The sequence below is a fragment of the Gopherus evgoodei genome, chromosome 12, assembly GCF_007399415.2.
Source record: "Gopherus evgoodei ecotype Sinaloan lineage chromosome 12, rGopEvg1_v1.p, whole genome shotgun sequence".
Lineage (NCBI taxonomy): Eukaryota > Metazoa > Chordata > Testudines > Testudinidae > Gopherus > Gopherus evgoodei.
In genome coordinates this window covers 2,478,255-2,758,385 of record NC_044333.1, presented here as the reverse complement: position 1 = coordinate 2,758,385, position 280,131 = coordinate 2,478,255, and the positions used below count along the sequence as shown (strand labels likewise).

The window sequence follows — 280,131 nt, the reverse complement described above, 5'->3', positions numbered from 1 at the left end:
GAGAACAAGAAGACAGAGAGGCAGCCTACAAAAGAGAGCAAGCAGCCAAAGATGCAGACCACCAAAGACAGCTGGAACTCCAGAGGGAGACCTACCAGCAGGCCCTGGAATTAGAAAAGGCTAAGCAACAGAACCCAGCCAATCCTAACAACCCGTCTCAAGTTGTTGTTCCACATCCCAAAAAATTTCCCACCTACAAGGCAGGTGATGACACTGAGGCCGCCTTAGAAAATTTTGAAAGAGCCTGCCTTGGGTACAGCATCTCTGAAGACCAGTATATGGTAGAACTGAGGCCACAGCTCAGTGGACCCTTAGCAGAGGTGGCGGCTGAAATGCCTAAGGAGAAAATGAATGATTATAAACTTTTTCAAACCAAGGCCAGATACCGAATGGGGATAACACCTGAACATGCCCGTCGGTGGCTCAGAGCCCTAAAATGGAAACCAGATGTGTCATTCCCCCGACTCGCCTACCACACTGCAAAGAATTATGAAGCCTGGATATCAAGAACAAAGGTTAACAATCTGGACGAGCTGCACCTCCTGATCCAAAGGGAGCAGTTCTTAGATGGTGTTCCTGAGGAAATAGAGAGGTACATCCTAGATGGAAAGCCCAAAACGGCAATTGAGGCGGGGGAGATTGGAGCCAAATGGATGGAAGTGGCAGAAAAGAAAAAAGCTATTGTCAAGGGGAGCGAATACCCCAGTGTGCACACCAACAATAAACCCTATAACCAAGGGCAGCACAAGACCCCACCAACAACCCAAGGAAAGCCACAGACGTCCTATTCTTCCACCTCATCAGTCTCCAGTAACCCACCTCGACCCAGTGACCAGTCAGCTGGAAGATGCTTTAAGTGTAATGAACTGGGACGTATAAAGGCCAACTGCCCAAAGAACCCCAACCGAGTGCAGTTCATTACACCACCATCACACCAAAGATTCCCAGGCCCAGATGCCTCTCAAATACCCTTGAAGCGAAGGGGAATCTGAGAGTGGGCGGAAAGAAGGTTACTGCGTGCAGAGACATGGGGGCACAAATGTCAGCTATCCACCAATCCTTCATTGACCTCAAATTCATCAACCCAAAGGCCCAAGTGACAATTTACCCCTTCATGTCACAAGCTGTAGACTTGCCTACAGCTGAACTGCCTGTCCAGTACAAAGGCTGGTCAGGAATGTGGACTTTTGCAGTCTATGACAATTATTCCATCCCCATGCTACTGGGGGAAGACTTGGCCAACCAGGTGAAATTGGCCAAGAGAGTGGGAATGGTTACACGTAGCCAAACCAGGCAAGCTTCCAGACCCATTTCTATTCCTGAGCCGTCCACAGAGGCCCCGTCTGTGTTACAAGAGACCCAGACAGAGGTAGTGGACCCGGATCCCCTGCCAACAACTGAAACAGCCACAGCACCTCCAGTCCCAGACCAGGAATTAGAAAAACAGCCAGCACCAGAACCGTTGCCAACACTGACGACAGTGCTTGCAAATCCATCTTCAACCCCAACGCCAGAGGGTGCCAGCGAGCCAGAACTGGCAGAAGCAGCAGACAACCACACCCAAGAGGCTCAGCCAGAGCCTGAAATACCACCTGGTGCACCAGCGGAGAGCGGTTCACCAGCCACGAAAACAACCCCATCACCTACATCGCTTCCAGAGGGACCAAGCCCAAGTCCACAGTCTAAGGAAGAACTGGTGTCTCCAGCTTCAAGGGAACAGTTCCAGACTGAGCAGGAAGCAGATGACAGCCTTCAGAAAGCTTGGGCGGTGGCACAGAGCACCCCACCGCCTCTCAGCTCTTCTAATCAATCCCGGTTTGTTGTAGGACAAGGACTTTTATACAAGGAGATTCTTTCTAGTGGACACCAGGAAGACTGGCATCCACAAAAACAGTTGGTGGTTCCAACTAAGTACAGGGAAAAGCTCTTAAGCTTAGCCCATGATCATCCCAGTGGCCATGCTGGGGTGAACAGAACCAAAGACCGGTTGGAGAAGTCCTTCCACTGGGAGGGGATGGGCAAGGACGTTGCCAAGTATGTCCGGTCTTCTGGGGTGTGCCAAAGAGTGGGAAAACCCCAAGACCAGGTCAACGCCCCTCTCCAGACACTCCCCATAATTGAGGTCCCATTTCAGCGAGTAGCTGTGCATATTCTGGATCCTTTCCCAAAAAAGACACCCAGAGGAAAGCAGTACATACTGACTTTCGTGGACTTTGCTACCCGATGTCCGGAAGCAGTAGCTCTAGGCAACACCAGGGCTAACGCTGTGTGCCAGGCCCTAACAGACATTTTTGCCAGGGTAGGTTGGCCCTCCGACATCCTTACAGATTCAGGATCTAATTTCCTGGAAGGGACCATGAAAAAACTGTGGGAAACTCATGGGGTGAACCACTTGGTTGCCACCCCATACCACCATCAAACCAATTGCCTGGTGGAAAGGATTAATGAAACTTTGGGGGCCATGATACGTAAATTTGTCAATGAACACTCCAATGACTGGGACCTAGTGTTGCAGCAGTTGCTTTTTGCCTACAGGGCTGTACCACATCCCAGTTTAGGGTTTTCACCGTTGGAACTTGTGTATGGTCACGAGGTTAAGGGGCCATTACAGTTGGTGAAGCAGCAATGGGAGAGGTTTACGCCTTCTCCAGGGACTAATATTCTGGACTTTGTAAGCAACCTACAAAACACCCTCCGACATTCTTTAGCCCTTGCTAAAGAAAACCTAAAGGATGCTCAGGAAGAGCAAAAGGCCTGGTATGACAGACATACCAGAGAGCGTTCCTTTAAGGTAGGAGACCAGGTTATGGTCCTGAAGGCGCAACAGGCCCATAAAATGGAAGCATCATGGGAAGGGCCATTCATGGTCCAAGAGCGCCTGGGATTTGTTAACTACCTCATAGCCTTTTCCAATTCCTCCCTAAAGCCCAGAGTGTACCATGTTAATTCTCTCAAGCCCTTTTATTCCAGAGATTTACAGGTTTGTCAGTTTACAGTCCAGGGAGGAGATGATGCTGAGTGGCCTGACGGTGTCTACTACGAAGGGAAAAAAGACGGTGGTATGGAGGAGGTGAACCTCTCAACCACCCTGGAACCTCTGCAGCGGCAACAAATCAAGGAGCTGTGCACTAGCTTTGCCCCATTGTTCTCAGCCACCCCAGGATGGACTGAACGGGCATACCACTCCATTGACACAGGTAATGCTCACCCCATTAGAACCCCATCCTACCGAGTATCTCCTCATGCCCAAGCAGCTATAGAACGGGAGATCCAGAACATGCTACAGATGGGTGTAATCCGCTCATCTACCAGTGCATGGGCATCTCCAGTAGTTCTGGTACCCAAACCAGATGGGGAAATACGCTTTTGCGTGGACTACTGTAAGCTAAATGAAGTAACTCGTCCAGACAACTATCCAATGCCATGCACCGATGAGCTATTGGAGAAGTTGGGACTTGCCCAATTCATATCTACAATAGACTTAACCAAGGGGTACTGGCAAGTACCGCTAGATGAACCTGCCAAGGAAAGGTCAGCATTCATCACCCATGCAGGGGTGTATAAATTTAATATGCTTCCTTTCGGGCTGCAAAATGCACCCGCCACCTTCCAGAGGCTGGTAGATGGTCTACTAGCAGGACTGAGCGAATATGCAGTTGCCTACCTCAATGATGTGGCCGTTTTTTCTGACTCCTGGCCCGAACACCTAGAACACCTGGAAAAAGTCTTTGAGCGCATCAGGCAGGCCGGACTAACTGTTAAGGCCAAAAAGTGTCAAATAGGCCAAAACAGAATGACTTACCTGGGACACCAGGTGGGTCAAGGAACCATAAACCCCCTACAGGCCAAGGTGGATGCTATCCAAAAGTGGCCTGTCCCAAAGTCCAAGAAACTGGTCCAATCCTTCTTAGGGTTGGCCGGGTACTACAGGCAATTTGTACCACACTACAGCCAAATCGCTGCCCCACTGACCGACCTGACCAAAAAGACCAAGCCGAATGTAGTCAAGTGGACTAATGAGTGTCAAAAGGCCTTTACCCAGCTTAAGGCAACGCTCATGTCGGACCCTGTGCTAAGGGCCCTGGACTTTGACAAGCCATTCCTAGTAACCACAGATGCATCTGAGCGTGGTATAGGAGCAGTTCTCATGCAGGAAGGACTGGATCACAACTTCCATCCTGTCGTGTTTCTCAGCAAGAAACTGTCTGAGCAGGAAAGTCACTGATCAGTCAGTGAAAAGGAATGCTACGCCATTGTGTGCGCCCTGGAAAAGCTACGCCCATACGTTTGGGGACGGCAGTTCCAGCTACAAACCAATCATGCTGCTCTAAAGTGGCTTCATACTGCCAAGAGGAACAACACAAAACTGTTTCGATGAAGTTTAGCTCTCCAAGATTTTAATTTTGAAATTCAACACATTTCAGGAGCTTCTAACAAAGTAGCTGATGCACTCTCTCGTGAAGGTTTCCCAGAATCCACTGGTTGAAATTTCTCCTTGAAATGTAAAAACCGTCATAGTTTGTATACTTAGTAGTATACGTAAAGGTACATGTGTTGTATTAATCTGTTTGTTCTAAAGTTCTAGGAAGAAATCACCGCCAGTGAGGTTCCCCACTGTCTGCGATTTGGGGGATGTGTCATAAACAGATAGCTATGGGTTAATGTCTCTTTCACCTGTAAAGGGTTAACAAACAGTGACCTGTAACACCTGACCAGAGGACCAATCAGGAGACAACATATTTTAAAATATCGTGGGAGGGAAGCCTTTGTTTGTGGGTTTGGGGTTTGGCTTTGTTCTCTCTGGGTCCTGGACGGGACCAGAGGTGAAACCAGGTTTCTGCCAATCTTCCTGCTACAATTTCTTATCTATTCAGAATTGTAAGTAAGAAAAGGTGGTCCTAGTCTTTTAATTTGTTTTTTTTCATTTACATACGTGTACTTGCTGGAAGTAGCTTAAATTGTGTTTCTGCTGGAGAAAGTTTCTTTCTATTGTTCATAAGTTGAAAGACCCTGTAACTGTTTTACCATCTAAAGTGCAGAGATAAACCTTTTACTTTTTTCTTTCTTTTTTTTTATTAAAAGTTTTGCTTTTAAGACCTGTTGATTTTTCTCTCCTAATAAAGGCTCAAAGAAATTGAGTCTGTACATACCAGGGAATTGGTGCGGGGAAGGGAAGGATAAATTTCCTCTTTGTGTTAGAGTCACACAGCTTGAATCTGTTTTGCCTCTGGGAGAAGGGGAGATAGAAACTTAATCTCTCTGTGTTGTGTTTCAAGAAATTGACTCACGGTATCTCCTAGTGTACCCAGACTGGAAAGATCTGGGAGGAGGTAAAGAGGTGGGAGGAAATGGTTTATTTCCCTTTGTTGTGAGATTCAAGGAATCTGGGCCTTGGGGACCCCTAGGAAGGTTTGGGGGGGACCAGAGGATATCAGGCCCTAAAAATTCCTGATTGGTGGCAGCGCTACAGAATCTAAGCTGCTAATTATGCTTAGAGAACTTTATGCTAATACCCATATTCTGGACACTAAGGTCCAGATTTGGGAATTATACTATGATAGACCTCCTAAAGTCCCTTCCAACCCTAATAATCTATGATTTGTGGGCCTAGCGCCAGGCCCATCTGGGTGGGCCAGCACTCTGGGGGCCTGGGCTGGGCAGGTGGTTTCTGGGCCTGGCCTAACTGTGTTGGCCAGACTGGTCCTTTGCAGCCATCTCGGCTGCAGCCACTAGGGGAAATATTTAGAGGGTGAGTGGGAAGGAATGAGGAGAGGTTTCCTGAGCACATGCCTCATTCATGGGCATAGACATGCTATGCTTCTACTCGCCCTAAGTCAGTGGGGGCAGTTGGGCACTACCTCACTACCCTACGGAGAACGCCACCAACGGCTCCCTAGCAGAGACCACAACCTAGTGTTCTGGGTGAGGCTATAGCATAGAAGGGGCCCCTCAAAGCGAGCTACGTTGCAGGCTGATTCCCCAAGTGCAGAAGGTGGGGGCCTGCAAGGATTCTAAAAATTAATACTGGCCACTCCAGGCTTGTACTAAACTCCCAAGGGTACAGCTTCTCTCTGACCTTGGCTTGGTAAATGCTGCCACCACCCAAATACAAAAAAAAACCCTTTCACCCAGGAAGGAGCACTTGGGAATTCCTCCCTGTGAGGTACCCTCAAGCCCTTTCACCCCCACTCCAGGGAAGAGCTGAGAAGAAAACAAAGGAAATTAGCTGTTGTCACCAACTAATCAAACAGCATAGGCACAAACCACTTAGAACACAACAATCCAAATCCTGTTCTTTGAAAGGGTAAATTTTATTAAAAATGAAAAAGAAAGAAAATACATCTGGAACTTAGGCTTCTGCTAGATTTTAAAAGAGCAATTCCAAAATTAAGCACCCAGAATAGCTTTCTTGGGGGTTCAGCTTAAAGGTTACAAGCAAACAAAAGCATCTGAGGTTAGCACAGAGGAGATCCACGAGACAAAATAAAGAAATAAACCTGATCGCGTTTATCTAAACATTCCCTGTCCCAGTGATTCCTTCCAGGTATGGAAGATAAGTTTTCATACCTGGTTCAAACCTTACACAGCATTCCTGCTTAGAGCATTGCTGCTCCATGTCCCTGCAGCCCAGAGAGAACAAGAGACAAAGGAAAAGTTTCTTTCCCAATTTTAAAAAGCTCTACCAAAAGCTCTACCGTCCCATTGGCTCTTTTGGTCAGGTGCCCACTTTTTTTTCTTACCTGGGGACTTTTTAACACTTTACAGGTAAAGCAAGTAGAGAACAGCCACCAAGAGGGATTTTACAGCTAACTGGCTGGCTGGGTGTCCATCAAAGGGAGCTTCCCCTGTCCCCTGCCTTATTTATCACACAGGCGTGATCATCTCCTTGGCGGTGGGTGGCACTTAGCCGATTTCAGCTCTGCTTCCGTTGCTTCCGTCAGTACCAAGGGAGTGCGATCGACTAGGATTGCAGGTCTGGAATGAGCGTGACCCTCAATAGCCATGTTCTGTTCGCACCTGTGTGCAGTATGGCAGAGAGGGGTGCTCCCTGAACTCCAAGCCGACAATCCCCCAGCCACAAATGGAAGGTAGCCCCACCCCAGCAACTCCTACGGCGGCTAATCCAAAGCCAGCCCCTGCAGAGCTGCCCAGAGGGGTACGCGTGGCAGGTCTGCACTTGAAACCCAGCCGCTGTGGCATTCAGCGAGGACATTGCTGCACCGTGGTTAGAGCGTCTCCCGTCAGCGTGGTTACACCACCTCCGCAAGAGGCCTGAGCTGTGTGCGTGGAGACACTCTCCCGCCCACATAGCACTGTCCATCCCAGAGGCTAGGCTGGGAGGAGCAATTAGAAAACTCAGTTCCCCTTGTGGGGTTCAGGAATCGCTCGGCCCAAGGTGCTGGAGAAATCCTCTCTATTCAGCCAGGCAGCTCCAACTCCCTCTGACTCACAGGAGGAGGCTCCGGCACCCCCTCCCCAGCTGCTGGCCTGGGAGGCTAACCCAACCCACTGACAGGTACAGGTCCCCACCGCACCTGATAGCTAAACTCAACTGCACGGGCAAACTGGAGCAACCCCCTGCCCTGGCTGGAGACATGAGCCCCTCGTTGTGACACCACCTGCCAGAGCGCCCAGCAGCAGGGGAGGGTCCCAGCTTCCTATCAGCCCAAACTGAGCAGCAGAACAATGTCCTGATCAGCTGCTGGGAGCCAGTGACTCGTTCGCTTGGGCACTGGCATCCCCACGCTCTCAGCTGGCCCCGGAATCAGAGTAAAACAGGTCCTACAGAGCAGCTCATTTGAACCTCCTGTGCAGAGAGCCCTGCCAGCATGAGCCCTCTCGCCCTGCAGCTTTCTCCTGTCAGCCCTGGCCCGGCGCATGGCGCTTCCTCCCTCCCGTGTGCGTACATGGGTAATGCATAGCTCCATACGTGGCTCCAGCGTGGCTGCTGTTCCGTACGACCACGGCTGTGCTGGCAGCTTTGTATTGTTCCAAGTCAGGCCCCTGGCACGTGCAGCCCCTTGTCTTTGGAGATTGGCTAACGGCTACTGGAGCTTCACCTCCACCTCACTAATCACGTGGAAGAAACTGCATGTGGTGCAGGAACCCGACCTGGTCCAGCCCGGCCTTGTGCCCTTTGTGTGTGTGGCTGAGAGAGGGCAGGGGAGAGTTTGTCGTGTTCTTTGGAGAACAATGCTAGCGTCTAGTTCCCAGCCCAGAAGCCAGAGGGGCTGCACCAAGGTGGGGAGGTCGAGGAGCTGCCTGGCATGGACACCCCAACTGGTGTCGGGGCGAGGCGCTAGGCAGAGACATTACAGGGGAGAGGTGCTCGATTATTGGCCCGATGTCCTTGGCAGCCAGCTGTAGCCAGGCAGAGAACAGCTCTAACCCCACGGACTGCCAGGCAGGAGCCGAGCTGCACTGGACACAGAATGGTTCTCCCCAGCCTTGCCAGCCCATCCTTCATCAGCAGGTCTCCAGAAAGCCAGAGCAGCCTTGCCCATAGCTCCCGCTCTCGCCCCAGCCCCGTGGCTTTGTCGTAGTACTGAGCCTGGGCTCTGGTCTCCATATGCTTAGTGCTGCCCCGGTTCCCCTGCAGAAGCTGCCATCTCAGTTTGCTCTCTAGAGGCGTTTCTAGGCCCTCACCTGCCATTCACTGGCTCCCTGCAGCCCGCTTTGTCTCGCAGACTCTTTCAGCAGGATGTTTGAAACCAGTTTCCTGACCACCTGGCTCTGCTGCCCTCTGGGTGCTGAGCTGCCCTGATATCACTCGCCATGGCCCTGGCACTGGCACAGCCCCAGCTTTGGGAGTCCAGCCTTTCCGCTCTGCTGGGCATAGGGGGGTTAGCACTTGCCCAGCTTTCAGGCTGGCTAAATGGTACAAATCCAACCAATGGCAGGGCTGTTGCATTAGAACGTGGGTTTATTGAGGGCACAGGAACGGCTGACGGCGCGGTCACTGGAATGACCTGACCCAGGGCTCCTCTCACGTGGCCAGGGGGCGTCTCACCAGGGAAGAACTTTCCCTTCCCAGTTCACAAAGGCCCCGTTGTCCTTCTTGGAGAGCGTTGGAAGCACGTTCAGGATCCCTTGGACACTCACGTCCACCGTCAGTGGAGCCTGCAGGGGGCAAAGGAGAGTGAGGGGGAGAAGCCTGCCCTGGGGCTGGCCCAGGACACCAGGGGCCGGGCTAGGATCTGGAAAAGGATCTCAGTAATCCCATTCTGCCTTCGCTGGCAGTGAACGGGGGAGGCAGGTCCCAGGCCAGTGTTTACAATAGAAAATAGGTGAAAAGGGCTGCATCCCTAAGAGACAACCAAAGCCTCAATGGAAACAGACGACCAGCTCCTGCCCCCTCCAGCTCCCCAAGGCAGCAGCTCTGCAGGGTTTCTTGTGCAATGCTGAGCGCTGAAGGAACCATGGGACCGGCAGCTCTGGGAAGCAACGCCCAGGACACAGCACTGAATCCCCAGGGAGCTGGGTCCTGACGACCGCCTTGCTGTGATGGGAGCCTCTGAGAGGTGTCATCAATATGGGGTGGGGGTGATAAGGGAACAGGCGCCAGTGTAACCATTCCCCCTACTATGAACTTCTGCCCTTGACATGTGGCTACGACTGGCCTCTCCCACTCGGCACCTACCTGGTGGGAACCTGTGCTTCCCATGTCAGTCTGCACCCAGCCAGGATGGACAGCGATGCTCAGGATCCCATCTCCTTCATACCCCAAGGATTGGCACTTGGTGAGCATGTTCAGAGCAGCCTGTGGGCGAGACACCATGAGCAGAGACAGCAGCATGTGAGGAGAGCAGGGACCCACCCCCGGGAGAAAGGTGAGCAAGGGGGACAGCTGATGCAAGCTGCAATGTGTGATTCTCAACTGGGGATGATCAGCATGTTACTGAGTCGCCACCTCTCACTGCAATGGGCCCACGTGCAGGACCCAGAGTCCTGTTCCAAGGCTTGGGCTCTGGGGTCAGGTGACCAAGCATCATGTGACCCGGAGGCCGTGCTTCCCACAAGAGGCAGCAGGTGAGATTGGCCTGAATGCTGGCCTGGCAGGTGAAATCTGGGGGATAAACCACGGGGCAAGAATAGGGTGACTAGACAGCAAATGTGAAAAATCGGGATGGGGCTAGGGGATAATAGGAGCCTATATAAGAAAAAGATCCAGAAATCGGGACTGTCCCTATAAAGTCGGGACATCTGGTCACCTAGGCAAGAAACACTTTTCTTTCCCCTTTGTTATAGCGGAATACGGACCAAGCGTGAATTGGTGCCCCACTGGGCACACCCCCTACCTTGCTGCACCGATAAGAGACAGCGTGCCCCAACTCCCAGGCAAAGGGATTCGTGATGGAGCCACCCTCACTGGACATGTTGACAATGGCCGCCTTGCTGCAGCTCAGCCCTGGTTGGGGGCTCCCCTGGGCAGCTTTCTTCAGTAAGGGCAGGAACGCCTGGGCAATGGGGAGAGAAGAGCACCCCCTGGTCAGCTTAGGAGAAAGGACCCACATTCCTCTCTTCACCAGCGGACTCTGATTTGAATTGAAGTGGGTCCAGCTGTTGCCCAGAGGTGTCACAGGCTGGCCCCCTGGGCCTGCTGCTCCTGGCCCATGCTCTCCCTCTGCCCTCCAACTTGTTCCGCCTCAGTCCTGTTTTAAAGGCTGATTTCTAGGAGTTGGGTAATCCCATTCTGCCCTCGCTGGCAGTGAACGGGAGAGCCCGGTACCAGGCCAGTGTTTACAATAGAAAGTGGGTGAAAAGGGCTGCACCCCTGAGAGACAACCTAAGCCCCAGTGGAGACAGCGCGAGGTCAATGGAAGAATCTTCTGTTGCCTTAGCTACCACCTGTCGGAGCAGTGGATTTATTACAGCAACAGAAGAACTCTTTTGGCACGGCTGTTGTGTTTCTAGTATAGATTACAGCCAATCATATGCTGTTTCCCTACCTTAGAGCCCTGCACAGAGTATCTTGCGGGATTGTACACACCCTCTAGATCCGGGGTTCTCAAATTGGGGGTCAGGACCCCCGAGGGGGTCATGAGGTTACTACATGGGGGGTCGTGGGCCTCCACCCCAAACCCCACTTTACATCAAGCATTTATAATGGTGTTAAATATATAAAAAGGGTTTTTAATGTACAAGGGGGGGTCACACCCAGAGACTGGCAGTGTGAAGGGGACACCAGTACAAACGTTTGAGAGCCCCTGCTCTAGATCTGTGCTGGACAGAGGCCTCAACTCACTGACATGGATGTATTTCCTCTCTAATACGCTGAGCTGTACTTACAGCACACTGCAGAAATCGGGTGGGATAGTCAAATACCAGCAGCTTTGGCCTAACTCACGAGGGCAGCTCTAGGTATTTTGCCGCCCAAAGCACAGCACGGAGGTCCCGGGTCCCATGGATTTGGCAGCCCGCCTGCGGGAGGTCCGCCGAAGCCGCGGGTCTAGCAGACCCTCTACAGGCCTGCCACCGAAGAGCAGTGCGCCTCCGTGGCTTGCCACCCCAGGCACACGCTTGGCGTGCTGGTGCCTGGAGCCGCCCCTGCTAACTCAGCTTCCATCCGAGTCAATGGGACTTTTAACATGGAGGTATTAAGAGCCCGGTTAGGTCAATACAATTGGCTTCTTCAAATCCTACACTCAGTATAAGAATAGCAGCAAAACCTTGTGGGCGTACTCAGTATAAAACAGAGCACCTATGATCAGAGCTAAGACAGCCTCATCAGTAACTGCCTTGTCCAATACCTGTCCCTGCAGAAGGCTGGGCTGCTGGGGGAGAGGAAAGTACCTCGTACCTAGATGCAAACACACACTTCAGCGACAACTTATCACAGCATAAGGTTGGGATTTAGGTGCCCAACTCTCATTCACTGTCAACGTGATTTGTGTGCCCAACTCCTTTAACCACCTTTGAAAAACCCAGCGCTGGTGCACAGAGATAGAGCAGGCCAGTCCAGCAATGGCACAGCTTTCCCCATCCAGCCCTCTGTGATGCAGTAGGTACTGTCTGTGTGGGGAGTGGGAGAGCAGGGGAGGACTTTAGGGGATGGACGATGCCAGGGCCTGTAACCTGAGCTAGCTAAGGGAGGAGAAAGGTCAACACCTTTGCCCGGGAAGGGGAACAAAGGAAGGGAGTGGCAGGAGGGAAGCAGTTTGAGTTTGGGCTTGGGCCTGTGTGGGCGGAATTCAGGGTATCCTAGCTAGGATCCAAGCACCCTGAAAGCCCAGAAGGACTCGAGGGAGGGGTCCTGACTGTGCCTGCAAGCTCTGCTGTAACCGGTGTTCCTGTTGTCCAATAAACCTTCTGTTTTACTGGCTGGCTAAGAGTCACTGTGGGTCCCAGGAAGAGGGGTGCAGGGCCGGACTCCCCCACATTCCGTGACAACTGGTGGCAGGGTTGAAATATACTGCACCCCGTGCACGGCGCTTCCTGCAGTAAGTGACTGGGGAGCAGTAAAACGAAGGGGTGATTAACCCTTGGGAGTGTGTGCACAGTGAGAAGGACTTTGCAGGAACAGGGTCCCCCGGGGGATTGCAGCGAGCGGTGCCAGGGGCGGAGGAGTCTACAGCTCGACCCTGGCAGAGAGGTGGTGACCTCAAGAAGGGCTGGTGCACTAGGGGTCCCCCTGGAAACCGTGGGGAGCGGCGAGCACCCCGGCCTGTGAGTGGTCAGCAGGAAGATGTATGCCAAGCGGCGCAAGTGTGACCTGGTGGAGCTGTGCAAGTAGAGGGGGCTGCACCCAGGGAGGCTCAGCAAGGACCAGCTGATTGCCCAGCTGGAGCAGGGAGACTGCATGAACGGAGCCCTGTCTCTGAGGGAAGCAGCCGGGCAGATGCAGCGCAGGCACCAGTGTCTGTCCCCGCTGGGAGTGGTCAGCCGGCGGACGAGGGCTTCCCAAGACCCCCCCTTCCTAGGCCTAGGGGAAGGGCGGGGAGGAGCCCAGTGTATACCGAGGGCACCGTGACACCCCTGGCCAGCAGGGGATCCTCCCGGTGAAGCCCACCCCCCAGCAGGGGATCCTCCCGGCAACGCTCGGCATCCGTGGAGCGGATGTGGCTGGAATATGAAAGGGAGAAGCTCGAGTTAAAGAGGCAAAAGCTGGAGGAGAAGGCGAAACAGCATGAACATGAGGAGAACCGGCGTAAACATGAGCGGGAGGAGAAGGAGAAACAGCGTAAACATGAGCTGGAGCTGGCCTGGCTGGCGAGCAGTGGGGCCCCGGCTGCGGTGAGTGAGGGGGGACCCAAGCCTACAAAGAGCTTTAATAAGCACTTGCTGCCCCGGCGTAAGGAGGGTGAGGACATAGATACCTTCCTGATGGCCTTTGAGAATGCCTGCAAGCTGCACAGGGTTGACCCTGCAGACAGGATCGCAGTTCTCACCCCCTTACTGGACTCCACAGCCGTGGAGGTGTACAGCCGACTGAAAGGGGTGGAGGCAGGGGACTACGAACTGTTCAAACAGGCCCTGCTCCGCGAGTTTGGGCTGACTCCTGAGATGTACCGGAAAAAGTTCCAGAGCCAGCGTAAAACCTGTGAGGTCACATACCTACAACTGGTCAACCGGGCGCAGGGGTATGCCCGCAAGTGGACAGCTGGGGCCCAAACTAAAGAGGACCTGCTTGACCTATTCATACTGGAGCACCTGTACGAGCAGTGCCCGTCCGACTTGAGGCTGTGGTTGATGGACCAGAAGCCGGAGAACCCACAGCACGCAGGCCAGCTGGCCGACCAATTTGTGGACAGTCGGGCAGGGGATGGCAGGGAGGAGTCTCGAAGGAACAAGCCTGCCTCAATGCAGAGAGAGAGTCATCATGGGACCTCCCAGCGGGGGCCTATGGAGAACCCCCCCAAAAGGGGAATATCCAGCGGCAGGTCCCTCCGACCCACTCAAGGGAACCCACGAGACATGGGCTGCTATCGCTGTGGCCAACGAGGTCACATACGGGCCCAGTGCCCCAAGCTCAGGGACAGACCAAGCAGACCCAACCCGCAGAGGGTGGACTGGGTAAAAACCCAATTGGAGGAGGGGCTACATTCCCAGGAAAGTGGGGCTGGCAACATACCACCTGTGGATGCTCCAGGCTCCGGGTTTTTAGTTTACCGGGTGGGCGCGGGGCTGCCCCTCCAGAAAGAGTGCATAGTTTCCCTGGAGGTAGATGGGAGGAAGGTCACTGGGTACTGGGACACGGGCGCAGAGGTGACGCTGGCCCAGCCCGAGGTAGTGGCCTCAGATCGGATGGTGCCCGACACCTACCTGACCCTGATGGGCGTGGGCGGGACCCCATTCAAGGTGCCCATGGCAAGGGTACACCTGAAATGGGGGGCCAAGGAGGGCCCCAAGGATGTGGGGGTACACCGATATTTGCCCATTGACGTGTTAATGGGAGGGGACCTCGAGGACTGGCCTAGTAACACCCAGAGTGCCCTGGTCGTGACTCGTAGTCAGAGTCGGCAAAGGGCACTGCACCCCGACAACGGGGAAGGTACTCGACCCGAGGTGCAGGACCCTAACCCAGGGAGCGGGGAACGCCCAGAGGCACGCTTCAGAGAGGCTGCGGCCTCAGACCCAGCCAGCAAGAGAGAGCCGGTCCCCATCCCTGTCCCAGCTGCTGAGTTCCAGGCCGAGTTGCAGAAAGATCCCTCCTTGCGGAAGCACCGGGACCGGACTGACCTTAGTGCAGTACAGACCATGAGGAGAGGTTGCAAGGAGAGGTTTATGTGGGAGAAGGGGTTCCTGTACCGAGAATGGGCTCCCCCAGGGGAAGTAGAGTCATGGGGGATCAGGAGGCAGCTGATGACCCCTTAGTAGATCTATTCCCTGGGACAAAAGCTGGTTCCCCCCTGGAGGCGATTCCCCTCTCTGATCAGCTGACCCTGGGCCAGCACGCTGAGATCAGAGGGGTGCTGCATCTATACCGACAGCTGTTTTCCAACCAGCCTGGACGCACTAATTTGACTGTCCACCGGGTGGAGACCGGGTCACATCCCCCTATAAGATGCTCCCCTTTTCGGGTCACTGGTAAAACTGCCCAGGATCTTGAAAGAGAGGTCAGGGACATGCTGGCTTTGGGGGTGATCCAGCCGTCTTCCAGCCCTTGGGCCTCGCCAGTGGTGCTGGTTCCCAAGAAGGACAGGTCAATCCAGTTCTGTGTGGACTATCGAAAGCTCAATGCCATCACCGTATCTGATGCCTACCCTATGCCCAGGTCTGACGAGCTCCTAGACAAGCTGGGAGGTGCTCGGTACCTCACCACTATGGATCTTACCAAAGGCTACTGGCAAGTGCCGCTGGACGCAGATGCCAGGCTGAAATCGGCCTTTATCACCCCTCTGGGGCTCTATGAGTTTCTGACCCTGCCCTTCGGCCTCAAGGGAGCACCGGCCACCTTCCAGCGCCTGGTGGATCAGCTACTGAGGGGAATGGAGAGTTTTGCCGTGGCGTATATTGACGACATCTGCGTCTTCAACCAGACCTGGGAGGACCACATGTCCCAGGTTAAACGAGTGCTGGACCGACTCCGGGAGGCTGCGTTAACCGTAAAGGCTGAGAAGTGCAAGGTGGGGATGGCTGAAGTATCTTACCTGGGCCATCGGGTGGGGAGCGGCTGCCTGAAGCCGGAACCAGCCACGGTGGAGGTGATCAGAGACTGGGCTGCTCCCCAAACCAAAAAGCAGGTCCAGGCCTTTATTGGGATGGCGGGGTACTATCAAAGGTTCGTGCCCCACTTTAGTGCCATAGCCGGCCCCATCACTGAACTGTGCAAAAAGGGGAAGCCAGACAAGGTGACCTGGACTGAGCAGTGCCAGGAGGCTTTCCAGGCACTGAAGGAGGCTCTGGTTAGTGGCCCAGTTCTGGCAAACCCAGATTTTGACAAACCCTTTATGGTGTTCACCGATGCCTCAGACACGGGACTGGGGGTGGTGTTAATGCAGGAGGATGAAAAGGGGGAGAGACACCCCATCGTGTACCTGAGTAAGAAGCTGCTACCCCGGGAACAAAGCTACGCGGCCATCGAGAAGGAATGCCTGGCCATGGTGTGGGCCCTTAAGAAGCTAGAGCTATATCTCTTTGGGCGACACTTCACCGTGTACACCGACAACTCTCCCCTGACCTGGCTGCACCAGATGAAAGGAGCCAATGCCAAGCTCCTGAGGTGGAGCCTGCTCCTACAGGACTATGACATGGACATGGTCCATGTGAAGGGAAGTGCCAACCTGACAGCGGATGCGTTGTCCCGGAGAGGGGGCCCTGAACTTCCCCAGGTCACTGGGCAGAGTGACCCCGCTCAGTTCAGTCTCGACCTCGCTCAGTTCAGTCTGTTTTACTGGCTGGCTAAGAGTCACTGTGGGTCCCAGGAAGAGGGGTGCAGGGCCGGACTCCCCCACACTCCGTGACACCCTCCATAAAGTTTCGCAACCCCGATGTGGCCCTCGGGCCAAAAAGGTTTGCCCATCCCGGCTCTCAGGAGATGGTCTCTACTGCAGGAGCTGGACTCTTGGCTCATAATGCACCTGACATGTACACTGTGATGAATGCCACACCCCAGACCCCAAACACACACACACACACACACACACACACCAGGTTGGCTCACTGATCCAGGAACCAGAGCCCTGGGGGGAAGAGAGAAGTTCTGGCCTATGCAAAGTCAAACCCCACTGCAGCTGGCGACCTGCCCTCTGTCAGGGCCCTTACCTGGCTCACCAGCAGGGGCCCTGTCACGTTGGTTGCGTACACCAGGGACATGTCCTCCGGTGTCTCAGACTCTAGTGTGCTCGGCGTCGCTATTCCAGCATTGCTTATCAACAGATTCAGCCCCGAGCTTTTCAGATGCTCCTCAACTCTGGTTGCTGCCGCCTTGATGCTGGCTGGATCAGTAGCTTCTATAGAGACAGAGCAGGAGGTTCAGAGTAGAGTGAGCAGACAGCAAATGTGTAAAATCAGGACAGGGGGTGGGGGGTAATACGAGCCCATATAAGAAAAAGACCCAAAATACGGGACTGTCCCGATAAAATCAGGACATCTGGTCACCCTAGTTCAGAGGAGTGGTTCCTCCACCCTGTCGCTAAACTCTCTCCCGGAGACCCGAAGCCCAGGCTGCTCTACAGAGCCAAGCTAACGACTCGGGAGCTCATAAACACAGCTAGCCAGAACTGGGTCGTGCCATGGCAAGGGCAGGACGGATAGCATCAAAGCCAGAAAGTGAAATCGGGGGGACCAGGAATTAGCTGGGCGAGTGGAAAGCAGTGTGGCAGTGAGAGTAGTAATGGGGCGGGGGGAAGGGCGTGTTGGACCAACAGGATCTTCCCAGGGGTGAGCAGGGTTGGAAATCTGCCATCAGAGCTCTGGCAGGCTCACCCTCACCCAGCTTTCATCGTCCCATGAGAACACCCTTCAGGGGAGAGCGCCCCGATGGCACAGTTGTTTGGCAGCATTTCAAACATGCCGATTTTTCCTATTAAAAAGTGTTTGCAGCATTTTTTTAAATCAGAACCATCAGCAGCATTTTCGGGTTACTGAAAAAGCTGGTTCAACAAAAGAGCTTGATAGTCATTTGGACACATCACTGAAAACATCGGACAAGCCAGGAGGGGCTCAGGACGGAGCGGACGGGCGGGTCTCAGCAGCATGTGGGCTGCAGGAAAGGGGGGATGAGTCTGGGGGCGATAGGCTGGATCCCTGTGGGGGTGTCACTGTAGGCAGGGGGTCACATGGGGGGTGACAGGCTGGGCCCCCACAGGGCCGTCAGTGAGGGGCGGGACCCCGGCATCATGTGAGGGGCAGGGATCACATGAGGGCTGACAGGGTGCGTTCTAGGGGGAGGAGGGTCGTTGAGCGGTGGGGATTAGGCGAGGGGTCTGAGAGTGGGTGTCACTGGGGGGCTGGGCAGAGGGGGTCACATGAGGGGTGATAGGCTGAGCCCCATCAAGGGAGGGTTGCCAAGTTTGGTGTGAGGTATTCCTGGAGGTTTCATCACATGACAATCATTAATTAAACATAAATTTTTAATTCCTGGAGAATCCAGGACAGTCCTGAAGGGTTGTTAACTCTACTTCAGGGGGCTTATCACTGAAGGAGGGGATGGATAGCTCAGTGGTTTGAGCATTGGCCTACTAAACCCAGGGTTTTGAGCTCAAGCCTTGAGGGAGCCATTTGGGGGGTTGGTCCTGCTTTGAGCAGCAGGTTGGACTAGATGATCTCCTGAGGTCTCTTCCAGCACTAATAATCTATGATGTTCACCCTGAGCACTGGTGTGACCCTATGCGTGAAGTCACTGTGCCACTTACTCAGATTGGGCCCTGCTCCCCCCAGCCTCAGTCATGTGAGCAGCACTCCAAGCATCAGCCGGATAAGCAGCTGGTCCCAGCAGATCAAAGGCATGACCAGACCAGCCACTTTATGGCTACTGCCTGAGCCAGGGGTGCTCCCCCATGAATTTGGGCCCTGGCCATTGGCCTAGTTTGTTAATCTGGCCCTAGCAGGATCCCTAGGCTGGGATTGGTTCCCTGTTTATGAAACTGATTCCTTGATTCCAAAGCTTCAATTACCTGAAGGAGGGTTCCAAAGAAGATAGATCTAAACTGTTCTCAGTGGTGGCCGATGACAGAACAAGGAGCAATGGTCTCAAGTTGCAGTGAGAGAGGTTTAGATAGGATACTAGGCAACACTATTTCGCTAGGAGGTGGTGAAGCACTGGAATGGGTTACCTAGAGAGGTGGTGGAATCTCCTTCCTTAGAGGTTTTCAAGACCCAGCTTGACAAAGCCCTGGCTGGGATGATTTAGTTAGGAACTGGTCCTGCTTTGAGCAGGGGATTGGACTAGATGTCATCCTGAGGCCTCTTCCAACCCTGATATTTTTTGATTCTACGAGTGTATGAAAAGAAATCTGCCTCCAATAGAGCGAGGCCTGTTCAGGCCCAAACCAGCCAGGCTCATACATGGCACTGGCAGCCCCTGTCTCAATCAAAATCATCCCTTCCCTGCCAGTCTGGCACGCAGGACAATCTGCAAATACAAGGAACTTCCTGGGCCTCTTCCTTACCAAGCCCAGAGAGCCTGAGTGGGACATAGGAGACCTGGGAGTTGCTCTGTTGAGACAGGTGGCTGCTAGGCACCCTCCCCTTCACTAACACCTAGGCAGGAATAGCACTAACAGTGGCTCCCAACCAGGCAAGGAACAGGAACACGGAGACAGGGGGATGGGAACAGGGAACAAAGGGACCCAGAGCAAGTGAGCCTCAGCTCTGGGCCCAGGGCAGGGCACCCACCTAGCGCAACGATTGCCAGGTTTGGATGCCTGGAAGCCAAGTTCTTCAATTGCTGGAAGAGAATAAAGTCCACGATTATTGACGGAGCCACCAGCCTGCAGGGATGGTCAGGACGGGCAGAGTCCAGCTCCCTGCTGCTACCCCAGACCAAGTCAATATCTGCTTGTAAAGTTCCCATGTGCAGGGTCCAGCCCTGGCTTTCGGGGTCTGCAGCAGGGTGTCTAAACCAGCATCATCTAGCTCAGTGCAGTCAAGCCAGGGATATGTTTCCCTGTTCCCTTTAGGAGACAGGCACCTGTGCTCCCCGCCCTCTCCCTCAATGCGCTGTGCTAGCTTTGCATGTGTCCCGTGCAGAACTCGTCCCCAGCCTTATGCGCCAGGGAGCATCAGCCTGGAGCAGGGGCTGAAATCCCCTCCTGCTCGGGCCTGTTGCTTTTGGCTCCAAGTGCTGGAGGCCCCTCACTTAGATTCCCCCACCACCAGGTACAGCTAACTCCCTCTCACCTCGCCCCGTTCTCACCTGCGCTCGCTCTCCCTCCGGGTCCCGGCAGGTCGCAAAGACCCACTCGGGTGGGTTTGATTTCTCCAGAAACTGCTTGACGAGCTCCAGGCCGATTCCCCGATTGGCCCCAGTCACCAGAAGGCTGCGGACATTAAAGCCAGCCATGGTCCTCGCCTGCCTGTGCCCCAGCTGGCAGGGTCTGTGCTCAGCGAGAGCTGGGCTAGTTCTGGCCCCAACTTCCCCTGCACCTGGGGTTACACAGGGTCTGACTCCTGGGTGCCAGCTCCCTGATTCCACACCAAGGCCTGGAGCCTGCCCCGCGCAGAGTAAAATCGCTGGAAGCTGAGCAGAGGCTTCCCCAGCAGGGGTGTGGGAGTCACCATGGATTGGAGGAGCTCCCCAGAAGGGAGGAGCTATGAAGGGCAGAAAAGGAGATGGCGGGGGTGGGGGAGAGGCTGATCGGAAGCTTTAGGGATCGGATGGATTCGTGCATTTTCACGGGGTGACCTTTACACTGAGCAGGGTTTGCAATCTGTCACAGAAGTGATAAGAGTTTGGGCAAGTTAATATTCAACATGGTGAAACTCATTCTCCACTCCCCTGAGTTGGTTGAGCCGCATGGCACCTACTAATGGCTTTCAAGGGCTGTGGGACGTAGTTTTACAGAGAAATGATCTGTCATAAGGTACTGCAGGGCAAGACCCCTACATTTTATTGTCCTATGAAGATTGAGGGGAAAGCCCAGGCTGTGCAGCACACTCCACATAGGTTAGGGTCTCAATTTTACATTGTCCACAGTTAATGCATCAACGTTATGAAACTTGAACTACGCCCATGCGCATGGTACCGGGCTTCTGATTTTAGGCTTTAACCTGTGAGCATCCCAACACAAAAGAATTGAAATTGGTGATTAGCCAGTAAACACTGGAAAACACTGGAAGTGGTTCCTTGTATCTAAGGACTCCTTATGTAAGCAGAGTCAGGATGGGCGCTAACCTGACATCTAGTGGGGAATTGTAGGGAATGTGGAAAGAATTCCAAAAATTTCAAAGAGTGAGGAAAGATTTGCATTGGCATCCACCCCCCACTTAGCATAAGCCCGCAGCAGACTGGGATGGTTATTTTAACAGCTCTGGGATCCCCAATTTCTTTGTTATTGGGGCAGGAGGAAAAAAAAGTTTGTCACCCTGATTGTGTGAATGAGGAGCTGTGGGACTGCTTTGTGACAGAGATGACTCAACCTCAGTTGGGTGGTACTTGCTAAACATGGGACATGGGTTCCAAAACCCCCTGAAAAGAAAGAGGTTGGGGGAATGGGGTGTGTGTGTGTGTGTGTGTGTGTGTGTGTGTGTGTGTGTGTGTGTGTGTGTGTGTGTGTGTGTGTGTGTGTGTGTGTGTGTGTGTGTGTGTGTGTGTGTGTGTGTGTGTCACACCAACTGCACATTCTCTTTTCTCTGCTGTTAAAGAGTAGAACTAATTTTGATTCTGTTAGGAGTCCATCTAAAGACTGCTGAGTTGAATTCATGTTGGGCCAATGGTGCACCAGAGCTCCCATACTAAGAGCTGAAATCACTGGAGAGGCTGAGATGAGATCACTGAGTGCTGTGTTAACCTGTGAGGGAGCCTGAAGACCTATTGTTAAGTGGTTGGCAGAGCAGAGTGGTTTGCAGTGTGTTGGAGCAGCCATGGAGCAGAGTGAAGTGGTTTGCACAGACAGCTGGAGGAGCGGCACAGCTGGTGTGGTGGAGCAGGTCATGGTGAAGGCTACAGCAGAACTTCACGGAGAGGTGGAGCAGTTGGCCCTGGCCCACGTGAGGTGCCCCTTAACACCCTGTGTGGACTCCTCCCCCATTTCCATCCAGGCTGGGGAGGTAAAATTCAGCAGATAAACTCTTGAATTCTGGGGTGGCACTGACCAGAGACTTTTGGGTTGTTGGACTTTGGGGTAATTGGACTTAAGACCCTAAAGGGGAAAGGACATTGCCAAATGTACTTGGAGGTGGGTTTTGTTTATGGTTTGTGTTATAATCCTGTTTGTGAATGCGTAAACCAGGGCTAAGTGTGCCTTTAGCCAGAATCCATCGTGACTGGAATGGTGCTAAACATGGAGTTAATGCCAGATTCACTTCTGAGATATCAGACACTCAGCAATTTCTCCTGCATATGCACTACTTCTTTCACACATAAACTGCCATCTTCCTCTGACAAACATCCGGTGAAACACTCCAGAGGCAAGTCCTTATCCCTATAGACACAGGTTTCAGGTTTTTTTTTTTCTGTGACTGATTTATGACATCAGCCTGACTGAACAAAGCTTCAATATCATCCCCAATCAAAAGATCCTTAGGGAATAGCTTCCTTACACCAGCTATAACTCCATGTTTAGCACCATTCCAGTCACGATGGATTCTGGCTAAAGGCACACTTAGCCCTGGTTTACGCTACGGGCTTAGGTCGAATTTAGCCCCGTTAGGTCGATTTAAAAATGACAATCACAAAACCAACCCCATTCCGTCGACCTAAAGGGCTGTTAAAATCGACTTCTTTGCTTCTCCCCGACAATCCTCCTCTTTGAGAAGATCCGCTTTAACAAGAGTGACATTAGCAGCTGTAATTTGCCCTAAACAGCTTTTCCCATTGATTTTTACATTCTCTGCACATTCTCAGCTTAAGTCTGTCGACTTTTGTCTTAACTTCTAGCTCCTGCCATTGAATATATGCCATTCTCTTTCCATATCAGTGATGTTTTGCTTTTCCAGCCATTCTTTGTTCAAACTGCTTCCTTATCACTGGCAATTTATCTTGGAAATTGGCCCAGAGTAGCACTTTGAGAGTGATGGGGGAAGCGGGGCAAGAGCTTCTTGAACTGAGCTGCTCCTGTTTGCTCATGCACACAAGTAGCTGAGCTTTGCACGCACAAGTTCTCCAGGTACCCAGCACTCCGTAAGGACTTTGGGCCAGTTTGCCAAGAAAAAAACAGCTTCCCTCTCTCCAATATCAGCAGCTGAAGGCTCCATTTTGTTCTCACCCAATGCAATATTTGCACTGAGTGTAGAGTTTGGGCTGCTCATGGGGATGCTGAGAACCACACATCTCTCTTTCGTAGGTATACAGAGCAGGCGTGAGTTTGCGGTACTCTCACTGAGGCCTTCTCAGACTGGCTGGACTATGAAAGCAGTTATCAATGGACTGATACTAGGCACCAAGAATATCAGGGGACGGCCCTTTTGTGGGCCCAGGCCTGGTGGACTGACCTTTGTGAGGGGAGGGATAGCTCAGTGGTTTGAGCATTGGCCTGCTAAACCCAGGGTTGTGAGTTCAATCCTTGAGGGGGCTATTTGGGGATTTAGTTGGGGATGGGTCCTGCTTTGAGCAGGGGCGTTGGACTAGATGACCTCCTAAAGTCCCTTTCAACCCTAATAATCTAGGATTTGTGGGCCTAGTGCCAGACCCTATCTGGGTGGGCCAGCACTCTGGGGGCCTGGCCTGGGCAGGTGGTTTCTGGGCCTGGCCAGACTGGTCTGCTGCAACCACTAGGGGAAATATTCAGAGGGTGAGTGGAAGGGAATGAGGGGAGTTGTCCTGAGCACATGCCTCATTGACGGGAATAGAAATGCTATGCTTCTACTTGCCGTGAGGCAGTACCTCACTACCCTACGGAGAACGCCACCAACGGCTCCCTAGCAGAGACCACACTAGAAGGGGCCACTCAAAGCAAGCTATGTTGCAGGCTGATTCCCCACTCTGGCACTCCAAGTGCAGAAAGTGGGTGGGGGGCCTGCAAGGATTCTAAAAATTAATACTGGCCACTCCAGGCTTGTATTAAACTCCCAAGCTCACAGCTTCTCTCTGACCTTGGCTTGGTAAATGCTGCCACCACCCAAATGCAAAAAAATACCCTTTCACCCAGGAAGGAGCACTTGGGAATTCCTGCCTGTGGGGTACCCTCAAGCCCTTTCACCCCCACTCCAGGGAAAAACTGAGAAGAAAACAAAGGAAATTAGCTGTTGTTACCAACTAATCAAACAGCATAGGCACAAACCTCTCAGAACACAACAATCCAAAACCTGTTCTTTCAAAAGGTAAATTTTATTAAAAATGAAAAAGAAAGAAAATACATCTGGAACTTAGGCTTTTGCTAGATTTTAAAGAGCAATTCCAAAAATTAAGCACCAGAACAGCTTTCTTGGGGGTTCAGCTTAAAGGATACAAGCAAACAAAAGCATCCGGGGTTAGCACAGAGGAGATCCACGAGACAAAATAAAGAAATAAACCTGATTGCGTTTATCTAAACATTCCCTGTCCCAGTGATTCCTTCCAGGTATGGAAGGTAAGTTTTCATACCTGGGTCAAGCCTTACACAGCATTCCTGCTTAGAGCATTGCTGCTCCCTGTCCCAGCAGCCCAGAGAGAACAACAGACAAAAAGACTGTTACTCACCTTTGTAACTGTTGTTCTTCGAGATGTGTTGCTCATATGCATTCCAGTTAGGTGTGTGCGTGCTGCGTGCACGTTCGTCGGAGAAACTTTTACCCTAGCAACACTCGGCGGGTCGGCTGGGCGCCCCCTGGAGTGGCGCTGCCATGGCGCTGGATATATACCCCAGCCGACCTGGCCACCCTTCAGTACCTTCTTGCCGGCTACCTCCGACAGTGGGGAAGGAGGGTGGGTTTGGAATGGATATGAGGAAAACATCTCGAAGTACAACAGTTACAAAGGTGAGTAACCGTCTTTTCTTCTTTGAGTGAGTGCTCATATGCATTCCAGTTAGGTGATTCCCAAGCCTTACCTAGGTGAAGGGGTCGGAGTGAGATGTGGCAGTATGCAGAACCGCTGCGCCAAAGGCTGCATCATCACTAGATTGCTGGACCATCGCGTAATGAGAGTTGAAGGTGTGGACCGATGACCAGGTCGCTGCACGGCATATCTCCTGGATAGGCACGCGCGCCAGGAAGGCAGCTGATGATGCTTGAGCTCTGGTAGCGTGCGCTGTGAGGTGACCCGAAGGGACATGAGCTAGGTCATAGCATGTGTGGATGCATGCAGTCACCCAGGAGGAAATCCGCTGGGAGGAGACTGGCAGGCCTTTCATCCGTTCCGCGACCACCACAAACAGTTGGGGGGACTTTAAGAACGGCTTTGTTCGCTCAATATAGAAGGCGAGAGCCCTGTGTACATCTAAGGAGTGTAGCTGCTCCTCCCGCTGAGAAGAGTGAGCTTCGGAAAGAAGACCGGGAGGAAGATGTCCTGGTTGGTATGGAAGGCAGACACAACCTTAGGGAGGAACACCGGGTGGGGTCGCAGGCGTACCTTGTCTTTATGAAAAACAGTGTATGGCGGGTCCACCGTGAGAGCTGTCAGCTCGGAGACCCGCCTGGCCGATGTAACGGCCACCAGGAAGACTGTTTTCCATGATAGGTACAGGAGCGAGCAAGTAGCTAGCGGCTCAAATGGTGGGAGCATAAGTCTGGTTAGGACCAAATTAGGATCCCAGGTAGGGGCAGGGCGACGTATGGGGGGATAGAGACACTCTAGGTCCTTAATGAACCGAGAGACCAAGGGGTGGGAGAGCACGGAGTGGCCACCCTCACCTGGCTGGAAAGTGGATATGACCACTAAGTGCACCTTAAGAGAGGATGTCGCGAGGCCCTGTTGCTTAAGGTACCAGAGGTAGTCTAGGACCGTGGGATTTGAGGCCTCCGAGGGAGTAATGCCCTGAGTTGTGCACCAGCAAGAGAAGTGTTTCCACTTTGCCAAGTACGTGAAGCAGGTGGAAGGCTTCCTGCTGCTGAGGAGAATATGCTGAACTGGAGCAGAACAGCTCAACTCTGCCGTGTTTAGCCATGCAGGAGCCACGCCGTGAGGTGGAGGGCTCGCAGGTCTGGATGATGAAGCCTGCTGTGGTCTTGCGTGATCAGGTCTGGGAGGAGAGGGAGGGGAACTGGGGTGTCCATGGACAGATCTAGCAGGGTGGTGAACCAGTGCTGTCTGGGACACGCAGGTGCAATCAGGATCAGATGCGCTTTGTCCCTGTGAAGCTTCAACAGGACCTTGTACACCAGGGGAAACGGAGGGAAGGAATACAACAGGTGGTGCCTCCACGAGAGGAGGAATGCGTCCGTGATCGACCCTGGAGAGAGACCCTGAAAGGAGCAAAACTCCTGGCACTTCCTGTTCGAGCAGGAGGCGAACAGGTCTACGCGGGGAAATCCCCACCTCCGGAAGAGTGAATGGATGACGTCCTGTCTTATTGACCACTCGTTACATAGAAAGGACCGGTTGAGCCGATCCGCCAGAGCGTTCCGGACCCCCGGAAGAAAGGACGCCACTAGGTCTATCGACTGGGCTATACAGAAGTCCCAGAGTTGAATGGCCTCCTGACACAGGGGAGACGAGAGGGTCCCTCCTTGTTTGTTGATGTAGTACATGGCCGTTGTGTTGTCCGTGAACACCGAAACACAACGACCGTGAAGATGTTGTTGGAAGGCCTGGCACGCAAGGCGGACTGCTCTCAACTCCCGGACGTTTATATGGAGTGTCAGCTTCTGGGACGACCAAAGGCCCTGGGTGCGCAGGTGACCTAGATGGGCCCTCCAACCGAGGGATGACGCATCTGTCGTCAAGGTCATCGAAGGCGGCTGTGGATGGAACGGCATCCCTGCGCATACCAGGGATGGAGTTAGCCACCAATCGAGGGAGCCGAGGGGGCTGGGGAGAACTGTCACCAGGATGTCTATAGGGTCCCTGCCCAAGCAGAAGACTGAATTTAGCCACGTTTGGAAGGGTCTCTTGCGGAGTCTGGCATACTTGGTCACATAAGTACATACGGCCATATGCCCCAGGAGTCCGAGGCAGGTGCGAGCTGAGGTGATTGGGGAGGCCTGTAAGCTTCTTATGATTTATACGATCGCTTGGAAGCGGGGCTGAGGCAAGTAGGCCCTGGCTTGAGTGGAGTCCAGCGTTGCCCCTATGAAGTCCAACCTCTGTGTGAGGACCAGGGTGGATTTTTCGGTGTTGAGGAGTAGGCCCAACTGGGAGAATAGGTCCGTAACTATATTGACATACTGCCGTACCTGAGACTGAGAGGTCCCCTTGAGGAGCCAGTCGTCCAGATACGGGAACACATGTATCTGTTGCCGGCGGAGGTGGGCGGCCACGACGGCCATGCACTTCATGAACACCCTTGGGGCCGTGGAGAGGCCGCAGGGGAGGACTGTGAATTGGAAGTGCTGGTGGTTGGCCATAAAGTGAAGGTACTTGCTGTGTGGTGGAAAGATGGCAATGTGGAAGTACGCGTCCTTCATGTTGAGGGCGGCATACCAGTCTCCAGGATCCAGGGATGGGATAATCGTTCCCAGGGAGACCATGCGGAACTTCAGCTTGAGCATCCATTTGTTGAGTCCGTGCAGGTCTAGGATAGGCCTGAGGCCTCCCTTGGACTTGGGGATCAGAAAATAACGGGAATAAAACCCCTTTCCTCTCTCGTCTAAAGGTACCTCCTCTATAGCTCCCGCAGCGAGGAGAGATCGGACGTCCCATAGGAGGGCTTGCTCGTGAGAGGGGTCCCTGAAGAGGGACTGGGATGGGGGGGCGGGAGGGCAGTGATGAAGCAAATTGGAGGTGGTATCCTTGCTTCACTGTGCGCAGAACCCAAAGATCCCATGTCAATTGGGACCACGCCGGGAGGAAATGGGAGAGACAGTTGGAGAAGGGAGGGGAAGGATCCTGTCCTGAGACTGGTATGCCTTCCCCGGGCGCACCTTCAAAAGTTGGACTTGGGACCCGGTGGTGCCTTAGAGGGCCAGTGGTTTTGGCCCCCTTGGGGACCGGGTTGGCGTCTGCGGCCCCCCCCGCCCGTGCCTTCTACTGAGGTCCTCGCTCTGCCAAGGTGCAAAGTACGGGCGGTGTGCTTGGGGCCTGAAGGGTCTACGCTGGGTTACGGGGGTATGCATCCCCAACGAGCGCATGATGACTCTATTATCCTTAAGGCTCTGCAGCCTGGGATCGGTCTTTTCCGAGAACAAACCCTTGCCATCAAAGGGTAAGTCCTGGATGGTGTACTGCAGTTCCGGAGGTAGGTTAGAGACCTGGAGCCAGGAGATGTGCCTCATGGTAATTCCCGAGGCCAAGGTTCTGGCCGCTGAGTCGGCCATGTCTAGGGAGGCCTGGAGAGAGCTCCTGGCCACTTTCTTTCCCTCCTCCAGGAACGCGTTGAACTCCTGGTGTGAGTCTGGGGGTAGCAGCTCGGAGAACCTACCCACTTCTGCCCAAGTGTTGTAATTGTATCGGCTCAGTAGAGCCTGTTGGTTGGCCACTCGGAGCTGTAGGGCCCCCGCTGAGTACACCTTACGACCCAGGAGATCCATCCATCTGGCCTCTTTGGATTTTTGGGACCGGCGCCTGCTGGCCATGTTGTTCCCTTTCATTGACTGACTGGACAACTAAGGAGGAGGGAGGAGGATGAACTTACAAGTACTCATACCCCCGAAAGGGTACCATGTACTTTCTCTCAACTCCCTTTGCAGTCGGTGGAATGGAGGCTGGAGACTGCCAGAGGGTGTCGGCAGTGGCCTGGATGATTTTAATGAATGGCAGCGCGACCCGTGTGGGAGCATCAGCAGTGAGGATGCTCACTACAGGGTCTTCGACTTCTGGGACTTCCTCCACTGGGAGGTTGATGTTGAGGGCCACTCTGCGCAGGACGTCCTGACGGGCCCTCAGGTCTATCGGCGGGGGCCCTGATGATGAGGTCCCTGCCACAGCCTCATCCGGTGAGGAGGAGGAGGATACTCTGGGAATGAGGGGGTCCTGGACGGCATCCTGCTCCTGGGACTGTTCCTGCTCCAGCTGTCCCGGGGAGTCCGGAGGATGTGTCGCGTGCTCTTCCGACTCAACCGCAGGGGGGCGGGAAATGGTGGCCTCTGGTGCGCGATGTTCTGAGGCAGCAGAGCAGGTCTGGACCAGGGGGGCACCCTGGGCTTGGTGGTACGCCCAGGGTGTCCAGAAGGACCACTGCTGAGGTCCTATGTCCTGCGGCCGAGAGTCTTGGAAACCCCCCGTAGGCACCTCTGTATCCCGGTCCCGGTCGTAATAGCTGTCCACCTGGGAGGATACGGACATGTGTCTGGACGGCCGTGATGGAGGAGAAAGGCCTGGAGCTGAAGTCCCGACTGATCTCGCACCCCTCGATTGTGGGGACCGGTGCCGGTAGGCAGAGCGGTAGCGAGAGCGAGACCGGGACCTGCGACCGGCCCGGTGCCGGGAGGTTGACCGGGATCTCGAGTCTCTACGCCCTGACCTGCTCCGGGAGGTATGGTTCCTGGGACGGTGCCAGGAGCTGGAGCGGTACCGCGAGTAGCGGGTTGGGGAGTGAGAGACTGACCGGTGCCGAGAGTCCGACCGGTACCGAGAGACCGACCGGTGCCGAGAGTCCGAGTGGTGCCGTGGCGAGAACCGGTGCCGGGACCGAGAGCGACGTCAAGAGCAGGAGCGATGTCTCAACTCAGAGCGCCTGTGGGACCGTGATCTTGATTGGTGCCGGTCCGCTACGCTGACAGTCGGTGGTCTGGTCAGGGTCGGCTTGCCCATGGACTGCAATACCCGCACCGGCGGTGCCGGGGGTAGGGGCGGTGCCGCCTAGGTGATGGCGATCAAGTCCCTCGCCGTGGAAAAAGTCTCCAGGGTAGATGGCAGAGTGAGTTCTACCACGGCCAGTGCCAGGGAGCTGTCAGGTGCCGGACTCAACGGCCCTCGTGGGGCTGGAGTCGATGGTACCGGTTTTGGCTGTGCCGCAGCAGGTATTGGTGCCGGGTGGTCAGCCTTAGGTGCAGTCTCTGGCTGCAATGCTGGTGTTGCCTTCTGACCCTTCGCCGTCTTCGACCTCGGGGAGAGGGAGCTGCGCGGAGTAGATTTCGGTGCCGGCAGTGGCCGGTGCCGGGAATCCTTAGGCATACCGGCGACGCCTGGCACCGTAGGGGTGCCTCTGCCCACCGACTGGCTCATGCTCGGTGACGAGGGCGACGGTGTCAGGGCCGCTTCCATTAGGAGCTGCTTCAATCTAATGTCCTGCTCCTTTTTAGTTCTTGGCTTAAAAGCCTTGCAAATTGGGCGCTTAACCGATAAGTGCGATTCCCCTAGGCACTTCAAACAGGAGTCGTGGGGATCTCCTGTTGGCATCGGCCTATGACAGGCCAAGCACTGCTTGAAACCCGGTGAGCCAGGCATGAGCTCCAGCAGCGGGTGCGGGGATGGGGCTACTCCTCGTACCCCGCAACACTTACTAATTAACTATAACTATGAACTATAACTAACTCTAATGAACTTTATCTAAATATATATATATACAATAACAGTTAACTATACTTTGACTATAACTAGAAGAGACTACGAGTAGCTAGGGAAGGTGGAGGTCAGCTAAGCCGCACTCCACTGTTCCAACGACAATACGGGCGGTAAGAAGGAACTAAAAGGTGACCGGGTCGGCTGGGGTATATATTCGGCGCCATGGCGGTGGCACTCCAGGGGGCGCCCAGCTGACCCGGCGAGTGTTGCTAGGGTAAGAGTTTCTCCGATGAACGTGCACGCGGCGCGCGCACACCTGACTGGAAGGCATATGAGCAATCACTCGGAGAAGAAGGAAAAGTTTCTTTCCCAATTTTAAAAAGCTCTGCCTTCCCATTGGCTCTTTTGGTCAGGTGCCCACTTTTTTTTCTTACCTGGGGGACATTTTAACCCATTACAGGTAAAGCAAGTAGAGAACAGCCACCAAGAGGGATTTTACAGCTAACTGGCTGGCTGGGTGTCCATCAAAGGGAGCTCCCCCTGCCCCCTGCCTTATTTATCACACAGGCGTGAGCATCTCCCTGGCGGTGGGTGGCACTTAGCCGATTTCAGCTCTGCTTCCATTGCTTCCGTCAGTACCAAGGGAGTGCGATAGACTTAGATTGCTGGTCTGGAATGAGCATGACCATCAATAGCCATGTTCTGTTCACACCTGTGTGCAGTATGGCAGAGAGGGGCGCTCCCCGAACTCCAAGCCGACAATCCCCCAGCCACACATGGCAGGTTGCCCCACCCCAGTAACTCCCACGACTGCTAGTCCAGAGCCAGCCCCTGCAGAGCTGCCCAAAGGGGTACGCAGGGCAGGTCTGCACTTGAAACCCAGCCACTGTGGCATTCAGCGAGGACATTGCTGCACCACGGGCAGAGCGTCTCCCGTCAGCATGGTTACACCACCTCCGCGAGTGGCCTGAGCTGTGTGCGTGGAGACACCCTCCTGCCCACATAGCGCTGTCCACCCCAGAGGCTAGGCTGGGAGGACCAGTTAGAAAACTCAGTTTGTCATAAACAGATCGTTAAGGGTTAATGTCTTTTTAAACCTGTAAAGGGTTAACAAACAGGGAACCAAACACCTGACCAGGGGACCAATCAGGAGACAAGATACTTTGAAATCTCCATGGAGGGAAGCCTTTGTTTGTGTTTTTTGGGTTTGGCTTTGTTCTCTCTGGGTTCTGAGAGTAACCACATGTACCTACAGGCTCTCTAATTTTCTGTTCAAATTTAGTAAGTACAAAGGTAGAAAGGCGGTTTAGTCTTTTTAATCATTTTTCTTTATTTGCAAATGTGTATCTGGCTGGTAGAAATTAAATGTGTACCTGGCTGGTAGAGTTTTAATGTGTATTTGGCTGAAAGTATTTTAAATTGTATTTCTGTTGGAGGAGGCTTTTTCTCCAGTTTCTATAAGCTGACAGACCCTGTAACTTTTACCATCTAAAGGACAGAGACACCTTTTCCTTCTTTCTTTTTTTTTTTAAAGTTTTGCTTTTAAGACCTGTCTGATTTTTCCCCCTTGTTGAGGCTCAAGGGAATTGAATCTGTACTTAACAGGGAAGGAGAAGGGAGGGAAAGGGTGGAATCCCTTTGGTTTAGATTCACAGAGCTTGAATCTGTCTATCTCTCCAGGAGACCTAATTTCTCTGTGTTGTGATTCAAGGAGTTTGAATCCCAGTAATTTTCCAGGGTAACCCAGGGAGGGGAAGGCTGGGAAAGGCAATGGTGAGGAAAGGGGTTTACTTTCCTTGTGTTAAGATCCAGTGGGTCTGGGTCTTGGGGGTCCCCAGGGAAGGTTTTGGGGGAACCAGAGTGTATCAGGCACTCGAATTCCTGATTGGTGGTAGCTTATCAGATCTAAGCTGGTAATTAAGCTTAGAGGAATTCATGCTGGTACCCCAACTTTTGGACTCTAAGGTTCAGATTGGGGAAATATACTATGACATGGTGGCAATGGTGGGATAAGAATCCAAAAGCCAGTAAGATTATTATTTTTCTTTTTTCTCTGCTACCTGCTTATAAGCAGAGAAAAGGGGGTTTTTTAAATCAAGTCTGCAGGGTTTTTTTTTCTTTCTCTCTTCCTTCTGAGTACACTGAAGGCAGAGAGATTAAGGTTTAACAAGGGTCTTTTGTTAAACAAAGCAGGCTTAAGTGGTCAGCAACAGACACCAGCAGAACACATTTGCATATCAAAGGGTTTTCTTTTGTTTTAATTTAAACGTGAAAGATTAGGTAGAAGAAGTTAAAAAAGGCACTGTTGCCAGGCAACCCCAAGCGGGCAGCAGAGGAACAGCAATTCAGACAGTAAACTAGCAGAGGGCGCCCCAACACAAAAAAGCAGTAAACATGCCTTCCAGGGCAAAACTGCTGGCAGAGAAACAAATCAAAGACGCAGACCACAAGCGACAAATGGAAAAAAGAGAAAAAGAGGTGGAGCTGAAAGAATAAGAAGAAAAAATCAAACTGGCAGCCCACTAAAGAGAACAAGAAGCAAAAGATGCGGCCCACCAACGAGATATGGAAAAGCAACAAAAACAAAGTGAAGAGAGGGAAAAAGAGAGAAAGCATGAACTTGAATTAGCACAGACTAGGCAGCGTGCTCCAGCCAATCCTAACAACTCTTCGCCAATTATGGTTCCACATCCCAAGAAATTTCCCACCTACAAGGCAGATGATGACACTGAGGCCTTCTTAGAAAATTTTGAAAGAGCCTGCCCTGGGTACAGCATCTCTGAAGACCAGTACATGGTAGAGCTGAGGCCACAGCTCAGTGGACCCTTAGCAGAGGTGGCGGCTGAAATGCCAAAGGAGAACATGAACGATTATAAACTTTTTTAAACCAAGGCCAGATACAGAATGGGGATAACACCTGAACATGCCCGTTGGCGGTTCAGACCCCTAAAATGGAACCCAGATGTGTCATTCCCCCGACACACCTACCACATTGCAAAGAATTATGAAGCCTGGATATCAGGAACAAAGGTTAACAATCTGGACGAGCTGCACCTCCTGATCCAAATGGAGCAGTTCTTAGATGGTGTTCCTGAAGAAATAGAGAGGTACATCCTAGATGGGAAACCCAAAATGGTAACCGAGGCGGGGGAAATTGGAGCGAAATGGATGGAAGTGGCAGAAAAGAAAAAAGCTACTGTCAAGAGGAGCGAAAACCCATTGGGCACACTGACAATAAACCCTATAACCGAGGGCAGCACAAGACCCCACCAACAACCCAAGGAAAGCCCCAGACTCCCTAATCTCTCACCTCACCAATCTCCAGTAACCAACCTCAACCCAGTGACCAGTCAGCTGGAAGATGCTTTAAGTGTAATGAACTGGGACATTTAAAGGCCAACTGCCCAAAGAACCCCAACCGAGTGCAGTTCATTACACCACCATCACACCAAAGATCCCCAGGCCCAGATGCCTCTCAAATACCTTTGGAGTGAAGGGAAACTTTGAGAGTGGGCGGAAAGAAGGTTACCGCGTGGAGAGACACGGGGGCTCAAGTGTCAGCTATCCACCAATGCTTCGTGGACCCCAAATTCATCAACCCAAAGGCCCAAGTGACAATTTACCCCTTCATGTCACAAGCTGTAGACTTGCCTACAGCTAAACTGCCTGTCCAGTAGAAAGGCTGGTCAGGAATGTGGACTTTTGCAGTCTATGACAATTATCCCATAACCATGCTGCTGGGGGAAGACTTGGCCAACCAGGTGAAGAGGGCCAAGAGAGTGGGAATGGTTACATGCAGCTAAACTAGGCAAGCTTCCAGACTCATTCCTGTTCCTGAGCCGTCCATAGAGGCCCCATCTGTGTTACCAGAGACTCAGACAGAGGTAGTGGACCCGGATTCCATGCCAACAACTGAAACAGCCACAGTGACTCCAGTCCCAGACCAGGAACTGGAAAAGCAGTCAGCACCAGAACTGTTGCCAGCGCTGACGCCAGCACTTGCAAACCCATCTTCAACCGCAACCCCAGAGGGCGCCAGCGAGCCTGAGCTGGCAGAAGCAGCAGACAACCACACCCAAGAGGCTCAGCCAGAGCCTGAAACACGACCAGGTGCAGCAGCGGAGAGCAGTTCACCAGCCACGAAACAACCCCATTACCTACATCGCTTCCAGAGGGACCAAGCCCAAGTCCACAGCCTAAGGAAGAACTGGTGTCTCCAGCTTCAAGGGAACAGTTCCAGACTGAGCAGGAAGCAGATGACAGCCTTCACGAAGCTTGGGCGACGGCACGGACCACCCCACCGCCTCTCAGCTCTTCTAATCGATCCCGGTTTGTTGTAAAACAAGGACTTTTATACAAGGAGACTCTTTCTGGTGGACACCAGGAAGACTGGCATTCACAAAAACAGTTGGTGGTTTCAACTAAGTACCGAGGGAAGCTCTTAAGCTTAGCACATGATCATCCCAGTGGCCATGCTGGGGTGAACAGAACCAAAGACCGGTTGGGGAAGTCCTTCCACTGGGAGGGGATGGGCAAGGACATTGCCAAGTATGTCCGGTCTTGTGAGGTGTTCCAAAGAGGGGAAAAACCCCAAGACCAGATCAAGGCCCCTCTCCAGACACTCCCCATAATTGAGGTCCCATTTCAGTGAGTAGCTGTGGATATTTTGGGTCCTTTCCCAAAAAAGACACCCAGAGGAAAGCAGTACTTACTGACTTTCGTGGCCTTTGCTACCCGATGTCCGGAAGCAGTAGCTCTAGGCAACACCAGGGCTAAAGCTGGGTGCCAGGCCCTAACAGACATTTTTGCCAGGGTAGGTTGGCCCTCCGACATCCTTACAGATTCAGGACCTAATTTCCTGGCAGGAACCAGGAAAAAACTGTGGGAAACTCATGGGGTGAATCACTTCGTTGCCACCCCTTAGCACCATCAAACCAATGGCCTGGTGGAAAGGTTTAATGGAACTTTGGGGACCATGATACGTAAATTCATCAATGAACACTCCAATGACTGGGACCTAGTGTTGCAGCAGTTGCTTTTTGCCTACAGGGCTGTACCACATCCCAGTTTAGGGTTTTCACCATTTGAGCTTGTGTATGGCAACGAGGTTAAGGGGCCATTACAGCTGGTGAAACAGCAATTGGAGGTGTTTATGCTTTCTCCACGAATTAACATTCTAGACTTTGTAAGCAACCTACAAAATACCCTCTGACACTCTTTAGCCCTTGCTAAAGAAAACCTAAAGGATACTCTGCAAGAGCAAAAGGTCTGGTATGATAACCATACCAGGGAGCGTTCCTTCAAGGTAGGAGACAAGGTTATGGTCTTGAAGGCGCAACAGGCCCATAAGATGGAAGCATCATGGGAAGGGCCATTCACGGTCCAAGAGCGCCTGGGAGCTGTTAACTAGCTCATAGCCTTTCCCAATTCCTCCCTAAAGCCCAGAGTTTACCACGTTAATTCTCTCAAGCCCTTTTATTCCAGAGACTTACAGGTTTGTCAGTTTACCAGGGAGGAGATGATACTGAGTGGCCTGAAGGTGTCTACTATGAAGGAAAAACTGACGGTGGCATGGAAGAGGTGAACCTCTCCACCACCCTGGAACGTCTGCAGCGGCAACAAATCAAGGAGCTGTGCACTAGCTTCTCCCCATTGTTCTCAGCCACCCCAGGATGGACTGAACGGGCATACCACTCCATTGAAACAGGTAATGCTCACCCAATTAGAACCTCACCCTACCGAGTGTCTCCTCACGCCCAAGCTGCTGTAGAACGGGAGATCCAGAACATGCTACAGATGGGTATAATACGCTCATCTACCAGCGCATGGGCATCTCCAGTGGTTCTGGTACCCAAACCAGATGGGGAAATACGCTTTTGCGTGGACTACCGTAAGCTAAAAGTGGTAACTCGTCCAGACGACTATCCAATGCCACGCACCGATGAGCTATTGGAGAAGTTGGGATGTGCCCAATTCATATCTACAATAGACTTAACCAAGGGGTACTGGCAAGTACCGCTAGACGAACCTGCCAAGGAAAGGTCAGCATTCATCACCTATGCAGGGATGTATGAATTTAATGTGCTTCCTTTCAGGCTGCAAAGTGCACCCGCCACCTTCCAAAGACTGGCAGATGGTCTACTAGCAGGACTGGGCGAATATGCAGTTGCCTACCTCGATGATGTGGCCATTTTTTCTGACTCCTGGCCCGAACACTTAGAACACCTGGAAAAAGCCTTGAGTGCATCAGGCAGGCCGGACTAACTGTTAAGGCCAAAAAGTGTGAAATAGGCCAAAACAGAGTGACTTACCTGGGACACCAGGTTGGTTGAGGAACCATAAACCCCCTACAGGCCAAGGTGGATGCTATCCAAAAGTGGCCTGTCCCAAAGTCCAAGAAACAGGTCCAATCCTTCTTAGGCTTGGCCGGGTATTACAAGCGATTTGTACCACACTACAGCCAAATCGCTGCCCCACTGACCGACCTAACCAAAAAGACCCAGCCAAATGCAGTTAAGTGGACTAATGAGTGTCAGAAGGCCTTTACCCAGCTTAAGGCGACGCTCATGTCAGACCCTGTGCTAAGGGCCCCGGACTATGACAAACCATTCCTAGTAACCACAGATGCATCTGAGCGTGGTATAGGAGAAGTTCTCATGCAGGAAGGACCGGATCACAACTTCCATCCTGGTGTGTTTCTCAGCAAGAAACTGTCTGAGAGGGAAAGTCACTGATCAGTCAGTGAGAAGGAATGCTATGCCATTGTGTACACCCTGTAAAAGCTACACCCATACGTTTGGGGACGGCGGTTCCAGCTACAAACCAATCATGCTGCGCTAAAGTGGCTTCATACTGCCAAGGGGAACAACAAAAAACTGCTTCGATGAAGTTTAGCTCTCCAAGATTTTGATTTTGAAATTCAACACATTTCAGGAGCTTCTAACAAAGTAGCTGATGCACTCTCTCGTGAAAGTTTCCCAGAATCCAGTGGTTAAAATTTGTCCTTGAAATGTAAAAACCCTCATAGTTTGCATACTTAGTAGTATATGTAAAGGTGCATGTGTTGTATTAATCTGTTTATTTTAAAGTTCTAGGAAGAAATCACCGCCAGTGAGGTTCCCCACTGTCTGCGATTTGGGGGGGGGGTCATAAACAGATCGTTAAGGGTTAATGTCTCTTTTACCTGTAAAGGGTTAACAAATAGGGAACCAAACACTTGACCAGGGGACCAATCAGGAGACAAGATACTTTGAAATCTCGGTGAAGGGAAGCCTTTGTTTGTGTTTTTTGGGTTTGGCTTTGTTCTCTCTGGGTTCTGAGAGTAACCACACGTACCTACAGGCTCTCTAATCTTCTGTTCAAATTTAGTAAGTACAAAGGTAGAAAGGCGGTTTAGTCTTTTTAATCATTTTTCTTTATTTGCAAATGTGTATCTGGCTGGTAGAAATTAAATGTGTACCTGGCTGGTAGAGTTTTAATGTGTATTTGGCTGAAAGTATTTTAAATTGTATTTCTGTTGGAGGAGACTTTTTCTTCAGTTTCTATAAGCTGACAGACCCTGTAACTTTTACCATCTAAAGGACAGAGACACCTTTTCCTTCTTTCTTTCTTTTTTTTTAAAGTTTTGCTTTTAAGACCTGTCTGATTTTTCCCCCTGGTTGAGGCTCAAGGGAATTGCGTCTGTACTTAACAGGGAAGGAGAAGGGAGGGGAAGGGTGGAATCCCTTTGTTTTAGATTCACGGAGCTTGAATCTGTCTATCTCTCCAGCAAACCTAATTTCTCTGTGTTGTGATTCAAGGAGTTTGAATCTCAGTAATTTTCCAGGGTAACCCAGGGAGGGGAAAGCTGGGAAAGGCAACGGTGAGGAAAGGCGCTTACTTTCCTTGTGTTAAGATCCAGGGGGTCTGGGTCTTGGGGGTCCCCAAGGAAAGTTTGGGGGGGGACCAGAGTGTGTCAGGCTCTGGAATTCCTGATTGGTGGCAGCTTATCAGATCTAAGCTGGTAATTAAGCTTAGAGGAATTCATGCTGGTACCCCAACTTTTGGACTCTAACGTTCAGGTTGGGGAAATATACCTTGACATAGTTCCTGGTGTGGGGTTCAGGAATCGCTCGGCCCAAGGTGCTGGAGAAATCCTCTGTATTCAGCCAGGCAGCTCCAACTCCCTCTGCCTCACAGGAGGAAGCTCTGGCACCCCCTCCCCAGCCTGCTGGCCTGAGAGGCTAACCCAACCCACTGACACGTACAGGTCCCCACCGCACCTGATAGCTAAACTCAACTGCACGGGCAAACTGGAGCAACCCCCGGGCCTGGCTGGGGACACGAGCCCCTCGCTGTGACACCACCTGCCAGAGCGCCCAGCAGGAGGGGAGGGTCCCAGCTTCCTATCAGCCCAAACTGAGCAACAGAACATTGTCCTGATCAGCTGCTGGGAGCCAGTGACTCGTTCGCTTGGGCACTGGCATCCCCACGCTCTCAGCTGGCCCCGGAATCAGAGTAAAACAGGTCCTGCAGAGCAGCTCATTTGAACCTCCTGTGCAGAGAGCCCTGCCAGCATGAGCCCTCTCGCCCTGCAGCTCTCTCCTGTCAGCCCTGGCCCGGCCCATGGAGCTTCCTCCCTCCTGTGTGCGTACATGGGTAATGCATAGCTCCATATATGGCTCCAGCATGGCTGCTGTCAATGGCTGTGCTGTTCCGTACGACCACGGCTGTGCTGGCAGCTTTGTATTGTTCCAAGTCAGGCCCCTGGCACGTGCAGCACCTTGTCTTTGGAGATTGGCTAACGGCTACTGGAGCTTCACCCCCACCTCACTAATCATGTGGACGAAGCTGCATGTGGTGCAGGAAGCTGGCCTGGTCCAGCCCGGCCCTGTGTCCTTTGTGTGTGTGGCTGAGAGAGGGCAGGTAAGAGTTTGCCGTGTTCTTTGGAGAACAGTGCTAGTTTATAGTTCCCAGCCCAGAAGCCAGAGGGGCTGCACCAAGGTGGGGAGGTCGAGGAGCTGCCTGGCATAGATGCTCCACCTGGTGTCAGGGGAGAGGCGCTAGGCAGAGACGTTACAGGGGAGAGGTGCTCGATTATTGCTCCTATGTCTTGGGCAGCCAGCTGTAGCCAGGCAGAGAACGGCTCTAACCCCACAGACTGCCGGTCAGGAGCCGAGCTGCACTGGACAGAGAATGGGTCTCCCAGCCTTGCCAGCCCCTCCTTCATCGGCAGGTCTCCAGAGAGCCAGACCAGCCTTGCCCGTAGCTCCCGCTCTCACTCCAGCCTCCTGGCTCTGCTCTAGTACTGAGCCCGGGCTCTGCTCTCCATATGCTTAGGGCTGCCCCGGTTCCCCTGCAGCAGCTGCCATCTCAGTTTGCTCTCTGGAGGCATTTCTAGGCCCTCACCAGCCATTCACTGGCTCCCTGCAGCCCACTTTGTCTCGCAGACTCTTTCAGCAGGAAGTTTGAAACCAGCTTCCTAACCAAAGGGCTCTGCTGCCCTCTGGGTGCTCAGCTGCCCTGATCTCACTCGCCATGGCCCTGGCCCTGGCATAGCCCCGGGGTTGGGAGTCCAGCCTTACCGCTCTGTTGGGCATAGGGGGGTAGCGCTTGCCCAGCTTTCAGGCTGGCTAAATGGTACAAATCCAACCAATGGCAGGGCTGTTGCATTAGAACAGTGGGTTTATTGAGGACACAGGAACGGCTGACGGCACGGTCACTGGAATGACCTGACCCAGGGCTTCTGTCACGTGGCCAGGGGACGTCTCACCAGGGAAGAACTTTCCCTTCCCAGTTCACAAAGGTCCCGTTGTCCTTCTTGGAGAGCGTTGGAAGCACGTTCAGGATCCCTTGGACACTCACGTCCACCGTCAGTGGAGCCTGCAGGAGGCAAAGGAGAGTGAGGGGGAGAAGCCTGCCCTGGGGCTGGCCCAGGACACCAGGGGCCGGGCCAGGATCTGGGAAAGGATCTCAGTAATCCCATTCTGCCTTCGCTGGCAGTGAATGGGGGAAGCAGGTCCCAGGCCAATGTTTACAATAGAAAATGTGTGAAAAGGGCTGCACCCCTGAGAGACAACCTAAGCCCCAATGGAGACAGATGACCAGCTCCTGCCCCTCCAGCTCCCCAAGGCAGCTCGGCAGGGTTTGTTGTGCAATGCTGAGCTATGAAGGAACCATGGGACCAGCAGCCCTGGGAAGCAACACCCAGGACACAGCACTGAATCCTCAGGGAGCTGGGTCGTGACGACCGCCTTGCTGGGATGTGAGCCCCTGAGAGGTGTCATCAATATGGGGCGGGGGTGATAAGGGAACAGGCTCCAGTGTAACCATTCCCCCTACGATGAACTTCTGCCCCTGACATGTGGCTACGACTGGCCTCTCCCACTCAGCACCTACCTGGTGGGAACCTGTGCTTCCCATGTCAGTCTGCACCCAGCCAGGATGGACAGCGATGCTCAGGATCCCGTCTCCTTCATACCCCAAGGATTGGCACTTGGTGAGCATGTTCAGAGCAGCCTGTGGGCGAGACACCATGAGCAGAGACAGCAGCATGTGAGGAGAGCAGGGACCCACCCCCGGGAGAAAGGTGAGCAAGGGGGACAGCTGATGCAAGCTGCAGTGTGTGATTCTCAGCTGGGGATGATCAGCATGTTACTGAGTCACCACCTCTCACTGCAATGGGCCCACGTGCAGGACCCAGAGTCCTGTTCCAAGGCTTGGGCTCTGGGGTCAGGTGACCAAGCATCATGTGACCTGGAGGCCGTGCTTCCCACAAGAGGCAGCAGAGTGAGATTGGCCTGAATGCTGGCCTGGCAGGTCAAATCTGGGGGATAAACCACGGGGCAAGAATAGGGCGACCAGACAGCAAATGTGAAAAAGACCCAAAAATCGGGACTGTCCCTATAAAATTGGGACATCTGGTCATCCTAGGCAAGAAAGATTTTTCTTTTCCCTTTGCTGTAGCGGAACACGGACTGAGCGTGAATTGGTGCCCCACGGGGCACACCCCCTACCTTGCTGCACCGATAAGAGACAACCTGCACCAACTCCAAGGCAATGAGATTTGCGATGGAGCCGCACTCACTGGACATGTTGACAATGGCCGCCTTGCTGCAGCTCAGCCCTGGTTGGGGGCTCCCCTGGGCAGCCTTCTTCAGCAAGGGCAGGAACGCCTGGGCAATGGGGAGAAAAGAGCACCCCCGGGTCAGCTTAGGAGAAAGGACCCACATTCCTCTCTTCACCAGCGGACTCTGATTTGAATTGAAGTGGGTCAAGCTGTTGCCCAGAGGTGTCACAGGCTGGCCCCCTGGGCCTGCTGCTCTTGGCCCATGCTCTCCCCCTGCCCTCCAACTTGTTCAGGCTCAGTCCTGTTTTAAAGGCTGATTTCTAGGAGTTGGGTAATCCCATTCTGCCCTCGCTGGCAATGAACGGGACAGCCCGGTACCAGGCCAGTGTTTACAATAGAAAGTGGGTGAAAAGGACTGCACCCCTGAGAGACATCCTAAGCCCGAGTGGAAACACCCTGAGGTCAATGGAAAAATCCTGCAGTTGCCCTAGCAAGAACCTGTCGGAGCAGTAGATTTATTACAGCAACAGAAGAACTCTTTTGCCACTGCTGTCATGTTTCTAGTGTAGATACAGCCGATCATATGTTGTTTCCCCACCTTAGAGCCCTGCACAGAGTATCTTGTGGGATTGTACACACCCTCTAGATCCGGGGTTCTCAAATTCGGGGTCAGGACACTCAAAGGGGTCATGAGGTTACTACATGGGGTTTCGTGGGCCTCCACCCGAAACCCCACTTTACATCCAGCATCTATAATGGTGTTCAATATATAAAAAGTGTTTTTAATGTACAAGGGGGGGGTCACACCCAGAGACTTGCTGTGTGAAGGGGTCACCAGTAGAAACGTTTGAGAGCCCATGCTCTAGATCTGTGCTGGACAGAGGCCTCAACTCACTGACATGGAAGTATTTCCTCTCTAATACGCTGAGCTGTACTTACAGCACACTGCAGAAATCGGGTGGGATAGTCAAATACCAGCAGCTTTGGCCTAACTCGCGGGGGCAACTCTAGGTATTTTGCCACCCTAAGCACAGCAGAGAGGTTCTGGGTCCCGTGGATTTGGCGGCACGCCTGCGGGAGGTCAGTCGAAGCCGTGGGACCAGCGGACTCTCTACAGGCATGCTGCCGAAGAGCAGAGTGCCTCCGTGATTTGCCACCCCAGGCGTGCGCTTGGTGTGCTGGTGCCTGGAGCCACCCCTGCTAACTCGTCTTCCATCCGAGTCAATGGGAGTTTTAGCGCGGAGGTATTAAGAGCCCGGTTAGATCAATACAATTGGCTTCTTCAAATCCTACACCCAGTATAAGAGTAGCAGCAAAAACTTGTGGACGTATTCAGTATAAAACAGAGCACCTATGATCAGAGCTAAGACAGCCTCATCAGTAACTGCCTTGTCCAATACCTGTCCCTGCAGAAGGCTGGGCTGCTGGGGGAGAGGAAAGTACCTCGTACCTAGATGCAATCACACACTTCAGCAACAACTTATCACAGCGTAAGGTTGGGATTTAGGTGCCCAACTCTCATTCACTGTCAACGTGATTTGTGTGCCCAACTCCTCTAACCACCTTTGAAAAACCGAGCCCTGGTGCACAGAGATAGAGCAGGCCAGGCCAGCAATGGCACAGCTTTCCCCACCCGACCCTCCATAAACTTTCGCAACCCCGATGTGTCCCTCGGGCCAAAAAGGTTTGCCCATCCCCGCTCTCAGGAGATGGCCTCTCCTGCAGGAGCTGAACTCTTGGCTCAGACCCCACCGGGGCAGCGTTAGGGCCTCTGAGTCCATTTCTCTGGTGATTACAGTTTCATAATGCACCTGACACGTACACTGTGATGAACGCCGCACCCCAGCCCCCAAACACACACACACACACACACCAGGTTGGCTCATTGATCCAGGAAGCAGAGCCCTGGGGGAAGGGAGAAGTTCTGGCCTATGCAAAGTCAAACCCCACTGCAGCCGGCGACCTGCCCTTTGTCAGGGCCCTTACCTGGCTCACCAGCAGGGGCCCTGTCACGTTGGTTGCGTACACCAGGGACATGTCCTCCGGTGTTTCAGACTCTAGTGTGCTCAGCCTCACTATCCCAGCATTGTTTATCAACAGATTCAGCCCCGAGCTTTTCAGATGCTCCTCAACTCTGGTTGCTGCTGCCTTGATGCTGGCTGGGTCAGTAGCTTCTATAGAGACAGAGCAGGGGGTTCAGAGTAGGGTGAGCAGACAGCAAATGTAAAAATCAGGACAGGGGGCGGGGGATAATAGGAGACCATATAAGAAAAAGACCCATAAATCGGGACTGTCCCTATAAAATCGGGACATCTGGTCACCTTAGTTCAGAGGTGTGGTTCCTCCACCCTGTCGCTAACCCCTCTCCCGGAGACCCGAAGCCCCGGCTACTCTACAGAGCCATGCTAACGACTCGGGAGCTCATAAACACAGCTAGCCAGAACTGGGTCGTGCCATGGCAAGGGCAGGACGGATGGCATCAAAGCCAGAGAGTGAAATCGGGGGGACCAGGAGTTAGCTGGGCGAGTGGAAAGCAGTGTGGCAGAGAGAGTGGTCATGGGGTGGGGGGAGGGCGTGTTGGACCAACAGGATCTTCCCAGGGGTGAGCAGGGTTGGAAATCTGCCATCAGAGCTCTGGCAGGCTCACCCTCACCCAGCTTTCATCATCCTATGAGAACACCCTTCAGGGGAGAGCGCCCTGATGGCACAGTTGTGTGGCAGCATTTGAAACATGCCGATTTTTCCTATTAAAAAGTGTTTGCAGCATTTTTTTAAATCAGAACCATCAGCAGCATTTTCGGGTTACTGAAAAAGCTGGTTCAACAAAAGAGCTTGATAGTCATTTTGATACGTCACCGAAAACATTGGACAACCCAGGAGGGGCTCGGGACGAAGCGGACGGGCGGGTCTCAGCGGCATGTGTGCTGCGGGAAAGGGGGGATGAGCCTGGGGGCAATAGGCTGGTTCCCCGTGGGACTGTCACTGCAGGTAGGGGTTCACATGGGAGGCTGGGCCCCCGCGGGGATGTCAGTGAGAGGTGGGACCCTGGCATCACGTGAGGGGCACATGAGGGCTGACAGGGTGGATCCTGGGGGAGGAGGGTCGTTGAAAGGTGGGGATTAGGTGAGGGGTCTGAGAGTGGGTGTCACTGGGGGGCTGGGCAGAGGGGGTCACATGAGGGGTGATAGGCTGGGCCCCTTCAAGGGAGGGTTGCCAAGTTTGGTGTGAGGTATTCCTGGAGATTTCATCACATGACAATCATTAATTAAACATACATTTTTAATTCCTGGAGAATCCAGGACAGTCCTGAAGGGTTGTTAACCCTAATTCAGGGGGTCTATTACTGAAGGAGGGGAGGGATAGCTCAGTGGTTTGAGCATTGGCCTACTAAATCCAGGATTGTGAGCTCAAGCCTTGAAGGAGCGATTTGGGGATCGGTCCTGCTTTGAGCAGCAGGTAGGATTATATGATCTCCTGAGGTCCCTTCCAACACTAATAATCTATGATGTTCACCCTGAGCACTGGTGTGACCCTATGTGTGAAGTCACTGTGCCACTCACTCAGATTTGGCCCTGCTCCCCCTATCCTCCGTCATGTGAGCAGCACTCCAAACATCAGCAGGATAAGCAGCTGGTCCCAGCAGATCAAAGGCATGACCAGACCAGTCACTTTATGGCTACTACCTGAGCTAGGGCTGCTCCCCCATGAATTTGGTCCCTGGCCATTGGCCTAGTTTGTTAATCTGGCCCTAGCAGGATCCCTAGGCTGGGATTGGTTCCCTGTTCATGAAACTGACTCCTTAATTCCAAAGCTTCAACTACCTGAAGGGGGGTTCCAGAGAGGATGGATCTAGACTGTTCTCAGTGGTAGCCGATGACAGAACAAGGAGCAATGGTCTCAAGTTGCAGTGAGGGAGGTTTAGGTTGGATACTAGGCAATACTATTTCTCTAGGAGGGGGGTGAAGCACTGGAATGGGTTACCTAGGGAGGTGGTGAGATCTTCTTCCTTAGAGGTTTTTAAGACCCAGCTTGAGAAAGCCCTGGCTGGGATGATTTTGTTAGGAACTGGTCTGCTTTGAGCAAGGGGTTGGACTAGATGACCTCCTGAGGCCTCTTCCAACCCTGATATTCTTTGATTCTATGAGTTTATGAAAGCAAATTTGTCTCGAAGAGAGCGAGGCCTGTTCACACCCAAACAGCCAGGCTCATACATGGCATAGGCAGCCCCTGTCTCAATCAAAATCATCCCTTCCCTGCCAGTCTGGCACGCAGGACAATCTGCAAATACCAGGAACATCCTGGGCCTCCTCTTGACCAAGCCCAGAGAGCCTGAGTGGGACGTAGGAGACCTGGGAGATGCTCTGCTGAGAAGGGTGACTGCTAGGCACCCTCTCCTTCACTAACACCTAGGCAGGAATAACTCTAACAGTGGCTCCCAACCAGGCAAGGAACAGGAACACGGAGACGGGGAACAGGGAACAAAGGGACCCAGAGCAAGGGAGCCTCAGCTCCGGGCCCAGGGCAGGGCACCCACCTAGCGCAACGATGGCCAAGTTTGGATGCCTGGACGCCAAGTTCTTCAATTGCTGGAAGAGAATAAAGTCAACAATTATTGACAGAGCCTCCAGCCTGCAGGGAAGGTCAGGATGGGCAGAGTCCAGCTCCCTGCTGCTACCCCGGACCAAGTCAATATCTGCCTGCAAAGCTCCCATGCGCAGGGTTCAGCCCTGGCTTTCGGGGTCTGCAGCAGAATGTCTAAACCGGCATCATTTAGCTCAGTGCGGTCAAGCCAGGGACACGTTTCCCTATTCCCTTTAGGAGACAGGCACCTGTGCTCCCCGCCCTCTCCCTCAATGCGCTGTGCTATCTTTGCATGTGTCCCGTGCAGAACTCGTTCCCAGCTTTATGCGCCAGGGGGGCGTCAGCCTGGAGCAGGGGCTGAAATCCCCTCCTGCTCGGGCCTGTTGCTTTTGGCTCCAAGTACTGGAGGCCCCTCACTTAGATTCCTCCACCACCAGGTACAGCTAACTCCCTCTCACCTCGCCCCGTTCTCACCTGCGCTCGCTCTCCCTCCGGGTCCCGGCAGGTCGCAAAGACCCACTCGGGTGGGTTTGATTTCTCCAGAAACTGCTTGACAAGCTCCAGGCCGAGTCCCCGATTGGCCCCAGTCACCAGAACGCTGCGGACATTAAAGCCAGCCATGGTCCTCGCCTGCCTGTGCCCCAGCTGGCAGGGCCTGTGCTCAGCGAGAGCTGGGCTAGTTCTGGCCCCCACGTCCCCTGCACCTGGGGTTACACAGCGTCTGACTCCTGGGTGCCAGCTCCCTGATTCCACACAAAGGCCTGGAACCTGCCCCGCGCAGAGTAAAATCGCTGGAAGCTGAGCAGAGGCTCCTCCTGCAGAGGTGTGGGAGTCACCATGGATTGGAGGAGCTCCCCAGAAGGGAGGAGCTGTGAAGTGCAGAAAAGGAGATGGCGAGGGTGGGGGAGAGGCTGATCGGAAGCTTTAGGGATCGGATGGACTCGTGCATTTTCACGGGGTGACCTTTACACTGAGCAGGGTTTGCAATGTCTCACAGAAGTAATAAGAGCTTGGGCAGGTTAATATTCAACATGGTGAAACTCATTCTGCATTCCCCTGACTTGGTTGAGCCGCATGGCACCTACTAATGGCTTTCAGGGGCTGTGGGACGTAGTTTTACAGAGTAATGATCTGTTATAAGGCGCTGCAGGGCAAGACCCCTACATTTTATTGTCCTATGAAGACTGGGGGAAAAGCCTAGGCTGTGCAGCACACTCCACATAGGTTAGGTTCTCAATTTTACATTGTCCACAGTTAGTGCATCAACATTATGAAACTTTAACTATACCCATGCGCATGGTACCAGACTTCTGATTTTAGGCTTTAACCTGTGAGCACCTCAACACAAAATAATTGAAATTGGTGATTAGCCAGTAAACACTGGAAAACACTGGAAGTGGTTCCTTGTATCTAAGGACTCCTTGTATCTAAGAACCTTGTATCTAAGGTTCCTTGTATCTAAGGACTCTGCAGCTGTGCCGCCCGGCTGGAGCCAGCGACGTCACCGTACTGCACAGAGCACCAGGTCAGGCCGCGGCTCTGTTGCTGCGCCACCCGGCTGGAGCCAGCCATGCTACCACTCTGCACAGAGAACCGGGTCAAGCTGCGGCTCAGCTGCTGCTCTGCCTGGCAAGAGCTCGCAATCCCGCCACCCAGGGTATTGCAGCGCTGGTGCAGTGATCTGAGGCCGTGGGGGAAGGGGCACAGTGGGGAGGGGCTAGGGGCAGCCTCCTGGGCCAGGAGCTCAGAGGCCAGGCAGGAGGGTCCCGCAGGCCAGCTGCGGCCTGCGGACTGTAGTTTGCCACCTCTGGTATAAGTAATATAACAGGCAAGTTTCCACTCCCAACAAATAAACTGCTATTCTCCACATTATACTGAGCTTCTTTAAGCAAATCACTTTTCCATTGGTTAAGCATATTTTCCCAAGCTTTACTAGCCAACAATCCAACACTCACCAAGACTGTCCCCTTCCTCCCTCAGTCAGGGCTTTAACCTGATCACCAACTTTAATTTGCTCTAGAGAAACATTTCCCCGAGACTTATCTAATGCCAGATTCACTTCTGAGATATCAGACACTCAGCAATTTCTCCCGCATATGCACTGTTTCTTTGCACACATAAAAAGCCATCTTCCTGTGACAAACATTTGGTGAAACGCTCCAGAGGCAAGTTCTTTCCCCTGTAGACACAGGTTTAGGGTTATTTTTTTTCTGTGACTGATTTATGACATCAGCCTGACTGAACAAAGCTTCAATATCATCCCCAATCAAAAGATCCTTAGGCAATAGCTTCCTTACACCAGCTATAACTCCATGTTTAGCACCATTCCAGTCACGATGGATTCTGCCTAAAGGCACACTTAGCCCTGATTTACGCAACGGGCTTAGGTCGAATTTAGCCCCGTTAGGTCAATTTAAAAATGACAACCACACAACCAACCCCATTCCGTCAACCTAAAGGGCTCTTAAAATCGACTTCTGTGCCTCTCCCCGACAAGGGGAGTAGCACTAAAATCGACCTTCTTGGGTTGAATTTGGGGTAGTGCAGATGCAAATCAATGGTATTGGCCTCCGGGAGCTATCCCACAGTGCTCCGTTGTGACCACTCTGGACAGCACTTTGAACTCCGATGCACTAGTCAGGTACACAGGAAAAGCCCCAGCAACTTTTTAATTTCATTTCCAATTTGGTCAGCGTGGTGAGCTCAGCAGCACTCAGTTGCAGAGGTGACCATGCAATCCCCCCAGAATCATAGTGTGTAGAATGTTTCTACGCTCCCCCTATCATCTCCGTCCCTGAGGTTATCACAGATTAGAAGGCAAAAAAAATGCTCTCGCAATGCAGGGCCGCCCAGGAAGGGGGCAAGTGGGGCAATTTTCCCCAGGCCTCGGGCCCCGCAGGAGCCCCCATGAGAGTTTTGTGGGGTCCCTGGAGCGGGGTCCTTCACTCGCTCCGGAGTCTCTGGAAAACTCTCGTGCGGCCCGGGCCCCCGGAGCTTCTTCCACTCCGGGTCTTCGGCAGTGGGGGGGTCCTTCTGCCCCAGGGTGGAAGAACTCTCCGACACAGAATTACCACCGAAGCAGGACCCGCAGCTGAAGTGCTGGGTCGTGAGCGGTAATTCGGCAGCAGGGGTCCCCACCACAGGTCTTCAGGGCACTTAGGCGGCTGGTCCCGGAGTGGATGGACCCCCCGCCGTAGAATTACCACCGAAGTGGGGGCCCCCTGCCTCCAAAGACCCCAGGCCTCCTGTCACGGAGTGACCGGGCTATGATCTGGAACTGCTCCCCACCAAGCAAGGCAGGACTTTGGGGAGCCTCCTCTCGCTTGGAGAAGACTTGTTCAGGGCAAGAAGCTCACACGGCTTCACCTCCTGGGTCTCTCCTTGGAGCATTCAGCATGCTCTGCCCCTCCATGCGCTTCCCACAGCGAGCCCGCCCCAGCGAGGTCCTGGGGAAGCCACAGGGTCCTGCACCCCCACTTCTCAATCAGCCATGACTCTCAGCCAGCCAGTAAAACAGAGGTTTATTCGATGACAGGATCAGTGTCTAAAATAGAGCTTGTAGATACAGCGAACCTGAGCCCTAGGCCGGGTCAATTCTGGGGGGCAGTGAGCCAGACTCCCAGGTCTGCACTTCACTCCTCGTCCCCAGCCAGCTCCAGACTAACAATCCCCTTCAGTCCCTCCTCCTCTGCTCAGTTCCTTTCCTGGGCCAGGAGGTCACCTGATCCCTTTGTCTCCAACACCTTCAGCTGGCACCTTTACATAGGAGGGGCCCAGGCCATCAGTTGCTAGGAGACAGAGTGCCAGGCATTTAGGTGCACTGGCCCTTTGCTCTGCCAGATACTTAAGAACTGCCATGGGGACACTGAGGCACCAACACAGTATTCAGAGAAAACATTAAGAACATTCCTAGTTCGTCACACCTCCTGAATCCTCTGGGCGGCCCTGTCACAATGACATGTTTTCCGAGCTCACGCAGTCCTCCTGCACTTATAGGGCACAGCTTAATGCATGGAGGCATTGAGTGGCAGAGGCCAGGAAAGAATTAAGTGAGAGTGAAGAGCGGAAGCAGGACGCGATGCTCAGGCTAATGGGGGAGCAAATGGACATGATGAAGCGTCTGTTGGAGCTGCAGGAAAGCCAACAAGAGCATAGATTGCCACTGCATCCACTGTATAACCGCCTACCCTCCTCCCTATTTTCCATAGCCGCCTCGCCCAGATGCCCAAGAACACTGGGCGGGAAGCTCCGGGCACCAATCACTCCACTCTAGAGGCTGGCCAAGCAACAGAAGGCTGTCATTCAAACAGTTTGATTTTTTAGTTTGGCTAAAATAAGCAATGTGGTCTTGTCCTTCCCTTCTCCCCCACCCCACCCAAGCTACCTTGCCCGTTATCTCATATTTTTTTTAATTAATAAAGAAAGAATGCATGGTATCAAAACAATAGTTACTTTATTTCGAAGGGGTGAGGGTGGTTGGCTTACAGGGAATTATAATGAACAAAGGGGCAGGTTTGCATCAAGGAGAAACACAGGCAACTGTCACACTGAAACCTGGCCAGTCATGAAACTGGTTTTCAAAGCCTCTCTGATGCACAGCACACCTTGATGTATTCTTCTAATTGCCTTGGTGTCTGGCAGCTCAAAATCAGATGCCAGGGGCTTTGCCTCAACCTCTCACCCTGCCATAAACGTCTCACCCTTACTCTCACAGAAATTATGGAGCTCACAGCAAGCAGCAATAACAATGGGAATGTTGGTTGCGCTGAGGTCTGCCCAACACCGCCTTCGAGCTCTTAAACATCCAAAGGCACATTCTACCACCATGCTGCACTTGCTCAGCCTACAGTTGTACTTCTCCTTACTTCTGTCAAGGCTTCATGAGCCATGGGTGCAAGGGACAGGCTGGGGTAGGTGCAACCATGCGGTTCTGCTCTCCGGAAGAGCAGCCTGAGCCAGAAGCCTCCAGCGTGCAACAGCAGCAGTGACGGTGCATTGAGTGGTCTCTGTGCTTGTCGTACTACGGTGTCTGCATGGGTAACCCAGGAAAAAAGGCGTGAAACGATTGTCTGCCATTGCTTTCACAGAGGGAGGGGTGACTGACGACATGTACCCGAAACCACTCACTACAGTTTTTGCCCCATCAGACATTGGGAGCATAACTCTGAATTTCAAAGGGCAGCAGAGACTGCAGGAACTGTGGGACAGCTACTCACAGTGCACCGCTCAGCAGGTTGATACTAGCCGCGGTAGTGAGGACGCACTCCACCAACTTAATGCGCTTAGTGTGGACGTATGCAATCGACTGTATAAAATCAATTTCTAAAAATCAACTTCTATAAAATCAACCTAATTTCGTAGTGTAGAATACCCGTACAGTAAACTCATAGAGGATTACAATATTCACTCTTATCTGGTGAACAATCCTCCTCTTTGACAAGATCCGCTTTAACAAGTGTGATGTTAGCAGCTGTAATTTGCCCTAAACAGCTTTTCCCATTGATTTTTACATTCTCTGCACAAGTTATGGGGTGACCTTCACCCGAGCTCACAGTAGAAGCATTTACATAAAAGGTGGCAGTGATGAGGTAAATTTGGTCACACACACAACTGCTTAAAGTCAAACAACAAACCAACACTGTTCCAAACTGGACAGATTCTAGCCCCATCTTTGTCATTGAGAGGAGCTGGCTTTTCAGGATGATACGGTTCCTGTTGTTCCTTTATTCTTTTGAGCTCGAGCTTAAGTCTGTCCACTTTTACCTTAACTTCTAGCTCCTGCAATTGAATATATGCCATTCTCTTTCCATATCAGTGATATTTTGCTTTTCCAGCCATTCTTTGATCAAACTGCTTCCTTATCACTGGCAATTTGTCTTGGAAACTGGCCCAGAGTGGCAATTTGTGAGTGATGGGGGAAGCGGGGCAAGGGTTTCTTGAACGGAGCTGCTCCTGTTTGCTCATGCACACAAGTAGCTGAGCTTTGCACGCACAAGTTCTCCAAGTAGCCAGCACTCCATGAGGACTTTGGGCCAATTTGCCAAGAAAAAACAGCTTCCCTCTCTCCAATATCAGCAGCTGGAGGCTCCCTTTTGTTCTCACCCAATGCAATATTTGCACTGAGTGTAGAGTTTGGGCTTCTTATGGGGATGTTGAGAACCACACATCTCTCTTTGGTAGGTATACAGAGCAGGCGTGGGTTTGCGGTACTCTCACTGAGGCCATCTCAGATTGGCTGGACTATGAAAGCAGTAATCAATGGACTGATACTAGGCACCAAGAATATCAGGGAACAGCCCTTTTGTGGGCCCAGGCCTGGGGGAGTGACTTTTGTGAGGGGAGGGATAGCTCAGTGGTTTGAGCATTGGCTTGCTAAACCTGGGGCTTTGAGTTCAATCCTTGAGGAGGCTAGTTGGGGATTGGTCCTGCTTTGAGCAGGGGGGTTGGACTAGATGACCTTGTCCTAAACAGATAACTAAGGGTTAATATTTCTTTCACCTGTAAAGGGTTAACAAAGAGTGACCTCTAACACCTGACCAGAGGACCAATCAGGAGACAAGGTATTTTAAAATCTTGTGGGAGGGAATCCTTTGTTTGTGGGTTTGGGGTTTGGCTTTGTTCTCTCTGGGTCCTGGACGGGACTAGAGGTAAAACCAGGTTTCTGCCAATCTCCCTGCTACAGTCTCTTATCTATTCAGAATTGTAAGTAAGAAAAGGCAGCCATAGTCTTTTAATTTGTTTTTTTTCATTTACATATGTGTACTTGCTGGAAGTAGCTTAAATTGTGTTTCTGCTGGAGAAAGTTTCTTTCTATTGTTTATAAGTTGAAAGACCCTGTAACTGTTTTACCATCTAAAGTGCAGAGATAAACCTTTTACTTTTTTCTTTCTTTTTTTTTTATTAAAAGTTTTGCTTTTAAGACCTGTTGATTTTTCTCTCCTAATTAAGGCTCAAAGAAATTGAGTCTGTACATACCAGGGAATTAGTGGGGGGAAGGGAAGGATAAATATCCTCTTTGTGTTAGAGTCACGCAGCTTGAATCTGTTTTGCCTCTGGGAGAAGGGGAGATAGAAACTTAATCTCTCTGTGTTGTGTTTCAAGGAATTGACTCACGGTATCTCCTAGTGTACCCAGGCTGGAAAGATCTGGGAGGAGGTAAAGAGGTGAGAGGGAATGGTTTATTTCCCTTTGTTGTGAGACTCAAGGAATCTGGGTCTTGGGGTCCCCTGGGAAGATTTTGGGGGGACCAGAGAGTATCAGGCCCTAAAAATTCCTGATTGGTGGCGGCGCTACAGAATCTAAGCTGGTAATTAAGCTTAGAGAACTTTATACTAGTACCCATATTCTGGACGCTAAGGTCCAGATTTGGGAATTATACTATGACATGGTGAGCAGCTAAGCGGGATAAATAAGAATCCAAAAGCCAGTAAGATTATTAATTTGCTTCTCTGCTAGCTGGTTATAAGCAGAGGGAAGGGGTTTATTTTTTTAAACTGCAACCACAGAATTTTTTTTCCTTGCTTCAGTCTGGCTGTGCATAGATATGGCCTCAGGCAAGGGCCATTAAGTTTAACAGGGGTCTTTTGTTAGACAATAGAACTCCAGCTGTGAGTCAACTACACCAGCAGAACACACATGCAAATGAAAGGTTTCCTTTTGTTCTAGTTTTATTCAGGAAGACTTGTTAGAAAGACTCTGTTGCTTAGCAACACAGCAGGCAGCAGAGGAGCAGTAATTCAGACAGTAAAGCAGCAGAGGGCGCCCCAACACAAAAAAAATAAAAATAAAATTAAAAGCAGGAAACATGACTTCCAGGGCAAAAGTAGAGGCATAGCACAAGCGAGATATGGAAAAAAAATACAAGAACTTGAAATAAAACAAAAAGAGATGGAGCTAAGAGAAAGAGAAAGAGAGGCGGCCCACAGAAGAGAACAAGAAGACAAAGAGGCAGCCTACAAAAGAGAGCAAGCAGCCAAAGATGCAGACCACCAAAGACAGCTGGAACTCCAGAGGGAGACCTACCAGCAGGCCCTGGAATTAGAAAAGGCTAAGCAACAGAACCCAGCCAATCCTAACAACCCGTCTCAAGTTGTTGTTCCACATTCCAAAAAATTTCCCACCTACAAGGCAGGTGATGACACTGAGGCCGCCTTAGAAAATTTTGAAAGGGCCTGCCTTGGGTACAGCATCTCTGAAGACCAGTACATGATAGAGCTGAGGCCACAGCTCAGTGGACCCTTAGCAGAGGTGGCGGCTGAAATGCCTAAGGAGAAAATGAACGATTATAAACTTTTTCAAACCAAGGCCAGATACCGAATGGGGATAACACCTGAACATGCCCGTCGGTGGCTCAGAGCCCTAAAATGGAAACCAGATGTGTTGTTCCCCCGACTCGCCTACCACACTGCAAAGAATTATGAAGCCTGGATATCAGGAACCAAGGTTAACAATCTGGACGAGCTGCACCTCCTGATCCAAATGGAGCAGTTCTTAGATGGTGTTCCTGAGGAAATAAAGAGGTACATCCTAGATGGAAAGCCCAAAACGGTAATTGAGGCGGGGGAGATTGGAGCCAAATGGATGGAAGTGGCAGAAAAGAAAAAAAGCTATTGTCAAGGGGAGCAAATACCCCAGTGTGCACACCAACAATAAACCCTATAACCGAGGGCAGCACAAGACCCCACCAACAACCCAAGGAAAGCCACAGACGTCCTATTCTTCCACCTCATCAGTCTCCAGTAACCCACCTCGACCCAGTGACCAGTCAGCTGGAAGATGCTTTAAGTGTAATGAACTGGGACCTATAAAGGCCAACTGCCCAAAGAACCCCAACCGAGTGCAGTTCATTACACCACCATCACACCAAAGATTCCCAGGCCCAGATGCCTCTCAAATACCCTTGAAGCGAAGGGGAATTTTGAGAGTGGGCGGAAAGAAGGTTACTGCGTGCAGAGACATGGGGGCACAAGTGTCAGCTATCCACCAATCCTTCATTGACCTCAAATTCATCAACCCAAAGGCCCAAGTGACAATTTACCCCTTCATGTCACAAGCTGTAGACTTGCCTACAGCTGAACTGCCTGTCCAGTACAAAGGCTGGTCAGGAATGTGGACTTTTGCAGTCTATGACAATTATTCCATCCCCATGCTACAGGGGGAAGACTTGGCCAACCAGGTGAAGTTGGCCAAGAGAGTGGGAATGGTTACACGTAGCCAAACCAGGCAAGCTTCCAGACCCATTTCTATTCCTGAGCCGTCCACAGAGGCCCCGTCTGTGTTACAAGAGACCCAGACAGAGGTAGTGGACCCGGATCCCCTGCCAATAACTGAAACAGCCACAGCACCTCCAGTCCCAGACCAGGAATTGGAAAAACAGCCAGCACCAGAACCGTTGCCAGCACTGACAACAGTGCTTGCAAATCCATCTTCAACCCCAACGCCAGAGGGTGCCAGCGAGCCGGAACTGGCAGAAGCAGCAGACAACCACACCCAAGAGGCTCAGCCAGAGCCTGAAATACCACCTGGTGCACCAGCGGAGAGCGGTTCACCAGCCACGAAAACAACCCCATCACCTACATCGCTTCCAGAGGGACCAAGCCCAAGTCCACAGTCTAAGGAAGAACTGGTGTCTCCAGCTTCAAGGGAACAGTTCCAGACTGAGCAGGAAGCAGATGACAGCCTTCAGAAAGCTTGGGCGGTGGCACAGAGCACCTCACCGCCTCTCAGCTCTTCTAATCAATCCCGGTTTGTTGTAGGACAAGGACTTTTATACAAGGAGATTCTTTCTAGTGGACACCAGGAAGACTGGCATCCACAAAAACAGTTGGTGGTTCCAACTAAGTACAGGGAAAAGCTCTTAAGCTTAGCCCATGATCATCCCAGTGGCCATGCTGGGGTGAACAGAACCAAAGACCGGTTGGGGAAGTCCTTCCACTGGGAGGGGATGGGCAAGGACGTTGCCAAGTATGTCTGGTCTTCTGGGGTGTGCCAAAGAGTGGGAAAACCCCAACACCAGGTCAAGGCCCCTCTCCAGACACTCCCCATAATTGAGGTCCCATTTCAGCAAGTAGCTGTGCATATTCTGGATCCTTTCCCAAAAAAGACACCCAGAGGAAAGCAGTACATACTGACTTTCGTGAACTTTGCTACCCGATGTCCGGAAGCAGTAGCTCTAGGCAACACCAGAGCTAACGCTGTGTGCCAGGCCTTAACAGACATTTTTGCCAGGGTAGGTTGGCCCTCCGACATCCTTACAGATTCAGGATCTAATTTCCTGGCAGGGACCATGAAAAAACTGTGGGAAACTCATGGGGTGAACCACTTGGTTGCCACCCCATACCACCATCAAACCAATTGCCTGGTGGAAAGGATTAATGAAACTTTGGGGGCCATGATACGTAAATTTGTCAATGAACACTCCAATGACTGGGACCTAGTGTTGCAGCAGTTGCTTTTTGCCTACAGGGCTGTACCACATCCCAGTTTAGGGTTTTCACCATTGGAACTTGTGTATGGTCATGAGGTTAAGGGGCCATTACAGTTGGTGAAGCAGCAATGGGAGAGGTTTACGCCTTCTCCAGGGACTAATATTCTGGACTTTGTAAGCAACCTACAAAACACCCTCCGACATTCTTTAGCCCTTGCTAAAGAAAACCTAAAGGATGCTCAGGAAGAGCAAAAGGCCTGGTATGACAGACATACCAGAGAGCGTTCCTTCAAGGTAGGAGACCAGCTTGTGGTCCTGAAGGCGCAACAGGCCCATAAAATGGAAGCATCATGGGAAGGGCCATTCACGGTCCAAGAGCGCCTGGGAGTTGTTAACTACCTCATAGCCTTTCCCAATGCCTTCCTAAAGCCCAGAGTGTACCATGTTAATTCTCTCAAGCCCTTTTATTCCAGAGATTTACAGGTTTGTCAGTTTACAGTCCAGGGAGGAGATGATGCTGAGTGGCCTGACGGTGTCTACTACGAAGGGAAAAAAGACGGTGGTGTGGAAGAGGTGAACCTCTCAACCACCCTGGAACCTCTGCAGCGGCAACAAATCAAGGAGCTGTGCACTAGCTTTGCCCCATTGTTCTCAGCCACCCCAGGATGGACTGAACGGGCATAACACTCCATTGACACAGGTAATGCTCACCCCATTAGAACCCCACCCTACCGAGTGTCTCCTCATGCCCAAGCTGCTATAGAACGGGAGATCCAGAACATGCTACAGATGGGTATAATCCGCTCATCTACCAGTGCATGGGCATCTCCAGTAGTTCTGGTACCCAAACCAGATGGGGAAATACGCTTTTGCGTGGACTACCGTAAGCTAAATGAAGTAACTCGTCCAGACAACTATCCAATGCCACGCACCGATGAGCTATTGGAGAAGTTGGGACTTGCCCAATTCATATCTACAATAGACTTAACCAAGGGGTACTGGCAAGTACCGCTAGATGAACCTGCCAAGGAAAGGTCAGCATTCATCACCCATGCAGGGGTGTATGAATTTAATGTGCTTCCTTTCAGGCTGCAAAATGCACCCGCCACCTTCCAGAGGCTGGTAGATGGTCTACTAGCAGGACTGAGCGAATATGCAGTTGCCTACCTCAATGATGTGGCCATTTTTTCTGACTCCTGGCCCGAACACCTAGAACACCTGGAAAAAGTCTTTGAGCGCATCAGGCCTGCCGGACTAACTGTTAAGGCCAAAAAGCGTCAAATAGGCCAAAACAGAATGACTTACCTGGGACACCAGGTGGGTCGAGGAGCCATAAACCCCCTACAGGCCAAGGTGGATGCTATCCAAAAGTGGCCTGTCCCAGAGTCCAAGAAACAGGTCCAATCCTTCTTAGGCTTGGCCGGGTACTACAGGCAATTTGTACCACACTACAGCCAAATCGCTGCCCCACTGACCAACCTGACCAAAAAGACCAAGCCGAATGTAGTCAAGTGGACTAATGAGTGTCAAAAGGCCTTTACCCAGCTTAAGGCGACGCTCATGTCGGATCCTGTGCTCAGGGCCCTGGATTTTGACAAGCCATTCCTAGTAACCACAGATGCATCTGAGCGTGGTATAGGAGCAGTTCTCATGCAGGAAGGACCGGATCACAACTTCCATCCTGTCGTGTTTCTCAGCAAGAAACTGTCTGAGCAGGAAAGTCACTGATCAGTCAGTGAAAAGGAATGCTACGCCATTGTGTGCGCCCTGGAAAAGCTACGCCCATACGTTTGGGGACGGCAGTTCCAGCTATAAACCAATCATGCTGCACTAAAGTGGCTTAATACTCCAAGAGGAACAACAAAAAACTGTTTCGATGAAGTTTAGCTCTCCAAAATTTTAATTTTGAAATTCAACACATTTCAGGAGCCTCTAACAAAGTAGCTGATGCACTCTCTCGTGAAGGTTTCCCAGAATCCACTGGTTGAAATTTCTCCTTGAAATGTAAAAACCGTCATAGTTTGCATACTTAGTAGTATATGTAAAGGTACATGTGTTGTATTAATCTGTTTGTTCTAAAGTTCTAGGAAGAAATCACCACCAGTGAGGTTCCCCACTGTCTGCGATTTGGGGGATGTGTCATAAACAGATAGCTATGGGTTAATGTCTCTTTCACCTGTAAAGGGTTATCAAAGAGTGACCTGTAACACCTGACCAGAGGACCAATCAGGAGACAAGATATTTTAAAATCTCATGGGAGGGAAGCCTTTGTTTGTGGGTTTGGGGTTTGGCTTTGTTCTCTCTGGGTCCTGGACGGGACTAGAGGTGAAACCAGGTTTCTGCCAATCTCCCTGCTACAGTCTCTTATCTATTCAGAATTGTAAGTAAGAAAAGGTGGTCCTAGTCTTTTAATTTGTTTTTTTTTCATTTACATATGTGTACTTGCTGGAAGTAGCTTAAATTGTGTTTCTCCTGGAGAAAGTTTCTTTCTATTGTTCATAAGTTGAAAGACCCTGTAACTGTTTTACCATCTAAAGTGCAGAGATAAACCCTCCCGCCCACACAGCACTGTCCACCGCAGAGGCTGGGCTGCGAGGAGCAATTAGAAAACTCAGTTCCTGGTGTGGGGTTCAGGAATCGTTCGGCCCAAGGTGCTGGAGAAATCCTCTGTATTCAGCCAGGCAGCTCCAACTCCCTCTGCCTCACAGGAGGAGGCTCCGGCACCCCCTCCCCAGCTGCTGGCCTGGGAGGCTAACCCAACCCACTGACAGGTACAGGTCCCCACCGCACCTGAGAGCTAAACTCAACTGCACGGGCAAACTGGAGCGACCCCCGGGCCTGGCTGGGGACACGAGCCCCTCGCTCGGACACCACCTGCCAGAGCGCCCAGCAGCAGGGGAGGGTCCCAGCTTCCTATCAGCCCAAACTGAGCAGCAGAACATTGTCCTGATCAGCTGCTGGGAGCCAGTGACTCGTTCGCTTGGGCACTGGCATCCCCACGCTCTCAGCTGGCCCCGGAATCAGAGTAAAACAGGTCCTGCAGAGCAGCTCATTTGAACCTCCTGTGCAGGGAGCCCTGCCAGCATGAGCCCTCTCGCCCTGCAGCTCTCTCCTGTCAGCCCTGGCCCGGCGCATGGCGCTTCCTCCCTCCCGTGTGCGTACATGGGTAATGCATAGCTCCATACGTGGCTCCAGCGTGGCTGCTGTCAAGGGCTGTGCCGTTCCGTACGACCACGGCTGTGCTGGCAGCTTTGTATTGTTCCAAGTCAGGCCCCTGGCACGTGCAGCACCTTGTCTTTGGAGATTGGCTAACGGCTACTGGAGCTTCACCCCCACCTCACTAATCACGTGGAGGAAGCTGCATGTGGTGCAGGAAGCTGGCCTGGTCCAGCCCGGCCCTGTGTCCTTTGTGTGTGTGGCTGAGAGAGGGCAGGGGAGAGTTTGCCATGTTCTTTGGAGAACAGTGTCAGTGTGTAGTTCCCAGCCCAGAACTCAGAGGGGCTGCACCAAAGTGGGGAGGTCGAGGAGCTGCCTGGCACGGACACCTCACCTGGTGTCAGGGGCAAGGCGCAAGGCAGAGACATTACAGGGGAGAGGTGCTCGATTATTGGCCCGATGTCCTTGGCAGCCAGCTGTAGCCAGGCAGAGAGCGGCTGTAACCCCACAGACTGCCGGTCAGGAGCCGAGCTGCACTGGACAGAGAATGGTTCTCCCCAGCCTTGCCAGCCCATCCTTCATTGGCAGGTCTCCAGGGAGCCAGAGCAGCCTTGCCCATAGCTCCCGCTCTCGCTCCAGCCCCCTGGCTCTGCTGTAGTACTGAGCCTGGGCTCTGGTCTCCATACGCTTAGGGCTGCCCCGGTTCCCCTGCAGCAGCTGCCATCTCAGTTGGCTCTCTGCAGGTGTTTCTAGGCCCTCACCTGCCATTCGCTGGCTCTCTGCAGCCCGCTTTGTCTCGCAGACTCTTTCAGCAGGAAGTTTGAAACCAGCTTCCTGACCACCTGGCTCTGCTGCCCTCTGAGTGCTGAGCTGCCCTGATCTCACCCGCCACGGCCCTGGCCCTGGCACACCCCGGCGTTGGGAGTCCAGCCTTTCCGCTCTGCTGGATATAGGGGGGTAGCGCTTGCCCAGCTTTCAGGCTGGCTAAATGGTACAAATCCAATCAACGGCAGGGCTGTTGCATTAGAACAGTGGGTTTATTGAGGGCACAGGAACGGCTGACGGCACAATCACTGGAATGACCTGACCCAGGGCTCCTGTCGCGTGGCCAGGGGGCGTCTCACCAGGGAAGAACTTTCCCTTCCCAGTTCACAAAGGCCCCGTTGTCCTTATTGGAGAGCGTTGGAAGCACGTTCAGGATCCCTTGGACACTCACGTCCACCGTCAGTGGAGCCTGCAGGGGGCAAAGGAGAGTGAGGGGGAGAAGCCTGCCCTGGGGCTGGCCCAGGACACCAGGGGCCGGGCCAGGATCTGGGAAAGGATCTCAGTAATCCCATTCTGCCTTCGCTGGCAGTGAACGGGGGAGGCAGGTCCCAGGCCAGTGTTTACAATAGAAAATAGGTGAAAAGGGCTGCACCCCTGAGAGACAACCTAAGCCCCAATGGAAACAGACGACCAGCTCCTGCCCCCTCCAACTCCCCAAGGCAGCAGCTCTGCAGGGTTTCTTGTGCAATGCTGAGCGCTGAAGGAACCATGGGACCGGCAGCCCTGGGAAGCAACGCCCAGGACGCAGCACTGAATCCCCAGGGAGCTGGGTCCTGACAACCGCCTTGCTGGGATGGGAGCCCCTGAGAGGTGTCATCAATAAGGGGCAGGGGTGATAAGGGAACAGGCTCCAGTGTAACCATTCCCCCTACGATGAATTTCTGCCCTTGACATGTGGCTACGACTGGCCTCTCCCACTCAGCACCTACCTGGTCGGGGGTTGAGCTCCCCATGTCAGTCTGCACCCAGCCAGGATGGACAGCGATGCTCAGGATCCCGTCTCCTTCATACCCCAAGGATTGGCACTTGGTGAGCATGTTCAGAGCAGCCTGTGGGCGAGACACCATGAGCAGAGACAGCAGCATGTGAGGAGAGCAGGGACCCACCTCCAGGAGAAAGGTGAGTAAGGGGGACAGCTGATGCAAGCTGCAGTGTGTGATTCTCAACTGGGGATGATCAGCATATTACTGAGTCGCCACCTCTCACTACAATGGGCCCACGTGCAGGACCCAGAGTCCTGTTCCAAGGCTTGGGCTCTGGGGTCAGGTGACCAAGCATCATGTGACCCGGAGGCCGTGCTTCCCACAAGAGGCAGCAGAGTGAGATTGGCCTGAATGCTGGCCTGGCAGGTCAAATCTGGGGGATAAACCACGGGGCAAGAATAGGGTGACCAGACAGCAAATGTGAAAAAGACCCAAAAATCGGGACTGTCCCTATAAAATCGGGACATCTGGTCACGTAGGCAAGAAACACTTTTCTTTCCCCTTTGCTGTAGCGGAACACGGACCGAGCGTGAATTGGTGCCCCAGGGGGCACACCCCCTACCTTGCTGCACCGATAAGAGACAACTTGCCCCATCTGCCAGCCAAAGAGATTCATGATGGAGCCGCTGTCACTGGACATGTTGACAATGGCCGCCTTGCTGCAGCTCAGCCCTGGTTGGGGGCTCCCCTGGGCAGCCTTCTTCAGCAAGGGCAGGAACGCCTGGGCAATGGGGAGAAAAGAGCACCCCCGGGTCAGCTTAGGAGAAAGGACCCACATTCCTCTCTTCACCAGCGGACTCTGATTTGAATTGAAGTGGGTCCAGCTGTTGCCCAGAGGTGTCACAGGCTGACCCCCTGGGCCTGCTGCTCCTGGCCCATGCTCTCCCCCTGCCCTCCAACTTGTTCAGCCTCAGTCCTGTTTTAAAGGCTGATTTCTAGGAGTTGGGTAATCCCATTCTGCCCTTGCTGGCAGTGAACGGGAGAGCCCGGTACCAGGCCAGTGTTTACAACAGAAAGTGAGTGAAAAGGGCTGCACCTCTGAGAGATAACCTAAGCCCCAGTGGAGACAGCGCGAGGTCAATGGAAGAATTCTACCGTTGCCCTAGCTACCACCTGTCGGAGCAGTGGATTTATTACAGCAACAGAAGAACTCTTTTGGCACCGCTGTCATGTTTCTAGTGTAGATACAGCCGATCATATGCTGTTTCCCCACCTTAGAACCCTGTACAGAGTATCTTGTGGGATTGTACACACCCTCTAGATCCGGGGTTCTCAAATTGGGGGTCAGGACCAGCAAAGAGGTCACGGGGTTACTACAAGGGGGGTCGTGGACCTCCACCCCAAACCCCACTTTACATTCAGCATTTATAATGGTGTTAAATATATAAAAAGTGTTTTTAATGTACAAGCGGGGGTCACACCCAGAGACTTGCTGAGTGAAGGGGTCACCAGTACAAACGTTTGCAAGCCTCTGCTCTAGATCTGTGCTAGACAGAGGCCTCAACTCACTGACATGGAAGTATTTCCTCTCTAATACGCTGAGCTGTACTTACAGCACACTGCAGAAATCGGGTGGGATAGTCAAATACCAGCAGCTTTGGCCTAACTCGCAGGGGCAGCTCCAGGTATTTTGCCACCCCAAACACAGCAGGGAGGTCCCGGGTCCCGTGGATTTGGCGGCACGCCTGCGGGAGGTCCGCCGAAGCCGCAGGACCAGCAGACCCTCTACAGGCATGCTGCCGAAGAGCAGAATGCCTCCGTGGCTTGCCACCCCAGGCATACACTTGGCGTGCTGGTGCCTGGAGCTGCCCCTGCTAGCTCGGCTTCCATCCGAGTCAATGGGAGTTTTAACACGGAGGTATTAAGAGCCCGGTTAGGTCAATACAATTGGCTTCTTCAAATCCTACACTCAATATAAGAGGAGCAGCAAAAACTTGTGGGCGTATTCAGTATAAAACAGAGCACCTATGATCAGAGCTAAGATAGCCTCATCAGTAACTGCCTTGTCCAATACCTGTCCCTGCAGAAGGCTGGGCTGCTGAGGAAGAGGAAAGAACCTCACACGTAGATGCAAACACACACTTCAGCGACAACTTATCACAGTGTAAGGTTGGGATTTAGGTGCCCAACTTTCATTCACTGTCAACGCGATTTGTGTTCCCAGCTCCTTCAACCACCTTTGAAAAATCCAGCCCTGGTGCACAGAGATAGAGCAGGCCAGTCCAGCAGTGGCACAGCTTTCCCTACCGGGCCCTCCATAAAGTTTTGCAACCCCGATGTGGCCCTCGGGCCAAAAATATTTGCCCATCACTGCTCTCAGGACATGGCCTCTACTGCAGGAGCTGGACACTTGGCTCAGACCCCACCAGGGCAGTGTTAGGGCCTCTGGGTCCATTTCTCGGTGGTTACAGTCTCATAATTCACCTGACACGTACACTGTGATGAACACCACACCCCAGCCCCCCCCCCCCCCACACACACACACACACACACACCAGGTTGGCTCACTGATCCAGGAACCAGAGCCCTGAGGGGAAGGGAGAAGTTCTGGCCTATGCAAAGTCAAACCCCAGTGCAGCCGGCGACTTGCCCTCTGTCAAGGCCCTTACCTGGCTCACCAGAAGGGGCCCTGTCACGTTGGTTGCGTACACCAGGGACATATCCTCCGGTGTCTCAGACTCTAGTGTGCTCAGCCTCACTATCCCAGCATTGTTTATCAACAGATTCAGTCCCGAGCTTTTCAGATGCTCCTCAACTCTGGTAGCTGCTGCCCTGATGCTGGCTGGGTCAGTAGCTTCTATAGAGACAGAGCAGGGGGTTCAGAGTAGGGTGAGCAGACAGCAAATGTGAAAAATCAGGACAGGGGGTGGGGGGTAATAGGAGCCCATATAAGAAAATGACCCAAAAATCGGGACTGTCCCTATGAAATCGGGACATCTGGTCACCCTAGTTCAGAGGTGTGGTTCCTCCACCCTGTCGCTAAACCCTCTCCCGGAGACCCGAAGCCCAAGCTGCTTTACAGAGCCATGCTAACGACTCGGGAGCTCATTAACACAGCTAGCCAGAACTGGGGAGTGCCATGGCAAGTGCAGGACAGATAGCATCAAAGCCAGAGAGTGAAATCGGGGGGACCAGGAGTCAATGGGGCAAGTGCAAAGCAGTGAGGCAGTGAGAGTGGTAATGGGGCGGGGGGAAGGGCGTGTTGGACCAACAGGATCTTCCCAGGGGTGAGCAGGGTTGGAAATCTGCCATCAGAGTTCTGGCAGGCTCACCCTCACTCAGCTTTCATCATCCCATGAGAACACCCTTCAGGGGAGAGCGCCCCGATGGCACAGTTGTTTGGCAGCATTTGAAACATGCCGTTTTTTCCTGTTAAAAAGTGTTTGCAGCATTTTTTTAAAACGGAACCATCAGCAGCATTTTCGGGTTACTGAACAAGCTGGATCAACAAAAGAGCTTTATAGTCATTTTGGTACGTCACCGAAAACATTGGACAAACCAGGAGGGGCTCGGGACGGAGCAGATGGGCGGGTCTCAGTGGCATGTGGGCTGCGGGAAAGGGGGGATGAGTCTGGGGGCGATAGGCTGGGTCTCCCCAGGGGTGTCACTGCAGGCAGGGGATCACAAGGGGGGTGACAGGATGGGTCCCCATGGGGACGTCAGTGAGAGGCGGACCCTGGCATCACGTGAGGGCTGACAGGGTGAGTTCTAGGGGGAGGAAGGTCGTTGAGCGGTGGGGATTAGGCGAGCGGTCTCAGAGTGGGTGCCACTGAGGGGCTGGGCAGAGGGTGTCACATGAGGGGTGATAGGCTGGGCCCCTTCAAGGGAGGGTAGCCAAGTTTGGTGTGAGGTATTCCTGGAGGTTTCATCACATGACAATCATTAATTAAACGTAAATTTTTAATTCCCGGAGAATCCAGGACAGTCCTGAAAGGTTGTTAACCCTACTTCAAGCGGTCTATTACTGAAGGAGGGGAGGGATAGCTCAGTGGTTTGAGCATTGGCCTGCTAAACCTAAAGTTGTGAACTTAATCCTTGAGGGTGCCATTTGGGGGTTGGGCCAACTTTGAGCAGGAGGTTGGACTAGATGATCTCCTGAGGTCTTTTCCAAAACTAATAATCTGTGATTTTCACCCTGAGCACTGGTGTGACCCTATGTGTGAAGTCTTTGTGCCACTCACTCAGATTTGGCCCTGCTCCCCCCAGCCTCAGTCATGTGAGCAGCACTCCAAACATCAGCAAGATAAGCAGCTGGTCCCAGCAGATCAAAGGCACGACCAGACCAGCCACTTTATGGCTACTGCCTGAGCCAGGGGTGCTCCCCCATGAATTTGGGCCCTGGCCATTGGCCTAGTTTGTTAATCTGACCCTAGCAGGATCCCTAGGCTGGGATTGGTTCCCTGTTCATGAAACTGACTCCTTGATTCCAAAGCTTCAACTACCTGAAGGAGGGTTCCAAAGAGGATGGATCTAGACTGTTCTCAGTGGTGGCTGATGACAGAACAAGGAGCAATGATCTCAAGTTTCAGTGAGGAATGTTTAAGTTGGATACTAGGCAACATTATTTCACTAGGAGGGGGGTGAAGCACTGGAATGGGTTACCTAGGGAGGTGGTGGAATCTCCTTCCTTAGAGGTTTTCAAGACCCAGCTTAACAAAGCCCTGGCTGGGATGATTTAGTTAGGAACTGGTCCTGTTTTGAGCAGAGGATTGGACTAGATGACCTCCTGAGGCCTCTTCCAACCCTGATATTCTTTGAATCTATGAGTCTATGAAAGCAAATCTGTCTCCAAGAGAGCGAGGCCTGTTCAGACCCAAACCAGCCAGGCTCATACAAGGCACAGGCAGCCCCTGTCTCAATCAAAATCATCCCTTCCCTGCCTGTCTGGCACGCAGGACAATCTGCAAATACCAGGAACTTCCTGGGCCTCCTCCTGACCAAGCCCAGAGAGCCTGAGTGGGATGTAGGAGACGTGGGAGTTGCTCTCTTGAGATAGGTGGCTGCTAGGCACCCTCCCCTTCACTAACACCTAGGCAGGATTAACACTAACAGTGGCTCCCAACCAGGCAAGGAACAGCAACATGGGGACAGGGGGATGGGGAACAGGGAACAAAGGGACCCAGAGCAAGGGAGCCTCAGCTCTGGGCCCAGGGCAGGGCACCTACCTAGCGCAACAATCGCCAGGTTTGGATGCCTGGACGCCAAGTTCTTCAATTGCTGGAAGAAAATAAAGTCAATGATTATTGACAGAGCCATCAGCCTGCAGGGACGGTCAGGCCAGGCAGAGTCCAGCTCCCTGCTGCTATCCCGGATCAAGTCAATATCTGCCTGCAAAGTTCCCATGTGCAGGGTCCAGCCCTGACTTTCGGGGTCTGCAGCAGGGTGTCTAAACCGGCATCATCTAGCTCAGTGCAGTCAAGCCAGGGACACGTTTCCCTGTTCCCTTTAGAAGACAGGCACCTGTGCTCCCCGCCCTCTCCCTCAATGCGCTGTGCTAGCTTTGCATGTGTCCCGTGCAGAACTCGTCCCCAGCCTTATGCACCAGGGAGCATCAGCCTGGAGCAGGGGCTGAAATCCCCTCCTGCTCGGGCCTGTTGCTTTTGGCTCCAAGTGCTGGAGGCCCCTCACTTAGATTCCCCCACCCCAGATACAGCTAACTCCCTCTCACCTCTCCCTGTTCTCACCTGCGCTCGCTCTCCCTCCGGTTCCCGGCAGGTCGCAAAGACCCACTCGGGTGGGTTTGATTTCTCCAGAAACTGCTTGACGACCTCCAGGCCGATTCCCCGATTGGCCCCAGTCACCAGAACGCTGCGGACATTAAAGCCAGCCATGGTCCTCGCCTGCCTGTGCCTCAGCTGGCAGGGCCTGTGCTCAGCGAGAGCTGGGATAATTGTGGCCCCTACGTCCCCTGCACCTGGGGTTACACAGCGTCTGACTCCTGGGTGCCAGCTCCCTGATTCCAAACCAAGGCCTGGCGCCTGCTCCACGCAGAGTAAAATCGCTGGAAGCTGAGCAGAGGCTTCCCCTGCTGGGCTGTGGGAGTCACCATGGATTGGAGGAGCTCCCCAGAAGGGAGGAACTGTGACGTGCAGAAAAGGAGATGGCGGGGGTTGGGGAGAGGCTGATCGGAAGCTTTAGGGATTGGATGGATTCGTGCATTTTCACGGGGTGACCTTTACACTGGGCAGGGTTTGCAATCTCTCACAGAAGTGATAAAGGTTTGGGCAAGTTAATATTCAACATGGTGAAACTCATTCTCCACTCCCCTGACTTGTTTGAGCCGCATGGCACCTACTAATGGCTTTCAGAGGCTGTGGGATGTAGTTTTACAGAGAAATGATCTGTTATAAGGTACTGCAGGGCAAGACCCCTACATTTTATTGTCCTATGAAGACTGGGGGAAAAGCCCAGGCTGTACAGCACACTCCACATAGGTTAGGGTCTCAATTTTACATTGTCCACTGTTAGTGCATCAACGTTATGAAACTTTAACTACACCCATGCGCATGGTACCAGGCTTCTGATTTTAGGCTTTAATCTACCACTCCGCACAGAACACCGGGTCAGACTGTGGCTCTGCAGCTGTGCTGCCAGGCAAGGGCTCGCAGTCCAGCCGCCCAGATCATTGCGTCGGCGATGCAGTGAGCTGAGGCTGTGGGGGAGGTGCACAGTGGGGGAGGCGTGGGGGGCAGCCTCCTGGGCCAGGAGCTCAGAGGCCGGGCAGAAGGGTCCCGCGGGCCAGCTGTGGCCTGCGGACCATAGTTTGCCACCTCTGGTATAAGTAATATAACAGGCAAGTTGCCACTCCCAACAGATAAACTGCTATTCTCCACATTATACTGAGCTTCTTTAAGCAAATCACTTTTCCATTGGTTAAGCATATTTTCCCAAGCTTTACTAGCCAACAATCCAACACTCACCAAACTGTCCCCTTCCTCCCTCAGTCAGGGCTCTAACCTGATCACCAACTTTAATTTGCTCTAGAGAAACATTTTCCTGAGACTTATCTAATGCCAGATTCACTTCTGAGATATCAGACACTGAGCAATTTCTCCCGCATATGCACTGTTTCTTTGCACACATAAATAGCCATCGTCCGCTGACAAACATTCGGTGAAACACTCCAGAGGTAAGTCCTTGCCCCTGTAGACACAGGTTTAGGGTTATTTTTTTTCTGTGACTGATTTATGACATCAGCCTGACTGAACAAAGCTTTAATATTATCCCCAATCAAAAGATCCTAAGGGAATAGCTTCCTTACACTAAACTCCATGTTTAGCACCATTCCAGTCACGATGGATTTTGGCTAAAGGCACACTTAGCCCTGGTTTACACTACGGGCTTAGGCTGAATTTAGCCCCGTTAGGTCGATTTAAAAATGACAACCACACAACCAACCCCGTTTCGTCCACCTAAAAGGCTGCTAAAATCGACTTCTGTGCCTCTCCCCGACAAGGGGAGTAGCACTAAAATCGACCTTGTTGGGTTGAATTTGGGGTAGTGTAGATGGTAATGGCCTCCGGGAGCTATCCCAGAGTGCTCCATTGTGACCGCTTTGGACAGCACTTTGAACTCTGATGCACTAGTCAGGTACACAGGAAAAGCCCTAGGAACTTCTGAATTTCATTTCCCGTTTGGTCAGCGTGGTGAGCTCAGCAACACGTAGTTGCAGAGGTGACCATGCAGTCCCCCCAGAATCGTAGAGTGTAGAATGTTTCTACGCTCCCCCATCATCTCCGTCCCTGAGGTTATCACATATTAGAAGGCAAAAAAAATGCACTCGCAATGCAGGGCCGCCCAGAGTGGGGGGGAAGTGCGGCAGTTTGCCCCAGGCCTCGGGCCTCGCAGGAGCCCCCATGAGAGTTTTGTGGGATCCCTGGAGCAGGGTCTTTCACTCGCTCTGGGGGCTCCAGAAAACTATGGTGGGGCCCGGGCCCCCGGAGCTTCTTCCGCTCCGAGTCTTCAGCAGTGGGGGGGGCCTTCTGCCCCAAGGTGAAAGGACTCTCCGACACCGAATTACCGCTGAAGTGGGACCCGCCGCTGAAGTGCCGGGTCGTGAGCGGTAATTCGGCAGCAGGGGTCCCCGCCGCAGGTCTTCAGGGCACTTTGGCGGCAGGTACCGGAGTGGAAGGATCCCCCGCCGTCGAATTACCACCAAAGTGGGGGCCCCCCGCCTCCAAAGACTCCAGGCCTCCTGTCATGGAGTAACCAGGCGATGCTCTGGAACTGCTCCCCACCAAGCCAGGCAAGACTTTGGGGAGCCTCCTCTCACTTGGAGCAGACTTGTTCAGGGCAAGAAGCTCACATGGCTTCACCTCCTAGGTCTCTCCTTGGAGCATTCAGCATCCTCTGCCCCTCCGTGTGCTTCCCACAGCAAGCCCACCCCAGCGCGGTCCTGGGGAAGAGACAGGGTCCTGCACCCCCAGTTCTCAGTCAGACGTGACTCTCGGCCAGCCAGTAAAACAGAGGTTTATTCGACGACAGGAACAGGGTCTAAAACAGAGCTTGTAGGTACAGCGTACCGGACCCCTCGGCCAGGTCCATTCTGGGGGGCAGTGAGCCAGGACCCCAGGTCTACACTTCACTCCTCGTCCCCAGCCAGCTCCAGACTAACAACCCCCTCCAGCCCCTCCTCCTCTGCTCAGTTCCTTTCCTGGGCCAGGAGGTCACCTGATCTCTTTGTCTCCAACACCTTTAGCTGGCACTTTTGCAGAGGAGGGGCCCAGGCCATCAGATGCTAGGAGACAGAGTGCCAGGCATTTAGGTGCACTGGCCCTTTGCTCTGCCAGATACTTAAGAACTGCCATGGGGACACAGAGGCACCAACACAGTATTCAGAGAAAACATTAAGAACATTCCTAGTTTATCACACCTCCTGAATCCTCTGGGCGGCCATGTCACAATGACATGTTTTCCGAACTCATGCAGTCCTCCTGCACTCATAGGGCACAGCTTAATGCAGGGTGGCATTGAGTGGCAGAGGCCAGGAAAGAATTAAGTGAGAGTGAAGAGCAGAGGCAGGACGCGATGCTGAGGCTAATGGGGGAGCAAATGGAGATGATGAAGCGTCTGTTGGAGCTGCAGGAAAGCCAACAAGAGCATAGATTGCCGCTGCATCCACTGTATAACCGCCTACCCTCCTCCCTATGTTCCATAGCCGCCTTGCCCAGATGCCCAAGAACGCTGTGCGGGAGGCTCCGGGCACCAATCACTCCACTCTAGAGGCTGGCCAAGCAACAGAAGGCTGTCATTCAAACAGTTTGATTTTTAGTGTGGCTACAATAAGCAATGTGGCCTTGTCCTTCCCTTCTCCTCCACCCCATCCAAGCTACCTTGTCCGTTAGCTCATATTTTTTTTTAATTAATAAAGAAAGAATGCATGGTTTCAAAACAAAACTTACTTTATTTCGAAGGGGGGAGGGTGGTTGGCTTACAGGGAATTAAAATTAACAAAGGGGCAGGTTTGCATCAAGGAGAAACACAGGCAACTGTCACACTGAAACCTGGCCAGTCAAGAAACTGGTTTTCAAAGCCTCTCTGATGCACAGCACACCTTGCTGTGTTCTTCTAATTGCCTTGGTGTCTGGCGGCTCAAAATCAGATGCCAGGGGCTTTGTCTCAACCTCTCACCCTGCCATAAACGTCTCCCCCTTACTCTCACAGAAATTATGGAGCACACAGCAAGCAGCAATAACAATGGGAATGTTGGTTGCGCTGCGGACCGACCAACACCGCGATCGAGCTTTTAAACATCCAAAGGCACATTCTACCACCATGCTGCACTTGCTCAGCCTATAGTTGAACTGCTCCTTACTTCTGTCCAGGCTTCATGAGCCATGGGAGCAAGGTGTAGGCTGGGGTAGGTGCAACCACGCAGTGCTTCCGTCTGGAAGAGCAGCCTCAGGCAGAAGCCTCCAGTCTGCAACAGCAGCAGTGACGGTGAGCTGAGCGGGCTCCAAGCTTGCCGTGCAACGGCGTCTGCATGGGTAACCCAGGAAAAAAGACGTGAAACGATTGTCTGCCATTGCTTTCACAGAGGGAGGGGTGACTGACGACATGTACCCGAAACCACTCGCGACACTTTTTGCCCCATCAGACATTGGGAGCTTAACTCAGAATTTCAATGGGAAGCAGAGACTGCAGGAACTGTGGGACAGCTACCCACAGTGCACCTCTCTGTAAGTCGACACTAGCCGCGGCAGTGAGGACGCACTCCACCAACTTAATGCGCTTAGTGTGGACGTATGCAATCGACTGTATAAAATCAATTTCTAAAAATCAACTTCTATAAAATCAACCTAATTTCGTAGTGTAGAATACCCGTACAGTAAACTCATAGAGGATTACAGTATTCACTCTTATCTGGTGAACAATCCTCCTCTTTGACAAGATCCGCTTAAACAAGAGTGATGTTAGCAGCTGTAATTTGCCCTAAACAGCTTTCCCCATTGATTTTTACATTCTCTGCACAAGTTATCGGGTGACCTTCACCTGAGCTCACAGTAAAAGCATTTACATAAAAGATGTCAGCGATGAGGTAAATTTGGTTACACACAGACAACTGCTTAGAGTCAAACAACAAACCAACACTGTTCCAAACTGGACAGATTCTAACCCCATCTTTGTCATTGAGAGGAGCTGGCTTTTCAGGATGATCCGGTTCCTGTTGTTCCTTTATTCTTTTGAGCTCGAGCTTAAGTCTGTCGACTTTTGCCTTAACTTCTAGATCCTGCAATTGAATATATGCCATTCTCTTTCCATATCAGAGATGTTTTGCTTTTCCAGCAACTGTAGAGATGCCATTCTTTGTTCAAACTGCTTCCTTATCACCGGCAATTTATCTTGGAATCTGGCCCAGAGTGGCACTCTGTGAGTGATGGAAGAAGCGGGGCAAGGGCTTCTTGAATTGAGCTTCTCCTGTTTGCTCATGCACACAAGTAGCTGAGCTTTGCACGCACAAGTTCTCCGGGTAGCCAGCACTCCGTGAGAACTTTGGGCCAGTTTGCCAAGAAAAAAACAGCTTCCCTCTCTCCAACATCAGCAGCTGAAGGCTCCCTTTTGTTCTCACCCAATGCAATATTTGTACTGAGTGTAGAGTTTGGGCTGCTCATGGGGGTGTTGAGAACCACACATCTCTCTCTGGTAGGTATACAGAGCAGGTGTGGGTTTGAGATACTCTCACTGAGGCCTTCTCAGATTGGCTGGACTATGAAAGCAGTTATCAATGGACTGATATTAGGCATCAAGAATATCGGGGGACGGCCCTTTTGTGAGCCCAGGCTTGGTGGACTGACCTTTGTGAGGGGAGGGATAGCTCAGTGGTTTGAGCATTGGCCTGCTAAACCTAGGGTTGTGAGCTCAATCCTTGAGAGGGTCATTTGGGGATTTAGTTGGGTATTGGTCCTGCTTTCAGCAGGGGGGTTGGACTAGATGACCTTGTTTGAAACAGATAACTAAGGGTTAATGTCTCTTTCACCTGTAAAGGGTTAAGAAACAGTGACTTGTAACACCTGACCAAAGGACCAATCAGGAGACAACATATTTTAAAATCTCGTGGGAGGGAAGCCTTTGTTTGTGGGTTTTGGGTTTGGCTTTGTTCTCTCTAGGTCCTGGATGGGACTAGAGGTGAAACCAGGTTTCTGCCAATCTCCCTGCTACAGTCTCTTATCTATTCAGAATTGTAAGAAAGAAAAGGCGGTCATAGTCTTTTAATTTGTTTTTTTTTCATTTACATAGGTGTACTTGCTGGAAGTAGCTTAAATTGTGTTTCTCCTGGAGAAAGTTTCTTTCTATTGTTTATAAATTGAAAGACCCTGTAACTGTTTTACCATCTAAAGTGAAGAGATAAACCTTTTACTTTTTTCTTTCTTTTTTTTTTATTAAAAGTTTTGCTTTTAAGACCTGTTGATTTTTCTCTCCTAATTAAGGCTCAAAGAAATTGAGTCTGTACATACCAGGGAATTAGTGGGGGGAAGGGAAGGATAAATTTCCTCTTTGTGTTAGAGTCACACAGCTTGAATCTGTTTTGCCTCTGGGAGAAGGGGAGATAGAAACTTAATCTCTCTGTGTTGTGTTTCAAGGAATTGACTCACGGTATCTCCTAGTGTACCCAGGCTGGAAAGATCTGGGAGCAGGTAAAGAGGTGGGAGGAAATGGTTTATTTCCCTTTGTTGTGAGACTCAAGGAATCTGGGTCTTGGGGTCCCCTGGGAAGGTTTTGGGGGGACCAGAGGGTATCAGGTGCTAAAAATTCCTGATTGGTGGCGGCGCTACAGAATCTAAGCTGGTAATTAAGCTTAGAGAACTTTATGCTAGTACCCATATTCTGGATGCTAAGGTCCAGATTTGGGTATTATACTATGACAGACCTCCTTAGGTCCCTTCTAACCCTAATAATCTGTGATTTGTGGGCCTAGCGCCAGACCCATCTGGGTGGGCCAGCACTCTGGGGGCCTGGGCTGGGAAGATGGTTTCTGGGCCTGGCCTAACTGGGTGGGCCAGACTGGTCCTTTGCAGCCATCTTGGCTGCAGCCACTAGGGGAAATATTCAGAGGGTGAGTGGGAAGGAATGAGGAGAGGTTTCCTGAGCACATGCCTCATTCATGGGCATAGACATGCTATGCTTCTACTCGCCCTAAGTCAGTGGGGGCAGTTGGGCACTACCTCACTACCCTACGGAGAACGCCACCAACGGCTCCCTAGCAGAGACCACAGCCTAGTGTTCTGGGTGAGGCTATAGCATAGAAGGGGCCCCTCAAAGCGAGCTACGTTGCAGGCTGATTCCCCACTCTGGCACTCCAAGTGCAGAAGGTGGGGGCCTGCAAGGATTCTAAAAATTAATACTGGCCACTCCAGGCTTGTACTAAACTCCCAAGGATACAGCTTCTCTCTGACCTTGGCTTGGTAAATGCTGCCACCACCCAAATGCAAAAAAATACACCCTTTGACCCAGGAAGGAGCACTTGGAAATTCCTCCCTGTGGGGTACCCTCAAGCCCTTTCACCCCCACTCCAGGGAAGAGCTGAGAAGAAAACAAAGGAAATTAGCTGTTGTCACCAACTAATCAAACAGCACAAACCTCTTAGAACATAACAATCCAAATCCTGTTCTTTAAAAAGGTAAATTTTATTAAAAATAAAAAAGAAAGAAAATACATCTGGAACTTAGGCTTTTGCTAGATTTTAAAAGAGCAATTCCAAAAATTAAGCACCCAAAATAGTTTTCTTGGGGTTTCAACTTAAAGGTTACAAGCAAACAAAAGCATCTGGGGTTAGCACAGAGGAGATCCATGAGACAAAATAAAGAAATAAACCTGATCGCGTTTATCTAAACATTCCCTGTCCCAGTGATTCCTTCTAGGCATGGAAGATAATTTTTCATATCTGGTTCAAACCTTACACAGCATTCCTGCTTATAGCATTGCTGCTCCGTGTCCCTGCAGCCCAGAGAGAACAAGAGACAAAGGAAAAGTTTCTTTCCCAATTTTAAAAAGCTCTACCAAAAGCTCTACTGTCCCATTGGCTCTTTTGGTCAGGTGCCCACTTTTTTTTCTTACCTGGGGGACATTTTAACCCATTACAGGTAAAGCAAGTAGAGAACAGCCACCAAGAGGGATTTTACAGCTAACTGGCTGGCTGGGTGTCCAGCAAAGGGAGCTCCCCCTGCACCCCACCTTATTTATCATACAGGCTGGAGCATCTCCCTGGTGGTGGGTGGCACTTAGCCGATTTCAGCTCTGCTTCTGTTGCTTCCATCAGTACCAAGGGAGTGCGATCGACTTAGATTGCTGGTCTGGAATGAGCGTGACCATCAATAGCCATGTTCTGTTCACACCTGTGTGCAGTATGGCAGAGAGGGGCGCTCCCTGAACTCCAAGGCGACAATCTCCCAGCCACAAATGGCAGGTAGCCCCACCCCAGTAACTCCCACGGCTGCTAGTCCAGAGCCAGCCCCTGCAGAGCTGCCCAAAGGGGTACGCAGGGCAGGTCTGCACTTGAAACCGAGCCACTGTGGCATTCAGCGAGGACATTGCTGCACCGCGGGTAGAGCGTCTCCCGTCAGCATGGTTACACCACCTCCGCGAGCGGCCTGAGCTGTGTGCGTGAAGACACCCTCCCGCCCACATAGCGCTGTCCACCCCAGAGGCTAGGCTGGGAGGACCGAGTTGCACAAGGCGGTGGCTGAGCAGCGTGGGCACACTGATTGTGAGGTCATAGAGCAGACCTGGCCTGAGGCACCATGCATTTACACCAGGAGCAGGGGATCCCAGCTCCGGGTGTAGTGACTCCTGCACAGCACTGGTTTTATGGCCCTCAGAGCGCTCATTTTAGGGTGACCAGATGTTCCAATTTTATAGGGACAATCCCAATTTTTGGGTCTTTTTCTTATATAGGCTCCTATTACCCCCCACTCCCATCCCGATTTTTCACACTTGCTGTCTGGTCACCCTAGCTCATTGGCACCAGACAGGCTGTGGTGCGCCAGCCTATGCGCTGCATTTATTCCTCCCGGCAGCAGAGCGCCATCTGGCAAGGTTAGTGTGTCTGTGAGCTACAGCCCAAGGTCACTGCCAGGTGACTGAGTTTATGTAGGACCCAGACTTGTTTCTTGGCATCCTTCCCCTCATGCTCTCCTCCTGTGCTCCTCCTCTGGCATCCTGACAGCCTTCCCAGCAGGGAGAGATCTTGCTTCCAGAAAGGCTTCCAATCCCCTGCTCAAAGCAGGACCAACACCAACTAAATCATCCCAGCCAGGGCTTTGACAAGCTGGGCCTTAAAAACCTCTTAGGATGGAGATTCCACCACCTCCCTAGGGAACTGTCATAGCATTCCTCCTCAGATCTGAACCTTAAGAGTTCAGAAAATGAGATACTAGCACCTGAATCCTCTAAGCTTAATTACCAGCTTAGATCTGATAGCCCTGCCACCACCCAAAAATATAGTGTTTTGGGGCACTCTGACCTCCCCAGCCTTCCCTGGGGACCCCAAGAACCCAGATCCCTTGGGTTCTTAAAACAAGGAGAAATAAACCATTCCCCCACCTTTCCCCCTCCCAGAATTTCCCTCCCTGGGCTATCCTAAGAGATACTGATCCAACCTCTTAAACCACCATACAGAGAAGCATCTCTCTTCCCTTCCACAAAGAGGGAAACAGATTCAAGGAAAACAAAGAGAAATTCTCTCTCTCCCCCTCCCGTCTCCCCCCCACCTGTCCTGGTGAATAATCCCAATCCCCTGGACTAAAACAAGGGAAACAAAACAAAATCAATCAGGTTCTCTAAAAAGAAATCTTTTAACAAAAGAAAGGAAAAGTAAAGAATTATCTCTGTAACTTCAAGATGTAAATATTACAGGGTCCTATAGCTTACAGACACCAGAAAGAGACTTCCCCCCAATACCAATACAAATCAAAATATTCCCAGCAACTACACATATAAAAGTTAACCAGCCAGATCCACAATTGCAAATAGAGTAAAACAATCAAAAAACCTAAACCGCCTGTTTTTACTTACTAATAGAAAAGAAACTTAGAGAGCCTGCATTAATGTCTGGTCTCTCTCAGACCCTCCGAGAGAAGAACCCACAATGGACAAAGAACACACAAAAACTTCCTTCCACCCAAATTTAAAAGTATCTTGTCTTCTGATTGGTCTTCTGGTCAGGTGTCCCGTTCCCTGCTTGTAACTCTTTACAGGTACAAGAGACATTAACCCTTAACAATCTGTTTATGACGGAACCCATTCCAGTGCTTCACCACCCTCCTAGTGAAATAGTGTTTCCTAATATCCAGCCTAAACCTCCCTCACTGCAACTTGAGACCATTATGCCTTGTTCTGTCATCTGCCACCACTGAGAAGAGCGGAGGTCCCTCCTCTTTGGATCCCCCTTTCAGGTAGTTGAAAGCAGCTATCAAATCCCCCCTCATTCTTCTCTTCTGCAGACTAAACAATGCCAGTTCCCTCAGCCTCTCCTCATAAATCCTGTGCTCCAGCCCCCTAAACATTTTTGTTGCCCTCTGCTGGACTCTTTCCAATTTGTCCACATCCTTCTTGTAGTGTGGGGCCCAAAACTGGACACAGGACTCCAGATGAGGCCTCACCAATGTCGAATAGAGGGGAATGATCACGTCCCTCGATCTGCTGGCAATGCCCCTACTTATACAGCCCAAAATGCAACAAGGCCACACTGCTGACTCATATCCAGCTTTGCATTCACTGTAATCCCCAGGTCCTTTTCTGCAGAACTGCTGCTTAGCCACTTGGTCCCCAGCCTGCAGCAGTGCATGGGATTCTTCCATCCAAAGTGCAGGAATCTGCACTTGTCCTTGTCGAACCTCATCCGATTTCTTTTGGCCCAATCCTCTAATTTGTCTAGGTCACTCTGGACTCTATCCCTACCCTTCAGCGTATCTACCTCTCCCCCCGCATCTTAGTGTCATCTGCAAACTTCCTGAGGGTGCAATTAATCCTATTATCCAGATCAATAATAAAGATGTTGAAGAAAACCAGCCCCAGGACCGACCCTTGGGGCACTCCACTTGATACCGGCTGTCAACTAGACATGGAGCCATTGATCACTACCTGCTGAGCCAACAGTCTAGCCAGCTTTCTACCCACCTTATAGTCCATTCATCCAGCCCAGACTTCTTTAACTTGCCAGCAAGAATATTGTGGGAGACAATAACAAAAGCTTTGCTAAAGTCAAGATACATCACATCCACCATTATCCACAGAGCCAATGATCTCATCATAGAAAGCAATCAGGTTGGTCAGGCATGACTTGCCCTTGGTCAAGACATTGTCTTCAGATTAACTTTTAATAAAGAAAAAAACACAATGGGGGAAGGAGTATTGTTTAGACCTAAGCTCTCTTTAATATTAATCTACTTGTAGTATAATACAAAGCCTATGAGAGATGAAGGCAGTTACAGACTGATCCTGCAAACACTTATGCACTGGGGTAACTTTATTCCTAGGAATAATTGCTTTGACTCAGCGGGTATCCTCATGGGTATAGTACCAGGATCAAGCGCTTACATTTAAAAAATCTTCTCTTAACGTGAAATATCTCATGTGCACAAATATTTGCAGAATCAGGGCCATATTAAAAAGAGAAGAAATGTGATTGTTTGCTTTTCTCTCTGTCCAAAGCCAGGAATGTCCAAATTCCTTATTTGGGTTTTACAAAATGTGTAAAGCCAATCAACTTCCTGTTGTTTCAAAATACGAGCACTATTCCCTGCCCTTTCAGTATAGGGATAAAATTCTATTCCCATCAATTAAGAACAGGCAACAGAGCGATTTTTCCCCCCCCAGGAAAATGTTCTCCCAAATGAAATCCCCCTTCCTACTGTACTGTAGGTTTATGTTCTGTAATTGGTCTATGCAGTACCCATTACATGTGTAAATGGAGCCAGGCCTGCACCAATGGGACATGAGTGTTTTCAGTCACTGTGCCTGAAAATATAATTTCCCTGTTCAGAAAATCCCACCTGCTTTTGTTCTTGACAGTAATACTGAATCTGCACTGGTTACAGCTATTAAGTTACTTCCTCCCTGAGTGAAGATCAGATTAACTGGTTCTTTAGCAATTTTGATAAGAGAACCCCAATTAATCCTGTAACTTGCATGGCAGTACAATATTTGCTGTTGAGGCTGAAGGACAAGCAGATAAAGACACATCTGGCCGGGTTGATGGTGTTGTTCTGGCCAACAGTGATTGGCAGATACATGTGTCCGTGGGTAGAAATGACATTAAAAGTTTTGGGGAAGGGAGCAGGGAGTCCAGGGATCAGTGAAATGGATATGTGTAAAAGAAGGGAACCTGGATTCCTCAAATTACAACATCCTTTACAGGTGCAATTCATTTCTTCGGCCAGAAGAAATGAAACACGCCCTCATTACCTATCTTTTAGAAAGCAAGACACTTGGACTGCTTCATTCTAGGACACTGGTTCCCAAACGGAGTTCACAAAATGTTACAGGGGGTTCTCAGGAAAAAAATCCCTAATGGTGGACAGAGCTGTCCATAGGGACCCCAGGCAGCATGGGGCCAGCAGCCCAGAGCCTTGGGGACTTCCAAGAGCTAAGCAGATCGAAGCAAGCATATCTATCACACTGAGGAGATTTAAACTTCAAGACTCCTTATAGGTAATAGAAAGGGAGGTGGATATTTTTTGCTGTTTTTTAAATTAAATAGGCAGCTAGTCTTGTTTTTAAAATTATCATGAAGAACAAGTTTAAGCTTTGTCGTAACGTGCGTTGTTTGCCTGAACTGCTCAAGACCTGAATGCTTGTGTAGGAGGAACTCTTTGAGATGGCTTCTTAAATACCTTCCTGCTGTTTAACATCTGATACTCCTTGATGAAACATAGGAGCCAGAGGTGACGGGGGGGGGAGCAATGAGGGTCACATGACACCCCCGCGTCAGCGCCCCCCGTGGGTCCCTCTGCTTTTTTTCTGGCAGCCCCCGTGGGCTCCCCCATTTTCTGGAGGTGCCTCCCCTAGCCCTGGGGTGCATGGGGGGCTTCGTCCCTGCAACTCTTTTTTCTACTGGCACCTCAGATAGGAGCCTTGTCTTATAACAGGCTTAATCAAAAGTGATACAAGATACAAAAGTGAGATCTTGGAAGAGTGTTTTCATAATGTAATAAAAATACTGTAATGATAAATAATAGTTAATAAACAGTGTTTAATAAGCATGTCATAAAAACAAATTTTATATTTCCAAGATCACTGCTTTTATAATTAATGCTGAGGAAGGGAGAGAATCCCTGGAAATATTCATTTTGAGGAGGGGGTTCACGAGACTTGACATTTTAGTGAAAGGGGCTCAGGGGTTGTTAAAGTTTGGGAACCACTGAACTAGGAGAAAAGGAGTCGATTTGTCTGTCAGAGAAAACATGCCTCCCTCCAGTAGGGTTTTTCCTCCTGTGCTGCTCTGGCCTGACTGAAAGATACCAGGTAAATCCAGAGGAAATCAGCACGGAAGAGTGAGTGCATTAGCTGCAGCCAGTAGGGGAAATGCACCACGAGGAGTGAGTAGGAGGGAACGGGGGGAGGTTTCCTGAGCACACGCCTACCGCCTACCGAGCAAGGTCCGTGACAGCTGAGGGAGCATGGCGGGGCTCAATGTCCGCAGCGTTCTGGTGACCGGATCCAATCGGGGAATCGGGCTGGAGCTGGTGAAGCAGCTGCTGGGGAAATCAAACCCGCCACAGTGGGTCTTTGCCACCTGCCGGGACCCAGAGGGAGCACGAGGACAGGTCAGGAATTCCATAATATCTGGCTTTGTTATTGGCACTGCTCCAACACTGTGCACTTGCTGCTAAATAACCAGAGCCAGTCTCATGTGAGAGCTGCCTTCGGGCCTGCATTCGTGTTCATAAGGCAACCTGGAGAGGGGCTGCTTAGCTGGCCTACGTCCCTGGAGTGAATGGCAGCTTTCTGGTAGGTACTGTCCTTGCAGCTGTATCTGGGGCAGCGCAGAGCAATGCACCAATCTATGCTCAGGACAAGCTCAGTCTCTGCCAGCCTGTGCTGAGCTACTGACCAGCTGAGGCCACTGAGAGGGGCCTGAGCAAAAACCCTGCATCTAACTCACCCGGAAGGCAAGAGATTTGCCATTGGCCTCTTGCTACACCATGCACTGAGCTAGGCTGGCCTTTGCAGCTGTGCAAAGTGAGGGTCAAAGGCAGCCGGGCTGCTTAGGGAGCCTTTGCACAGCTGTGAATGAGCACACCCACCCATGCAAGCCATAGAGAAGCTGGCCCAGTGAGCTCTGGGCAGCAGCTGTGGCTAATTGTGTTGAAAGTCAAGTGCTCCCAAGTTAGAAAGCACCAGAATGCTGGTGCCCATGCAGCCTTACCTTGCCCCCCTTGCACAGGCATTACGTACGGTGTTTACTTACATTCGTGCAGACTTCCTCTTCGCACAGGACCCCTCAATGTTCAGGAGGGACCTGCTCTGGGGCAGGTGGGGCTAGGCCTCCCCCCTCAAGTAAGGGGGAGGAACCACCCATCTTAGGCTACAGTTGATTTCTGGGGACAACAAAGGAAAAAAGAGCCGTGTGGTGAGGTCAGAGGTAAAGCATCAGGGATTCAGCGGTGGACACTGAGCAGAGACCCCCGGATGGCACCCACTGCTCCTCAAAGGTGTCCAAGGAGGTAGTGGAGACAGCCCAGAGGAACTCTGCCTGGAGACAAGAGCACAAGGGACTAGAAATGGTTCCCACAGTCACAAAGCCTCCCGCACCCCATCCAGCTTCCTCCCCTGGGGCGCTGGATGGCCGTCTTGCCCAGTGCCTCAAGGAGGCTGACAAGGCAGTCCTGAGATTTCATGGGCCACGGGTGGGGGGGTGCATAGATCAGGAGCTGGGGGGAGCCACAACCTGACGCACCCTATGTACATGTGCACCAGGTCATGGGAAGCAGGTATAATAGGCAAGGCTGAGCCTTCCCTGGCGCACTAGCTGCCGGACGCCTGGGCTGTAGTGGCCCCACCCCTTTCTCTCCCTGCTCTGTCCCTTCCCCAAGGACCTCACCCACCTCCTGCTGCTGCTGGCTGGTGAGTTCGTCCTGTCCTCCACTGTACCCCCCACCTAACAAGAAAAAATGCATCACTCAACATTTTCTAACTGGGATGGTCCACGACATGCCAGCGTGGCCTAACTTTGGAGTGCATGATTTTGCAGCCATAATGTTCTTTCAGCGTAGGGCTTTTTGTGTGTAACTGAATATGGGGTGACTGTGGGAATCAGCCTGTTCTCCAGATCTGTCCCGGTGTCTAAGGGCCTGAGCCAACTCCCATTAAAGTCAACAGAGAGACTCTCATGGACTTCAGTGGGAGTTTGCTCAGGCTCAGTTTTGCATGTTATTGTAAATATTGCTCCTGTGACCCAACCCCTAACTCCAGGACTGATTCTCTGCCTTTCTCGCCCAGCCTGTCCAAGCTGGTGGGACAATGAAGCAAATAGGGTAAGTGTGTTTGTGAACATATGCGAGTACAGTCCCTCCTGGACACAGATGTGCTACGGTGCGGTGCGGGAGGTCTAGGTTGGATATTAGGAAACACTATTTCACTAGGAGGGTGGTGAAGCACTGGAATGGGAGGTGGTGGAATCTCCATCCCCCATTCACTAGGGAGGTGGTGGAATCTCCATCCTTAGAGGTTTTTAAGGCCCGGATTGGCAAAGCCCTGGCTGGAATGATTTAGTTAGGGTTGGCCCTGCTTTGAGCAGGGAGTTGGACTGGATGACCTCCTGAGATCTCTTCCAACCTTGATATTCTATAATTCTATGATACACTTTTCATCGGCCTGAAATCAGTGGGAGCAGTTGGGCAGTACTGCCCTATTCTATGGAGACAGACTCTGGCCCTCAGTTTGTATGTGGCTTTGGGGCCGCAGCCTGGCCCTTACCTCTGCCTTCTGCTGCAGCTTTCCATTGTTCTCCATGTTTCTCTTTCTTAGGAGCTGCAGAATCTGGTTTCCAAACATCCGAACCTGGTGATGGTGAAACTAGGTACGTGCTCTGCCGCCGAACGATTCCCTGCAGGTCTGAGCACTCCAGCTGGTTGTTTCCCTCCGCTCTGTCCCCCTCCTGGGCCTGTGCACTAGACTCCCCGAAAGCAGCTCCCACATTCAGCTGCCAACCCCCAAAGCCACTCCTGTGTTTCTCAGCTCTCTGTGCACTGCTGCAAAGTCAGCTGTGCCAAGCGTCCCGAAACCCATCTGCCATTCGGGGCTGGGATCTTGTCAGCTGGCCCGGAATCTGCATGGGGCATATAAAAAGCCCAGGTTCTTTGGGAAGAGACACAAGCATTTCCCGCGAGGTGGCCTGGGGTCTCAGGAGGGGAGGCATGTCACAGCTGGGGTTTCTCCAGGAAGGGTAGGGCTCCAGCCCTGGAAGGAGGAGTGCTCAGGGCTTATCCAGGAGGGGGGCCTCAGGCTGAAGGAGCGAGGCCAGAGGGGCTAGCCTCCCTGAAAGGGGGCTCCACCCACCACCCATGGCTGTGCCTCTGTGAAGCTTCAGTGAGGACGTTGCTGCACCGCGGGCAAAGCGTCTCCCGTCAGCGTGGTTACGCCACCTCCGCGAGCGGCCTGAGCTGTGTGCGTGGAGACACCCTCCCGCCCACATAGTGCTGTCCACCCCAGAGGCTAGGAATGGTAAGGCGACTTGCCTTCAGAAGCCTGTTTCCCATCACCAGCAGACTAGAAGCAAAGGTGCTGCATAGGAATGATGCAAGACAAAAGCCTGAACAAGTCAGGCTAACTAAGCTTCTCCACTGTAGCTAGAGAGCACAAAGGAGTGAAAGCTCAGTGGCAGGTACCTCAGGGTGACCCATCCCGTCAGCCCCAATGGGGCGTCGTCAGCCAAAGGAGGGGGAAATTCAAGAGGCTTACCCTTGAGGGAAGCCTCTAAACAGGGCGCAGTCTCCCCACCATGCCTGCTCAGTGACTGTCATCCAAGAGAAATGTAATTCTGGCTGAACACTGCCCCTCAGGACTCCTAGGCAAATACTCTGCTCAAGGTGCTTTCCTGCACAGGGCTCCCCTGTTGCAGTAACAGTGCCATGGAGCTCTGGCACCAAGCCGCTAGCGAGCAAGAGACAGAAACGCTACTTACACCTCTTTACCTAGAGCTGCAGGGAAGAGGTCAGTGTATAGTCCAGCTCTTCCAGGAGGGGAGTCCCTTTAAATCCAGCATACTCCCCTTCCTCTGACTATGCTGACTTCCTCCTGCTCCAAATGTAGAACCTAGCAGGGCTCTTTGAACAGGTGGCCAGATCAGATCTTCATGTTCCTCTTGGGTAACCACACACCAGCCTGCATGGCATCATCTGGTGGAAATTCAGACTGGGATGCGCAGTTTTCCCTCACTGTCATTTTAAATGGACAGAATTCAGCTGTAAATGGAACTGTTCAGGTTTCCCAGACTGAAGGCTCCGGTCTTGCCTAGCAGCTCAATGCTGGGGCACTGAAGGGTCTCACTAATGCTTTGCAGGACTTCTTAATACCTCTTCCATGGGGAAATGAAATGGTTTGTTTTAAGCTCTGCTCCCCTCTGAGTACAGCTGAGAACGGTAACCTGATCCCATGTTCTGATGTACCCATGCACTGCTTTCCTAGTCCTATCGATCTGTTGCTAGAGTTCAGGGTCCCTGCAGGCAGCTGACTTGGCAGAACAAAAGGGGAAGGCTGTGTCCTCTAGCCCTCACCCCATTGGGAACTCTGATAGCTGCCTCCTTTTGGCAGACACGTCTTTAGCATGGTGCTTATGCGTGGAACAGACATGCACAGATCCGAGCCCCAGCAGAGCCATATCTGGATGCGTTGCTTTTGGGGAGTAGTGGGTGTCACCCTCCAAATACAGTAGAATTGTGTCTAGCTAGGCTGGGAGGACCGAGTCGCGCAGGGCAATGGCTGAGCAGCGTGGGCACACTGATTGTGAGGTTATAGTGCAGACCTGGCCTGAGGCACCGTGCATTTACACCAGGAGGTACCCAGGGGGTCCCAGATCCGGGTGTAGTGACTCCTGCACAGCGCTGGTTTTATGGCCCTGAGCACTCATTGTAGGGTGACCAGATGTCCCAATTTTATAAGGACAGCCCCAATCTTTGGGTCTTCTATATAGGCTCCTATTACCCCCCACCCCCATCCCGATTTTTCACACTTGCTGTCTGGTCACCCTAGCTCATTGGCACCAGACAGGCTGTGGTGCGCCAGCCTATGCGCTGCATTTATTCCTCCCGGCAGCAGAGCGCCATCTGGCAAGGTTAGTGTGTCTGTGAGCTACAGCCCAAGGTCACTGCCAGGTGGCTGAGTTTATGCAGAACCCGCATTAGTTTCTTGGCATCCTTCCCCTCATGCTCTCCTTCTGCACTCCTCCTCTGGCATCCTGACAGCCTTCCCAACCCACTTCCCAGCAGGGAGAGATCTTGCTTCCAGAAAGGCTAAGTGCAGAAATGGTGAAACGAAGAGCCCAGGCTGCTGTGGTGCTTTACTAGCTGTGTTCGTCTAATGCCCCCGCTCTGTCCTAGCACCTCTGGGGATCTGCATGGATTGGAACTGCCCCATAGCTATTTCTCCAGCACAGGATGCATGAGGGTAACTGCAGAGAGAAGGGACAGGGTCTCCCCCACCCCAAAGTGATGTGGAATCCATGCTGCCCATGTCTAAGCTTCCAGCTCCCTTCCTCAAGTTCAGAGTCTCAGCTCTCATCTTAGCCGTGAATTCAGAGCACTGTCTACACAGCTGGTTAGGGAACACTGGCGCAAGACCAGCTAGCCCCCGTTGATCCAGGCTCGCTGCTGCAGGCTGCATGGACAGACGCTCAAGGTCTCTCTGGAGACACTTGTCTGAGCAGCCGTTGCTTGGGGACTGAAGTGCCCATGGTGAGGTAGCGAGGTGAACACTCTGGAGTGCGGCTCACCGAGTGGGCTCACTGCACTGGAGGGTTAGCTTGCACCCCCCTGAGATCTCAGCACCTGTAACTCAACAAAGGGCTCTCTGTACCCCAACCTCACAGCCCCTCCACTCTCTTCACAGATGCCGTGAATCCAGCGAGCATTGAGGAAGCAGCCCGGAGGGTTGAGGAGCAGCTGGACAGCTCGGGCCTGAACCTGGTCATAAATAACGCTGGCATCTTCTCCGACGTGTCTCTGGCAATGGTGGATTCTAAAGAGATGCTGGATGCCTACAAGACTAACGTGGTTGGGCCAATGTTGGTGGGCCAGGTAACTTCCAGGGATCAGGTGTAAGGAGGGAGACGTCTGGAAGAAGGGGAGGGCTGGGCTGAGCTGAGCTTCCAGCTGGAGATATCAGCCGTGTCCGTGGGATGGGGCATACCCCCTGCACCAGCACCACCAGGGTTAGAGAAGCCAGAGAGGGATGGTCACCTCCCAGAATGCACCTGGGGCCAGCCTGTTCTCAGGGGGCATTAACAGAGCAGAGGGCGGGCCCCTGGTGCAGGGGGAGAGCTGGGTGCTCATGCTCTCCATGAAGGCAGAGATGCAGGGAGTTGGCTTCTGAGGGGATCCTGGAATTGGAGGGAGAATCAGGAGCTGTTGAGGGATGACACCTGCTTGAGCTCTGGGAAGGCAGAGAATGTTGCCAGCCCTAGACTGTAGGGGGAGTGAGGCCCAGGTGCCTGAGGAAAGAGGGGTGGTTGCTGCATTCTAGCCAAGGCTCAGCTGCATGGGAGGGGAGCGGCCAGCGGAGCCCCATTTGGACAGAAGATTAAATTGTCTCTGGATTTCTGTTGTACTTGTTAAAGGACTCAGTGGCCCCAGAAGGGGTCATACATTTGAATGTGGCTGGGCCAGAGGATCAGGTCACATATATGCCTGGAATAGGCCAATGAACACAAGAGGGAAACTGAGGCGAAGTGGCTGCAGCATTCCATCTGGCCACCAGGGGGCATGCTGGCGTAGCAACAGGCTACAGTCCGAGTTTTTGGTGGTTTTTTTTTTAAGATGCACGGCTACTCGTGTGATTACGGCCCTGGTAGGGTCCGCTGAGGGGGCTCCGCGCTGACTGCCGGAGCAGGAGCGCGGGCCGGGGCGGAACGGAGCGGGGGTGAGGGGGGGCAGGCCCGGCCGGAGCGGGGGAGAGGGGGCGCGGGTCGGGGCTGGCCGGGGCGGAACGGAGCGGAGGAGAGGGGCGCGGGCCGGAACGGAGCGGGGGAGAGGGGGCGCGGGCCGGGGCTGGCCGGGGCGGAACGGAGCGGGGGAGAGGGGGCGCGGGCCGGGGCTGGCCGGAGCGGAGGAGAGGGGGCGCAGGCCGGGGCTGGCCGGGCCGCTCGCGCTCCGCCCTCGGAGCGGTGGGAGACCCAAGCTCGCCCTGCTCGCGGGCAGCCCGTAGCGCCGCCAGGCCCCGGCCCGGGAGCGGCTGCCCCAGCGAACAGCGGGGCGCGGGCGGCCGGGCTGCAGGACGAGCCGCGGAGTGACATCGCCGGATCTGTGTGCGGGGGCCCAGCGCGCGTGGAGCGAATCGGCCGTTCGGGCCCCTCGCTCTGTGGTGGGCGCTGGGCCCGGAACGACCCCGCGGGCGCTCTCCGGCCCCGCCCCCGCCTGTCACGTGTTGCGGGGCGTGCTGGGAGTTGTAGTTCGCACGCCATGGCCCTTGGAGTGCTCCGTCGCCTGCACAACAAGTCCCACAATGCCCCGCGCCTGCTGCGGGCCGCCTGGGCTGAGGGGGAAAGGGACTGAAGCAGAAAGGAAGCGGGGCGGGGGGCAGGGCCAGGCGTCCCCACTGCCAGCCACGCGCCCGCCGGGGGAATGGCCGGACACCCCCGCGCGGAGGGGGAGGTTGTGGGGCGAGTAAGCGTCCGACGGGGGAGCTGGCGGGGACTGGGAGGGAGGGGAGAGTCGGGGGTGAGTGGGGGTGGGGGGCAGGGAGGGGAGAGTGTCTGGGTTGGAGGTAGGGGAGAGTGTCTGGGTTGGAGGTAGGGGAGAGTGTCTGGGTTGAAGGGGGGGGCGGGGTGGGGTGGCTGGGACAGTAGGAGGGACTGGGGGTAGGGGGAGCCCAAGTGTGAAGGTTGGAGCAAGGGCTTGGCTTGAGGCTGGATTGTGGTGGCGTTGGTGGTAATATCTATGGGTATGGCTGCGTTTGGAAGTGTGAGTGTAGTCAGAGCGGCAGCGCTGGGAGAGAGCTCTCCCAGCCTTGCATGTAAACCACATCCCAGCTCTCCCAGCGCTGCAGCCCTGATTACACTGACGCTTTACAGCGCTGTATCTTGCAGCGCTCAGGAGGGTGTTTTTTCACACCCCAGTTGCAGCGCTGTAAAGTGTGAGTGTAGCCAAGGCCTATGTGTGTGTCTCTTTCAGTGGCCCTTTCTCCCAGCAAAACATTGGCACCAGCAATTTTCCTCACCACACTCCACCCCTGTAACTTCACTGGCTCATTTGCCTCACCACCCCTCATCACTACAAAGGGAGAAATAGGCTAAAAACGATTTTTTTAAAAAAAGTTTTGTAAACATAATTGCACCAAGGTAGAAAATCCAGCTTTCAAAAAATGTATTTATGACACATGACTTTGGGCGGAGGAGATGGTGGTGGGGAGATGCAGGTGCAACTCCAGTGGTTGCTGCAGCCGGGCTTAGTATGGCTCGTAAATGTGCTCGTTGAGCATTTCTGTTCAGGCCCCAAGCAGGCCCTGAGTGTTTCAACAGAAAAGACAAAACTTAACAACCCCTCCTCCCACACAAATAAACCAAATTCAAGAGTATTCTGGGTATATTGGTGCTAGCCAAGTTTGTTCTCTGTGGGCTGAGTGCAGGTCTCAATCAACTGTGGCTTTAAATATCTTATTTTGTTTAAATAAAAGTTTTCATCCCCATCCCAGCAGTACTGGGTATACTATGGTGTCATCACACCAGGCCCACACTCAGAAAGGGCCCATCACAACTACATGGGGGCCCACAAAAGGTTAATCCAGCTCTGGTTGTCAAAAGTACTTTATACAGGTGCCTGTGTTCCCGATGGGAAACTGAGGCACAAGAAGGCCTATTGGATGTGCCCAGGGTCACGTAAGTCAGTGGCAAAGCCAAGGATAGAGCCCAGAACTCTGCGTTTGGTCCTGCGCTCCCCCTTCATGTGTCACCTAGCGCGGGGCTTGGGAGTGCTCTCGGGGGGCGGGGGGGAGGAAGAGCCCACAAGTTTGAGGCTAATTGAAAACCCTCCTTCTCTGGTCTGTGCTTCCCCCGGGCTACCTGGGAGTGTGTTAGATGGAGCTAGCTCCCAGAGCGAAGGGGTGCAAGCTCCACACGGACCCCATGGGACTGTCTTCCCGCCAGGCGTTCCTGCCCTTGCTGAAGAAGGCTGCCCAGGGAAGTAGGCAGAATGGGCTGAGCTGCAGCAAGGCAGCCATTGTCAACATCTCTTCTGTTCTGGGATCCATCGAGAGAGTCTCTGAGATGTTGATCAAGCCAGCTATCTCCTACCGCTGCAGCAAGGTACAACCCTGAGCCTGGATCCCAGGGGCAATGGTATTCGCTGCTCATGTACCCTGCTATTCCAGGTAGGCCATACCGGTGGGCAGGACTGTGCAGGATGTAGCTGTGGGGCTCTCCGTTTTTATGTGCTGTGCCTTTAACACGCTCAGAGCTCTGGATATGGCCTCACCACAGCACTAAGCAGCCGTTTTGGCCTTACTGTCACTACTGCCTGTCACAGAGGAGCCAAACACGCTATGCTCTCTCCTGAGACGGTGCAGCTGCCTCTGGGTGTGAAGGAACACAGCCAGTGCGAATGCATGGTAATGCCCTCGGCTCACGAGCCCTTCCCCTGCAGGCCGCTGTCAACATGCTGACCCGGTGCCAGGCACTGACCTACGCAGAGGACGGGATTCTGTGCGCTGCAGTTCACCCTGGCTGGGTGCAGACAGACATGGGCACCCAAGAGGTGGGTGCTCGGTCCCTGGGAGCCGTGATTGCGGCACTGGGGAGGGGCTGGGGTTCAGGAACCTCCCAGTGTAGAGCAGCTATCTGCAGTAATATGTGAACTGATCCCTGCCTCTGGTGACGCCTGGGCCTTTGAAGTCAGCCTGTGCAGGTCACGACCTCCAACCTTGTGTCTGGCCTTCCAGCTTATCCAGTACACACTACCCGCCGGCCCAGAGCTGCAAGCCAGAACCACATGTGCCTGATCTGCCTGCATAGCTGCTGTGTGTGAGTGGTAGCTATACGTGTAACTGACCAGTCACCTGTGTGCACACCTGCCAACTGTGCACACGCTCGTGGGTCTGCAGCTGGGCTGTAGGAGCACATACAGATAAACTCCCACGTGAGCATGGGCGTATGCAGGTGCAGAAAGCGTGCCCAGGCCTGACTGTATGGGATGGCTTGGCCCCAGAGAACCAAGCCCAGCTTCCATAGGTGCTGGAACTTTGGATACTGGGGGGCTGCCACACCCCCTGGCTTGAAGTGGTTTCCATCATATCCAGGGGTTACAGTTTCATTCAGTGGCTCTCAGCATATCCCCCCGCCTCCCCCTCACTGTACACTTTGTTCCAGCCCCCGGCCAGCCTGTTGACTTCTGAATTTTCTGGACTGTTGCAGGCCGACCTGCCCGTGGACGAAAGCGTGCGGGGGATTCTCGCCGTGCTTCCTGCCCTCTCCGAGGAACACAGCGGGAGCTTCTGGAGTTGGGAAGGGAAGACTATTCCCTGGTGAGAAAGCAGCACGGTACGTGGGCTGAGAGCACAGGTGCCGGGTGCCGGAAGCCCTGCTGCCCGAGAGGGGAGGCCATGACCGCAGGTGATGCCCAGCTGCACATGCTGCATTGAATCTGTTTAAGTGGTTGCAGAACTGAGGTCACTGAGTAGAAATCCCTTGTTTGTAAAGGCACCGGTGGGTTCCACACAGTCAGTGTGATCCGCAGATGGGGCCATGAGCTTCCTGTAGCTGAGTCACTAATAAATACCCTGAGACACGGACAGTGCCAGTCCTCTCTCTTTTTTCCCAGCAAGCCCCAGGCTCCCCTGCAGATGAGGTGTCTGCCCTGGCCTGCTGGTTCCACACAGTGCCCTGGCCCCTCTCTGCCTGCTCTCCCCAGGACTCCAGAGCACAATTCACATCACCTGTGCCTGTCTGTGTGCGCACTTACCACTTGGCCAAATGGGGGAGCTGCACACATGCGTGACTGGACAGGTATGCAGCTGCTCAGGAACCTGGTGAGTGGAGAGTGCTGGCTGGGGACTGGCAAAGGTGGAGGCGCATTTCTCTGCCACAACCATCTAAGGTTAAAACTTGCCTTTTCTCTCCCCTTCTGACGTGGATCCAAAGAGCCTGTCCTCTGATGCAGCTGGGCTGCCCTGAGCTAGAGCTGACACACGGCTAGAATTGGCCGGGCTCAGAGCCCAAGGGGCAGCCTACAATTCACAGTACAATGGCAGTGGTGGGGGGCAGCTAAGTTGACTGTAAGCCACTTGTGCGCCCCCTGATCCTGGGCTGCTCTGGGGCTGGAGAGGCCCTGGTGGGAGTTAGACAACCTCTGGGTGCTGAGTTCCAGCAGCCTCCGTGGGCTGCTCCATAGGTTACATTGCTGTATCCCCATCCCAGCTCTCCTGTCTCCCTACCAGCCCAAAGTAACCATGCCCCTGCCATCCCACCTAGAGCTGTAGCTTTTTCCACACAGGCACCTGCTGCCATTTGGGACTAGAGTTGGGGCCTATGACCTCTCTGGGACAGAGATGGGGCAGGCTCCTGCGTGCTGGTTCTGAGAGGGGCAGCGTGCTGCTAAGTGTGAAAAATGCATTTGGAGCCCCAGGTGGCCCTGCAAAAAGCGTTGTTTTCCAAGCTTGAATTTGTTGCAGCAGATGGATTCTGTGCATTGGGGTTATGACAAGTGCCGGGTGAAGCACGGGAGACCTCAGTGGACGTTCCAGGGAGATGGCTGGGAACATGGTGCGGCCTGAATTGCTGGCCCAGCTGGCCAGAGATTTTGTTACAGAGGCAAGTGAGAGCCAGGTTGTGGCAGGCATGGAGCTCAGACTGGAAACCTTGCTGCCCCGGCTGGGCCCAGTCCTGCAAAAATCTGGTGGGGTGGCGCATGCAATTCCCCGAAGCACCTTTGAAAATCCCCGGCTAAGGCCTCTTCTCCGCCCCTGCTCTGCCGCAGGAGGTGCCTGAGGCAAGGGCAGGACTGAATCCTGCCCCGGCTGCCCCTGGCCCCTGCACACGGGGCAGGGCCAGTCCAGCTGCTGTTGAAAAAGTGGGGTGGATGGGGAACAGCTTGTGTCAGGGGGGTGCGAGGCCTGCGTGCAGCAATGTCCTGAGCACGGAGCCAGCAGGGGGCAGGGTTCATCCTTCATTGCTCTGAAGTGCATGGCATGGCCAGCTGCTGCCTGCTAACACCCCTGGAAAGGAAACGGCCTCCTCGGGTTTTGGCCAGCCACAGGGAACTGATGCTGAGTTTCCACAGGAGGGGAGGCTGGAGCTGAGCAATCTTCTTGCTTCCTGCCCCCGCTGTGAGAGGATTTAACCCTCAGTGGCTGAATTGAAAGGGACAAGGAGCTAGTGGCAAACCAGGAATAACTTTCCTCAGTTAAACTAAGCAGCCAGGCCTTCGTCAAGCCCAGAGCACTCGGTGCGCTCATCTGCTGCTAGTGTCTGGATTAGAGAAGGCTGCATGTCTTCTTTATAGCCCACAAGGGAGTGCTGCAAGGTCAATGCTGCAGGGCAGCCTAGTGGACAGAGCAGTGCACTGGGACTCAGGGAGCTTGGCTGTGACCTAGGCAAGTTGCTTTCCCCGCTCTGTGCCCAGTTTCCCCTTCTGTGAAATGGGGAGGTGGCCAGTTGCCCGGTTTACAAGTCCGCTAGCAAAGGGGAACTTTTTCCAAAGTTTGGTAACTGCAGGTGAGGGGGAAGTGCCGGGTCATTGCCCAGGCCGGTCCCTACTCAGCCAGGGCTGCCTCCTGCTTGCACTTGCTGGCTGGAGCTCCCAGCCCCAGCTCTGCATCCACACTGATTGAATTGGCCCTGCCAACACTGGTTCTCCACTTGTGAGGTAACTCCCTTCTCTTCATGTGTCACTATATAATGCCTGCAGCTGTAATTTTCATTCCAGGCATCTGAAGAAGTGGGTTTTTCACCCACGAAAGCTTATTCCCAAATAAATCTGTTAGTCTGTAAGGTGCCACCGGACTCCTCTTTGTTTTTGTGGATACAGACTGACACGGCTGCGCCGATATTGACAGATGGGCCAGGGACTGCTGAATGGGACTTGACAGTTCTCTCCTATTCACCACTGTTGCTCTCAGTGAGAGGTGCCTCATTCCCAGCTAGACCAGGCTCTTGGAGCCGCTCACGAGGCAGGACGCGATGTGCCAGCAGAGGTCACGGGGAAGCGGGGGATAAACAAGGCGGAGAGGGACCCTCAGCCGCACAGCTGCATCCAGTATGTACAGCAAAGGGCTCAGCTTTTTCCTCTTGCCCTTAGCATCTGTCAAAACAAATGGGGCTGAGCCAGAGACTCGGGACACGCTGGTTTCCTTTGCTCAGCACCTTTCCAAGGTCACAAAGCCCATGAGCTTCCCAGCCCGGCCCGGCCCCTTTGGTCTTTGCGCACATTTGCTTTTGCTCTCTCGGAGGCTGTTCTGCCTGCTGCCGGGGAGCTGGCTGCCGTACACCCAGGGGACACAGCGCTGTACAGCTCACATGCATCCCCGAGGCCAGGTGGACCCCCTTGGTGAGCTAATTACCAAAGATAATACTAACTCTACCCTTAAACACTATGTATCTCCTACACACATACACTGAGATAGCACTAGCCATCTCTAGAGGTACATGGTGATTAGGGATGGAGCAAGTGCTATTCTGTATGTTTGTGATGGGGTACATAGTAATTAGGGGGTGGAGCTAGAGCTCTGTACCGGGGGTAGATGGTGAGTGTGGCGGAGCTAGAGCTCTGTATGGGGGGTAGATGGTGAGTGGGGCAGAGATAGAGCTCTGTATGGGGGGTAGATGGTGAGTGGGGCGGAGCTAGAGCTCTATGGCGGGTAGATGGTAAGTGGGGCGGAGCTAGAGCTCTGTATGGGGGGTAGATGGTGAGTGGGGCGGAGCTAGAGCTCTGTACAGGGGGTAGATGGCGAGTGGGGCGGAGCTAGAGCTCTGTATGGGGGGTAGATGGTGAGTGGGGCGGAGCTAGAGCTCTATATGGGGGGACAGATGGTGAGTGGGGCGGAGATAGAGCTCTGTATGGCAGGTAGATGGTGAGTGGGGCGGAGATAGAGCTCTGTATGGCGGGTAGATGGTGAGTGGGACGGAGCTAGAGCTCTGTATGGCGGGTAGATGGTGAGTGGGACGGAGCTAGAGCTCTGTATGGCGGGTAGATGGTGAGTGGGGCGGAGATAGAGCTCTGTATGGCAGGTAGATGGTGAGTGGGGCGGAGATAGAGCTCTGTATGGCAGGTAGATGGTGAGTGGGGTGGAGATAGAGCTCTGTATGGCAGGTAGATGGTGAGTGGGGTGGAGATAGAGCTCTGTATGGGGGGGTAGATGGTGAGTGGGGCAGAGATAGAGCTCTGTATGGCAGGTAGATGGTGAGTGGGGCGGAGATAGAGCTCTGTATGGCGGGTAGATGGTGAGTGGGGCGGAGATAGAGCTCTGTATGGGGGGGTAGATGGTGAGTGGGGCGGAGATAGAGCTCTGTATGGCAGGTAGATGGTGAGTGGGGCGGAGATAGAGCTCTGTATGGCAGGTAGATGGTGAGTGGGGTGGAGATAGAGCTCTGTATGGCGGGTAGATGGTGAGTGGGGCGGAGCTAGAGCTCTGTGTATGGGGGGTAGATGGTGAGTGGGGTGGAGCTAGAGCTCTGTATGGTGGGTAGATGGTGAGTGGGGCGGAGCTAGAGCTCTGTATGGGGGGTAGATGGTGAGTGGGGTGGAGCTAGAGCTCTGTATGGCGGGTAGATGGTGAGTGGGGCCGAGCTAGAGCTCTGTACGGTGGGTTGATGGTGAGTGGGGGGGAGCTAGAGCTCTGTACAGGGGGGTAGATGGTGAGTGGGGCGGAGCTAGAGCTCTGTACGGTGGGTAGATGGTGAGTGGGGGGGAGCTAGAGCTCTGTACAGGGGGGTAGATGGTGAGTGGGGCGGAGCTAGAGCTCTGTATAGGGGTAGATGGTGAGTGGGACGGAGCTAGAGCTCTGTACAGGGGGTAGATGGTGAGTGGGGCCGAGCTAGAGCTCTGTACGGTGGGTAGATGGTGAGTGGGGGGGAGCTAGAGCTCTGTACAGGGGGGTAGATGGTGAGTGGGGTGGAGCTAGAGCTCTGTATGGGGTAGATGGTGAGTGGGATGGAGCTAGAGCTCTGTGTATGGCAGGTAGATGGTGAGTGGGATGGAGCTAGAGCTCTGTGTATGGCGGGTAGATGGTGAGTGGGGCGGAGCTAGAGCTCTGTGTATACATGTTACGAGGATACATCACAGTGTGGGGTGACACAAAGGCTTCCACCTGTATGAGTGCGGTGCTGGCTGCATTAATCACACGTGACAAAACTGTCAGTTTCTCAGGTCATCCCATGGGAGCTGAAATCTCTTCCAGCCCCACTGCAGGGGATCTGGAATTCCCTGCATGCTACAGACACGCTCATTGAGGCACGTTTTGGGGTCTCTGGGAGCAGTTCTTGTACATCTCTGCCTGCAAAGTCCAGTGCCTTAGTTTCCAGGAGTCCAGTTGCACAGGGCTCGGAAGGAGCCTGGCAAACGTACGTCCACACTGCAAAACCCCATGGCAGCGAGTCACAGAGCCCAAGTCTACAGCCTGGGGCTTGTGCAATGGTGCTAATGGCTCTGCTCCGTATCCATTCCCACTCAGGCGCTGGCAGCTAGGGAAGGGGGTGGATTTCAGCACCCAGGCTCCAGCCATAGCAGCAACAGTTGCACGGGTATTTTTAGCACCGTAGACCTGGGTTCTGACACTTGCTGCTACAGGATTTGGTTGGCTGTGCAGACACTCTTAGCGGTTTTCTGTGCACAGAAATGCCCACAGTGTAAGGTCTGACGGCTCAACCATCTCCAGGGCTAGTCCCCACTCCTGAGTATCCCTTGGGGGCATGATCACAGTACACTACCCCGCTGCAAATGCACCAGTGATCCTGCTGCACAGCCAGGCCCAGCTGCAGAGGCCGAACCGCCCTAGGGTGATCACTGGTGGGATCTGGAAAGCCAGGGCACCGTTTGCTTGGGAGGGGGCTTTAGCAGGAACAAGCCACGGGGCTATAGTTTTTGCTGCGTGGAGGGAGCCTTCTGAAAGGTTCATTCTGTCTCCCTGTACTGATGATGGCACGCATTCCATAGCAGGGGAGGCTGAATGTCCCTGGCTCTCCAACACATTCCCCAGACAGCCCCTTTCCATAGTCAGGGGCCAGCCAGAAGAGCCGCATCCCCCACGGCTAGCACTTGGCCACGGTATCTGCTTTTCCCCTTACTCATCTTCCGGGAGTTTGTTCTAATTATCTCTTTCTTTCCTCCTCGGCCTGCTGTTTCCTGTGCTGGTTACTTACTTGCATCCTTCCAATGTGTGTGTTTGTCTTATCTCCTCCGCCCTGGCTGGGCTCTGGGTTGGTTCACAGCATAGCAATATTTTCCCCAGGAATTTAAATTACGAGGGGTGTTCGAATGTATAGGGTGGTGGTCTGGGCTGACGAGGATTGAGACCGTGAAGAGGCGCGGGGGCTGTATGGCACCATAGTAAAAACTGAAAAATGTTTCATGACCATTTTATGAGATTTAACACGTTATAAAATCCTCACACAAATTAAAGTTGGCTACTGAAGCCTTCCATGGAGCACTACGTCTACAGCCATTTTGGTCTTTTGTTGTAATTTTGCACAACTCTGTTAATGAACTTCTTGAATGCAGTGTGTTCATCTTTGGTGTCTTCTCGTATGTCCGGTTCTTCCATTCCTTCAATTGACATGCTCATTAGTTCATTCACATGATCAGGCAGAAGGCGACTTCTTTCAAAACACAAAATCCTATTCAATGAGGAAAAAGAACGCTCGACTGTAGCTGTTGTAACTGGGAGCTGAAAGAGATGAATTCCTACTTCTTTCATCCCAGGAAACGTAGCACAAAGATCAGGTTGAGCCACTAGTGATGATACAAAAGAAGTTGGAAGTCAAATCTTCATTCATTCGTTGTATGATATTCCACTCTGTGTTCAAATTGTCTGTTCTGTCCTGATCACATGGCAGCCCCATTGCTGGTAGTGCTGCTCTCCACTCAACCGTCGGTGTTTTGACAGGGATCTGTAAAAGCTAGTTAGAGGTTGAGTAGAATCTAGAACTTGCTGTTGTAGATTTGTAAGAATCAAGTCTGGGTACTTTTTCTGCTGGCTTAACAAACACTTCTTGTCCTCTTCACTTAAGGAATCAGTATAAATGCCTTCATTAGTCAACTTAAGGCCTGAAGTCTTTGCTTCTTCCAGTACTTTTTCAATGGATAGCTCTCTGATTGATCCAAATGTAGCTTCTATTGCTAGACAACGATCTACTACTGTTGTAGCAGATGCCTGGATGGCATTGTTTAATGACCCAAGTGGTTTCAACAGTAGACTTACGAGAGAGAGAATGGCAGTAGTCTTCTCTGAATGTAGTAGCAAAAGTCATCCACCAGCCTCACTACTTAGATCCATCCCATCTTGGCAGATACTTTCCAAAGCCAGTAATAATGGCTGGAGTAATTTTAAGACAACAGCCAAGGATTGCTCATGAGAAAGCCAGTAGGTTTTCCCAGGTTGGACTAATATGAACTTCAGTCCCAATGTATCCTTTATATTTTCTAAGATATTCAGTCTTTTTGGATTTGCTGAAAAAAGAATATAATGAAGACATTACATTTATAGCTTTTTTAAATGCTTTTTGAAGATTCTGCAGCTTGTACCAGCGCTAGCTGGAGTAGATGGCCTCTGTAGTGTGTATAGGAGAGATTAGGTTTACACTTTTCTCTGAGCAAAGCTTGTACTTCACCATGTCTTCCAGAGAAGTTTGCAGCTCCATCAAATGCACAAGCAGCCATCTGCTTGGGGTCCAATTGACAAAGTATTTAACTCTTCTAAAATGTGGGTTGTCACAGATGCAGCCAATGTGTCTTCTATAATTTGAACATCTAGAAATGCATCTGCTGACCTACTATGGACATCAAAATAACATAGACAATGTCTTAATATTTGATGCTCATTTGTATCGGTGCATTCATCAGCCATGTATGCAAATTTTTTGAATGTGGTGAGAGAGTTCTTCACTTTTTCAGCAGCTGAGTCTTTCACTGTTGCACCACATGCTTCTAACCAGTCAGCTGAGTTTCCTGCAGAAAGATAGCGAGCATTTGCTGGTCCAGCAGTGTTCAACTTCAGGATGAACAAGTGAGAATGCGCTTAACATTGGTCTCAAGTTTGTAGTGTGTGGTATCTCTTGCTTAAATAGAAAGTACGATGCCACAGCCATGTTTGTTCACATGAACCGTGTTGTATCTCCAGCATTCTTAACAGCCTTATTGAGTACTTCTAAAATTGGTTTTGAAAGTGGGCTTATAAGGCTTTCTGCATGTTGATGCAGTCCAGAAACATGGTGTTTTGCAGCCTTTTCACTTAGTTTGTCAGCACTGGCTTTCCTAATTGGTCTGGCAAACCAAGCTCCTCCACTTTTTCCAATTATAGCATTGGGAAGCTTTCCTTCTTCGTAAGCTTTTTTGAAAGAGGTGCACCAGTAGCCATCTTAGTAACTTCAGTAAAAGGGAACATTTTGAACGACAAACATCAGGAACTGCCTTTAGGATTTGGAGACTCTGTTTCTTCAGTAGATAGCTGTGTTTGTGCTTTGCGATGGTCAGATGTAGATACACCACTTGACCCTTCAGATGTCACGTTGATATATTTTTGGTTCTTGGTGTGTTCTTCACCTTGGTTGGTTTTTGAGGCCTTTGAGTGGAAAAATTATTGCATTGATTTTTGTCTTTTCATTTTCACTTTGACCTGCAACATATAAAAGAGATATGAATAAATTAAATGTTTTGTTAGGATAATACAAATTTAACATAGGGATAATGCAAATTACACCAAAACACATAACAGTTCTAGATTTCTAAAACAAATATAATTAAAAAAATATTTAAATTGACTTTTGAAAAGTAAGTCATCATGGGATAAGAGGGACTGGGAGAAGGGATAGCTCAGTGGTTTGAGCATTGGCTTGCTAAACCCAGGGTTGTGACTTCAATCCTTGAGGGGGCCACTTAGGGATCTGGGGCAAAATCAGTACTTGGTCCTGCTAGTGAAAGGAGGGGGCTGGACTCAATGACCTTTCAGGGTCCTTTTTAGCTCTCTGAGGATAGGTCCTCTCATGAATCAGTAACTGGTTAAAAGATGGGAAAACAAAGGGTAGGAATAAATGATCAGTTTTCAGTTGGAGAGAGATAAATAGTGGTGTCCCTGAGGGGCCGGTACTGGGACCCTTACAGTTCAATATATTCATAAATGATCTAGAAAAATGGGTAAACAGTGAGGTGCAGATGATACAAAACAATTCAAGATAGTTAAGTCCAAAGCTGACTGTGAAGGGTTACAAAGGTTTCTCACCAAACTGGGTGACTGAGCAACAAAATGGCAGATGAAATTCAGTGCTGATAAATGCAAAGTAATGCTCTTTGGAAAACATAATCTCAACTATACATAGAAAATGATGGGATCTAAATTAGCTGTTACCACTCAAGAAAGAGATATTGGAGTCACTGTGGCTACTTCTCTGACAACATCCACTCAGTGTGCAATGGCAGTCAAAAAGCAAACAGAGTGTTAAGAACCATTAGGAAAGGGATAGGTAACGAGACAGAAAATATCAGAGAGTCATTGTACCAATCCATGGTACACCATATCTTGAATACTGGTGCAGATCTGGTCACTCCATTGCAAAAAAAAAAAAAGATATATTGGAGTTGGAAAAGGTACAGAGATGGGCAACTAAAATGATTAGGGGTCTGAAACAGGAGGAGAGATTAATAAGACGGGGACTTTTCAGCTTGGAAAAGAGACAACTAAGGGGGGCTATGACAGAGGTCTATAAAAGCTTGACTGGTGTGGAGAAAGGAAATAAGTGTTATTTACTCCTTCACATAACACAAGAACTAGCAGTCACCCAATGAATAGGCAGCAGGTTTTAAGAAAACAAAACAAAAGGAAGTACTTCTTCACACAACATAAGTCAACCCAGGGAACTCATTGCCAGGAGACCCTGTGAAGGCCAAAACTATAACAGGATTAAAAAAAGAACTAGATAAGTTCATAGAAGTTAGGTCCATCAGTGGTTATTAGCCAGGATGTGGAGGGATGCAACACCGTGCTCAGAGCATTCCTAGCCTGTTTGCCAGAAGCTGGGAATGGGCGACGGGATGGATCACTTGATGATTACCTGTTCTGTTCATTCCCTCTGGGGCACCTGGCATTGGCCACTGTCAGAAGACAGGATACTGGGCTAGATGGACCTTTGATATGACACAGTATAGCCGTCTTATGTAAAAAAATAATTATAATAATAAAAATGTTTAATACAGAAACTCCCCAACATAATGACCTCTCAAGATAGCAATGATGTGGGACAACAACCTTAGCAAATAATGTCTTTTAAAAATCTTGGCCTACTATATAAGTTTCCATTCCCAGTTACAAATCGAGCATTCTGGAGCAAAGTCACTAAAATATAGTCCAATAAACAAATGTTCATTTAACGTGCCGCTCCCTTCTCCCTCCACCGCACCCCATTCACAGCTGTTGTCCTTGGTCAGTAGAGACTCAGATGTCAGAGGTGCTTTCATGTGAGTTCACCTCCCAGGTGGGGGGCAAGAAGGCACCTTGTTCTTTTCTCCAGCTGTTCACGCCTCACTCTCTCCACTGTTGTTCATTGTACCACTGTTCACTCCATCGCTCTGTTGCCAATGCCCCTCCGCAGTCACCTTCTGCTGCCACCTGCCACTGTGACCTCTGTGAGTTGGTCTCTTGAGGTTCCACCAGCTCTCAGTGATGTCAGCTGAGGTCTCCGTGGGGGAACCTCACTGCTAGCACGGGATGGGCTGTCTCTGCCACAGAAACACTGTCCCACAGCAGATCTAAGCACTTAGACCTGATTATCAGTGATTTCAGCTGCAGTGGTCACTTAACAGAGCAAAAGACTCTCTAGGTAGCCTGATCAGCTCTTTCTTTAAACAATGGAGGGGGCAGGTCAAATAGTACTGATTACTCAGGCAGACCATCAAGCGAAACACCTGTCCCCACCCTCTCTCTTGATGCCCTCAATCAGCACAGGCTAAGTACAGTTCTACTGCACTTTATTCATATAATAAGAACAACAACATTTCATTACTCCAGCATTCAAGTGATTTGTAATCCAGCCCCAGCCAAAATCTATCATTTGGGCAACACAGCTCTGTTTGCTGGATACCTAGGTAGATTAGGTGTGAATGTAAATACAGTCTGGTCCTGAAGCCTTTCTCCCCAGCCTTCAGCTCATCACCAGCTGTCAGGGAGAGCTCATTTAGACTGTGCTTACAAATCATTTGAAATTATTAGGTTGGCCAACATCACTGAAATGAATGCACTGACGTCATAAAAAACTACAGCTGTATAAGGAAGCTAGTCTGTGTCCATACTTTTGAAATCTATTATACTTTTTCAGATACACATAATTTATCATACGCTGTATATGCTTTTAAAGTGTGTATTAATGTTTCAATTTCAATTCAAATCTCTGAACAATCACTAAATTGGCAACACCGCATGTACCTAGTTCACAAAATTGGGGGTGAGGGTTTTGGGGAAATTCCTGCAGCATGTACTCTCTGTCTCCTCTGTACAATGGCCTGGTGGGGGTGGGTCCCCTGGGAACTGTCCCCCACTAACTCCCGATCAGTTGTGCTCTGGTTCCCAGTGCCCAGATCAATGTCTTGCCTAACGGCAGTGCGGCCAAGAGAAGGAGCAGAGCAGAGCAGAGGGCACATTCCACCTGCTGAAGAGAAATGAGCTGCTGAGCTTTTCTCCTGTCTCTAACTATGAGGGGTAACATTTTCAGAAGTGGCTGTCTAACTGTACGCTCGCATTCAGGCATCTAAATAGGAAACCGGATTATCCGAGAAGCCGGGCACCTGGCCGTACCCGTTGGCTTGTGGGCGATTAGCCCCCTCTGGCAGTTGGGCCCAGAACTTTTCACATGGAATCATGGCCACTTTGAAAGTGTTGGTTTCAATGCAGCACCCTGTGTGAGAACAAGATTAAAGGCACAGCACCGAGCTCCATTCATTCAGTGCCCAAGGAAAGTGCAAGCAGGACTTTTGCTAGGGGATGCTCTATCATGAATGAGAATAGATTCCAAGGAAGTAGCCTACAGCGACCTTCTCCTGCTCGGCTCTCCCCATGTCATGGGACCAGCTGTGGTCTCGCAGACTGAGCCACTGTGCGGGTGGTTTGGAAAGCAATGTTCTTGTGAGGCCTGTGAATGGAAAGCTCTCCATGGGTTGCTGTGCCATGCCTGCAGCCCCAGGGCAGTTCAGAGTGAGTAGTTTTGCCTGGTTGAAGGCATTTGCACCAGAGCGGTATGTCGGGGAGGGATTTGCTCACCATGGATAGGCAGTAGCCAGACTACTTGAGATATCCCTGCTCCTCCAGGGTTAAAATGGCCTGGCCCAGATTTGTTCTAAGAGGAGCCTGGGCGAGTGCTCCAGTGAGGGGCAAACCTCCCAGGGTGAGGTCAGCCTGGAAAGCCACCAGGAAGTTTAGCTCCTTCTGAGAATGCCTCAAAACATGTGAAAGGTTTCCTTTCCATCCCCATGCCCGCCCATGAGCCCTCCACCCAACAGCTCCTTGAGACACAGGACAGGAGCCAGCTCAGGGCGCGGAAGACATGCTTTGAAATCTTAGGAACATGGCAGCTGCTGGTCCCAACTCTATCAGCTACAGGCAGGGCCTTCCTGGGGCATTTCTAATCCAAAGTGTAAAGGTGGGTGCGGTTCAGATCAGAGGGTTGTCCAGCCCATAATGTGCACATCTGGACTGAGGACAACTCCCCAGAAAATTAAAATGTTTGCTGTTGTGGATGGCAATTCCATGTCCCGTGGAGCAGAGATGAAAGAGAGGCCGGTATGTTTATGGCAGTCCTGCTGTTCTAGCTGAGATCTTGAAGAGGCTCAGAATATAACAAGAGAAAACACGTGGAAATATTCTGACCTTTTCCCCCACACTACTGGGCTCTGAAATGACAGGGAGTTCAGAAGAAGGCCTGGGAGTCATTGTGCATAGGGCTTGCTGAAGATGTCTGCCTGGTACACAGCCCTGACTAAACACTCGGAGGATACACAATGGGAAGGGGGGAGAATAGTGACTTGATCCTGAACTGTGGGATGCGTCCTGAGAAAGAGAGAGTCGAGGCTGAAAAGCTCCAGCATAGCAAGAAAGATGGTTGGAGGGGGTTGGTCATCGAGGAGGAAGACTAGGAGTCAGGAGACCTGGATTCTGCTCCAGGCTCTGCCATGGATCCACTGTGTGGGAGCTTGGCAGATCTTTCCCCTGGTCATTGCCTCGGGTTCCCCATCTGTGCATTGGGGAGGTTCTACAAATCATTATTGTCACTAAAGCATGTTGGGGGGAGTGACAAGGAACAGGGTGTGAATGGTGTTAAACCCTGTCTATGTTCACTCTCATCATGGCAGCTCCCAAAGGGACAGGGCCTCCTTGCCAATGGACCACCAGCCAGACTGATCTGCAGCTGGGTCCCTGAGATGGGCTAGCTGGATGAGCAGTCTGTGTCTGCCATTGCCAGTCTTACTGCACCACCGAAACCCTTTGGTGCCCATGTGATCACCGGCCACCTAGTTCTTGACAAATGCACTTTGCAATTTGTTCTTCCAACCTAGCCATATGTCCGTACCTGGACAGCCACCCTACCGAACCAGTGCTGCTGGAGTGGATTCAGGGCCAGCTCTGACTGTCCTCATGGCCAATATGAACATGTTTATTAAAATGGGTGAGCTAACACTGTTTAACCATGACCCCTTGTCCTAGCCCAGGCATGCTGGATGCTATGAGTGGCCAGGGAACAGGGAATCAGAGACTGATATACTGTTGTGATGCACACGTCACACAGGCACTGTGTGAAATACAGACACCTTGGGGAGTTCCAGGGACAGTGATACAGAATCTGTGCGGGATCAGGTCACCATCCATGGGACCAGTTATCTCCGATCAGACCACTGGGCCATGCAGTTGGTGGATTTGCTTCTAGCAGGGCCCCTGGGAACAGACTCTGGCTCCCTCCTCTGTGGCTGGGCCGGTCCCACAGGGCCCACAGGAACAGACTCTGGCTCCCTCCTCGATGGCCAGGCTGGACCACAGGGCCCATGGGAATAGACTCTGGCTCCTGCCTCTGTGGCTGAGCCAGCCCCACTGGGCCAACAGGGACAGGCTCTGGCTCCCTCCCCATGGCCAGGCCAGCCTTGCAGGGCCTATGGGAACAGACTCTGGCTCCCTCCCCCATTGCCGGGCTGGCCCTGCAGGGCCCACAGGGACAGGCTCTGGCTACCTCCCCGATGGCCAGCTGGACCCACAGGGCTCATGGGAATAGACTCTCGCTCCCTCCCCTGTGGCCAGGCCAGCCCCACAGGGCCCACGGGGACAGGCTCTGTCTCCCTCCGCTGTGGCCGGGCCAGCCCCACAGGACCCACAGGGACAGGCTCTGTCTCCCTCCCCTGTGGCCAGGCCAGCCCCACCGGGCCCACAGAAGTACCAAGTAGCAGACATGTCTCTTAGTCGGGACGGTGGCTCTGACTGTGAGACGCGGGGAGCTGGTGAGATGAGACAGGAGCCATTTCTACAAAGTCACTTCTCAAGGTAGAACTGCACTTTACTGCCTCCCTTTAAAGCCCCTCTGTTAACTCCTGGACATGAGCTTCTTAGCAGGAGGCCAGGGCACTGCCTGGGGTGGCTGGGTGAGTCTGCTTTGCTCATGTTCTCCAGGAGGTCAGAGGGGTGACCCTACAGCTGTGGAGGGTTTGCAGAGCCTTGCAGGGACCAGCAGCTCCTGCTCCCCGGGCCCTGGCACCCAGCAAAAGGGCCGGGAGTGTGAAGGTGAGGAGGACGGAGAAAGGAAGGTGCTGGCCCTTTAACGTGGGGCTGCTGAAGCTGCTCTGTGGGAGGTGGAGCAGTTAGTGGGAGGCAGGACCTAAGTGTCCCCAGCTTAAGGCAGCTCTTCAAACCAGCCCAGCTTGGCCGGGGAGGGGGTGGCTCCGGCAGCTCCTGGTAAAGCAGGAGGCTGCGAGCTGGCTGGGGAAGGAGCGGCAGGGAGCAAAGGCAGCTGCTCAGAGGGGGTCGGAGCTGCCTGAGTTTAGGAAGAAGTGGCATGTCCAGCCCCTGGAGCCCCTGGGATTGGTGAGTCCATCCGTGGTCCCAGTGACGAAGAACACCCAGACGCCCTCACGTCCAGGGCAAAGCCCTGGTTGGTGCAATTCGAAGTGGCTGTGGAGGGGTGTGACTCCTGATTTGGGAGTCCCCTTGTCGCTTGGAAACCAGGGCTTTTCCCTGGGGCACGACCCTTTGCAGCCAGGACACGGCAGCTTCAGCCTGCCGCCTGCGCCAGCCATCTCCCCTGGTCTGGGGGCTCCCCCAGCAGAAGGGCTTCCCAGGCTCCCGCTAAGGGCTCTCCCAGGAAGGCGCCGTCTTGTCCCCCTGCAGGGCTGCTCGGCCTCCGGGGGGCGCTGGGGAGGGCGGAGGAGCAGGACAGGGCCGGCTGGCCCCTGCTGCACCGGGGGCTCTGGGTGCCATGGCAGTGCCAGGCCCCTGTTGCTCAGGAGGAGACACATCTTCACTTCCATAGCTGCCCCCGACTGTGAGGATGCAGGAGGCAGAGTGGGGACCGCAGATAACGTGCCGGAGGCTTCATCCTGCCTCTGTGGCAGCTGGACGGGCCAGGGTCATGCGGTCACTATGGGGCCCTGTGCATTGGGCTGTTATTGTTAGCGAGAGGAAGTCACTTGGCAACTGAAGAATTTCCAGCTTGGCCGGAGGTTAACCCCACACTGCCCGCTGCAGAGGCTGCTGCTGGCCTCTCCCTGGCTGCCCACATGGGGCTCCCTCTGGGTGCTGGTGGGTCCCAGGAAGAGATGGTGCATACAGGCAGGGGCCTGCACTCAAGGGATTAAGTCGGCACACGAGAGAAGTGGCGTGGCTCTGAGCCCACGCACCAAGCAGAGGCCACCTGGGCACTGCCTCCCCAAGGCACCCCCCATGCCAGCTGCTACAGGTCTCCTCCAGCAGAGCTGTTCTGAGTAGGGTGACCAGATGTCCTGATTTTATAGGGACAGTCCTGATATTTGGGGCTTTCTCTTATATAGGCTCCTATTATCCCCCCACCCCCTGTCCTGATTTTTCACAGTTGCTGTCTGGTCACCCTAGTTCTGAGGGGTGGGGGACAGGGAGCAAGGCGCGTCAAGGCCATGTGGGGAACAGGCTCCTTGTCAGTTAGGTGGGCCAAACCCTCCGCCCCACCTCTTAAAGGCAATGTGCAGCCCTCAGCCCGGAAGGCAACCTGCAAAGGAAAACAATGGGGCTCTTGCCTTTTCCAGCGGGTGCACACAGGCAGCTGGGAAGGGTTCATACGCTTCTCTTTTCCTGCTTCTTTGTTGCATTAGACATTCAGGTCTCCTCTTCTCTGCTGATCCTGGAGAACTCTCTGGAGGCCTGGAGCCCTGGGGCGATTAGGACATCCCAGACTGCCAGAGGTGACACCTAACTGCGTGGGGAAGTGTTTCTTAGCCAGACGATTTCAAACACCTGGATTGCTTTGTTTACATCGATTTAACTCTCATGTCTAATAAACAGCTGAGAGAAAAGCTCTCCTTGGAGGGGAGGGGAATTGCAACACTCTGGCCTCTTCTGTTCAGGGCTCAGAAAGTTCCCAAATAACTGGGCCCTCGGAGGAAACCTCCAGCAACACCAGGACAGATTTCACCATCCTTATGCTTCTTGGATAAACCACAGACAAGAAAAATTGCATTTTGGAAGAGTCCCTTTAGGTGCCTTCGCCCGCCAGAGAAAAGCGGAACAGTGAGAAACTGGACTGGTTTCCCTTAGCAGCGCCTGTACAATTCCAAACTTTCCTGTCCCTGCTGGCGTACACACCCTCTCGTCCATGCTGGAGCCTTAAGAGCAAGAACTCGTGCCGGGCCCCTCCGAGCTGCCTTTCGTCAGCATCAGATTCTGCTTAACTGAGGCCAGGGACGCAGCTTCTGGATAAAGAGGTACGTTAGCGGAGCAGCACTTCAGCACCTTGGCCGCACACCAGCTGCTCACACCCACGTAGGTCAGCGTCGTCTGTTGAGCCTTGAGGGGCAGCCGGGGTCGGGGGAGAGGGTTCAGTGGAGTTGCTCAAGGGCTGGAGGTGCCCTCAGTCCTGTGATGGGCATTGGAGAGAGGGACCTGGGCAGGTACTCACGGGCGGGATCTTGGGGAGGGGAGGAGCATATGCATTCCTGCCCTTCCTTCCGAGAGGTGGGAAGGGATAAAGGGCTGGCGGAGGGGAGCTGGCTATGGCAGGATCTGTGGGGTGGATGGTGAAGGAGGTTGAGGAAGCTGCGAGGAAGGGCCCAGCACACAAGGCGAGAGGTGGGGACTAGGAAGGCCCCGCTGGGAATGCAGGGCTGAGGGGCGCAGCTGCAGGACTGATCTGTGGGCACGGTACCTGGTGTCTGAGTGCGGCTGGCGTGTACCTTCACCCATCTGCTTGGGGGAGTGAGGGAACGTCCCCTCTCCACTGCCCGGTGCTGGATGGGTGAGGGTCCTGCCGGGGGAGCAGCTGTAGGATCTTCTAACCGGTTGTGGTGTCAGGGAAAGGATAGGGGGCTGTTTCCCCAGCCTGAGCCCTGCTATCCTGCTGCTGCCAGCTCCCGGCTATTCCCTGCTGCTGGGGCGAAGCCTGGCACAGCAAAGCTAAGGACACTTGGGCTGGAGGCTTCTTTCCATCACCCAGAGGGCAGCTTGCTCTTGAGCAGGATCTGCCACGCTCGCTCTCTGCTGGACCTGTCCTTACAATTCACTGCTCCCCGAAGTCCTGGGTACAAACCCTCCGACCCCTGCAGCCGTGGCCTGGCCCAGTGTGGAGCTCCAAGACTGCACTTACACCAAGGCAAATGTGCTGCCCCACCTGCCGGGGAGGTCATGACCCTTTCCAGGCCGAAGGGTCGTTCTTCCCACTCATCCTGGCTGCCTCGTCAGCTGAGGGACACCAATGGGACATGAGTCTGGTTTGAGTAGCCACCTAGGCATGCTATGGGTCTCACATACCAGGCAGTGGGGCAGCGAGAGAGAGCTCTGCCCAGGCTTGGCCAGCCAACGGCTGAAAGCCCGCCCGGCTCTGGGCTGCTACTTTGCCAAGCCATGAGGAGCCCCCTCATCTGTGCCAGGGCAGTTTTCTTCCTACTGCCAGAGCATCTAGCCTGGTGCTTCCTTGGCTGTGTTAGTGTTGGCCGAGACTCGAAATACTCCTCGGGAAGGCGCCTGTGGCTTCAGTTCACATCCTGAGTAGCTTCGTCTGCATGTCATGTGAGTGTTCAGCGAAGGCCAGTCTAGTGAGTCACTCCAGGGCTTGTGGCCACCCCAAGGACATCCCAGCCACCATGCTGGGTTCCTCTCTGCAAACTCTCCACACCTTCCTCCATTTTGCCCTCCAGGGCTCCCTGCTCTCTCCCCCATGGTGGCCAGCCCCTGTCTCGGAAGGCTGTAGAAGAAGAGGGTCTGTGTTTGTGGCATTCCCTGGGTAACCGAGAGACCTCGACTTGGGTCTCCCTCTCCATGGTATCTGATGTGCCCCCCATTCTGATGGCTCCCACTGCCCCAGAGCAGCTGCGTGTTCTTTCTAAAATGGTAACCAGTGAACTTAAGAGTTGGATGTCATTGGGAGGGGAGGGATAGCTCAGTGGTTTGAGCATTGGCCTGCTAAACCCAGGGTTGTGAGTTCAGTCCTTGAGGGGGCCATTTAGGGAACTGGGGTAAAAATCTGTCTGGGGATTGGTCCTGCTTTGAGCAGGGGGTTGGACTAGATACCTCCTGAGGTCCCTTCCAACCCTGATATTCTCAGATTAGGCTCCAGAGTGAACCTGCCTTTGAGATGAACAAGGGCAGGTTTGCACTGCACAGACCAGCAGGTCTCACATCCAGGCCTGGAGAGTCACCAGGTAGCAAACAATGCCATTCTGCCGCCCAGCAGCAGGTCTGAGCAGTGACCTGTTGAGGACACAGCCCACAGGAAGTCCTGCCTCAGGTGGGTGTGAAAGGCTTTAACCCTGCTCTGACCCTTGGTCCTGACTGCTCTTGTTAGGGGCCAGGCGTGGCCCCAGGCTGAGGTTGGTGGGGAACGGCATTCGGAGTGGGCTGATAAGGCTGGTACTAGGGTGTGAGGAATACCAGTGCCAGCCAGCCCTGGGATCCGCACCAGCACAATCCATCCCCAATACCGACAGCTGCACCAGGGGTAAGCTGGTAGTGTGGGCAGAGCTCACGTCCCTAGCACAGTGCCACAAGCCTGCTCCGAGCTGCAGCTTCTCTACCGCAGGCAGCGCTGGTGATGGAGTCTGGTGCTGATGAGGCAGAGCCAGCCTGTCCTGCAGCCCTCTCACAGCCTTTGAAATAGGCTGCTGCGTTTGGGGCCAGCTGTAGCTGCGATTGGAGCAGCAATGTCTTCCATGGAGTCTGGCCGAGCGTCACCAGCCGAGGAGCCGGCCCCTTGTCTACGCCCAGACACCTCTTATTCACATTGCAGCACCAGCGGAGCAGGGTCAGGCATCGGGGCGCTACTGAGGGCAGGGGGGCGAGGGCTCCCTCTTCTGGGCCACACCCCCAGCGCGTGGAAAGAGACTGGCCAAGCTGGGAAGTCAATGCAGCAAAGCAAGCATCTCGGTGTGCAGAGACAGCGCAGGACCCTTGGTCTTTGCACCTTGCTCCACGTGGCTTTGGCTCAGCCAGTGAGGAACCCAGAGCTGGTACCAGGGGATCCAGATATAAACAGTGCTTGAAAATTTGCCCTCTTGCTTTAATCACCTAAACATAAAACTTGGAGGTAAATTTCGCCTCAGATGGCTGCAGTGATGTGAAACCGCACAAGCCAACCCAGCACCAGGACACTTCCACCCAAACTGCCTTGAGTGCTCTGCCCAGTCCTAAAACCTTCGCACAGCAGGTGCCACTGCCCTTATGAAAGAAACCGTGGCTGCATGGAAAGCTTGGCCCTTTCTATAAAGAACTAGAAGATAATTTAGGGGGCTGGGACACATGGCTTATGAGGAGAGGTTAAGGGAACTGGGCTTATTTAGTCTGCAGAAGAGAAGAGTGAAGGGGGATTTGATAGCTGCTTTCAACTACCTGAAGGGCGGTTCCAAAGAGGATGGATCTAGACTGTTCTCAGTGGCAGCAGATGACAGAACAAGGAGTAATGGTCTCAAGTTGCAGTGGGGGAGGTTTAGGTTGGATATTAGAAAAACTTTTTCACTAGGAGGGTGGTGGAGCACTGGTGGGGGAATTTCCTTCCTTAGAGGTTTTTAAGGTCAGGCTTGACAAAGCCCTGGCTGGGATGATTTAGTTGGGGATTGGTCCTGCCTTGAGCAGGGGGTGGGACTAAATGACTTCCTGAGGTCCCTTCCAAGCCATATCTTCTGTGGAAGGGTGCTGTGCTGAGGACTGTGCTAGAATTGCAGGCTATTGCTTTCAGGCTGGGCAATTCCTAGTGTGCATAGACATACTTGGGGGAGCTCTCATCGAGCTTGTGTGCTAAAATCCGTAGTGCAGCCATGGTAGCACAGGCAGCGGCATGGCTGGGCACCCTGACCACGAACCCATGGGGTCCAGGTAAGTTTGTACTTGGTTGGCTAGCCATTCCACTGCGCATGATACTAATTTTAGCTTGCTAGCTTGATGAGCGGTTGTGCAAGTATGACTGTGTGAGCTGGGAATTACACCCCTAGCTCCAATTGTAGACGCCGCCTGTGGGTGGTGGTGGGGTGTTCTGACTCCTTCTTGCAAACAGGGGCACCATAAGAAGCATCTGAGAGCAGCAGCCACTCTGTGCCCTCCAGCCTCGAGTGAGGTGAGTGTGCCCCAGTGCCGTGAGAGCAGCCTGTTTTCTCGCTCTGTCTTGGGATTTTTGTGCTAGGGCTCTGGTTTCGAAGAAATGAAGTTCTATTTATGTCGCAACCTTCCAGCAAGAGCATGAATGTTACTGTATGTGCTGTGAACATAACAAAACAGGGACACCACCAATCCCTCATTCTCTGGCCAAGCTTGAGCGTGGGAGGGGTGTTACAACACCACCCCTTTTTAACAAGATGGTTCTGGGCCCTTCTGGTGTGGAGAAGGAGGAAAGGCTGCAAGTGACGATGCAAAGTGCTGCTGACTGCAAAGGGAACGAGCTGAGTAAAGAGCCTCTCACCGTGCCAGCCCCGTTCAGTTCTAACAACTGGAGCTCTGGGGGAACAATAGTCAGGTTTTGTTGTTCTTTATTTAAATGCGTATCCAAGAATGATGGTGTCGCTGCTGTCCCAGTCCTGGTTCCCCACTCAGCTCTGTTGGTGGCCCTCAATCCTGCCCCGTAGCACCCTTTTTCTTTTAGGCCTGGAGGGGTGTATGTGTCCACACACGCACATGCCTATGTCTCGGCTCACAAGCCCTCCTGCTCCCTGAGCAGCTTTGCCAATAGATCTCAGACCTGACCTGTGCCAGGCCTGCCCTGGGTCTGCAAACATCCCATGCTGCTGCCTTGGCCATGCGGCCAGAGATCCTGCAGCAACTCCACTGCAGCCGCCAAAGTCAGGGTGTGGACTTTGCTCCCTAGTGTCCTGACCCCTTCCTTGCACCGCTTCCAGCCCCTCTGTTTTGCCCTTGTAATTCTATCGAGCCAGCTCCGTACCAGTGTTACTGTTGGGTGACAGCAGATGGCAGCACCTGCCAGAGGACAGTCACAGCTTTTAGAGGCTGCTGAGAGTGACAGGTACCAAAGAGGGTGCCCATCTGCAGGTGTCACCCATCATCCTTTGTCTGAGCAAGAACCTGCCCTCGCGGGAGGTCTGTTACTGCTGGAAGAGCAGGCGGCCTTGCGGGCTGCCAGAGAGGGCACTCCAGAGAGCTGGGGTCGGTCCCTGTGATGAAGTGGGACTGTTCTGAATGTTTCCCCTAATACTGTGTGGGTGCTTCAGTCTCTGGCCGACCCTCTGTCTCCTGGTAACTGATGGCCTGGCCCTTCCCCCCTGCAAGGGGATGCTAAAGGTGTGGGAGAACAAAGAGGTCAGGTGACCTCCTGGCCCAGGAAAGGAACTGAGCAGAGAAGGAGGGGCTGGAGGGGGTTTCAGTTTGGGGCTGGCTGGGGACAGGGAGTGAGTGCAGACGTGGGGGTCTGGCTTGCGGGACCTCAGAATGGACCCAGCTGAGGGGTCCCATTCTCTGTACCTACAAGCTCTGTTTTAGACCATGTTCCTGTCATCTAATAAACCTCTGTGCTACTGGCTGCTGAGAGTCACATCTGACTGCGAAGAGGGGGTGCGGGACCCTGTGGCTTCCCCAGGACCCCGCCGGGGCGGGCTCGCTGTGGGAATCGCACAGAGGGGCAGAGAATGCTCAATGCTCCAAGGAGAGACCCAGGAAGGTGAAGCTGTGTGAGCTTCTTGCCCTGGAGACAGTCTGCTCCAAGGGAGAGGAGGCTCCCCAAAGTCCTGCCTGGCTTTGTGGGGAGCAGTTCCAGAGCATCGCCCAGGGACTCCGTGACAGTCCCAGAGTCCCGGGACTCACTGTGTGACTTCCCCCATCTGCGTAGGTCTGAGGATGTGGACAGGCTGTGGAGCCCCCCTGCAGGCAGAGCTAGAGACGTGCTGGGCGCTGCTGTGCGTGTGTGTCTCCAATGGCCTGAGTGTGGTACGGTAGCACCTGCTTTATGGTGAACGCCTCCCTACCTGTTTGCCTCTCTGACTGTGGCGCCTGTTGCAGTCCCATTGATAGGCTGCAGCAGGCTAATAACCGACCGAGACACGTTTCAGCGAGCTGTCAGAACCCAATCGGGTGCTTCTAGCTCTGGCTTAGCCCCATCTAGATACCTTCTCCTGACGGGCATAGGGCCATCCAGAACCTGTGCACCCATGCCTGGACCATGCTTATCGCAGCTGTTTGTCATTTATTAACCCCACCAGGAGATTGTGGGACTGTCTCCTGCCCCCCACCACTCCCAGTGTGCGTGATAACTGACAGCGTGAGCAATGCAGGGGCAAGGACAGTCCTTTCCCAGCGTATCTGGGCGCTTCTCTCAGGCCCAACCATTCCCACTGGCTCCATTCCAGGCCATGCCGCGTCTCTGGGTCCAGCTGGGTACGCTAGGTTTCACTGCCATGGAGCTTCTGCCGCACTGACCCCTCGCAGACATACACCAACCTCTGTGGGTGGTTCTCCTTCCCACACCGCTCCCCCAGCCAGATGGCAGGGGTACAGCTGCTGGTTCTGCAGGGACGGTGCCGGCCACAGCTGGTCTCCCTCATCCTGAGCCTGATGGTATCCTGCCCCCCAGGATCTCCGGGCTGGGATCTCTCGCGGGCTGACTGCCCCAGGCCCTGCCAACAGAGCCCCTGGTCTTTGTACCGTGCCTGGCGAAGCACGCACCAGGGCAGAACCCACCCGTCTCTCTGGCTCCTCTGCAGTCTCTGGGTAGGCAGGTGTCTTTGCTGCATGGGTGGGAGGGATCACTCACAACTCCGAGACCCCAGGTGAGGTGTCGAAAGCCATAGAGGAGTGGAGCCTGCGGCTCGGAGCTGGAGGTGGCTGGAGCTGTCAGCTTTCCCCCACACTTCCTGGGTTTGGGGGAGGGGGCTCGGGCCTCTCAGCCCCAGCTGGGGGTTGTGATGTCACTGTGCCACATTGCTCTGTACCAATGGACTTGGCAGCCATTGCGGGCACCCTGCCTGCTGAGTTTTCTGGCTCTGGCTGGTTACAGTCAGGCTCCAGCTGCGCTAAGAGAAGCACCAGGCTTTCCTGGGGGCCCACAAGTGCCCCTGTGGGGCTCAAGGTGGAGCAAGAGAATGACAGGAGAGTTCCCTCAGGGGGCATAGACATGTCCCAGCTGGAGCCTGTCACAGGAGGCCTGGCAAGGGGACAGGCAGGGCAAATACACTGAACATAAGGCACATAGGAGCCGCCAGACTGGGTCAGACCCTGGGTGCAGCCCAGTATCCTATCTCCAGCTGTGACTGGCACCAGCTGCAGAAGGGGAAGGTGTAAGAACCCCACGGTAGCAGGTGCTGGATAATCCACATCACACATGGACCCCTCCTGGTCTCTAGTGAACAGAGATTGGCTCAAGCCATAAAGCAGCAGGGTCAGTATCCTCTGTCATCATTACATATGATCACCCTGGCTATTAGCTGTATCAGATCAGTTCCTGGCTGCAGTGACTTCATGTGGCAGTGAGTTCCACTGGCTAATTATGTGTTGGGGGCAGGGAGATTTCTTTTCATCAATGTTTGAATTTCCTACCTTTCAAGTTCATTGACTGCCCTCTTGTTCTGAGCCTGGGAGAACAGCTGCTCCGCATCTACCTCCTCTACTCCAGTCAGCATTTTTTGGACTTCTATTGTGGCGCCGCTTGTCATTTCTAAAGCTTTGTCTACACTGGAACTTCGTCAGCAAAACTTGTCATTCAGGGAGTGTTTAAAAAACCACCACCACCCCCCCGAACGACAAAAAGCACCGGTGTGAACTGCTTTGTGGGCAGGAGCATTCTGCTGCTCGCTCATGGGAGCTCTCTCCTGCCGACAAACGGCAGCTACACTGCGCGCCTTTTAGCAGCACAGCTTTGGCGGCACGACCATGTCCTAAACGCAAGGTAGTGTCGACAAATCCTTAGGTAACCGTCCCAGCCTCTTCAATCTGTCTTCACAGGAGAGCTTTTTTGAGCTCTTGATCCCTCTTGTTACCCTCTCTGAACTGCCTGCAGTTCTGCAACGGCCTTGCCGGGATGGGGTGACCAGTACTGCACAGACAGTTCGGATGTGGCTGCCCGCTGATTTATATTCAGGCATTAGAATAGGTTTGGGTTTGGAAAGAGGGGACTGGTTGAGTCCGTAGACTGGGGGCTGGGGGCTGCAACTTGAGGCCCTGCTCGAGGCCCACGTCTTCTGGCCTGTCACTCTCAGCACAGAAATGCTCTGATCGCTTGCTGCCTGGAGCTGGCAGATGAAAACACAGCGCCCGAGGGCCAGCTTTCCCCCAGGGGATGGACAAATCTCAGCCCCATGGCGCTGCTGGAGAGAGGAGGCCAATGACGGTGCTCGCTGGACAGTGCGGTGAGGGAGGTGGCTGTTTCTATGAGTGTCACACAGGACCTGAATGTGGTGCTGTACACACCCCGAGGGAAAGCGAGTCCTCTGCACCAAAGGGTTTCAAACGGGGGAGGGGATGACTTTTCAAAAGCACCCGAGTGATGCAGGCGCCCAAGTCCGACCTAGGCACTCGGAGCCTTGGGACAGAGATGACAGGTGACTCAGTCCCTTGGCTCCTGCATCCCCAGGGGCAAAGCTTTCCAAGCACCTGAGACTGCCCCTAGGGGTAACAGGGGGAGTGACTCAGGTCCCTGGCCTTCCCAGCTTCTCCAACACCAGTGGCAAAGTTCTTTGCAAGGGGGAGGTGTTTAATTCTGACTCGGAGTGAGGGGGAAGCGCAGGGTTTTTTGTTTTCAACTCGCGCCTTTTTTGTACTTGTGAGGTCACAGCGTGCGCTTCGGAGCCCCCACTCCAGAGAGAACAAGCAGAAAGGGGGCCATAGAGAGCACGGTCCAGGAATTCACAGTCACTTCTGGGTGACCATTACTCCCCATGAGTGAAAGACTTGGTTGCTCCCAGACACCTGGCCAGCGTGACTCTCAGCAATCACCCAACCACACGCAAAGAGCATCAGGCAGAGAACTCAGGACCTGGGCTATAGCCCAGGTAGGCCTGGGTGGGCCCCCCCCGGCTGTTAGAGAATGCGTCAGGGAAGCCGTCAGGTGGAGTACGTGACCATGCCCGCTATGCTCAGGGCAGCAGAGCGTGGACCGTGACCCACACACCCTGCTAGAGCAGAGCGCCTCTGTGCCGGTGGAGCACTGGAGGGGGGTGTGCAGCTGTGTTCAGCAGGCGTCTGCCCCGAGCTGTTCCCTGCACCTTGCTGCCGTCACATGCTTAATAGACTGCCAGCTCTTTGAAGGGCTGGGGCGGATGTGCTGGACATTGATCCGAGCCAGCTGGACAGGGGTCAGGTGTTGGATATAAAGAGCTGAGCCAGCGCTGGTGAAAGGGGTTGTGGGAGGGAGGCTGAGCCTGAGTAAACAGTGCTGGGGCCTGGGGAGGAGGCAGTGAAAAACTCAGGTCCCAGCAGCCTGTACTGGGTGTGAGTTTGTTTGAATTAATAACATGGTGCCCTGGAGGCTTCAGTGTGATTGAGAGTCCTTCATGGGCTGGCAGACAGGCTAGCACTTCATGTGGTAGAGAAGCAGGCATGCGATTGGCCCCTGAGTGAGGGGAAACTGAGGCAGCATCTCGCCCGAAGCCAGACCAGTAGGTGGTGCTGTGATAACCCCAGTGCTCTGGTAAGGCTGCGTAATGAGGACAGGGAGCTCTACCAGCAGAGAACCATGGGGGGAAGGGTCACTGATAAAGTGAGCTCCATGGAGGGACCTGGGCGGAGGGAGACAGCAAGCGACCTTGGGGGGAAAAGGTCAGGACAGCCAAAGTGGGGAGCAGGAAGGACCAGTCCTGGAGAAGAGGGATCTGCTCTGTGCTGGGGACCCTTTCTGTGCCATGGGGCTGGGCCATTGTGAGCAGGCCAGACTCAGCCCAAGCGCAATGCCACGGCTGGCCCCATGCTTATGTCGTCCCCCAGGCGCTGTGAGGCCTGCGCTAGGGTTGTGACTAGTGCCCCTCATGGAGGAGGAGCCTTCCATGGCTAATGCGGTGCCAAGGCAGCCCTGAGCGCTGGCGGGCCAGCTCCCCACAGGCTGGCTTACCGTGCCACTAGGCCTGGCGCCGGAAAGAAAGGAGCCAGCCTACCCGCTCCAAGCTGCAAGGGGGTTGGACGGGATGCCATGCTGAATGCACACTTCCTCCCAGCATTGCAAGGGGCTACAACAGGGTGCAACTCCACCCTGGTTTGGCCCATCCACCTTGCTATAGATGGAGGTGGAGGGGCAGCCAGGCCAAACCTGAGTGGAGCTGTGTCAAGGCTGATTCCCCACTCTGCACTTTGAGTGCAGAAGGTAGGGCCCTAAAATACTGGCCATCCAGGCTGGTATTAAACTCCCAAAGTTACAGCTTCTCTCTGACCTTGAATGCATAGATACTGCTGCCACCCAAGTGCAAAACCCCTTTGAGAACCCAGGAAGGTACACTTGGGAATTCCTCCCTGTGGAGTACCCTCAAGCCCTTTCACTGCCCCTGCCACGGAAGAGCTGAGAAAGAAACAAAGGAAATCAGCTGTTGCCCCCAGCTAATTAAAGAACATGCACAAACCCCTTAGGACACAAAAAGCCAGTCCTGTTTTTAAAAAAGGTAAATTTTATTAAAAACAAGAAGGAAAATGCATTTGAAAACTTAGGCTATTGCTAAATTAAAAACCCACTTACAAAGATTAAACATGAAGAATAACTTTCTTGAGGTCCAGCTTAAAGGTTACAAGCAAAACAGAAGCATCTGGGGTTAGCACAGAGGAGTCCACAAGCCACAAAGAAATAAAAGAGAGAAACCTAATTGCATCTTTCTAGACATTTCCTGATCTACTTACATATCTGGGATTTCAAATGAGGAGTTTCCAGGTATGATACTGATCAGGGGTGGCTCTAGACATTTTGCCACCCCAAGCAGGGCAGCATGCTACAGGGGGCGCTTTGCCGGTCGCCAGGAGGGCGGCTCCGCTGGATCTCCCGCAGGCGTGCCTGTGGAGGGTCCGCTGGTCCCGTGGCTTTGGTGGATCTTCCACCCGGAGGCCGCCTGCTGCCCTCCCAGCAGCGGGCAGAGCGCCCCCCCGCAGCATGCTGCCCCAGAACGCGGCTTGGTGTGCTGGGACCTGGAGCCACCCCTGATACCAATGATTTTTCATACCTAGCCCCAAGCTCCTTACAGCCAGGGCCAGCTCCAGGCCCCAGCGTGCCAAGCGCATGCTTGGGGCGGCATGCCTTGGGGGGCACTCTGCTGGTTGCCGGGAGGGCGGCAGGCCGACTCTGGTGGACCTCCCGCAGGCATCCCTGCAGAGGGTCCGCTCGGTCCCACTCCTCCAGTGGACTCCTGCAGGAGGTCCACTGGGAGCCGTGGGACCGGCGAGCCGCAGAGCACACCCTGCGGCGTGCCGCCATGCTTGGGGTGGCGAAATGGCTAGAGGCGCCCTGCTTACAACATAGTTGCTCCCTGTCTGCCTCTCCAGAGAACAACCACAGACAGACAAGGACAAGTTCCCCACCCCCATTTTAAAAAAGTTCAAGCCTTCTGTCACAGGGTCCACACAGGTTTCTGCCTTCTCACTCTGTGCCCAGGCTGGTAAAATGAGAGTCCTCACGCCTTCTTCTGGTGCTTCACCCTTGTGCTTTATTTTACAGTGCCACCATGCAGTCCTCTTTCCAACCCATTCCATGGGACTCCTGGCCTTGAGGCTCCCTCCCTTCCTAAGGTGATTGAGACCGCACTGTAGCCTCCTGACTGACTTTGTTCAGGGGCTTTTATAGCCCTCCCTGCCTTCAGCCCAGCTGCTTCACTGCTTAGCTCAGCTATTGCAGTGATCCAGCCCTTGTTAGGGCCCCTGGGCTCCTGCTGGCTGCTTGCACCTCTGCCCCTGGCCTCCCCGCCTGAAAGCAGGGCTTAGCCAACATTTTAGCAGGGGCAGTCAAGGGGTTTTACCCCTGCAGGTAAAGCAAGTAGAGAACAGCTGCTAAGAGGGATTTTGTAGCTAACTGGCTGGGCTGGAGGTCCAGAAAGGAGGAGCTTCTCCCCCCTTCATTTATCACAGGCTGCAACCCTGTGTGCTAGGTACAGTGCGTTGGGATGGGAGGGTCCCTGTGAATGGGGGGCCAAGGGTAGCCTGCCTCTTCCCTGGGCAGCACTAGTTCAACCAGGATTGTGGGCTGGGGGTCAGAGCGCGACACTCCTGCAATCCTAGGGCTGGTGCAAGGTCTGGTAAATATTCTGCGAGACCTCCTTTCCACATGGGGCAGGAGGAGACCGCTGGTAATTCTCCTCTGGCTGGCTAGAGCAGAGCCCGCAGCAGCCTGCCCTGAGGTCGGGGCTCCAGCTGTGAGCCCCTTGTAGGGCTGACAGCCAACAGGTGCTGTAAGTAACTCAGTGTCTGCACAGACACTGCGCTGCCCTAACTACGACGACCTGAGCACTATGCCTCTCACGGAGGTGGAGTCGTGAGCTTGGTGGAGTGGGTGACTTAGATGGGCGGGAGCAATGTTGTTGTGTAGACACTGACAGAGTTCCCTTACATCGACCCTAACGCTGTAGTGCAGACCAGGCCTCAGTCTCCCCCCCCAGAAATCCTAACCCCCGAAATGCCATCAGTGTAAGCGCAATGAGCCATTCCCCACCCCTTCTTCGCTGCCGACGTGCTGTCAGGAACGACAAACCCAGAGCCCTGGATTTGTAGCAATGTTCCTACGATGGAACGCGTTGGGTCGCTGTGAAGCCGCTTGCCTGCGGTGATTTTTGCTGATCAGAAGAGGAGCTTGATACAGGTAACAACCAAGTGGATGTTCTCCGACCAACACGAGGGCTCCTGAGTGGAAGGGACAAGTACTGCGAGGAGGCTTCGGGGCGGCATTGCTTCCAGTACCAACATCCAGCTTGACAGCACCTTGCATCCCTAAGCACTTTGCAAGCTGTCTACATACATCAGCCCTGAAATGCAGCCACTTCTGGGGCGGAAAGACACTGCACCCAACACAGCAGGGGGAGAGAAAGAGGAAATCCATTCTCCCTTGCTTCTTGCGGGAGTCCTCTGCCTGCCTCCACCCACTGAAGAGAAAGGGTCTGAGGCTCAGGCCCAGCTCCACCACTGGGATCTCTGATCATCCTGGGAGGGGAGGCCAATGGATCTGACACTCCGACAGGCCAGCCTAGGCCAGTTGGTGTGGAGAGCTGTGCAGCTGAGTTGAGCTGCTGTCCGTTACCAGTGGAGATGCTCAGCTCCATGAAGATCTTGGCTTCTCATGTCCAGCTATTTGAAGCCATTGGGTGTGTATGTCCCCTTCCGTCGGCAGCCATCCCTGCTCTGAGTCACAGTGCAACCGGATTTCCCTGTGTCCCAGCAATAAGGGCATGTCCTAGACTTTTATTTTTAGGTAGCAGTTTTTGCTTTCCAAAATCATATGCGCTCCTCCATCACAAGAGCCTTAGCACAGATGCACTGGGCAGGCTGAAGGCACATTGGGACCCATCTGCACTGTGCTGCACTGGTCCCAACAGCACGAGGCTCTCAGCTCTCTCTGAGCTAAGATCAAGTGTCAGTGGTCTCTTGGCCTATCCAAGGCTGTGATCAAGTGTCTTGATGTTTTTGGTCTTTTGCCCTCGAGATGAAAACCTGGTCTGTGTCTCTTGGACCTTGAAGTAAAAATATTCTCTAAGTTTTATCTGTTCTTAGCAGTTTAATATCTGATATGTCCTTTATCTGAGGACTCTATATGAAATTGATTTTTGAAATGGGGATGGAATAGGATCTTGCTCTGTCCAACCCATTAAAAAAAAAATAAAAGCACAAGCAAACAGAGCAGACTGTGTCCCTCACACGTGCACAGCAATGACCGCACTGATCCCAGTGCTAAGACGTGGGATCCTCAGCCAGATTCCACACCACTGAGTACAGTGGAGCCACTCCCGGTTTTACCCCACTGCTCAGAGACTGGAGCCTGGCCCTCGAGCTCAAGCTCCTGGGGCCAAATTTCTTTCTGGTGTCACTCCGTGGGTGTCAGTGGAGTGACACTGGGGAGGAATGTGACCGCTCCTGTTTATTATTGCAGTATGAAGTTACCCTTTATAGCTTAGCCAGCTTCGTCGGTGCTGCATACCACCCTGGACACTGATCGGTCCCAAGGCCTGCGATATGCCAGCGAGCTGTTGTGCTGGCTCTCAGCAGACGCGCTCCCAGCTGACAGGCCTGTGTCCTCCTGGTGGTGCGCCAAGCAGTTTCTCTGTGTTTTCTGTTCCCCCATCAGAAGGCCTAAATCAAACATCTTTCTTGGCAGAGGACCTGGATCAGCAGAGTCTCTCCAGGCCTCAGTCCTGGACTCAGATGGGGCAGAAACAAACAATGAAAAGATAAGGTTGGAGGGAGCGAGCAGAGTGACCCGGCTGCTGCTTCCGGATCGCAGTATGGGTCACTGTCTCCTTTATTCCCTCAGGAGAACAGGCCGGGCACTTTGAGGTCCATAGAATCCAGCTGGGGAACGTTTGAAGGTCACAAACTGAGCCCTTCTGAGGCAGTCGGAGAGGGAGTGCTGCACCCACTCCGCACAGCTGGGGGAGGTGCTATGAGCAATGGAGAACCAGTAGCAGACGCACTTTACACGAGGACCCAGAGCAGAGCTGCCACTGTCAAGGCACACTGGAGAGAGGTGCCTAGGCCTGGGAACTGCTTAGAAGACAGTGCCAAGATGCTGAGGGGCATCCAGATATATCCACTTTGATACTCAGCCTCCCAGAGGGAGTATTCCCCCCATTACAGCTCTCCCCAGGTGTCTCCCAGGGACTGTCCTCAGAAGCCGTTCCAGGTGGGCACAAGAACCCAGGTGACCTGACAAGCCGATGGGGTCTGATTTACTGCTAGCACTGGTTTCATTAGCTCATACATAGCAGCTGTGAAAGCTGGGCACCAGATTTCTGTGCCAGCAGGACTGGATTCTGGCAGCCACCTGGTATCTCAGCCACTTCTCCTTTACATGTGGCTTGCGGGAACGTTCTTTGCTGGCTTGGACTTTCATTCCTGCCAATCAAATCCAGGAGACCTATTTGATGCATTTCATGTGGCTGGAGTGTCTTCCTTTAATCTGAGTGGGAATCTCCGTGCTAGCCTTCAATTTACAGTCTGCCGGAGAGCCCTGCAGCCCTCTGCAATCTTGGGGACTTTAGAACCTTAGAGCAGGGTGGCCAAGCTGGGGCTCCAGAGCCACATGCAGCTCTTCAGAAGTTAATATGTGGCTCCTTGTACAGGCACCGACTCCAGGGCTGGAGCTACAGGCACCAACTTTCCAATGTCCCGGGGGGTGCTCACTGCTCAACCCCTGGCTCTGCCACAGGCCCTGCCCCCACTGCACCCCTTCCTGCCCCCTCCCCGGAGCCTGCAGTGCCCTCGCTCCTCCCCCCCCCCGCCCAGCCTTTAGCACACCACAAAACAGCTGATTGGGAGGTGTGGGGAGGTGCTGATCAGTGGGAGGCGCTGGAAGCGGTGAGAGAGGGGAGCTGATGGGGGGCTGCTGACGTATTACTGTGGCTCTTTGGCAGTGTAAATTGGTAAATTATGGCTCCTTCTCAGACTCAGATTGGCCACCGCTGCTTGAGATGAACTGGTCTGCAGCTTCCTAGGTCACGGCCTGCTCCTTCTGATCAAAGAGGAATATGCTATTTGAGGGCAGGAGCAGCCCCAGGTGCCCTGCTTACAGAGCTGGAGTATCTGGATTCTTGCTTCCCTTTGGTCAGAGCCCTGTCAAAAGGGATTGGAGGCAGAGAAAGCTTCCTGACTGGGAAACAGGGCGGCTCCAGCTCTGACCCCTATTTGCTTCTGCCAACATTTCTGGGAGAGGTGAAAAAAGAACGAGATCAGGTTGTCGCTTTGCATCTGTAACTATGACAATTGCCCCACAGCTGGAAGAAGCTGCCTGACTTGTGTGGCTGCCTGTGCCTTCCCCCTAGACACGGGCTGTATCGCAAAGGCAGCGACACAGGAGGAGCGCGTGACTCATCCCGCCGCGGGCCCCAGCAGGAGGGAATGATAATTATCTGTGTGCACACACAACCTGGGCTCCTGAAAGCTGCAGCACGTGCTGGGGAGTAAAGCTGGGGCAGAGCCCGACAGACTGCACGCTCGTGCTGGAGGCATGCGAGTGAGTGCACACCCTGCCGGGCACTGCCGCACGCCTGCGGTTGGTGCTGCTCCCGCTCCTCCCTGAAAATCACTGGAGAGTCAGACTGTGGGATTAACACTGGGGCCACTGCAGTGGGGATCCTGACTTGTGACCACGTGGACTCAAGCCCATCATTTCCCCTCCTGCCTGTGTTGGCCTGGCTGCCAAGTGGCCTGTTGTCACGGAGTCACCGGGCGATGCTCTGGAACTGCTCCCCACCAAGCCAGGCAGGACTTTGGGGAGCCTCCTCTCCCTTGGAGCAGACTGTCTTCAGGGCAAGAAGCTCACACGGCTTCACCTTCCTGGGTCTGACCTTGGAGCATTCAGCATCCTCTGCCCCTCCGTGCGCTTCCCACAGCGAGCCCGCCCCAGTGGGATCCTGGGGAAGCCACAGGATCCTGCACCCCCACTTTGCAGTCAGATGTGACTCTCAGCCAGCCAGTAAAACAGAGATTTATTCAATGACAGGAACAGGGTCTAAAACAGAGCTTGTAGATACAGCGAACCGGACCCCTCAGCCGGGTCCATTCTGGGGGGGCAGTGAGCCAGACCCCACGTCTGCACTTCACTCCTTGTCCCCAGTCAACTCCAGACTAACAACGCCCTCCAGCCCCTCCTCCTCTGCTCAGTTCCTTTCCTGGGCCAGGAGGTCACCTGATCTCTTTGTCTCCAACACCTTCAGTTGGCACCTTTGCAGAGGAGGGGCCCAGGCCATCAGTTGCTAGGAGACAGAGTGTCAGGCATTTAGGTGCACTGGCCCTTTGCTCTGCCAGATACTTAAGAACTGCCTAGGGGACACTGAGGCACCAACACAGTATTCAGAGAAAACATTAAGAACTTTCCTAGTTCATCACATCTGTCTGCCAAGGCTCAGTCAGTTCCTGCTTGTAGGTGTGTGGCACGGCTTGGCTGGGTGGTGGTGCAAGGAGGATGCTGCACGGAATGGGGCTGCCACACGGCTGGGCTCCTGGGGGCTCATGACCATGGACCCTAGTGAGTTCAGGCACAGAGTCTCTCTGAAGGGGGATCAGGGCAGGACCCCAGTCTGTGAGCCAGAGTCAGACCGGGACCTTAGCAGGGAATGAGGCCGTGGCTGCAGCTGCCCTGGGCCCAGTGAATAATAGCAGGGAGCCCTGTTTCCTTCCACTTGGAGTTCTCCTGTCCTTGTTTTATCACATGCCCTTCCCATGTGTAGTCTGGGGGCAGCCGGCCAACCCCGGCCAGCAGGCAGGGTGGGGTCGGCAAATGCCAGGGTGGAAATGTTACATGGCAATGGCAGAGCTAGGAGTGGAATTTGGCTGGGCCCCAATTTATGATGGATAAGCAATGCCCAAAGGTCCAATGTGATAGGAAATAATTGATACTGCACGTTTTGTGTTATTGCATCGTGTATTCGAATGCCAGGGTCAGGAGTGTAACGGGGTAGCTGGGTGCAGAGAAGGGACCTGTGTGCGGGGAGCTGGGGGGAGGGAGGGAGCGATCCCCGAAGCCCCATGGGCAGGCATGATTGGAACCAGGGCAGGGGCGGGTGGGCAGCCGGGAGAAGTTTGTAGCACTGGGCAGGGGCCATGGCGTTCCACACATGGGCCAAGAACCACCTGCTCTTCCTCATCCACAGCCATTCGGACATTGGCTTCTGCCTGAGGCGCCGATTGCCCCTGCGGCCCGGACCAGCCCTTTCCCCTGTGAGTGTTAACCCTCTTGGGAGTGGGAGGCTCTGGGACTCCTACCTGGCCTCTGATGCATCAACCAATCCTGCCTCCTGGGGCAAAGTGTAACCCCTTCAGTGCCTGGTAAGTCCAGCATTCTCCTAATGAGGTGCTAGCCAGAAATCCATAGGAGAGGCCTTGGCCATGCTGCTATGCCAGAGAGTAATGGGCTTGCCATCCAATGACTCTGTCCGGAGCATTCCCAGGGGCACTTGTCACGGAGTCACCGGGCGATGCTCTGGAACTGCTCCCCACCAAGCCAGGCAGGACTTTGGGGAGCCTCCTCTCCCTCAGAGCAGACTGTCTTCAGGGCAAGAAGCTCACACGGCTTCACCTTCCTGGGTCTGACCTTGGAGCATTCAGCATCCTCTGCCCCTCCGTGCGCTTCCCACAGCGAGCCCGCCCAGTGGGGATCCTGGGGAAGCCACAGGATCCTGCACCCCCACTTTGCAGTCAGATGTGACTCTCAGCCAGCCAGTAAAACAGAGATTTATTCAATGACAGGAACAGGGTCTAAAACAGAGCTTGTAGATACAGCGAACCGGACCCCTCGGCCGGGTCCATTCTGGGGGGGGCAGTGAGCCAGACCCCACGTCTGCACTTCACTCCTTGTCCCCAGTCAACTCCAGACTAACAACGCCCTCCAGCCCCTCCTCCTCTGCTCAGTTCCTTTCCTGGGCCAGGAGGTCACCTGATCTCTTTGTCTCCAACACCTTCAGTTGGCACCTTTGCAGAGGAGGGGCCCAGGCCATCAGTTGCTAGGAGACAGAGTGTCAGGCATTTAGGTGCACTGGCCCTTTGCTCTGCCAGATACTTAGAAACTGCCTAGGGGACACTGAGGCACCAACACAGTATTCAGAGAAAACATTAAGAACTTCCTAGTTCATCACATCTGTCTGCCAAGGCTCAGTCAGTTCCTGCTTGTAGGTGTGTGGCACGGCTTGGCTGGTGGTGGTGCAAGGAGGATGCTGCACGGAATGGGGCTGCCACACGGCTGGGCTCCTGGGGCTCATGACCATGGACCCTAGTGAGTTCAGGCACAGAGTCTCTCTGAAGGGGGATCAGGGCAGGACCCCAGTCTGTGAGCCAGAGTCAGACCGGGACCTTAGCAGGGAATGAGGCCGTGGCTGCAGCTGCCCTGGGCCCAGTGAATAATAGCAGGGAGCCCTGTTTCCTTCCACTTGGAGTTCTCCTGTCCTTGTTTTATCACATGCCCTTCCCATGTGTAGTCTGGGGGCAGCCGGCCAACCCCGGCCAGCAGGCAGGGTGGGGTCGGCAAATGCCAGGGTGGAAATGTTACATGGCAATGGCAGAGCTAGGAGTGGAATTTGGCTGGGCCCCAATTTATGATGGATAAGCAATGCCCAAAGGTCCAATGTGATAGGAAATAATTGATACTGCACGTTTTGTGTTATTGCATCGTGTATTCGAATGCCAGGGTCAGGAGTGTAACGGGTAGCTGGGTGCAGAGAAGGGACCTGTGTGCGGGGAGCTGGGGGGAGGGAGGGAGCGATCCCCGAAGCCCCATGGGCAGGCATGATTGGAACCAGGGCAGGGGCGGGTGGGCAGCCGGGAGAAGTTTGTAGCACTGGGCAGGGGCCATGGCGTTCCACACATGGGCCAAGAACCACCTGCTCTTCCTCATCCACAGCCATTCGGACATTGGCTTCTGCCTGAGGCGCCGATTGCCCCTGCGGCCCGGACCAGCCCTTTCCCCTGTGAGTGTTAACCCTCTTGGGAGTGGGAGGCTCTGGGACTCCTACCTGGCCTCTGATGCATCAACCAATCCTGCCTCCTGGGGCAAAGTGTAACCCCTTCAGTGCCTGGTAAGTCCAGCATTCTCCTAATGAGGTGCTAGCCAGAAATCCATAGGAGAGGCCTTGGCCATGCTGCTATGCCAGAGAGTAATGGGCTTGCCATCCAATGACTCTGTCCGGAGCATTCCCAGGGGCACTTGTCATGGAGTCCCTGGGCGATGCTCTGGAACTGCTCCCCACAAAGCCAGGCAGGACTTTGGGGAGCCTCCTCTCCCTCAGAGCAGACTGTCTTCAGGGCAAGAAGCTCACACGGCTTCACCTACTGGGTCTGACCTTGGAGCATTGAGCATCCTCTGCCCCTCCGTGCGCTTCCCACAGTGAGTCCACCCAGGCGGGGTCCTGGGAAAGCCGCAGAGTCCTGCACACCCACTTTGCAGTCAGACGTGACTCTCAGCCATCCAGGAAAACAGAGGTTTATTCGATGACAGGAACACGGTCTAAAACAGAGCTCGTAGGTACAGAGAGCAGGACCCCTCAGCCGGGACCATTCTGGGGCCCAGAGAGCCATACAACCCCCTCTGTCCTCACTTCCTGTCCCCAGCCAGCTCCCAACTGAAACCCCTCCAGCCCCTTTTTTCTGGCCTTTGTCTCTTTTCAGGGCCAGGAGGTCACCTGACCTCTTTGTTCACCTTTAGGTATGCCCTTGCAGGGGGGAAGGGCCCTGGCCATTTGTTGCCAGGACACAGAGTGTTGGCCATTTATGCACATTGGAGACTTAAGAAATGCATAGGGGAAACTGAGGCACCCACACAGTATTCATAGGAAACATTAAGAACAGTCCCACTTCATCACAGCGCTTCATGCAGAAGTGCCCCTGACACTGACAGCTTCTCCTTTGGACGCAGGATCTGGCTCTGGGCAAGCAAAGCCCCTGTTCTTTCCATGGCCTGCAGGTCCCACTGGCCCCTGGGAGTTCCAATGGAAACAATCCAACAAGGGTTGCACCCTGGCTCTGAATCGGTGCCAAGGGGATTGTGCCAGGGAGAGAGGGCTATGTTTGGAGAGGAGGGGTGGGATAGGAGGCTAGAGGGACTGGTGATCGCTGCACACTGAGGACCAGTCTTTGGGTGTGGGAGCCCTGGAAATGAGGCACAGCAATGTGCTCCAGGTGAATACTTGTGCCCTGTCGCTTACTTATAGACTTTAAGGTCAGAAGGGACCATTATGATCATCTAGTCTGACCTCCTGCACAATGGAGGCCACAGAATCTCACCCACCCACTCCTGTAACAAACCCCTAACCTATGTCTGAGTTACTGAAGTCTTCAAATTGTGGTTTGAAGACCTCAAGGTGCAGAGAATCCTCCAGCAAGTGACCCGTGCCGCACGCTGCAGAGGAAGGCGAAAAACCTCCAGGGCCTCTGCCAATCTGCCCTGGGAGAAAATTCCTTCCCGACCCCAAATATGGCGATCAGTTAAACCCTGAGCATGTGGGCAAGACTCACCAGCCAGCACCCAGGAAAGAATTCCTGTTGTAACTCAGATCCCACCCCATCTAACATCCCATCACAGACCACTGGGCATACTTACCTGCTGATAATCAAAGATCATTTGCTAAATTAATTGCAAAAATTAGGCTATCCTATCATACCATCTCCTCCATAAACTTATCAAGCTTAGTCTTAAAGCCAGATATGTCTTTTGCCACCACTACTCCCCTTGGAAGGCTGTTCTAGAACTTCACTCCTCTAACGGTTAGAAATCTTCATCTAATTTCAAGTCTAAACTTCCTAGTGTCCAGTTTATATCCATTTGTTCTTGTGTCCACATTGGTACTAAGCTTAAATAATTCCTCTCCCTCTCTAATATTAATCCCTCTGATATATTTATGAAGAGCAATCATATCCCCCCCAACCTTCTTTTGGTTAGGCTAAACAAGCCAAGCTCTTTGAGTCTCATTTCATAAGCCAGGTTTTCCATTCCTTGGATCATCCTAGTAGCTCGTCTCTGAACCTGTTCCAGTTTGAATTCATCCTTCTTAAACATGGGAGACCAGAACTGCACACAGTATTCCAGATGAGGTCTCACCAGTGCCTTGTATAACGGTACTAACACCTCCTTATCTTTGCTGGAAATACCTTGCCTGATGCATCCTAAAACCGCATTCGCTTTTTTAACAGCCATATCACATTGGCAGCTCATAGTCATCCTGTGATCAACCAATACTCCAAGGTCCTTCTCCTCCTTCGTTACTTCCAACTGATGCGTCCTCAATTTATAACCAAAATTCTTGTTATTAATCCCTAAATTCATGATCTTGCACTTTTCTCTATTAAATTTCATCCTATTACTATTACTCCAGTTTACAAGGTCATCCAGATCTTCCTGTATGATATCCCGGTCCTTCTCTGTGTTAGCAATACCTCCCAGCTTTGTGTCATCCGCAAACTTTATTAGCACATTCCCACTTTTTGTGCCAAGGTCAGTAATAAAAAGATTAAATAAGATTGGTCTCAAAACTGATCCCTGAGGAACTCCACTAGTAACCTCCTTCCAGCCTGACAGTTCACCTTTCAGTATGACCCATTGTAGTCTCCCCTTTCACCAGTTCCTTATCCACCTTTCAATTTTCATACTGATCCCCATCTTTTCCAATTTAACTAATAATTCCCCATGTGGAACCGTGTCAAATGCCATACTGAAATCAAGGTAAATTAGATCCACTGCGTTTCCTTTGTCTTAAAAATCTGTCACCTTCTCAAAGAAGGAGATCAGGTTGGTTTGGCACGATCTACCTTTTGTAAAACCATGTTGTATTTTGTCCCAATTACCATTGACCTCAATGTCCTTAACTACTTTCTCCTTCAAAATTTTTTCCAAGACCTCACATACTACAGATGTCAAACTAACAGGCCTGTAGTTACTCGGGTCACTTTTTTTTCACTTTCTTAAAAATAGGAACTATGTTAGCAATTCTCCAGTCGTACGGTACAACCCCTGAGTTTACCGATTCATTAAAAATTCTTGCTAATGGGCTTGCAATTTCATGTGCCAGTTCCTTTAAAATTCTTGGTGAAGATCATCTGGGCCCTTCGATTTTGTCCCATTAAGCTGTTCGAGTTTGGCTTCTACCTCGGATGTGGTAATATCTACCTTCATATCCTCATTCCCATTTGTCATCCTTCCATCATCCCTAAGCTCCTCATTAGCCTTATTAAAGACTGAGGCAAAGTATTTATTTAGATATTGGGCCATGCCTAGGTTATCCTTAACCTCCATTCCATCCTCAGTGTTTAGCAGTCCCACTTCTTCTTTCTTTGTTTTCTTCTTATTTATAGATCTATAGAGCCTTTTACTATTGGTTTTAATTCCCTTTGCGCTACCTCAACCTGAAAACATAGAAGCTGCCAGGTGCGAGTAGTGCCATGAAACTCGGGTGGAGGGGTACTTATAAACCATGGGATTAAATGAACACATGGTCCAGACAGGGTACCTGGGATAGGGAGTTGGGACCAGTGACGCACACTGGATGCAGCCAGTAGCATTTTTCCCACTAGACCATAGTTGTACTGGGGTCCAGACAGGCGATGGGCCCAATTGTAAATAGCATTACCATGTTGCAGTACAGTGAACCCTACATGGTGTTTTGTAATAAACAAATTGATGTTGAGGGGTTCTTGGGAATTAAAACAGGCGAGGTGGGGGTTAGAGGCGAACCAGCCAGCTAGTTTCTCTAAGCTTTGTTGTGCTGATGCGTTCCATACTTCTCGGGAGCGTTTAGAAGAGAGAGAGCTTTGTAGGATTTCTAGGTTAAAAATTAGCTGTGCTGGGATATATTGGCGGTGATAATTAAGGAGACCTAATAGCTGCTGAAGCTCTTGTTTATTTTGTGGAGGGGCTTCTGTCCAAGGGTCTAATACACTGGCTGGGGCTTGGGTGTGAGTGGTGGGAGTGAATTGGAGTCCCAAGAATGAGAATTGCTGGCTGGCCTGCAGGTGGCTCTTTGTTTTGTTAATTTGCCACCCATCTGCTTCTAATGCATCAATTATCATTTGGGTGGTACTTTGAACTGCTTGTGGATTGGGCCCACAAATGACAATGTCATCTACATAGGTTAGCACATACACATCCTGTAGGGGTTTTACCTTTTGTAATGTGATATTGAGATGGGACGATGCAAGTGCAGGAGAATTACAGAACCCCTGTGGGCAAACTTTCCATTTATATTGGACGCCCTTAAAAGCAAAGTTTAAGATTCCTTGTGTGTCCTGGAGTGGGATTTGGTAAACATATCTTTTAAATCAAGAGTACATGCCCACTGATTACTTGCATCGCTTAGTTGCCGCTGTATTTCGGGAATGGTGGCAGAGCTGGAAACAGAGGAGTTTTAGGAGCTTCATATGGGGGTGGCAAAATTTTCTGAGAGGGACTTGGGGGGGGGTAGTGATGGGCTCTACCTTTTCTGTCTTCTTCTCATTATTACCTTTAGGAGAGCCTGGGGCTGCCTGTTTAGCTGCAAACATTGTGCCTCCATGGAGGACAGAACACAGATCGAGGGCCTTGCATATCATGCTAAACAGGACGGTGGAAACATCCTCAGATTTATATTCATCGGGTTGCAATTTTTTGGTTTTCTTAATCAAATTTAATTCTTTTATCATTTGGCATAATAATTTATGTGCCGGATCAGCAGGTATTACCCGAGGTGGGGGAATTAATTTGGAAACGGTGCCTCCAGATTTTTTAACAATGTGGCTACATTCTCTCCAAAGTTGAGAGGGATCTGCAGCACTGAGGTTTTCCACAGTCTCCGTGCACTGAGGCTGCAGGGAACAATCGGCTGGCTGACACCTAAAGCTCGGGTGGCACTGAAGGAGGCATCCCATATCTGCCAGGGTTAATGGTACAGTATAACCTTTTAGAGTTTTGCCTGAGCCAAGAGAACAGATCCATTCTATTTTTGGATTAGTCGAATTTTGGCTAGTAAGAAGGTGAAACTGCAAATGTTGGAACTGTTCAGTTTCATTATCTGCGCGATCTGCAGTGTGCCACAGGCATGGCCCAACCTCCGTGCATCCTGTTCGTGACGCCATGTAGATTGCCACGTACTTTTAGGGGCGAAAGAAAAATGCAGAGCTGTTATTTACCAGGCTGCACATGGCAATAGACTGTATAGGTAAGGGATGCAAGGAGGGTCTGGGTCACGATGCAAACTGCAGGCACGCACACCACTAAAATTAATTAATTAAAAGTTTTATTGGGGATAGTTACAAGGGGTAGGGGAGCAGCGTATGATTAGCTAATAGGATTAATGGAACTTAAAACATACAATGGCTAAAGTATTTACTATCAAACAATATTTATAAACAAAGATGCAGTAAACAATATTTATAAACACGGATGCAGCATTTAGTAATAACCAATACTTACGAATACAAACCAACTCATAACGACCGGCAAACGTAGAAACTCTGCTTAAAACAAGTGAGCTGAGAGAGGCTTCGAGGTGATCAGGCTCTGTTATGGGTGTGCACAAGGTACACAGGATTCGTTTTTCTTTCTCCTCTTCTACCTGCACATGGCAGACCAGCCTAAAATACCCACTATGACATCATAGAAGTGTCATAGGGGACGGGGCCCAAAAACTGTGTGTGTTCGTTTCTGATTGGTACAAACAAAGTTTACACCAAGTAGGGGAGCAGGTGCCTGAAAGTCTGGCTTCGCCCGCAAAAGGTGAGGAAATGCATAGAGTTCAGAATGCCTTTATCACTGACTGACAAAGGAAGAGGCCAGGGCAACACCGATATGGGCAAATCTTTAGGATGCAGACAGGAACTTATCTTAACAGATCTATAGAACCTTTTACTATTGGTTTTAATTCCCTTTGCAAGGCCCAACTCTACATGGCTTTTAGCCTTTCTCACTTCATCCCTACCTGTTCTGACCTCAATAAGGTAGCTTTCCTTGCTAATCCCATCCATCTGAAGGAGCCATATCCAGCGCATTAGAGAGACCGTGGCCAGTGTGCTGGCACTGCAGGTGGCACAGATGCTGGCCGGCTTTTGGTTCCCCCTTGGAGCATCATGATGGCACAGAGGTTGCTTTTGTGATCCCACTGGGGCCAGCGTGGTTCTTTTCCGGACGGGGAGTGCGTGTGAATCCGACTGACTGTAATGCCCTTCTGCTTGGAAGCTGCTGAGCTTCGTCCCAGATCTCACAGCTCTATTGATGTCAGGGAGAGTCAGGCGCCTACATGTCTTTGCGAATCTGGGTCTTAGACCCTACACAGCCAACTGTCACCTTTGGGACAATCCTTGAACCTGATAGTGGGCCTGTCTGGGAGCTGGTGGGGCAGCGCATGGCACAGAGCGTGGGCGGAGGGTGGCTGGGGCTCAGTCTCTCATCATTTTGTCCCTGTTTCCTGAGAATGGGCCAGGGCACTGATCACTCTCTTCCCAGCGCATTTCCCAACATCTCCCTTCTGCTGTGAGGCCCAGGGCCCCAGTGCTGCCTCTCTCCTTATGCAATGGAGCCAGCTGCAGCCCTAAGTGTCTAACCCAGGGCCCCGTATGGAGCACTGCACGGCAGCATGGCGACCAAGAGAAGAAGACCCAGCAGGTGAGGTAGTGTTGTTTATTGGACTAACTTCTGTTGGAGAGAGAGACAGGCTTCGAGCCCCACAGAGCTCTTCAACCACTGCGGCTACATTGCATGCTAGAGAGGAGGCAGTAGCCAGCACAGCAGCCCTGGAGGCAGGAAGGACTGGGAGGGAGATCAGTGGGGCAGTTTAAGACCCTTTAAACAGCAAGATTAGCATTTGCTTGGCCCAGCCATTACAAACCTCCCAGCACTTTCTGTCCAAATAGGGGTTTGCCTCTGGGCCCCTGGGCAAGTTCCTCTTCCTCTCCCCCTGCTGTGTTGGATGCAGTGTCTTTCCACCCCAGAGGTGGCTGCATTTCAGGGCTGATGTATGCAGACAGCTTGCAAAGTGCTTAGGGATGCAAGGGGCTGTCAAGCTGGATGTTGGTACTGGAAGCAATGCCGCCCCGAAGCCTCCCTCGCAGTACTTGTCCCTTCCCACTCAGGAGCCCTCGTGTTGGTCGGAGAACATCCACTTGGTTGTTACTGTATCAAGCTCCTCTTCTGATCAGCAAAAATCACCGCAGGCAAGCGGCATTCACAGCGACCCAACGAGTTCCATCGTAGGGACATTGCTACAAATCCAGGGCTCTGGTTTGTTCAGTTCCTGACAGCACGTCGGCAGCGAAGGAAGGGGTGGGGAATGGCTCATTGCGCTTACACCTGATGGCATTTCGGGGGTAGGATTTCTGGGCGGGGGAGACTGAGGCCTGGTCTGCACTACAGAGTTAGGTCGATGTAAGGGAACTCTGTCAGTGTCTACACAACAACATTGCTCCTGCCCATCTAAGTCACCCACTCCACCAAGCTCACGACTCCACCTCCGTGAGAGGCATAGTGCTCAGGTCGTCGTAGTTAGGGCAGCGCAGTGTCTGTGCAGACACTGAGTTACTTACAGAGCCTGTCGGCTGTCAGCCCTACGTGGGACTCAGCTGGAGCTCCGTGACCTCAGGACTGAGAGCCAGAGCTGAGTCTCACTCATGGGTGACAGCTCGGACTGTCAGCCCCAGGGCAGGGGGCTCCTGCTGTCAGTGCCGACCCAGTTCAATTGGTGGAAGCAGTCCTGGTGAGGACATGCACCACCCACAGCTGGGGTGTCGTGTGGATATGAACCACTGCAGTAATGCCTGCGATCGCTCTACGTCGACCTAACTTCAGTTGATTTCATTTTGTAGTGTAGACTTGCCCCAAGTGAATCCCAGTTTCCATTCTGCTTCACAAACCAGCAGCCCCGTCCATCGCTGCTCCTCCTCCACTGCTCCTCTCTGTCTGTGGAGGGCACTGTTCTCTGTCCCTGAGCCGGGGCGAGTTTCTGACGGGCCTTGGGCTAGAACCCACTGACACAGGGCTGCCTGGGTGTCCTGTCCAGAGAAGTTAAGCCCCGGGCCTGACACAGGGAGCCATTCATAGAGGGCGTGGCTTCCACTGGATGGGGCGCAGGAGCACTGATTTCAGTGCACTCTGAATGATTTCTCTACAGTGTGCCCAGCTGCTTCGTAAGGTCTCATCCCTGGCCCTGCCCACCTCTTCTGTCTGGGCTGCATTAGCTCTGCCATGCAACCAGTCTTCCTGGTAAGGCAGGGGCATCTTCTCTTGCCTGCGCTGCCCACTGCGTGCGGGTACTTGGCCAGGAGAGCAGAACCCTGAGTTGATGGGTTGGATCTGTAGAGCTGCACGCGCGGGTCTCTCCGTCCTCGTGATAGTTTGACATCTCCTGTCAATCAAAATGAAATATACACACAATTCCTTTTGCCCATGAGCCCTGGCCTTTCGAGCGGGCAGGGCTGATGGAACACAGAAATCAGACAGCGGTAGATGGAGTAACAACAAAGCGAACTTGCTCTTGGCTCTGGCCCTTGCCAGTCATGGGTTTGCAGGCCTGGCTGGGGTGGGAGTGGGGTTAGACTGGCTGCACTGTGATAATTTGGGTCTCATTAGATCCACCAACTATATTCAGATCAGATCCCAGATCCCACTTAGGCCCTAGGAAAGACAGAGCTAGGTTGCAGGGGCGGCTCTAGGGATTTTGCCGCCCCAAGCACAGCAGGCAGACTGCCTCCAGTGGTTTGCCTGCGGACGGTCCGCTGGTCCAAAGCCGCAGGACCACCGGATCCTTCGCAGGCAAGCCGTGGAAGGCAGCGTGCCTGCTGCCCTCATGGCGCTGACAGAGCACCCCCCGCGGCTTGCTGCCCCAAGCATGTGCTTGGCATGCTGGGGCCTGGAGCCACCCCTGCTAGGGCATCCACCTCACTCCGTTATGCACCCCCCACTCCAGGCCCATGTTGGCACTGGAGTGGCCCAGCCTGCGCTGGGGGTAGGGGGTGTTAGCACTGGTGCCCCTGCCCCAGGCTCTGCACACTAGGTGTTATGCAGTGATAAGGGAGGACAAGTCAACCCACCGGGCCCCTGGGCCCAGGCCAGTTTAACCACAGTAATGGGGCAGATGGGTTTGATACAGTGGTAACTCGAACCCCGTGGGCGCCGTGTCCCCAAGGGTCTTGTGCAGGCAGCGGGGAGCTGAGCCCTGCTCCCGGCGCCAGGACACACCACGTCCCTGAGGAGCCTGTACAGACATCAGGGTCTGAGTGACCCCTAAGCCACGGACGCGGTGCAGCCCCACGGATCCTATGCAGGCGTCAGGGGCTGACCCCTGCCCCAGGAAACGCCACGTCCCAGGCCCCCGTGCTCGCGGGGCCCCAGTTTCGCCCAGGGGATGGGAACGGAGATCAGATCCCCCGGGCAGCGTGAGGGGCTGTATGTGGGGCCGGGCCAGGCCGGGGGAGGGACTCGCTGCCGCGGGCCCCGCCCAGGGGCTGGAGGAGGCGGCGGCTGCGGGCTGCGGGCTGAGCTGCTGGGTCGTGGCGGCCGCTGCGCTGCGTGGGGGGCAGGCGGCGCGGAGCAAGCGGCTGTTGCAGCCATGTAAGTGCCGGGCCGAGCCCGGGGAGGGAGCAATCGGGGCTGCGCAGCTCGGGCTGGCTGGGGGGCGCTGGGCCGGGCTCGGGGAGGGAGCGGCCGGGCTGCGCAGCTCGGGCTGGCTGGGGGGCGCCCGGCCGGGCTCGCTGGCGGCGCTGGGCACTGCTCTCCCGGCCGCTGCGCAGCCCTGCATGGAGCGGGGCGCACGGGAGATCCCTGCACCCCTGCATGAAGCAGGGCGCACGGGCCGGGGGACACGGGGCAATCGTCATTTTCCGTGTCATTGTAATCGCCTTTGGAAAGGAGTGACCAGGTGCCAGCTCCGGGGGCAGTTGCCTTTGATTTCCTCGCTGCCTGCCGGCCTCGGTGTCCAGCTAGTTGCATTATTTGGGTAATAACCAGGGTGGGTTTCAGGGGCTGGTGCTGGACGAGTTTCCGCAGCTTCCTAGGGTGTAATTTACAGATGAAAGGTTTAGGGTCCTTGCCGCAGCCCCCTGCCCCGCCCCCCAGTCCGTGGCTTGCTTTTGATCCTGGGCCTGTTTGATCGTGTGCTGGGAGTTAAGGCACGGCACAGCAGAGGCCAGCCAGGCAGGAAAGTGTGCAGCAGATGGCTTTGGTTTGACTGTAAAAGCATTGCAGTGGTGGTGGTGGGGGGCGTTTGGAAAAGCAGGGCTGTGACCCCCAGTTCTCTGAGCCCGTGTGTGCCGGCAAGATCAACGGAGGGGAGTCTCCTTTTTCAATTACCAAGAGCGTTTTCATGGCTCCTGAGAGCCGAAAGCAGCTACTGTGAGAACCCTCTTGAAACGTGACCTGCAGCGAGAAAGCGATTAGGCTTGTGCTGCTTTCCCCCATTTTCTGATGACTACAGAGAGCTCCATAGGGGCTTTGGTGCTTTCCAAATGAAAGGGGTATGTGTGATCTCTAGCTCTGTATATCAGGGAAGACTCTGGCTGACTGGAGAGCTGGGAGGTTTAGGACATCAGGGTTTGGGTGGAAGCAGAACCCAATGAAGTGAGATGGACAGTGATATTTACTCCGACTCCTTGAAAGCCTGTGACCGAAGCTCCCCTTGCTAAGCAGGCAGTGTCCCAGCCCCTTTGTTAAAGGGTTATCTGAACTCCCAGCCCACACTGGAGTTTTCCAGTGTGAAAGGAAAGACCAGCCTTGACACTCTGATATTTATAAAGACAAAAATCAAGATGTGAGAACCTGCCAGACAAAAATCAAAGTGTGTGTGTGGGGGGGGGATGTGGAGGGGTTTCCTTTGCAGCTCACTTTTAAGTGTATTCCTCAGTTAAGGGCTCCAGCTGTATCGTGGTGCAGGCGGGCGCAGGATCTGGGCCCTCGCCTCCCATTCGGGGCTAGGTTGGGAGACCAATGGGTGACTCTTCCTTAAACTAGATGGCACTTGCCCAGGCCAGACAAGATATCGCATTGGCTTCTCTTTTCCTTCCTTCCTCTTGGTTGTATAAATAGAAGCTTTGTAAGTTATGAGGGGAATTTGGTGCTGCGGGCTGCGTGTTTCTTGGCAGCCTCTGAACCGATCAGTGATCACTTTGAAGGCCTTTTGCTTTTGTGTCCTCTGGCAAGTAGGTCCTTGGCAGGCATTACTTCTCCTTGCCCTGCGGGAGGGCACTTGCAGAGGGCACCCAATGTAGGGGCTCTGGCTGTTAAAGCTCCAAAGCCCGAAGAGTTTTCACCCATTTGCCATTTAGGGCCTGCCTCATCTACTCTCCTCCCTCAGCCTGTGTTGGAAGCAGCTGCCTGCCCTGTAACCAGTCACAGAATCGCAGCAGTCAGAGAAAGGTCGGGCTGGAGGGAACCTCAGGAGGTCATCTCCCCCCATGCCAAGGCAGGCCCAGGTGTGGGGAGCTGACGGGTGCAGGAATCTCTCCTCGCTGGGGGCCGGAGTGCTGGGCGTTGGGCTGCTGGGGCTGGTTTTCTTTGAAGCGTCACAGGTGGCCACTTTGCCTGGCCTTGTCCAAGCCCTTCTGGAGAAGCCAGTGCCGCCTCTGATGGCTGGCTTAGCTGGCCATGTCCTCAGGCCCGTTGAGTGTGGCTGGCGGTTCCCTGGGAGGCAGGGCAAGAACAGTCCCTGCAGGGTATTGTCACAGGCCAATGCAGGGTGTGTGTCTCCCTTCCTAACCCTTCCCCTCTGCCCCTGGCTGGGAGGCTGATTCGCCAGCTCCAGGCTGGGAGGCCATTGTCAGACCTTGGCTCAGCCTGATCCATGTTTCTCTCAGCCATGCAGAGGAGCCCAGTGATGAGGAGATTGTGGAACAGAGTGTAACCTAACCCATCCAGGCAACTGCAGCATGCCAGAGCCGGGGGCGAGGCAGGGCCCGAATTCTCCTTCGCCCATGGAATACTCTGCTTCTGGTGGAGCAGCTGGTGCGCCTGTCTCCCTGGATCGGGTGCCTGTCGCTGCTGGTCCTAGAGAGGGGCCTTCCCGGGGGGCCTGAGGACAGAGCCCCCTGAGCCCCAGGCTTCAGCATGCTCTGGGGTAGCTGGGTTCACCCTCTACCCAGCCTCACTGGGAGCTTTCACAAACTGTCATTCCATGACATGTCCCCAGGCACGTGACTTCCTTCTGGGGTCTCTGTGGCTGCTGGGTGATCCCACTTTTGGCCCCTGCCATCCAGAAGGGACAGGAGGTGATTAGAGCTGCTTCCTGTCGCTCTGCAGCTTGCTTGCATGTTTGTCCTTTTGCATTTTCCTAATCCACTTAAGAGCATTTTTGCTGCTTGAATTCTAAATACTGCTGCAAAGAACACTTTCACACATGCTCCTGGGCTTGGGGAATACAGGCTCGGGTGCCCAGCAAGCAGAGCAATGCTTACTCCATGGCACAGTAGTATGGGTCACACGGGGTACAAAACAGATCTGCTTGCCAGTGGGGTGTGATGAATGTGTGGGGTGCACGCCCTCAATGTGAGAGATGGGCACACAGCTCAGCTCCCCAGGGGATCCCTGCATGGCAGCGCTTGCAGGACGTAGACTGGAGGGTTTGTGTATACTCGGATCATCCTGTGCTTGCCCTCCTCTCGTAAGGGGGTCACAGGACTACGCTTCCTTGCATCTGCTCAGGGGCCGGTCTAGCTTTGGGGGCCAGGTGCTGGGATAAGGATTTAGCCCACAAAGGATGGTACGGCCTACCGAACCGCCGCGTTGCTCAGGTTCGGCGTGGTTAGCCTTGTCTTGTCAGCGGTCCCCAGGAGCCATTGTGGGCTGAGCTGTCTGACTGTAGCCAGAGTCTGGGAGCAGTGAGGCCAAGGCAAGGGGATTCTTGCAGCGTTAAGCCTGGATGTTTTCAGTCCACCCAGTGTAGCAGCCTGATGCCAGCTGCCCGGCTCCACTTACCTCGCTTGTTGGGGGAGCATAGCCATGGGCCCACAAGCTGCACATGCAGCGACACCCCCAGAGCTGCAGCGTTAAATAGGTTTGGGGGTGGGGGAGTGAGAGGCAGCTGAAGACGGCCTTGCCTTCAAAGGCTGTGACTTTCCCTGGGCCACACAGTACACTGGTCACCCTCTCGCTGATGAACTCTGCTCCCCAGCTCGGTGTCCGGCAGCTCCTTAGGGCTGCAGGAATCTCGTTAGTCATGAATACTTTTGGAGTGATTGCTTCAGGTTCAGGTGAGGCATTTCCTCCTGCGCTGGGAGGGGAGTGGGTCTGATACGGAGAGCTCGGCTGCCCTGGGCGACTCGCATGCGGACAGCTGCAGTGCTGGCTGGAAAATGCCCTGAATTCCTGGCCCTCACAGCCTGAGATGTGCTTTCTGTGATGGGAGAGGAGGAAGATGGTGGAGGAAGGGCAGAGTGAATAACCCCCAGGGTACCACTGCACTCCTTCTGCCCCCCAAATGGCCCATCTCTCATGGTGGGGGCAGGGACAGCTTTGTTCTGGGTCTATACAGCACCTAGCATGGGTGGGCAAACATTTGGGTATGGAAATTGTATGGCGGGCCATGAACGCTCACGGAATTGGGGACTGGTTGAGGGCTCTGGGGTGGGGCCAGAAATGAGGAGTTATGGGTGCGGGAGGGGTCTCCAGGCTGGGGCAGAGAGTTGGGATGCAGGAGGATGTAAGAACTCTGGCTGGAGGTGCAGGCTCTGGGGTGGGGTCAGGGATGAGAGGTTTGGGGTGCAGGAGGGGGCTGCAGCCTGGGGCTGGAGCAGAGGAGTTTGGGAGGGTGCTCCAGGCTGAGAAAGAGGGTTGGGGTGTGGGAAGGGGTACAGGCTCTGGGCTGGGGGTGAGGGTTCCAGGGTGGGGCTGGAAATGAGGGTTTCAGGGTGTGGGAGGGGACTCCAGGCTGGCATTGGGGTGCAGAGGATGGGGGTGTGGGCTTTAGGCTGGGGATGAAGGGTTTGGGGTGCAGGAGGGTGCTCCGGGCTGGGACTAAGAGGTTCAGAGAGCGGGAGGGGGATCAGAGCTGGGGCAGGAGTTTGGGGCCTAGAAGGCGGTGAGGGGTGAAGGCTCCGGGCGGTGCTTATCTCAAGCAGTTCCTGGAAGCAGTGGCTTGTCTCCCCTCTGGCTCCTACGTGGAGGTGCGGTGCTGGCCAGGCGGCTCTGCACGCTGCCTTATCTGCAGGTGCTGATCCTGCAGCTGCAATTGGCTGCAGTTCCTGGGCAAATGGGAGCTGCAGAGCCGACGCTTGGGGCAGGGGCAGCGTGAGGAGTCCCTTGGCTACCCCTGCATGTAGGCGTGGACATGCCTCTGCTTCCGGGAGCTGCATGGAGCCATGCACGCCCCCGACCCCACTCCCCGGCTGGAGCTCGAGGGCTGGATTAAAAGGTCTGATGAGCAGACACGGCCCGTGGGCTGTAGTTTGCCCACCCCTAGCCTACCACAACGGGGTCCGGCATTGGGCTCCTGGGTGCTACCGCAGTACACAGCCCGCTCTGTAGCCTGAATCCAACTTTTCTGTGTTTTCAGTCTTCCGGCTCTGCCCAGTTCAGCCCCTGCCTGCTCCGGATTCCCTTCCCAGAGCAGTCACCTGGATGTGTTCTGTTCACTGGGGGGTTAGTGCCGAGCGCCTGTGGCAGCTGTAAAAGTCTGGGGCTGCTCTAAGGTGCCTTGGGTGCTAACAGGCCCTTTCCCTATTGGGTTGTAAACACAAAGGAGAGGTGGGAGCAGAGGCCAGGCCGCCCTGGGGCTCATCCCTGCCAGGCGAGGGTGGAAGCCCTGTGTCCGACTGTCTCGCAGTGCGTGACTGAGGCCAGAGCTCTGGCTTCTGTATTTCTGCCCCCTTTGGTGTAGGCTTGGAAGCTGCTGCACGTGAATTTGCCCCAGGGCCTGGAGGTCCAGAGGAGCAGAGCTCAGCCTGGGAGTTGTTTCTGGGCTTATGAAGCGAGGTGGCTGGGAACCTGGGTCTGCTGGGCTTGTCTCACCTTCTCTCATAGTCCCTGCCTCTGCTAAAACCTGGCGCGTTGTTGTCGGTGATTGTTGGCAGCAGCCCCCTGAAGTGGTGTTGCAAAGGGCTGGGGTGGGGCAGAATGTGTGCCGGGGACTTGCCGAGACGGGCCCGGCTCTGGGGCCAGTGCCGAGCATGGGTTTGTCCTGCCCACACCAAGTGGTTGAATGGTTTTCAACAGCTCCTTGGAAGGGTCTGTTGGCAACCATCCTTATCAGCCCAAGGCCAGTTTCCTAGTGTGGCTGGAACCTAGGTGTATCTGCACTGAAGGGTAAGGCCAGGTTTGAATTCCAGCTCTGTCTACACATGGCGTCGTGCTGACCCCAGGTCCTAGCACCCCACAGGGTAGAGAGTCTGAGCCTCTGGCAAGCTGGGACCCAGAGTTCAAGCCCCGTTGCTCTGCAGTGTGGGTGCAGCCCCGCTGGGCTCGTGCGCTGGGAATCTGCCAATAGTATCCCAAAATCCCACGGGCCAACTCTCTGTGACCTCTGGACAGTCGCGTTTCCCCACACTGCACCATAAGCAAAGGACCTGAGAGGCGCTAGGAAGTCTGGGAGATGGGGGCTGGACTCGGACGCACATTGCAGTGTGGATGCTGGAGCCCTAGGTTAGCAAACCTAGGGCCTGCTGACCCGAGTTCTGTAGCCCAGCCCTTGCACCATCACTCACACTGATGGCTGGATTTAGCCCATGAAAACCAGGGCTCCGCCTCCATCCTCAGCTCTCCCCTAGGTGTTGCAGCCCGAGTGATGCATATACTACCTGGCACACTTGGGGCCCAATGGGCAAGACTGGGTTTACATTGCTTTGGTGGTTTCGGGCCAGTAATGTGAATTGAGTAGTGCGTGGGCGTTGTCTTCCTTACAAGTGTGCGGGGCAGCGTCTGAGTCTCTCCTTGGGACTGTCAGGAAGCACTGGCAAGTGGAGGCGACTGGCGTGGGTTAGAAACCTCTGCCCGTGACGCGTCGTTTGCAGTTAGCCCTGACTCACGGGGCAGCCAGCCCCGATCCCTGACGGACCCGCAGAGCGTGGAGCAGGGCTGGCTTGTCACTACGGGGAGCCAGTGTGGTGCTGGGACTGAAGCTGGGGCTGAACAGCTAGGGACAGCTCAGCTGCCCATGGCCCCAGGCTGAGGGTGGCGGTGGCAGCTGGTGGTGCTGGGGCTCTGCTGGGAACGTGCCCGGGCTTCGCTGAGATCGGAGTCGTTCTGGAGGTGGGGACTGGACGGCTGACGGTTGCAGCCTGGAATCTCACCCCCTTGGATAGTGACCAGGGCCAGGCCCCTTGGTGGCTGTTGGGCCAGGTGGAATGAACTAGCAGTTGCTGAGTGTGTCCTGCGCTCCAGCTCCTTTTCCTACCCACGTCTCCTATTGTTTGCACTGTTGTCTGTCCAAGTTCAGCTCTCTAGGGAGGGATCCTGCCTGTTGCTTTGTCCGCATGGCCCTGTGTGTGCTGGCAGCCCTGCATGCCCCTTGCAGGTGATGAGCACAGGGCCCATCCGTGCACTTTGCCCCTTGTGATGGGCTCAGCAGAGGCCCCAGCAGCGGAGCTGGGGGTGGGGTCCCTCCGGCACAGGGCTGTACCTCCGGCCCCTCCAAACTGAGTGCCCAGGCAGGGGGAGCTGCTCTGTGGCAGCAAAACGCTCTCCCTTCCCTTTCTGTGCTCCTGCTGCAGGCGCGAGCTGCCAACCTGCATTGAAACCGCACCAGAGGGTTTGAACCAGGCGCAATGGCAGTGCCAGGCTGAGCGCGGACCTGCCGAGCGGGATTCGCCCTCCTGGCTCTGCTGTGAAGCTGGCAGAGCTGCACTGGCCCATGGGAGGGGCTGGCAGATCCTGCAGGAGAGGCGCTACAGGCCACGTGGGGACAGCGGTGCCCTTGGCAGCCTGACCAGGGATGAGTCTTAGCCTTGCTGAGTCGCCATGTAAATGAAAAGCAGCTGTGAGCAGGGGGAGGGGAGGAGCAGAGCTGGGGAGACTCATTCACTCCTTGCACCTTGTTGGGGGTAGGTCGGTGTGGGATGGGGGGGAGGATTAGTGCAGAACTCCCAGGGGCTCTGGGAGCTGGAGGCCCCTCCGTGTGGTCGCTGCCCTCCCAGCTCCCACTGAAGGGCAGCTTGGGGAACTTGCCTGGCCCCTCCGCCCCGAGGCTGGCCTGGGGGCAGCGTGGCAGAGGCCTGGGCCAGGAGCTCTGCTGCCTGGCCTGGCCTGGCCGCCTGCACTTGCTGTTCTGCTGCAGCTGCTGGCTGGGAGCACGGCTCTTCCAAGGGATGACGTGGAGAGAAAGGCCCTGAGCCAGGGCCGCATGCGTCTCTCCAAAGAGAGCGGAAGGAATGAGCACAATGGTTCTAGCCTTGGCCACCCTGCTGGGACAGGGAGCCTGCTGGGGTGCCCCAGAGACAGGCTTGGTGTGGCCACGTACAGCCATCAGCCAGCTGTCTGAGGGGTGGCCTGGGGGCCACGAGCGGCCTTTGCTTTCTCTCCTGGCAGAGCAGACTCAGCTGATGGCTGGCAGCTTTTGTGTGCTGTGACTGACGGGCAGTTACTGAGCCTCTCCAAGAAGACGCGGGTGGCACTTGGGTCGAGGGCTCTGCCTCTGCTGCGCTCACTTCACCGCACGAAGTTGGGCTGTGGGTGGCCCTTGCTCTTAAATGGCAGCGGAGATCCTGCAGGCACAGACCCTGGGCTAGGGCCTCATTAGGGGCCAGATTCAGCGCTGGTGGAGCAGCCACACCTCTGCTCACGTCTAGGCACCATCCTGAAGCCAGACAAAGTTACGAAGGTGTGGGCCCTGTGTCTCTGCACCAGTAGGGGTACATGGTGCGGCTCTGGGGAAGAGGAGTGCATTGAATTTCATTGTGTTCGCTTCCTAACAGGGCTCTGTGACTTTCTCTGCCCCACAGCAGGGTCTGCTGGGCAGCATCACGCAGGGCTTAGATCCTGGCATGGACACAGCATGTCGTGTTCTGGCCTGTCAGCGTTAACCCTTTAGTGCCATCGGGTGCCAGCCCTCAAGCTAAATGGGAAATGCTGTTGCATGGAGAATTTATTCCCCCTCCCCTCGAGTGAGCATGCCAAGGATTTGCTGCGGAGATGTTGGCGGGCGAACCAAACCTCCCTTCATTTGGAAGGGTTTTCCCTATTTGATGTGGGGATCTTGAGTGGAGAGGGCTCCGGGGAGCTTGGAGTAGGGACCTTTGCCAAGTTAATGTTTACTGAGCGAACGTGCATGCCCCTGTGGTGAGCTCCCTGGTCGTGGAGAGGGGCTGGAGTGGGGGGTTGCCTCCCCGGGGGAGTGGTGGGTGGGGAACTGCCTCCACACTGTCCATGCTTAGTGCTGGTGGCAGGTGGGCTCCCAGGGCTGCAGAAGTTGTTGAGGTTTTTTGGGGGAGGGTTGTCCCAAATTGGGGTGAAAATCACAAACCTCCGAAGGTTTCCCAGACCTGGGAGGTTGTTTCCAAGGCACCAACATGTTCCTCCTGGTGGGAACGTTGAGCTGTGAGGAGCCGATTTTGTCCTGGCTGGAGAGCCAGCTCTACTGGGCCTGCTGGGAGCTTGGTGAGGAGCCAGCAGGCAGGAGGGAGGACAACCAGGCACCTTTCCACCAGTATGTCAACCCTGGAGACACCTTCCTGCAGAGCAGCTCCGGTGCTTCGAAGCAGCACTTCCCAGTGGAGAACTGTTGGCGTTGGAACAGTCCTGGCTGATAGAGCCTGTTACGGCAGAGCTGGGGGCGAAATGGCCTATGGAGGGAGGAGCTCTGCTCCTGGGAGCCGGAGCCATTTAGTCCCGTATGGCTTCTTGTAATGTGCCACCATTGCTAGCTCCAGTGGGCCCCGCTGCTGGGGGGGGGAGATGAGAGAGGTTCTCGTGGAGCCACTGTCAGAGGGACCATTTCCCCTCCACCTAGCCCCTCGGCCTCAGGGCCTTGTTTCTCACCTATGGCCCATTCGTTGTGAAGTTGCCACCTGGGAGTTCTCCCAAGAGAGCAGCCCATCCCGCTGCAATGGTGGTACATGCTGCTGAGCCTGTGCTGATGATACAGTCCTGGGGACTCCCACAGCTAGACGTGGGGAGGCTGCCAAAGACCTTGTCTTCGCTTGCGGTGGCTGTACGCTGTGTGTAGCTGCGTGCTGCAGGCTGTGTCCACGCTCGTGGCAGTTTGTAGCTACGCATGGCAGCAGGGTGTGATGCTAAGTGTAGCAGTGTAGATGTGGGAGGCGCAGACTGGGCACGTAGCGAGCTGTACAGGGTACATACTCCCTGAGCTGTGCCTCGCTGTCTGCACTGCTCTCTGCACCTTCGCTATCTGGGTGTTCAGTGTCTGCTGGAAGGGTAGGCGTGCCTGGCCACTATCTCGGAGTAGGCTGGGTAGAGCTGTTCCTAGCTGCTTAGCCGGCTACGTGAGTGTTAAATATGGGGTCAGAGCATCCAGTGTGCCACAGACTGAATCTGGCATGTCTTCCCTGCCTAACCTTCTTCAGATCATTCCCCAGTCTGGGAGCAGGGCTGAATCCAAGAGTGGTGGGTGGACATGTCCCAAGCTGCCACCATGTGCTCCAGAGCTTCAGCTGTCCTTTGTCTCCTGCTGTTGGGTTTGTGAAGAAAACCTTGCAGATGTGCAGCTGATGGAGTGATGTCTACCTGAGCTTGCAGAGAGCCTGAAACCAAAGCTCTGAGATGGGAAGCCATCTCAGTGGGCACTCACTTGGATGCTCAATGATTCTTGAAATGCCGCTGTTAAGTATTCAGTAGACAGGGTGGGTGAGGTAATGACCCTCCTTGTTTCTAATGACTGACACAGCTACAGCGACGCTGTGTAGTGTTAAGTATGTTGCTTCTCATCACGGCACTGAGAAAAGAAAAGGTGTGCCGTTACCAAGATCTGCAGTCTTATGGTGTCATGACTGGGGGTGCTGGGGAAAGAGACTGCCCCTTATTTTCCACACACACCCCCAGTTGAGGAGGGGAAGCCAACAGGGTATCTGAGCCCTGCCGAAGGGGAGCCAGGTCCAAGGAGCACAGCAGAGCCGGAGAGGACATGTGATTATATTGTGAATACCTGCACCATATTGAGAGCAGTGTCGCTAGTCAGTGGAAGCAGCAAAGAATCCTGTGGCACCTTATAGACTAACAGATGTATTGGAGCATGAGCTTTCGTGGGTGCATCTGAGGAAGTGGGTATTCACCCACGAAAGCTCATGCTCCAAAGCGTCTGTTAGTCTATAAGGTGCCACAGGATTCTTTGCTGCTTTTACAGATCCAGACTAACACGGCTACCCCTCTGATGCTAGTCAGCGGGTTCATTTTGTGGGCAGAGTGCCACTACACTCCCCCCCGGCCTGGGGTACCATCCAGAGAGGACACCTGAAGTCAGTACGTTTAGCTTGGGCCAGACGGAGGGTTGTTCTGCCCTGGAAATCCAAGGTCTGGCTGTCTAGCTGATTGCATTCCCGGGGGGCTGCTGACTCGTGAGGGCTTAGTACGGTGCTGAAGGGTGCATGATGCAAGTCCCCGGGTCCGGCAGTAGGTATGGCTGCCATGGGATGCAGCTACCATCAGACAGAACAAGGTGCATCCACTGGAACCTCCCCTGTCAGTATGTTCAGTGACAGCCCCCAGAGCGTACAGCTGGTGGGAAGAGTGGCACAGTAACTGCTGCAGGTGCTTTGCAGACCTACAGGCGAGGGAAGACCGGATGATGTAATGACCTGTCTTGCACCCTCACTGTCCTTCCTGCCCGTCTTCTGCCCAGAACCTCCCTGACCCAGGGAATAAAGACAGATATGGGACTGCCAGATGGAGCCTCCTGCTCAGATGTAACGGGGGGAGGGGGGGAGCTGGAGGGAATGCTGGGGAGAACAGTGAGAGGATGGGGGTTGTTTGGGTCTGTTTTGTGGCATCTCTGTGTGCTTCAGCTTTCGTGTGTCTATTTCAGTTTAATTCCCTAGTGATCATGCTAAGGTGGCCTGTTCTCTTCCTTCTCTACGCTGCTGATGTTCTTTGCGATCCAGCTGCATCTCCTAGGCCAGGATGACTTATTCTGCGTGTTCGGGAGGCCGTGTGATGCAGTGTGCAGAGGGGCTAGGAGCTTGGCCTTGCAGGTTCTCATCTTGGCTTTGTCACAGACTCCTTGTGTGACCTTGGAGCAGTCCCTTTGCCTGAGTGCGTCAGTGGCTTGTGTTTGGGGACACTGCTCTGGTGAGCAGTGGGGCGCCCTGTGACACTTGCAGGAGCAGTGCTTCAGCACACGGTATTGTTTGCTGTTCTGCTTCGCTGCCCTGCTTACTTCATTGCAATTCTGCAAACCCTGAACGTAAAGTGTGATAGTGTTCTTGCATCAGACCATCCTGCCTCTCCTCTGAACGATGGGACGGTCCACAGGGGCCTGGGACCGGCTCGGCCCATTTCAGACTAGGGCAGTTCTGCAAAATCTAGGCCAGGCGCGAGAGTGGGGGAACTTAGCAGATCTTTGAGCTGGGAGGGGTCAGTGCAACCATGCCAGTAAGCTCTGCTTCTTCAGTGATGGTTGGAGATGTGCTACCCTCATCCCAGTGCATTCACAGCTCTGCCGGCCTGTGACAGGTATGGGAACTGGGGCCCAAGCACAGGTCTCCCCAGAGCGTGGAGCAGGAGCTTGGGTCAGTACCCGGCATAGCCAGTTCTTGCCTGTTCAAAAGCTGACCGTGGCAATTCCCTGCTGAACTCTAGAGCGGTTGAGTCCTTGGGGCTGGAGCGGACAGAGCCCTGTTAGATCAGCCAGCCTGTCCCCCAGGATTGTTCCTGACAGCAGGGTGGGATGGGGCTGTGTCAGGCTGTGGGCCTTGCTGCTGCTGGGGAGCTGTAGTCTGACGTGTAGTGACTGCCCCAGCCTGGGGCTAGTCTGACAGCACTAGAGTCATTTGCTCTTTGAAGCCTGCTGGGCGGTGACCTGTAGCTCATGACACAAGTGCTGAGCGGAGCTGCGCACAGCACCCCTGGATAAGAAACCTACCTACAGCTGCAAACTGTGAGGGCAACAGCCCAAGTGTGCTCCCGTCATGCTGAGCCTCCTGCCTAACGCTGCCCTGTGAGCTCCTCTGACTCCAGTTCTCTCCCAGGGGGCGGCTGGCATAATGTGGCTAGTGTGGGGCCGCTCTGCAGCCTTGGTACAAGAGGGTTTGTGGGTGGGGGAAGGAATGATCCAAAGTCTTCATTGGTTTCCTTGGTTAGCTGGAGAGGAGCCGCCTGCCTGGTCTGTGCTGGAGAAAGGTGCAGCTGCCCATGCAGCACCTCGCATGGAGCCTGTACACAGCTGGCTGCGTATGCACAGGGATGCAGCTGTATCTCCATCCTCGAGTGCAGCGGGGGGCAGGACGCGCAGGCTCTTGGAATGTGGGAATTCTCGCCCTCAGACCAGTCCTGGCTGCAGACGCCCTCTGTGTGGAGCATTGCACCTGCACAGGCGGCACGGCATCCTGGAAGTTGGGGAGACCCCGGGAACTGTTACACAATTGTAGCTAGTGTGTCTTGGCTTGGGCCCAGCCCCTCCTGCACACTGCCCTTGCTGCTTCTGGCCGCATTGCCTGGAGCTGACTCCCCTCTAGGAGGCGCTGTCTTTAGGGGGAGGCAACTTTGAGCTCAGGCTTCCAGCTTCCACCCTCCAGAATGTAGCTCTTCAAATCAGCAGGGGAGGCAGCAAGGTCTGGTGGTTAGAGCACATGACTGGGAGTCTTGACTTCTGGGTTCTGTTCCTGCCTCGGCCGCTGGCTCACTGAGTGGCCTTAGGTGTGTCGCTTCCCCTCCCCGGGCCTCAGTTTCCTTATCAGTGAAATGTGGGTAATTTCACTCGCCTGCTGCAGCAAGGTGCTTTGAGACCTTTGGACGGGAATCTGTCTGGACGAGCTGAGTGTTAGTGTCAAGGTGTTCTCACTGCTGACCGCGAAGGGGGTTCACTACCCACTGGGGGACGGATGTAGCTGCCCAGGGTAAAGGCCCAGCGAGAGGCGACTCAGGCTGGGGGGGGGCCTTTCCTGGCCGACATGCCCACGGTAGAGATGAGGATGGCTGTAATCTGCCCCCTCACATGCCAGCTGTGTGCTGCCCTGGGGCTCCTTTGGAGCGGACAGTGCAGCCCCATCTGTGCCCTCGTGCCTGCACCTCATGCTACCCGGGCTCTGATTTCCACACTGGGTTTGTCAGTTTGCAACGTGCGTGTAAGAGACACGTTCCCTCTGAGCTCAGAGTGCAGTGGGCATTGGCCTCAGGGACAGTGGGTGGGGTAGGGCCTGGATTCAGTGGTAATCCCTGCTGCTGGGACTCACCTGATCATGGGACCATCTGCCGAGGTTTGAGATGCAACCAAAACGCCGCCAGCTCCATCCAGAGCAAAGCTGCCCTTTGTCCTGGCTCATTCACCCTTCTCTAGTGGTCTTGATGGCGTTGGCCCAGTGGGGCACGACCCGGGGCCAGCCACGGGTTGGCGCTATCTCATAGGGTGGATGAGAACATAAGAATAGCCATACAGGGTCAGACCAGTGATCCATCTAGCCCAGTATCCTGTCTTCCAACAGTGGCCAATGCCAGGTGCCCAGAGGGAATGAACAGAACAGGGAATCGTCAAGTGATTCAGCCCCTGTCGCCCATTCCCAGCTTCTGGCTGTCATAGGCTAGAGACACCCAAAACATAGGGCTGCATCCCTGCCTGTCCTGGCTTATAGCCATTGATGGACCTATCCTCCATGAATGTATCTAGTTATTTTTTGAATGCATTATGCTTTTGGCTTTCACAACATGCCCTGGCAGTGAGTTCCACAGGTTGACTGCGCTGTGTGAAGAACTTCCATGTGTTGGTTCTAGGCCTGCTGCCTCTTAATTACGTTGGGAGACCCCCTGGATGGGTGTGTTGGGGGGGTGGAATAGTCCAGGATAGGAGGCTAGTGTGGTCAGCCCTGCTTTACACATAGGTGCGGAGAGGGCAAGGGACCAGGCAGTCAGTCGCAGAGCTGGGAATGGGGCCCAGGGATCCTGTGCACTAGTCCATGCTACTTTCACCTGTGAAAGCCTGAGTTGTATAGAGCATGGGCGAGTGGGGAATGGCTGGCACCCTTACCCCCGTCTGCCATTCCTGTTGGCTACTCATGCCGACTGGCACAAGAGAGGCCACCTCTGCCCAGCTCTGCCTCCACTGACCACAGGGGCAGAGCTGGCCTCAGTGGGGTAGAACTGAGCAAGTGGGAACTTCAGGAAAGCATTCCACTGGGCCCTGCTATTCCGGTCCTGGGGGCTCACCCAGGCTGAGTCCTGACTGGCAGCTCCCAGCCCTGAGTGCTCCCAGCCCTGACCCCTGGGCCTTGGTCAGTCTTGCCGGCCCCAGACCCCTTTCCCTTGTGACCCAGTGTGACTGGAGTCTCTGCCGAGGGCCCCTCGTCTGTATGGGTCCATGGAGGGCTTGTGCAATTGGCCCTTGCCAGTAGTGCCCTCTGTTGGGGGCTCCCCCCAGCTGGGCCTGATCCTGGCATGTCTCTCCCGGGCCCAGTGAGTGCTGTGGTACCAGTCGCCGCGTTACAGCCCCCCACCGAATGGGGGCTCCCCCCAGCAGGCTCTGAGTGGCACTTTGCCGGGGAGCAGGTGGCTAAGGCCAGACTCTCGCCAGGTTCCTGGCTTGCCCCCCTCGTTCAGTGCCGGCCTGGCAGCGCTGGGCTCTCCCTGTCAGGCGGCAGGGGCCAGGGGAGGAGTTCCCAGCTCTTTGCAGCTGATATCCCTGTAGTTTCCTGTCTGAATCACATGGCTGGAGCCAGTTTCCATGGAGAAGGCGAAGGGGGTGGGCTCCCGGGTGCCTTTAAGACTTCAGTGTTTTCCTTCTGTCCATGGGAGTGGAACAAAGGGAAGGCGAGTGACCGGCCCCACGCTCTGTGCTCGCTCGCTCTGCCTGGGCACCGGACATGTGAGTGCCAGTATGCGGCGGGGCAGTGCCAGAAGGGGGGCGGGTGGGGGGCTGCTGGCTAGTTTAGGACTGGGCCCCCCACCCCTGGTATTTCCTTCCTGCTGAGCAGCCCTGTGGGGGAGATGTTGTGCCGGGTTGGGGACGCAGCCCAGAGCCGGGCCAGCAAACCTGGGCTGGCCTCTGCGGGATCTGGGTGGTGCTGCCTGTGGGGTGGTCTCTGGTTAGCGCGGTGACATTGGTCTGAGCACTGGCTCGTGGCCCTTTGATGGCAGGGCACGCGGAGCCTCAGGGCAGCTCCCTGCAGTCGGGGGCTGGCTGCTCTGCGTGCCATGGACCAGCCGTGCTTTGCCAGCGTGGTACCTGGCCGCACCTGCTCTCTGGGCCAGGGCTTTGCTCCTGAGCCCTATTGTTCTCAAGTTCAGCCTTGTGCTTGGGTATTTACAATAGTCATAATCCAGGGGTTTGGACTGATGTCCCCGGGGACCGGGACAGGCAGCCCCTGTCCCTGCTGCTAGGCCAATGGGCCCTGTAGGGACCCTCTCCGAGTTATTCAGGCCTTGGTCTCTGCTGAGCAGGGGTCCATGAGTGTCACTGGGCTGAATGGACAGCTGCTGTGTCCTCTAGGGACTGGGTTCAATCCCCTGGTGCTGCCCATGGCCTGTTTCATGCAGACACCGACCTGCGGGCACTCGGTCATGTGGATCTTTGCAAGCCCCCGATGGTTGGGGCTGACCACGCGCCCACTGAGTTGGTGGCGAAGCGCCCACTGGCCTCGTGGACGGAGGCTGATAGCAGACAAAACCCTGCTTGTTCCTATTGGGAAAGGATATGGCTCCGGGAGAAGTGGAAAGGACTAATTGGAAGCTAAGTCATTCCACAGAAGAATCTCCCCAAGCTACCCCCTGCCTGGGTCTGGGTGGGTTCAAGACTCAGTGTGTGGCCCCCAGAGTCGCTGGGCTGCTGAAGGCGGTTCAGTCTAGGGCCAGCTGCTAGCTCCAGCATTGCTGGAGGGCGATGTCATTCGCAATGCCCCACCCTGCCCCTGCGGCTGCATCCGGTTCCCAGTGCCTCAGCGCAGGGATCTGCAGGAACCCCTGGGGCTGGAGGCTGGGGCCCCTGACGTAGGCAGGCTGTGGGGCACTTGGGGAGGCCACCCACTGCTTGTCGGTCAATGGCTGTTTGTCCTGCTGGGTTAGCGCTTTCTCCTCTCTCTGCTATTGTGACGGCTGAGGAATGCTTAAAGGAATTGAAAGGACAAACCTTGCTTTGTTGCTGCCTTGGCTACTCCCATGTATTCCTGCCTGGCTGCTGCCTGCCAAGAAAACAGGGGGAATTAATGCCTGCTTCCCAGTCAGTCCTGACGGGACGCTAGACCCAGTTTACCCCAGAGCCTTGCTGTGAGCCGGATGGTGCCTGGAGAATGGGCAGGCAGCTGGGCCAGGCCTGGGAAATGTTACCCAGAGGCCAGTCAGAAAGGAGTTGGGGGTGGACGGGGACACTGGGCTCTGCCCCGACCCGGCTTGGAAGCCCCGTCTGTCATGCTGGCCCCTAACTTGCTGCTGTCTGACAAAGGCCGTACACGTCCCCCTGCCGGCCCCTCTCTAGTGTTTCTTGGCTTGTGCCCTTGGAGGGGGGTCATCGTGACAACCGAATTGCAAAGATAACACCTAATTAACCACACACCCCCACCACGTGGCGGGTGACTGATGGGGTGCTCAGAGCTGTCGCAGATTGAGGTGGCAATACGTGCTGACCACTAGAGCTGGGAGCAAAAGTTATACCAGGCCCCACGCGTTAGGGGTGTGGGGCAGAGCAAGCCTGGATTAGTGCTTCTACCACAACCTAGTATTGGCGAGCACCCTTGCAGGGGCAAGTGCTGGGGTTGGGTGGGTTGGCTACCCTCACTAGGCTGAGTGTGGACAGGGGCGGGGGGGAATTGACCCAAACCCCATGTGGATGAGCCCGTGTGGGCGACTGTCCTGCCCTGGTGCTGCGGAGCTTCCAGCGCCCGCTCAGGGCAGGCGGGCAACGTCCTCAGGGATAGAGGAGCCAGGTTACAGGCCCATCAAGTGCTGAGGAAGGGTGAGAAGTGCCGAGGGGGTGCAGGAGTGTCTGAGCTAGCGCCGCTCCTCCAGCAGGGCACTGACTCCTGCCTTAGGGGCCTCTCCCCACTAGCGCCCTGGAGAGGGGGCAGCTGGTGCTGGGGGGCAGATCTGCCTGCCCGTGAGAGGTCCCAGGATGCAGGGGCTGCATCCCTGGATCTCCATGATCCCCTCTTGGCCCGGGAACAGGGAGGCACTCTGGTGGCACAGGACCCATAGTGGCACCCGGCCAGGTCTTCTCACTGTCCCCTTCCTCCCTGGCCTCTCCCTTGGGGCTATTTATAGGGACTCTGTTAACATCCGCTCTATTTCTGTCTTGCTGAGGGAGATGCAGGGAAGCGAAGGGGGAAGGGGGTTGCTAGGGCTGATCCCGTTTGTGCCTCAGAGCCCCTCCTGGCTTGGCCTGCTCCCAAGGGCTCAGTGCTGAGTCCTGCATGCACCTGCCTTCTCCCTGCTCCACGGGGATCTGACCTTGCAAACCCGGTGGGAGAACCTGTGTCCCTGGGGCCTGGCTCTAAGGGCTGCTCTCCACTGCTTTTCTTGGGGGTGATTTTTTTTAACACTGAAATAACTACACTGTGCAGCCCCTAGTGTGGACACAGCTATAGGGATCTAAAGGCGCCCTGTGCCAAGACTGCTTATCCCCCTGTCCTACAGGAACAGTGCACCAGTGTGAGCACCTTTCCCTGGGTTAACTGTCCCAACAACGGGCAGTCAAATCAGCCATGCCTCCTAGCATGAGGATTGGCAGAGGGCAAGTGGTGGCCGAAGCGCCTGAGCCAAAAGTGACAAAGCAATGCAGCCCCGTGGAGTAGTCCTGCCCTGTTGAGTGCGGGTGAAACCGATCGGGCTGTGTTCCATTTAACGGGGCTTTTAGGGGAATTGTTCTAGAAACGTAGAGAGCCTAACAGAGAAGGGTGTCCTTCTGCCATGGCTTTTAAACCATCTGAGAGGATTTAATAGAGAAATCTGCCAGAATTTGTCTCCTGGGTGACTTAAAAATCTCTGACTCTCAAAGGAAGGGCTCAGGGCTGCCTGGAAAATACTGATTAGCAGATTCCTGAGGCTCTGACCACGAAATCTAACTGCAGGGACTGGCTCCCATGGCTCCTGGAGAGCAGCGGTGAATCTTCGTCCCTGGGGAGGGAACTAGAAATGGAACCTTCCGAAAGAAAACCAGGGACTCAGGTGAGAGGAAAAGCCAGAGTAGAAAGTCCATGGTGCCTGGTGGAGCCCCGATCATGAGAGGCCAGAGCTGTGTGGGAGTGACAGGTGGTGAGAGAGGAGATGGGATGAGAGCCTAGCAGTGAGGGGAATTAAGATACTGGAAGTTAACCAGAGAGCTGGTGGACTCATCATAGCTTGGAGATTATGTAGCTTTCTGTCAGACATGCTGTAATCCAGCTTCTGGGATGGGTTCCATCATCTAGGTGTGCAGGGGATGAGGCGGCTGGTCATGGAATCCCCTTCTGTTATGGGCCCTGGGGAGAACAAGGCACCTGCACTGTCCTCAGCATGCTCGTGATGCTTGCAGCTCTGCATTAAGACAATAACTGTAATCAAGTCTCAGGCTTCAGACAGGTGCCTGCAGGGGTCAGGACGGAATCACAATTGGTGATTGGGTTGGGAAGGAATCACAGATGCACAGTTGGTCAGATGTTTTGGGGGGATTTTCTGCCTTCCTCTGAGGCATCTGAGATTGGCCACAGCTGGAGACAGGACAGTGTTGTGGGTGGTCCAGACTCCTCTGTCTAGATGTTTGGGGCTTGCTCCCATGCTCAGGATCTAACTGATCACCAGGTTTGGGAAGGAATTTTCCCCCAGGTTAGATTGACTGGGACCTTCCTCTGCAGCATGGGGCACGTTTTTTCTCCAGGAATCACCTGGCATATCTCATCTCATCTCATCAGTCCCTGCCATTCCAGGGCCTCTCAGTCCCTGCTGCTCTCTACCTGTGGCACACAACGCTCTAGTCTCCCAAGAACAGAAACGTCGTCAAACATCACTGAGCTCCATGCGGGGTGTCTGGGTGGGGTTCAGTGGCCGGAGGACACAGGCGCTCAGACTGGCTGAAATCTAGGAAGGGGCAGGAAGAAGTGCTGGGAGACCTGCCCAGGGGGTTATCTATCAATCTGCCGCTGCCTGGGGTGGGGCAGGACTGCGATATTTAGTTCATTTTTGTGGGAGCATTTTGGGGATCGGAAGGGGACATCTTGGGTCTGTGAGCCTGCCAGCAGCCTTCAGAATCCAGAATGAGAGCCCTGTGAAACCAGCTTTGTTCCATCCGGCCTGCTTGGCTGGTGGCCTTTGCTCGTGTGGGGCTCTGGGAACTGGAGTGAGGGCTGAGAAGTGCATGGCTTTGCAGACTGTGCCTAGACTTGCGGTGGCATTGTTGTGGCTCTTGCATGACACGTGGTGCATCCCCTGCTGCACTCAGCTCTCTGTCAGTGGGGCGCTCCCTGAGGGAAGACCCCAGGTCTCAAACCCCACTGTGATCTGATCCTGCTGCCTCAGGGGAAGTCTTGCCATTGATGTCAGTGGAAGCAGGGAGGGAGATTTTGATGTTCATGCCGAATTCCCTTTGCTCTCCCTTCCTTGGCGTCGTGCTCAGGATGGATGGGCAGTGCTGAGTAGGGAGGGTCTGCCTGGCAGAGTGAGCCCTTTGGGCACAGCTGGTTTCACCTGTCAGAGCAAATCCTTGAAAGTGGTGGCTCGGGATTGGCATAAAACCTACACAGCTCAGCACAGGCCAGGGCTGTGTCTCATCAGAAAGCCTTACGTTGCGTTAAGCCTCAGGGCTAGTGTATGCTACACTCTGCACGTTGCTCCAGACAGCCGCAGAGCACGCCACGCAGGTCTGTACACACACATCTTGTCAGCCGTGTCTGGAGTACTTGTGCAAAGCTGTGATACCAAAGTGATTCGATCAGCTAGCCAGGCCACCTGCGCTCCTGCTGCAGACAGCACTCGCTGTCATCTGTTTCTGGTTAAGGTGTCACCAAGACCCGTGTGCGTCTGCACTCGTGCACGTGCACAAGCACACTCCTTGCTGATCTTGCAGAGGGATTGCTCTGTGTGTGTGGGGTGGGCCACCTGGCTTCAGAGCTTGGGAAGAATGGCAGCAGCCCAGGGTTTTCGGCCTGCTCAGCGAGCAAAGTGCAGGGCTCCTTCCAGGTAGCAGCATTCCAGTGCTGGGGTTAATGGCTGGCTGTGCTCCTCGGTTCTGGCTCTGGTGGGATCTGGGCTACAGAGCTCCTAAGTGGCACAGGCAAATAAAGTAGCTGTTCCCTGGGTTTCTACAGGGTGCAGGGAGAATGCTTTACAAACCCCTCCCTCCCTGAACTCTGATGGTTCAAACCCAGATCTTCCTCCAGGCCTCTCCTTGGACTTGGCAATTCAGCACAGACGGTGACACTCCGAGACCAGGCTCTGGGGGTGCTGGTCGCATTTTGGCCCAGTAAGGGTGTGGGAGGGCATGGAGACTACAGATCCCAGCCTGCAATGCTTTCTGTTGAGGCCGATCACATTGAGGTGGTGCATTGCAGGCTGGGATCTGTAGTCCCCGTGGGCTGTACCCCATATTAACCTGGAGGTCTGCCATGGTTACCCTCCAGAACCCCCTGGGCCCAGATGCACAGACCCAAATGACTGGGTCTGGGTAGGGCGGCTGTGTGAGCGACCCCTCTCAGGGTGGGTGGGGTTGAGGTGGCAGGTGCAGAGGTGAGGGGCTGTTGTGCAGCATAGCCCAAGTAGTGTGTGGGGTGAGGTCCTAGGGGCTGGATCTCTGGGGCGAGGACACAGCTGCCTCGCCGTCTCTGTCCCTCTCAGGCTCTCCTCGTGCCCGTGAGCCTCTCCCCGGGCGGAGGCCGGCTGCATGGAGCCGTGTTCAATCTCTCTGGACCCGTGCTGCGTTAGCGATGGCAGGCGGGGGGGCGCGGGCCCCGGGCTGCGTTAGCGATGGCAGGCCGGGAGGCGCGGGGCCCCGTGCTGCGTTAGCGATGGCAGGCTGGGGGGCGCGGGCCCCGGGCTGCGTTAGCGATGGCAGGCCGGGAGGCGCCGGGCCCTGTGCTGCGTTAGCGATGGCAGGCCGGGAGGCGCGGGGCCCTGTGCTGCGTTAGCGATGGCAGGCTGGGGGGCGCGGGCCCCGGGCTACGTTAGTGATGGCAGGCCGGGGGGCGCGGGGCCCTGGGCTGTGTTAGCGATGGCAGGCTGGGGGGCGCGGGCCCCGTGCTGCGTTAGCGATGGCAGGCTGGGGGGCGCCGGGCCCCGGGCTGCGTTAGCGATGGTAGGCCGGGGGGCGCGGGGCCCCGGGCTGCGTTAGCGATGGCTGGCAGGCTGGGGGGCGCGGGCCCCGGGCTGCGTTAGCGATGGCAGGCTGGGGGGCGCCGGGCCCCGGGCTGCGTTAGCGATGGTAGGCCAGGGGGCGCGGGGCCCCGGGCTGCGTTAGCGATGGCTGGCAGGCCGGGGGGCGCGGGGCCCCGGGCTGCGTTAGCGATGGCTGGCAGGCCGGGGGGCGCGGGGCCTCTGGCTGCGTTAGCGATGGCTGGCAGGCCGGGGGGCGCGGGGCCCCGTGCTGCGTTAGCGATGGCAGGCCGGGGGGCGCCGGGCCCCGGGCCGCGTTAGCGATGGCTGGCAGGCCGGGGGGCGCCGGGCCCCGGGCCGCGTTAGCGATGGCTGGCAGGCCGGGGGGCGCCGGGCCCTGGGCCGCGTTAGCGATGGCTGGCAGGCCGGGGGGCGCCGGGCCCCGGGCCGCGTTAGCGATGGCTGGCAGGCCGGGGGGCGCCGGGCCCCGGGCCGCGTTAGCGATGGCTGGCAGGCCGGGGGGCGCCGGGCCCCGGGCCGCGTTAGCGATGGCAGGCAGGCCGGGGGGCGCCGGGCCCCGGGCCGCGTTAGCGATGGTAGGCCAGGGGGCGCCGGGCCCCGGGCTGCGTTAGCGATGGCTGGCAGGCCGGGGGGCGCGGGGCCTCTGGCTGCGTTAGCGATGGCAGGCAGGCCGGGGGGCGCGGGGCCTCTGGCTGCGTTAGCGATGGCAGGCAGGCCGGGGGGCGCGGGGCCCCGGGCCGCGTTAGCGATGGCTGGCAGGCCGGGGGGCGCGGGGCCCCGGGCCGCGTTAGCGATGGCTGGCAGGCCGGGGGGCGCCGGGCCCCGGGCTGCGTTAGCGATGGCAGGCAGGCCGGGGGGCGCCGGGCCCCAGGCTGCGTTAGCGATGGTAGGCCAGGGGGCGCCGGGCCCCGGGCTGCGTTAGCGATGGCTGGCAGGCCGGGGAGCGCGGGGCCTCTGGCTGCATTAGCGATGGCTGGCAGGCCGGGGGGCGCCGGGCCCCGGGCCGCGTTAGCGATGGCTGGCAGGCCGGGGGGCGCCGGGCCCCGGGCCGCGTTAGCGATGGCTGGCAGGCCGGGGGGCGCGGGGCCTCTGGCTGCGTTAGCGATGGCTGGCAGGCCGGGGGGCGCCGGGCCCCGGGCCGCGTTAGCGATGGCTGGCAGGCCGGGGGGCGCCGGGCCCCGGGCCGCGTTAGCGATGGCTGGCAGGCCGGGGGGCGCCGGGCCCCGGGCCGCGTTAGCGATGGCTGGCAGGCCGGGGGGCGCCGGGCCCCGGGCCGCGTTAGCGATGGCTGGCAGGCCGGGGGGCGCCGGGCCCCGGGCCGCGTTAGCGATGGCTGGCAGGCCGGGGGGCGCCGGGCCCCGGGCCGCGTTAGCGATGGCTGGCAGGCCGGGGGGCGCCGGGCCCCGGGCCGCGTTAGCGCTGGCTGGCAGGCCGGGGGGCGCCGGGCCCCGGGCCGCGTTAGCGATGGCTGGCAGGCCGGGGGGCGCCGGGCCCCGGGCCGCGTTAGCGATGGCTGGCAGGCCGGGGGGCGCCGGGCCGCGTTAGCGATGGCTGGCAGGCCGGGGGGCGCCGGGCCGCGTTAGCGATGGCTGGCAGGCCGGGGGGCGCCGGGCCCCGGGCCGCGTTAGCGATGGCTGGCAGGCCGGGGGGCGCCGGGCCCCGGGCCGCGTTAGCGATGGCTGGCAGGCCGGGGGGCGCGGGCCCCGGGCCGCGTTAGCGATGGCTGGCAGGCCGGGGGCGCGGGCCCCGGGCCGCGTTAGCGATGGCTGGCAGGCCGGGGGCGCGGGCCCCGGGCCGCGTTAGCGATGGCAGGCCGGGGGGCGCGGGGCCCCGGGCTGCGTTAGCGATGGCTGGCAGTCCGGGGGGCGCCGGGCCCCGGGCTGCGTTAGCGATGGCAGGCAGGCCGGGGGCGCGGGCCCCGGGCCGCGTTAGCGATGGCAGGCAGGCCGGGGGGCGCGGGGCCTCTGGCTGCGTTAGCGATGGCAGTCCGGGGGGCGCCGGGCCCCGGGCTGCGTTAGCGATGGCTGGCAGTCCGGGGGGCGCCGGGCCCCGGGCTGCGTTAGCGATGGCAGTCCGGGGGGCGCCGGGCCCCGGGCTGCGTTAGCGATGGCTGGCAGGCCGGGGGGCGCGGGCCCCGGGCCGCGTTAGCGATGGCAGGCCGGGGGGCGCGGGAGCTGGTGGGGGTTGTGCCAGGGCGGCTCTGGGGGGCAGTGCTCACTCAGTAGTGGCAGCACCCGGTGTTGGGCAAGGCGTGGAAGGGGCAGCCCGTGGCTGGGTGCAGAGGCAGGACTGGGGCATGCCCAGGGGAGGTGGCCCGGGTAGAGATCTTGGCAGGATGGGCAGTAAGGGATTGGGGGTTGTCTGCCTAGCAGCCACTCCTTTCTCAGCACAGCAGGACTCGCCGTGGCCCCTATAGCTCTGCACGCTGGCTCTTGGGAAGGGAGTGGCCTTGCTAGGCTGCTCCGATCCCCCCTGGCTGATGGGGTCTCCTCCTCAGGCCCAGCGGGGGTGGGGGAGGAAGCGTGGGGCATGGGGGATGCAGCTGCCACCCTGTGGCCTGCTAGTGGCAGGTGCATCAGCTGGTACCTGCCCATTCAAATTCATACCTTCCCCTGTGTTCTGGGTTGGTGAGCCCCCACCCTTCCGGGAAGCCCTGGGGTTGGACATGGTGGCTTTGTGGGGCTGCCTACCTGGGCCCACCCCCGCCCTCCCCCGAACTCTGTGCTAGGTCCAGTATTGCTTGCTCCCTGTCTCGGCCCCTCCCAGTGGATACACACTGCCTGCTCTGGCACCCTTGGTTTGTCATTCTGCTTTCCCGTGGGAGGGCACTGACCTCAGAGCAAGGGGTGCAAAGGGGGGTTGGAAATGAAGCCTTCATTGCTCTTGTGGGGCAGGAGGAGAGAGGGAGTGGGGGGTGCAGTGCATATTAGTAAAACTGAGACTTACAGTCCTGGTAGGCCAGTCTGGGCAGATGCTAGGCTGGTGCTCCCTCCCCTCTGCCCCGACCACACTGCACTCTGCTGGTGCCCCCTCAATCCTGACCCTCAACCCCCGTTGTTATCCCATGCCCTGTCCCCCCCAACTTGGCTGCTGCCCCTCGATCCTGACCCACAGCCCCCTCCTGTCCTAGCCCTGGACTCTGCTGGTGCCCCTCAGTCCTGCCTTGTCCCAACTGTGGTGGATTTTGTGAGGCTGCCTCTCTCACGGGAACTGTTCGTCCTTGAGCCCAGTCTCTGGAGGTGGCTGGTCTCTGGTGTTGATTGTTCCTGAGGCATCTGGGGTCAGCGTCCTGAGTGGCTGCTCTCTGCTCCCTGGGTGACAGAAGGGGCAGCAGATCTCTCAGATGAGGCAAAGTTGGCTGGGCTCAGTCTGGGGCAAGGTGAGGATGTGGGTGTGACCTCCCTGCCTGGCTCTCCTGCCACCACCGCTGATGCCCAGCTGCGGGTCCTGCCTGTCGGGGTGGGCATGGGCAGGCCCCTGTCTGAGCCCAGGTGCTGTGCCCCTTGCAGCAGGCCAAGGGCCGGCTGGTTCCACCTACTGGATGCCTGATCTCCCGGGCCCTGGGGAGAGCCAGCAGCCGAGGCCCACAGGCTGACAGGGAGCTGGCAGGGCCGTGGGGTGAGCAAGCCTCTGCAGGGCACAAAGGTAGGGCCTTTCAACAGATGGGAGAGGGGGACATCCAGGGTGGCTGTGCTGGGTGAGTGGATCAAGGCCATCGAGGGGGACTCTGGGAACTGTGCCCTGAAAGGCTGGGGTGAGCTGAGAGGGGAGGAGGCAGAGAGCCCCCCATCAGCCCCATCGTCTGGGCTGCACTTAGTTTAACCCCTTGATTGCTGTGGGGTGGCCACTGGCTCCCTGCACCAGCCCTGTTGGAGCCAGCCCATCGGCATGGCCCGTGGCACCTGCCCTCTGCATCAGGGCCGTTTCTTGGCAGGTGGCTCTGGCAGCTGCGGGGGCTGCCAGCAGCACGGGACACTTCCAGGCAGACAACTCTGCACCTGAACAGCTCCCCATGGGGGGCACCTGAGCCAGCCTCCTGCTGCTGGCTTTGGTCTCCATCTTGTGGGGGCTCAGACAGCGCTAACTGAGGGAGGGCCAGGCCTGCCAGCCCGAGGCTGGGATAAAGCCTGGGTCGTCTAGCAGGGTCTGGGGAGAGCACTTTAGGAACCCCAGCGGCTGTTTGCCTTGCACCTGGCTGCCGCCCTGGCCAGCAGCTCCGATCCCTCCCACCAGCCCCACCTGTGTCCCTGCCCCCTTTCCTCTGCCCTCCACCAGCCGACCTGTGTCATCCCTGCCCCCCCACCTTCCTCCATCAGGCAGCCCTCCCACTGTCCCCTGCCCCTGTTCCCCCATGGGGCTGGGCTCCTACCCTCCCCTGGCGCCCTGCTCTGCATAGGAGGCACTGGGGGTGGATATTCATGTAACTCAATTACCTGCATGCTCTGTCCTGCCAGGCTGGGGCCTCTGGCTCCCCTTGGAGAGGGAGCCCAGATGTCCCCAGGGGCGCCAGATGTGCACTGGCTGGCCAGGAAGTGAGCTGGCCCAGCAGTTCCAAAGTGCTTGGTGTCCCTGTGGAAAGCGTGGGTCCGTGTGCAACATGTTTACCCCAACCTGGGCGTGGGGCAGGAGCTCCAGCCTGGGTCATGTCTAGGGCCAGGTGCCATGGGATCAGCAGCCAGTGTGAACGAAGGCAAGGGCCGGGGAGCTGTCAGGCCGGGTGCTCTGCATTGCCCAGGAGATGGCTGCCAACGCCTGGGGTGAGCGCACTGCCCATATGCCTGCAGGGTGGATCACGAGCTGTGCACCAAAGAGCCTGGTTGAGGTCTCATCCTCCCTGCCCGGGGGCAAGAGATGGAGCACGCACTCCAGGGAGCAGGCACTGCCCTGTGCCGGCACCAGCTCTTAGTGCCAGTGCATTGGGCAGGGCGAGGGGGCTGGGTGGGGTGAAGAGGAGCTCTGGCTTAGGGGGAGAGTGAGGGGGTCCCTAGTGTAGGGAGCAGGGTGGGGCGAAGGGGTCTCTGGCAGGGAGTGCAGTGAAGGGGGGGCTCTGGCACAGGGGGAGAGTGAGGGGGTCTCTGGTGCAGGGAGCAGGGTGGGGTGAAGGGGGAGCCCTGTGGTGCTGGAGGTGGGGTGAGGGGGTCTCTGGGGCAGGGAGCTGGGTAGGGTGAAGGGGTGCTCTGGCTCAGGGATAGGATGAGGGGGGGCTCTGGCACAGGGGGAGAGTGAGGGGGGTTTCTGGTGCAAGGAGCTGGGTGGGGTGAAGGGGGGGCTCTGTGGTGCAGGAGGCAGGGTGAGGGGGCTCTGGCGCAGGGAGAGAGTGAGGGGGTCTCTGGTGCAGGGGGCTTGGTGGGGTGAAGGGGGTCTCTGGCACAGGAGTGGGGCAGAGAGGGGGCTCTGGCACAGGGGGAAGGTAACGGGGGCTCTGGTATAGGAAGCAGGGTGGGGCGAGGGGGGGCTCTGTGGCGCAGGAGGTGGAGTGAGGGGGATCTCTACCACAAGGGTCGGGCAAGGGCAGCTCTGGCGCAGGGGCGGGGTGAGGGGGGCTCTGTGGCGCAGGAGGCGGAGTGGGGGTTTCCGGTGTGGGGAAGTGTTCTCGAGGGCTGGGATAGGATTCCGCAGGGAGTCCTAGGACCGGTACTGTCTGATCTGGGTTTGTGGATCCCATCCGAGGAGAACAAGACCTTGCTCTTTGGTGAAGGGAGCAGAGTCAGGCGAGGGGCTCACCTCCAGCATGGGCAGCCCTTGGTGCCCCTTGTACCTGTCCTGCTGGCCGGCCGACCGGCTTGCTGCCTGTGTTATCGTCTGCTCAGGCTCTGTGGCGGGCAGCGGGGCTCAGCAGCCCAGGGGCTCAATCCTGCTTCGTCTTATGTTCCTATAGCTCAGGGGTTCTCAAACTGGGGGTTGGGACCCCTCGGGGGTTGCGAGGTTATTACATGGGGGGGAGGGGGTGTTGTGAGCTGTCAGCCTCCACCCCAAACCTCGCTTTGTGTCCAGCATTTATAATGGTGTTAAATATATCAAGTGTTTTTAATGTGTAAGGGGGGTCGCCCTCAGAGGCTGCTGTGTGAAGAGGTCACCAGTACAAACGTTTGCGAACCGCTGCCCTCGCTCATGCTGCAGGGCTTCAGGCAGCCCCTGGCAGGGGTCAGGAAGGGATCCCCCCATGTATTCTGGATTTTTATTCCTCCCCCCACGTGATCTGTTTTGTGTTGGCTTCTCTCCTTCCGCAGCAACAGGGTAGGGGCCAGGCAGCCCTGGGTCTTTCCCGGTTTGTCTGATGTTTCTATAGCTCATGCTGCAGGACTTCAGCGTTGGGAAGGGGTTTTCCACCCCTCACCCCCAGCGTCTCCTCCTGAAGCAGCAGGTCTGACCAGGGCTGGGGCTGGGCCACTGGGCAGGGGCGGCGGGGCTCTGGGGTTGCACCTGGAGCTCTCCCCCTCGGGGTTGGCTGGCTGGTTCCTGCTCACAGGGTCGGGGCTCACTGTGGGGCTGGTGGAATTTCCCCCAGGTCAGGTTGGCAGGACGTGGAGTTTTGTCGCCTGGCTCGGCAGCGGGTGGGGGTCACTTGACAGGATTATTGGGGTGTAGCTCTTGTGTTGTTTTCCGGACATTGGTGAGCCTCACTCCCCATTCTCTACCTGGCACAGGGCCGTCCTCTCCTGAGGGCTGTAACGCTTGGTCTCAGTCCGGTTGTTGTGCAGGTGCTGGGGCCTGTGCTATACAGGGGGTCAGGAAGGATGCTCTGGGGCTCCCTTCTGGCCTCAAACTCTGTGGCCCGGGGCTTGGGCGGTGGGGCTGTGAACTGCATGTAGCCGCTCAGGCTGGAGCCTGGGCTCTGGGACCCTGCATTTCCTGGGGTACAGCCGAAGGAGACTCCTGCTGGGAATTTGCCAACTAGCCTGGTGCAGAGATCAGAGCCTCCTGCACTGAGTGTGGGCTGCCGGTCACCAAGGGGTTAACAGGAGCCTGTGGCGAGAGGGAGAAGTGAAAGGCAGAGGCTCTGGATAGGTCCCAGGGTGCCTAGCCTAGGGCAGGAGGGGGACCCTCAGCCCACAGGTCCCTGGCTTTGCCAGGGCTCCTGACAGCCGGGGGCCTCTGCATCAGCCCGCTGGGAGCTGGGCAGCAGGGAGGATCCATCGCTCATCCCTTGTGCCCTTTCCATCTGCTTTAGCCTGGTGTTCTTGTCAAGATTTAAGGAGAACAAACAAGCCGGCCCGGAACAGAACTGCTGCCCCTGTCAGGGCACATGCTGTGTGCCGGCTCCGCGTGGCTGGGCTGCAGGGAGAATTGACCCCTTTCCCCTCCTATCCTGTGCTGGGGGGATCAGACCTGTGTAAAAGGTCACTGGCCGCGTGCGTCTCAGCCAGTCCAGTAGCTCTCTGTCCTGCACCTTCCCCGTCGGGGCCAGCGCCCAAGGGGACGTGCCAATGCTGTGGTCTTAGGAAGCAAGAGTCTGCTGTGCCACAGTCCCCGTGGCTTGAGGTGCACGTGAGGATCCTCCAGGGTGCGCGGCAGGAGGAGCACTGCCAGAGCAGCAGCTCTTCGACAGTTTGGGTGGCTTTTTTCTTCTTCTTTTTTCTTGGGGCGGCAAAAATGGTAGAGGGTGCCAGGGGGTGCATGCTCAAAATTTTTTTACTGATGGGGTGCACGATCAAAAAAGTTTGGAGACCACTGCCCTAAAGCACTCCTTTAGGGAAGGCTTCCCTTTGCACGTTGATCCTCAGACTGGTCAGTGTGCAGAGCCGAGTGCTCAGAAGCTAGAAAATGCTAGTATTAAGGCTGCCCGGGCAACCTTAACTCTGCCCCTTGTGCATGTGCATTGTGATCCAGTCGTGAACTCCATGGTTCCGTGCTGTAGTACCCCTGCATTGGTCAGTCACCAGATGGATGCTGAGAGGGGCGTGGAGTGGGGAGTGGACACTGGACTGGAACCCAGGGGGAACTGGGTTCGGTTCCTGCCTGGCCCACAGATTTCCCACTGGGCAGGACTGTTGTATAACAGTGGTGGCTTGGCTGTGTCTGGGTGATGTCATATCCCCCCTTCTCCAGTCACCCTAGAGTCTTCCAAGGGAGACAACACCTCAATTGCCTCTATATAAATCCATGATACCCCCACATCTTGAATACTGCGTGCAGACCAGAGGTCACCCCATCTCAAGAAAGGTGTATTGGAATTGGAAAAGGTACAGAGAAGGGCAGCAAAAATGATTACGGGTGTGGAACAGCTTCCATAAGAGGAGAGATTAGTAAGACTGGGACATTTCAGCTTGGAAAAGAGACGACTGGGGGATATGGTAGAGGTCTATACAATCATGACTGGTGTGGAGAAGGTAAATAAGGAAGTGTTATTTACTCGTTCACATAACACAAGAAGGAGGGGTCACCCCATGAAATTAACAGGCAGCAGATTTAAAACAAAAGAAAGTATTTCTTCACAGTCAGCCTGTGGGACTTGCCAGAGGAGTTGTGCAGGCCAAAACTATACTAGGGTTCAAAGAAGAACTAGGTAAGTTCCTGGAGGACAGGTGCATCAATGGCTATTAGGCAGGACAGGCAGGAATGATGTCCCTAGCCTCTGTTTGCCAGAAGTTGGGAATGAGCGACGGGATGGATCACTTTATGATTCCCTGTTCTGTTCATTCCCTCTGGGGCACCTGGCACTGGCCACTGTCAGCAGACAGGACACTGGGCTGGATGGGCCTTTGGTCTCATCCACTCTGGCTGTTCTTATGTTCTTAATTCTAAAGCAGGAAACGAGCAATAACCCTGTTGTTTTGCCCCCAGCCCTTTCCCAGCTGTTCTCTCTTGGAAAGACGTAAAAGGGGACGATGCCCAGGATTCCCCCCGGCCCCAGGTTACCTTTAACTCCCAGCCATGCTGGTCCTCCCACACGTGGCCCGAATGACCTAGGTATTTCCAGCCCCATAAATAAACCTGCTCCCACAGTCATGCACTAGTGAAGGCTCTTGCTATCCAGTGAGAGACCCAGAGGAACCCGAAGGTGCTCTGTGCACCGCTGCGTCCTCTGTGCTAGACATTAAGCTCCCACATGTGCTGTCTCTTGGAGCGCTGCCTGTACGCGTGGCATGGATCTCCTGAGAGGTATTGCTCACCAGCCTGCAGAGCCATGCTCCTGTGAAGGTTTCCTGAGAGAGGAGATGGCCCCTGGGAATGTAGATGCCAAGCAGGGGCTGGTCAGTGACCCTGACAGGCAGCAGCTGTAAAACTGATGAAAGGAAATGCTGTTTCATGCAGTGCGCAATTGGCCTGTGGAACTCACTGCCACATGATATTGTGGCCCAGAGCTCAGCAGGCGTCAGGAGGGATTAGACGTTGAGACTGGGAACAAGAACAGCTGGTTACAGTAAATATTTAGAACCCCCAATAGTTTGTGAAGGGCTCTTCCTTCTCCCACATCTGGGCCCCAGCCCACCTCTAACTGCAATGGCTGAGCTAGGGGCTCCCTGGGACTGTCTGCACCTTCCTTTTGAAGCACCTGGATTGCCAGCCTGGGTCAGAGCCATGGTTAATACAAGCAGGGACTGGCGGAATGATCTTTTAGAAACACCTCCCTTCCGTCTGTCCTCAGCCTTACGTGGGTGCCTCTCCCCGGAGGCTGAGTGCCCTGGAAACCTCCTTAGTGATACGCAGCCAGGGCCCGGCTCTGCTGCTATTAGCTCCACTTCAAAGGGGCTGTGAACATCAGATGCTTCCTCCTCCAATTGCCCCTGCTGAGTGGGTGGCACTTCTCCACTGGGTCTCCTCAGGCAGGGCACAGCTGGATCCTGAATGGCGCTGCTCTGGCAGGTCCAGGCTGAGCAGGCCTGGTACTGGGGGCAGCGTTTGCATTGGGCAGGTAGGCATGAAGGGTGAGAGTGTCAGCTCTGGCAAACCCGGGTCCAGTGGCTGGCTGGGCCACCTTGGACAAGTCACTTCCCTGCTGTGTGCCTCAATTTCCCTCCCTGTGAAATGGTGGAAAGGTCTAGCTCAGCGCTCGGGATTATTATTAGGCAATTGAAGTGGAGGTGAACCTCAGGGAGTTTTCTCATAGAGCCCCTCTCCCTGTTCCGGACCATGTTTTGGGAGGCAGGATGAAAACGATGGCCCCCAGGCTGTGGGGGATCCCGCCTGTTCAGTGTTGGCTCAGCCTAGGTGTAGGGAAAGCCGTCAGCATTGTGATTAACTTCTGCAGGGGGAGCCGGAGGGGACTGAGTGTGGGCGGGGGTGCCGGAGGAGACTGGGTGTTGGCGGGGACAACTGAACCCTGCGGGGGTGCCGGAAGGAACTGGGTGTTAGCGGGGGGTGACTGAACCCTGTGGGGGGCGTCGGAGGAGACTGGGTGTCGGTGGGGGGTGACTGAGCCCGGCGGGGGGCACCGGAGGGAACTGGGCTTCGGCGGGTGTGACTGAGCCCTGTGGGGGGCGCCGGAGGGGACTGGCCTTCGGCGGGTGCGACTGAGCCCAGCTAGGGGCGCCAGAGGGGACTGGGTGTCGGCGGGGGTGACTGAACCCTGCGAGGGCGCCGGAGAGGACTGGGTGTCGGCGGGGGCGATTGAGCCCTGCGGGGCGCGCCAGAGGGGACTGGGTGTCGGCAGGGGCTGACTAAACCCTGCTGGGGCGCCGGAGAGGACTGGGTGTCGGCGCGGGCGATTGAGCCCTGCGGGGCGCGCCAGAGAGGACTGGGTGTCGGCAGGGGCTGATTGAACCCTGCGGGGGCGCCGGAGAGGACTGGGTGTCGGCGGGGGCGATTGAGCCCTGCGGGGGGCGCCAGAGGGGACTGGGTGTCGGAGGGGGCTGACTGAACCTTGCGGGGGCGCCGGAGAGGGCGATTGAACCCTGCGGGGGGCGCCAGAGGGGACTGGGTGTCAGCGGGGGGTGACTGAGCCCTGTGGGGGGTGCCGGAGGAGACTGGGTGTCGGGGGGTGACTGAGCCCTGCAGGGGGCACTGGAGGGGACTAGGCTTTGGCGGGGGCGACTGAGCCCTGCAGGGGCGCCAGAGGGAACTGGGCCTTGGTGGAGGCAGCGCAGAAGTCGTGTGTGCTGAACTGGGAACGTTCTTAATGTTTTCTCTGAATACCGTGTTGGTGCCTCAGTGTCCCCTAGGCAGTTCTGAAGTATCTAGGTGGTGGAATAAGGGTGTGTGATTCCTGCAGAGCAAAGGGCCAGTGCACCTCAATGCCTGACACTCTGTCTCCTAGCAACTGATGGCCTGGGCCCCTCCCCTGCAAAGGTGCCAGCTGAAGGTGTTGGAGACAGAGATCAGGTGACCTCCTGGCTCGGGAAAGGAGCTGAGCAGAGGAGGGGCTGGAGGGGGTTGTTAGTCTGGAGCTGGCTGGGGAGGAGAAGTGAAGTGCAGATGTGGGGGTCTGGCTCACTGCCCCCCAGAATGGACCCGGGGGTCCGGTTCGCGGTACCTACAAGCTCTGTTTTAGACCCTGTTCCTGTCATCGAATAAACCTCTGTGTTACTGGCTGGCTGAGGGTCACGTCTGACTGCCAAGTGGGGGTGCAGGACCCTGTGGCTTCCCCAGGACCCCGCAAGGGAGGGCTTATTGTGGGAAGCGCACAGAGGGGCATATGCTGAATGCTCCAAGGAGAGGTGAAGACGTGTGAGCTTCTTGCCCTGAAAACAGTCTGCTCCAAGGGAGAGGAGGCTCCCCAAAGTCCTGCCTGGCTTTGTGGGGAGCGGTTCCAGAGCATCGCCCGGGGACTCCATGACACTCTGGCTGAGGGGCTGCCCGTGCCCTAGAGACCCATGCCATGGCTGAGAACGCTGGTGGAAGTGCCACCGGGGCAGCGTGCCCATGCAGTCCTGCCCCACATCCGTACCGTCTCATGACGCTGTTGCAAGCCCTCTGGTACCTATCCCCCAGTTTCTGGCACGGCTGTATGAAGCAGTGGCTCCAGGGAGTCCTGGGGAATTGGGGGAGAAGGTGAAACTCCCCTCACTCCCTGGGTACTTCCCCATTCTTCACGTTTGCAGGGGTCACAGCTGCACTGTAGTTTGCCTTGTGCCGCCCCTGCTGCTTTGCTCCCCGAGAGGCTCTTGCAGGGCTTCCTATCCCCTATCGGGATCCCCCAAATGGGAACAGGCCCCTGCCAGGCCCAGAGGAGAGCCGGGATGCGCCACAGCAAGGTGAGTTCTTCCAAGGCCGGTGCAGGTGCTGTGCGCTGAAGGGCTGGTACAGGGAGCAGCTGCATGCTGCCTGGTGCAGATTCTTCCCACGCCAGGGAAGCTCAGCTTGGAATGGGAAGACGCCAGTGATGGATTCAGAGACCAGAAGCCAGTGCCAAGGAGGGCTGGCGGGAGCGTGGCTAATTGCATACTGCAGGGGGCAATGGGAACAGCCTGCCAAGCATCTGCAGGGTCTGAACAGCCCGCAGGGAGTGGCACAGCCAGAGCAGCGGCTGGGATCCAGCTGACTCACTGGAGAAGTTCCTGGCAGTGAGCTCAGCATGGACCATTCTCCCCAGGCCCAGGGAAATGGGGAAGCCCTGGCCTGTGGAGCGAGCCTGGTGCCGGGAGGCTGGAGAGGGCCTGGCTGGAGGGAATGGTTGGCGGGAAGCACTAGGTCAGAGGCTCCTGCTCCCACGGGCTGATGGAACTTTTCCTGCTGTAGGTACCCTAGAGACCGTTGCAGGCCCTGGGGAGTGGGCGTGTGGGTCCATGATGTTGCTGGCCCTGCCCCGGGGAAGTCGGGGGTTATTAGACCGTTTCCAAGTCTAACGTCCTTGTTCCCTGAAGGTGGCGCCATTGGCCAGCTGTCTCTGGGCTCAATCCCACTCTGCCAGGAAGCTAATTAGGCTGCCTGGGCTTTTGCTAGGCTGGGCGTCCCACTGGCTAATTAACTGGGCTGCATCCTGTGCTGCTGGCCCATTTGCTCTAATTGCGACTCCCCAGAGTCAGTGGCTTTGCTGATTGTGGGGCTGCTTCTGGGCGGGGGAGAGGGTGCTCCTCGGACCCTGCCTAGCTGGGCCTGGGCCTGGGCCTGTCGGGCGTCCTGCCGGGTTTGGGAGCTGCCGGCTGTGTGCAGAGCTGTAGTGCTGCCGCTGGGAGGCCGCAGCTGAGGCGCTCGTGAGCGGTGGGGCCCCTCTCCTGAGCAGAACTAGGGTCACGGATGTGACTGTGCCTTGTCCGTGGGATGCCGGGTTCCTAGTTTGGGGAGAGCGCAGAGGTGCAGCCCCCGTTTCATCTTCTGGGAAGGGCTGGGAGACCTCGGCTGGCTTGAAAGGCGTTTGGGGCGTGCCTGTGCCAGCAGTGAAATGGGGCACGGGCTGCCTGGGCAACGGTGCCTGTGATGCTGAAAGCCTGATCCTCCCGCACGGCTCTGCTGCTGGGCTCCTGCCCACAACACTTAGCCTTCGGGCCCCTGCTGAGGAGGGGTGGGGACCTGCTCTCCCTAGCCTCGTGGGAGAGGTTCCCCTTACGCATTGTGCCTCCTGGACTCCCTCCCCCACTCTAAAAACGGCAGCAAACAGGAAAGGAGCCGGGAGGGAGGCGGCTTTTCCTTTTCTTCCTGGCTGGGGGCTGGGCTCTTCCTCTTGGGGCCTTCCCCTCTGGAGCTGTAGGGGCAGAGCTGCGGGAGGCTGAGACATGGGGGATGTGCCCCACCATCATGCTCCCTACATGGGCATGGGAGCAGAGGCAGCTGGCTCAACCGCACCCTTTATTATGGTGGTGCAGCTGACATGGACTACAAGTCCCATAGTACAGTGCTCCTCGAGCAGGCGCCTTTGCTGCAGTGCATGCTGGGACCTGTAGTCCTCATTGGCCGCACCTCCCTGTTAAAAATGGGAGCAGGAGGTTGGCTGTGCCCTGCTGCAGTGATGCAGCTTTCAGGGTCCTGGTAGGCTGCTGATGGGCTCTTGTTAGGGTGCCGCTGCTTAGGGATACCTCCCTTACCGTGGCATTGTTCCAGGAGAAACTCCCCACCGTTTAGACCCCTTCCTGCCCTCAGCCAGAGGCCTCTCTGGGGGCACCGTTCGGGGAGTGAAGTCGGGTTGCCAGATGTCTGGTTTTCTACCAGAACACCCAGTCATAAAGGACCTTGGCAGCTCCAGTCAGCACCACTGACTGGGCCGTTAAAAGTTCAGTTGGCGGTAGGGTGACCGGACAGCAAGCGTGAAAAATCAGGACAGGGTGTGGGGGGTAATAGGAGCCTATATAAGAAAAAGACCCAAAAATTGGGACAGTCCCTATAAAATCGGGACATCTGGTCACCTAGTTGGCGGTGCACTGGGGCTAAGGAAGGCTCCTTGCCTGCCATGGCTCCGTGTGGCTCCCAGAAGCAGTGGCATGTCCTCTCTCCAGCTCCTATGCGTAGGGGCACCCAGGGGGCTCCACATGCTGTCCCCACCCCAAGTGCCAGCTCAGCAGCTCCCATTGGTTAGGAACCACAGCCAATGGGAGCTGCAGGGACGGAGCCTGGGGACCAGGCAGCACGCAGAGTTGCCTGCTGCACCTCCCCATAGGAACTGGGGGCAGGGATATGCTGCTGCTTCTGGGAGATGCCTTAGGTAAGTGCTGCCCAGAGCCTGCACCCCTCATCCCCTCCCGTGCCCCAGTCCTGATCCCCCTCCCACTCAATTACCCCTCGACCCCATCCCGGAGCCCTCTTCTGCATCCCAAACCCCTGATCCCCAGCCCCACCCTGGAGTCCTAACCCTCAACCCAACCCCCTGCCCCACCCTGGTGAAAAAGGGGAAAGTGAGAGGGTGAGTGACAGAGGGAGGGGGGATGGAGTGAACGGGGGGTGGAGCCTCTGAGAATGGTTAGGGCAGAGGCGGGGCCTCAGAGAAGGGGTAGAGGGTTTGGCAAAGTTGTTCAGTTTAGTGCGAGTAGAAAGTTGGCAACCCTAGAGTGGGGCTGTTACTGAGGTCCTAGTGGGGGCCAGCTGTGGTCACTCAATTAGGGTGAGCTGCAAAGAATGGGGCAGCCAAACCCCAAAAGCTGCTGAATATTCCAATACTTCGATTCACCAAACCAGCATAGAGCAGCTTCTTTATTACCTCACTGGGGGTTACTCAGAAATCCAAACAACACAGTTCCCTTAAAATGATGCAGCCTCAGGCCTCCATCCAGGTACCCACATCAAATATGATGATTTCTGAAAATATCATTTCATCACATAAAAGAAAAGGTTCTACCAATCCCGAGTGATCGGACATATCACCTCCCAGGTTAGCGAACGTTTCAGATCTTACCCAAATACACACTACAGCCAATTCTTGTGAACTAAACTAAAATGTATTAAAAAATCAAGAGAGAGAGAGGCTGGCTAAAAGATCAATATACATACAGACATGAGTTCAATTAATTGAGGTTCAGATTGACAGCAGAGATTAGGAGTTTTGTAGTTGCAAAGAGTTCCTTCAGAATTCAGTTCATAGGTCAGGGGTGAGCAAACTTTTTGGCCTGAGGGCCACATCTGGGTGGGGAATTTGCAAGCAGGGCCATCAATGTAGGGCTGGGGCAGGGAGTTGGGGTGCGGGAGGGATTGCGGAGTGTGGGAGGACATGTGGTGTGCAGGAAGGCTCAGGGCAAGGAGTTGGGGTGCACGGGTGTGGGCTGTATGAGGGGGCTCAGGGCAGGGGGTTGGGGTGTAGGAAGGGGCTCAGGGCAAGAGGTGGGGGTGCAGGAGGGGTGTGGGGTGTGAGAGGGGGCTCAGGGCAGTGGGTTGGGGTGCAGGAGAAGGATCAGGGCAGGGGGTTGAGGTGCAGGCTCTGGCCCAGCACCACTTACCTGGAGTGGCTCTGGGGTGGCAGCCAGGCTAAGACAGGCTCCCTGCCTGCCCTGACCCTGCGCCATGCCACTCCTGGAAGCGGCCGGCACCACTTCCCTGCAGCCCCTGGGAGAGGGGGGACGGATGGACAGAGGTCTCCACATGCTGCCCTCACCTGCGGGTATCTCCCCCGAAGCTCCCATTGGCCGCGGTTCCCCGTTCCCGGACAATGGGAGCTGTGAGGGGTGGTGCCTGCAAGTGAGGGCAGCGTGCGGAGCCCCCTCCCTGCCCCGGAAGTGGTGCTGGTTGCTTCCAGGCGCAGCGTGGGGCCCACGGTGCCATGGGGGTGGCAGTCCTGTGGGCTGTCATAGATCATAGTTGAATGTCGAAATCTCATATTCAGGGCAATACTAGCAGAACCAGGACTTCAGTCTTGCAACTCAGACTTCCCCTGATGAAGTCTAAGCAGATCTGAGATGACAGAATCAGGATCCAAGGATCTTTTATCCAATTTCATGACTTTTGACAAGTTGGAATTCCTTAGGGAACAAAAGGTAATAACTATAATAGGAGATATACTAATCTTCTAGAAGTGGAAGGGAAAGTCCAGCCCCCTGCCTTCACTAGCAAGACCAAGGACTGAATTAATCCCAGATCTCTAAGTGGCCCCCTCAAGGATTGAACTCACAACCCTGAGTTTAGGAAGCCAATGCTCAAACCACTGAGCTATCCCTCTCCCCTTTTAGGATGACTTTGAAGGAGATCCCTCACTTACAGATTAACATAAGGCCATTTGCTTGTTCCTTCACCATTCCCAGTACATTTCAAAGAGAGATGAGTACAGAGAGATCCTGTGTTCGCAATGTTCTTTTGACCTCTGAATTATCAGAATACAGCATGGACAGGGAGTGTTGATTACATTGTCCACCCTACTCATACATATATAAATACACAAAAACATTATCTCCCCACATGTGTTCTGTGGGTTATTCATTTTGCAGGATGTTTAAACTTTTCTTGCCATGTGTCACACCCCCAACGTGAGACTGGAGTGGAAGGGCAAAATTGGAGCTCCTGGATACAGCTTAAGTACCTTCCATTACTGCTATGAGCTGTGTTTACACTGAATTCTTTGTAATGCCAAATTATTGATGCCTGCTTTGGCCCCAGCCAAAACTTTAGTCTGTACTTTGTGAAACACTTTAGTGATTCCAGGGTTTGGTCTATGTGTTAACTTAATATAGCCATAAATGTTCTGCAGAGAGCACTTACTCTGGCATTCAGCCATGAAGGCGGTGAGGTGTTGTACCTCAGTTTCCCTTTGTGCACAGCAATTCAAACGTGTAGTGGTTTTTCTGCTGTGTACAGTTTCAAGGTCAGATACAGGCACTATGTGAAATATCAGTATCACCAGGCCTTTTAACATAGTGTGTGTTGTCATGTAATGAAACAGTATAACCATGAAGGCTTTGACAACATTGTCATAACATTTCTTCCCAGATCTGGACCTTAGCGTCCAAAATATGGGTGTTAGCATGAAAACCTCCAAGCTTAGTTACCAGCTTGGACCTGGTAAAGCTGCCACCAGCCAGGAATTATACAGTGCGAAGGCTTTGACAACATACTGAGTTCTTATGTATCACCCCCAACATGTTCAAGGGTTTTTTTAAAAAAAACAAAAACGTGCACTGTACATTTTTACAGGTTTTGGTATCAGCAGCAAGTTAGTTACAGTCATTAGCAATAACTTCAGTATTTTCACAAGTGTACATTTACAATCGTCGTTGTCATGCCAAGCCTTTGGTTTAGACAAATCATTCTTTAGGTCAGCTTGTTCCATATCCCCTTTGAATCTTTGTAGCTTTTTCTTGACCTCAGGGTCTTCCGTAACATAGGCTTTCAGTTTAACCACTTTCTTGGGGGGTTGGTATTTTAGGGTTAACCTGTGGCTTTTATTTGCATGGTTTATTCCTTCCCTTCCTCCCTGTCCAGTAGGGTGAAAATCTGAACGCTTTGGTGTAACAGAATCCATTGGCTGGCTGGGTGTGTCCTTTTTGCTAACAGCTACAGGCGAGTCTTTCTCCCCCCAGTCAGTCAGGTAATTTGCATCAACACAGACACTAGCCAGTTTTCAGATCCTCAACTGTTACCAGTTCAAAGGCTGGACTCTGTATTAAAGGGATACCGTCCGTTTTCACTAGCATGTTAGACTCAAGGTTCTTTTGTCGGTCCATTACCAACCTCTGCTTCCACATGGAATCAGATGTCAAGTCCATTAAGAGACTACAAGTCATATCCAAAATATCTAGAGATGTTTGCCTGCTCTCCCCTGCATCCTTCTGAGTTCAGTTATAGGGTGGTTCTGCTCAGAAAAACTAGCACCCCGGTCTCTCCTCAGTACCTGAGTCATAGACTCATAGACTCATAGGTCAGAAGGGACCAATCTGATCATCTAGTCTGACCTCCTGCACAAGGCAGGCCACAGAACCCCACCCATCCAATTTTATAACAACCCCTATAAAAGTCACAGACTGCTTACTTTGGAGACATTCATTGTCTCCCCAACAAGCTGGGTAAGTGGGCTCAGTCGCTGCCCCTCCCCTCATCTCCCGCCCTCCTGCCATGAGGAGCACTTCCAAAGACCCAGTTCACTTCCGCGCCTCGGTTGGCTCCTGGAGGAAAGGGTCCCGTTTAAGTTGCACAGAACCCAGCAACGTTCCCTGGTGCTGGAGAGGATGTTCGTGAAATGCAGACAAAGAAGCAGCTGCCCCCTTGCCGGCTCCCCTTGCAGATTCACTGTGGGGGTGGAGATGTGGAGTGCCATCATTTTGTCGCGTGTTCGGCCTGGGGGAGAGCGGGACTATGCCCTTCCCTTGTTTCAACGATGGCCTGTGTGTTCTGCATGTGTTGCCTTAGCAATGTAGGGCAGGTGGCCCCGGAGACTGTCCCTTGATTGGAGAGTTAGTGATCCTGAGAGATCAGATGGGAAGTTGAGTGAGCATTTGGCCACGTTTTAGTCTGACTGCTGTTAATGCTGTAGTGTTTCTATTAGCACCTGTCTACCTCTGGGGCCTAAGGAGCAGGTGGGAGAAGGAACCTGTATAAAGAACCAGTCCCCTGCCCCTTTCAGGCAGCATGTGAGAGCTTCCAGTCCGCACTCCTGCAGCCACACCGGGGAATGCTCCTCACTGCTGTTGGGTTAAAGGGGCAGGGGTGCTGGTTCTGTAATCAAGACCTCCTTTCTCCCACGGGTACGCCGGCCGCGTGGTTAGATACCGGGGCACTGCATGGGGGGTCGTGCAGGCTGCTTCATTAGCGGGTAAGGCACTCGGTGCCCTTGTGACGAGCCCAGAGAAAGGCAAGACATAGGCTAGAGATGGTGGAAAACCAGCACTGGCTCCCCGTCTGATCTTGGACAAGTCCCTTGTGCCTGTGCCTTGCTTTCCAGGCCAATACAAGCAGACTAGTGCTCCACTTCCCCCCTCACCCCCGGCCAGGCTATGAGGCTCAGCGATGGGTGAAGTGCTTTGAGATCCTTGGAGGGGAGGCATTCACCAGAGATGGGCAGAGCCATGGTAGCTTTCACAGAGACTCCAGCCCTGGCTGCTGCGGCAGGAATTCAGGGGTGCTGGGGAATGGGGAAGTGGCCTTCCCATGAGGTAGCCCTGCACCGGGAGCTCGACTGGTTTCACTCTTGTTTCCCACTCATGCTTGGCGCCAAACGGCGGCGCTGTGCACTAGGGGAAGGGAAAGCACCCAGCTTAGGGAGCCCGTGCCCAGGTGTGTGCACTCTACCCGGAGCCCCAACATCCTGCGGGGGAGGTGGGGGGGCAGGTTGAAGAGTATACTCTGGAGGAGGCTGGAGCAAGCAGCGGAGGGCTGGGGGGCACCATCAGTGCCTGTCTCAGCCCTCTGGCCATGGCGGCGATGTGGTCGGCGCTGGCGGGGCGCTCCCCTCCCTTCGGAGGCGTGGGTTTGACTCACCGCTTTGGGAGCAGCAGGAACCATGCAGTGATGTCAGGCCTCGAGCAGGGGAAGCGTGGGAGGAGACTGGGCCCTGCTCAGCCGGCTGGGGAGTGCGGAGCAGAGCTGGCTGCAGCAGGCAGCCCCAGATGGCTTAACCTCCGGTGATAGAGGGGACCGGGAGCCGCTGCTCCCTGGCACTGTTGCCCCAGGATGAACGGCAGATACAAAGGTACCATGCCCACTTAGAGCCCCCTCCGCCCTGCGAACCCGCCATGCCCCGGCTTCCCTACAGCGGGGTGCCCAGCCCGGGCCGGGGGCTTCCTCTTCACACGCTGTCTAGTGACTCAGTCCGGACACAGGAGCAAACAAGGCAAGAGGAGGAGTGTGCCCTGTGCTACCTGACCTGCCCCCCTGCTCCTGCGCTGTAGGTCCAGAGTGTGTGTGTGGGGCTTGAGGTTTCCCTAGAGATATGGACAAGCCAGAGAAGGACGATGGTCCTGTTTCTAGATTAAGAGAGCTGGGGTCTGCTCCTTCTCTGTGGCCTTGGCGAGTTATTGCCTGGTCAGTGCCTCAGTTTCCCTACTGTAAACTAGGCATAATCATACTTCAGTTTGTGGGGGCAGAGAGGCCCCGTTCGTTGTTTGCAAGGTGCTTAGAGCCTCATGGGACTGGGGCAGGATGGCTGGGCTGGGGTGCTGAGCTTGTGCTGGGCAGCCAGGTGCTGGCTGCAGGAGGGGGCTGTGCGTGACACTGGAGTGATGCTGCATGGGCCAGGATACTGTGATGTAAGGCTCTGGACCGGCTCCCGGTACTGGGCCTGGGAGATGCACCAGCTCGCTGCCAGTGTGTCAGTCTCCTGCCAGCTGTGAGTGTAGTGCCCGGCGAACTGGGCTCCCGGCGGCTCCATGGTGTAGTGCCCGGCGAACTGGGCTCCCGGCGGCTCCATGGTGTAGTGCCCGGCGAACTGGGCTCCCGGCGGCTCCATGGTGTAGTGCCCGGCGGGCTGGGCTCCCGGCGGCTCCATGGTGTAGTCCCCGGCGGGCTGGGCTCCCGGCGGCTCCATGGTGTAGTCCCCGGCGGGCTGGGCTCCCGGCGGCTCCATGGTGTAGTCCCCGGCGGGCTGGGCTCCCGGCGGCTCCATGGTGTAGTCCCCGGCGGGCTGGGCTCCCGGCGGCTCCATGGTGTAGTGCACGGCGGGCTGGGCTCCCGGCGGCTCCATGGTGTAGTGCACGGCGAACTGGGCTCCCGGCAGCTCCATGGTGTAGTCCCCGGCGGGCTGGGCTCCCGGCAGCTCCATGGTGTAGTCCCCGGCGGGCTGGGCTCCCGGCGGCACCATGGTGTAGTCCCTGGCGGGCTGGGCTCCCGGTGGCTCCATGGTGTAGTGCACGGCAGGCTGAGCTCCCGGCGGCTGTGGGTGTAGTGCCCAGCGGGCTGGGCTCCCGGCGGTTCCATGGCGTAGCGCCTGGTCCGGCGGCTTTGTGGTGTAGTGCCCGGTGGCTCCGTGGCATAGCGCCCAGTGAGCTGGGCTCCCAGCGGCTCTGTGGGGTAGCACCCGGCGGCTCCGTGGCATAGTGCCTGGCGGGCTGGGCTCCCAGCGGCTCCGTGGCATAGTGCCTGGCGGGCTGGGCTCCCAGCGCCTCCGTGGCATAGCGCCCGGCCCGGCGACTCTGTGGCGTAGCACCTGGCAGGCTGGGCACTCGGCAGCTCTGTGGCATAGCGCTCGGCGGGCTGGGCTCCCGGCGGCTCCATGGCATAGTGCCCGGCGGCTCTGTGGCGTAGCGCCTGGCAGGCTGGGCTCCCGGTGGCTCTGTGGTGTAGCGCCCAGCGGCTCTGTGGCGTAGCGCCTGGCGGGTTGGGCTCCTGGCGGCTCCCTGGCATAGCGCCCGGCAGGCTAGGCTCCCGGCGGCTCTGTGGCGTAGCGCCCGGCGGCTCCGTGGCGTAGCACCTGGCAGGCTGGGCTCCCGGTGGCTCTGTGGCGTAGCGCCTGGAGGGTTGGGCGCCCGGCGGCTCCGTGACGTAGCGCCCGGCGGCTCCGTGGCGTAGGGCTCGGCGGGTTGGGCTCCTGGCGGCTCCGTGGCATAGCGCCCGGCAGGCTAGGCTCCCGGCGGCTCTGTGGCGTAGCGCCCGGCGGCTCCGTGGCGTAGCGCCTGGCAGGCTGGGCTCCCGGTGGCTCTGTGGCGTAGCGCCCGGCGGCTCTGTGGCGTAGCGCCTGGAGGGTTGGGCGCCCGGCGGCTCCGTGGCGTAGCGCCCGGCGGCTCCGTGGCGTAGGGCTCGGCGGGTTGGGCTCCTGGCGGCTCAGTGGCATAGCGCCTGGCTGCTCCGTGGCGTAGCGCCTGGCAGGCTGGGCTCCCGGTGGCTCTGTGGCGTAGCGCCTGGCGGCTCTGTGGCGTAGCGCCTGGAGGGTTGGGCTCCCGGCGGCTCAGTGGTGTAGCGCCTGGTGCTTCCGTGGCGTAGCGCCCGGCAGGCTGGGCTCTGTGCCGTAGCGCCCGGTGGCTCTGTGGTGTAGCGCCTGGTGCTTCCGTGGCGTAGCGCCCGGCAGGCTGGGCTCTGTGGCGTAGCGCCCGGTGGCTCTGTGGCGTAGCGCCCGGTGGCTCTGTGGCGTAGCGCCCGGTGGCTCTGTGGCGTAGCGTTGTTTCTGTAACTGCAGTGTTGTGGTCTCTCAACTTGGTGAGTCAATACTGTGATGGTAGCCCCTCCCCCTACCGTCACTTTGCCAAGTAAACGGCTCATTATGGATAGTGAGAGCCCTGAAATAGACAGTGGGGGTTTGGCTGGGAACTGCAGTGGTGCCACGAGGTTGGCTGGCACAGCTGCTGGCTGGGGTAGGTCTCTCCCACTGCCCACTGATAGCCCTTTGTACTCTGTCCCTCCGCTGGGCACCTCAGCCAGGAGACCCCCTTGCTCACCATGCTGGGACCCCTGCACAGCCTGGAGAGGTGCATTTGGGGGGCTGGGGGTCATGAGCAGGGCCCCTAGCTGGGAGTATAGAGAGCAGAAGCGGTGCTGAGTGTCAGCTTCATGGCATAGACAGCAAGTGGCAGCCCACTGCCAGGTACCAGCCAGGTGGGGTGGGCTGAGATGGGGGACTGGCGAGGGGTGGGGGGGATACTAAGGGCTCCATTGAGGAGGTGGCAGTGCCTCTCCCAGCCCACCCTGCCGGGGTAAGCTGTGGGGACAGAGAAGTTCTCTGAGCTCTCTCTGCTCAGCCTCTGGAAGGATGGTCTGGGCACAGCACAGGTCTGGGTCCCCCCTGTGCCGTGGCTGCTGGGCCCAGGGAGGGGCAGGGGCTGGGTTGCCCCTGTGGTGGTGATGGCGTTTGGGGCTGGTGCCCCAGGTGGGATGGGGGTAGTGTTCCATGGGCCCTGCCCTCGCGCCGAGAGCAGGCTTAGCTGGAGCTTTTCCTAGGGCAGGCTCTTCCGGACGGGCAGCATGGTCTCGGCAATGCTCAGGGAGGGGATGAGCCAGGCTGGATTCACGCCAGCTCCATGACAGCTCTGTGACCCAGGGAGCTGGCAGCTCTGCCTGCCTGCAGGGCTCCGACCCAGATCCCAGGGCTGCTCAGGGATCTTTGCAAGTCACCTCTTGGAAAACATCTCCTGGCAACTGCAGGCATGGGGGGTGCATGGGAGTGTGTATGTCTGTCTGTACAGGAGTGATGGGCACACGTCTGTTTGTCTCCATTGGCAGGAGGGGGCTGCGGGTGTCGATCTCCATGGGGGGGCTTGTGGGTGTCTGTCTTCAATGTTTGGGGGGCGGGGGCCTGCAGGTGTCAATCTCCATGGGGGGGAGGCTGCGGGTGTCGATCTCTATTGGTGGGGGTGCCAGGACCTGCGGGTGTCTGTCTCCATTGGCTGAGGGAGTGGGCGGCTGCAGGTATCCGTCTCCATGGGCGGGTGGGGGTGGGGGGACTGTGGGAGTCTGTCTCCATCGGCTGGGGGCGGGGGGTGCGCTGCGGGTGTCTGTCTCCATTGGGGAGGCACATGTGGTTTTCTGTCTGTCTGTCTCCATTGCGGGGTGTTGGGGGGGGGCGATTGCTGTGCATGTCCCGGCAGAGGGGAATCCCTGGCTCTCAGCAGTGCCCCACGGGCGAGGCAGGTTGGCTGAGGCAGGCTGGCTGCTGCAGGGCAGGGGTGGGTGGAGGTTAGAGGCGGTATAGCCAGGACCTAGAAGCACCCCCAAGGGCCGGAGCGCAGTCCCCAGTATGTGTGTGTGTGTGCAGCTGGCGCTGCCTTTCACGGGGAAACCCACTCGCTGAGCGGATGCAAACACAGACAGTATCGCCATGGCAACTGTGGGCATGGGCCAGTGCTGAGCAACAGAGACCATTTCCTTGGCAATCTGGAAACCACCCCTCCCCCTATGGCTGCCACCTTGTTCTTCCCCGCAGCTCCCTCCATGTGCAGCCGTGTGGGTTCTAGATCCCGTCCCCCACTGCTGCCACCTCGGCCCTCCCGGTGTGCCAGGCTCTAGACCCTCCTCCTTGGCTGCTGCTCGTGGGGGTCGGGGTTCCAGTCGGGGGTCACAGCACAGGGTGCCAGGCTGGTTTTGGAGCAGGGTGGGTGCGGGGGGCTGTGGCTATAGGACAGTCGCAGAGAGTGGAGTGGGAGGGGGCTCGGGACGGGGGCCCAGCTAGCAGGGCCCCGTCTCTGTTGGTTCACTCAAGTGCCAGAGCCCAGCTGCTGCAGGGCTCGGAGAGCAGAGTGCCAGGGGCGGGAGGCTGCTGCCAGCCTGTGCGCACTGCTCTGGGCGTGGTGCAGTGTGCGGCCCAGCCCTTGGCCTGGCGTGCCCCTTTGTGCAGCTGCTTGGTGGGGTAAACAAGCACTTCCGCCAATTCTTCAGTTTCGGCTCTCCTTCCCCTTCCTGTCACCTCCCTATCAGTGGCCTGAGTGACCGGCCACAAGCCCACGCCGACAGGAGGGTGGGGACCTCGGGCACTGCCTGCTGCACCCGCTCCTGTCAACCCCCCGTCCGAGCGGGTCGCGGCAGTGGGTGTCTTGCTTGGGTGGAGTCCCTTCCGGGCCCTCATCGCTGCCAGGCCAGTGAACTGTGAGCTCACGAGGGTGGGCCACTGATGCCGTGGCTGTGAGCTTGTGACATCATGCCCAGAGCCCAGCTGGGGTCGCAAGCGCCAGTGGCTGCGAGTGTGTCTTCCCGTGTCATGGCAGAGACGCCTCTCACCACTTTCAGCTGGGAAGGAGGGCATATGGTAAAGTTTGGTCGTGGGGGAGGCAGAGGGTTCCTGCCAGACAGTGCCATGGGGTGCTGCGTCTCAGCCTCCCACAATGTCTGCACACACCTGACCCGCTGGCAAAGGAAACTCTGGGTTCTTCGGGGGCCCTCTCCTGTTGGGAGACGCTCCTGAGGGCCCACAGCCCCAGCATCTCCCATCTCTGGGAGGGAGTGTCTGGGGCCTCTGAGGTCCTTGATAATGGCCTGGATTTTATTAGGCAGTTGTGACTCTTCTTTGACTCAGCAGAACTTTCTCCTCTGCCCCCATCTTGTGCGTTGGAGAGGGGAAGTGTGGGGGTTGCTCCTCTCAAGGAAGCCAGGGTGGGATCTGTCACTCTCCTGCCCTCTGTGACCAGGCAGTAGTTCCTGGATCCTGATTATCAGGATTGAAGGGGGGGCAGCTCTGGTTCCTGAGCGACTCCAGCAAACCATGTCGTGTGCTCTTGGCAGCCAGCCTCGCTGGATACTCTGTCCCCAGGGCTGCGTCAGAGGCTGGCCTGGGGGCTTGGAGTATGTATATTGCTTAGATCCTGGGCTGTGCTGACCTCCGTGCAGCTGCACAAACAAGGATGCGAAGGCTGAGATGGGCAAGAGGCTTAGGGCCCAGATTTAAGGATGCTTCCTCCAGCTTTTTCCCCTGGGAGGAGTGATGCAAGCAAAAGTGTCTCTTTAAGCATGCCATGGGGGGCATGGGGCAATGAGCTCCCAGCGGGGGCTGCAAGGGCACTGCCGCAGGACACATATCTGCCCCTGAGGTGCTGTGCCTTTGGCCCCTCTAGAATGGCTGAAACTAGCGAGATCAGAAAGGAGATGCCCCTTTCCCAGCCAGCTCTGTGTGTTTACTCTGCACAGGACAGTGTGGAGCCAGGCCAAGTGTGCAGTTTCACTTCCAGCCACGGGAGCATGGTGCCATCTCACTTGTGTGTCACCGTGTAGGGGAACTCCTGTCACACTCAGCCAGAGGGTGGGCAGCAGCAGCAACGCAGAAACTGAAGAGGCAGGCGGCATGTGTGCAGAGGGGAAGCTGGGTGGGAGGGGGGACTGATCTGAGGTTCCCCACCCCCCAACCCGTCAGAACATCCTCATGGGAGTGGAAAAATCCTTCATGTCAAGAAGGGATTTCAAACTCCAGGCTCTTTCCCGGCGTTGTTGATAAATCCGGCTGCAGCAGGCCTGGGTTAGTGCCTGGGAGTCGGAAACAGAAACCAGCTGAGACTGACCCAGCTGGTTTTGCCACCCGCCCAGAGCTGGGAAGTACACTGGATTCAGCATTCTTCCTGACCCAGTCATCTCCATGACGCACCAGGCATCAGAACAGTGTCTCCTCTTGACACTTAGGGGGAGGAAACTGGCTTTTATCCATGCCTCTGTGCTGGGGGAGAGCTCATGGAGCTCTTGGGGGTTGTAAACGAGGAGCATTTGTTCCAGGCAGGTCACTGGAAGAAATAATTGGGGAATTGTTCAGTTCCTCCCTTTGAGGCCGTGCAACCAGCTGGTAACATCTGCTGCTGAGCAGGGAAGTGACTTGCCCCGCAGTCCATTGCAGAGCAAGAGCTAGAGCTCAGGTCTCCCAAGTCCAGTCCAGTGCTGTGGCTGCTAGGCAACACTGCCACCCCCGCCTCCCCAGTAACTGACTGCAGCCCCCAGGAGGGACACTTACCCCCATAGAGTGTGAAGCTTTTTGAAGCACTGGGGCCCCAGGGTGAGGGACCAGGCCGGCCTGTGCCATGCATCCTAGTTCCCACCTTCCTGTTGCTGCCCTGCTCTCTGCCCAAGATGGCCCTTATGACTGAGACACGAGTGCCCACCCTGTGCCCCAGGTGCCATATAAGGCTTTAGCTGTCACTGCCACATCTGGGTGTAGAACTGAAGTGCTCCGGAGTGCCAGCAACTCCTGGCCCCTGGGCTTCTCTGCTTCCCTCGGTGCCAGTGGGCTTGGGGAACAGCGCAAACATGGCTTGCGACTGGGCACCATCACCTCCACTGTGGCACCTGGGCATGGCAGCGATGGATGCCCAGAGCAGGGCACAGGGTGGGCAGCCACCAGCGGGAGTGTGATCAGGGCGCTGGGGCTTGGGGAAGGTGGTGTCTGAAGACTTCTGTGCTGGGCATATGCAGGGCAGAATGGAGCGCTGGGCTGGTGCCCCTGAGTCGTGGGTGCTGGGGTCTGTTCTCTGAATGCTAGGGGGAGAGCTGGTGACAGGGTGCCAGTGGTGCCCTCTCTCCTGTGTGTGCATCTGTGCCCCGGGGCAGGGCAGGGGTGTCTGACTGCCAGCCCCCTCCTGCCCCTGGGAAGAGCTGAGTGAGGCCCTCGGGGGCTGCCATCTGTGTCCGCCCCTCCCCCGGCAGTACCAGTCACTGACTCTCTCTGCAATGTCAGGAATGTGCGAACACTGGGAGTGTCTGACCAGTCCTGGAGGAGCCGAGGGCCAGGGGGATCCCCTGGCTGGGCACACCTGTGTGTGTGTGACTCGGCTCACAGACTGTCTCCCCTCTGTATTGCAGCCCCAGCATGGCTCGCTCTGAGGGGCTCCCCACGGGGAATACCTGACCTCGGGGTGCAGTCCCTGCCCGGGGTGCACTGGCTGCAGGTGTTACATGGCATTAAAGGATCCCTTAGCCCTGCTGTGCTGACCGGCCTGGGTGCTGCGCTGCATGGGAAGGTAGGAGCATGGGGCTGGGTGACCCTGTGAATGTGCCCCCTCCATGCCCCCATTGCTTGTGGGGCATTTCCGGTGACGCTAGGGCCCCTGTCCATGCAGTCCCACATCAGCCCTGTATGTGTCCGTGTAACTCCCAGCAACCCCTTGGCCTCCCCTGGAAGTGTGACTACCCACCCCAGGGGTTCTAAGCCCTTCTCCCAGCAGGGGAACAGGGTCTGTCTTGGAGGCTGAGCCGCCAGGCAGCTGAGGACACTCTCGGCTTGGAGCTTGGCACTCGGTGCCTGGTATTCTTGGGGGCGTGCCAGCCCCAGAGGGTGCGGTAGGAGTGGGCATCTGAGGGAGGGAGCCTTGTCGGAGCTGGGGGGGCCCTAGGTTGGGGGGAGGAGAAGAATCCTGTCGGGGCCGCAGCCCTCTCTGTGAGACCTGGCCCCACGTGTGCACCAAGTGGGGCAGAGTGTGTTTGCCATGGGGAGGAGGCATGAAAAGCAGGGTCAGAGTTCCAGGTGCTTTGAGCTGTACCCATTTGTCCCACTGACTGGTGGCAAACGGGGACAGGCTGACACCCATCAGGCCCTGAGTGGCCTGCTGGATTGGCTGGCTGCTGGGTTCTCCTATGCCATGTGGGCCCTCTCTTGACTCAGGCTTTGGCTGCAGTCTGCACCTGCTCGTGGCTTGGATCGCTGCCTCCTTGGCAGAGCTTGGTGGGAGCCCTGTGCTGGCTGGCTGTGAGCTCTGCCCTGTGGCAGGGGCGGCCGGGGGAGAGTGGAGCCGACTGGCTCCGCGCTGTCTCAGCGGCTGTGCCGGTGCTGGATCCCTCCTGTGCTGGCTCAGGGGCAGATGGGAGGGCGAACAGTGTTGATATTGAGGTGCTTTGATCTGAGCTTTGGCCTCGATACCTTCCAGAAACATGCCTGGCCCATGCTTTGCTTGGTGCCAAGTGCTCTAGGGGCAGCCCCAGCCCCAGCCAGACATAGCGCAGCCAGCAATCCGTTCTTGGGCACGTTTACATGGGCCCGGTGCACACGGCGCCCTGCTGGAGCCAGGGTGTGCATATGGCATGTCACTTGGGCTGCCAAGCCTGGAGCGCGGCTCTGGCAAGTCTGGGGCAAGGGCCAGGTCTAGATGGAGGGGTTGGGGGAAGGTGGGAGCCGGTGAGATCACCCATCCTGGGGGTTATTCCCACCCCCACCGAGCTGGCATCAGCTCAGTTGGATAATCATTGGGCATGAGAGGTATGTCCGGGCAGCTGGAGTGAAAGCATATGGCCCAGCTGGCAGGGCCTAGGCAGGGCCAGGGGATGGAGCAGGGTGGAGGTGCAGTGCGTGTGAAGCAGAGCTGAGAGGAGAGGGTCAGCAGGGGTTGCAAGATGGGGATTTTCTGGTTGCATTGTGAGCACCTAGCTGCCCCAGCCCCACTGTGCTCGGTGCTGGACAGACCTGGAGCAGAGGCAGCCACTGCCCTAAAGTGTCAGTGGAGGGGAAGGGGCAGTAAGTGGTACAGCAGGCGGCTGGGGGCAGAGGAGAATGGAGCCCACTGATTGCTGTGATAAGCAGCAGTCCCATCTGGAATGACTTTTGTGGGCATCCTAGCGACATTGGCCAGGCAGCTGGCAGAGGGGGCCCAAGCTTGCGGCGCCCTGACTGAGCTGGGGGTGCATGCTGGAGTGGGGGAGAGAAGGGGAGGGGACCCCCCTTTCCTGGTGCTGGAGGTCTGGGCTGATACGAGCATGGCAGGATCTGCCATGTGAAGGGGCTGCGCGGGGGTAGCAGCAGTATGGCAGAACTCCCAGAAGGCTCTAGCAGCAGCAGGGCAGAGCCCCGGGCATGTGCCAGCAGCGGGCATCTGGCTGGGGCTCACGCCACTGTTCATAGCATCCAGTAACTGGGCTTGGGCCTTGCCTTCCTTCCCGCTCTGGCCCTGGCCTGGGGAAGGAGCGCACGGTGGGAAGGGCTGCTGGCTCCCTGGGCAGCCCAGAGCCCCTTGCTGCAGTGCTGGCATGTGGCTGCCCCGCTGGGCAGGCAGAACTGGAATGGCTCTGTCCACTGGCTCCAGGCGCCAGACGGAGCCTCCTGGGGTAGAGGAATGGCTGCGGGGGGGTGTGGGGCATTGCTCTGGGCAGTGGAGAAGGGGTGGGCAGAAGAGAGGGGACTGGCTGTGCCCCATTGTGCTCTGCGGGAGCAGGGGGTGGGTTCATGCCACCCCAGCCCAGAACTGTGCAGCTGGCTGTGCTGTGGGCATGATGGGCTGCCAGCAGCCTATCAGTGGGAGCCATGCTGCTGTCGTGGCCCCTGGAGGAGGAGATGGGTCTGGAGCCAGACCCACCCCATGCCCAGACCCCCGTCCCTGCAGCTTGGGACGTAAATAACCGCGGGCGGCAGCAGCCTGGCTCACTCTGCCGTGAGCTGTTTAAACGGCCTCCAGAGGTAATCTGGGGCCCTGCAGGTGAGCCGGCCTGCTTGGGATTACAGCTCCTCCTTAATGAGCTTAATTGGGCCAGCGTTGCCCCAGATACTGGAGGGGGCTGGCGCTGCGCTGGAGAATGGACCAGGCAGTTGGGCTGTGTTAGCAGCCTGCCCGGGCTGGGCATCGGGGACCCGTCCTGCCCGGCTCTGCTCGCCGGTGGGAGCACTGGCAGTTAACCCTTCAGCGCTGCGTGGCAATGCTCCCACGATAGCAGGCAGCCGGGGTCCCTAACTACCGGGCCAGGGCCCTCCATCTGGGGGAACGACCGACCGTGCAGCGGGGTCAGGCAGGCTAGCCCAGAGAACGCTGGGCCAAGCCAACAGCTGGGGCGGGGCTGGTTCTGTGTGAGCAGCTGTGGTGAATACAGGGCGCTGCAGTCAGAGTGGGGTGCCCAATGCAGCATGGTGGTGCTGGCATCCCAGGGCAGGGATGGGGCTGAATCCAGCTTCCTGCGGATGCTCTGAGCTCACTGTTCAGGCAGCCCCTTGGGATGTCTTTGCATAGGTGTTGCTGTCAGAGAGGCTGAGCCCAGGGAGAGCACCCCGCTGGCAGCAGTGTGCCAGGTGTGCTGAGGACCCGCCCCCATGCCAGGCCGGCCCCAGTGGCTGGCCCCATCAGTGGCTGGAGGGTTGGCACTGCCATATCGCACCTGCTGCTGCATGGGGGCAGTGTCTTGGGTAGCTGACACCCCCATGCCTTCCTCCCAGTTGGCACTGTGCCCACGCACCCAGCTGCTTGGCTGCCCCCCAGGCAAGAGGACTAAAGAGAGGAGGAAATGCTGCATAAGCCAATTAGGGAGCCAAGAAGCCCTGAGCACCGCCCCCTCAGCGCATTATCCCTGCCCCATCTGTTCAGCCCCTCTGCTGCTGGAGCCTTGGCCTTCCCTGCACAGCTGCGTGAGCAGGCGGGCGCCCAGGAGAGGAAGCTGTGCCCCCTCCTGGAGGAGATCTGGCAGCCTTCCCCTCCAGGCTGCGGCTGCTTTGGCTCCTCCTCCGCCCTGTGGCTGTTCGGGGTCGGTTTGGACACCCACCTGCATGGAGTCGTTTGGGGGTGAAAGGGGCCGTCGGTGCCAGCAGCTTCTAGACAAACAGGAATCTCATGGCAAGACCCAGCTCCGCCAGGCTCTGGCCACAGCCACGCTGCCCTTCGGGGCTTGTCTTCCTCCTTGCGGCTCCCTCTGGGGCTCCTTGCTTTGCTATCTGGTGAGGTGAGTGTGAGCTGCCCTCCCCTGTGCCTTCCCCCATGGCCTTGGGGAAGCTGGGCTGCCCAGCAGACACCGCGACCTGGGCACTACCATGCCATGGGGTGAGCCAGGGCCTTGTTCACTGGCAGGAGTGAGTGTCCCCTCTCCTGGGCACTGACATGGCGAGCAGAGTGTCCACCTCCACCAAACCCTAGGGCTCCTGCTGGAGGCAGCAGGGCTGCGTGTGGGACCCTGCTGGAGGGTGGCTGCTAAGCCAGCCCCTGGCCTCCTGGAACGTGGGCTTGAGGGGCCTGTGAGATGCAGGCTCCTGCTTGGACTCGCTAAGGTGATTCTGAGCTGCTGTAACAGACAATAGACTCTCGCAGTCACTCCTCAGCTGGGCAGTGGCTGCCAGTGGGAGTCCTGGCTCCGGTTCGGTTCAGTATCTTCACAGATGATTTGGATTAGGGCATCGAAAGCACACTCCCAACGCCTGCGGGCCAGGAGGGGGTGCCTTTGGAGGGCAGGATTAAATTCAGAATGAGCTGGACAAAGTGGAGAGATGGTCTGACATCAACAGGACAAATGCAGAGTGCTCCACTGAGGAAGGACCAAGCAGTTGCACACATACAGAGTGGGAAGTGACTGCCTAGGAAGGAGCACTGCAGAGAGGGATCTGGGGTTATGGTGGTTAACAAACTGAATAGGAATCACCAACGTACTATTGCAAAAAAACCAAATGTCATTCTGGGATAGATCCCCATCCACAACTGCTGTCAGCCGATATCTCCAGTGGTGATGGGCCACTAGCTGGGGAGGGCTCTGAGTTACTACAGGGAATTCTTTCCCGGTATCTGCCTGATGGGTCTCACCCACATGCTTGGTGTCTAACTGATCGCTGTATTTGGGGGAGGGAAGGAATTTTCCCCGGATCAGATTGGCAGAGACCCTGGGATATTCTTCGTCTTCCTCTGCAGCATGGGGCACGGGTCACTCGCTGGGTTGAACTAGAGCAGTAGTTTTCCTCCTTTTTTCATTTGCGAACCCCTACAAAATGTTGAATGGAGGTGCAGACCCCTTTGTGAAAAAGCCACCCCCCCAAGCGATGTAAGTTATACCTACCCAAGCGCCAGTGTGCACAGCACTATATCAGGGTGAGAAGCGCTCCCACCAACAGGGCTACCACCAGAGCGTCTTCACTACCAGCTGTAGTGATTCTAGTGTGGACTAGCCCTATGAGTGCTGTACAGCAAGACACGAGGAGTAATTCTTCCACTCCGCTCACACTGAGAAGGCTTCAGCTGGAGCCCTGAGTCCAGTTCTGGGCACCACACCTCGGAAGGACATGGACAAACTGGAGAAAGTCCAGAGAAAAGCAACAAAATTGATCAAAGGTCTAGAGAACATGACTTGTGAGGGGAGATTGAAGCAATTGGGTTTGTTGAATCTGGAGAAGAGAAGACTGAGGGCGGACGTGGGTACAAGGTTGTTATAAAGAGGAAGGTGATAAATTCTCCTTAACCACTGACGACAGGACAAGAAGCCGCGGGCTCGAATTGCAGCGGGTGCTTTAACTTGGACATCAGGAGGAATGTCCCACCTGTCAGGGTGGTTAAGCACGGGGGGAATTTCCGAGGGAGGCTGTGGAATCCCCATCACCGGAGGTTTTTAAGGACAGGTTGGACAAACCCCTCTCAGGGCTGGTCTAGGTAACATGTAGTCCTGCCTCAGTGCAGGGGCCTGGCCTAGGTGGCCTATCGAGGTGCTTCCAGGCCTATGTCTGTGTAACTGTACGCACTGTGCCTTGGACCATGGCAGCTCCTGGAGCCATGGTGGGGTCTGGGTTCGGTGACCGCCTGGGCAGTGCGGGCACATCAGTGTGGCGGAGGGGCTGTGCCCAAGTTACTCAAGGCCCTGAGCAGTTCTCCGGGGTGTGGACTGCGCGCTCTGCGCATTGCCCCTGCGTAGCCCTGCTGATGGGCAGGAGGAGGCTGTGCCAAGGTCTTCTGCTGTGGCCTGATATTTTCACCTTCTCTCTGGCATCCGCTCCCAGTGGCCAGCCCATGTCTTCGCAGACCCCAGGGAAGGCAGATGGCTCCCCAGAGGGCCGCTCCTTCAGTGTGGCCGTGTGTCTGCTGTGAATACGGCCGTGTGGCCAGCCAGCCCTCGTGCAATCTGCAGGTTGGCCACATCTGCCTTGTCCTGATGGTTAGTGGGTGGCCTGAGCCATGCTGAGTTCCATCAATGGCTGTTAGCCAAAATGACCAGGGATGCATCCCGTGCTCTGGGTATCTCTAGCCTCTGACTGACAGCGCCTGGGAATGGGTGACAGGGGATGGATCACTTGATGATTCCCTATTCTGTTCATTCCCAGTAAAACACCTGGCATTGGCCACTATCAGAAGACAGGATATTGGGTTAGATCAGGGGTAGGCAACCTGCCCGGGGCCTGTCCACTGGTCTGGGGGGCTCTGCATTTTAATTTAATTTTAGATGAAGCTTCTTAAACATTTAAAAAATCTTATTTACTTTACATACAACAATAGTTTAGTTATATATTATAGACTTCTAGAAAGAGACCTTCTAAAAACATTAAAATGTATTATCGGCACGCGAAACCTGAAATTAGAGTGACTAAATTAAGACTCGGCACAGCACTTCTGAAAGGTTGCCGACCCCTGGGCTAGATGGACATTGGTCTGACCCAGTGTGGCCGTTTTAGGTCTGTGTGATCCCCTAAAGACTCGAGGTCCTCCAGCCCCTCTGGGATTACCTGGCTGTGGCTAGATCTGGCACCATCCCCCCTATACACACCTTGGGAGGTGCTGGGCATGGATCATTGCATTGGGAGTAGATATGGCTCCATGGCCAGCCTGGGGCAGCAGGGAGGCACCAAAGGGGTTGGGAGCACATGTTCCCTTCCCATCCCTGTCAGGGGATGGCGGAGAGCCGCTGGCTGGTGCCATGTCGCAGAGCTAGGCGGGGGCTTGGGTTGTTCCCTGGGAATTAAGAGCCAGACAGACCCCATTGACACAGTTGGCTAAGCCAGTGGCATAGGCCCTCATGGCTCCATCTTTGCAGCACTGGGGGAGGCTGCTGTAGGAGGGTGCATGCGCTTGTGAGTTGCGGGGCTGCCCCGGTGAGGGAGGGGGCAGGGGGAAAGTTTGCAGGGAGGGGTAGCTGGAGTGAGAGGCAGTGGGCTGGAGAGAGCTCTGAGCAGTGTGGGGAGCAGGAGGGGGCAGTAGCAGTGCAGAGCACATGTCCTTTGTCAGAGCAAAGTGGGTCAATATCCTCTCCCCCTCTTTACCTGGGGGAAACTGAGTCACAGTGTGGTCAGGGATGGGCTCCTAGCCACTGGTACATACCTCTTCCCAGGAACTGGCTATCTGTGGAATATGCAGCACCCTAGCAGGACTTGGGGGGCAGCCCTGGGGGTCAGCTGTGCAGAGAATGCTGGGCCCTCCCTATGCAGTGTTCCTCAGGCAGGCCTGGCCTTTGGGCCGGGAAGCCAGCTGCCTCACTCCCTTTCCTTCCCCAGAGTGGCTCCTGGGGGCTTTCCAGCTGCAGGGTGGGTTGGGGACTTTCCAGCAGGCTCTGCTGTCCTGGGGCTTCCTTCCTGGCGGCTAGCGCAGAAGGCGGGGGCCTTAGCGGATTGCGGGGACTGGGAGCTGGCAATGCTGCCCCGACGTGGCGCCTGGATTGCCTGGGCTCTGCTATCTCCCAGCAGAGCGCCCCCGAAAATGCTCCCGTGTCTGCCCAGCGCTGCCCTGGTGCCTGCTGCATCCGCAGAGACCTGGCTGAGTGCAGGCCCGTGGGGTGATACATCCACCTGCCCAAGTAGGGGCAGCCAGCTTCCACCCCAGGCTTGAGGGGATTATGGTTACGATGCCATGTGCCCCCAGCTGCAGGGCGTGGGGAGCTGTGGGGCCACGTAGCACCCCCTGCAGGGAGTAGCATGCTTTGCTAAGGGGCGGGCTGTGATTCCCTGGGGGAGGGATCTTTGGGGCACGGGAGCAGTGTCTCAGGGAATGATGGGGGGTTGCTTGCAGCCCCTGCCAGTCGGCTGAGGCCTGTGCTGGGCAGGGCTCCTGGGCTGGGCTGTCCTCGGGCCGGGAAGCTGGGCTCTGGGAAGGCTTGGCGCGCCTGGGACAATGAGTGTTTCCTGCTGTCTAGGGCCTTTAGCTCACCCCCCTCCCCAATGCCTGTCCTTCCCGGCACTGACAGTGGAGGGGTTCCCCATCTAGGGCCCTGCCTCCTGCCCTGCCACATGCTCTGTTCTGCTGGTGCCTGGCTGGTTCCAGAGGGAGTGCGGGTGGCTGGGATGCGGGGAGTTGCTTGGCCCATGGGTCAGCGGATAGGGCAGGGGCAGCACCAGGGCACCAGTCTCCAGGGGCAGCCAGGAGTTGTGGTGGGTCCCAGAGCCGTGTGCCACACACACTCTGCTCCCAGGCAGCCTGCTGGAGCTCTGGGCCCAGTTCTCAGATCAGCATCTGGCCCCATTGCTTGGGGTGATGGCCCTGGAGCCCTGCTGCCTGGCATGTGATGCCGCTCTGGAAGGCCTGGCTCACACCAGCCTGGCATGACAGCAGTGCCAGGGAAGGACGGGGCGTAGAGCTGGCAGGGCCCAGCCAGCGGCATTGGGAGAGCGGGACTCCATGCTGGAGCTTGAGTCGAGGTGGCCCCTCTCCCTGCCACGGCCCCAGGAGCCTGAGTCTTCCTGTGCCAGCCCAGCACACCCAGCTGTCCCCCGTCCTCACCATGTTGTTTCCTTCCCCCGCAGGGAGGCCCTCCAGGTCGCACTCCACCATGTCGCTCTCTGTGCGTCCCCAGCGGCGCGCCCTTGCGGCCAGGATCAATAGGAGCCAATCCTTTGCCGGTGTGAACTCCATCCAGGACAAGGCCTTCAGGTAGGGCCCGGGAGCTGGCTCCTGCTGGCAGGGGCAGGGCATCGGGCAGCCTGAGCGTGTGCTGGGGTGCCCCTCCCCTGACACTAACCCGCTTAGCAGGGATCTCCGCGGCACCTCGCACAGGGGACTCACGGCATTAGATGCAAGAAAGGGGCAGAGAATCCAGACTCCCAGTCCCCTGCTCCATCGATGCATCACACTGACTCCTGGTCTCCGTCGGCTCCCTTCATAGTCTGTGGCGGGGACGTTCCTGGAGCCTGACTGGGCAGCGCCCGGCCGGCGCATCCTCTGGGAGAATCGGGTGGTTGCCGAGCAGCTGGGCAATGCTCTGGCTTGGGACCTGATCCACCCACCGTTGCTGTGCGAGATGGGCACAGCGTCCCTGTAGCCCGGGGTGCCGGGGAGTGGCTTACGGGGCGGTGGGGGGTTATGGGGTCATCCAGCAGCCCTTCAGACCGAGCTGTGCTCCCCCAGCTCAGATGTTCGGCTCCGAGTCCCCATCTGCCCCCAGCCCTTGCCTACAGCGATCCTCCCACTCCTCATTGTGCAGCCTGCTTTGGGCCAAGCGGCTGCTCCCCAGAGGTGACTGCAGTAGAGGGGTGCTCTGGGTCCCTCGCTTGGCAGTGCGGTGGGGTCCTGGAGCCTGAGGGGGGCCCATAGGAATGTGTGGTGTTCTGCTTGGCTCCAGCTTGGGGAGCTCACCAGACGCTGGCTTTGCTCCCCGCGCTGCTGAGAATGGGAAGTGGTCCTGGGGCATTGTCCATGGATCCAGAGGGCTGCAGGGCTCGGTGCTCCTGGAGCTGGCTGTCCCAGGGCCCTTGCAGTGTGGAGAGGCACGGAGCCACCTGCCGCTCCCCTGAGATGTAGCCTGTTGGCAAGTCATGTCATGACTGGGCCGATGGGCAGCAGCCTCCCCAGGCTGGGAGAGCCATTCCTGCCCAGGGTGCTGCGGGCTCCGGCATTGCTCCAGCTACTCCCCCTGGCCGCAAAGCACCTGGGCATCAGTAAAGGCAGCTGGAGCCTGAAGCCAGCCTGGAGCCCCTGCTGCTGGAGGAGCTGCCCTCGGGGCCAGCACTACCAGAGGCCATGGCTGCACTAGGTGGCTGGGCAGTATATCGGGGGAGGGGAGGCGTGTGCAGGGCAGGTTGTTGGCCAGAGGGAGGCAGTGCCTTAGATTTGGTAAACCCCTTTGGACACCCCACTTTCTGTTCCCAACAGGTCAGTTGGGAGGGTGCTCCCCTCCAGGTGATCTGACCCCCAGTTTTCCCTCAAAACCTGATCCACAGGAGAGGGATCTGGCACTTTAAATGCAGACTTTTCACCCTTCTTCTGGGAAAGATCCTCCCTACCCCTCTTCGGTCCTCCCTCACCTTCAGTCTGGGCTTTCCACTCTGGGCTCCCTTCTGGGTCAAACACTCCTGTGTCCCCCAGAAGGGAAGGTGACCCTGGTCCAGCTGCGGGCTTACAGCTACCAGCTATGACAAACTCTTCACTGGCCAGCAAAATTCCCCCTCTTTCACTCAGGTTGGGCTTGCTTCCAGCTACAGAGTCCTTGGGGTCTGTTCCCACCGCAGCTGTCACCAGGATCCCAACTTCCACCTTCGGGACACGTCTCTGTGCATCCCAGGGCAGGCCCTGCCCCCTGCTGCAAGGTGGTGCATTCCCCTCCCTTGGGGAGGTGATTATGGGACAGGAGCTGGCTTTGTCCAGCCCCTCCCTCTTGAACTTTCCTTGAGCCCCGGGGCTACAGAAACTGGCTATGACCACCCCTGCCCCCAAAGCTGCATTCTTTACTGCTACAGAGGAATCTGAGGGTTTGGCTACACTTGCAGGTGTGCAGCGCTGGGAGTTAAAGCTGTCTTCGTACAGCTGTGTAGAGAAAGCGCTGCAGTGTGGCCACCTTTGCAGCGGCATTGGGAGTGGTGCATTATGGGCAGCTATCCCAGCTCTCAAGCGGCTGCAACATGCTTTTCAAAAGAGGCGGGTGGGGGTGGAGTGTGACAGGGAGCGTGGGGGAGAAAGAGAGAGTGGATTTTTGGAGCCGACACTGTGTCAGCAGCTGCCTTGCAAGTTCCGACCACTTCCCCCACCCCTCTCTCATTCACTCTTAAATGCAAATAGCCTTCAGACCAGATAAGCAGCTGCTCCGAGGGACTCCCTGCCCCCCACCCCGCCGTGCTGTTTCTCTCCTCAAGCAAACACTAGCTGTGGACATTCCCTGCCTGCCTCTGCTCGAGCAAACAGGAGCTGTGTTTGTTTTTTAGATAAGCAGCTCCCAGAGCCCCAGTTCACAACAAAACAAAGAAAGTTCTTTAGTTAAAAGCATTATGGGAAAATTCCAGAGGTCAGTTACAGCGTAGTAAGGTTAATCGCTGTGTACACTGGCACTCCAGCGCTGCAGCACCAGCGCTGTTCTCTTTATTCCTCTCGTCCATGTGAAGTACAACCAGCGCTGTAGCCAGGGAGATACAGCGCTGTATGTGCCTTGCCAGTGTGGACGGGGAGTAAGTTGCAGCGCTGTAAAGCCACTACCGGCGCTGCAACTCTCCAGTGTAGCCAAGGCCTAAGAGACACTCTCCTATTCCCCCAGCAGTCCCTGTGACTTCACCCCCACCTCTGGGGCTGTTAGCACAAGTTTCCGTCTCACTGCTAACCAGCCCTGGGCCAGATTCTGCCACATTAAAGAAATCATTCCCCAGTAGAAATGGTGCAAAATTGTGTGCCGCCATTGCAACAGTCAGTTCAGCCTGCAAATGACTAGTTTGCATGTGTACTTTAGCTAAAGGTGCAAGAACCTTGTAACCCCCGACCAGCTCTAATTCTGCCATTTCCCTGGCAACAAATCCTTCTCCTGGATCGGGTCCCTCCAGGGAAATTTCAGCCCCCATATCTCTTAATCCAAGAAGCACGTTCCCATTCACTTAACGGCATGCATCTGCTCACTGCTTACTTGGGTAGAAGCAAGTTTTACAAATCTTGTGTGGAAAGAGGTCGCAGCCTGGCTCTGAGAAGCAGCAGCTTCATGTGTTACTTGCTGCCTGCTCCCACTCAGCAAGGGACACTTATTCCTCAGGTGCTCAGTGGACTTACAACGATAGCACCTCTTGGGCTCCTCTGCTTGCACAGGAAATTTGGGATGAGTAACAGGAGAATGGGGAGGTGAACGTCCAGCCTCCTTTTTCCCAGGGGTAAACTGGTGATTCCGCTTTCCTCCAACCCTGTACCCCTCTGCCAGTGGTTTATGTTTAGCTGCAGTTTGTGCTTGCTCATAAGAATCTGCAAACCCAGCTAATCCACCCACTGCATCCACCTTTTTGTCCCACTGTCATGGTATAATTCCCCACTCTGAACCTTAGCGTCCAAAAGATGGGGTACCAGCATGAATTCCTCTAAGCTCAATTACCAGCTTAGTACCCGTAGCGCTGCCACTAACCAGGAATTCCAGTGCCTGGTACACTCTGGTCTCCCCTAAAACCTTGCCTGGGGACCCCCAAGACCCAGACCCTCTGTATCTTAACACAAGGAAAGTAAACCCTTTCCCTCACCGTTGCCTCTCCAAGGCTTCCCCTCCCTGGGTTACCCTGGAAGATCACTGTGATTCAAACTCCTTGAATCTTAAAACAGAGAGGAAAATTCACCTTCCCCCCTCCTTCTCTCTTCCCCTCCCAGATTCTCCCTGAGAGAGAAAGTAATCCTAACACAGAGAGAAATTAACCTTTCTCTCCCCCTTTTCTCCTTTCTCCCCACCAATTCCCTGGTGGATCCAGACCCAGTCCCCTGGGGTCACACCAGAATAAAAAAAACAATCAGGTTCTTAAACAAGAAAAGCTTTTAATTTAAGAAAGAAAAAACAGTAAAAATTATCTTTGTAAATTTAAGATGGAATATGTTACAGGGTCTTTCAGCTATAGACACTGGGAATACCCTCCCAGCCTAAGTAAACAAGTACAAATTAAAATATTTTTAGCAAAATACCAATTTGAACTCTTCCCAGCCAAATACACATTTGCAAATAAAGAAAACCACCATAAGCCTAACTCGCCTTATCCCCTAGTACTCACTATTTTAAATCTATAAGAACCTGTATCAGGGAGATTGGAGAGAAACCTGATTGCATGTCTGGTCACTCTCAGAACGCAGAGAGAACAACAACCAAACACTAACAGCACGCACAAAAACTTCCCTCCCTCAAGATTTGAAAGTATCCTGTCCCCTGATTGGTCCTCTGGTCGGGTGACAGCCAGACTCACTGAACTTGTTAACCCTTTACAGGCAAAAGAGACATGAAGTACTTCTGTTCTATTAACTCTTAACTATCCGTTTATGACACCCACAAATACTGTTTTACATCATCACTGCACATATTCAGGAATTGTTCCTGAGTAACCAAATCACACGTTTCTTCCAAGCTTGTAATGCCTTTGCTCCTCACCCACTTATCTACCAAATCTCTCATTTCATTTACATAAGCCAGATTACTCAATCCAGAACCCCTCTTAAGACTCCTGATTTTAACCCTGTAGGTTTCAGGTGTAACCTGAAACTGTTTCAAAACCAGTTCCTTAAATTTACCATAGTTTGAAGCATCTCAATAGGTATCTTATTGAATATGTCCAGAGCTCTGCCAGTCAATTTTGCTATCAGTGTGGTCATCTTGTGATCTTCAGGGATGGCATGGAGGGTGCACAGTCTCTCGAAGGTGATGAAATATTTGGCAATAACGCTGGATTCATCATACTATAATAATAAAAAATCATAATTGGAGCTATACCTATCTCCTAGAACTGGAAAGGACCTTGAAAGGTCATTGAGTCCAGCCCCCTGCCTTCAATAGCAGGACCAAGTACTGATTTTTGCCCCAGATCCCCTAAGTGGCCCCTTCAAGGATTCAACTCACAACTCTGGGTTTAGCAGGCTGTGACGAAGTGGGAATGTTCTTAATGTTTTCTCTGAATACCATGTTGGTGCCTCAGTGTCCCCTAGGCAGTTCTTAAGTATCTAGGTGGTGGAATAAGGGTGCGTGATTGCTGCAGAGCAAAGGGCCAGTGCACCTCAATGCCTGACACTCTGTCTCCTAGCAACTGATGGCCTGGGCCCCTCCACTGCAAAGGTGCCAGCTGAAGGTGTTGGAGACAAAGAGATCAGGTGACCTCCTGGCCTGGGAAAGGAACTGAACAGAGAGGAGGGGCTGGAGGGGGTTGTTAGTCTGGACCTGGCTGGGGAGGAGTGTAGTGCAGAGTTGGGGGTCTGGCTCACTGCACCCCAGAATGGACCCGGCCAAGGGGTCCGGTTTGCGGTACCTACAAGCTCTGTTTTAGACCCTGTTCCTGTCATCGAATAAACCTCTGTGTTACTGGCTGGCTAAGAGTCATATCTGACTGCCAAGTGGGGGTGCAGGACCCTGTGGCTTCCCCAGGACCCCGCCGGGTCGGGCTCGCTGTGGGAAGCGCACGGAGGGGCAGAGGATGCTGAATGCTCTAAGGTCAGACCCAGGAGGTGAAGACGTGTGAGCTTCTTGCCCTGAAAACAGTCTGCTCTGAGGTAGAGGAGGCTCCCCAAAGTCCTGTCTGGCTTGGTGGGGAGCTGTTCCGGAGCATCGCCCAGGGACTCCATGACACAGGCCCATGCTCAAACCACTGAGCTATCCCTCCTCCTCCACTGAGTTATCCCTAGTTGCTCCCATTTGTGGATTTTTGGGGAAGTGGAGCCAGCAGGTAGAGGGTTTTGTCTCTTCGACTCCATTACAGTCAGTTCATGCCTCTGGGCCTCCCTAGCTCTCTTGTGGGCAGCTTCCTCCCTCTCCATCAGTCTTTTATGTTAGTTTTTTTTCTCTTTTGCTTCCAGTCTAGCCAGCTCTAGTTTAGTTGCTACTTCACTGATACTCATTTTCCTGCTTTCTTGTGTTGGACCACCCGCTGCAGTTCACGGAAAGTGGGATGCACTCAGCTCAGGGGATTCTTAGTTAACAGAGACTTGCCCAGTGCCCAGTGTTCAGCCTTTCTGGGCAATTTGCATCTTGTGTAGTTCTAGCTTCTTCTGATCTTCACTCTTACTTATTTTGCTTCCTTTTCTGTCCCTACTTCCCTTACCCGAAATAAGCAAACAGAAAACAACAAACCAGTAACCACTTTGTCTATTCTTCAGCCACCACACCTAAAACTCACTAAAATCACTACCAGCACCTAAGCAATCAGCTGTGCACAGACCCTGCTAGACTACGCCACTGTGACGGGTTGGATCACAGAAACCCTCTTGGGAGCCGCCACCTGATGTGCCAAGACTACTTCTATCCCTGCTTTCCCTGCCAGCTTGGGACTCCAGCACCCTGTCTTGCTGAGCCAGACACGCCCGTCTGCTCCAGCACAGACCCAGGGTCTGAACCATGTGCCCCAAAGCTGCAGGCTTAACCTGAAAGCAGTTTACAGAAGTGTTCCTGTCTTTAACACTCAGATGCGCAACTCCCAATGGGGTGTAAACCCCAAATAAAACCGTTTTACCCTGTATAAAGCTTATGCAGGGTAAACTCATAAATTGTTTGCCCTCTATAACACTGAGAGAGCTATGCACAGCTGTTTGTCCTCCCCCCCAGGTATTAATCATGTACTCTGGGTTAATTAATAAGTAAAAAGTGATTTTATTAAATACAGAAAGTAGGATTTAAGTGGTTCCAAGTAGTAACCGACTGAACAAAGTTACCAAGTAAAATAAAATAGAACATGCAAGTCTATGTTTAAGAAAACTGAATACAGATATAACCTCACCAGTTCCACTAAGCTTCCTTTTACAGACTAGTCTCCTTCTAGTCTGGATCCAGCAATCACTCACACCCCCTGTGGTTACTGCCCTTTGTTCCAGTTCCTTTCAGGTTTCCTTGGGGGAGGAGAGGCTCTCTCTTTAGCCGGTTGAAGACAAAATGGAGGCGTCTCCCACAGGCTTAAATAGACTTTCCCTTGTGGGGGGAGACCCCCTCCTCTCTCCTATGCAAAGCTCCAAGATGGAGTTTTGGAGTTACATGGGCAAGTCACATGTTCATGCATGACAGAGTTTCTTACCAGCCAGGCCACATTCCTGGGAAAGCTCTGATGTGGACTGGAGTCTTCGAGTTCATTGTTGGCTTAAGTGGTTCTTGATTGGGCACTTAATTTGCACATTCCTTTCTCGACAGAAATCAAGCAAGTACACAGCCAATATTCCTAACTTCAAGTACAACAATGACACATGCATACAAATAGGAGGAATAGATTCCAGTAGATCAGTTTACAGAGAGGTGTTACATTGCATATGTAGCATAAAACATGTTCTAGTTATGCCATAATTCCCTTCATCAGCAAGTTCCATAAAGCCTTATGGGGGGCACCGTCATGCCGCTGTTGTACGGGAGGCTGGTTCGGAGAGCAGGTTGGATGCGCTCGCAGTGTCCGTGTTGCTGAGGAGACGTGCTGAGCGTTCTGCACCAGCTGGAGTTTCCCAAGCGCTGAAGGTTTCGTGCCCAGGTGTGTGTCAGTCCAGCTGAGAGGTGATGAGGGCGTGAATAACAGGCTTGTGGAGGTAATAGAGAGAGGTACTCGCAGATGCTGCTATGGGAGAGCTCAACATAGGCAAGGAACCAGGGGCTCTCATAAGCTACAGACTGAACTAACCAATTGTGGGTGTGTATCTTCAGGCAAAGGAGAGTGCACCGTGGCTGGGAATGCTCTGCTCTGCCCACCAGCATCGCCCCTGTCTTCCACCAGCTGGTTTTTATCCACAGGCGGCTCTCACCCCAGCACTGGGCCGTCTGGTGTGTGTGTGTTGGGGGCGGGGGGGGCAGGACAGGCAGAGCCGTGTGTCACCTGCGTGTTTCTGGCACTACAGGGTGCCTGTGCGGCTCACCTAGGGCTGCATGTAGCTGCTGAAGGGGACTGGAGAGAGCACTGGTCCTTGTGGGGCTCCACGCGTCAGGGATCTGTGGGGGAGGTGCAGGCTCTCATCACTGGGTGCGTCCCTCCAGGAAGGACACAAACCTTTGTAGAGCGCTGCCCTTCCCCCGCCACTTCTCTCAGGTGACAGCAGGATCTCCTGGGTGGCAGTGTCCAATGCTGCAGAGAGGTCCTGGAGCATGAGCCCGGAGGTCTATCTGCACTCTAGGGGCAGGAGGAGCATCCTTCCGTGCCACAAGCTGGTTTCGGTTTCACACCCTGGTCATGCTGGATGGAGAATGTCGGCTTTCGTGAAATGAGCACGTGGTTGGCCTTTGGCTAGCGTCTCCAGCAGCTGCTGAGGACCCAGAGGTTTGGCTGGGGCGGTCGTTGGCTGGCACTGAGAAATCCAGGGTGTTGGTCCAACTGGCTTATTGGAAGGAGGAAGGGAAGGCTCCTTCTCTGATGGAGGCATTGGCTGTTCCAGTCAGGGGTGGCAGCAGTTGTTCCCAATGCTCTGTCACAGGCCAGGCTCTGCAAGGGTGCTCAGAGCGTCTTGGTGAGTTGGGCTGGGTGGGGTGCAGGTGGAGCAGGCTGCTGGCAGGGTCTCCTCTGTGCAGTAGGGCCACTCTCTTCGCAGCACATGGGCTGGGCTCTGAGCCAGGCTGTGGGTGCTCAGGGTTGGTGGAGCAGTTCCCCATCCTGGCTCACTCGCTCCCCCTCGGGGCCAGGCTGAGCAGGCAGACAGGAAGCTTCTCTAGGCAGGTAATACGGTCTCAGCACAGGATTGGGGGCCAAGTTCCCTCTAAGCTGCACAGCCACACAGCAGCCTATCAAGGGCCGTGCAAGCTCTCAGGCCTGCAGTGGGGAGGTGCGATGGCGCCTCTCCTGCAGCCCCAGCTCTGGACTTGCTGCGGCCAGGAAGAGGTGCTCTTCCCCAACCCCAGTGCTGCTGCGGTGAGAGAGGGCTTGGGGGAGTCCTCTTTCCCCACTGTGGCCCCAGGGAAGTCTGCACCCCAAACCCCTTATCCCCGGCCCCACCCCAGAGCCCGCACCCCCAGCCAGAGCCCTCACCCAAACCCTCTGCCCCAGCCCTGCATCCTGGCCCCACCCCAGAGCCCGCACCCCAGCCAGAGCCCTCACCCCAACCCTCTGCCCCAGCCCTGCATCCTGGCCGCACCCCAGAGCCCGCACCCCAGACAGAGCCCTCACCCCAACCCTCTGCCCTAGCCCTGCATCCTGGCCCCACCACAGAGCCCTCACTCCCCTGCACCCCAACCCTGTACCTCAGCCCTGAGCCCCACATCCCTGGCCCCATCCCAGATCCTGCACCCCCAGCTGGAGCCCTCACCCCCTCCCACACCTCAACCCTTTGCCCCAGTCCTGAGCCCCTTCGCACACTCTGAACTCCTCGGCCCCACCCCCGCCACACATCACCTCCATATTGGTGCACATAACAAAATTCATTCCGCATGTGGATGTAAAAAATGAGAGGGAACACTGCTTGGGAGGATTCTTTGGTCCTGCCGTCCCAGCCTTTGTTTTCAACTGTGGGCGCTTGAGTGCCTCTGACTCGGGGGGTCGGAAGACAGGGTGTGTGTGACAGGGCGGGGGGCCATTTGGCATGTCCAGGGTCTAGGCTAGCGTCCGTGGTAATGACCGAGCAGGCCCTGAGCTCTGTGTCCTGCGGGCAGAGTGCTGCTGCCCAGCCCTGCTGGAGTGCTTGAATCGGGCCGTGGGGCGCCCGGAGGTGATGGCCTGGCCCAGGCAGTGGTGGCGTGCTGACCTAAAGATGGACCTCTGGGCTCAAGGGCTGGCCCAAGGGGAGATGGATGTGTGGGGATTTCTGGGATCCTGGGGGAGGAGGAGGACAGCTGGAAAGGCCCACGGACATCGTGCCTTGCTTAGAAATCCAGGACGGAGCTTCCCGGGGGGGGCCAATCGGGCTGTGGGAGAGTTTTCTGAGGGCCATGCTGGGACCTGCGGTGCCTGGAGAATGTGCCGTGCTGGGCCCACGGCCTCTCGTCTCAGTTACGGGTGGTTGAGAGCTGCCCATGGGCAGAGAGTCTGGGCGGTGGTCCTTGCTGTTGGGTGCTGGCTTCCTCGGGCCACATTTCCTGTCTCTGGAGGCGCTGAGTGATTGTGAGAGTCCTGCGTCTGCTGTTCTGTTCCCTGCCCGTTTCTGGCATGTGGCCTGGGGCTGAGTTCTCAACACATTGCTTGGACAGGGCCATGGCAAACTCTGCAGGGAGCGCGTGAGCTGGGACCAGCCCCAGTTAGTGCCAAGCAAACGGGCAGAGCACCAGGTCTCCTTCGCACCCAGCACTTCTGTGGCCAGTAGAGGAGCCCTGAAATCGGAGCAGGCTTATCTAACCACAGTGGGCTCCACTTCCAGAACCAGGGGCTCTGACGTCCGCCTCAGGCCCAGCTGCAGCCACAGAGTCGGCTCCTGGCACGGGGCAGCAGGGACCAGGTGGCCGTGCCGGCAGGAAGCTCACCTGGCCTCCTTGTGCTTCCTCCCCTCAGGAACCTGCCTCCCTTCAGCACCCCAACAGTGTCCAGGAAGACTGGCTCCCGGGTCAGGAGGATGTTCTCCATGTCCCACAAGTCCCCCCCACCCAAGGTGCCGCAGCCCGACCGGCTGGACGAGGTGTACGAAGCGCTCAAGAAGGGGCTGACGTAAGTGACCTGCCCCGCAGCGCCCAGCCCGGCTGCACAGGAAGGGGAGCAGCCAGCCATGCAGCTGGACGGCGCCGAGCAGGGGGCGCCTGGCTCTGCATGGAGACACGGGGCTCCCTGGAAGGGCCCCGGTTCCTCTGCACGGGGACTGAGTGGCTGTGCCATCGGGCTGCAGATGAGACCGATTCTCTGTGGCTGGGCATTACCCACCCCACGCCAGGCGGTGGCCCCGGGAGAGCCGAGCTGTGCCCAGGTGGCTACTCCAGAGAAGCTGCACTCCAGGGCAGTCCCAGCCCCAGCCCCAGCCCAGGCATGTGTCAATCCCCCCTCAGACGGCTGCGAGGAGCTTGGCGGTGTCTGCGGGCCGGGCGCGGCGGGGGCGCACATGGCTGTGGTTTGCAACCAGCCCTTATTGTAAAGCACTGCGATTCCTCACTCGGAGGCCTGTTTCCTTCCTGCTGAGTGACTGTCTGTGAGAGCTGGGGAATGTGGGGGGGTGGCCAGTGGGGGAGAGTGAGCGGGGGGGTGCTGGGTGCGCTTGATGGGGGCAGGGGTTGGGTGTGGGGAAGGCTGAGGGAGCAGGGGCTGGGCACAGTACGTGGATGTGAGTTGGGGGCAAGGAAACTGGTGCTCTGGGTAAACCTGTATTTTGGTACCTCTGGCCCCCGCAGGCATCCCCATAACAGCTCCCCACCCTCCCTCCCAACACCTCTGGGCTCCACTGCCTCCCCACAGTGCTGGGGGGGTGGGAGCCAAGCGTGGCCAGTGGGTGGGGGCAAGCTGGAGGTGGACAGGTGTTGGGCGTGGTGGGGGCGGCGCCGAGTGTGAGGTTGAGCTGGGGAGGGCAGGTGTGGGGGTGAGTTCGGGGGGAGGGTGCCGGGTGTGGGGTTTAGGTGGGGAGGTGGGGGCAGGTGTGAGATAGAGCTGGCAGGTGTGGACTGGGTGTGGGGGAGAGCTGGGGAGGTGGGTGCCAGGTGTGAGGGAGAGCTGGAGAGGTGGGCACTGGGTGTGCGGTTTTGCTGGGTGGCTGGCGCTGGGTGTGGGGTTGAGATGGGGGGACAGGGTGTGGGAGAGAGCTGGGGAGGAGGGTGCTGGGTGTGGGGGAGAGCTGAGGAGGCGGGCGCTGGGTGTGGGGGAGAGCTGGGGGGGCAGGGTGTGGGAAAGAGCTGGGGAGGCGGGCTCTGGGTGTGGGGGTGAGCTGCGGGGGGCAGGGTGTGGGGGAGATCTGAGGGGGCAGGCCCGGGTGTGAGATTGAGCTGGGGAGGTGGGCGCCGTGTGTGGGATTGAGCTGGGGGGGACGGGCGCCGGGCGTGAGGGAGAGCTGGGGGGGGAGGTGTGGGTGCCGGGCATGGGGAAGAGCTGGAGAGGTGGGTGCTGGGTGTGCGGTTTTGCTGGGTGGCTGGCGCTGGGTGTGGGGTTGAGATGGGGGGACAGGGTGTGGGAGAGAGCTGGGGAGGAGGGTGCTGGGTGTGGGGGAGAGCTGAGGAGGCGGGCGCTGGGTGTGGGGGAGAGCTGGGGGGGCAGGGTGTGGGAAAGAGCTGGGGAGGCGGGCTCTGGGTGTGGGGGTGAGCTGCGGGGGGCAGGGTGTGGGGGAGATCTGAGGGGGCAGGCCCGGGTGTGAGATTGAGCTGGGGAGGTGGGCGCCGTGTGTGGGATTGAGCTGGGGGGGCCGGGCGCCGGGCGTGAGGGAGAGCTGGGGGGGGAGGTGTGGGTGCCGGGCATGGGGAAGAGCTGGAGAGGTGGGTGCTGGGTGTGGCGGAGAGCTGAGGGGGCGGGCGCTGGGTGTGGGGGAGAGCTGCGGGGGGCAGGGTATGGGGGAGATCTGACGGGGCAGGCGCTGGGTGTGAGATTGAGCTGGGGAGGTGGGCGCCGTGTGTGGGGTTGAGCTGGGAGGGGGCAGGCACCGAGTGTGAGGGAGAGCTGGGGGGGACGGGTGTGGGAGAGAGCTGGAAAGGTGGGCGTCAGGTGTAGGGGAGAGCTGAGGGGGTGGGTGCCGGGTGTGGGAATGAGCTGGGGAGGTGGGTGCCATGTGCGGGGTTGAGCTGAGGGGGGGGGGGCCGGGCGTGAGGGAGAGCTAGGGGGGAGGAGTGCGTGCCGGGTGTGGGGGAGAGCTGGGGAGGCGGGCGCTGGGTGTGGGGGAGAGCTGCGGGGGGCAGGGTGTGGGGGAGATCTGAGGGGGCAGACGCCGGGTGTGAGATTGAGCTGGGGAGGTGGGCGCTGTGTGTGGGGTTGAGCTGGGGGGGGGCGGGCACCGAGTGTGAGGGAGAGCTGGGGGGGACGGGTGTGGGAGAGAGCTGGAAAGGTGGGCGTCGGGTGTAGGGGAGAGCTGAGGGGGTGGGCGCCGGTGTGGGAATGAGCTGGGGAGGTGGGTGCCATGTGTGGGGCTGAGCTGAGGGGGGCGGGCGCCGGGCGTGAGGGAGAGCTGGGGGGAGGAGTGGGTGCCGGGTGTGGGGGAGAGCTGGGGAGGTGGGCGCTGGGTGTGTGGTTTCGCTGAGGGGGCAGGTGCCGGGCACAGCCAACCACTGTCTCTGCACTGATTGGGGCTGGGCTCCCCAGGCTGTCTCTATGCCCAGCCTGGGGGCTAATGCGGGGGTGCTCTTGCCCACAGAGCCTACCTGGAGGTGCACCAGCTGGAACTGGAGAAGCTCAGCACCCAGATCCGCGAGTCCAAGAGGAATTCCCGCCTGGTGAGTGTGGGTCGCGCTCGGCTCTGTGGGCACCGCTCTGCCCGGGCACTGCTCCGGCTCCTCCCCCTGCGGTCTGCCCGCCAGTCCTGCCAAAGAGCCCTTCCTGGGCCCCTGGGCAGGGTGTCTCCACAAGGAAGCTGGAGAGCGGCGAGCCTGTGCGGGATTATGGCACTGGCTGGTATGCCCTGGGTGGGCCCCCACTGCCTCCCCCACAGTCCAGCGTGCTGGTGCATGGGTGTAAGCCGCAGAGCCCTGTGGCAGCCCAGCGCGTGCGCAGCGGCAGCCCCTCCCTGTGGTCTGACGCGGCAGTGGGAACCCAGCTGAGGTTCTGGTGCACAGGCAGCGAGCTGCTTAGCACGGGGCTCCCCACCCCAGGGCCTCCCATGCTGCATGTTACATGCATGCTGCTGGGGTGTTGCATGTTTGCGCTGACAAGCTACCAGGTGCTAGCATGTCCGATGGCAGTGCCGTGCGTGATCCCAGTGCAGGGCCTGCGGTGCCCCTCTCTGAGCTCTCACCCTTTCCTTTCCTCCTCTCTCTAGGGCTTTCTCTATGATCTTGACAAGGTAAGGGCTGGTGCTGAACAGAGCCACCGGGGGAATAGTGGGGCAGACCCCTTGCTGAACTCCCGATGCTGCTCTTTGGGCTGCCTCCCTCCCCTCTCCTCCAAACTGGGCACTCACAGAGCCCTGGGTCTCCTCACCCATTCACCCTCGTCAGCTCCCCTTCCCACGCAGGCCTCCCAGTGGGACGATGCCTGAGGTGCAGGGGCATGTGGGGCAGGCTCTGCTAACGAGGTGCCCCTCCCCTTATATCCTGCTCCATTGCGCAGAGTCTGTGCTGCAGCCAGAGCCTCTCCTGTATGGAGCCCTCAGGGCCCCAAGGGCCGCGTTGGGAAATCCGGACGCCAGAATCCAACGTGCCACTGACTGTGCTCCGCCCTGGACCAGCCCGCTGGGGTGGGGGTTTTGGGGGAGCACACGGACAGAATCTCTGGGCTAAAGGGCCTCGGACAGGCGAGTGCACCACTGCGCCGGTGGGGGGGTCAAGGGGGGCCAGCACGTGTGTGGTTCTCTTGGGTTTGTGCCCTGGTCGCTCAGGGCCTGTCTGTCCCACATCTCCGTGGGTGGCTGGAGAGTTAGCCGGGTCACGGTCCCACCAGCGCCCCGAATCGCTGGGAGGCTGCCGAGCCAGCTGGCCTGATGCACACGTGGGAGAAAGGCGCTCTCGGTTACAGATGGGGCAGCCTGGGGCTGAGTGCTGGGCCTCCCTGGGGACCCCAGCCCCAGTGGGGAGGCAGCTCGGCTTTCCCGTCCTGCCCTACCCTTTGCCCCTGGACGCAGCAGCGGGGAAGCCCGTGCTGTGTTGCGGCCTGGCCCCGTGCTGACTGCATCTGACCCGCTCTCCTCCTGCTCGGTTCCAGCAAGTCAAGTCGATCGAGCGGTTCCTGCGCAGGCTGGAGTTCCATGCAAGCAAGGTAAGGGCGACCTGCCTGGGGGGTGGGGGGCGCCCCTCACGTCATGTGGCTCTTATAGGCATGTGGGGGACGTGTTTCTCCCTCTACATACTTCAGTGCTTCTCCAAGCTGAGATTACCCTGAGTGAGGCACAGTTCCCCGCCCCATCCCCCCCACTGCTGCCACCGCCCCCCCCACTGCTGCCCTGGGATCCCCCCCCACTGCTGCCCTGGCATGAGGTGGAAATGAGGGGAGTGTGGACGGGCTCCCAGAGCTCTGCGCCCAGCCCCTCACCGTGGCACTGCGGCTTTCGTTGCAGATCGACGAGCTCTACGAGTCGTATTGCATCCAGCGGCGGCTCCGCGATGGGGCCCACAACATGGTCAAAGCCTACACCGCCGCCTCCCCGGGCAGCCGCGAGGCACGGGACAGCCTGGCAGAGGCCAGCAAGGGCTACAAAGAGTACACCGAGGTAGGGGGGGCCGGGTGGGGCTTGGGGGGGGCCGAATGGGGAGGGGCTGGAGCCTGTGGCTAACGGGCGCTCTCGTCCCTCCTGTCCCCAGAACATGTGTCTGCTGGAGAGCGAGCTGGAGAGCCAGCTGGGGGAGTTCCACGTCAAGATGAAAGGTACCTGCCCCCCCCCGGTGTCCCCCACATCTCCCTTCCCGCTCCCTGTGCCCTGCTCCCCCTTCCCACTTGCTCCCCCCACACCCTGCTCCCCCTCCTACACCCCCTTCCCGCTCCCCCTCCCACACTAAAATCATGAGTGATGTGGAGAAAGTACATACGTTAAAAAGTGGATAAGGAAAAGTTATTTACTTTTTCCCATAATGCAAGAACCAGGGGCCACCACATGAAATTAATGGGCAGCAGGTTTAAAACAAATAAAAGGAAGTTCTTCTTCATGCAGCGCACAGTCAACCTGTAGAACTCCTTGCCTGAGGAGGTTGTGAAGGCTGGACTATAACAGCGTTTAAAAGGGAACTGGATAAATTCATGGTGGTTAAGTCCATAAATGGCTATTAGCCAAGAGGGGTAAGGAATGGTGTCCCTAGCCTGTGTTTGTCAGAGGGTGGAGATGGATGGCAGGAGAGAGATCACTTGATCATTGCCTGTTAGGTTCACGCCCTCTGGGGCACCTGGCATTGGCCACTGTCGGCAGACAGGATACTGGGCTGGATGGACCTTTGGTCTGATCCAGTCTGGCTGTTCTTATGTTCACCCTGCTTCCCCTCCCTGCTCCCCCTTCACACCCCGTTCCCCCTCCCCTTGCCCTGCTCCCCCTTCCCGCTCTCCTTCTCACTCCCTCACCCTGCTCCCCCCAACGCCACTCCCCCTCACACCCTGCCCCCCTTCCCGCTCTCCCTTCCTCACCCTGCTCCCCAACACTGCTCCCCCTCCCACACTCTGATCCCTTCCAACCCCGCTCCCCCTCCCACACCCCGCTCCCTCAACCCCATTCCCCCTCCCTGCTCCCCCTCCCACACCCCACTCCTCCAACCACACTCCCCCTCCAACATCCTGATCCCCCCCGAACCCCGCTCTCCCTTCCTGCTCCCCCACCTTGATCCCCCCAATGTTGCTCCCCCTCCCACTTCCCGCTCCCCCAAACACACTTCTCCCTACACCCACCCTGCTCCACCTCCCACTCCCCGCACCCTGCTCCCCAATGCCTCTCCTCCTCCCACACCCTGCTCTCCCCCATCTCCCCCATGCCCTGCTCCCTCCCCATTCCCCCTTAGCCCCCTGCTCCCTTCCACACCCCTGCTCCCCACTAGCCGCCCACTCCCCCCACACACCCCGCTCCCCTTGCACTCCCTCCTAGCCCCCTGCTGCCCTCCCCGCCCCCGCTCCCCCAGGGCTTCCTGTGCCGCCAGCCACCTCCCCAGGGCACGGCACTGGCCCTTCGCCTCCTGCCCTGCACATGGGACTCAGCACCGAGCCCAGGGCAGGGGGTGAACCCCGGGCCCTTGATCCCCCTCTAGCTGCGTGGCTTTTCTTCGGGGCACGGCAGGGCCTTGCTCCTGTAGGGGCCAGGGCCAGGGGAGTCGTCTGGTTCTAAGCTTCCCCTCCCGCTTCTCTTGCAGGACTGGCCGGGTTTGCCAGGCTCTGTGCTGGGGACCAGTATGAGGTATGTGGGGAAAGCACCTGCAGACGTCAGCGAGCAGGGGGTGGGATGGGGTCACTAGCAGAACCAGCCACTGAAATTCTCCCCCGGGGCAGAGGGGAACCCCAGGCAGCTCCCCTCTCCCTAGGGGACAGAGCGAACATGCTGCCAAGCTCTGCCCTGCTACAGGGAGACGAATGGGGATTGAGGATTGGCCGGGGCACTGGCTCGGAGGGCTGGCGTGGGCCGAGAGCCAGGTGTGTCCCAGCTGAGCCCCGCCTGGCTCCTCTCGCCCTCAGATCTTCATGAAGTACGGGCGCCAGCGCTGGAAGCTGAAGGGGCGCATCGAGGGGAACGGGAAGCAGGTGTGGGACAGCGAGGAGATGGTCTTCTTGCCCCTCATCACAGAGTTCCTCTCCATCAAGGTACAGGGGATCCTGGCTGCCCCTGGGGAGTGGCCAGGCCTGGGGCCCTGTGCCGACCCTCCCTGAGCACAGCAGGGCCAGGAGCTGGGTGGGAAGCAGCCCCATCCTGATTCGCTCCACAGGCAGGAAGCACTGGAGTAACCGACCCCGCGCCCAGGCATGTGCTGCCACCGCGGCCCCAGCTCCGTCCATCCTGGTGCCAGAGGGAGCAGCCTCGCGGGCTCTGAGCCAGCTGCTGCCATGCTGTTGGCTCTGGCTGGCGCAGCTTGTGGGGGAAGGTCGCTACCACTCACTCCCTTTCCCAGTGCTACACCTGCATCAGGCACTGAGGGGTTAACCTCAGGGATGGCTCAGCAGCTGAGTGCTCTGAGAGCCAGAGTGCACCATGCCCCCAAACAGGCAACCCCCCGCCCTGTGCCGGGGCCCGGGGCTCTGCAGCCTGCATGGGGGCCCTCGGGGCAAGGGCAGAACAGCTGCCAGCAGCATCCAATGCTCCCGGTACCGGCTGGCTCCTGGCCTGGGATCCTGCTGTGCAGCGCCCGGCTGGCGGCAGAGCTGGCGAGCTGCTGGCTTGTGACTCTGGCCTTGTGCACGGGGCCCGGCCGGAGGTGGCAGGTTCAAGTCCCCTGGCACGCTGTGCTGTGTGGAGGGATGCGGCTGCTCGTGCTGAGAGACCCAGCAGAGTGGTTTGGGGCCCCATTGTACACCAGGGTCTGGGCTGCTGCAGGGTGCTCTGCTCTCACTCGGGGCTGTGCCCTTTCCCATTGGGCCCCGCCCCAGAGAGAGTGTGGGTCAGGCCTCCCCCTGGGGGGTCAGGGATGGGGCAAAGGGCAGAGTCCGGAACTTCCAGTGACTGACCGTAAACGTCGGGTAAAACCCAGCAGGTCTGGGCCCTGCACCCAGCTCGCAGGCGGCTGCCCAACGTGCCCCCGCTCCCGGGCGCTGGCCTCAGCCCCTCCCTCTCCCCGCCAGGTGACGGAGCTCAAGAGCCTGGCCAACCACGTGGTGGTGGGCAACGTCTCGTGCGAAACCAAGGACCTGTTTGCGGCACTGCCGCAGGTGGTAGCTGTCGACATCAACGACCTAGGCACCATCAAGCTCAGCCTGGAGGTGAACTGGAAGTGAGTGGTCTAGGGGAGCGCAGCTGGGGGGCTAGCTGGGCTAGTGTGGCCCTGTCGGCCCTGCTGGGGGCAGCCTGCCCAGCCCGGCACTGGATGGCTCCGAAGGATGCTGGGGGCTGGTCTGTGGTGCTCGCTTTCCCGATGGCACTGCCCAAGGGTGGGGTCCTGGATCCAGATTGGGCAGGCAGGGCCTCACCTGGGCAGTTGGCCCATGGCCCCTCTGGCAGGCCGTGGTTCCTCAACTGCGGCTGATCCCCTCCTGTGCTCCCCAGCAACGTGGTTAACGCTGCCGGGTGCGGGCAGCCTGCCCAGCCTCCCTCCCCCCGTGCCCTCTCCTGGGCTTCCCACCTGCCTCCCCTTCCCTGCTTGCTGTCGCTTTCCACCACTCAGTGCCTGCACCAGGGTCAGAGCTCAGCGCTGCTACTAGCACCTGCCTCTCCCTTGTGCTGCCCCTGGCCCGTGGCACCAGCACTGTGCGTGGCAGGAGGATTGGAAGCCCAGCTCCCGTCCTGAGCCCAGTAGCATCCCGCCTGCAGTGCCAGAGCCCCCTGCTCCTCTCACCTCTGTGCTCTCGCCCCCAGCCCCTTCGACAAGGACGATCAGCCCTCAGCTGCCAGCACGGTCAACAAAGCATCCACTGTGAACAAACGATTCTCCACCTACAACCAGAGCCCGCCCGACACGCCCTCCCTGCGGGAGCAGGCCTTCTATGTGAGTGCGCCTGGCCCTGAGACAGGGCACGCCCTGCGCGGGAGCTGGGGGCCGAGAGCGCTCTGGGAGGGACCCTGCCTTCTCTGAGCTTCCAGCAGGGTCCTGCTGAGCCTGCGTGCTCCCAGCACTGTGGTGTGTCCGTGTGGGAGCGCAGGGCTCCCCAGTGCTCTGCGTGGGTCGCCTGTGGGTCATGCCCAGGTCATCTTCACAGGGACGTGGCCTTCTGGGCTGCTGCTTCATTGATTTGCAGACGTCCTGCTAGGCCCCCCGTGCCAGAGCCGCTGCACCCTGAGGATGGCAGATGGAGTAGCCAGGCAGCCCCAGCAGCCGGCTGAATGCCCCCTGAGATCCCTCCCCCTTGCTGACGGCTCCCTCTTCTCTCTGCCCAAGACCCCAGAGTGGGCGGCCTCCGAGAAACCCGAGGGGGCCTTGCTGGACATCGTCCGCGAGACACTGCTTGAGAAGCTGTCTCAAAGCTGCTCCTGCAGCCTGGGCTCCTCGGTCCAGCTCGGAAGATGCCCGCAGCGGGGCCGTGTAAGTTCGCTGGCTGGGGCCAGCCTGTAGCATAGCCTGGGTGGTCTAGTCACTCCAGATAGCACTAGTCCCGGCTGCCTCCTGCTTGCTAGCACATCCGTAGGTCCTGGCCTTGGGAACCTGTCAGACAGGAATTCCCAGCCCCCAACTGCTCCCTGGCTGGAGCAGCTGGGGCATCTGCTGTCTCTGAGCTGGAGGGCTGGGACCGGAGGGAGCTGGCAGCGGCCAGCAGGTGCCAGGCTGAGCAGGGATCCGAGCGTGAGGGGACACCCAATTCCCCAGAGGCCTGGTCAGGCCCATGCCAGCCTCTCCCTGCACGGACAAGCCTTCGCCTGAGGCTGCCCCGTGCCAAAGGTGGTGCAGTAGCTGCTTTCCATAGCTATAGAGCCTGCCCCTTGCCCTTTCCAGCCCAGTCCATGCCTACCGTGAGACGCGCCTCCTTGCCCATCTGGTATTGCTCATGCCAGCCCCGCCAATGGGACCTGTTGCTCATGCCTGGGGTGGCTCTGGGGCTGCCTGCTGCGGGGGGAAGGGAGGTTAGGGGCTGGAGGAAGGGCACAGAGCAGGGGCTGGCAGCCAGGACTCCTGGGTTCTATCCCCGGCTCTGAGTGGGATGGAGCAGTTACAGCAGGGTTGGACTCCTGGGCAGGGGATGGTGCAGGGAATACCCTGGAGATGAACCCAGCCCTGCTTTGGTGGGGCCTGAAGCTGGGCCCTGTGCAGGGGGAATGTGGGCACTCGCACGGTGCGTGGGGGGTGTCGGTCTGCACAAGGCTCTCGTGTCCCGCTCCAGGGGGTAGGGGAGGGGCTGGCGCAGGCTGGGCACCGGAGTACTCACTGCGTTGACCAGCCTGGCTCACGGTGTGGGGCTGTGCTGGCCAGTGCCAGGTGGAGGCTACGCACCTGGCCAGCCCCTTCCTCCCAGGCAGTCTGTTGGGGCCCAGCTGACACGATGGGGACCCTGGCCCGGAGGCTGGAGCAATGGTCTGTGGATGGGCCCCTGACAGTGGAATGCTCCCGCCACCGGGGAGGGTTTGGTTTGGTCCCACAGCCCTGCCCAGGGGGGAGCTGGCTGGGATGCTGGGGGTGACATGGAGTTGGGCTGGGCTGGTGTCCTCACAGTGACTCTGCCCTGCCCCCAGGCAGCTGGGAGACTCTGGGACTCAGCAGGTTGGAGTCAGACGGGGTCTGGGGCACTGGTGGGATAGGGGAGCTGCTGAGGGGGGAGCAGGAGGCTGCTAGGACCCAAGTGAGCCAGTGAGACCCTAGCAGTGTGGGGGGCTGGAGAAAGCTCCATGCGGGCTGATGGTTGCCAGTGCTGTTGGGCTGGTGTGAACCCCTAGTAGGGCGACCAGACAGCAAATGTGAAAAATCGGGACGGGGGGGGGGGGGTAATAGGAGCCTATGTAAGAAAAAGACCCAAAAATCAGGACTGTCCCTGTAAAATCGGGACATCTGGTCACCCTAACCCCTGGCGAGGGAATGTTGGTGGCTGTGGGGGTGATTGGTGGTGGCGGGTTGTAGTGTGTGCGGGGGGGCAGTCGGGGTCAGAGGCTGGGGAGCTGGCATGGCTGAGGGGGTGGGCATGGTGGGAGACTGTGGCCAGGGGCTAGGTGGGAAGATGGCATGGCTGGGGGGGGCAGGCGTGGCTTGTGGCTGTGGTCAGGGCTGTGGGGGAATTGGCAGGGTGGATGGGTTTGGCTGGTGGCTGCATGGTGGGCCTGGTCAGGGGCTGGGTGAGTGTGCCTGGAGGCTGCATGGGAAGCCATGGCCAAGGGCTGGGTGGGTGTGGCTGGAGGCTATGTGGGGGGCATGGTCAGGGGCCAGGTGGGTATGGCTGGTGGCTGGGTGGGGAGGGCATGGCCAGGGGTTGGGTGGACGTGGCTGCTGGCTGTGAGGGGAGGGCGTGGCCAAGGCTGTGTGAGGAGGGTGTGGCCAGGGGCTGGGTGGGCATGGCTGCTGGGTGGGGAGGGCGTGGCCAAGGCTGTGAGGGGAGGGTGTGGCCAGGGACTGGGTGGACGTGGCTGCTGGCTGGGTGGGGAGGGCGTGGCTGCTGGCTGTGAGGGGAGGGTGTGGCCAAGGCTGTGTGGGGAGGGCGTGGCCAGGGGCTGGGTGGGCGTGGCTTCTGGCTGTGAGGGGAGGGGAGGGTGTGGCCTGGGCTGCATGGGGAGTTGGCAGGGTGGGTGGATGTGGCCGCGGCAGTGTGAGGAGTTGGTAGGGTGGGCGGGTAGGTGTGGCTGGCGGCTGTAGGGGTCATTTATGGCAGCGGGGCGCGGTGTGGCTGGTGAAGAGGGACTGTGTGAGGAGTTGGCAGGGTGGGTGGGTGGGTGTGGCTGGCGGCCGTGCGGGTGATCGCTGGCAGCAGGGCGCAGCGTGGCTGGTGGAGAGGGGCTGCGTGGGGAGTTGGCAGGGTGGGCGGGTAGGTGTGGCTGGCGGCTGTAGGGGTGATCGCTGGCAGTGGGGTGCGGCGTGGCTGGTGGAGAGGGGCTGTGTGAGGAGTTGGCAGGGTGGGTGGGTGCGGCTGGCGGCTGCGTGGGGAGCTGGCAGGGTGGGTGGGTGTGGCTGGCGGCTGTGGGGAGTTGGCAGGGTGGGCGGGTGGGTGTGGCTGGCGGCTGTGGGGAGTTGGCAGGGTGGGCGGGTGGGTGTGGCTGGTGGTTGTGTGGGGAGGGCGTGGCCAGGGGCTGGGTGGACAAGGGTGCTGGCTGTGAGGGGAGGGCGTGGCCAAGGCTGCGTGAGGAGGGTGTGGCCAGGGGCTGGGTGGGCATGGCTGCTAGCTGCGAGGGGAGGGTGTGGCCGGGGCTGTGTGAGGAGTTGGCAGGGTGGGTGGGTGCGGCTGGCGGCTGCGTGGGGAGTTGGCAGGGTGGGTGGGTGCGGCTGGCGGCTGCGTGGGGAGTTGGCAGGGTGGGTGGGTGTGGCTGGCGGCTGTGGGGAGTTGGCAGGGTGGGCGGGTGGGTGTGGCTGGCGGCTGTGTGGGGAGGGCGTGGCCAGGGGCTGGGTGGACAAGGGTGCTGGCTGTGAGGGGAGGGCGTGGCCAAGGCTGCGTGAGGAGGGTGTGGCCAGGGGCTGGGTGGGCATGGCTGCTAGCTGCGAGGGGAGGGTGTGGCCGGGGCTGCGTGGGGAGTTGGCAGGGTGGGTGGGTGCGGCTGGCAGCTGTGGGGGTGATTGCTGGCAGTGGGGCGCGACGTGGCCGGTGGCAAGGGGCTGTGTGAGGAGTTGGCAGGGTGGGTGGATGGGCGTGGCTGGCAACTGTGGGGTTTGATCCCTGGCAGCGAGGTGCGGCGTGGCTGGTGGCGAGGGGCTGTGTGAGGAGTTGGCAGAGTGAGTGGATGGGTGGGGTTGGCGGCTGTGGGGGTGATCGCTGGCAGCGAGGCATGGCTTGGCCGGTGGCAAGGGGCTGCGTGGGGAGCTGGCAGGGTGAGTGGGTGTGGCTGGCTGCTGTAGGGGTGATCGCTGGCAGCGGGGCATGGCGTGGCTGGTGGCGAGGGGCTGCGTGGGGAGTTGGCAGGGTGGGCGGGTGGGTGTGGCTGGCGGCTGAGTGGGGAGGGCGTGGCCAGGGCCTGGATGGACAAGGCTGCTGGCTGTGAGGGGAGGGCACGGCTAAGGCTGCAAGGGGAGGGTGTGGCTAGGGGGAGTTGGCAGGGTGGGTGGGTGCGGCTCGCGGCTGTGGGGGTGATGGCTGGCAGTGAGGTGCGGCATGGCCAGTGGCAAGGGGCTGTGTGAGGAGTTGGCACGGTGGGTGGGTGGGTGTGGCTGGCGACTGTGGGGATGATGGCTGGCAGCGAGGTGCGGCGTGGCCGGTGCTGAGGGGCTGTGTGAGGAGTTGGCAGGGTGGGCGGGTGTGGCTGGCGGCTGTGGGGGTGATGGCTGGCAGTGAGGTGCGGCATGGCCAGTGGCAAGGGGCTGTGTGAGGAGTTGGCACGGTGGGTGGGTGGGTGTGGCTGGCGACTGTGGGGATGATGGCTGGCAGCGAGGTGCGGCGTGGCCGGTGGTGAGGGGCTGTGTGAGGAGTTGACAGGGTGGGGGGGCGTGGCTGGCGGCTGTGGGGATGATAGCTGGCAGTGAGGTGCGGCGTGGCCAGTGGCGAGGGGCTGTGTGAGGAGTTGACAGGGTGGGTGGGTGGGTGTGGCTGGCGGCTGTGGGGATGATCGCTGGCAGCGAGGTGCGGCGTGGCTGATGGCGAGGGGCTGTGTGAGGAGTTGGCAGGCTGGGAGGGTGGGTGTGGCTGGCGGCTGTGGGGGTGATGGCTGGCAGTGGGGCGCGGCGTGGCCAGTGGCGAGGGGCTGTGTGACGTGCTCTCTTTCTCTAGAACATGCTGCGGCGGCAAGAGGAGCTGGAGAATGGCACGGCCTGGTCCATCTCCTCGGAGTCGTCGGACGATTCCTCGAGCCCCCAGCTGTCGGGCAGCGCCCGCCACGGCTCCCACAAGCCCATCGTACAGCCCGAGGTGCAGGCCTCCGCCCCCGCCATCGAGATCGCCTTCTCCCAGCAAGAGGAGGCAGGTGCCACAGCCGAGCCACCCAGCCGGCAGGAGGAGCCAGGCAGTGCGAGGAAGGAGGTGGTGGCCAATGGGCACGTGCCCTACTCCCGGACTCTGAGCCACATCAGCGAGAGCAGCCTCGATGCGGCAGTGGATTGCAGAGAGGGCCCCAGTACCCACAGGGAGCCTTCCCCAGTTCCTCAGGACTCCAGCACCGGGGAGCTGCCTCCCCCGGAAACGGACGCCCTCCCCGAGGCCTCGAACCTGCTGGTGCCCTGGACAGGGCCGGACCGGGACCCGGAGGCTGAGGCCTGTGGGGCCGTGTCTCAGGCCGAGGCCTGTGAGCCTGTGGTGGGGCGGGCTGAGGCCACTGTGTGCCAAGCTCGGGGGCCGCAGGGGCATGAGGTCTCCCCGGACCGGCCAGTGGTGCTGCATCCAGTCTCAGAGGAGAGGGGGAGGCTGGCCCCAGCCCAGCTCCTGCTCACCAGCCCGGCAGAGGTGCCAAGGCCCAAGCCTGTGGACTGCGGCCTGGAGGAGGCCATCGGCTTGCTGGGCTCGGCCCTGGACGACTATCGGGGGCAGTTCCCCGAGCTGCAGCCGCTGGAGCGGGAGCTGAAACACCTGGAGGAGATCCTCATGGTAAGGGGGCAGGGGTGGGGCCTCGAGGATGGCGCCAGCCATGCGTGTCGGTGCCCAGCTCCTGCCCTTTGGCTGGGGACACTGGTTCATGGGCCCCTCGCGTCCGGTCAGATGGGGGGTGGAAGGGGTTACATTGTGACGAGCGGGGTTTGGGGAGCAGGGCCCAGGGAGCGTGGCCGGGTCCCTCTGCAGCCAGGGCAGACCCTGGGATAATGGGCAGCAGATGCGGTGTGGCAGGGACTGTGGTGCCTAGAATCAGCTGCCGCAGTGTGCCCACTGCCCGTCTTCCCACCGTGCCCAGGGCCCCTGTGGAGCAGTCCAGGCCCGGGGGCCCAGCACGGGTCCCAGCTGGCGCAAATGCAGGGCAGCAGCAGCTGGCCAGTGGCCCGGGGTCACAGTCTGCCCAGCCCCTACTCCTTACTGCCTTCCCCACAGCACAAGCAGGGCGTCTTCCTGAGCCGCGCCTCCAGCATGAGCCTGACGGTGGAGCACGCCCTGGAGAGCTTCAGCTTCCTCAACACCTCGGACATGGACGACTCGGAGGGCTCGGAGGAGGAGTGGTGAGCCGGGTGGGGTCTCTCCCTGGGGCAGTGGCACGGGCCGCCCCCAGTTGAGGAGGCCTGGGGCAGGGCAGCAGAACGGCCCTGTGGGTAGGTTCTGGTCCCAGGCGCTGACCCAGGGTGTCTGGCCAGTTCCCTGCATGGGGGTGACCCACGTGCAGAGCTGGTCGTTGAGCTCAGGGAGTCAGACCGAGGGGCCGGGTTCGATCCCCGTTGCCCCCATCGCTACACGTGGTTTTGCTGCCGTCCCCATCGATGTGCCTGGGAAGCCCAGCACCTGCTGGCTATCGCCCCCTGGTGGCCAGGCCTGGCTCTCAGCGGCAGCCTCCTCCGCCAGTGGGACCCCGGTACTGCGGGGGTGCTGGGAGCAGGGGTGGCGCGCACAGCCTCGGCTTTGCCAGCAAGGGTGCCGCAGAGCCAGTGCGGGCCCCTAGTCCCCAGTGAGCCACGCTTTGGACAGGGTGTGCTGCAGCAGCACTGCTTAGTGGTCAGAGTCTTGGAGTGCTGTCCATATTCACTGCCTCCTCCCCCCCCGGCTTTCCAGAGCTGGGGTGCAGAGGGGAGCCTGTGTCCCAGCTGCTGTCCCCTGCTCCCTCACACCCCAAGATGTAGGGGGCTGACTCCTTGAGGAAAGCAGAAATGGGTCTCAAACCCATCCAACTCCTTGTCCACTCTGAACCACAGGGATCTAGAGGCTAGACTAGCAATGGCCCCTGGCCCCAGGCTCTCTTCCACTTTGGGTGCTGCTGCACAACACACTCCTTGGAGGCCTGGGGAACTGTTAGACGAGGGTGTGAAGTCCAGGACTCCTGCCACAAGGTGGCAGCAGCTGTCGGATTAGAGCAGAGGCCCAGGACTCCTGGGGTCTGAGCTCGCAGGGCGGCAGTGGGTGCTGGGGGGTAGAGCACAGGCCCAGGACTCCTGGGGTCTGTGCTCGCAGGGCGGCAGTGGGTGCTGGGGGGTAGAGCAGAGGCCCAGGACTCCTGGGGTCTGTGCTCGCAGGGCGGCAGTGGGTGCTGGGAGTTAGAGCAGAGGCCCAGGACTCCTGGGGTCTGTGCTCGCAGGGTGGCAGTGGGTGCTGGGGGTTAGAGCAGAGGCCCAGGACTCCTGGGGTCTGAGCTCGCAGGGCGGCAGTGGGTGCTGGGGGTTAGAGCAGAGGCCCAGGACTCCTGGGGTCTGTGCTCGCAGGGCGGCAGTGGGTGCTGGGGGTTAGAGCAGAGGCCCAGGACTCCTGGGGTCTGTGCTCGCAGGGCAGCAGTGGGTGCTGGGGGGTAGAGCAGAGGCCCAGGACTCCTGGGGTCTGTGCTCGCAGGGCGGCAGTGGGTGCTGGGGGGTAGAGCAGAGGCCCAGGACTCCTGGGGTCTGAGCTCGCAGGGCGGCAGTGGGTGCTGGGGGTTAGAGCAGAGGCCCAGGACTCCTGGGATCTGAGCTCGCAGGGCGGCAGTGGGTGCTGGGGGGTAGAGCAGAGGCCCAGGACTCCTGGGATCTGAGCTCGCAGGGCGGCAGTGGGTGCTGGGGGTTAGAGCAGAGGCCCAGGACTCCTGGGGTCTGTGCTCGCAGGGCTGCAGTGGGTGCTGGGGGGTAGAGCAAGAGGCCCAGGACTCCTGGGGTCTGTTCCTGGCTGTGCAGTTGACTCAGTGAGTGGCCTCTCTGTAATGTGGCTGGCGCTGCCCACCCCAGGGGACCAAAGGGCTCAGTCACTGGGGGCTGGGTGCACTGTGGGGCCTCAGCTGCCCTGGGAGCTGCCCCAGGAGCCTGGGGGCAGAAGCCACTCGAGCAGGGGGACAGCTTCCCGGGGCGCTTTTCACCCACATGGCCAGGGGCCATCTCGAGGGGCTCCCCCGATCACTTCCCAGGTGTGACCCCAAGTGCCCAGCCCCTGGAGTGCCCCACCTGCCCCTCCATGCACAGAGGGGCCTGCTGCCCCACGGCTGTGCCTGCGTGTCATTGAGTGCTGGGGCCGTTGGGGGTGGGGATGAGCGTGCCTGTTGTCTGCGGACTCGGTGCTCAGTAGGGTAGGTCCTACGGAAACCGTGGCACTTCTTAAATTCCTTTGTTGCAAGTTCACCTGCAGGAGAACTGGAAGGATTTAAGCCCCAGCCCTGGAGCTGGAGGCTGTTCCTCGGGGCAGGAGACTTGGCGCCTGTGGCTGAGGGGGCGGGGGGTCCCCTTGCTTTGTGGGTGTGTGTTTACGTGTCCCCCCGTTCCTGCAGGAGGGCTGGCGCGGCCCGTGCTGCGGGTGGGGCATTGGGAGGCTGCGAGGTGACGGCTGAGGACACCGGCACGTGCCGCGGCTCCGAGGGCAGCTCTGACCCCATGAGCACTGGCAATGAGTTTCTGGACAGGGCCGTGGTGCTGCACCTCAGTAACTGCAACCGCCTGCTGCTGGTGAGTGTGTGGGACGGGAAGCCATGTGGCGGGGGGCATCTGCTGGCACGCGGGGCTGGGGCCTTGCTGCGGGCTCCTGCAGAGTTGGGGGGTGCTGGGGCGCCAGGCTGGCAACCTCTGGCATGCCTGGTGGGGTGGCACTGGTGCTCAGCCATCCCAAGCATAGACTCCCCCTTGGCCAACACTGAGGGACGCTGCGGGCTGGCATGAACCGTGGCAGCTGCTGCCCCCAGCTCTGAAGGCAGCTCCTGGCGTGCCATGCTCCCCAACGGGCACACTGGGAGTGTGCAGGCACCCCCAGGCACTGATCCCATCCCCAAGCGCTGACATGTCTGTGACTTGCAGAAACTGGGCACATTTGGGCCGCTGCGATGCCGGGAGATGTACGCCCTGGACAAGCTGATGAGGGAAGCGCAGGTTCTGGAGATTGTCTGCCAGCTGACGGAGGAGAAATCAGGGGCGGCCAACGCTGCAGCGGAAGGTAAAGGCCCTGGCACAGCACCCATTTCAGGCCCACCAACGGGCACCACGGGGCACTGCCTGCCAGGGCATGGGCTGGGGTCAGAGGGCTGGGGCTCGCCACTGGGGTCTGTGCTGGGCTCCCTGTCCCGGTCCCCTGTGCTGGGCGTGGGTGGCCCTGACCGTGTCTCTGCCCACAGTGGTGCAGTTCTCCACCCGGAAGGAGGGGGTGCTGGCCCTCTGGGACCGCTGCGTGGAGCAGCCCAATGTGTACACCTGCCCGGTGGAGCGGTTCCTGCGCACGCTCAGTGCCCAGTATGCAGCGCCCGTGGCTGAGCGGCAGCCAGGCCTGGCAGAGTCAGGTGAGTGCAGTCTCGGGACACCCCGCACTGCCTGGATGGGCTGAGAGCCCTGGGCAATGGCTCAGCTCCGATTGGCCATCTCTGGCTCCCCTGCCCAGGCCCACAGCAACTCTGAGAGCCGAGAAAAGAACCCAGGAGTCCTGCCTCCCAGTCCTCTGCTTTGGCTAGCCCGTCCCACCCCCCCCTGGAAATGCCAGTGGTGGCAAAGTACCAACCTGCTGGAGGGGGCTGTCTTGGTGCCAGCCCAGACGGCCTTGGGGCTTTGTGCCAGCGAGGTGCCCAGGTGGCCAAGAAACCCTGCCCAGGGGTACTGACCCGGTGCCCTCTCCCTGCAGTGTGCGTGAAGCTCGTGGAAGATGTGCTGGACCGGCGGCTGCCCAAGCGCCCCGGGAGCAGCCAGGGTGAGCAGCTCACCATCTTCCAGTACTGGAGCCACTTCGAGTCGCTCCCCGTGTCTACACTGGATGCCTACATCATGGAGCTGGCTGAGGAAGGTAAGAGCCTGCAGTCCCCTCATAGCTCCAGCGCTGGCACAGGCAGGGCACTGCTGCGGTTCCCATGCTCGAGGAGTGGGTGGTACCAGCGCTGGCACAAGCAGGGCGCTGGTGCGGGTTCTGTGCTGGAGGGCTGGGTGGTACCGGCACTGGCACAGGCGGGGGGTTGATGCAGTTCCCATGTTGGAGGGGTAGGTGGTACTGGTGCTGGCACAGGCGGAGTGCTGGTGCGGGTTCTGTGCTGGAGGGTGGGTGGTACCGGCACTGGCACAGGCGGGGTGCTGGTGCGGGTTCTGTGCTGGAGGGGTGGGTGGTACCAGCGCTGGCACAGGCAGGGTGTTGGTGTGGGTTCTGTGTTCGAGGGGTGGGTGGTACCGGCGCTGGCACAGGCAGGGCGTTGGTGCAGGTTCTGTGTTTGAGGGGTGGGTGGTACCGCCATTGGCACAGGCTGGGTGCTGGTGCAGTTCCCCTGCTCTGAGTCATTAGAGGGCCCAGCACTCACTGTGCCAGTGCAGCAGACAGCACCAGACTGTCTCTAGCACCTGCCCGTGCCAGCTCGCTGGCAGGCCCAGACTGAGCCAGGCTGTGTGCTGCGATGGCCTAAGGTGCAGTGGGGCTGGACTGAGCTGCTCCTGCCAACTGGCCCAGGGCTGTCGGCCCCTGCCTGTGTGCTCAGGGCTGTCGGCCCCTGCCTGTGTGCTCAAGCCTTCCCCGGCTCATTCTCCCTCAGCCTGTGGATCACGCAGCGTGGCTGGGATATGGCCCCTCGCTCTTCCCTGCCAGGCCCAGCTCTGCCACCGGTGCGGGGTGCCCACCTTCCCGTCCCTCTGGTCTTTGTGGGAGCCAGGCCAGCCCCCCACGGCACAAGTGGGGCTCCCCAGATGTGCTGCGGCTGTTCTCACACCCCCTCTCTGCAGTGCTGCTGGCCCAGAGCCTGAACTCGGACGACCAGGATGTGGTGCTGAAGGCGCTGAAGCGAGTGCCCGAGAGCCGGCTCAAGAAGGACGGGCTGAAGGCCATGAGCTCGCTGCTCATCGAGGGTAACAGCAAAGTTGTCTGCGCCGTGTCTGCCCAGCTGCGCAGCCTCGCTGAGAACCCCTGCTTCCGGGAACGGGTGAGAGCAGGGCCCTCACACCCTTGCCAGGCTGGGAATGGGGCACAAGGGGAGGGAGGGGGATGGGGGGTACCAGCTTATCTCAGAGGCTTTGCCCATGCCTACCGGCTCGGGGCAGCCTGCACAGCCCTGCGGTGCTGATCTCTGTGTCCCCCAGGCCCTCGTGTGGTTCTTGGAGCAGCTGGAAGATGAAGAGGTGCAGATGCGAATCGCCAGCTGCGCAGCCCTGGGGTGTCTTAAGGTAAGTGCAGCCCCCGTATCTCGTCTGCATGGGGGTCGATGGCAGAGAGCAGCTGCCAAGGCCGTGCCCCTCTCACCGCTGGGCCATTGTGTCCATTGGGGATGACTTGGGGCCCAGGCCAATGCAGCGGAGGGGAAATTGCCCAGATCCTCCCTGTACCCTGCTGCCGGTGGGACCTCAGTGGCCTCCCTTCCTAGGCACAATGGCAGCAGCATCCTGCGTGTGCCAGAGTCCGGAGAGCCAGGGCAATGGCTGAGCTCACCCTGTGCTGGTGGCTGTGGAGGGGGGGGAAACGGAGGGAGGTGGTGGAGCCCCAGCAAGACTGGAATGGACACGGGCAGCAGGAAGGAGGTGGCCTGTCCCCAGCCCGGAGAAGCCATGAGATGCGCCTGCACAGGGGAGGATTCGGGAGGCAGCTCCACCCACCCCTTGGGCAGCACTGAGGGCAGCGGGGAGGGTGGGGGCAGGGACACAGCTGGCCCAGAGCAGCCCATGGGTGGCCCTGTCTTGGCCGACTGCCTGCAGGGGGCGAGCGTGGAGCTCTGGGACTGGTCCCTCTGCCAGAACCAAAACAGGACCACAGAGAACTTGTTCCCACCTGTCTTCCTGGCCTCCGGCCTGCCCATGCTGCCCCGGTGCTGGGAGTGCAGGCAGGGCAAGGATGGGCACAGCATTGCCATTGCAGGCGCACGCTCAGCGCCATGTCGGCCTCTCCCGGCAGGCCAAAGAAAGCATTGAGCAGCTGGTGTATCTGTGCCAAACGGACAAGGAGGACGTGCGGGAGGCGGCCAAGCAGAGCCTGATGCTGTGCGGTGAGTGCCCTACTGCACACCCGGGCCTGGAGTGGCTGCTCTAGGTGGCACCAAAGCCAGACCCTGCTCGCACCCCCTTGGCACATGGCTCCCGTTGGTACCGTCCTAGTGCCAGAGCTGATCTTAGAGCGAGGTTCCCCGGTCCTGTCCATGCTAGACCCTGGCTGCAGATGAGGGCACAGTGGACCAGCTGGATATGTCCTAGGCCTTGGGTCCATGCCCCGCTCCGTGAGCTCAGGCTCCCTCCTGGCCTGCTGCTGGTGCCACCTGTGGGCCTGGCTGGGGCGAGAGCAGAAGCAGCCCCTAGCTAATGTCAGCAGGTGCCCTGAGAACACGAAGCGCTAAGTGTCATTGTTATTTATTATCATTTATTAGATGGCACTGAGAGAACCATCTGATTGGCTAACTAGGCTTCTGGGTCGTGGCGGCAACTGCACAGGTCGGGACGTGTTGGCCAGATTCGTTCCCGCTCCCCCATTCCTGCTGCTTGGCTCACGAGTGTCTCTTGTTTTGGACCCTGTTGGCCATGTCCTTTTAGCCTGTGTCTTTGCTGTGTGTGGAACCCCAATTCTGTGGCACTCCCCGAATGTGTCGGCATGTAACGTTCAGCCCTGCTGGTGTGTGCGTGCATGCTGCCCCCTAGTGGCTGCAGCCTGCACGGGCTCTGCCAGCTGAGGGCATTTGCCCCTTAGCAGAACTGTTTGAGGGCTGGAGCTGAGCACCCTGGGTTCCATCTGCCCCCTCACCGGGCTTCTGTATTATTACCATTGACATTGAGCAGAAAAGTCCTGTAGAAGCCTGAAGCAAGCTGTGTGCATCAGCCCCAAGCTCTCAGTAAGCAGCAGGCTCAGCAGAGGGGAGCCAAGAACCCTGCTCTCCTGACTGCCATCCTGGGGCGGCTGCTCAGCTGGGCCACGGCCTGAGTGGAGGGGACGGGGGGCTTAGAGTGGCCTGGGAAGGGAGCCTGCTGCGTGGCTGGGGTGAGTGACCGCGGCGTGTGTTTGCAGGGGAAGATGGTAAATCAGCTCACCGGCGGCTGGAGGAGACTCTGAACAGCTTACCGAGGATCTTCGCGCCAGGCAGCATGGCCAGCACAGCCTTCTGAGACACGCTGGCACTAACACACTTGTGATCCCTTTGGGTGAAGGCACCAGGGAGCTGCTGGAGGCTCTCGCAGCCTGGGCCCAGCTCCCATCCCTTGGGAACATGCAGCAGTATTACCTCCCTGCCAGCCCGACACACCCCGCTCACTGCCTTACGGAGCACAGCTTTCCCTCCCCTGGCACTGTGCCAGAGGGGCTGCTGGGCCCACCACCAGGGAGAAGTGGGGCTTTGGACACTCCCTTCCCCTCCAACTTGCTTTTCTATTTCAACTTGCTAGGTGGGGCCAGAGCTTGTGCGCCCCTGCTGGAGCCTGGGGGGGCACGTGAAGTCTGCATTGAGACTCCTTCCAGTAGCTCGCAGGCTGCGCAGACTTCCCCAGATGGACATGCACTTTGAGGCGATGTTGTTTCTTTCCGGGAGCTCCCTTTGCTGTGGGCACCGTCCTCCTTCAGCGCCTGGAGTCCCCGGGACTCAAATAAAAGGAGACATAGATATTAATATATTCTGCTGGCGTATCTTCTTTTCAGCTCCAAGGGCCTCCCCCTCCCCTGCCTTGCCCGCAGGGACCCACAGCTGAGCCTTCCCCTGATGTTAGTCGTCATTTTTAAAGCAGGGTGGGGGAGAGGAGCAACACAGAACGGGGACAGATGGACAGAACCTGTCACCTTTTTGGTTTATTTTATTTTTTATTTACTGAGTTTTGCAGAAAAGCAAAAGCAAAAAATTCTTTTCTATAAAGTCTCTATAAATCTATATATAATGTAATTACAGAGAGTGGCTAATTTTGATTTTAAACCAGAAATAAAAATAAACCTTTAATGAGCAAAGGTGTCGCTTTGTGAGAGTTTTGCCTGGGGCAGAAGTAGAGGCTAGTGGTTAAAGCGGCGGGGCTGGTGTTCGGCCGCAAGGTCTTGTGAGCAGAGCCGGGATTAGCTGTGCGGCCTGGGAAAGTTCTGTGCTGCTTGCCCACTTCTAACGTAGGGGTGCCCATCTTCCCGGAGATTAGCTTGTTAGAGCACTTCAGGATCCTCATTCCTAGAAATGTGAAGTGGTTGGTCCCTGCCCAGTTTGGAGATAGCGCTCAGCACCCTGCTCCCTGTGGGCAGCTGCAGGAGAGATGCTTTGGAGGAGGGCGGATAGCAAGTGTATTTTTTTCACAATGCAGCATGGTAGAAATGATCCAAGAAGTGAACACCACAGCACAAGGACCCCTCTCCCTTCAGGTAGCCAGGGGGGTGCTAATACTGGGCCTGATTGATGCACCTTCTATTTACTTACAGCACAATGCAGGCAGCTGCCCAGCGGAGCTGGCTGCAAAGACTGTGCAGTGCTTTGGCTGGCTTTGCTTTTGCAGCCAGCTCGTGTGAAGCGCCTGCTCAGAGGGGAAACCACTGCTTCTAGGCACTGTGTGAAGCCCAGAAGGGAACATGGGCTGCGAGGGCAGGATATGCCTGACCTGTAGCGTTGGCTGGCACAGCCTGGAGGAGTAGCAGCCAGAGTATTTTTCTGAATGTAACCCCGGCCTGTTAATGACTGTCGGCTGTTACACGCTGCTCCGTATGTACCACCCTGCACAGAGGAGCGTGTTTGAGAATACTGGGGGATGGGTGGCCAGTGCTGTCCTGTTGGGAGGCAGGGAGCAGAAGCAAATCATGGGACTGTCATCTCCTCCCTCCCCTGCAGCAGGAACACCAGTGCAGCAGGCTCTTTGTGGAAGGGCACAGATCCAGGGCTTTCCTGGGGCAGCTGCTGCAGCCAGCTGCGGAAGCCTCCCTTGAGAAAGGGGGCCAGATGCTCCATGAGCTTGTGCCGTGCACCAGCCGGAGGGGAGCTGGAAGCTGCACACGCTGCCTGTCTCAGCTCAGCCCTCTGCTCAGTGGGCTCGTTAAGGGGAGATCAGGCCCAAGGAGAGGGCGGGGCAGCAGGAGGAGACTGGTTGAGGCAGCAGCTCCCAAGAGTCTTTCCCCCACTCCAGCGGGAGCCATGTAACACCCACTGAGTAGGGTGGAGGGAGACCTGAGTCCCCCCATTTCAGATTGCTGGCATCTGTACTGCAGCTCAACTTTAAGGGGCAGGGTCAAAATGTAGACTAGATAAACAGGCTTTTCATAAATCCTCCTGTTTCCAGTCCCAATGCCCAGTTATTCTGAAGCAGACGTTCCCCAAAGTGTTCGCAGCTCTGACACAGCCAGGCAAAGACCTGAAAGGGGAACTGACTGCAGCAACCATCACCCCTGAGCTGTGGGAAATGCAGCAAGGACCCAGAGCATCAACAGCAAGGAGCCAAGTGGAATTTGAAACCACTTTTACTTTGCTTTAGGTCATTTGGCCTTAAGTTGATGCCCGGCTTTTAAAAAGAGGCCTTGGATGATGATTTTGTTAAACAGGAAACAGAGATTTTCTCCTTCACTGAACTCCACAGGCAAACTTCCTTCAGTTTTTAAGCTTAAAACCAAAAAAAGGCACTAGCTGGCAGACTGGGTAGAGAAACCTTCATCCACAAGGTGAGTGGGCAAGCTGACCAGATGGACAGCTGTACTGCAGTGCTGCTCCCAGCGTGACCCTGGCAGGTTCACGCACAGGAAACAAGAACCTGCCTTTGGTAGTGGGATGCCCTCTCCTACGCTTGGAAGTAGCAGACAGGTGCTGCTGGGTCAGTGTTCACTCAGTGGGAGCCAGGCTGCAGCATGCCCGTCTCCCCGTGATACATGTGGCATCTCAGAGGCATCCATTAGCAGCCAGACGTTATCGACTGCCCAGGAGGGACTTGTGAAGAAGCCTTGCCCCGCTGCTCAGTACCGGGTTAAAGGGGAAGAGATGGGACTCTGACTGAGATTTCCCCTTTCTAGCTCCTGCAGCTCCCCATGTGACAGTCACGACTGAAACTTTTTTGAGCCTCTCTAACTTCCCCAGAGCCCTGAATAATGGGGGGAGGGGGCTCCTTTTACTTGTGCTCCCTTGACCCTATAGGGAAACCCCATTGCTCTACTTTGCCAGTGCCCTGTGACAGAAGTGTAGGTGGCCCCCCTGGATTAATCAGAGGCGATGGAACTGGGGGCCAGCACTCCCTCCGCTGCAAGATTTCTCTGTCCCCTGAAGAGATGTTGCATTTGGGGCAGCACGACTGGAAACGGTTCTATTACCAGTACACAGTGAAGCTGCTCTCCATTCATGCTTTGCTCGTCAGGGCTCACATTCCTGTCACACCACCTGGTCTCCCTTGGGTGGCACAAAGGGAGGAATTCTGATTCCCCCCAATTCCTGCAACTGAACCCTTCAAAGTGTTCTGTGAAACCAAGTCACGTCTCTCTGAATACTGCTCTCCCACCGCTGCCCCCAGCGACCCCTGAGATTGCTGTAACTGGGAGAAATCTGAGAAAAAGCACTTTGTGCGTGTCCCCTTAATTACTTACCTTGTATACCTGGGCAGTCCCCCCCCCGGATCTGTGGGCCTCACAGCTAAAGAAGAAACAGGTTCAAAAATAGAAAAATGCTGCTGTAAAACCACACATGAAAACCAAGGCATTGTGATCCCAGAGCCACACCTGGACCTGTGCACTTAGAGGTAAACATCAAGTCTTTCCACAGCTCAGACTGTTGGGAAACCCAAGGTTCCTGAAGTTTAAGGACTTTATTCCACAGTTTAAATGCTTGAGGGGGGATTGCTTAATAAAATGGGTAGCGGGGGAATCAGTGGCACAGTGTGTTGAACAACACGGGGCTCCTCGAGCCTGCCAACAGAATGAATATTTAGGAAGATACATCCAAAGAGGAGAGAGAAAACCTGTTACATTGTGAAGCCTGCCTATGGGGAACAGACATGCACAAGCCCTTCAAAGCAAGGGACCGGCAAGTTAAAGGTATGTCAAGGAAGGCTACTTTAGCTCCGCGTTTTACATTCCCTTAGACTCCACCCCTCTTAGAGAGCCCCTTGCTCACCAAACTGTTTAGTTAACACACGCACTTTTCATTAGTGCAGAACTCCACTCTGCACTATTAACTTCAGGGCTTAGCCACTTGTGCAGCAGTGCATGGCCGATGTAAGAGGTCAGTTCGTTGTGTATTGCAGTGTGAGAGGGAGGAATGCAGTGCGTGCACTGGTACTGTACACTCTGCAAGTGTTTGGGGCTTTTGGTAGAGGAACTTCACTGCTTTAACAAAGGGCTGTGGCAGAATTTCACTGGGTTCTTTTCAAGCTGTATGGAGGATTTAAGTGGAAGACCACATCGAAATCTCTTTGGGGGCAGGGACTGTCTTGTCTTTTCTGTTTGTGCAGGTCTGGCCTATGCTGGGCTCCTAGGTGTTATGATCATACGAATAAGTAAACAGACCCTCTTCTCCTTCAGTAATATGTACATTTGCCTGTGAAAGAGTCATGTAAAACTCTTAGGTCAAAACCCAATGTTTCTATTTTGTACTACAGAGAACACGTCGTATTGTTCTGACAGGTGAGCCCACGTGTAGTGAAAAAGGTCAGTCTGTGAAAACCAATGCGTACATGTAGTGAAAAACACAGCAATAAAAAGCATATGGCCCATCTCATCATGAGTTATTCTGATATAATTGCATATTGTGATTCACTTGATTCCTTATTTCGTTTTAAGATTTGCTTTAAAAGCAACATCCACCACTCTAATTTGAAGATGGCACAAATTATAAAAACAGCAAGGGGGAGAGAAGTGGTGTTACAGAAGGGGTCATAGTGCCACACACTGAAATTTGGCCTGTGTGCCATCATCTCCCCCCCTCCGCCTTCATGACTCACGGGGGAGCGGAGGGGGAGCACTGGGCCAAACCCGAGCAGCACTGAGATCCTGTGCACCAGGTCACAAGGACCAGCCCAGGGAACTGAGCCCAGCAGCTGCCACTGTAGTGTGGGCTTATTCTGCAACCTCCTCCCCGCCACCCCCGGGAGCAAGATCTGACCCCCCATCCAACCCAGGGCCTCTCACAATACAAAGATGAAATGAAAAATTGTTTTAAAATTCACTGGGCTCCACCACTATTCCAGATAATCTCACTGTCTAAACGGATTTTAGAGCATTTTGAAAATTAAAAACCTCAGTGGAGGTGAGGGCCTGTGTATCAGAAAACCCTTGATCGAATGACCCCAAACTTATACCACTAGTTCTACCTCTGGCAACCACCGTTAAAATTATACCAGGATTTCCTGTTCAACGGGCGAAAAGGGTCTACAAAAAATCGATTTTGGGTTAGAGTATCACCATGACATGTCTTCTGTAGTCTTCTGCACCGCTTGGTTTTTTTGTAACAGTTTGTTGAGTGGGAAGTTTAATTTGAGACTAGTGGATTGGTTTTAAAAGGGCTACATGGCTCAAACTTGTCTAAATATCTAGTACTTCCTTTGGGCCCCTTTCTCAGATAAACTGCTGTGCTTTGAGAGACTGATTGTAGTGCTCACTTTCGTTTGTCTAGCTTAGATGAATGATTGTAGAAAGTGTTTATTTTTCAAGACAAACAAATTACTGTTTTGACTGATACCTGTATCCTGGCACCTCATTAGTTAATGATAGCCGTGCCCCAGTCCTTAGAATCATAAAATATCAGGGTTGGAAGGGATCTCAGGAGGTCATCCAGTCCCATCCCCTGCTCAAAGCAGGACCAACCCCAACTAAATCATCCCAACCTCGAAGGATGGAGATTCTACCCTACGTAACCCATTCCAGGCTTCACCACCCTCCTAATGAAATAAGTGTTTCCTAATATCCAACGTAGATATCCCTGTGACGAAGTGGGAATGTTCTTAATGTTTTCTCTGAACACTGTGGGGGTGCCTCAGTTTCCCCTATACCCTCTTAGATATCTGGGGGTGGGGTGGGGATCAGGGTGTATAATTGTTCCAGAGCCCAAGAAGCCCCTGTGATACTGTCTGCACGGAGAATGGCCAGTACTCTGTCTCCTGGCAACTAATGACTTGGGCCCCTCCTCTGCAAAGATGCCAGCTGAAGGTGTTGGAGAACAAAGATCAGGTGACTTTCTGATCTGGGAAAGAGACAAAGGCCAGAGAGGCGGGGCTGGAGAGTTTCAGTTTGGAGCTGGCTGGGGACTGGAGTGAGTGCAGATGTGGGTGTCTGGCTCACTCCCTCCCAAAATGGACCTGGCTGAGGGGTCCTGTTCTCTGTACCTACAAGCTCTGTTTTAGACCGTGTTCCTGTCATCTAATACACCTGATTCACTGTCTAGCTGAGTCACATCTGACTACAAAGTGGGATGCAGGACCCTCTGGCTTCCCCAGGACCCCGCTGGGGTGGACTCGCTGTGGGAAGCGCACGGAGGGGCAGAGGATGCTGAATGCTCCAAGGTCAGACCCAGGGAGGTGAAGCCGTGTGAGCTTTTTGCCCTGAAGACAGTCTGCTCACAGAGAGGTGACTTCACTAAAGTCCTGACTGGCTTCGTAGGGAGCAGTTCCAGAGCATAGCCCGGACTCCGTGACACTCTCCCACTGCAACTTGAGACCATTACTCCTTGTTCTGTCATCTGCCACCACTGAGAACAGTCTAGATCCATCCTCTTTGGAACCCCCTTTCAGGTAGTTGAAAGCAGCTATCAAATCCCCACTCACTCTTCTCTTCTGCAGACTAAACAATCCCAGTTCCCTCAGCCTCTCCTTGTAAACCATGTGCCTCAACCCCATATCATTTTTGTTGCCCTCTGCTGGACTCTTTCCAATTTTTCCACATCCTTTTTGTAGTGTGGGGCCCAAAACTGGACACAATACTCCAGATGAGGCCTCACCAATGTCGAATAGAGGGAAACAATTACGTCCCTCAATCTGCAGGCAATACCCCTACTTCTACAGTCCAAAATGCCGTTAGCCTTCTTGGCAACAAGGGCACACTGCTGACTCATATCCACCTTCTCGTCCACTGTAACCCCTAGGTTCTTTTCTGCAGAACTGCTGCCTACCCACTTGGTCCCCAGCCTGTAGCAGTGCATGGGATTCTTCCATCCTAAGTGCAGGACTCTGCACTTGTCCTTGTTGAACCTTATCAGATTTCTTTTGGCCCAATCCTCTAATTTTTCTAGGTTCCTCTATATCCTATCCCTACTCTCCAGCGTATCTAGCACTCCTCCCAGTTTAGTGTCATCTGCAAACTTGCTGAGGGTGCTGTCCACACCATCCTCCAAATCATTAATGAAGATATTGAACAAAACCGGCCCCAGGACTGACCCTTGACTGCCAAGTAGACATGGATCACTACCTGTTAAGCCTGACGATCTAGCCAGCTTTCTATCCACCTTATAGTCCATTCATCCAGCCCATATTTCTTTAACTTGCCAGCAAGAATACTGTGGGAGACCATATCAAAAACTTTGCCAAAGTCAAGGAATAACACGTCCACTGCTTTCCCCTCATCCACAGACCCAGTTATCTCCTCACAGAAGGCAATTAGGTTAGTCAGGCATGACTTGCCCTTGGTGAATCCATGCTGACTGTTCCTGATCACTTTCCTTTCCTCTAAGTGCTTCAAAATTGATTCCTTGAGGACCTGCTCCATGATTTTTCCAGGGACTGAGGTGAGGCTGACTGGTCTGTAGTTCTCTGGATCCTCCTCCTTCCCTTTTTTAAAGATGGGTGCTACATTTAGCCTTTTTCCAGTCATCCAGGACCTCCCCCGATCGCCAGGAGTTTTCAGAGATAATGGCCAATGGCTCTGCAATCACATCCGCCAGCTCCTTTTAGCACTCTCGGATGCAGCGCATCCGGCCCCATGGACTTGTGCTCGTCCAGATTTTCTAAATAGTCCTGAACCACTTCTATCTCCACAGAGGGCTGGTCACCTTCTCCCCATACTGTGCTGCCCAGTGCAGCAGTCTGGGAGCTGACCTTGTTTGTGAAGACAGAGACAAAAAAAGCATTGAGTACATTAGCTTTCTCCACATCCTCTGTCACTAGGTTGCCTCTCCCATTCAGTAAGGGGCCCACACTTTCCCTGGTCACCTTCTTGTTGCTAACATACCTGTAGAAACCCTTCCTGTTGTTCTTAACATCTCTTGCTAGCTGCAACTCCAAGTGTGATTTGGCCTTCCTGATTTCACTCCTGCATGCCTGAGCAGTATTTTTATACTCCTCCCTGGTCATTTGTCCAATCTTCCACTTCTTGTAAGCTGCTTTTTTTGTGTTTTAAGATCACCAAGAATTTCACTGTTAAGCCAAGCTGGTCACCTGCCATATTCTGCAGTTCTCCTTTCTTCCTTGTATCAGGATCCTGAACTCGACCAGCTCATGGTCACTGCCTCCCAGGTTCCCATCCACTTTTGCTTCCCCTACTAATTCTTCCCTGTTTGTGAGCAGCAGGTCAAGAAGAGCTCTGCCCCTAGTTGGTTCCTCCAGCACTTGGACCAGGAAATTGTCCCCTACACTTTCCAAAAACTTCCTGGATTGTCTGTGCACCGCTGTATTGCTTTCACAGCAATCTCATCGGGGTGATTGAGGTCCCCCATGAGAACCAGGGCCTGTTAGTTGCCTGAAGAAAGCCTTGTTCACTTCATCCCTGTGGTCTGGTGGTCTATAGCAGACTCCCACCATGACATCACCCTTGTTGCTCACACTTCTAAACTTAATCCAGAGACTCTCAGGTTTTTCTGCAGTTTCATACCAGAGCTCTGAGCAATCATACTGCTCTCTTACATACAATGCAACTCCCCCATGTTTTCTGCCCTGCCTGTCCTTCCTGAACAGTTTATATCCATCCATGACAGCGCTCCAGTCATGTGAGTTATCCCACCAAGTCTCCGTTATTCCAATCACATCATAATTCCTTGACTGTGCCAGGACTTTCAGTTCTACCTGCTTGTTTCCCAGGCTTCTTGCATTTGTGTATAGGCCCTTAAGATAACTCACCGATTGTCCTGCTTTCTCAGTATAAGGCAGGAGTCCTCCCCTCTTGTGCTCTCATGCTCGTGTTTCCTCCTGGTACCCCACTTACCTCAGGGCTTTGTTCTCCTTCCCCCGGTGAACCTAATTTAAAGCCCTCCTCACTAGGTTAGCCAGCCTGCCTGCGAAGATGCTCTTTCCTCTCTTTGTTAGATGGAGCCCATCTCTCCCTAGCACTCCTCCTTCTTGGAACACCATCCCATGGTCAAAGAATCCAAAGCCTTCCCTCCGACACCACCTATGTAGCCATTTGTTGACTTCCATGATTCAATGGTCTCTACCTGGGCCTTTTCCTTCCACAGGGAGGATAAATGAGAACACCACTTGTGCCTCAAACTCCTTTATCTCTTTTTCCAGAGCCACATAGTCTGCAGTGATCCACTCAAGGTCATTCTTGGCAGTATCACTGGTGCCCACGTGAAGAAGCAGGAAGAGGTGGCAATCTCAGGGTTTGATGAGTCTCAGCAGTCTCTCCGTCACATCGTGAATCCTAGCTCTTGGCAAGCAGCACACTTCTCGGGTTTCCCGGTTAGGACGGCAGACAGATGACTCAGTCCCCCTTAGGAGGGAGTCCCCAACCACCCCCACCAGTCTCCTTCTCTTGAAAGCGGTGCTCCTGGAACCCCTATCCCTAGCACACTGCATCTCATGCCTTCCAATCAGTGGAGTCTCCTTCTGCTCCCTTCCCTCAGATGTATCATCTAGTCCACTCTCTGCATTAGGACCTGTGGAGAGAACATGAAAACGGTTGCTCACTTGTATCTGTATTGCTGGTACATGGACGCTCGTCTTTCTTCTTCTGGAGGTCACATGCTGCCAATTTTCTTCACCGTCCTTTTGTCTCTGCTCTGATTCTTCACAATAGGGAGTTTCTTGAAGCTCTAACTCTTTTGATCACTCTGACTGTAGCAGGGTGGTTACCCTGTTCCTGCCCTGAAGGGCTTAAAACAGCCCTGGGGGAAAGTTGTGGTTGGGAGCTACTAAACTGGGCTGATTGGGAAGTGGCTGCAGCTGGGCCATGCCCCAATCAGGCCTCAGATGGCCTGTATAAAAAGGCTGTGAGCTAAGAGCCTAAACAGTCTCTCTCTGCCTGTAGAGGGAGAAGGGCCTGGCTGCACGGAGCTAGAGACAGAGTACCTGAGTGGAGCAGGGCTGGGGAAAGGCAGAGGAGCTGGGGAGCTCCAGCCTGGAAAGCCCCAGGCTGCGGCCTAGCATAAGGCCAACAGGCACTGGGGGTTGCAGAGGGTAGCCCAGCGGTAGGCAAAGGCAGTCAGTCCAAACCCCTTCACCTATGATGAGTGGCTGATACTGCAGTCTGCCCCAGTGAATGGGGGCTAGATGGAGACTGAGCAGTAGCCAAAACAGAGGCGAAGTGGGGATAGTGGGTTGGGAGTTCCCCTGAGATGGGAGACCCAAATTGGTGGGCTACTGCCAGGGAGCAGCACCTCAGTTAAAGGGGCACGGGGGTCAGAGGACAGGCAGATCACTGGCCTGCAGAGGGTGCTCCGGAGCTGGAATGAGCTAATTCCCAGAACAGACCAGCAGAAGGTGCCGCAGGGGTGAGTCTGCACATCTACAGTGACACTTATGAGAGTCACAGCTACTTACTTTTCTTTGACCACATACGATCCTATTGTTCAGAAAATGGAAGGGGAGTAAGGATCATGATTCTATTACTGCAGTGCCTCTGCTTACTAGAGTCTGGCCTGCTCCACCCTAGAAAATTGCACTGGTTTAAGTACATCGGTCAGAGGTGGGAAAAACCCACAGCCCTGAGTGGCATTGGTAAGCCAACCTATGTCCCTGTGCAGACAATGCTGTCGCCTCTTGCAGAGACAGATTACCTACACAGACAGGAGAACGCCTCCCACTGACGTGGGTAGTGCCTCCACTGTAGTGTTTTAAGTGTAGACTCTTTCTTTTCCCTTTATTGAACTAAGGCTATTTTCCTCAACAATATATTCAAGTAGAATTGAAATATGCATGTGTATTATAGAACACTTTGTAACGATGGCTCTTAAATAGTGCTCTCAGAGCAAAACTTTCAGAAGGAGCCTCTACAGAATGCAAATAACATGCACAAGACATTCTCTGAAACCTGCCGAGGAGAGGACTCCAACTGACACTGCATGGGTTCAGTGGCCACAGCATGTCACCTTGAGCCACCCAGTTACTGATACCTGAATAACTGCAGGCAACTTGACTTGCATATGCCTACGTAGCAGAACTGGACCCCTGTTGCATCTTCCTTTTGGCTCGAGCCATACTAGATATCCAGATTTAACCCTTTTCAAACATTGCTTCCCCAAAGGGGCAGTAGGTGCTGGTTGCTAGCTGAGATCAATCTTAACCAGGTGATAGCAGTTTGGGGAGAATCAGAGCCATAGGATGAGCCCCCGATTTGAATCCCCCCACCTGCTGAAAGCTATAAAGAACTGTGAAATGTTGATGTCAAGTGATTTTTCTGAGGGGGGAGCTGTATGAGGCACAGCAATTCTCAAGACGTGTATGCATGTGGATTTTACAGCACTTAAAACTGGCTGTTGAGCTAGTCTCACTCTGAACTCCAGTGATGCTACCACCCCTCTATAATCACCATTTGTTTCTCATTGTGCTTTCTGCAGGGAGACAGGCAGTAGGCTCATGTTAGAACAAGCATAGCCCACCACACACATTTGGCCTGCTCTTTTAGAGGCAGTATAGCTAAGCAGCTGAGACTTCCAACAGACACTGTTCCAAGCTTTGTGTGCCCAAAGTGATGTTGTGCAGTATCTCAGCTCCCCGGTTACTTCCAGTTGTAAAACCAGACCTGGGAGGAGGAAACAAATGATACCTGAGGCTTTGCTCCATTAAAAAACAAGGCTGTGAAGTATACAGAACTACTACTACTACAGGAACAGGCAAGATTGGAGCTAAAGGTATCCTAGCTCCTGGCCCAGTGCATCTTCTCCTAAGTCAAGAGATAATTTAATGGTCTTTTAAGTCAACATTTTCCTTTTAGTTAAATACAAATTGTAATTTATTTTGGAGGACAGGTGTGTAGTTCAAATGAGAAGGGAACTGGCTGAGTTGTGATCTTGGAAGATGCTATGCTTTTGGAAGGAGATAATCAAAGGCACCTATGGTTGCTGAGGGACTAAATCCTACACATTTTGTCTGGGAGATAGACTGCAAATGGGCATTTGGAGAGATCCCTGTGCTAAGTTTCCAACCACTGAGGTTTTAAAACCCGCTTTCTTTTTGTCACTGGCAAAAAGCTATTTAGAAAAGCTGGATGAGCACAAGTGGTATCAAGCAGAGGGCCCCAAGGGTCGGTCCTGGGGCTGGTTTTGTTCAAAGATGGCGTGGATTGCACCCTCAGCAAGTTTGCAGATGACACGAAACTGAGAGGAGTGGTAGATACGCTAGAAGGCAGGGATAGAATACATAAGGACCTAGAGAAATTAGAGGATTGGCCCAAAAGAAATCCGATGAGATTCAACAAGGACAAGTACAGAGTCTTGCACTTAGGAAGGAACAATCCCACGCACTGCTAGATTAGGGACCAAGCAGCTAGGCAGCAGTTCTGCAGAGAAGGACGTAGAGGTTATAGTCAGCAGTGTGCCCTAGTTGCCAAGAAGGCTAATGGCATTTGGGGCTGTATAAGTAGGGGCATTGCCAGCAGATCGAGGGACATGATCGTTCCCCTCTATTCGGCATTAGTGAGGCCTCATCTGGAGTACTGTGTCTAGTTTTGGGCCCCACACTACAAGAAGGATGTGGAAAAATGGGAAAGAGTCCAGTGGAGGGCAACAAAAATGATTAGGGGGCTGGAGCACATGACTTCTGAGGAGAGGCTGAGGGAACTGGGATTGCAGAAGAGATGAATGGCAGGGGATTTGATAGTTGCTTTCAACTACCTGAAAGGAGGTTCCAAAGAGGATGGATCTAGACTGTGCTCAGGATTGGCTGGTGACAGAACAAGGAGTAATGGTCTCAAGTTGCAGTGGGGGAGGTTTTGGTTGGATATTAGGAAAACCTTTTTCACTAGGTGGGTGGTGAAGCACTGGAATGGGTTCCCTAGGGAGGTGGTGGAATCTCTTTCCTTAGAGGTTTTTAAGGTCAGGCTTGACAAAGCCCTGGCTGGGATGATTTAGTTGGGGTTGGTCCTGCAGGGGGCTGGACTAGATGACCTCCTGAGGTCCCTTCCAACCCTGATATTCTATGATTAAATGTCCTGAGAAAAGCATCCTCAGATTCAGGTGTCTTAGAGCACGGGTTATTGCAACAAATTTTTTGGTGGCCTCAGAGTAGGCCACCAACTCTTGCTGATGGCTGAACTGACACTTTTTCCTAAAATTATTTATTTTTCCTAAAGTTAATGAAGTAATATGCACATATGTAGCCCTTCTGCCAGGTGGAGCCAGCAGCAACAAGGGCCAGGTTCAGTATCTAGGGATTCCTTTTCAACAACAACACAACACCAAACCGGCTCAAGCCCCTACCTAGTGACCTGTGACAATTACACACCACCTCCTGGGCACCTCTAAGAGGCCATACTTCCCCTATCGCAAGCACAGAGTCTGAATGTAGCAAAAACTTTTAATAAAAGGATGGAAGTAACTCAGCATTAATTTGGGAAAACACCGCAACTAGGTTCATAAACATAAACCATGAGCAAAAGACCCACCCCCAAGTAAGTTGGGCAGTGTCCTTTTCCCCTCAGGTTCTTAAGTCCAGCAACTCAAAAGCCCCTTTAACGTGCCCATCCTTTCTTTGTACCCACTCACCCTTGCTGTCCTTGACCTGTCCAGCCCCAGAGTTCACCTCCCACCCTGTGTGGAGGGGGTGGTAAGGAGGCACCTTATACGCTCTGCTGCTTGGGCACTCGCTGTTCCTCCCCCCCCCCCCCCAGCAGGCAACTGCCACACGGCTCTGCAGGGCTGTGCTCTGGCTCTCTCCACCAGCCTCCCTGCTGGCTGCACCTCTCCACGAGCTGCCCAGCTGGCCACTTGCCAAGATGTCTTCAGGCCCCCCGCCCACACCCAACACAGCTCTTAGCGATTTCATCTGTTAGTAGGGGAGCCTCACTGCTGGTGCACACTGGGCAGTCTCTTGCAGTAGAGACGCTATCCCCAAGCAGGTGTAATACTTAAACCTAGGTATTCATGATTTCAGCTCTGCAGCACGTAACTAGACTCAATTGAATCTAAATTAGCTCTTTCATTATACCACATAGAGAGAGAAATGGTGTCTAGGGCCCTTAAACATGGACCCACACAGCTAGGTATGACTACCTATTTCCCACCCTCTCTCAACTCCTTGTGTCCCCGCTTAGCTAGTGCCATTTAGTTGAGGGTGAGTCCCTCCATTGGGGTATGCCAGGTACAGTTCTGCTGCCCTCAGTTCACACAAGGATAACCACCCTTTATTACTCATGCCCCAATAACAAGGAGACTAGGGATCCAGTACCAGCCACAAGTGATCATTTGGGCAAGCAATCCAATCATGTTGAGCAAATAAGCAGGGTGGGTGTGTCCATGCAAACGAGATCATCTCCTGAAGTCTTTTTCCACAGAGCACCACTAGATGTCAAAGGAGAGCACATTCAGACTCTTACACATATATACATCCAAATCATTGTAATTTATTTATGCAAGGTTTGGGGTTTTCTTTTGCAGACTCAATGAAAATCATGCAGAGTTATCGATATTCTTTACTGGACCTAACAGAATAGAAACACAAATAAGGTGCTTCAAACATTCTTGTGTTTATTATTATTATTATTTTGCTCATTTGGGTAAAAGTGATTGTCTGTATAACAACTCTGAAGTAAATTTAAAAATGCTTTGACATTTCTCAGTCCAAATAATAATGAAAAACATCTGGGTGGCTTGGGTCTGAGGAGGGGAGAGAAGGGGAGACACAGCTGTGGCTGGCCTGGGGCTCCTCTGGACAAGGGAGGGGCACTCCAGGTTTTGGCCAGCCGGGGGCTCCTCGGCGCAGGTGGGGGCAAAACTCAGGGCTTTGGGCAGCCCAGGGCTTCTCTGGCCATGGCAGGGGGAGGAAAGGGGGGCATACTCAGGGCTTCTCTGGGCGGGGGGGCTTGTGGCTCTAGCCACAGTGGGTTTCAGGGCTCCAGCTGCCAGCGGCAATCGCAAGCAGAAGGAGTAGAGTCAGGGACTAGCCTCCCCAAAGGGGAGCAGGGGGATCTACCCACTTCCCATGCGCTTACCATTCAACTCCTCACCCTCTACCCACCTCCTGTGTCCCTCCTCACTCCCCTGCTTCAGAAAAACCCTTGCCCGCCCCAAGACCTCCCACTCACTGGTGGCTCACTGCTCATCTAATCAGTCCCCTGCTTGCTGCCAGACCCCCCTGCCCGCCTCTTACCCTGCTGCTGGCTCACAGCTCACCTGCTTATTCCTCCACCAGGGCCCACCCCTCCCTGCTCCCCTGCTGCTCACCTCCTCTCCCCCACTGTCCACCCACCGCTCATCTCCCCCTCCCCGCTCGCAGACACCCCCCTCCCCCACACACACCCTCCTCACTCTGCTGCTTGTTTGCTGCTCACCTCCTTACTCCACTGCCAGGATCCCCACCACCGCTTGCCTCCTCACCCCCCCTCACCCTCAGCTCACCTGTCACCCCCTCACTACCCTGCTCGCAGCCAGATACCCACCCACCCTCCTCACCCTGCTGCTGGTTCACCATGTGCCTCCTTCCTCCTCTGCCAGGTCCCCCTGTCACTGGCCACCTCCCTCTCCTCCCCCCTGCCCACTGCTAGTCTAAGGCTGATTCCCCACTCTGGCACTTTGAGTGCAGAAAGTGGGGGGGAGGGTACAAGGATTCTAAAAATTAATACTGACCACTCCAGGCTTGTATTAAACTCCCAAGGATACAGCTTCTCTCTGACCTTAGACAGGCAGATGCTGCCACCATCCAAGGTGCACTTGAGAATTCCTTCCTGTGGGGTACCCTCAAGCCCTTTCATCCCCCCCTCTGGGGAAGAGCTGAGAAAGAAAACAAAGGAAATTAGCTGTTGCCCCCAGCTAATTAAGCAACGTGCACAAACCTCTTAAGGACACACAAATCCAATCTTGTTCTTAAAAAAGGTAAATTTTATTAAAAACAAAGAGAAAATACATCTGGAACTTAAAGACTTTTAACTAGAGCTTAAAAAATTACAAAACTTAATCAAGCTAGCTCTCTTGAGGTTCAGTTTAAAGGTTACAAGAAAAATAAAAGCATCTGGGGTTAGCACAGAGGAGTCCACAAGCCAATAAGAAATAAAAGAACAAACCCCAGTTGCATCTTCCTAGACATTCCCTGATTTATTTACGTATTGGGGGATTCAGATAAGTAGATTAGGTAAGTAGGTATGAATTGATGCTTTTTCATACTGGTTTTAAAGCTGCTTACAGCATTACTCCTGCCTTGTTCCCCTCTTCCCCAGAGAATAATGACCGACACAAGAGGAAGTTCCCCTACCCCATTTAAAAAAAATTCTAGCCTTTCCATTGGTTCTTTTGGTCAGGTGCCCACTCCCTTTTCCTTTACTTGGGGGACTCTTTTAAGCCTTTACAGGTAAAGCAAACAGAGCAGAGGTCCCCAATGCAGTGCCCAGGGGCGCCATGCACCCACCAGGGCATCCATGTGCGCCCGCCTACTGGCCGCCAGACAAGCAGCTGCCAAAATGCCGCTGAGAAGTGGCAACATCAAGCAGCGCTACTGCTGAAATCCCACCGTATTTCAGCGGCGACACCTCTTGATGACGCTCCTTCACGGCAGCATTACAGCAGCGATGCCTCTTGATGTTGCCGCTTCACAGCAGTATTTTGGCAGCTGCTTGTCTGGTGGCCACGGTCTTCTGCAACTAGTCATCCAGCACCCACCCCATGGAAAAGGTTGGGGACCACTATGTTAACATGTACACATGTTCTAAGAAGTCAAACGTTAAACAGGCAGTGTATGTTTTTACCACATGCTAAACTGGTTGAATTAAAGCCTGTGATGCCCAATATACCTTAACTCTGCTCTGCGTATCAGTTTAATTTGCAGCCACAAACCCTAAAAAGCATTAATCATAACTGCATGGCATCATGTTTGGATTTTATTAAACACTGAACCTTAACTACTGAATTTTCTAGGTTTGTAAAAGTTCGTTGATGGATAATTATGCTATAATTGTAGCTTTTTTATTAGGGCTGTGGATTAATTGCAGTTAACTCACGCGATTAACTAAAAATTTATGATGATTAAAAAAATTAACCACAATTAATTGCACTGTTAAACAATAGAATACCAATTGAAATTTAATATTTGGAAGTTCTCATATTTTCAAATTGATTTCTATTACAACACAGAAAAAAATGTATAGAGCTCACTTGATTTTTATTACAAATATCTGCACTGTAAAAATGATAAAAGAAATAGTATTTTTCAATTCACTTCATACAAGTACACATCACATTCTCAGTCAAAACCAGCTTAAGATGGAGTTAAGGTTGAGAATAAAAATGTCAGTAACTTAAGGATAAAAATAGGTCTGTCAAGTAATTAAAAAGATTAATCCAAGTCCACTCAGTCCTACCTCAGCCAATTGCTCAGACAAACAAATTTGGTTACAATTTGTAAGAGATAATGGTGCCCAAGTCTTGTTTACAATGTCACCTGAAAGTGAGAACAGGTATTCGCGTGGCACTTTTGTAGCTGGCATTGAAAGGTATTTACATACCAGATATGCTAAACATTCATATGCTCCTTCATGGTTTGGCCACTATTCCAGAGGACATGCTTCCAGGCTGATGATGCTCATTAAAAAAACCACATTACTTAAATTTGTGACTGAACTCCTTGGGGGAGAATTGTATGTCTCTTGTTCTGTTTTACCCACATTCTGCCACATATTTCATGTTATAGCAGTCTCAGATGATGACTCAGCACATGTTGGTCATTTTAAGAACACTTTCACTGCAGATTTGATAAAACACAAAGAAGGTACCAACGTGAGATTTCTAAAGATAGATACAGCACTCAATCCAAGTTTTAAAAGTCTGAGAGGGATGAGGTGTGGAGAATACTTTCAGATGTCTTAAAAGAGCGACACTCAGATATGGAAACTACAGAACCTGAACCCCCAAAAAAGAAAATCAACCTTCTGCTGGTGGCATCTGACTCAGATGATGAAAATGAACATGCATCGGTCCACTCTGCTTTGGATCGTTATCAAAGAGAACCCATCATCAGCATGGATGCATGTTCTCTGGAATGGTGTTTGAAGCATGCATAAAGGGACATATTTATGTGCCAGATGCGCTAAAGATTCATATCTTGCGATGCTGGCTACAACAGTGCCACACGAACACCCGTTTTCACTTTCAGGTGACATTGTAAACAAGATGTGGGCAGCATTATCTCCTGCAAATTGTAACCAAACTTGTTTGTCTGTGCCATTGACTGAAGTAGGACTGAGTGGACTTGGACTAATCTTTTTAATTGCTTGACAGTCCTATTTTTTTTATCCTTGAGTTACTGACATTATTCTCAAACTTAACTCCATTTTAAACTGGTTTTGTCTGAGAACATGAGGTGGACTCAGAGGTTCTCTTCTCTCAGCTGCTTGTTTAGACAGCTACCAAGAGATCTGGGGCAAAAGAGAGAGGAAATGCTGGAAACAGAAGCATCTGTGGCAGTTGGGAAAGACACGATAAGCAGGTGGGACTGAGGCAACTGGAGACAGAAGGAAGATACAGAAAATGTTGTGAGAGCAGAAGTAAGGTGGGAGAGAAACAGGCTAAGAACCTCACAACTTCCCAGGAGGTAAGTGACCCAGATTTATCTACTGAAACTTTGTTCAGACCTTGCTAGTTCCATTGCTGCCCATTCACCTCATACAAGTACACATCACATTCTCATGTCAAATTCACAGGCAAGGTCTGAAAACTTAGAAACAAGCTTGGCTGGAAATGTAACTCCTCTAATATAGAGTCGACCAAGTACACACAGCGAGAACATCACATCATGCCAGTATGTCTGACCTGCAGGAACCTGCCTCAGGGGAGGCGATGGCTAACTAGGTGGCACTAATTATGGTTTTTGTGATATGAACCACGTCCATGGGGGGGCAGAGTTAGGCTCCAAATTCATTTTACAGAAATCACAGTAACTCACTTGGGGGGGGAGTTCTCATTCCCAGATTCCATGTGGGGCTGGCACTGGACTCTCCAAAAGCAATATAGGGGGAAGTGATAAGTCAGCATAAGCAGCAAAACATTCATCTTTCTGGCTCCGCTCCTCCTGGCAGATAGCTACTGTCACCCCTTCCGTTTGGATCCCTTCGTGCGATACGGCGCTTCGGGGCTACAGCAGAGCTGACGTGCCCGGAAGGAAAGCGGCGTAACAATCCTTCCTCGTCCCGACTGGGGCCGGACTTAGGCTGCAGGCTCGCGGCTTCGCTGTGTCTGTTCCGTGCAGCGCTGAGCCCTGCGCCCCTGTCCACACGTCCGACCCTGAGCGCCCCGGGGAAGCGGCTCGTGCAGGCAGAGGCTGGGCGCTGAGGGCCCAGGGAGCCCTGCGGTGCTTTACTGCTAGGAACGAGTCCCCGCCGCCCCTCAGGAACCCGCTCCCACCTGGACCGGGCCCTGACAGGCTCAGCCCGGGCGCGCGGCGTCTCACCCCCCGCAGCCTGAGCTCCCCTCAACCGTCCTTCCACCCAGCTAACTAGAGCGCGCGCACGCACGACGCAACACGTCACGCGCCTACGTCGTGCGTGCGAATCAGTCAGTGACGTTACAGCCACGGCACCGTTTGAAGTTGGCGCGCAGGGCCCCCTCCCATGGTGCCGCGCGCGCCCACTCGCCGCTCCCCCTCCTCTCGCTCAGCTCCGGCGGCCGCGGCAGCCGGACCCGCGCAGGCGCACCGCGTTCGGCCGCCGCCATTTTGTGTCCGAAGCGACTGTGGAGCGATTAAACCGCGAGCTGGGGCTGAGCGCGAGCGGCGGCCGCGGCGGGGCGTGCGGGGCGCGGCGGCTCCGCGGGGCCGGGGCAGCGCGGGGCGGCGGCGGGGTCCGGCGGCGGGCGCGGGCCTGGCGGGGCCAGGAGCAGGTAAGCGGTGGCGGGGGGTTTGCAGTCGCTTTCTCCGGCCTCTAGGTGTCACGATGGGGCTCCGGTTTGGCTGGGGCCCCGCAGCGGCCGCCGCCGGGGAAGCAGGGGGCTTTGTCTCCCTCTATCGTCCCCAGCGCGGCCGGCGCCTGCCTGCTACCGCCGCCATTCCCCACAGCGCGGCGCTGGGCCGGCCGGGCCCGCCGCGCGCCCCGTCCCCGCCTGGCCCGGGGCCGCCGGCCCGGACTCCATTTTCCTTCCTTTGTTTCCTCCGCGGAGCCGCCGGCGCTAATTACCCCGGGCCCGCGGCCCGCTCCCCTGGGCCGTTCCCCGCCCCGGCCAGCGCTGCCGGAGGGCGGCCGCTTCGCCCCCCTCCCCGGCGCCCTTCCCGCCGAACCTGCGTTAGCGCCGCCGCCTTGTCCTGGCGCTGGGCCTGCTGCGGGCTCGCCGCTCCGCGCCCGCGATCCGGCTCCGGCCGCGTCCTGCTTGGCGCGGCGGCGGCAGCGGCTGCTGCGTGCCCCGCTCCTGCCGGCCGCCGCCGTGTGCGCTGCGGAGTGAGAGGCGAGGCGCGGCGCGGAGCGGCGCAGAGCGGGACTCGAGCTCCCTCTGCAAGGCAGGCTGAGCAGCGCCATGCAGCACTGGGCGCGGGCCCGGCTGGGGGCGCCCGCTCGCGCCTGGCCAGCGCCCCCGCCCGGCAGCCTCCTCGGCTTAGTGCCGGGCTGGCCAGGGAGCCGGCCACCCCTTTCTCCCTCTGCTTCATTGCCCGCCCTGCCCGGCGCGCTGCGTATACGCTAGCCGGCCGGGGCTGTGCGGGCAGGTCCAACCCGGAGCATGGCTGGAGCGCGCACTGCCCTCCGCCCGCAGACAGGGTAGGAGGATGTCACAGAACGAGCTCGCCCCTTAGGGGACCTGCGGCGGCGGCTTTACGCCTTTTCACTCCGATCCTTGAACGTGGCCTCTTGTGCAAGCCCTTCAGCATATGCCTCGAATTAATTTCCCCCTTGAAGCCTATGCTGGTGGGTCCTTTTTGAGAGGAGACCAAGCCTAACGCACAAAAAATGTGAAATGGCCCTATGGTGTAAATTTCTTGAATTTAGTGTTAATTTTAATACCCCGTAGTGGGCTTTGCCTGGTTCTGTGAGCTGTCCACCATGAAACTTAAGTAGCGTGTACCAAGGGGAAGCTTTTCCTTACAGTTGTCTGCATTAAATTGAATCTGTTGGTGGTTAATTACTTACTGGTGTCCTTCTGGAGCAGGTTTAGTGTGTCATTACTTTGACTAGGCTTCGTCACTTTAGTGTTCAATTTTGCCATATAGTTATTCATTTTCCCCTGGTCATTTTGACATATTCAAGGCCTAATAGTGATTCTTATTTATACTGCTATTGACCTCTTTCACTACTGATAACTGAGTGGTGAGAATTCATGTTTTTTACCTGGTTTAATTCATGACAGGGTTGGAGCTCTCATAGGGCTACCTAGCTCTATTAATTACAGACCACTTAAAAACCTTAATTCTTGTATACACAGCTTACTCCTTCAGACAATTGTCTCCTGCAGTTAAAGGCATATTCAGAACCCCTTTGAAATCAGTTGTACAATGTGAAAGTACAGGAGTTCTACCATACCTCAGGATCTAGTCTTACTGAAATAAAAGATGAGGGGTACTTTAAGAAAAAAAATAGAGAATAATGGGAAAGCAACAAAGCATCTTTAAAGATGAATTATGCAAAACTATAGGCTTTGTCCATTTGTGCTGCTTTCTGATGTTTAAAATCAGATGGTTTTGTACTGAACTACACGTCTTGGTGACTAGAGAACTAGCAAAATGACATCCCAAGAATAAAAGTTACCAGTGAAGGGAAGTTACTTTTAAGCCAGATTTCAACATAAGTTCTGAACAATTTATTTAACAGGAGCTTGCCTTCAAGTTAATCTGACATTTTCTCAAACATTCATCTCAGACCTTTCAGCAGACTCAGATCACCAGACTTCATATGAATATTTCTGAAGTAGTTCTACAGGTTCTCGTGCAACTTTTGTTTGGGGGTAGCTCAAGACTAAATGAGGAGTCTCCTCCAGAATGAGCTGTTCAAAGAAATTGTTTATGGCAGAGGTTCTCAAAACTGGGGGCTAGGATCCCTCAGGGGGTTACAAAGGTCACATGGGGGGTGTTGCAAGCTGTCAGCCCCCACCCCGAACCCTGTGTTACATCCAGCATTTATAATGGTGTAATAAATTAAGAACTGTTTTATACGTTAAGGGGGGTGGTGATCATACTCAGCGGCTTGCTGTGTAAAAGCAGTTACCAGTACAAATGTTTGAGTACCACTTGTTACTCTTGGGGGAAGACTGCACACCTGCACATGTAGAACTTATGTCCCCCACAGAAAAGTGACCGACAGGGAAGTAAAGGGAAGCCACAAGAGCAGTCATGCAACCCTCCCCAGCAGGCAGAGAAGTAAATCACTGTGGAGCAGGAAGCAGGACTGGGGAAAGCCTGGCTGGTGGCTCCTACCATGTTCTGGGCTCAGCAGCTAATCCTAGCTGGGCTGGGAAGGACTGGACTTCCTCTTCTCCTGCACAGCATTCAGGGCTGGGTGAGACCCATCCTTAGATTTCTCCTCTGACTGCAGGAAGCTCTGCAAACTGCCCCCCACCCCATGGCTCTTCAGCTGAAGTGGGAGGGATCTCTGTACTGGGAGCTGCTCCTTCATCTGCCCAACCCTTGTGCATCCATAGCCTCTCATACTCAGATCCTCCTGCTGATCCTTCCCTGCACTCAGACCCCCCCTAATGAGCCCCACTCCCCCTGTACCACCTCAACGTTCACCCACACCAGGACCCCCCCACCCCCCTTCACCTAGACTACCCCCCCCAGAGTTCCATTACCATTGCATCCAGAACCTCCCCTCTCCCCCAAGCTCCTGTGCATCTAGCTTTCTCCCCACACACACACAGGGATCCCCCACTGAGCTGCCTGCACCCAGATTGCCCCACACAGAACCCTCTCAACCCACACCAAGCCCCTCCACACTTGAATCCTGCCTGCCCACACCTGGTACCTCTGACACCAAGGCCCTGAGGTGTTTCTAGGACAGGCCCACTCCTTGGGCTGTGTCAGGATTGGGTGCAGCCTCACCACTGGGTCCATGTCCTGGGGGGGAGTACACTATGATCTTGCACCTCTGCAGCCAGTGGCTAGTGTTCCCCAATGCCATGCTGGAGCCTCCACATCTATTTGACAAATAACTTGCAGAATTTTAAAATACTGTGCAGAATTTGTGTTTGGTGCAGAATTTTTAGTTTTTGGCACAAAATTCCCTCAGGAGTAACTGACTTGTGGCAGTGATTTTCAAACTGTGGGTCGTGACCCAGTAGTGGGTCATGGAATGCAAGGCACTGGGTTGCAGCAGCTATAGTCAGCACCACTGACAGGGCCGTTAGGAGTCCCATTGGCAGTGCTGGCTGGCTAAGACAGGCTATTCCCTGCCTGTTCTGACACCATGCTGTGTCCCAGAAACAGCCAGCAGCAGGTCCAGCGCCTAGGCAGGGGAGCCCAGAGGATTCCATGCACTGCCCCTGCCTTGAGCACTGGCTCTGCACTCTGGCCAAAGGGCACTAGGGGCAGTGCCTGGGGGCAAAAGCTGTGTAGAGCTGCTTGTGCACCTCCACCTAGGAGGGTGACCTGCTGCTCACTGCTTCATGGGCACAGCGTGGTCCACCGTGCCAGAATAGGTGCCACTGATTGGAAGCTGGCTGAGGTAAGCGCACAGCCCAAACCCCTGTCCCAGCCTTGAGCCCCTTCCTGCACCCCAAACCTCTCATCCTCAGACCTACCCCTAAGCCTGCATCCCCAGCCCAGAGCCCTGATCTGCTCCAGCACTCCAACCCAGAGCCCCCTCCCACAACTTGAACCCCTCATTGCCAGCTCGGTTGGGTCATGGGCTTCAGCTGGGTTGCCAGAAAAAAGTTTGAAAACTACTGGTTTATGGTATCAGCAAGTCATGTTCCAGGTGTGATCCTCAACTAATTTATGATTGTGTAGTTACCAATTACTGCCCTAGTTGCTGTTTCTCTGATCTCACTGAGACCAGTGGCACCTTAAAGACTAACAGAGTTTCTCAAACTGGGGGTTGGGACCCCTCAGAGGGTTGCAGGATGGTTACACGGGAGTTCCAGGCGGTCAGCCTCCACCCCAAATCCTGCTTTGCCTCCAGCATTTGTAATGGTGTTAAGTGTTCTTAATTTATAAGGGGGGAGGTCACTCTCAGAGGCTTGCTATGTGAAAGGAGTCACCACTACAAAAGTTTAAGTAGTGGACTAACATTTATTTGGGCATAAGCTTTTGTGGGTAAAAAAAACTTGTTTTACCCACAAAAGCTTATACCCAAATAAATCTGTTAGTCTTTAAGATGCCACCAGACTCCTCATTTTTTGTGGATATAGACTAACAGTCCCCCTCTGATATTTGATATTTCACTGTTCCTCATTATTGTCATGGCTTGGAGACCACTACTTTTTTGGTATTCATACAAATTCTCCTTAATAGTCCTCTGCCTCAAAATTGTTTGTGAAATCCCTTGTTTAGAGGGCTCAAGACTTAATGTCCTTTACCTATGGTTTTATATGCAAAAATTGCTGTTCCGTTAATGCACACTCCACACAGGTTAGGTCTGCCTCTGCCCATTCACAAATGCTAGTACTTTTCACCTTTATGCAAGTGAGCGTAAAGCATGAACATTTGTTTCAGCCTGCCTCTTGCTCTGTTACAGGAAGAGCAACACAAGTCTTTATATGATGCAGTTCTAAGGCTCCTTTTACTCTTAAAATTTTAGTGAATTCTCCCACTCTTGGTTGCAGAGGTCCATTTCCTGAAAAAGTTTCCCTGTTATTTCAAACTGAAACCCTTCCTCAGCAGGATCTTCTCATCCATGCATATCCTGTGTGTAGAAGTGGAAGCATGTCACACTAAGGCCTGGACTACACCTGGGGCAGGGGAAGGGGGCAGAGTCAATCTAAGTTACTCGACTTCAGCTACATGAATAATGTAGTTGAAGTCAACGTACTTAGAGCTGCTCACTGCAGTAAGACTAGATGCGATGCAATAAATCGACCCACCCTCCCCCACTGGATTGATCTCTGCCCGTCGATCCAGCAGGTAATGTAAACAAGCCCTAAAATAGGCCAAAAATTCTACTGCTCAGTTAAGACCAGTTCATGTGTGTTGGGAACCCAAGTCTGTGCCAGCTGCTGGCTGCCACTGGTGTTTTAAGTTCCAGAGTAAATAATCAGCATGATGCTAAGAGTTGTGATGGCTTATGGGACACTTACACTAGAGTTCCCAACATAGCAAGCACTGGTGTAGCTGAGCTGGTGTTGGCAACAATGGTGAACTGGGTAAAAAGCTCCAGTGCAGAGGCAGCTTTGCATAAGCTTTCTTAAACATCTGTTTAGCATCTAGAATCTCCTGTAATTTCATAGCTCATTGGTCCTTACATGCACTGCTGCCAGACATCTCCTTAAATTTCTAAAAGGCTTCCCATTGTTAGTTTTTCCACCCATGTCAGGTTAGAGCTCTCATGAGAGCACAGCTATACTCCTGATTATATCAACTCTTACCCCCACTACAACCTATCTCCCAATAGGATTGCCTGTGTGTTTGAAGAATAAACAGTGCCCAGATTTTGTGGTGAGGAGTGCTTTAGGAATGCAGTAATCACTGGGCATCCCTCCTCCCTTCTTGCACACACACACTTTAAGAACAGGAGTACTTTAGAAATGTATATGATAATGGAGAGGCCACCACCACCACATGCACTCATACAAACTAAACTGCTTAGCCTCTGGCCCCCACTTGTGTCCTTTAAGTCCTCCTGAGTTCCAGTTTGGTGGTTACCTTATAGTATAGTTTACTGAACTGACTTGCTTAAACCTCTGTTCATCCACTTGATTCCACTTCATATGCACAGTTCAGTCAGTACTGTTGGAATAAGTTTAATGGTAAGACCTGCTCCTTTTCACTCTGGTTTCTCAGCTTGTGACCCAGAGAGAACCACACAATTATTCTGTAGGAAAAAAAATTCAAGTTGTATGAGATGGTGCTAGAGTTTGGCTAAAGGAGGAAGTTCACTGAATAATATAAAGCTATGTTCTGATAGTTCCCTAAAAAAAGTTCATCCTTAATTTTTACTAACTCAGTGTGTAGCTTTTATGTTCAGGAGAAACAGCCTCATGCAACTCATTCACTGTCCCTATTCTCCACCCCCACCCCCCAAAAAAACCAAACAAACCCACATTTCTTCAGATAACCTTTCTGTAGGCTGAGTATGAGTTGAGAGAGAATTCAGATTGGTAAGATAAATATAGAGCATTTGTTCTTCACTGAGTGACCCAAATTAGTTTAGGCCGGACACTTCAGTATCTTATGAATGAGTGGCCAAAAAAGCCAACTGGTGGGTCTTTATCCCACTGTAGGAGTTTTTAGTCAGTTTACTTCTACCCTGCTGGTAAGTGAACATGGAACATCATGTAGAATTATGCTTATAACCTTCCCTCACCCTGTAATAATGTGATTCCAGAGAGACCTTTAGAGTTCCTTTATAATGTGGTTACCTGACACTGATTGGTAAGAATACAGAAGTTGTACAGTGTCTGTTCTGAAGCCCAAACAAACAATAATTGTGCTCATCTTGTGAGTTTGTTTTTAGGTTTGTAAGAGATGGAGCATTCTGTTCACATGTTCACTTTATATTAGAGTAAAAAATGTGGTTGCATTTCTCTTATGTAATATTGAATTTCATTAAGTTAATCTTTGCTGTCACTGTCAAACATTCAGGATCTCACACTGTGCTGCATACTGTGACTAGTTTAACAAGACATGAGTTTAGTTCATGTTTGGACAACCTAAGCAGTATAATGATTCATTTTTTCAGTATTTGGTGACTGCTATTCATTTTAATTGAGTTATGGAACTAGTTAATAGTGGCTGTACTAAACTATATTGCAGTGAATTTTCCTATAAGGGCTATTGTGTCTTAACTCAGATAAGGCGAACATTAAATAGGTCATTCTGCATTTGTCAGTCATTGACGCATACTAACATTTTAAAATGAAGCCATCTCATTTCATTTAGAATAAAGTAGTGATTTTTCATTGTCAAGTTCTCCAGCCTGTTAGCTCCCTGAAAAGGCCAATTGAAGAATTATGCTTAACTGGGTCCTTCCTGTGTTGTGTGTTATATTTCCACCAAATATCTGTATCTGTGTTTCCAGGAGCTTAAAGTTTAGTCAACTTGACTCAATTTTACATTGTCAAGTTCTAGTCTAATACCAGGTTGCAACACTGCTTTTGTAGGATGTTCATAGAGTCAAACATATCTAGAGTTCTTGTACCCAAAACATACCTTGTTTGTTGCCTGCTAGAAGTTGGTCTTCGTAAGCTTCTGAATCACTTTTTAACCATGACATGCATCTGATAAACCTCAGTGTAATAAAATAGTTAGACAGAAGCTGGAGAAGGAAGTAGCAGCTGGCTCCACTTATATAAGAATCTTATTGGCCCTAAATGGGATGGAGTAGTAAAAGGTTCTAATCCACCTGTGGGCAGTTTGGGCTCAGCCTGCATTTATAAAAGCCTCTTGATGAGTCTTATTTCCCCCCCACCCCCCTAAAAAAAAATCCTTTATCAGAGGATCTCTTCTAGCAAAGATTTTTCTCATTACAAAACATTTATTAGTTTCCCACAGTTATAGTCCCATTAGTGCAGCGCCACAGGTGGTGATGATAGGATTGTAAATATAGACTGGCTACTAGTATTAAATGCTGTGTTGTTTAATCTTGCCCAACCAGGTCTGTTTGTTACAGGGGGTTAAAACACCAGCAGCTTGTTTATATTTAGGTCCCTGCCAAATTCAGGATCCATTTGTCAAGTGTCAGAGGGGTAGCCGTGTTAGTCTGGATCTGTAAAAGCAGCAAAGAATCCTGTGGCACCTTATAGATTAACAGACGTTTTGGAGCATGAGCTTTCGAAGTGGGTACTCACCCACGAAAGCTCATGCTCCAAAACGTCTGTTAGTCTATAAGGTGCCACAGGTTTCTTTGCTGCTTTTATGGATCCATTTGGTTAGTTTCACAGTGATAGGATTTTAAAATTCATAAATTTCATGATGTCAGCTATTTAAGTCTAAAATTTCACGGTGTTGTAATTGTAAGGGTGCTGACCCAAAAAGGAGTTGTGGGGAGGGGATCGCAGTACTACTACCCTTATTTTTGTGCTGTTGCTGGTGATGGTGCTACCTTCTGAGCTGGAAAGTAGTGGCTGCTGGCCAGGATCCCATATCTGAAGGCAGAGCTGCCACCAGCAGCAGTGCAGAAGAAAGGATGGCATGGTATGGTATTGCCACTCTTACTTCTGTGCTGCTGCTTGTAGAGCTAGGCCCTCAGTCAGCAGCTGCCACTCTCTGGCTGCCCAGCCCTGAAGGCAGCGCATAAGTAAGGGTGACAATACCTAAAATAACCTTGCAACCCCCCACATCCCTTTTGGGTCAGGACCTCCAGTTTGAGAAATGCTGATCTCGCCTAAGAATTCTGTATAGTATAGGATAAAAGCACACAAAGACCAGATTTCACAGGGGAGACCAGATTTCATGGTCTGTGACGTGTTTTTCATGGCCATGAATTTGGTAGGGCCCTATTTATGTTTGTGCTCCTTTACCTTTGCTACCATTGATAATAGTGTAATGGAGGAAAATCTGAAGTGAAAGCAAGGCCTCTGAGGTTAGAACCGTAGAAGCTTTCTCCTTGAAACTGGCCAGAAACAGGATTGGGCTCTTTGCACTGGGAATGTTCTATAGGTGTTGGTGAGTCTGGAAATTCCCTTTTATGCTTGAGAACATAGGTTAAATGTACTAGATATAAAGATTCTTCTTTATGATGCAATATTGTGACTTTTAACATTCTAACCTACTCAATAATAATAGGGTTATTTGTTGGGAAGAATGGTTACTTTCTACATAGATTGATCTTAGTCTTTGGACTACCTGTTTTACCTTCATGTCACAAACAGTATTTTACATAATTGTCAAAGATTATGTGGATTCTACCATAATAGGATCTCAGCTGTGCTTTGGGACCTCCAAACTGCTGTTTGTAAAAATGATCTGTCACAAAACTCATAATCGGTATAAGAACTCTTAGCAATTTTCTCTGCTCACAACCAACTTTTCAATTAGAGACCTGACTTGGGTAAATGAATGAAACAAAGAGTATTTCTTTGCCCTAGAGCCTTATAAGTAGTGGTCCACATTCTAAAAAAACTACATGGTTTGCCGCAATTGGGGTGACTGACAGACTGCTGGAGAGGCCTAAGGTAAGGATGGGCAGAGGATGAAGCTTAATGATTTTTTCAACATATACTTTAAAACATATGTAACTATTGCAAAAAAAACCCCAAAACTTAGAACTTCAGAAATCTCATTCCATGTATTTAAGTATTTGGAGAATACATTATATGTGCAAGACAACACTGAATGAATTATCAAAAAATAATTCTAGACGTAGCAAATGTGTGAAAGACCTAGTAAACAGGATACATTTCAGACTGTGGTAATGTAACATGGGCAGTTTAAAATTTTCTTGACTCTGAAGAACAGTTCAGTGGGGGAATAAGCAGTAAATGCTTAACTCCAGACATACGACATGCAGTACCACCTGTTTTCCCATTCTGTACATATTATGAAAGGATAGGAAGTAAGAGATGATCTCTGATTAGTCTTTAGGAAAGACCTCCCACAAGAACTGCCAACAGTATGGATTGATTTAAATCAAAGCAATTTAAACCACCTATTTAAATCATGATTTAAATCAGCAAGCAGGAAATCTTGATTTAAATCAATTATTTTAATTTTTCTTTTTATTTGTACTCAGTTTTCCTAAAGAGAGGTTGATTTTCATTAGTTGTTACCCAATAAAACATCTTGTTCGCAGCGAAACATAGGCTTTATATTAAATTTGGTGCTTCCTTTTGCTTACCAGGAGGGTAGATCATATCTATATACATTCATTTAAGCAGTTTTATATAGCTTAAACTTACACCTGCTCTACACTACAGAGTTAGGTCAATGTAAGGTAACTCTGTGAATGTCTACACTATAGTGGTGCTCTGCCAGTGTGAATTGCCTACTACATTGACGTAAGGGCTACGCCTCTCGTGGAGGAGGTTGATGTAATTAGGGCTGTGCAGTGTCTGTGTAAACACTGCATTACTAACATTGCCTATTGGTTGTCAGCCATGCAGGGCTGACAGCCCCCAGATCTTCTGCTGTCTCTCGGTGAGGGATTGGGGGAGAGGGGAGGAGAGCCTGAGCCCAGCAGCCACGGGGCTCAGGCTCTTCTCCCCTCCTCAATCCCACACCTGAGGCCACCAAGCACAGGCTCTCCTTCCCCTCCCCCAATCCCTAACTGGGCGGTGCTCCAGGCTGTCAGCCTTGGGAGAAGGGGGCTGCAGCTGTGTGCCCCATGTGAGGCTGTCAGCTCAGGCTGAGACACCCTTGGCTTCAGCTGTCAGTGCCACACACTTCATTTGGTGGAAGCACTCCTGGTGTGGTTGTGTACTGCTGACATGGGGCTAGTGTGGATGTGAAAAACCACAGTAATGATTGTGGTGGCTGTACATTGACAAATTCAATTAAAAATACACAAGAACAGCATTTTAATTTTGTTATTAAATAAAACTACCTTAAAAGTGCTGGATACATTCAGGAGAGGGAAGTTTATCAGAATATGTTGTGAATTTAAAACTAAGGCCCAGATTTTTCCAGGCATTTAGGCATTACTGTGCTCAGCACTGCAACTCCTAATCAATTTAGAAACCTACATCTTCCTTTAAAAAGGGATTAGGGCACTATGATTTAGGCTCCTAAATCAGTTAGGCACCACCTAAATACTTTTAAAAATCTGGACCCAACTTATTTATTAAACATAGGACGTATTGTCTGTAGTTAAAGAATTGAACTAATTGTTTCTGGTCACCAGGTCCTTCAAGATTTTAGAACTAGTAAACACGCCTCATATTTATTCATGGATTGGAAGAGGAAAACAAGCTTTTTTCTCCTTTTTCAACTCCCAATTGATTTCTTAACTTTGAATAAACTAGTTGTTGAACTGAATGTGTTGAGCAAACAGAAATCAAGAAAATATTCTCTTTGCAATTGCAGAAGAACCTACTGCTGTCAAAAGCTGGTTTAGTACTTCAGCAAACTCTGATGCATAGTCAGTGCCTTCCATCAGTTCAGCAGTTTTAACTTTCTTTAAAACTTGGCAGCAGCCATGTACTGCTTAATATTATTTTTTCTATTTAATTTAAATTGGTTTAATAGCTTAGAATAGGTTTAAGCTTAGCATGGGTTCCAGTAATTTTAAATTTAATTTTAAATATATTTATTTAAGCACCATCATAGTTGGGCTAAAGGTTTGTGTATATATTTATTTTAAAAAAACCCCATATTTAATTTACATTTTAAAAAATCTGTTTTTAAAAATCATTGATTTTTATCCATCTTGGCTGCCAGCCTGTTTAAATTCCTTGCTTCTTTGGCAAGATATCTTTTTTAAAAAATTCTTTTTATTGTGTTATTGGTAGTGGAGACAGAATGGGGAGTTGACTAAGAGGACCAGTAATTCTGTACTGTTTCCATGACCCAGAGGTTTTTATTGTGGAGAAGGAGGGAGACCATAGTTGGGAGTGAGAAATTAGAAGGAGAGAGATAAAAGAAAAATATGAATCCATTCTACAGTGCCTCTTAGAAAGAATTCTTCTCTGTGGAATGCTGCATAGGCAAAGCAGAAAGATGCACAACCAAGGTATTATAGACGCATACAATATTCAAGGGGAAAGGATCAAACTGAGACACAGGTTTTTTCTTCACTGCAGAGTTAACTCGAGTTGTTGCTTGGTGTTGCTTCTAAATCAAGTCCCATCCCCACACACAAACCTTTAGCCCAACTAAAGTCGACCTAGCTGCATTGCTCAGGGTGGTAAAACATTTCATGCCTTGTGCAATGTAGTTAGGTCAACCTAACCCTTAGGGTAGATATATCTAGGTCAATGGAAGCATTCTTCCATTTACCTAGCTATTGCCTCTCAGAGAGGTGGACTTACTACAGCAACAGAAAAATCTCTTCTGTCGCTATAGTGTGTGTCTGTACTATGGCGGTGTCACTGCAGTCGCTTGTAATTAAGACATAACCTCACTCAAGCGAGGCTAACTCCAGCACAGATAAATTGAATTAACTCTGCAGTGAAGATCTGGCCTCTCAGGAAGAACTCTTTGCAAGTACTGGAGAAGTATATTAGACAACCAGTTTCTGAAAATCTCACACTTAAGAATTCTCTCTCCATTCCACTAGCAAAGAGGTAGCATAAATGAACTCCCTGCTCTTGTTGTGTAAGGGACAACTTTTTTCTCAATTTCCTGAGCAGTCAAAACTGCAACATTTTGGAGAAAGGTGGCTTCTCCTTTAAAAGAAAGGAAATAGTCTGTCAGAATATTTGAATCTGCTTGCAATACAGATTTTATTTGTTTAATCAAGACACTTGCCACTGCTATATTTGAAAATGTGTTGAAAAAAATGTGTCTACAGAAGAATTAGATTCACCCATATTTCAGTTTAGCATCTTTAAATTCTTGAAAGAAATACAGTTGCTTGTTGGGGAAACATGGTTCAGACCCTGTATAATCACAGATTTGGGTTTTGTTGCATTTTGTTTGTTTTTAATCATGGCAGCATCATGGGTATGTTTGAATTTCATGGGATATGTACGGCTGCCAATTCTCTCCCACACTCCAAACCGCTGCAGTTTTTCCCTACTGCTGGAAAAATGATGGATTGGGCTAATCTCTCAATTTCCATTAAACCTGTGAAATTGTGATTTACACAGGATCTTAATTATAGCTCAGTGGGTAGGATACTGGCCTGGGACTTAGCTCTTCCCTTTTTGGTGACCTTAGACAAGTCACTTCATCTCTCTGCACTCCAGTTTCCCCATCTATAGAGTTTAATAATGTGTTTCTCATATGTAAAGCACTTGGAGAATGATGGACAAAAAATGCTATATAAGAGTTCTGTATTATCATTATTTATTTTTAATAGACAGGAAAGGCTATCCTATTGAAAATGAGCACCACACTGTATATTTTACATCCCTGGTATATAGTCAGTAAGCCTATTATGTTTTAGATGCTTTTTAACTGTAGAGCAGAAGGGAGCCCTGTGTAGCCAGCAAGGAGAGGCAGGATCAAACACTCAGCCATGTCTATTCCCTCCTGATAAGGCGGGGTGGCCAACCTGTGGCACCATAGCCACATGCATATTAACTTTTGAAGAGCCGCGGCTCCTTGTATAGGCACCGACTCCAGGGCTGGAGCTACAGGTGCCAACTTTCCAGTGTTTCCACTGCTCAACCCCTGACTCTGCCACAGGCCTTGGCCCTGCCCCACCCCTTCCCGCCTCCTCCCCTGAGCCTGCCATGCCCTCGCTCCTGCCCCCCCCCAAGCCTTCTGCACACCACGAAACAGCTGATAGGGAGGTGCGAAACGGGGGGGAGAGGAGGCGGTGGGAGTGGAGGGAGCTGATGGAGGGCTGCTGACATATTACTGTGGCTCTTTTGCAATGTACATTGGTAAATTCTGGCTCCTTTTCAGGCTCAAGTTGGCCACCCCTGTGTTAAGGCATGGCTGGTGTTGACTTCTCCTTGCTCTGTCAGTTCTTTGATCTGTAACAAGAGGGTAGAGAAAACCTGAGTAGTGTCTAGCTAACTCACCTTTTCAGAAATTGGGTGAAAGAAATCCTTGGTTCAATGCGGCAACTGGACACACACATGTTTTCCTTTCCCATGGTGGATCAAGGTGCTGCCAGAGCAGAGAAGAGAGAAATCAGTAATCCCACATCAGTAGAGTCAGCTATCAAATGCTCATATGGCTGACTTGTCTGAGAACTCCCTCCTTCGCCTGCCATCTGTAACTTTTTGGGAGATATTTGTTCTGAGTGATCCACACAGATGAGGCAAATTGTTGTGCGGGGGGGGGGGGGGGAATGTTTCTTCCCCTCAGCCTATCTTCAGCTGGTGAAACAGGAAGATGTGGGTGCCTGTGCCCTCCTTGCTAAGTATTTATTTAGGGGAAGGGAGACACTGGTGTCTGTCCTGCCATCAGTGCACACCTTCAGAGATGGAGGTACGTGATCCTGCTCTCCAACCCCGCATCCGTCAGTGCTGTCTATATAGAGAGTCCTCTATTGCCATTCACCCATGTCTCAGAATTTCTAATCTCTCCAAACATAGGCTGCCTCCTGGTGGTACCACAGAGAGCCCCCCCTGTCAAACATCATACCAAAGCTTATTCCTTTTATGGTATGAGGCACCCCAAGTGTCTTTCAGTTCTCTTCCCCCACCTCAATTTTTTTTGTTAATTACATTAATAACGAAAAACTACTGACTGTTCTCAGGTTTTTCCCATGTTTTTAAATAAAGTATTGGTCTAGGATACTGCAAAACCCTAAAGAAATCTCATACATGAAAAGGTAAACCCTAGACATGGAAGGGTGTTCTAAGCGCTAAGTATGCATGTTATTTTTTTGTTGCCCTCTCTCTGTCCTTCCCTCTTCCACATGTTGCAAATCTGTATTGCTGCTGCTGCTGCTTCATTTCTCGGTTTGTAAGGAGTTCTTTTTCTGGCTGAACAGTCACTGGGTGCCTCTCTTTTGACTGGATGTATCAGTCTGGGTCTTGTATCTGTTAAACAGTGATGTTGTAAAAGGAAAGACTCAGAACTCTATGGTTTCTCTTATAGCAGCAGGAGGCTTATAGTCTCCTCTGTGTGAGAGCACAGGTCACTTCAATTAAATCCCTGACTGGCAGTGCTTAACGTTCATTTGCAGAGCATTCCAAAGCGCTAGCAAATGCTGTGAGAAAATTTACAAAAGTATTGCCATGTCTTGCATTACTTCCTTGCAAATGTATAAATTAAGCCCAGGAAATCTTAATACTGTATTTATTTTTATAGCATCATAGCTGTGCTATGATGAATAGATGGGTAAAAATCTTTTGTTTGTACTTGTTTAGGTATTTAGGTAATTTAATGTAGTTTCAGTGCCATGATACAGTTAAATTCGCAGTCCAGCATCAGCTTCTTTCCAGGTCATCCTATCTGATTCAAGAAGTCTCAGTTTAAGCAATGTATTTTCATGCTTCCACTTGTCTTCCCCTCTGTCTGATGTACACTGAGGGAAATTCATTCCTTGGATTGTTGCTCAGCATGCTGAAGCTGTAGAAGCGAGACCTGGTGTAGCTATACTGGTGCAAAAATTCCTAATGCAGAACAGGTCCTTAGAATTATTCAGCAGAATTTTGATTTAGTGCAAGGAACTGAGTGGTAGTTGGGGCTCTACTTCAATACATATTCTTGGCTGGGGACATGCGATGTGAGGACAGTAGGATGGTTATTGCACAGTGCTATTTAGAAGTTCTAAGCTTGCATGTATCTACAGTGTGGATCCATACAGGCAAGGAACTGCAATTGCCATTGCATGTTACTAATTCTTTACATACTTCCAAGAAGCTGCATGGCAACAGGATTTAAGTGATCATCAGAACTGCAGATTACTTTTCTAGTGCATAACTTGTCAAGAAGAAAGTTTTAGCAAACGTGTGACCAAGCTATTAATTTTTTTTAAATCTGCCAACAGATGGTTTAATTTAGATCTTGAAAAAAAATCCTGAAGCATGGAGCAGAAAACACTCATTAGTACTAATGGGAACTTACTTCCAATGAGGTGTGTCCAATTTAAAAAATCTGGAAATAATTTTAAGGTGTTTTTATCTTGGTGGTGTTATTGTCTTACTAAATTTTGTTTATTTCAGTGAGAGTTGATGGTATAGGGCATCTTGCAGGATCAGATTCTAAAGCTATTAAATAATCAGTAGATGATTACTGAATAAATTTGGGGAAAGAAGTATATGCATACAGACCTTTTCATCCATACACTAGCGCAAAGATACGTATAAAATTACTAGGCAAAGATTATATATATATATTATGGCTGTCGATTAATTGCAGTTAACGCACGCAGTTAACTCAAAAAAGTTAATTGTGATTTAAAAAATTGCAACCATTAAACCATTAAACAATAGAATACCAATTGAAATTTATTAAATATTTTTGGGTGGCTTTCTACATTTTCAAATATATTGATTTCTATTACAACACAGAATACAAAGATCATTTGATATTATTTTTTATTACAAATATTTGCACTGTAAAAATGATAAGCAAAAGAAATAGTATTTTTCAATTCACCTGATACAAGTTCTGTAGCATAATCTCTTTGTCATGATAGTATAACTTACAAATGCAGGGCTTTTTTTGTTATATAACTGCACTCAAAAACAAAACAATGTAAAACTCCAGAGCCTACAAGTCCACTAAGACCTGCTTCTTGTTCAGCCAATTGCTAAGGCAAACAAGTGTGTTTACATTTATGGGAGATACTGCTGTCTGCTTATTATTTACAATGTCACATGAAAGTGAGAACAGATGTTCACATGGCACTTTTGTAGCCGGCATTGCAAGGTATTTACGTGCCAGATATGCTAAACATTCGTATGCCCCTTCATGCTTCGGACACCATTACAGAGGACATGTTTCCATGCTGATGATGCTCATTAAAAAATAATGTGTTAATAAAATTTATGACTGAACTTCTTGGGGGACAATTGTGTGTTTCTGTTCTATTTTACCCGCATTCTGCCATATATTTCATGTTATAGCAGTCTCGGATGATGACCCAGCACATTTTCATTTTAAGAACACTTTCACAGCATATTTGACAAAACGCAAAGAAGGTACCAATGTGAGATTTCTAAAGAGAGCTACAGCATTCGATTCAAGGTTTAAGAATCTGAAGAGCCGTCCAAAATCTGAGAGGGACAAGGTGCAGAGCATGCTTTCAGAAGTCTTAAAGCAACACTCCCGATGCAAAACTATAGAACCCGAACCACCAAAAAAGAAAATCAGCCTTCTGCTGGTGGCATCTGACTCAGATGATGAAAATGAACATGTCGGTCTGCTCTGCTTTGGATCTTCATTGAGCAGAACCCATCATCAGCAAGGATATATGTCCTCTGGAATGGTGGTTGAAGCATGAAGAAACATATGAATCTTTAGCAGATCTGGCACGTAAATATCTTACAGCGCTGGCTACAACAGTGCCATGAAAACACCTGTTCTCACTTTTAGGTGACATTGTAAGCAAGAAGCGGGCAGCATTATCTCCTGCAAATTATAACCAAACTTGTTTGAGCGATTGGCTGAAGTAGGAACGAATGGACTGGTAGGTTTTACATTGTTTTATTTTTGAATGCAGTTATTTTTTGTACATAATTCTACATTTGTAAGTTCAACTTTCATTATAAAGAGATTGTACTACAGTACTTGTATGAGGTGAATGGAAAAATGTTATTTCTTTTGTTTTTTTACAATGCAAATATTTGTAATAAGAATAAATATAAAGTGAGCACTGTACACTCTGTATTCTATTGTAATTGAAATCAGTACATTTAAAATCAATACAGCTGTTGCTTCAGGCACTGCCCCCAGCAGTTCCCATTGACCGGAAATTGGGAATTGTGGCCAATGGGAGCTGCTGGGGACGGTGCCTGAAGCAACAGCCCCACACACCCCTGCGCACGCCCTTCCTTCCCCAGGTTCCGGCCGCTTCTAGGAGCAGGGCATGCCGGAGTGCTCCTCCTGAACGTGTCCTGCAGCCAAACCCCCTGCCCTGAGCCCCTTGCCGCACCCTGCACCCCAACCCCCTGCCCTGAAACCCCTGCTGAACCCCACATCCCTCCTGTACCCTGACCCCCTGCCCTGAACCCCTGCTGCACCCTTCCTGCACCCCAACGCCCTGCACTCTGACCCTCTGCTGCACCCCTCACCTTTCCTACACCCCAACTCCCTGCCCTGAGCCCCTGCCACACCCCTCCTGCACCCCCTGGTGGCAGGGTGGGGGCGGAGTTGGAATGGGGATTTCAGGGTAGGGCTTGGAATGGGGGCAGGGAAGGAGTGGGAAGAGGTGGGGTGGGGCTTCAAGGGGTGGAGTGGGGGCGGGGCCGAGGGTAGTGGGGGGAAGATGTCAGTAATGCAGCCCTTGGGCTAATGTGCTGGTCCTCATGTGGCTCTCATGGTCATTTGAGTTTGAGACCCCTGCTGTAAAGTGTGTTCACTTAGCCTTGTACTAAACAGACCATTACTCCTTTCTAGAAGGAACTTTTCCTGTGTGTGTGCGTGTATGTACACATACACGTGTGCTCACATACAACTTGGTTCTGATGCAGTTACGGTTGCTACACATGTAAAATATCTGAGCGTATGTCTGTGCTAGAAATGCTACAGTGGCACAGCTGCAGCTGTGCTGCTGTATCACCAGACATCTATGACAGTGATGTAATAGGTTCTTCCATCGCTGTAGTAAACCCACCTCTGAGAAGTGGATAGCTAGGTCAATAGAAAAATTCTTCGATTGATCCAAGTTGTTTCTACACCATGGCTTAAGTTGACTTAGTTACATTGCATAGGACATGACATATTTCAAAGCCCTGAGCAGTGTGGTTAAGCCCGCCTACTTTTGTAGTGTAGACCAGCCCTGATAAACCCAGAAAAGCAAGGACATTTGTCACCTCCACCCACAAGTAAATATGTCATTGTGACAACTGCTGTACTTCACAGATCACTCACACTTTAATCTGCTCCCTTTCACTCTTCTGGATGCTATCCTTTTCCAGATTATTCTCCTCCTTCCCCCTCCCGCCACAAATTACTGGATTTTTGATGTAGAGGAGGGAAAGTTAAAGTTGTGTGTCTTGTTAGGTGCCCTAACTTTTCATTTCCTTCTTTTTTTGTGGCTTGCCTCATATAACGTGTATGGAAGCCAGTGACTGCTTCATAAGAAAGTTGGTGGTGGTGGTGGTTGTTTTTAAATATTTGCTAGAGTTTTTTCCCAACGTTACAAAATGGTGGAGGTTTAGAAGTAGGAGTACTTGGGGAAGAGGTAGGTAGAAGTATAACTGCTCATAGAGACTATTTTACCCAGCAGCAGCTGTGCATAAGCCCTTTAGACTCTGAGGGCTTGTCTACATCAGAAAGTTGCAGCGCTGGTGAGGGAGTTACAGCGCTGCAACTTAGGAGGTGTACACATCTGCAGGGCACCACCAGCGCTGCAACTCCCTGTTTGCAGCGCTGGCCGTACTCCCGTTTTGTCTCGGGTGTAGAGGATCCAGCGCTGGTGATCCAGCGCTGGTAAGCAAGTGTAGACACTTACCAGCGCTTTTCTTGACCTCCGTGGAATAAGCAGGTATCCCAGCATACCTGAGGAAGCCTCTGGTAATCAAGCTGGTCTCCTTCCCCGGTTTGCTCTCGCGTTCCCCGAACCCCGAGCAAGCAGGTCTCCTTCCCTGAGGTTTGCAGGGTGGTTCGGGGAACGCGAGAGCAAACCGCGGCGAAGCTGGTCTCCTTTCCCGGTTTGCTCTCGCATTCCCCGAACCCCTGAGCAAGCAGGTCTTCTTCCCTGCGGTTTGCAGGGTGGTTCGGGGAACGCGAGAGCAAACCGCGGCGAAGCTGGTCTCCTTTCCCGGTTTGCTCTCTCATTCCCCGAACCCCCGAGCAAGCAGGTCTCCTTCCCTGCGGTTTGCAGGGTGGTTCGGGGAACGCGAGAGCAAACCGCGGCGAAGCTGGTCTCCTTCCCCGGTTTGCTCTCTCGTTCCCCGAACCCCCGAGCAAGCAGGTCTCCTTCCCTGAGGTTTGCTGGGTGGTTCCGGGAACGCGAGAGCAAACCGCGGCGAAGCTGGTCTCCTTTCCCGGTTTGCTCTCTCGTTCCCCGAACCCCCATTGAAGCCGCCCAACAGCGCTGCAGTGTGGCCACATCTAACACCACTTGCAGCGCTGGTTGCTGTAAGTGTGGCCACTCTGCAGCATTGGCCCTATACAGCTGTACTAATACAGCTGTAACAACCAGCGCTGCAAAATTTTAGATGTAGACATGGCCTGAGAGAAAAATGTAACTCCTGACAAAGAAGTATGTATCTTGTGCCTGGCCTCTGCCATCAGGCTTGCATGCACCTGAACACCTCACCATCCCTGCCAATCAGGTTTATGTGTACATCACATAAACTCCCTTATGATATGAGTAGGGGCAAAAAGGATGCTGCTTTCTTTAAAAACAAAACAAAAATGCCCTGCACGTTGCACTGTTTCTACCCAGGATTCATCTGCTTACCAAGTTTTAGATGGATAGATGATGCTTTTGAAGAGATATCAACAACAATGCAAAGCGAGACTATCAAAGAAAATTTTCAGCCAGGGTGCAGATTTAAATACTTTGTAAACTTTAAATACAAGAGAAAATACACGGTCTGTTATACAATTCAGAGGGCATAAAAACTGTGAAACTTCACACTGATTGGCCAACTACTTTTAGTGAAAGCAGGAATTTATATTTTAAGCCTATTTTAAGCCCATTTTAGAATGAATCATATGGAGTTGTGTGTGTATGTGTGTTTGTATATATGTGAGTTGGTTTCTGCATTTCTGCATACCTGTAATTTTGCTTGCACAGACTAAAACAGGTGGGGGAGGGATAGCTCAGTGGTTTGAGCATTGACTTGCTAAACTCAGGGTTGTGAGCTCAATCCTTGAGGGGCTATTTAGGGATTAGGGCAAAATCAGTACTTGGTCCTGCTAGTGAAGGCAGGAGGCTGGACTCAATGACCTTTCAAGGTCCCTTCCAGTTCTGTGAGATAGTCCTTAACATAATATATGGAGATATACCTAATTCACCTGTTCTTATCATAATTATGGCCAGATTCTTAATTTTTCAATTGAAACATTTTTTTCAATTTATGTAAATCTGAGTATCTGAAGCCCACTTGAATTGGGAATAACTTTACAATTGGTCTCTGTGACTTATGTCTCTAAACTTGAGGCTGCTTTATCCCAACAATAAAAAGGTAGTAAATTAGGCTACAACATATTGTTATTCCATTAATAGAAGTTTATGAGGTTGTGGACCTGATATTACTGCATACTGCTTTTGCAGAATGTGGCAAGGCCGTATTTTCTAGTTTGCACTAATCTAATGCTGAAACTAAGTGCCCTCATGTTAAGTGGATTTGGGATTCCGTGGCACAAGGTAGAGTGAAACCTGATCCATAGTTAAAAATCTCCAGGATTTGCTGGTGCTGGACTGCAAAGACTCCATATTTGTTGTCTAATTTAATATTGTGGTAAGTGCTAAGGAGCAATGAGTTGTGTGTTTTTTCAGTAGTCACCATGTTGTTGCCTAGCAAAAGGAATGAAGAATAATTAATATTGTACTCACAAGAAGGTTACAGTTGTGTTCAAGGTTTGTTGCTTGAACAGCATGGGAGCCTTTGGGCTATTTTCATTCTATTCATCATGATGAAATATTTGGAACGACACAGTTCTTTTATCAAGCAAACATAAGACATTCTGAGAACACTTCTCCCCTTCCTGTTTAAATTGCTTTACCAGAACTTTTCATCTGTTCCATTCTGGAATATTTGTTTTGACATCAAGTGCTGAGCCAAGAGCAGCCAGACTGAAAGGAACAAAGTAGCCAGGTAGAAGTACAGAAGGGTCAGGAACACAAACATGAAGAGAAGGGATAGCAAAAGAAAACTGACAGTCAGCCGTTATTTAGAAGAGGACAGGAATCAAGTTTGCAAATATGGAGTGGAAGTAACTGTGTCACAGTCCATTATTCTGTGAACCCTTCTGGTAATGTGGGTATCTGTCTAGAAGCATCATTGCAGTCTGTCCAGTGTTTTAAATTACTATAACAGGGCAATGTAATACTTTTCAGTTGTTCTCTGTGTAGAATGGATAAGTCTGTAATCTGAGTTAGACACTCTGGGTCCAGTTTAAATATAGTCTTTATAGAGTGGGTAGAGATTAAGTTGAATATATGTAGGTAGAGGGATGTAGGACCTACACAGGAAGGTAAATAAGAATATTGGTCTTACAATACAAAGTCCAGGAGGGGTTGATTTGTGCCCTGAGACTTCCAGTGGAATGATAGGTGTAGGAGGTGGTTGTGAGCTGCTTGTAGATAATAAAGCATATGAGCTTTTGCAGGGAAGGTCTTTGAGTCAGTATGAAGGGTACAAAGTGATATGCCTAGCTCATCAAAGGAGAGTGGGTTGGAGAACAGGTTGTTCATGTGTAATAGGTAGGGCCCTACCAAATTCACAGTCCATTTTGGTCAATTTCACAGTCATGGGATTTTAAAAATTGTAGAGGTCCTGACCCAAAAAGAAGTTGTGGGGGGAGGGAGGGAGAGGTTGCCTTGCTGGTACCTTTACTTCAGCGCTGCTGCCTTCACACCTGGGCAGCTAGCCAGCTGCAGCACAGAAGCAAGGATGGCATGGTATAGTATTGTCACCTTCATGTCTGTGCTGCTGCCTGCAGAGCTGGGCCCTCGAGGAGTCAGCAGCCGCCGCTCTCCAGCCACCCAGCGCTGAAGGCAGCAGCACAGAAGTAAAAGTGGCATGGTATGGTATTGCCACCCTTACTTTTGCACTGCTGCTGGTGGGGCACTGCTGAAGGCAGCACAGAAATAATGGTGGTGATACTGTGACCTCCTTGTTCAACAAAAAATAACCTTGTGACCCTCCCTGCACCTCCCTTTTGAGCAGGACCCCCAATTTGAGAAATGCTGGTCTTCCCTGTGAAATCTGCATAGTATGGGGTAAAAGCACACAAAAGACCAGATTTCATGGGGAAACAAGATTTCACGGTCTGTGACGTTTTTCATGGCCTTTAATTTGGTAGAGCCCTCGTAATAGGTGGCTGGGTATGCGTATGTTAGTGCATAGATGATTGTCAACAAAGATGTGCGTGCTGCTATTAAGGGGTCTGGTTCTGTGTCCATATATTACAGTGATAAATACCTTGGGGAAGCATAGATTAACTGTAGTGAGTATGTGGACAAGAATAAAAAGATGGCAGAGTTAAGGTTAGGTTAACTTCCATACTTTTTTGATTTTCATTGATTTCACGTTAACTTGGAATTTTCTGACATGCAGACTTGCTTTTCTAAAAACATACTGCCTCTGACCATGGCTTGTACCAGATGTTTCAGGGAAAGGTGCAAGAAACCCTACAGACCTTGTCTAAATTGGAGAGGGAAAAGATGTTCTTTAAAAAAATGTTGGTTATAGCATAAATTGTTGTTTAAAAACACGATGGTACCTTTTGTAAATGGTGAGTAACAAGGGGACAGCCCGTAGGTGTGACTAAGACCAGCTAGCAACACTTGTAGGTGCTAACATGTTTTAAAGAAACCTCTTTTCCTGCTCTAGACAAGAGGAAAGAGGATAGCTATGGAATAACAACGGAATCCTCTTCCTATCCTGGTTTGTGCTTTGAAGTGTGAGTGTATCTGTCCCTTTTTGTTGTTATCCTATCCAAAAGTAACTTAATGGGTTTTCATTATCCATATAAGTGTCTAACACTTGACCCCACTGATATTTATTTACAGTGATTTCCACTATGAGTGTTTTTGTTTTTTTTGTTTTGGGGGTTTTTTTTAAGTCACTTTCAGTTTTAAGTTTGCTGCTTTTCAGTTTCTTTTAACGTCCCCTTCATCTTGTGTTATGAGTAGGAGGTCTACTTAAATCATGGAGAAATCTCACATTTTGTGTTACAAATCTGCAAAATTTGCTATTTATGCAGTGACCGATCCACGAAAAATGTGTGATTTCTCCGCTGCATTTCTCAAATGGGGAGCCCTGACCCAAAAGGAAGATGCAAGCCTTCTAGGGGATTGTGGTATTGCCACTCTTTCTTCTGACAGGGCTTTGAAATGGAGCCCGGAGCTGGAGCGTGGAGCGGAGCCCGGATCAATGGAGCTGCAGGTTTTTGCCTGGAGCTGGAGCAGAGCCAGAGCACAGCTCCAAAGCCCTGACTTCTGCTCTGCTGCTGACAGTGGTGCTGCCTTCAGAGCTGGATGTCTGGCTAGCAGCCGCCGCTCTCCGCTCTGCGGCCGGAGATCAGATTTCATGGGGGAGATCAGATTTCACAAGGAGACTAGATTTCATGGCCATGAATTTTTAGACCTCTAGTTATGAGACACTGTCTTGGTGGGCAAAAAGGGTGTGTTTTTCAGTCGTGTTTGCTCAGTTGTGTTAGTTTAACGCTATTGAAAAGCCTTCTTAACTTTAGCTGAAGTGCAAGCTACCTCCCATATTAAGTCGCCATATTGTAGCCTGAGGATATGTCTACACTGCAATTAAACACCCACCGCTGGCATATTCCAGCTGACTTGGCTTAAGGCTAAGGGGCTGTTTAATTGTGGCTGCAGCCGGAGCTCTGGGACCGTCCCACTTTGCAGGGTCCTAGAGCTCAAGCTCCAGCACAAGCCTGAACATCTATAGCACAATAAAACAGCCTCATAGCCTAAGCTGCACAAGCCAGAGTCAGGTGGCATGGGCCAGCCCCGGGTTTTTAATTGCAGTGTAGATATACCTTAAGATTTTCAGTGTGCTACAACGTGACCCGCAACACCTGATTTACCTTCTCTGTAAACCACTCGCTCTTTTGCTATACCTCTCATTTCTTTTATCTAAATTAAGCAGTCTCAACTTTTTCACTGGGAGGGTGCTGAAGCACTGGAATGGGTTACCTAGGGAGGTGGTGGTGGAATCTCCTTCCTTAGAGGTTTTTAAGGTCAGGCTTGAGAAAGCCCTGGCTGGATGATTTAGTTGGGGATTGGTCCTGCTTTGAGCAGGGGGTTGGACTAGGTGACCTCCTCAGGTCCCTTCCAACCCTGATATTCTATGATTCAATCTGTGAGATCTCTCTTCACATGAAGTCTTTTCCTGTGTAATAATTTTTATCACCCATCTATGAATCCCCCTTTATGTCTGCATTATGGGTGTGGGCTCAATGTCCCATGATGCAGTTCTTCCCATCTCGGCATTCAATGGGCTTCCAGCTGCATTTCGCTGTATTTTTCAATAGGCTGCAATTACTGTGTGCCCAGCATCTTTGTCTGAAAGGACGGATCCCGCACTGCTTTCTGCTGTTGTGGTCACTGTTATAAACACATTGTGGATGGTCATGCAGTATATCTAGAGCACTCAGTCTCAACAGGATTCAGAGTTGCCTGATCTGCAGTGTGCCGTGGAAAGAAACAACACCAGATTACTTCTGGCATTCACCGAGCAACTATACTCAGTAGACCATTGCTTTTGGGCTCAGTAAACAAGCACTGAATGTTGGGATTGCATCATTATGCAGGTCTGAGATGACGAGCAGTGGCTGCAGAACTTTCAGATGCAGAAAGCCACCTTCCAGGAACTGTGTGTGGAGTAGAGCGACCAGATGAGAGGAGGAAAATATCGGGACACGTGAGGGGAGGGGTCCTCTGGCAGAGCAAAAAAAAACACCAAGCGTTGTCAGTGGAGAAAAAAAAAAAGGAGTGCTCCTGGTGGAGCAAAATATTGGGAGAAATTGCATCCCGACCAAAGATCAGTCAGGATGTGTGGGACAAATGCCTAAATATTGGGATGGTCCTGATTTTATCGGGACATCTGGTCATCCTAGTGTGGAGCTTGCCCCAGCACTGCGACCCAAGGATACCAAAATGAGAGCTGCCCCCTCTTTGGAGAAGCACATGGTGAATGCTGTGCGGAAGCTGGCAACTCCAGACTGCTACTGGTCACTTGTTTATCAGTTTGGAGCTGGGAAATCTACCGTTGGGTTGCGGTAACACAAGTGTGCAGGGCCATTAATCACATCCTGCTACAAAGGACGGAGACTCTTGGCAGTGTACATGAAATGTTGGATAGCTTTGCGGCAATAGGATTCCCTAACTGCGGCGGAGCGATATATGGCATGCATATTCCAATTTTGGCCCCAGACCATCTTGCAACCAAGCACATCAGTAGAAAGGGATACTTCTCTGTGGTATTTGCAAGCGCTTGTGGATCACTATGGTTTCACTGACACCAGTGCGGGATAGTCCAGGAAGGTGCGTGATGCATACATCTTCAGGAATACTGGCCTATACAGAAAGTTCTAAGCAGGGACTTTTTTTTTCTCCAAACCAGAAGATTCCAGTGGAAGATGTTGAAATACCAATAGTGATTCTGGGAGACCCAGGGTACCACTTACTCCCATGACTCATGAAGCCTTACACGGGAAACCTGGACAGCAGGAAGGCGTGCTTCAACAGTAGGTTGAGCAGGTGCAGAATGACTGTGGAATGTGCCTTTGGCAGATCAAAAGTGCGCTGGCACTGCCTTTATGATAGATTAAAATTAAATGAGGAAAATGTTACTATGGTCATAGCAGCCTGCTGTGCACACCATAATATTTGGGAAGCTAAGAGTGAAAAGTTTCCTCCAAGATAGAGCCCGGAGTTGTATTGCCTGGCTGTTGAATTTGAGCAGTCAGCTACCAGCGCTGTTAGGGGCATAACGGGGAATTCAGGCCTTGAGGCAACATTTTGACAATGAGCACTAGTAATGGTTTTTTGTTTTTTTTTTTCCATACAGCACTCTGTCATGCTTTAAGTTGCCACCTTGCATGAAAATTGTAATGATTCCTGAACAGGATTTGTATGCAGAAAATGACACTCTGTATTACTGTCAGCAGCAACCATCACGTGTAGGCTACAAGATTGCTTATATTTCAGAGAGTTTGGTTGTATTAAATACCAGTTAACAACACACACACAATGCTTGGTGGAAAGGGAGATAAGAGTGCAGGGCAGTGTAGGCTCTCAGCTATTTGTACATCCAGCTGTCATTTTAGGAAACTGTCCGAAGGGGGAGTTTAGGGAGGGTATGGACAGCAGTTCTGTATTGTGTTCTGCCTGGAGCATGATTAGGGACTGCCTGGAGCATGGTTAGCATCTCTGTTTGCTCCTCCATCACTTTTATCATCCTCTCCTGGCACTTCACAATGCGCCCCTCACTCTCCTTTCTGTCCTGCCTTTCTATTTTAAATTTTTCTGTCAGGGGGTCTCTCCACTCCCCTGCATTCTTTTTTCAGCTTCTGAGCATTGGAGCACCTCTCAGAACTCCGTCCTTGCTTTGCCTTGGTCGCTACCTTATCTGGCAGAGGCACTGTGTAGGAGATTCCCCTGAAGGCCACATCTTCAGAAGCACAAGAAATAATACACAGAAGCATAATTGTTAGTTCAGCCCAGCATTGAATCATTATAGTAAAATACACCTATTTTAATATATGGATAACTTTCTGTCTCCTGGCAAGCACCCATCTCAGCGAATACCCTAACATGGTGAGTTCAGGCGGGGAGAGAAGGAGATTGGGCGTTCAAGATGGGGCAAAGGGTCTAGGTGGTTTTTTTAAGGGAATCACTGCAGGGGCTAAGGACAGTATTGTAAATTCGTCACCATTTTCCACAGGCGTGGGTCATTGATGCCGTACCTCACTTCTAAGGGATAGCAAGAGTGCATCTCCTGCATGCATGCGGCTTCAAACCTGGTCCTTATGCTGCTCACCCATTTTGGTCCCTGCACAAGTGATTGCCCATTGGTGCAGGAAAGTTTCCTACAATGGGGGAAGGAACAAAGCAGCCCTATCAAGGAACCTTGGGCAGACGATTAGCGAGTACCTCCAGGAAAGTTTCCTAGAGATCTCTTTGGAGGATTCCCGTGAAATCTTGGAGTGTATTAACATACAGTTCCGCCACACTGCTTAGTTGCGCAGAAAAAATGTGGAGCACACTCAAACACTGCTAGTCTTGTACATTTCTATCTCTTCACCCACTTCTGTAATATAGTGAGCAAATAACAGCTCTACCTCATATAACCGAGCAGCATCAACTTGAAAATATCACTTACCAGGGCTCTCCTCTCCTGCATCATGTGTGCCAGAGATGGACTTCTGGGACTAGCTAGACTTCTCCAAAGTGGAAGAGAGGTCCTGACTAGCTGCGTCACCGGATGACCCTGCTGTGTGCTCCACATCGTCCTCCAACTCAACCTCCTTGCCCATGACTTCATTCTTGGGGTTGAGTCCACTGTCTGCTCCCTCCAGCCCCACTGAAGTATCTACAGAGCTGATGGAGGTGGGGTCGCTGCAAAGGATGGAGTCCAGCTCCTTATAAAAGCAGCAGGTCTTCAGTGCAGCACCAGAGTGACTGTTTGCCTCCTTTGCCTTCTGGTATACCTGCCCCAGCTCCTTTATCTTTGCACAACACTGACATGTGTCCTGTTTGTAGGCCTTATCCAACAAGCCAGGAGAAATCTGCCCATAGGTATCAAAGGTCCTACGGCGGAACTGGGACTGCACAGCCTCCTTCCCCCTACAGTGGCAGTAGATTCCACAACTCAGTACACTCCAAGTGAGAGAGCATTTGCTGCATGGAGCCACCATGGGCAGCTGGGAAGATGTGATGTGAGCTCTCCATGCCGAGCAAACAGGAAGTGGAATTTCAAAAATTCCTGGGCCTTTGAAGGGGAAGGGATGGATGCCTGTGTACCTGGGTGCAGAGCAGTGGAGTTCGAACCGCTGAACAGAGCGGGCAGAATAGGTGTTTTGCGACATCTCCTGGAGGCCATTTACAGTGACATAACCAACCACAGTGTCTGCACTGATGCTTTGTCCATATAACTTTGCCGTAAAAAGCTCTACACCTCTCATTGAGGAGGTTTTATTTTGTCAGCAAAGTAAGAGAGTTTAGTCAGCAGTAGGGGCATTACAGTGTTTACACCTCCACTGTTTCATTGACAAAAAATGACTTTTGTCAACAAAACTGTGTAGTGTAGACAAGGCCTTATTCACTCATGGCAACTTGCCAAGATTTTTGAACCAGCAAAGATACTAGTCATAAATAGTTCTATGTACATGTAAGATTTCACATTACAGTGGTCGTTAAACTGGACTAGTTCATAGGGTTTTCTACATAATCTTGTATAATGCTGTAAGATGCTTTGTGATATGTAGAACATAGTTTAAAACAAACTAACTAAACTTTCACCCTAATATGCTTAAGTACTAGCTAAAGGTACAGACATCACCATGAAACAGATTGGTTTGTGCTCATTTTACCCTAATTCTGAAGTATTTACAGGAACACAAACTAGTAAAAACCAGGAAACTCTTAAGTTAAAGGGCGGGAGGGTAGCAGGGAAAGTACCATGTGGCCTGGAAATAATGGGTGTCCCTATAAACAGTTTAGTAATTTATTATCTGTTTCTTGGTACTGGAAGACATGGCACTTCTCTTCTCCCACACACATGTGGATTGGACACATTCTTCTTTTACGCCTGGTCTGCGCTGTAGAGTTAGGTCAATGCAAGGCAGCTTGTGTTGACCTAACTCTGTAAGCATCTACAGTAAAATGTCACTCCCACCAATGTAACTCAACCGTTACGCAGACTTAATAACTCCACCTCCGTGTAGACACTGTGTTACTTATGTCGATGTTAGTGGCCTCCAGGAGGTGTCCCCACAATGCCCCATTGGTCACCATTTTGAACTCTGCTACCCAGTGGCCAGGTACACAGGTACATGCCCCTACCCTTTTAAAGCCCTGTGAATTTTTGAAATCCCATTTTCTGTTTGCTCAGCGTGGAGAGCTCACCTAGTGCCTGCCCAGCTGACCATTCAGGCTGCACACTGCAGACACGCTCCTGCCTGGAATATACAGGAGGTGGTGGATCTCCTGGGTCTGTGTTCTTAAACATGCGTGCATCATGCACCTTTCCCTGACCATCTCACATTGATATTGGTAAAACACCCTTAGTGATCCACCAGCACTTGCAGTAACAGAAAAGTATCCCTTTCTGTTGATGTACTCTCTGGCAAGGTTGTTTAGTGCCAAAAAAAAGGGATATGCATGCCATCTATCACCCCACTGCAGTTCGGGAACCCCATTGCTGCAAAACCATCCACTGTGTCCTTCATGTTGCCCGGAGTCATAGTCCTTCACAACAGGATGTGATTAATGGCCCCACACACTTGCATCACAGCAACTCCCGTGGTGGATTTCCCAACTCCAAATTGATTCCCGACTGATCGTCAGTAATGTGATGTTGCAAACTTCCACACAGCGATCGCCACTTGCTTCTGCACTGTCAGTGCAGCTGTTAGGTTCACTCCCTCTGGGGCACCTGGCATTGGCCACTGTTGGTAGACAGATGGACCTTTGATCTGACTCAATACGGCCGTTCTTATGTTCTTAGCTCTCATTTTGGTGTCGCTGTGCCAGAAGGCTGGGTCGAGCTCTGCACACACTTTCAGAAATATGGTCTTGCATATCTGAAAGTTCTGCAGCCGCTGCTAATCATCCCATACCCACATAACAGTGCAATTCCATCAGTCAGTGCTTGTTTCTTCGGCCCAGAACCAAGGCTCCACTGTCTGCAACTGCTCCATGAATACCAATAACAAATGTGAATTGTTTCTTTCTACATCCCACAGCAAGGCAGCCTCCAAGGAATTGTCTTGTTCTGCCCGACTCTGGCGGTGTGCTCACAATGCTCATTGTAATAGTACAGAGCTGTGCAGGATGCATGGCAGGCACACAACTTTTTTTGGCTTTTGCAAAGATTGCACACACTTCCCCAAACACTCTACGCTAGATGGTGGCAAGCTGAGTGGCATAGCTACCCACAGTGCATCGCTCTCTGTGTCAGTGAAAGCGCTGCTAGTGAGGATGTGCACCATGGACATGAGGAGTGTAGTGTGGACATGCAAAAGCAATTTAATTACTGCAGCAGCTGTACGTTGATGTAACTTAAGTTGACTTAATTTTGTAGTGTACACTTTCCCTTAGTGAGTTTTTCAGCCTTTGCTTTCCTGGAAAGGGGTAGTGGATAATAATGTCTATCTGTGATATTTGTAGTAAAGAAAGAGGAATTGAAGAAATACATGCATCTTGGTTTCCTTCTTGGATAGTAAGTACAAATGAACAGAGGCTTCTGTTGATGCAATGCTACACTACTCAGAAGGCAATGAGGGCACCTTAGTAACTTACCATGAGCTTGTGGACTGTTCCTTATTTACACATAGATTTACAGAACTTTCGTGCAAACTTGTATTCTACGCTAATGCATTAAAATAAATTCAACTTGTGAATACATACAGTTTAACTAACCCTAAGGCACTTACTCTTTCTTCTTTTTTTCCTATTCCTCTGTCTTCCTATCATGCTTTTCTGCCCTGCTCTGCTTGCCCAGCTCCATTATCTCTTCTCGCTTAGAGTGATTCCTCCTTTTATCTCTTAACCTTCTTTGTCCCTACCCAAATACCTGGGATAATTGTGATTAGAACAGCAGTTCTTAACCAGGGGTCTGGGGCCCCCTGGGGGGTTGCAAGCAGGTTTAAGGGGGTGTACCAAAATAAACCAGAGATCAGGGCTGGCATTAGACTTGCTGGAGCCCAGGATAGAAAGCCGAAGCCCAAACCCTGCTGCCTGGGGTGGAAGCCCAAGCTCAAGCCCCGCCAACCAGGGCTAAGCTGAAGGCCGAGTAGTTTAGCTTTATGGGGCCCCAGGCAGTTGCATTGCTTTCTACCTTCTAACACCGGCCCTGGTTTTTAAACTACTGGATATGCAGAAAACCAGTTGTTGTGCCACATGTGGGCTGTGGAATTTTTATAGCATGTTGAGGGGGTATCAGAAAAAAAAAGGTTGCGAACCCCTGGATTAGAAGACAGTGTTTGCCCAGGCTCTCACGCCTCTACTGTGGGATAAAGACAAAGTTCTGTTTTGATCCCCTGCAGACTGCCAGTCAATATCAGGTATTCAAGTCTTTCTCAGATGTTTGTTCATGTGGCTTACTGTACTTTGAACAGCTGATTGGTGTTAGGAAAGAGGGAGGTGGAAGTGTATATGAAGCAAAATATCAGTGCTTCTGCTATTCAGTGCCCCCTGGAAACTGCAACTCCTGGTTGCAAGAAACATCCTGAAAGTCATAGGTTGCACACAGCAGGTGAACCTTAGGGTATGTCTACACTACAGGATGATTCTGATTTTACATAAACCAGTTTTATAAAACAGATTGTATAAAGTCGAGTGCACGCGGCCACACTAAGCACATTAATTCGGCAGTGTGCGTCCATGTACCGAGGCTAGCGTCGATTTCCGGAGTGTTGCACTGTGGGTAGCTATTCCATAGCTATCCCATAGTTCCCGCAGTCTCCCTCGCCCATTGGAATTCTGGTTTGAGATCCCAGTGCATGATGGTGCAAAAACAGTGTCGCAGGTGATTCTGAGTAAATGTCGTCACTCATTCCTTCCTCCGTGAAAGCCGCGGCAGACAATAATTTTGCGCCCTTTTTCCCTGGATTGCCCTGGCAGACGCCATAGCATGGCAACCATGGAGCCCGTTTTGCCTGTTGTCACTGTCACCGTATGTGTACTGGATGCCGCTAACAGACGGTACTGCAGTGCTACACAGCAGCATTCATTTGCCATTGCAAGGTAGCAGAGATGGTTACCAGTCGTTCTGTACCGTGGCAGTGCCCCCCCATTTGTGTGATGAAGTAATAAAGAATGCAGGAATAAGAAACACTGACTTTGTAGTGAAATAAAATGAGAGGGAGGCAGCCTCCAGCTGCTATGATACTCCAGGCAGGACATTAAACAGTAGGAGGGAGAGGAGCCCAGCATCCCGTTGCTATGATAGTCCGGGCAGTACGGAATCTTTTCTTTAGACATGGGGGGGGAGGGGCTGACGGAACTCAGCCCCCAGTTGCTATGATGAGGACGGTTACCAGCCATTCTGTACCATCTACTGGGAATGACTGGGAGTCATTCCTATTTTTACCCAGGCGCCCCCGGCTGACCTCACCTGTGGCCAGCCAGGAACACTCACGGGCTGATGATGACAATGGATAGCAGTCATATTGTACACTGCACCGGATTGTGCGATTCATTGCTGCAGCACCGCGCTCTGTACCAGAAGGGTGCCAGGAAACGATTTTTTCCCTTTCTTTCTCAGGGGGTAAAGAGGAGAGAGGGGAGGGTGGTAAATTGCGACATATACCCTGAAAACACCCTGGACAATGTCTTTGACTCTACAGGCATTGGGAGCTCAGCCAAGAATGCAAATGCTTTCGGAGACTGGGGGACTGTGGATAGCTGGAGTCCTCAGTACTCCTCCCTCCCTCCATGAGCATCCATTTGATTCTTGGCTTTCCGTTACGCTTGTCACACAGCACTGTGCTGTGGCCTCTGTCTGTCATAGCCTGGAGACTTTTTCAAATGCTTTGTAATTTTGTCTTCTGTAACGGAGCTCTGATAGAACAGATTTGTCTCCCCATACAGCAATCAGATCCAGTATCTCCTGTACGGTCCATGCTGGAGCTCTTTTTGGATTTGGGACTGCATCGCCACCCGTGCTGATCAGAGCTCCACGCTGGGCAAACAGGAAATGAAATTCAGAAGTTCACGGGGCTTTTCCTGTTTACCTGGCCAATGCATCCGAGTTTGGATTGCTGTCTAGAGCAGTCACAATGGTGCACTGTGGGATACCGCCTGGAGGCCAATACCGTCGATTTGCGGCCACTAACCTAATCTGATATGGTAATACCGATTTCGGCACTACTCTCATCGGGGAGGAGTACAGAAACTGGTTTAAAGAGCCCTTTATATCAATATAAAGAGCCTCGTTGTGTGGACGGGTGCAGCGTTAAATCGGTTTAACACTGCTAAAATCGGTTTAAACGCGTAGTGTAGACCAGGCCTTAGTTTGAGCAGACCATGATGTTGATACATTGTCAAAGCAACACAGTCAAAGAGAGAATAATCAAAAGACCCAAGAAGGGAAGAACGTCAGAAGAAGATGCAATAAAATAGATTTCAGAGTAGCAGCCGTGTTAGTCTGTATCCGCAAAAAGAACAGGAGTACTTGTGGCACCTTAGAGATAAATAGAAATAAATAGAATAAATTTGTTAGTCTCTAAAGTGCCACAAGTATTCCTGTTCTTTTTAACAAAACAGATGTGAATAGAGGCAGATAGCAGTGTATGTGTGCGTAATATGCATGTACACACTGATATTTTTTCAAAATGGATATCGAAAGTTAATCTAAATCATACCGAGGCAACTGTTTAAGTCAGGCCTGCACAACATGCGTCCCGGGGGCCGCATGTGGCCCATGTGGGCTCACTGTGCGGCCCACGGGAGGTGAATAGGTGGGCTCATTGTGCAGCCTGCGG

General features: G+C 54.3%; 5 protein-coding genes and 1 pseudogene across 18 annotated transcripts; 3 read left to right on the top strand and 3 right to left on the bottom strand.

The window, feature by feature from the left end:
- Positions 1-8,903: 8,903 nt before the first annotated feature.
- LOC115660540 (C-factor-like) lies at positions 8,904-20,126 on the bottom strand. The gene is made up of 6 exons (XM_030582040.1): positions 19,799-20,126; positions 19,279-19,330; positions 16,705-16,892; positions 10,299-10,457; positions 9,641-9,760; positions 8,904-9,120 (listed from the first exon to the last, which is right to left on the bottom strand). The coding sequence occupies exons 1-6, from the start codon at positions 19,943-19,945 to the stop codon at positions 9,007-9,009; spliced, it is 780 nt and encodes a 259-aa protein (XP_030437900.1). The 5' UTR covers positions 19,946-20,126; the 3' UTR covers positions 8,904-9,006.
- Positions 20,127-39,763: 19,637 nt separating this feature from the next.
- On the bottom strand, positions 39,764-46,444 carry LOC115660158 (C-factor-like). 2 transcript variants are annotated; one of them, XM_030581199.1, is made up of 6 exons: positions 46,164-46,444; positions 45,643-45,694; positions 43,095-43,282; positions 41,056-41,214; positions 40,439-40,558; positions 39,765-39,922 (listed from the first exon to the last, which is right to left on the bottom strand). In XM_030581199.1, exons 1-6 carry the CDS (start codon positions 46,308-46,310, stop codon positions 39,809-39,811), a joined length of 780 nt encoding a protein of 259 aa, XP_030437059.1. In that variant the 5' UTR covers positions 46,311-46,444; the 3' UTR covers positions 39,765-39,808. The 2 variants fall into 2 exon arrangements, with proteins under 2 accessions (XP_030437060.1, XP_030437059.1); XM_030581200.1 differs by lacking the exon at positions 41,056-41,214 and having other exon boundaries at positions 39,764-39,922.
- A 13,724-nt stretch (positions 46,445-60,168) lies between these two features.
- LOC115660159 (C-factor-like) lies at positions 60,169-81,004 on the bottom strand. 2 transcript variants are annotated; one of them, XM_030581202.1, is made up of 6 exons: positions 80,986-81,004; positions 66,245-66,296; positions 63,689-63,876; positions 61,642-61,800; positions 61,026-61,145; positions 60,169-60,505 (listed from the first exon to the last, which is right to left on the bottom strand). In XM_030581202.1, the coding sequence occupies exons 3-6, from the start codon at positions 63,737-63,739 to the stop codon at positions 60,392-60,394; spliced, it is 444 nt and encodes a 147-aa protein (XP_030437062.1). In that variant the 5' UTR covers positions 63,740-63,876; positions 66,245-66,296; positions 80,986-81,004; the 3' UTR covers positions 60,169-60,391. The 2 variants fall into 2 exon arrangements, with proteins under 2 accessions (XP_030437062.1, XP_030437061.1); XM_030581201.1 differs by lacking the exon at positions 80,986-81,004 and adding an exon at positions 66,764-66,949.
- Positions 80,162-90,512, top strand: LOC115660160 (C-factor-like). 4 transcript variants are annotated; one of them, XM_030581207.1, is made up of 7 exons: positions 80,486-80,525; positions 82,017-82,051; positions 82,545-82,596; positions 85,623-85,810; positions 88,873-89,031; positions 89,369-89,479; positions 90,136-90,512. In XM_030581207.1, exons 3-7 carry the CDS (start codon positions 82,584-82,586, stop codon positions 90,247-90,249), a joined length of 585 nt encoding a protein of 194 aa, XP_030437067.1. In that variant the 5' UTR covers positions 80,486-80,525; positions 82,017-82,051; positions 82,545-82,583; the 3' UTR covers positions 90,250-90,512. The 4 variants fall into 4 exon arrangements, with proteins under 4 accessions (XP_030437063.1, XP_030437067.1, XP_030437065.1 ...); XM_030581204.1 differs by lacking the exon at positions 80,486-80,525 and adding an exon at positions 81,629-81,641; XM_030581203.1 differs by lacking the exons at positions 80,486-80,525; positions 82,017-82,051 and adding an exon at positions 80,162-80,341.
- Positions 90,513-104,820: 14,308 nt separating this feature from the next.
- RIPOR1 (RHO family interacting cell polarization regulator 1) lies at positions 104,821-226,382 on the top strand. 9 transcript variants are annotated; one of them, XM_030581186.1, is made up of 24 exons: positions 104,821-104,978; positions 106,238-106,846; positions 193,490-193,616; positions 204,041-204,193; positions 206,802-206,880; positions 207,423-207,446; positions 208,304-208,357; positions 208,656-208,808; positions 208,900-208,963; positions 210,424-210,467; positions 210,743-210,868; positions 211,841-211,989; positions 212,571-212,700; positions 213,091-213,234; positions 217,541-218,350; positions 218,786-218,910; positions 221,124-221,298; positions 221,644-221,779; positions 221,958-222,119; positions 222,455-222,613; positions 223,531-223,727; positions 223,885-223,968; positions 224,690-224,780; positions 225,788-226,382. In XM_030581186.1, exons 3-24 carry the CDS (start codon positions 193,516-193,518, stop codon positions 225,883-225,885), a joined length of 3,258 nt encoding a protein of 1,085 aa, XP_030437046.1. In that variant the 5' UTR covers positions 104,821-104,978; positions 106,238-106,846; positions 193,490-193,515; the 3' UTR covers positions 225,886-226,382. The 9 variants fall into 9 exon arrangements, with proteins under 9 accessions (XP_030437046.1, XP_030437043.1, XP_030437048.1 ...); XM_030581182.1 differs by lacking the exons at positions 104,821-104,978; positions 106,238-106,846 and adding exons at positions 150,886-151,060; positions 225,156-225,219 and having other exon boundaries at positions 225,788-225,872; XM_030581189.1 differs by lacking the exons at positions 104,821-104,978; positions 106,238-106,846 and adding exons at positions 170,765-170,772; positions 172,997-173,001.
- Positions 120,203-120,337, top strand: LOC115660676 (annotated as a pseudogene).
- Positions 226,383-280,131: the final 53,749 nt, after the last annotated feature.

Excerpts from the sequence above, each read along its gene's own strand:
- LOC115660540 (XM_030582040.1), bottom strand. The coding sequence starts at position 19,945 with ATGGCTGGCTTTAATGTCCGCAGCCTTCTGGTGACTGGGGCCAATCGG. Across the intron at positions 9,761-10,298 it reads TCTCTTATCGGTGCAGCAAG|GCTGCTCTGAACATGCTCAC; the intron begins GTAGGGGGTGTG and ends TCTCGCCCACAG. Across the intron at positions 9,121-9,640 it reads GAAGCACAGGTTCCCACCAG|GCTCCACTGACGGTGGACGT; the intron begins GTAGGTGCCGAG and ends TGCCCCCTGCAG.
- LOC115660158 (XM_030581199.1), bottom strand. The coding sequence starts at position 46,310 with ATGGCTGGCTTTAATGTCCGCAGCGTTCTGGTGACTGGGGCCAATCGG. Across the intron at positions 43,283-45,642 it reads CTTGGCCATCGTTGCGCTAG|AAGCTACTGACCCAGCCAGC; the intron begins GTGGGTGCCCTG and ends CTGTCTCTATAG. Across the intron at positions 40,559-41,055 it reads TCTCTTATCGGTGCAGCAAG|GCTGCTCTGAACATGCTCAC; the intron begins GTAGGGGGTGTG and ends TCTCGCCCACAG.
- LOC115660159 (XM_030581201.1), bottom strand. The coding sequence starts at position 66,910 with ATGGCTGGCTTTAATGTCCGCAGCGTTCTGGTGACTGGGGCCAATCGG. Across the intron at positions 63,877-66,244 it reads CCTGGCGATTGTTGCGCTAG|AAGCTACTGACCCAGCCAGC; the intron begins GTAGGTGCCCTG and ends CTGTCTCTATAG. Across the intron at positions 60,506-61,025 it reads GGAGCTCAACCCCCGACCAG|GCTCCACTGACGGTGGACGT; the intron begins GTAGGTGCTGAG and ends TGCCCCCTGCAG.
- LOC115660160 (XM_030581203.1), top strand. The coding sequence starts at position 80,195 with ATGGCGGGGCTCAATGTCCGCAGCGTTCTGGTGACCGGATCCAATCGG. Across the intron at positions 85,811-88,872 it reads GGCCAATGTTGGTGGGCCAG|GCGTTCCTGCCCTTGCTGAA; the intron begins GTAACTTCCAGG and ends TCTTCCCGCCAG. Across the intron at positions 89,480-90,135 it reads CAGACATGGGCACCCAAGAG|GCCGACCTGCCCGTGGACGA; the intron begins GTGGGTGCTCGG and ends GGACTGTTGCAG.
- RIPOR1 (XM_030581181.1), top strand. The coding sequence starts at position 150,901 with ATGGCTGGAGCCAGTTTCCATGGAGAAGGCGAAGGGGGTGGGCTCCCG. Across the intron at positions 207,447-208,303 it reads TTCTCTATGATCTTGACAAG|CAAGTCAAGTCGATCGAGCG; the intron begins GTAAGGGCTGGT and ends GCTCGGTTCCAG. Across the intron at positions 218,351-218,785 it reads ACCTGGAGGAGATCCTCATG|CACAAGCAGGGCGTCTTCCT; the intron begins GTAAGGGGGCAG and ends CCTTCCCCACAG.